The 245,531-nt window shown below is 43.7% G+C and overlaps 1 protein-coding gene across 8 annotated transcripts; it reads right to left on the reverse strand.

Moving 5' to 3' along the window:
- Positions 1-12,076: 12,076 nt before the first annotated feature.
- Positions 12,077-237,801, reverse strand: TBC1D1 (TBC1 domain family member 1). 8 transcript variants are annotated; one of them, XR_009540365.1, is made up of 23 exons: positions 226,652-226,803; positions 221,339-221,846; positions 111,054-111,512; positions 109,025-109,114; positions 107,512-107,616; positions 106,497-106,629; positions 101,427-101,518; positions 93,985-94,095; positions 88,668-88,796; positions 86,853-86,939; positions 83,093-83,373; positions 81,110-81,268; positions 80,146-80,265; positions 79,007-79,146; positions 45,241-45,426; positions 42,955-43,116; positions 38,540-38,698; positions 33,512-33,756; positions 31,314-31,473; positions 23,591-23,760; positions 16,245-16,418; positions 15,688-15,997; positions 12,445-12,585 (listed from the first exon to the last, which is right to left on the reverse strand). XR_009540365.1 is itself a non-coding variant. In XM_060148361.1 (22 exons), exons 2-22 carry the CDS (start codon positions 221,753-221,755, stop codon positions 12,385-12,387), a joined length of 3,780 nt encoding a protein of 1,259 aa, XP_060004344.1. In that variant the 5' UTR covers positions 221,756-221,846; positions 237,601-237,801; the 3' UTR covers positions 12,077-12,384. The 8 variants fall into 8 exon arrangements, 7 of the variants coding, with proteins under 7 accessions (XP_060004344.1, XP_060004345.1, XP_060004343.1 ...); XM_060148361.1 differs by lacking the exons at positions 15,688-15,997; positions 226,652-226,803 and adding an exon at positions 237,601-237,801 and having other exon boundaries at positions 12,077-12,585; XM_060148362.1 differs by lacking the exon at positions 15,688-15,997 and having other exon boundaries at positions 12,077-12,585; positions 83,132-83,373; positions 226,652-226,801.
- Positions 237,802-245,531: the final 7,730 nt, after the last annotated feature.

Below are 245,531 nucleotides of genomic sequence, written 5' to 3' on the forward strand. Positions count from 1 at the left end.
GACCCTCCCGCCACTTCAGATGCCAACTGTCAGTCCAGGTTGTCACCTGCGCTTCTGAGGGGCTGTAGATTGGAGGTTCCCACGACTCCCAACTTGGGTTCAATCAATTTACTAGAGTGGCTCACAGAATTCAGGAAACCAGTTTTCTTACTAGATTACTGATTTATTACTAAAGGATATAACTCAGGAACAGAGCCAGATGGGAGCGATGCATAGGGCAAGGTATGGGGATAGGGTTTGGAGATTCCAGCCCTCTCTGAGCACTGCACTCCACTCCCTGAATGCCCATGTGGCCACCAAATCAGAAGCTCTCAGAATCCAAGTCCTTTGGCGTTTTTATGGAGGCTTCATTACATAGGCCTGATTGGTTAAATTATTGGCCATTGGTGATTGATTCAACCTCCAGCCCCTCTCCCCTCTCTGGCAATCAGAGGTTGGGACTGAAAGTTCTAACCCTCTATTCCTGGTTGGTTCCCTTGGCAACCAGCCCCCCTTAGGTGCTTTCCAAAATTCACCTCATAACATAACAAATGACACCTTTATCAGCTTAAGCACAGGAAATTCCAAGGGTTTTAGGAGCTCTGCTAGGAGAGCAAATATATATTTCTTATTATAAATCACAAAATCACACTTCCTATAGAGCTTCTCAGCATCCGTAACATGTGCTAACACATTTTTAATCTCCAAGGGGAGCCGAATCCTGGAAATGCCGTGCCTCAAAACACTTCCAGAAGCACCCATCTGGCCAACACTGATGCCTTGAGCTTCCTCAGTGCAGGAAACAGTTGAAGGTGGCCAAGGCTGGGCATTTCACTGGACGCAGGCCAGTCCTTCCACTTGGGCGAGACATGCGATCTGAGATATGACAGTTCTTTCAGCAACTTTCGACTGGCCCCTGGGCAGTTCGTTCTTGAGAGGAGTCCTGCAGGTAGTCTTGGTCTCTCTTGTTTGTACCTCACTTTGTGGATGAACCACCTGCAAGTTCCCCAGGAGCTGGAGGAATGGGGCTTTGGGGGCTCCACCGCCCTCTAGACCCCATTCCCCACACGGCCCACGGCCCCTGGACTGAGCTAGCCATCGGCCCTGCAGGTTCCCTCCCGAATGCTTTGCCTTCTCCCGTCCCCTCCAGGTATTGAGGCAGATTCTCCTCCTCAATCTGCCCTTTTTCAGGGGATGGGGAGGAGGGAGGTAAGGGAGGATGAAATTTTAAACCCTGGTGATCATTCATTTCTGATCTTTTCCACTATTTATCCCAAAGTTCCTCAGGCACACAGCACACCTAGTGGTCTATTAAAAACAGTGGAAGTTGGCTGTGGGTTTGTCATATATGGCCTTTATTATGTTGAGGAAAGTTCCCTCTATGCCTACTTTCTGCAGGGTTTTTATCATAAATGGGTGTTGAATTTTGTAGAAAGCTTTCTCTGCATCTATGGAGATGATCATATGGTTTCTCTCCTTCAATTTGTTAATATGGTGTATCACGTTGTTTGATTTGCATATATTGAAGAATCCTTGCATTCCTGGAATAAACCCCACTTGGTCATGGTGTATGATCCTTTTAATGTGCTGTTGGATTCTGTTTGCTAGTATTTTGTTGAGGATTTTTGCATCTAAATTCATCAGTGATATTGGCCTGTAGTTTTCTTTCTTTGTGACATCTTTGTCTGGTTTTGATATCAGGGTGATGGTGGCCTCACAGAATGAGTTTGAGAGTGTTCCTCCCTCTGCTATATTTTGGAAGAGTTTGAGAAGGATGGGTGTTAGCTCTTCTCTAAATGTTTGATAGAATTCGCCTGTGAAGCCATCTGGTCCTGGGCTTTTGTTTGTTGGAAGATTTTTAATCACAGTTTCGATTTCAGTGCTTGTGATTGGTCTGTTCATATTTTCTATTTCTTCCTGGTTCAGTCTCGGCAAGTTGTGCATTTCTAAGAATTCGTCCATTTCTTCCAGGTTGTCCATTTTATTGGCCTAGAGTTGCTTGTAGTAATCTCTCATGATCTTTTGTATTTCTGCAGTGTCAGTTGTTACTTCTCCTTTTTCATTACTAATTCTATTGATTTGAGTCTCCTCCCTTTTTTTCTTGATGAGTCTGGCTAATGGTTTATCAATTTTGTTTATCGTCTCAAAGAACCAGCTTTTAGTTTTATTGATATTTGCTATCCTTTCCTTCATTTCTTTTTCATTTATTTCTGATCTGATCTTTATGATTTCTAACTCAATTTTGTTTCTTTTTTTGGCTGAGTAATATTCCATTGTATATATGTGCCACATCTTCTTTATCCATTTATCTGTTGATGGACACTTAGGTTGCTTCCATCTCCGGGCTATTGTAAATAGAGCTGCAATGAACATTGTGGTACATGACTCTTTTTGAATTATGGTTTTCTCAGGGTATATGCCCAGTAGTGGGATTGCTGGGTCGTATGGTACTTACTTCTATTTGTAGTTTTTTAAGGAACCTCCATACTGTTCTCCCTAGTGGCTGTATCAATTTACATTCCCACCAACAGTGCAAGAGTGTTCCCTTTTCTCCACACCCTCTCCAGCATTTATTGTTTCTAGATTTTTTGATGATGGCCATTCTGACTGGTATGAGATGATATCTCATTGTAGTTTTGATTTGCATTTCTCTAATGATTAGTGATGTTGAGCATTCTTTCATGTGTTTGTTGGCAATCTGTATATATTCTTTGGAGAAATGTCTATTTAGGCCTTCTGCCCATTTTTGGATTGGATGGACCTAGAGTCTGTCATACAGAGTGAAGTAAGTCAGAAAGAGAAAAAGAAATACCATATGCTAACACATATATATGGAATCTAAGAAAAAAAGAAAATATCATGAAGAGTCTAGGGGTAGGACGGGAAAAAAGACACAGACCTACTAGAGCATGGACTTGAGGATATGGGAAGGGGGAAGGGTAAGCTGTGACAAAGTGAGAGAGTGGCATGGACATATATATACACTACCAAACGTAGGGTGGATAGCTAGTGGGAAGCAGCTGCATGGCACAGGGAGATCAGCTAGGTGGTTTGTAACCACCTAGAGGGGTGCGATAGGGAGGGTGGGAGGGAGGGAGATGCAAGAGGGAAGAGATATGGGAACAAATGTATATGTATAACTGATTCACTTTGTTGTAAAGCAGAAACTAACACACCATTGTAAAGCAATTATACTCCAATAAAGATGTTAAAAAAAAGAATCAATTGTTTCTAAATACAGACAATGAACAATTGGAAACTGGAATTTTAAAAACAATATATAATAAAAAATTGAAATAAAAATAAATAAATAAATAAAACCACAAAGTAACTGTTAACGATGAAAACTTATTATGCCAGGCCTTAGTATGGCCTGACTTGGAAATTTAGTTTCAGAGGCTTTTGTGAATATACCAAGGAAAGAGGACTTAGGTGTATCTTATTCCCACAGGCCACCAATAAATATTTGCTTAATGGAGAAAATATTAATATATAGTATAGGAGAGAATCTGACAGATGCTTAAAATTATTGAGTGATAGCAACGCTCAAACTCATCTGTGATCAAACACTATGAAGTATCCTCCTAAGGATAAACTTATTACAAATAAGAAGTGAAAATTCAATTGTGGAGATACTTTCAGTTTCAGCTCTGATACGCAAAAAGCTTGGAAGTTGTCACTGTATTTTGTCCTTACAAGATAATGCTGTACAAAATGAAAATAAATGACTTTTCTCAGACGTGATTAATAAAACATGTAACTATGAAAGAATTTTAAAACTGTAAAAAAAAAAAAAAAAAACAACAACAGTGGAAGTTAACCAAGCCCAGCCTTCAACCCTTGCTACCCAATCAACAACGGTGATCATTCTGCAGCTGCAAACATCAAATCCTAATCATTTCTTTCCTCATTAAATGAGCTGATAGTCATCTAAGGGGCCCATAACAGTGCCTGCCTGGCATGTGGTGACTGCTGGCTTTATTTTGTTTTGTTTAGCCATTATTATACCATCATACGCTACACTCAACATTTCTCACTATTGAACAGCCTCTGGAATTATCCAGATTTTCAATGAACAGAATTACACCGTGAATGTGGAATGAGGAGATAAGCAAGTGGCATGACCCACAAAGAAAGATCTCTACAGCGATGGGAAAGTGAAAGTAAAATAGAACTATATGTCCACAGAACTGTAGACAGAGATTCTCTTCACAGCCACGGATGCTCACTCAGGTGTCTTCAATTCTGTACTCGTCCAGGGAGACTTCCCCCGCCCCCCCACATACAAGTGGTTCTCAAATTTTAGCACAGATCAGAATCCCTTGGAGGGCTTGTTAAAAAAGAACACTAGCTCCACCCTCTAGAGTTTCTGAATTAGTAGGCTGGGGTAGAGCCAAAGAATTTGCATTTTTAACAAGTTTTCAGATGCTGCTGATGCTATTGGTCTCAGGACTGTACTTTGGGAACCACTGCCCTTCAGGTGAACTTAGACCCTGGCATTTAAACATGCCTTTTGCTTGAATCAGGTCATGGGTCCAGCTTGTCAACATCAATCAAGGTCCTGTCATTCAGCGTGTTTGCTTTGCGGCATCCTCGCATCTGAGAGGCATGCCCCCTTTGACAGGTCCTTGTACAGGTCACTGATGCAAATGTGGACCAGGCTGGCTAAGGACAAAATCCAGGTCAGGTTAATTAACCCCCTAGCTTTTAGGCTCACGTCAATTCACTATAATTACAGCCATAGTTCTCAATCCTGATTAAACTTAAAAATCACAGGGGAAGCTTAAAAAACAACCAAAAAAAAAAAAAACAAACTTAAAAAAAAAAACCTCTCCAGGTGATTCTAATGTGCAGCTAGGGCTGAGAACCACCATCTAGAGGTCTTACCGGTTTAACCTGTTAAACCAACCCAGATGAACTGTCCTGCCCATGTAACTTTATTTAAGTTATTGTGAGGGATGCTGTCAAAAGTTTTGCTGACATCAAGGTATGTTTTCCTACCCTTTCAAAACCATAAAATTCTATTGGCCTACGATGACATAGTTTTAGGGAATCGTACTAATTTTAAAGATCACCTTTTAAATATGTTTTACAGTCTGTTGAGGAATTTTGCCTGGGGTTGATGTCAAACTCACAGAATTGGATTCCTTTAGTTTATATAATCCCAGTGTAATGATAGCTAACATTTATTGCTTACTAACCTTGTCTCAGCCACAGTGCTCAGTGCTCTTCAAAAATATTCAAACAATCCTATGAAATAGCTTTTATTATTTCTATTTTACAGACGCAAAATCAGGGTTGGATTCTAGCTGACTCCAGGGCCCATGCTCATAACCACTAGTGTTGCTTCTGTTTATAATTGCCAGGCTCCATCTTGTTCTTCAAATGTTTTATGATGTCTTACAAGGATGTTAAAGATATGAGGAGGCATGAAAGAACTGGAATAAAGACAGACCACAAAAGCTCAAAATGAGTCATGGGTCAGAGCAAAATTCTTGCACATTTGCTAGCTGAAGGGTCACCGGGTCTGGCTTTGAGTGTTCTGGAAATGTCAAGTCAAAATAGGATCACATGTTCAATTGCACAATTGACATTGGATTGAACACAAGCATTGCTCAGAAGTACCTGGGAAGCCCTGGGGCTTCCTAAAGACACTGAGGATTAAAGGAATGTCTGCAAGAACATCTTCATGGTCCATGCAGACAAGAGTGTCACAGGACTCAATAAACCATAATTTACACCATCCGTTTCCTCCCTTATTAAAAACTGGGAATTTTGGCTAGCTTTGTAATTCTTCAAAGATTTCTGCATTCCCATTTCCAGTACCCCTTCCACCACTGGCAGCTCACTCCAAAAGAATATTAACAGCAACTGAGCAAGTCTTCGCTCTCATGTTCTCAGTACCCCGGAATGTAATTTGAGCAGTCAAGTCTTCCTTTTGGAGAGTTTCACAAAGTTTCTTGACTCGCCTTCCCTTCTGGACTCTCATGCATCAAATCACACCTAATTTTAAGGAATGAGGTTTCCCTTTGCATGAAGTGGATGTGGCCGTGTCCACAGGCTGGCTCTCAGGTCTGCAGGTGAGGTTAGCATAAACGGAAATAACAATGTCACTCCCCATCAGGTGCCCATCACCATGCCCACTGCACCAGCTCATCCCTCCTTGTAGCTTGATGATGCAAAGTAAAGAACAGCAGATTCCCTTGTGTCAGGTGAAACAATCAGTGATGAAGCCAATAATTTATCATTTATATGTATGAGACTATACAATAATGGGAGTTTATCTTGAAAGATATTAGTATTTTCTTGTCATCTGAAAAAGACATGGTGTTAAAAGTGATGGGGTTTTTGAAAGGAGATCTCTTGACACAAGATTCATGGTTAGAATTATGCATCCTTTGGAAAGTACTCTGCTATCTTCTAACATTAAACCACCCATCTCCTCCTTAGCTGGTTCCTTTTCCTTTTTTTTTTTTTTTTTTTTTTTCTGCAGTACGCGGGCCTCTCACTGTTGTGGCCTCTCCCGTTGCGGAGCACAGGCTCCGGACACGCAGGCTCAGCAGCCATGGCTCACGGGCCCAGCCGCTCCGCGGCATGTGGGATCTTCCTGGACTGGGGCACGAACCCGTGTTCCCTACATTGGCAAGTGGACTCTCAACCACTGTGCCACCAGGGAAGCCCAGCTGGTTCCTTTCCTTATCCTTTGGATCCCACCTTGAGCACCGGTTCCTCAGCTGAGCCTTCTCTGACCACTCTGGGCAGGCAGCTCCCACCCCATGACGGATTTTTGTTTACTTATTTCCATTACCTATCACCCCTGCTAGACGAAAGGACCTCAGGCATTTACCTTGTGGTCTCAGGACCTAGATCAGGGCTTGGTTCATAGTAGGGGCACCATAACCACCTGCTGGAAAGAGTGAAAACCGTCAAGCAGGTACACATCAGTGACTGTGCAGTTGGGCTCTGAGGGGCAGGTGGGTCCAATTCTACATCATGAGAAGACAACGGGGCTGTCCCAGTATTAGGAGTGATCACAGAAGCATATGGGGGAAAAAAGAGGGATCCTGAGTGAAAAAACTCATTTTATCCTTTCTAATAACCAAGATGAATAGATGATTAGAGCATATGAAATTCACGAGCAAAGCTGATTACCATGTACTGCAAAGGAAGGAAAATGGATCATGAAATCCTTGGTGGAAAGTACAGGAAGAGCTGAAGTGGACAGAACATCATTATGTATATTGGTCCCCCCTCATCCCACCACCAAACACACCTGCCTCTATGTCCCTCACATGCTGCTTTACACTCTGCCCAGATTCCCCGAGATGGTACCGCAGGATGTCACCCTGCAGGGGCTAAGAACCAAAGCCATAGTTTAACGGTGGCCAGCGTCAGCTTTTCCCGCAGTTGGAAGAAATGAGGAACACAGAGGTTTAGAAAGAAGTGCCGTCTAGAAGAGCAGGAAGAAGACACCCAAAACAGATCCAAATACGGAATAAGACAAAAACAACGGCAGGAAGATGTAGCCAGGAGAGTGAGGAAAAGCGGATGAATCTGACTGCGAGAAAGAACAAGACACAGCTGTCTCCCCGTCCCCTCGTCAGACTGTTCAGGCTAAGCCTGTGGTTCTGAGGGGCGGCCCTGCAGTCAGCACGTGCATGGCTCACAGGGGCTATTTGCACCACGCATACTGCGCAGCTCCCCTCTTCTCTGCTCAGCCCAGCACTTTGCAAGCTCCTGGAGGACAGCAGGAAAGGGGCACAGCGGGCACAGGGGCAGGTGAGCGGGCAGCCACAGGGAGAAGGAAGACTCCCACAGCAGCGTCTCCTCCACCCTCCTACTCCCCCTGACGGAGAGCACAGGGCTCCGAGGAGGGAGCCCGAGGAAAGACTACTGAGAATGTGCGATGGAGAGGGCTTTTTCAGAAAAGGATGTTTGAAGCGTTGCTACTGTTTAGGTCATCTCTTAGCCAAAAACTATGTGAACGTGCTACTCAAACGATCTTGGAAATGCTTTTATAACTTGTTCAAAGCTTTCCAAATGAAGAGTTTGAGTGCTTTAAAGTCCTTGATTTAAAATATAAAACTCTTAACACATTTTGATTAGTCTGCCCTTAGAGAAGATGGAAATTTACTAGCCAGATTTCAACAAAAACCTTTGCACCACTGGTGAATACATGTGAATGAAAGACCAGCATGCTTCAATGTGACCAGAAGTGCCCCTTCTGCATTTAGAGGTTGGAAGCCATCCTGTTTTCAGCCATTGGCAGTGTATTCAAACTAACCATCATACTCGGCTGAACTTGGAAATTCACATCTGAATTACTGTACCACAGTCTTAAAACAATATTTAAAATGAAGTGTTTATTGTTCTCCTCAGAAACACTGGATATCAAACTTTTTAATCATCAGTAGTTTTAAACTATTTTGCTTCACTTCATTTAAAACTTCTATCTTATGATAAAATTTAGTGAAATTTTAAAATAACTACACACATAGTGGTATAAATTCAAAAGCTTTGCTAATAAGGGTTTACAACCAAAACAGTTGACTATTCACTTTAGAGATATGAAGGCAGTTATCTATGAAGCCTAGGTTCTCAGAACATTCTTTTTTCATCTTTCGTTATCGATTTCAAATAATGACTGCTGTTGGCTGCTCTATATATCCTAGCGCTTACCTCTCCCTAACCCTTCTGATCATTTCTAAAGACGGCAACAAAAAAACTTTACATAGTGGAAAGTTTCACTTCTACAAAACCAAAGGCAATTAATTGTGTTGATTTTTTTTAGCATGACAATGCAAGGGTTTTCAGACGTCCAAAAGTAAAAAAAGAAATGACTGTCAAGAGCAAAACTGTCCCCAGTCAATTCAGACCCTGTGGCAGTAGCATTCCTCTGCCCTGGTTCTAACTCATGACAGATTAGGGCCCCTGCAGACCCTACATCTCAGGAGAGAAGCTGAGCTGGGCTTCTTACTATACAGATCACCTTCCTGGAAAGTGAAGCAGAACTTTCCTGGCCTTGAACCTTAATGCCGTCAGAAATGATTCCCAAAACTCACTGGAACGAAAGCCGGGTGGTGTCCACTACTTGGCAGTCGGGAGGCTGAGGCCCCACCCTGACCCTGCAGGCAACCATTAGGTGGTTTCTGAACCTCTCTTCTCCTCAGTTCTTCCCTCTGTAAGATGAGGTGGAAGGTAGTTTTCCAGTTTGAAATAGCAGGTTCCCTCCAACCCAAGATAATCTGGAGCTGTTCCAAGCCCTTAAAGCAGTTTCAGTTTAAGACAATGTGGCCCGTAAATTATCTTCCCACACGGAAAGATTCCGGATCTTAATTTGTAGCCTGTTTGGTAACACTTTGACAGAGGGAAGCAGGTGAAGGGTTGGGGGTGGTCCCGGGTGTCAGCTGGGGCTGCTGCAGTTTTTAGTCTTCAGCGTTGCACCATCAGTGACAAAGTCAAAACCAATCTATGAACCCGAGCCCTGCGGATCACTCATCATATATACTTAGCTGGAAGGGCCCTGTCAAATAACTCACATATCATTCGGGTTAGGCAGGTTCCAAAATTATGGTGGTTTGTCTTCCGTCAGCTTGGTTAAGTCAGGACTACCTTTCCTTGCGTCCCCTTCCCCAGTGGTTCTAAATGAGAATCCGCTCGAAGACATGCCTGTGTGATTTTCTGGAAGGTAAAGTGATGCAAGGGCCACTCTTCTCTGAGGGTCATCATAGTCAGGTGTGGCGACAGATAAACACGAGGTGCTAAAGGTCCCAGCTCATCCTCATTCTCCTCCGCTCTACCTCCAAGTTCTTCTTCCCAAGTTCTGACTTTGAGGCATGACCTAGGGTGGTTCCAGGCCCACCACCAGACACCGGCCGTCGACGCGGAGATGGTTACTACATGGCGGCTGCAGCTGCCTAGGGCCCCGCGTGCCCCCCGCCCCGGCCCGCGTCAGCATCTGTGTGTGTTCCGCCGCTCAGATGGGCCCCCGGGGGACTCCTCTTGGTCTGCACACCTCCTCCTGCACCCTCCCCTCTGCAGCTCCTCACACAGTGGTGTCTGCTCTCATTCCTGAAACAGCTCCTGCATCCCATAGCCCTCAGAGCAACTCTTCTCCCCAGATTCCCCAACCAAAACAAACACAAATCCCCAAATGGACACTGTTGTTCTATCTATGTGTAACTCCTCAGAGGGCCCCAAACCGAGTGTTCTGCATAGAAGCTGTTTTTCTATGTGTTCTGTGTCACAGTGTGCTTCCCAGGGGCTCAATGTCTTTGTCTAAGAGGGTATAAATTGTACCAAAAGACAGACAACCTCGAAGTGCACACACACGTGTGCATACGGTTGTGTGCTGGGAGGAAAACATAACAGGAAACTTTCTTAGTTTAAAACCTTGCCTCTGCGAATCCTCAGGCAGTGATGTGAACTGAGACTCTGTCCCCAGCCAGCTGAGGCACAGGCGGACTGTCCAACCTGTAATCACAGGCCTGTGTCCCCCGTCCTCTCCGCCCAGCGCGAACTCACAACAGTGCCCACTGGCACACACCACAGATGTGGCTGGTCTCAGCAGCCCTACTGCGCACACCCGCGCAGAGGTGTTGCACTTGGGTAGCAATACTGGGTATGCAAGACGCCAATCCCTCAGAGATCTCACTGCCGGTTAGGCAACATTCATACTCTGACCCACAGGCGTTCACCGGGCAGTCCTTCACTCCTGGGCTGAAAAGCAGAAACCCAACGTTTAAAAAAAAGAAAAAGAACACCGTAAAAGTGCGGGCATGAATTATCTGTTTTATTGCTTTTTATTTAATGCAGAGTCGATATTTTTGAGTAATGGTAATAAGATGCCAAATTGAACATTATTGAACATTTAAACAGTAAAGTATATGGAAAGAAGCCCTCAAATGTTAACTCCTTTAAGTTGTAGCTGGTGGAACAACACAGGATAAAGGCTACTGGGCTTGTCATCATGGTTTATGACATGGGAGACAGCAAAGAGTCCCCACTGTCAACCAACTGTTTAGGCACCAGCGGCAGCACGTGTGCCTCCCTTGGAAATGTCTTGGGAGATCTAAAAAGATTCCAGATATGAAAGCCCTTCCTCACCCCTCAGGCTTGAAAGAGACGCCCACCACGGAGGGTGTGTCGAAAAACTCCTGTGGAATAGAAGTAGTTACGAAGATACAGTAAAGAAATGGTTCTGCTGTCCTGGAAGTGAACTTGCCTCCAACGGCTCCTCTCTAACCCACCACCCGCTCCAGGAGATCATGGGGAAGAGCCTCACATGGCGAACAGATGACACCAGGGCCACTGAGAGCAGCCTTTTGCTGGCTGAAGGCACCGGGTCCTCATCATCCTGAGGGAGGGGGTCGCTGGGTTGTGAGTTACATTCAAAACGCACATCCCACCACAAAAACTGCTCTCAGCTGCCGTACAGTTGATGCAATTTCAGGCCGAAAGTCTGAAGACTTTGAAAGTCCCAGAATGTCTGGGACCCCTGGAAGTCCTGACATGCAGGGCGACTTCTGCAAGGAATCCGATTCCCAAGGGGTGGAGACTCAAAGGGACACACGGCTGCATTACATCACACGACAGCAAAAATGAATACACGATTCTGAAATATGGATATGAAACACCACAACAAAGTAAACCTCTCAGACTCTACAACTGCAGGTCGCACGCTAGCAATACCTGGCAGAGTCTAAAAATTGGTGATTTTCCCATAAAACGTTTATCTACAATGACTGTGATCAATACTTAAGGGCTAAGCAAAAAGTATATGAAAACTATTCTTCTTAAAAGACAAACTTCATTAAATATCAAGCACAGTGATCAAATATAAGATGTCAAGTTTAAATAAATCGCTTCCGATTTTTCCCAGTGGTAATCGGGGCTTCCACAACAAGAATGGTCATGGGCCAACCGCACCCCTGCTGGTGACACTGAAGGTGTAAGTCACACAAACCCTCCTTGGAAGAACGAAGGGCCACATGTTGGCCAGAGGAATCATCACCTCCAGCCTCGCCGGCTTCTGAAATCCCACAGTATTATGAATGCCCTTTACAGACACAGTGATACTGAAGAAGGAAACGATAAAGAAACACAAAAGTGCTTTATTTCAAGTCCATGCCATCTAAATCTACTGAGTACAGTAACCGGGACCGGAGAGGGGACGTATTAGAACCTAAACAACGACAACACCACCAGGACGTTCGCCCCCTGCACTGCGAATCTTAGTTCAGAAGAATCCGCGCGCTGGCAAGCCAGTCTCCTCCCTGAGAAGCACGCTTCACGCTCCGTTCTCCCTCCGGCATCTTCATTTCTCTCAGTTAAGGCCTGGACAGTGTCAGGGCGGTGGTGACCCGGTTCTGGAGCTGCGCTCTGGCGGGGGCTGGGCTCCGGCCGTCAGTGGCCCGCAGGCTCGGGTGGTACGGGGTCAGGCTCTGGGCCGCCCAGCTCTGCCGTCTGCCCCTGGAGCCGCTCCACCGTCTGCAGCAGGGCTGACCTCTCCAGCTCCAAGGCCAGGGTCGCTTGCTTCAGCTTGCTTTCACTGGTCAGGAGCTTCTCAATGGTGGCTTCCAGGCTCTGGATCCTCCCATTAGCCACCTAGAGAATAAAAGAAATGAGAATGGAACTGCCCGGGGAGAACATGGGAGATCCACTCTGCACTCCACTGTCCATTCTCGAAGGCACTCTGGAGCCCTGTTCTGGCAGAGACGCATCTCTCCACGTTTACTCTCAGTTCTGGCCACAGCGGAAGACTCCTCGCAGGTGGGCTGGGCCGCCCCGAGATCCTCCAGCACCCTCTTCCCCTGCCGTGGCTACTCTGGAAGCCGCCTGTGGAGATGGCGGCTTCCCAGTGCAGAGGAGGGAGCCCGATTCCCGAGTCACCCGCTACAGGAGGACAGCTGTGAAACGGCCCGAGAACGCTTCGCGGAGACAAGGCGGAGGGTCTGCGGTGCTGCTGGGGTCCGGAGCGTTGTCACTGCAGCACGGTCCGGCCCACTTTGACAAATACACGTATGTACAGGTACAAACTGATTTCAGACAGACCATCAAAATGGTTTCTATGTGAAGGCCCACGTAGTAACAGCTCTCTACTCTGAACCTTTAATATTCCCTACAGTAACAAGGACGGGCATTTCCCCGGGAACGTGTGTGGAGCGCTCAGGGTGGCCGAGCTCTGCTAAGAGGGTCACGTGCGTGGCCTCACTGGCCACAGACGCCAGCAGTGTCCCCACTCCCACCCGTCCGCATCCTCAGCACACAATCAGTGTCAGGCCGACCTTCCAGGTGCTTCTCTCTTGCAACGGACCCTCCTCTTCTCTCTAGTCCCCTCGGGCTGGCTTCCCAGGCAACCAGTGAGTTGGCCCCAGTGAAGCGGAGGAGTTTCCTGAGAAAAGCAGCCTCCTACGTTGCTGTCCCCGGGCCTCCTGGCCGATTCCAGCTCTCTGCTGCATTCTCGAGTGCTCGGGCCCGGGGTCAGTAAGGCACTGCACTGGCTCGCTCATCTGACCGGCCGTCTACGTGTCCCCGTAGGTTTTAGGTGGGAACAACAGTACATATTTTTTCCCTCATTTTCAAAACAAGGGAAACAGCTTCTTGAACAAGACAACACTTGTGCGAGACAGACAATTCTATGACTCAAAGCCTAGGTCTGGCTGTGACACTGGAACACTCTAAACAGAAAGAAGAAAGGACTGAGATCCTAAGTTTGCCGGCTTACCGGGCAGGGGGCGGTCACGCTGAGTGGGTATGTCCAAGCAGTCCTCTCCGACCCTCACACTCCTCCCCACGGTCAAGGCCTGGGACGGGTCCCACCTCATCCCCTCCAGGGACCACTCCTTCTGAAGGCCACAGCACTCCCAGGGGCACCTCTCAGCTTAGCAGTGAGCTGATGTGCGTGGTCATTTACTGGCCAGCACGAACGTCAGGTCTCCTCCTCGGTGAGACTGAAGCTGTCTCACAGAAGAAAACACACCTCACCCTGCATGTGGGTCTGGCCTCCCAAAGCACCCGGCTCACGGGCACTCAATGACTGGTGGTGGATTATTCCAAAAAATGCACGTCCCTTAGCATTTGGCAACAGACATGTCTAAGCAATCGTCGTAAGTACACTGCTGGACAGAAGAGCTAAGACAGTTTAGTCTCCAGCGGCTAGATGACATTCTTAAGTGTTTAACAAGAAAATAGATGGGGCTTTGGTATGTCCAACAACTGTATGAATGGAACAAAGCCAGGAAACAGGTCAATTTTGATACTTGGGCAAAAAAGCAAAGATTTATGTTGGAAAATTAAGTATTGCATTGAACAGCTATCCCTGGACTCTGAAAACTATTTTAAAAAAAAAGAAAAAAGGGAAAAGAGGTGTGAGTCTCACAGAACTCATGTGGTCTGGCTGAAAGTAACTCCACGTGACTCAGAGGGTAATGAGAGAACTACATGCAGGCACCCACAAACGGACACACCACAATCCCTAGCCCAACTCTTTGAGAGCTGCAGTGTCTTACAAATGTTGGTGGCCTCTGGCACCCAGCACAGCTGGAACCGGCATAAGCTCTAGTCTTGAATGATACGTCCAGAAGCACAGAGCCACGCGGTCAAGAGAAAGATCATTCCAAGGAGGACATCTGTTGTTACCAATTACCTCTTGATGCGTTTCTTGAGGACGGAGATGTCTGAGCAGCTTTTCACAACTCCCTCTCTTCACAAAAGGGGTACAGTATCACAGGAGCAGCGCAAAATTACTTCCCCTCTTCATCACAAAAAACCCACATGGCATCAGCCTAATAAAATGAACCTTTTATTTGAGCAGTATCCTAACGAGACACATGCTTCAACTTCAAATCTGGGCTTTGTTAGAAATGTTTCCGTCCTGCCGTACTTCAGGGACCTACTGTTTGTTTGGAAGGCATTTAAAATTACCACCTACACTGCAGACCCTTACATGCAAGATAAGGCTCTCCGTTCCCCGGCACCTCCCCTTCAGGTTACAGCTAAGACACCCTGCAGAAATCGTACTCAGGCATACTTTCAAGTTAGGACAGCTCAATCTTAGAGGAAAAAAGAGCTAACTTTCGGAATGTGACTGGTAGGCCTGGGTAAGGATAGACTTTTCTTTGTTCCTCTACAGCAAATATCTACTAGGTTTCTACTGGGGTAAAAATCCCTGCTGGGGGGAATACATTTTAGACAGGGGTTGATTTATTAAGCTCCAAATGCTGGCCTTTCTCCCATCACTGCCAAGCTTGTGTCTGCAAAGCAGCAACTTTCTATAGAGAAAACTAAGAGGCTTAGATCAGGATGGAAAGCTTATTCTCAGGACAGACCAGCAATACCACAGAATACATATTTTGGAAAAAATATAAAGTTTTCTCCACAGCAAGCTCAAAAATAATTTTTTAAAACACCCCCTTCCCCCCCTCCACACACAATTCGTTAACAATGACAGCTTTACCACCCATATTGACATTTAAAAAGCAGACTGTATGGTTAGTTTATTCTATCTGATTGTTAGAGGAGTGCTACCCCCTATCCCAACAAAAAGGCATCTCTTTGTCCCTGTCGCACAGATGAGGGAATCAGAGCAGAGCAGGTGACAGTATGGGTGACACTGGACCTAGCAAGATCTGGGTCTCTGGACTGCGCCTCTGTGCTAGCTCCATCTCTCCCTCCTGCACGCACGTCTGGGTTTGCCTTTCTACTTACTGTATGTCCTCATCCGCATTTATCCATGGTAAGACGGAAGCTTCCAGAGGGGAGAACTGTGTCCCTTCATGAACTGAATTTTTGCATTGGCACCAGGGACTCACAAATCCTGATCACAGGCTCTGGTTTACTCTGTTAGGGAGATCCTGTGGCCCTTTCCTCACTCGATATCACTCCGAGGACCTAGCTGGCTTCGCTCCTGAAAGCTCATGCCTTTGACTGTCTCGTCATGACTCAAAGCGCAATCGCTGGCTATTCGGCTAATAGTGCGACGGCACCCTGAACCCAAGTTCAGCTCTGGGTCTGTCTCCTGAAAGGGTTAAGTGCAGAAATAGCCTCTCAGAAAGTTCCAGGACAGTCTGACCTTAGCAAAGGATAATGTCTGCTTCCTAACAAAAAGGAACAATTCTCCTGGGCTACCTTTGATCCCAACTACAAACAACCAGAAGAGAAAGGGCCTGCGGCCATGGGAAAACCCAGCCCGCCAGTGCCTCTGGTGAGTTAATGAACTACCCTACACTCAAGGTTCGGGAGGCTACCTTGTAAATATGCCCTACCTGCAGTTGTTCAAGGAGGTCAAGGTTCTGTTTGCGTAAGCTGCTGTTGGTTTTCTCTAATCTGTCCATTCTTTGGTTGTCACTGAGAGGAGAGGGATCGATAAGTTCTTCCTGAAGCACGTGGTACTCAACTTCATAAGCTTGTAACTGTTTAGAGATGTCCATCACAAACACCTGTGACACACAGAAAAGTCATCAGGCACGGAAAATGAGAAAAATCACACACACACACACACACACACACACGACCACGTCGACGGGTGTCCACGAAGCACCTGCTCTGTGACTGATACTATCAGTGATAAACAAGGAAAACTCTCTGCACTGAGAAGGGAATAATTTTACTTGGGAAGAGAGGATTTAAGAAGCATTTAAGGGACTTCCCTGGTGGTCCAGTGGTAAAGAATCTGCCTTACAATGCAGGGGATGTGGGTCTGATCCCTGCTTGGGGAAATAAGGTCCCACAGCCACGGGGCAACTAAGCCCGCCCACCTCAACTACTGAGCTGGCACGGCTCTACTAGGGAGGCTGTGTGACGCAAACTGCAGAAGCCCACGCGCTCTGGAGTCCATGCGCCACAACTAGAGAGAAAACCCGCACGCCACAGCTAGAGAGAAGCCCACGCACCACAATGAAGAGCCCACGCGCCACAACGAAAGATCCCGTGTGCCACAACAAAGATCTCGTGTGCCACAACCAAGACCCAATGCAGCCAAAAATAAATTAAATAAATAATATAATAAATTTAAAAAAAGAAGCATTTGGAAATAAACCAAAGGTAACAGCAAGTGTAGGTCTCTGATACTCATTTTTCAAAAGCCAAAACCTTCTTTTTTAAAATGCTTATATGAGTTTATTTTTACTTCTTATTTCAGTACTTAGATCATTTTTCTCTGAAAATTCTATTAGATTAGATTCACAACTATGGGTCAAAGAGAGAATAAAACAAAACAGAAGAATCACAACCCCATTTGCTCAGTCACCAGGTCAAAGTTTAATGATAGTTCAGTTGGATTTTCAGAGTTACAAGAACAGCTAAGTATGGAACTGTTTACTAAAAAACCCTATTCTGCACACAAAATATGCAGAAATGAGCCAAAACCCAAATGTCACCCACATAGATGAGTGAATACAAAACAATGCCTGAGTTGCCTTCCTTTCCATAATAGTAACAGTCATGAAAAAAAAAAAACACTCGTGTAGATGAGTGAATACAAAACAATGCCTGAGCTGCCTTCCTTTCCATAATAGTAACAGTCATGAAAAAAAAACCACTCGTGTGAAAAACAACCCCAAAGCGCAGAAGTGAGTGAGCTGTTCATATCTGTACTTTCTCTTGATGAGTGAAGTGAGCTGGATGGAAGCTGGGACGATGAGGGTCAGAAGACAGAGGCTGCTGCTGCCCCAGGCGTGAAGCCCCAGGCGTGACGTCCCAGTGTGGATCTGAGAATTCAGTCACCACATTAAAAAAGCCAGATCAGAACACACATCTAAAGAATGAAATGAGTCTTTATAAGAGCAGAAACTAACTCTTCACAGCATCTCCTTAAGAAAGAAATTCCAACACAGTTAAAATCAATGAAAAACTCACTGCCCTTGATGGTACCCTGTTAGCATTCAAACACGAATGAGTCCCATCTTTCCTGAAATCAATTTTCAAAAACCATGTTTACTTTCTCACCATTCCCAGAAATCTTACTTTCTCTTCCCATCTTATTTTCTCTTCCCATCTTATTTTCTCTTCCTTGAGATTAATTTTTCAGCTTCCCGGTTTTCAATTTAATTCAATGGCTAATACTAATTAGGCACAAAAGTCACTATAGGCCAAAAAAGTAATACACATTGTATTTGTGACGCGCGTGCGTGTTTGTGTGTGCAGTTGACTGCGTTGATCTGATTCTCTGCTGTCCCTCAGAGCGACCGTGAGCTGGCAGGGATTATCATCTCTATTCTACAGTCAAGAAAACTGACTCAGAAGCTTTCAGTCAGCCCTTGAATGGGGGCTCGGCTGGCGACTCCCTGAATGACCCTGAGCAAGCTACTTGACCTTTCCTGGCCTCAGTTCCTGGCCTCCACCACATGGAGGTGGTAACACCTACCTGACAGCATAGCTGTGGGGAATCACGAGACACAGGCCCGGCAAGCTGAGTTGGTGCCCTAACTTAGCTAAGGGATCTGCTTCCACACAGCTGTCACAAAACCCCTCCCATCCAACCTTGTGCTGCAGCAAAATGACAAAGGATGTCACACCATGGAACTTCTGAACAGCTCAGAGTAAAGACCACACACATTAAAACCGAGATTGCTGTGGCATTAGTGTGTAATTATAAACACAGTGCGGGATAAATGTCACACACATTTTTTCTTCCACAGAGGTTTTTAAATGAGCTCCTAACCTGGAAAACCTGGGGACAAAACCTCTGGCCTTTGATCCAGATTGATGAGCGGTATGGTTAATGGCTCTCAACCGTGCACAGAGCGGAGTGCTCGCGGAGGCCTACGTTAATCCCCAGGAACCATCCTGGGTCACAATCATCTCTGCTTAACTGCATCATTACCCTCCTGGCTGCCAAAACACACACACAGCCCTTGCAGTCGTGCCTGGGAATTTATTCCCGACCATGGCAGCATATGGCTGGCGGTGACAGGAGCGCCCTGGTCCTCAAATGACGCTTTCTCACGTTGCTGTATATTCTTCATAACCATAATTATACATGGCTTCGTGGTATTCTACCAACTCGACGTATCAATAACCATGTTAATCCGGTCATCAAATGCTGGATATCCAGTTACTTGTAAGATTTTGTTATAAACAACTTTAAACATCCTCATATGTACGGCTTTTCCCATATTTTGGATTATTTCCTAAGCATACATTCCAAGAAATGGGATTACTGAGTCAAAGGGTACAAATATTTTACTGGCTCGTGATACATATTGCCAAACTGCTTCCCAAACGGGAATAATCCACATACAATGCCATTAGCAACGTAAGAATGTGCCTGATACAGTATACCCTTGGCACTGGGCATTGGGATTAAAATGTTTCATTTTGTTATTCTAGGAAGGTAAAGCATTATATGTTATTTAAATGTAAATTATGCACGAAGCTAAATATTTTCCCAGATATCTGCTTGCTAGACGAGTCTCCTCCTTTAGAGAATTCGTTTCTGTTCTTGGCGCGCCTGCTCTTGGAGACTTAGTGTTTCTCTTTGCTGTCTGTGGACACTCTGTAATGAAGCCATCAACCCTGATGGCTGCAGAACTAGTCACATACTTTCCACCCTCCCCACCCCCAGACCCGTCCCCCCAGCCTGGTGGTCTCAGTGGCATACCAAGAGCTGGATGGGGGAGCCTCTGCCTGGGTATCAAAAATAAGGGGGTGCAGTGTCTGTGGTGAATTTAAAAACAAAAATAAACCCAACTAAAAGTTGGTCTGCTTTTTATTATCACCACATGCAAGCAATTCTAAACAATGTCAGTAGTAAAGTACTCCTCCCTGCCGTACCCCACCCTCTTGGTACGGCACTGACTGGCCTTTTAAAAAACTAATTTTCAATAGTGCAAGCTGCTCAAGCAGTAAGGGCTCCTCCCAAGGCAGAAGGGGCAGTCTCACCACTGTGGTTCTGAAGAGCATCTTTTGAACAAAGGAACGTTGTTAAGATTCTGGTTTCTCTCCTACAAGCTCAACTAGAACACAGACTTGTCTGGTGTGCTTACAATGAAGTCGCTCACAGCAGAGTTTTCCAATGTGCGTGCGTGCGTGCGTGTGTGTGTGCGTGCGTGTGTGTGTGCGCACGCGCGCGCATCTCCTGGGCATCTTGCTGAAATGCAGATTCTGACTCAGCGGGTCTGGAGTGGGGGGCCCAGATTCTGCATAAGTTCCTATGTGATGGTGCTGGTCTGGGACCGCACTTGGAGCAGGGCCCAAAGGACGCTGAAAATAGGCTATTTGCCCTGTCCTCCAAAGCCCCCCTTCACCTGCTCTCTCCTTACACTGACCTGAGGCTGCACAGGCACACGGCACTCGCTGTGATGAGACGACACCCCTGACCTCCCTCCTCTTCCTTTCTGTTTATTCCCAGGGCTTCCCCCTTCTTGTGAGGCGATTTTTATGGCTCACGTTCAAATGACAGTTAAGTCACGCTGAGGAGCTGCCACAGAGCCTCAGAGACCCTTGTCTCCACGCCCTGGACTCTGTCAACTCTGGGCCTGCCCCTCGGTGGCGGCTCCCAGCCTGGCTGCGCTGAGCGGGAGCTCCAGGGCCCTGTCCTTGGGGACTCTCCCCACCCTGGATGCAGACTGTGTCCCAGCGGCTCGAGCTGAGGCTTCCACGGAGACGGTATTTAATGAAATGGAGCCTGGCTATTACAGAGATCCAGCCCAGCTCCATCCTTCCACACACAGGACAGCAGCACGCAAAGAACGCAATGTCACTTCCACCCTGTGGGCTCTCCAAGGCTGCAGAGAAATCACGCTGCCCCTCAGGCCTCCCTGCTCTGCGTAGAACTTGAGACTAGAGCACCCTCTGCAGGGAGGGGATGGGAGGGGGCAGCGAGCAGGCAGAAAGCTTGACAGCCTGCAGAGGTCAAGTTCCAGATGGAACACGTTGGAGGGAAGGAGGGCGGAGAGCTGCCTGGCATTGAGTCTTGTTTCCCAGTGAGACCTGTGGCGGCAGGCTGAAAACCTGGACCTCAGATGCAGATGCTGTGTCCCTACTTCCAATCCCCGCGCCTCCCGCCCCCCCCACGCCGGGGAAAGCTGAACCGGCACCTAGAACTTCTCTCTTGCTCCCGTGCCTTTGCACGTACTATAATGGGGGGTTAGCTGACTACAGCCCGTGGACCAAGGCTGTCCCGCCACATGCTTTGCAAATAAAGCTTTACTGCAACACAGCCGCTTCATTCCGACAAATACTGGCTCTGGTGGCCTTCATGCTGCAGAGGCTGAGCTGACCTCACGTGACTTTACGGTCCACAAAGCCTGAAACACTTCCTCCCTGGCCCTCTGTAGAAAAGGCCCAGCTGAACTCAACTCCCTCAGCTCCCCGGTCCCCAATCCCCACTCACTGCTCAGTCCCTGCACAGCCCGCTCCTGCAGCCCCTGCACAGCACCACTGGAGCTCCCACCACTCTTGCAGTTACTGGTTACACGCTCCTTTTCTACACAGGATGGGCTCTGGTGCCCCAGAGCACGTTACACTCTTGGCTCTGCCACCTCGTACAGGGTGCTGGGCGTTTACTCCCTCCGGGCCCCAGAGTTGTTAAGGAGCCAATGGAATAAAGCATGCCAAGTTCAAAACGGATGCCTCAAACAACTGAGGCACACACACAACTGTCCTCTCTCCACACTGTGTCCATTTCTATCCTCCCAACATTAGAGAGCACCTTCACACCCTCAGTAGGCATCCTTCACAGACGAGGGGAGGAAAAGGGGTTTTTTTTTCTGGGGCCCCATATCCAGAAGGTAACCACAGGGGTGAGGCTGCCTGCCTTCTAGCCAGGCCCCAGGCGGCAGGTCAGGGCACTCAAGGGCACAGACTTGGCTTTAGGGAACCAGGGCTCTTGCATTCTCCCCTGCAGCCAAAAAACATAGGTATGTGCAATGAAAGCTCTACAAGGGAGGAAATGCGTGGAAATGTCAGAAAGTAAAGAATCAAAGGGTGGAGAATCCAGTCTTAATACACAGGTACAGTACAGAAAATCTCTGATTAAATGACACCCGCAGGCACTTGGTGGAGCTGAGTAGCTGCGAAAGCGTTTGAAGTGAGAGGGCCTGAGTCTGAAACCCTACTTTCCCACTTCTCGGTAGCATGACTGTGGGCCAGCTAATCAACCACTTTGAACCCTAGGTTGCTCGTGGGTTAAAACCACTTGTCCTCTCAGGAATTCAGTCATGACTGAATGAAACCATGTGTGCATATGCAGAGTCACAAAGAACCTGGCAAAAAGTAGGGCGTCAACAAGCCAGAGCTATTCACACTGAGAGGAAGGCGCCAGGGAAGTAAAAGCCTCTCAATTAACTGAAGAAGAAAGTGCAGAGACGAAAAGAGCTGCTCCTTCACGTAGGCAAATGAAATGTGCAGAGACCCAAAGTGGCACCCAGACGAAACCGTCTCCCTCTTCCAGCCCAGACTTGCCTCCTTTTCTGGGCTCAGCACCTAAGGAGGGGCAGCAAATGAACCACAAACTGCTGCAACTGGGTGCAACCCACCACTCTCAGACTACCAGAAACCCTCAGAAGAAGGATTTTTTAAAACACGGCTTTGGGCTTCCCTGGTGGCGCAGTGGTTGAGAGTCCGCCTGCCGAGGCAGGGGACATGGGTTCGTGCCCCGGTCCGGGAAGATCCCACATACCGCAGAGCGGCTGGGCCCGTGAGCCATGGCCGCTGAGCCTGCGCGTCCGGAGCCTGTGCTCCGCAACGGGAGAGGCCACAACGGTGAGAGGCCCGCGTACCGCAAAAAAAAAAAAAAATGACGGCTTTATTTCACTATTTGCTTTTACCCAATTCCTCTATGTTTTCATTACATTTGCAGGTGAGGTAAGTTCTAGGCTAATGAGAGGCCCCGACTGCTGAGTCTGTGGGATCTCTGCATTGGGCACCTTCTGGAGCACTCGCCATCCAGCCTCCGGACACTTCCAAGGGTGACCTCACCCCCCGCCAGGCAGCTGAGTCCTGCATCGTCAGCAATCATTACTGGAAAATTCTTCCTGATACAGAGTGAAACTCTGCTCCCACTCCTAAGCCAGGCCATTAACAACTGGTCGAGCTGCAATTCCAGGATCACCTCACCCTCAACCCCTAACATGTGAGAGAGTAATACATGCAGTGCAGTTCTACTGCATACAGAAATCAGAGGGACTAGAACCACAGATGAATGCGGGACTGAACTCCATAAAACACACACACACACGCTCTCCAGAACAAAGTTACAGAATATACACTCTTTATCACAACTTCATAGCAACAAGTTAAATTTTTAGAAAATTCCAGTTAATGCCACTTCAGCACAAAAATCAAAGCACTCATTTTACAAAAGCCTACGTTGAATAAAAATGTATGTATTTCAGAAGAACAAACGCCGAGGGGTGACAAACGCCTTTTAATTGTAAGAAACTACCGATAGTTTGTGCTGGTTATCACACCTACACACTCTCAGCACACGCAGACACACGTCTGATCACGGAACAGGCATTCGAGATGTGCCTCCCACGAGCTGAGCATTGCTGCTCAGGACACAAAGTGGTAGGAAACAGCTCCTTCTCAAAAAAAAAAAAAAAAGGAAATTCAGCTTCTGCATATCCAGAACCACTGGCACATTTGGAAGGTCCGGACTGAACCATACCTGACTGATGGTCTTTTCCATCTGCACCAAGCCCAGGTTGGGTAGCGTGCTTTTTATAAAGTCAACTATAGTTTCTAGGTTTTCATGTTGCAGAATCAAGGGCTTATGGCTTCCCAACAGACTTAAAGCCACTTTAAATATGACCTCTGATCCCTGAAGAAAGATCATATCTGGGAAAACACAGAAAAGCAGAAAGTTAAGCCGGACCAGATTCTGATGAAATGGCACTCCATTCCCCTTCACACACATCGAAGAGCAGGACTGTGGGAAATGCAACACCAAATTATAAGATCCTGGTATTTCAGACAGGGCTGTCAAGACAATATAGCAAATAATAAGTAAATATGTAAATATATATGTAAATATACATATATTATATATACTAAACTACTGCTAAAATTTTGTCACAGGTTCAGATAAATCTGTTTTTCACTCCAAAAATATATTAAATTCAAACATACCTCAAAAGTTGAAACTGTGAAAAAGAAAACTTTTCATTAGTCTATTTTTTCAGGAATTCTCTGGATTTCAAAGGAGTTATTACTAAAACATATATTTTTATGAGTAAAACAAAGATGTGTATAAATACTCTATCCTAATTTCTGCTGCTGTAAGTGAAGAAAATGCCTCTGTTTCCTCTGCTTTGAAATAAGGGGTTGAATTAAAAGATCTCTAAAAACTGTAAAAAGCCTGCACCATTGCAAAAGTACATTATTAGACACTTAACAAGTATACTGAATTTTAGCATAATAATGGAATAAAAAATTTTTTCCCTCTGAAGAATTCAAAGAACTCTATCAGGGTTATTTTCTAGTTCTTGCCATTTTTTCCCTTAGAATGGTTGGTGAATGTTAACAATCCCCACACCTACGGTGCACAGGGAGAGGGAGGGCAAGTGGGCCCCCAGCCCAGCCCAGCCCAGCCCAGCCCAGCCCAGCCCAGCCCAGCCCAGCCCAGCCCGGCCAGCCCAGCCCGGCCCAGCCCGGCCAGCCCAGCCCGGCCAGCCCAGCCCGGCCCAGCCCAGCCCTGGCTCCACCTTCCCCAGAGTTGAAGCCATTCAGAAAGAGACTCCAATGTCCTGGGGCTCAAGCACAGCCCTAATAACTAAATGTTGGGTGACTAAATTTGGGAAAGTTACCTAACAACTGGAATAATAATGTAAGAAGAAATGTAATTTTAAAAGATGGGAGCATAAATCTAATTAGAGGCAACTGTCAATATTCTCTTTTTTTTTCTGGGGGTGCTGCAGGAGAATAGAAGGGACAAAGAAGCTGTACTTTCCATCAAGTCAAGGAGGACAGAAGCAGGTAAGAGGGAGAATTCCCAGCCTGTGCCTCTCTGGGTGGTTTAGGGGGATGAGAAGTGAAAGCCATTAAGAAACAAGCCACTGAGCTCAGGCTGGACGTGTCCCAGGGTGGTTTGTGGATAGCATAAAGGAGACACCCAAGCACCGGCTGGCTGGGTCAGCCCCGGAGATGCTGCGAGACCATCATGTGAGCAGACCTGGTGCCCGGCTGGGTGCAGCCCTGCAGGCAGCTGCTCCCAGAGAGCCCAGGGCCACACTGCTCCCTCAACTTCACACTGCTCCTGGTTCAGGGCAGCTCCACGCAACTGAAAAGGACAGATGCTGCCTCCTCAAGTCTGGCTGTAGGGGCTGGTAACATAAACTGGAGAACAGATCACATCTTTGAAATCTGAACTTCTTAGGGGGAGGAGTACATGTATCGAGGCAGTGCTATGGAAGAATAGTCCTGTGAAATGTCTGATTTAAAAAATATGCAGTCTACCCATGCAATTCACCACTACAGAAAACATAAAGATCTAAAATTGCGCTACAGGGGCTTCCCTGGTGGCGCAGTGGTTAAGAATCCGCCTGCCAATGCAGGCGACACGTGTTCGAGCCCTGGTCCGGGAAGATCCCACATGCCACAGAGCAACTAAGCCCGTGCGCCACAGCTACTGAGCCTGCGCTCTAGAGCCCATGAGCCACAACTACTGAAGCCCGCGCGCCTAGAGCCCGTGCTCCGCAACAAGAGAAGGCACTGCAGTGAGAAGCCCGTGCACCGCAACGAAGAGTGGCCCCCACTCGCAACTAGAGAAAAGCCCTTGCGCAGCAATGAAGACCCAACGCAGGCAAAAAAAAATATTTTCAAATAAAATAAAATAAGATTGCGCTATAACTAAGACATATTTTTAAACAGAAATGACATTTCCAAAAACAAAGTAAATTTGAAGTTTCTTTGGTTTAGACAGTAAGACTTCCTTTCAATATATGAACATTTATAGCTGAATAAAAACTGATGGCATCTATCAGAATCAATGTCAAGGCATTCTTTGCAGGGATCCTGGGGAGTGGACTGCACTACCAGACCCATGACGTGCTATATAGCTCAGAATCTTCAGTCTCTGGGGCAAGTACCTTAAATTTAGATATAGTCCCACATCTAAGCCAGCTAAAATAAATAACAACTGGGGAACTTTTATGAGCACAATCAAATACACAATCCACATCAGCAGTCTTAAGATTTACAACGGTCTTCCAAGTTTTCTTCCTTTAGGATCTTGGTTTTTATAACAAATCTACTGACTAGTAGAGTGCTTCCTGTGATTCTGAACTTTTCCAAACTGTAGGAAGAAAACAAAGGGAAATCTGGAGAGGTGGTTTTTTTCTTTAACTCTTTTTTGGTTATCTTAAAACCAAAACAAAACAGAATACAAAAGGGAAGAAAATGCCCCAAGGAAAGGTGGCTGCCGAACCCAGCCTTAAAGAACCAACAGAAACTCCCCAGTCAAGAAGTCAGGAGTAATACTCTGCGCAAAGGGAAAAAAAGGTGGAAATGCGGAGGTGTGAAAGCACACAGCCTGTGCAGGAGCCCGCAAGAGTAGGTAAGGCAGGAGCCCTGGTCATGGGGCCAGGCCATTCTACCTTTACCAGCGAGCACACACCAGGCGCACAGAAGGCCTTCTCTTCCTCGTTCCTGAGTAGGTCAGCGCATTCCTTGGTTGGGAGATGATGCCAGTGAGACCCCGGTTACGGGTCTGAGCCTTGCAAGGAAGGGCTAGTTAACTTTAGATGGAGAAAAGCCACCTTTTAAGAGCCACTGACAAGACCATGCTGATTCCCAGCAGCAGACGCCCCCGTGCCTGCTGCCAGCGGCAAGATGCCTGACTCACCAGCACTCCTGGAGGCCCGCCCCAGGTGCCCATCCTTCTGACGACAAGCCGGCCAGTGGTCTGCACGAGTGAGGCTGGGAGAGCTCAGCCCCAGAAGCTTCTGTTAGACTAAGGAGGCTTCAAATAAGGACTGCCTTTCGGGACATGATTGAGGAATGTGTCTGAAGGATTGAAGGAAGGACCCCTCAAAGCTTTGCTGAGAAGAAGGGGCTCCTACATTTATCTGACTACACTTAGGGGCAGCACCTGTATCCCTCAGAGACAATTAGCACACCTTTTTCTCCCTCTGCAAGTTTTAAAAATTAAGTAATTTTTAAATAATAGTAAAGAAAAAGGTTACCTATAAACCCACTGCCCCAACCCAATTACTGTCATTTTTGCCCATTTCCCAATCCCTATACATTTACATACTAGAATTAAAAAAATTTATTTTAAACAAGTCTCCTTGGAAAAGTGAGTTGACTTCCCTCATTTGAAAATCACTGCACAAGGAAGTGAGCTGCTAAGTCTTTCAGCAGCGCGGCAGGAGCCCAGCTCACAACGCTGTGGCCGACTTTCCTTCTCTCCTTTTTTAAGCCCACCTAGAAGCAGGCAAAGGGGTTCATCAGGCAGGCAGTAGAGGGAACCTTAAATTCAGCTGACTCCACCACTTTGCAAATTGTTTGCTGAGAACGCCCCAAATAACTACTTTGCTTTGAAGACACTTCGGCAACCCTGCTATCATGGTAACATGTATGGGAACTCTACCTGAAACTCCCCATGACATTAGAAGTGCCCCATTTTCCTATGGGGGGAAATGACCAAGGCAAAGCACACGGCCAGGAGGTGAACTTATCCTACATCCCTTTTCCAGCTACATTTGTCTGTGTCGCGGGCCAGCCCTCTCCTGAACTTTCTCTGGGAGGCTGCGGTCCTCCAGCTGTGATATCCCCACATTTCACCAGGAACACGCAGGAGAGAGATGAAGGATGCTGACAGCCTTGTGGTAGGATGACAGCGCAGACTGGGCAAAGACTCACTTCATTACCGCTGTATCGCGTTACCCGGAAGAGCCCTTTTCCCTGGCCACCCAAACAGTCTTGTTTCCCCAGGCCAGTTTAGTCCTGAAGCCTCTCGGAACCCCTCCCCACATTACAGGTGGCTTCTGTGTTCGGCCAAACCCTGATCTTTAGATTCTACCTCCTCTCTCATCTACTTGGCAGCACCTCCTATAGAAAACGTCAGGAGCCTAATAACAGCACAGCCGCCACCTCCAGCAGGAGCAAGGCAGGTCCTATTTTTCAGAGTTTCTTCCCCCAAAGGCAGACATCAGGAGGTGAACAGAACAAGCATCTCTCCCAGGACCCCTCTACACCCAGACCGGAAAAATACAGGAGGCGGCGATTTTACACTATGTGACACCTGACATCCAGAAGAGGTGGTTAATTACCATGTAAAGGTCGAGGCACGGGCATCACTGGCAGCTGTCCCTCCAAGTAGCGTATACTTAGTTCGAGGTAAGCTATTAATCTATATATGAGCTATGCTGACTGCGTTACTTACATATAAAATAGTGAATAGTTAACAGAAGTCCACCTGTTTTTAGGTTTGATCCAGGCCTAAGGGCCTATAATGAAATGGACCCCAGGCCAAAAAAGCCTACAGTATATGTATGAACGGCAGGCTTTGGGATTTAAAACGAAGCTACCCACCAACGCGGAGCTAAGTCACCGATGCTAAATACAGAAATGGTTTTTAAAAAAACCTATCTTTTCTATGGACCTTACCAATAAAATGGTTCACTTTTAACTACTGATAGATGGAATGACCTCACAGCACAGCGCTGTCTTGAGTCCCCACTTCCTGCCTATAATCTCAGGAGCCCTGAGCCCTTAGCCAGCTAGACACGAACCCACCCAGTGCAGCGGGGGTCTGTGGGCTCCAGGACTCACAGAGACTGGCATCGTTATGCATAATGTACAAGAAACTCCAAGACCCACCTCTGACCACATAATATCGAGAAGAAGACCCTGCTTTCACTGGCTTCAGCTTTACTTACGACGTCATGAGGATGAGCTTCAGAGAGTTCTGAATATTCTGCAACACAAGCGCTGTCATTTCCAAAGCAGATTTTGTCTGTCTGATTGCTGTTAATGCCTCTTACCCACTTCTGCAGTGAGGAAAGAGCTCTTCCCCCAGAGCTTTACGGCCCTAGAGCCCAGAACTCTGGGCAGCAGCAGCTTCCGTGCCTGCGGCCGGGGCAGTGACACTCGGCGCTGACCCTTCGGCCCTTCCTGCTCAGCCCCCTCTGTAGAGTTTTCTTCACAAACAGTGTAATTCAATGCTTGAGCTGTTTTCAAACCATCTAATAACACTCCCTCCTCCCCCTTTCAATCTTCACTGCTCTCCATTACCCTTTCGAAAAAAACACAGTAAAGAATCAGGAGAAAAAGTGAAGCAGACTAATGATTTTCTTTTCATTTCCAGAGTAAGAAAAGTAAGAAACACAGAAATGTTTGGCAAGAAAGACTGAAGCCTACAGCTAAACATCTTGTAGTTTCTGTGACTCTTTTTTGGTAAACTAAGCAGGTAATTTTGAGGACTTTTTAAAAAAACTATGGTATAAAACCTTCATGAATCTCACTAATGATTTGTTTAACCAGGGAAAGAGTGTTTAGTATCAATTATTTTCAGTGCTTATTTTCTTTTTTTTAGGGACGGAAAATAAAAATCAATTTGGGGGGCTTCCCTGGTGGCGCAGTGGTTGAGAGCCCGCCTGCCGATGCAGGGGACGCGGGTTCGTGACCCGCTCTGGGAAGATCCCACACGCCGCCGAGCGGCTGGACCCATGAGCCATGGCCGCTGAGCCTGCGCGTCTGGAGCCTGTGCTCCGCAACAGGAGAGGCCACAACAGTGAGAGGCCCGCGTATCGCAAAAAAAAAAATCAATTTGGGGAGGTAGCTATGCAAAAATGGGGAGAGTAGTAAATATTTTAAGAACCTAGATTCTCCTAGTAAAGCCAAATGGTAAATTCCTTAAAAGTTCTTGTAGACAGAAGTAAATGATAATAAAAATCTAGTACTTTGGTGTGGGGGGAAGAGGAGGAGAGAAGACGACTCACTGCCCACTTAAAAAGCAAATTTTAGGTGGGCTTCCTAGGTGGCGTAGTGGTTGAGAATCCACCTGCTGATGCAGGGGACATGGGTTCGGGCCCTGGTCCGGGAAGATCCCACATGCCACGGAGCAACTAAGCCCGTGCACCACAACTGCTGAGCCTGCGCTCTAGAGCCTGCACGCCACAACTACTGAAGCCCACGCGCCTAGACCCTGTGCTCCGCAACAAGAGAAGCCACCGCAGTGAGAAGCCCGCGCACCACAACAAAGAGTAACCCCCGCTCACCACAACTAGAGAAAGCCCGCGCACAGCAGCAAAGACCCAATGCAGCCTAGAATAAATTTATTTTTTTTAAAAAAGCAAATTTTAGGATTTCTAGAATCTAGATATACAAGTGGTCTGCCCAAAGCTGCCTAAAGTGACTCTCTCTTTTGTGAACAATCCTTTTAAGATGGTCTCTAATTCTAAAAACGAATCTAAAGAAGTATAAGAATACAGGTTTTTAACCTATCAAGTGACTCAACATAAATGGTACTTTAAAACCACTTGGTATGTGATGACAATCAATTTTTTAATAACCTCTTCCTCCACAGTAAAAAGATAAAAAGAACCTGAATTGTCAGAATTATTAGTTCATCCTGAAGCAGGGGAAGCACACTGTACAAGAGCTGACTGCTCACAGCATGTCACTCAGCTCCTATCCCTGCCAGGTCAAGGCAGCCTTTTACACTTTTTTAATTTTTAGTTTTTTAAATTGAAGTCTAATTGACAAGGCAGTTTTGAGACTTTGCACGTGAACATTCATTTAAAACTCTGACAGAGACAGTCTTCTCGAAAAGTAAATCAAGTAAATGGGAGATGGTTTGAAATGTGACCCACCCTCAGTTACGGGGGCACAGCAGTGGGAAGATGACGCGGGGGGCTCGTGAGGATGGACCGTGGGTCGGCGACACAGAGGTGCCTTCGAGAGCATGCTGGCAGAGGAAGCGAAGAGCCACAGGTAGGGGAAGCAGGGCGAGAGGAGAAGATGCAGGCGAGACCCAGAAAGAGCAGTGGCCCGGGACTCCCGGGGGAGAAGTCTTAGGGAGCTCGGCGAGCAAGGCCCGGGCCACGGAGGTCGAGGGAGACGGCTCGGGAGAAACATCTCTGGGCCCCGCGCCAGGCTCCTCGGCCCAGCCGGCAGCAAGTCTGCTCCAGGGGGAGCCTGGGGGGAGGGAAGCGGATCTAAGCCCACAAGAAGGCATCGAGGGGAGGCCCTGACCATCAGAAGTTAAGCAGGTCCTGAAACTCCCGAAGCCTGATCCTCACTCACTAAACTGAGAATGACAAATACCACCCTGTTTTCTGCAGAAGACCCAGGTATAAAAATGAGAAGAGTCACCACGGAGCGACGACACACGGTTCCCCTCTAACTCGAGGACGCGGGTCCTGGTGAACAGACTCACACACACTCACCAAAGACTCTGGCTACGAACCCCAGGGGGAACTGCGAGGCGAACACTGTGAGGAACCAGGGTGCGGCGTAGAGGCTGGGGCCGATCTCGTGCTCCTCCAGGTGATTGTACAGGTCTCGGTGGTAGTCGTGGAGCAGCCTCGAGAGCTGGTACATCTGGATCTGCAGGGACACGCACACAGAGTCACCGTGGGAGATCAGCATCCACCCCACTCGGAGGCGGAAGGACCACGGAACTCTCTTCGTGGCTCCTGAGACGCCCCTGCTCTCGCCCTCCGTCATCCAGCGAGTGCTCGCTCGGGCTGCTGTGGCCAGGCAGGGGCTGGGCTGGGCCCGGGGCGCTCACGGCGGGGCTCCTCCGGCCACGGCCTTTCTTCTTACTGTTCCCTCGCTCTCCTTGGCTGGGAGAAGCTACGCATCTATCCTGAGGCAGCATTTCGTAAACGCACATTCTTAGCAAAACCCAAAGCCAGGGGAATCTGAAGTAAAAAGGCAGCCTCTCGCCAACAGCGAAGTGAGAGCACAGATTCTGCAGAAGGATGCTACTGTATCTGTTCCTTAAGTTCCCGGTGAACGCCCCCCAAACCACTCAAGAGGCAGGACAAGTGTGACTTCTTCAGGTTTACAACACAGGAAAGTTAAAATAAGCTGACAAGCGTTTATCTCGAGATGGAGAAACCTTTTCCAACTGGGCTGGACGTGAGCTCAGGGGGCTCCCTCAGAGTGATGCGGCCCTGGCAGGAAGCCCATGAGGGTCCCGGGGCTCACAGCTGGCCTAGAGCCAGCCCCGACTGAGCAGTCCCTGGCCCGACCCCAGAGGAACAGTGACCTGGAGAGGGCGCTACAGCCGGATATGTACTGCCCATAACGGAAAAACTGTTTCCGGGAGGCCAGACAACATAGTTCTCTCAGGTACCAGCTGTGGCTCTTTCGTATCAAAAAGAAATCTAATCTCTAGGCCACCAGCCCAAACGCAGCCGTGTGTATACTATACTACACACGACTTGTGTAATATACTGTATCAGTATATACTGCTGTATACTATACTATACAAATCTGAAAAATTCCACTCTCTTCGATGGCAGGCGCACCTACATTAAATACGCTAACGGGGTTATGTAGGAAGAACCTGACAGCATGTGTGGCACGTGTTATGTAGGCCCAAATCTCCTAGTGAACGGGATGGCTTCCTTCTATGGGATTTATGTTCACGCGGTCCACACACACAGGTGGAGGTGAAAGGATTCCTAGCCATGTTGTTCAATGCTCTGGAAGAGTCCTTGGCTCTAACGTACACTTTCTAAGGCTCTGAAATCAGAGTATCTTGCTGGTAAACAAACACGTAAACACATATTCCAACATTTAGGAATATCCTCAAAGCAGGACCCAGAGTTCTCCCCACCTCTGAAAGGCGGTGGCAGCAGCAGTGGAACACACTGTTGTATGGGGTTTTCTTCCGACATGACCTGCCACCTGTCACTCATTCATTCAACAAAGACGGACGAGGTACCCACTTCATCCCAGGCACTAGCCTAGGAACTAGGGACTCAGCCCCAAGACAGGTAAGACCCCTGCCCTCTCATGATATACGCTAAGGAGAGCCAGAAAATAAACAAGTAAATAAATAAGGAAACAAGATAATTTCAGGCAGTAAGTGTGTTATGCAAAAGGAATGAGACAGGATCACGTGACACAGCGAGCCAGGGTGGGTGGAAGAGGGGGGGACACGGCGCCTGCGTGAACAGGTGATATCTGAGCTGGACATGGGATGGCAGGGGTTGAGGGGTAGGGATGGGATCCCCGGCAGAGGAAGGAGCAAATACACTGGGAGGTAGGAATCAGACCACCTGAAGGTGGTTTGACAAAGGGTAAAAGGGAGGGCGCTCCGGAGTCAGACAGGCCTAGGTTTAAATCCCAGCTCTGCCACCTGCTAGCTGTGTGACCTGCTCAAATTACATAACCTCTCTGAGCCTTAGCTTTCCCATCTCTAAATTGAGCTGATCAACAATGTCTTCCTGAAGTTTGAGGAGGTAAGTGCACATGCAACATTTGGTGTAAGGCCTAGCACAGAGTAAGTTCTCAGCAGTGACAGATGTTACAGTGTTAACTGATGGTGGGACAGTTCCTGAGATATACCTGGAAAGGGATCATAAACATTTTAGAGTTCATCTTTATCAAAGACTTAAGGAACGCTCTCTACCTGTAAAATAATCATGTCTGGCCGATACTGTTTCCGCAGACCCATGTCAAACATCAGAAACTTGAGCATGTTGAATGCCTCTTCTTCGCCCATATGAAGCAGCAGAATGCCTGCTACAAAGCTGAGACCTTGGCAATAGCCTACTTCCTGGTCTAGAAGCGAGTAGGCCTTCAAAATGTTGTAAAGTGACAGCTGCCCCGCTCCTAGCTGAGCAGAGAAGTATGGATGTGTTGGAAAGGTTCGCCCTGTGAAAACAAAACACATTTGTTGTATTTTGAAAAAAAGAAAGCCTACTGAACCAGAAATCTGATGTGCTTTAGGTTAAAGCGACAGATCTTTCCAAGTGGGATCACATCATCAATCAGCTCTATAAACAAGGTCAGCTGGTTGTTCTTGGAATAATGCTTGCAATTAAAAACTCAGCAATTAATCATGCTTTCAGGTGAAAGAAATGAGAACCGCCTTCGGGCCTGCAGATACCTGGACTTCCATCTGAAACAGGAAGAAGAGTGTCTATCCTCTAAACAGGAGTCTAGTGTCCAGAGGAGCGGTCAGCTATGGTTCTCTACCCAACCCCACTCCAGCACACGCCCCGATCAACTCTGCCCAGGCTGCTCGTTTCCCTGCAGGTGTTTCACACCACACCACACGCACATTTCTCCTCTTTTAAACCATAGGCAGTGCTTTGAAACACAGTGGGGAGCAGTAGGTGTTTTCTTTTATACAAAACAATGACCTCTCAGCAAGAGGTTAAAATAAGACGCTCTCGACATCCCGATTTTCACAAAAAGCTGGTACTCAGACAAAGTTTAAAAAGACTTCTTCTGTCCAGGAGGCATGTGTGGTTGATACCTGTCAAATCCCACCTCCCCCTCTCCTTTTGGAATGTGACTGATGGGGAAGTGTGCTTCTAGGGAGCAGAAAAATGCCTGATTAAAGAGGCGCTCAGCCGGGGCCACGACTGGACCCAGGTGAGAATTACGGCCTTGTCTGGATCAGCAGAGGCAGAAGTGCATGGAGGCCACGAGGGGAACATTCACCTTAATTACGTGCTCTCAGCAAAGGGAGGAGGATACATTCGTGTGTTCTTCCTCAGCCCCGTGAGAAAGCACTGGATCAATCGAGATCAGTTTATCTGAACTTGACTTAGGAGGGCAGCAATAGTCTTTGCCTGATTTCTTGTCCTGGGTTCATTTCTCTCTCGCTACTCTACCTCTCCCCGCAACAAACCTTCCTAAACGCCCCCTGCACAAGTCACCCCTTTCCACTGCTGGAAAGCCACAGGGAGCAGTTTCTAAGTCTGCTCTCTGATTCAATCGTGTCCCTCCATTTCTGGACCTGTTCCAGTGTCCCGGCCAACCTGCCTATCGTGGGAGAGGCCGGAGAGCGTCCCAGGGGAGGCACTGACAACGGGATACCCAGGAGAGCAGCAGCTGACAGGGTGGAGGGTGACCTGGAGCCCGAAGGGGGTCTCTAGCTCGCTGTTCAGTGTCCCCTCCCCCATGGCCTTTCATGCGGCCACGACCAGATGGGAGGCACAGCCAGAAGGCAGGATACTGGACAATACAGATTGTCCACCCAGGATGGAGAGCCGGAGAAGAGAAGAGTTACAATTACCTGAGGGCAGCACAAATGGATGTGCTGGAAGCACACCTAGAGGGTGGGGCAGGTTCCGGAACTAAGGCCCCAGCATGACTTGCTAAGTGTCATCAGGTACACTGTCTCCTCCTGCCTCAATGGGGCCAGCTCTGACAGCGTTTCTCCACCTAACCAGAGGAGGAGAAGGCTGTGTTGGTCTGCAGTGGACAAAGCCAAGACACAGAAAAGCCATACAGTGTGTCCTAGAGGGAACATGATATTCAGAGACTGAGAAGAGCAAGGTTCTAGAACTTTCTGCCACTGAGTAGTGGCCTGTAACTTGGGCAAACCACATCACCTCTGAAGTGGAAATAATGTGTCCAAGTTCATACAGGACCGTGTAAAGCTGAAATCCAGCAAAGCTAGAGAATATGGTTCACAAACTGTAAAACACTGCCCAACTACAAAGTCTATTATTCTCACTCCTTGGAGGAAAACATATTGCAAACCTGATTAGATTAACAGCTAATTTCAGAAAAGTAAAGGAAAAGCCAGGAAAACAAAAATCCTTGCAAACCCCAAATACCTCCAACCAATAAGCACTCTGTTCTTCTGGCCAGGATACGGATGTCACTTTCTTAAGAAAAACTGAAACATGATTTGTTTTTGCTCTGCCCTACACACCTCTGCTGGGCCTTGAGTGAGTCACACTGTAGACTAAATTAAAAAATGCAGACAAAACAACTGACTTGGCAAATACCACCTTGGTGAGAGGTGAGGGGGAAGCAACGGGCAAAGTTTGGAGGAACTTCTAGGCGAGGCCTCCGTGAACCCAGCAGAGCCAGAGCCTGGCAGGCAGGGCACCTGGTCCACCGCTGGACCTGGGCCAATATTCGGCTCTCCCAGTTCAAGGGAGGAGGGAAGGCTGGCCCTGGAGGAAGCCTGGAGAGACGCACCGATGTCACCTGGGAAACGCACTGCTGGAAACAGAGCTTCTTTGGGACCTTGGGAGGGCACTGAGACGGCATCCGAACTGGGGGCCATGACTGGGAAAGAAGTGAGGTGCAGAGACAAGGCTGGCGCAGTCGGGGTGTGGCGTGGGGCTGCAGCTGGCCTTCGGGGTTGCAGAGGGTGAGGGTGGGAGACGGCAGGGACAGAGAGGACGTGAGTGCAGCCTGGCCCCGCCTGGGAAGGAGGAAAGGCCGAATCTCGCCTCTTGCAGACTCCAGGCCAACGAGAGGAGTGGCAGCCGCTGGCCCCTGGGCAGGGCGGTGCCTGAAGGTGGCTGCTGCGCAAACACAGGTCCCCGGGGGACAGCCCCGCCCCGAGCCCGTTGTGCTGCTGACGTGGCCTTTTCCTCCCTCTGCAGAAGAGTAACTGCATCTGAGCTACGGGAGGCAGAGGCCCAGTCCTGCGCGTGGAACAATGAGGAATATTTACTGAAAGAAAACTGAGAGAAGAGAGGAGTTAGGAGGAAACTTCGTCCCCACCTCCTCCTCCCATCCCGGGTGGGGGCAGAGACCACGTGTGCTCCCTTCCTCCCTTTCAACCTCCTACCCGAAATTTATTTTTTTCTTCATTTCACATGATAGGAACATGTCACTTTTTCTGTTACTCACCACATGAGCAAACACTGCTACTGCCAATTCACAAAACTGCTTCCGTAGGGTCAGCGGGCCAAATGGGCTCCAGCCCCAGGCCTCACATTTTCACTGTCCCCAAGGCGCAATCACGGCCTGTCAGCATCACCCTGCGCCCAGCCAGCCATCTCCTAGGAACGCATGGGGCTCCTGGGCAGAGGGCCTCAGGGATGGAGGGGCCTACTGCAGCACAGAGCCGGAGGGGGTTTAGGTCCTGGCACTCAGCTGTGTGACCACGGTCAACACCTGACCTCGCTGCGCTTCAGAGACTTTTCTCATTTCTTAAAGAGGATACAGGGCCAGTTTTCCAAGGCTGCCGTGAGGGTCACGTGAGACTGGGATGCCAGTGCGGGGCCTCACAGTCAACATCAAGAGATTTAGTAAGCATCTACTATGTGACAGGTTCTGTCCTAGGAGCTAGGGTACAATGGCAAATGGCCCCAGTCCAGCCCACAGAGGGAGGGCTGCATCCTACTGGGGAGAAAGGCAATAAAAAGGCACTGCCACATAACTAAGGGACAGTGGAGGGGGGGGTTACAAGCACAGGCCTAGAGTCACACTGTTCAGTGGCACACCAGCCGTGTTACTTTGGACAAGTGACTTAACCTCTCTGCATTTCAATATTCTCAGCTCCAAACAAGGATAGAACAACACCTCCCTGATTGTGTTGTGAGGATTAAAGAAAAGATTTTAAGTAACTCCACCCAACATTTGGTCCAAGGTAAAGTTAAGTACTAGCTTTAAACATTAATGATAATTGTCATAATGGTAAATGTGATAAGTACGCTGAGGGGAGTGTAGAGGGTGGGACAAGGCTTAGCAGAGGCACCTAACCCAACCTGAAGGTGGGAGAAGAGGCTATATCAGGGACAGCTTCCCAGAGATGACATTTCAACTCAGACCTGAAGAGGGACATTTACGAAATCCACCCTGACGAAGTGCTGTGTGGCTGGACAGAAAAGCCTCGGTACTGCCTGATCCGGCTCGCACCTCACACGGCTGGGAGGAACCCGGTGGGCCCAGAACACGGACTGGGGAGCCCCGGGGTGGCGGCAGCCAGGGTGGATGTTCTGGAAGCAGGACCATGTGCCCTAGAAGCGGCAGGGCCGGGAGCCCACGGGGTTGCCCAGGAGCCCTGCTGTCAGCAGAGCCAGAGACGGAGGCCGCTGGGGGCGGAGCAGGCAGGAAAGGATGTCCCCACCTGGGGCTGCTGACAAGAGAGAAGGCCTTCTGTCACCATGGCTACAGCCTGCCTCCACAAGTTCTCCACTGGTGGCAACTGCAAAGGTACCCAAGACACCGTTTCCACCTTAGCGTTTTTAAAACTGCTCGAGAGACGAGGCGCCTCCCCGTTCCCAGAATAAAATTACCCAGGGTGCACTCACAAGCTCGTTTCTCCAATTTTTCTAATAAATCCTGTTTGTAAACCGTAAAGACTAGGGAGTGGCTCCTGTAATTAAACGCAGCCTCAGCTCTGACACCTGTGTTTCCAGGATGTTCCTTGGGTTGACTGCAAAACCTCCTATCAATATCTGAGTCACTGAACTGAACCGTGGTCAGAACTGGCGCCTCCACGCCAGCCACCCTCCATGCTGAGCAGAGGTAATAAGCCACCCGGAGCAGACGGAGGTTTCTTTATAGACCTGAGAAGACATTTGTGATGACTCCAGGGCTTTGTTAATCGAAAGTCTCAGCAGCGAATTCTGGTTGCTAAACCTCCAGGCCGAGCACTAAATAACTCGGACAGTGTCTTCAGACTTTTCAAGTGAGTGAAACTTCCATTTTCATGTCAAATCGACTGCAGGCTTACCGAGGTCGATGAGAATGGCGTGCTGGTGGGAGGTGAGCTGCTTTAAGAGCTCTTTGTATGGCGTGTCCTTTGGCTGCTGTTTACTGGGAAACGGGTGTTTTAGGTGGTATTGCTCTGCTAGGAATTTCCAGATTTCGCCCCGGTGATGTCGCGGCACACCTTCAAAAGCGGGGGTGGAAAAGAGAGAGAGGGGCTTCATGTACAGAATTCAACTTAACAATAAAAATGAGTTGTGCTTCAGTCCACTGATCCAGCTTCTAGTTCCACTGTGAATTAACTGCATAGGAATGGAAATAAAGCAACCAGAATTCTCTCGTATTTGCTCCCTTCCTTCCTTCCTCCACACTCTCCGCCATTCTTCCCTCACCCCCCTGACCCCCCCCCACCTTTCGTAGCACATACCTAGGGACTATGTGCAGACTGTGCTAGACTCTGCGATAAACTGATGAATGACATGAACCCCTATGACTGGCACCAATTACTAACGTCCTTGGGAAATAACTGCAAGCATGTAAAATGACACTGCAAAATGGGATCTCAGGGACTTCCCTGGTGGCCCAGTGGTTAAGAATCCACCTTCCAATGCAGGGGACGTGGGTTCGATTCCTGGTCGGGGAACTAAGACCCCACATGCCGCGGGGCAACTAGGCCCACGTGCCGCAACTACAGAGCCTGTACGCTGCAGCGGAGGATCCCACATGCCGCAACGAAGATCCCGCGTGCCACAACTAAGACCTGACACAGCCCCAAATAAAAAATAAATAAGTAAAAAAATTTTTTTTTAAGTTTAAAAAAACAGAAGTGAACTCAGAGAAGGGATAGATCCAAAGAGGTGAGTGTGGACGAAGGAGATCTAGGTTTCCTGGACTCCTTCACTTGTGCCAAGACTCAAGAGTGGGAGAAAGAAGAGAGAAGCCAATTCAGAGGAAGGGAACCAAGAGCGTTTCCACAGGCCTCCCTGGGCACACGGCACATGCAGGAGGGAGGAGGTGGCAGTCAGGCTGGAAGGGCTTTACTAGAGGCAAAACTGAGGGCAAGAAACCTGCACTTTATTTGGTAGCCGAAGGGAGCCACTGAATGTTTTTGAGTTGGGGAAGGAGTAGCCAAATCAAAGCTGAGATTCTGGGATACTGATTGGACGTCTTTCTGCAAGCGTGGGCTGGAGGAAGGGGCCAGTGGCTGCACAGGGGACAGTCTGCATGAACATGCCCTGGTGGGCATTCAACATGGACCTACAAACAAGAAAAATGATCTAAGAGCCTCTACCTAATGTTTTAGACGTGATTAACTTAAATACTCAAAGTAATTTTAAAATGTTGTCTAAAACTAAGAAACGTCCTCTTAAAGTCAATGATGTTACTCAGGTCAAACCCCATTAGAAAAAGTGACTGTTTTGGATCAAAATTCTTGGGTTCGTGATTCCGCTGTTTCAAGGCCCGAACGTGGAAATGGGGAGACAAAGAAAACGGCAGGATAAGACACCAAACTCTCCTCATCTCTGAGGAGTGCTCTTCAGAGAAAAGGAGCCTCGTAATCAGGGATTAATCTCCCTTTCCATCCAGAAAAAAACCGTGAGCACTTGGTACCCTTCCCTGCCACTCGGAGAGCCTACCCAGGAAGGTCGTTTGCTAGTTTCCCCAGCCGTCTCTGACAGCAGATCCTACTCCGGGAAAGAGCAACAGCTAACACTCCCTGTGAGGTGACCAGGCGTCGTCGCCATCCTGAACACGTTACATCGTCCCCACAACCCGCTGAGGGAAATACGAGGATGCTCCACATGGTGCAGATGGGGAAACAGAGGCCCCTTGCTGAGAAGAGATGCCCCAGCTCATTGCTGGCAGCCCAGGGGAACTGACTGCCGTTTTCTCTCAAAGTTCTCACTGTCACACAAGCTGCTACTCAGATGGGTACTGAGGAAAATACCTTACGTTCCTACCTGGCAATTAATAATAAAATCATCATTTGTGAATCAGATTTGTGAATCAGAAAGCCAATTTCATTTATTACAGATTCACAGGAGCTGTTTAGAAAGCATCACTCAGCCATCTCTTGGAAATACTTACAGTCTAGTCAGTAATTTGGTTTTACACTATGGGAGAAACACAGGGACACACTTAACTGTGACCACATCCTACACGTTCTCTGAATGTTTAACTCGGAGCCAACTGGATGACCCTGTGTAGTGGGCTGAGTGGTGGCCTCCAAAAAGGTATGCCCACGTCCTGATCACCTGAGGCTGTGAATGTTGCCTTATTTGGGAAAACGGTCTTTGCAGAGATAATTAAGTTAGGTAAAGACCTTGAAATGAGGCCATAACCCAGAATGACAATGTCTTTAGAAAAGAGTCACACAGAGAAGACAAGAACAGGAGGCGATATGCCCACAGAGGCAGAGACGGAAGTGACGCAGCCACGGTCAAGGAGTGCCGACAGCCACCAGAAGCTGGGAGAGGCCGAGGGCGACCCTGTCCACGCACCCTGACTTCAGACTTCTGGCTTCCAGAACTAAGAGAGAAAACTTTCTGTTGTTTTAGCCACCAATTTTGTTATCATTTGTTATGGCAGCAACAGGAAACTAATCCACCCTGATATCTGCTTTTTTATACTGTTCTGTTTCTTTTCTCCCTACTATTCCTGCTCAGAGATGTATCTGGAGGGGTGGGGAGATGTGCAGACACACACACACCTCATACTTCACACTGTATTAGAAACAAATGTGGGCTGAAAAACAGTCAGCATGTTACATGATTAATAGTGGGGCTTTTCACAAAATATTTTTGTCAAACTGGGAAATTTCCCAAGTTATGAGATGAACAATTTCCCCTTATTACTAAATCATTCCCATTATCTTATCAAACCTTTATTTTGGGGAGGAAAAAAATACTGGCCGTCCCTGGACAGTACCACATATTCTGGTGTTTAAGAGAAAGCTTAGATTTTACGATTTAAAAACAAAGGGTCATGCAAATCGGTGCCAATGTGTTTGCTAAGAATGACCTGGAACAGCCTTCCGCACGCTCGGTTTTGCCTCCACTCCTAACCCCAGAAAGAAACCTGGCAGTGGACTGGGCGCGCAGGCAGGAAGCCACCCTCCCCCCAGATGTAAATACTTTTTAATTTTTACTCACTTTAGAAGTAATATATGCTCACTATTTAAACGTGAGAAAAACAAACAAACCTTCTGAAAATACAGAAGGTATAAAGAAGAAAGTGAAAAACCATTCATAACCAGAGGGAACATATAATTCACCACCCAAAGCGGGAAGCTTTTGAAAGCGAAGGGGAGGAAGGCTATTAATTACTGGACAGGTTGTAAAGCAGGGCTATGCCGGGTAACCCGGATGGATGGCCATCCTGTCTACAACTCAGGTTATCTGCAAACACGTCAAGGATGTCTTTCTACATATACACATATGGAGATACACAGCTGTACATGAGGCCACGCTGTCCTTTCTCATTTAACGACTGACCTCAGACACCTTTTACTGCCGTCAATATAAATCTACTGCGTTATTTTCAAGGAATATGACATACGTGTGGTCACGCAGTTGGGTTTTTTCGGGTTCTGCTTTGTTTTTTGGCATTAAACACTGCCACAATCTGCACTCTTCCCACTGCAGCACATTTTTGACTGATTCATTTCTAGAACGGGTTTCTTACGTGGCAGTGCTGGGTCAAAGGTGAGCAGAGTTTGCTTCTGGCCCATATTGCCAACTGCTCAGGTAGCCTCTTTGCAATCCCACTCCTAGAAAAGTACGCTCCAGATTATAAACTTCTACACCTTCATACCTTTAGAGAAATCCTTTAAAACCAAAGTAAACTCTGAATTAGTTAAAATTCCCTAGAATTATTCCTCCTTCTCCCAAGTTGACACCCTAAAATCCTGCCACCTTGATCAAACTTTAACTTGGGATGTTTATAAATCTCTTTATTTCCGTCACTTAGGGGTCTCATTAAGAGGAGAGGCCTTCTTAGCCACATGGCGTCTTTTATTTCAAGGGCTGCAAAGTAACTGGAGAGCTGGAATCCAAACCCGAGCCTACCTGCCTGAAGTCCGGGCTGGACACTATGTTACCTCCTGAGAGCATCCAGACAGAAGGCACACAGTTCACTGTCAGTTTACTATTTCACCCAGCTTATCATCACATCATTACCCAGTTTGTAGGCAACTAAGCCCTTAGGTATTCTTTTGTCTTCTTCCTGTTTCCTTAATTAACTTAATTAAGAGGAATCATGAAAGGTAATGAAACTCACATCAATTAACTAAGACATCTGGAAACAGATTAGGTAAAGACATGATAAATAGGAGAGAGACGGCCACCGAAAATGGACTTAAAAATTATTTTTTATTCCATACTTCTCCCCAGTCATCAGTGAGGGGTGAGGCCGGCTGGACTGATTCCCAGTTAAGCTTACCTTGCCCAATAGCCGAGTGCATTTTTTCCATGTCAAACTTAATTTTTGATCTTCCTGGAGTGGTAAGCATCTTTTCCCACACTGTAGTTACTTCTTTAAGACAAGGAGTGATTTCTTCATAATCAAGCTTTAGGCGCTTGTTCAGCAAATCATTCTCAGAGGCTAGAACAGGCAATTTAAGAGCACGTTAGTGAATGCTACAGCTCCGTGTCTCCTACTTCACAGCACAGCTGCCTGCTCATCACCACCGCTGAGACGTCAAGCGGCTACAAGCCTGCTTAACAGGTCCAAGGTAAAGACACGGTTCCTGCCCCACCACAGCTTCTGTATTTAATGATTCTGTGCCCCCCATGCCACCCCAACAAAACTTACTACATGTTTTTAGGCCATTCATGATCAGGCTCTTATTGTTGATTAGTTTTCTCAGCAATACAGGTACTGCACACACTGACACAATGCTTCCTAAATGATATTTAGCAAGTTTATTATGCTTTCATCACCAAGATAAGCATACGTTGGACTTTACAGAGCTAAGGAGAGGAATAAATTCAAACAGTAAAAATAAGAGACCACACAGGACAGAACTCTGCTGGATGAAACAAGGAAGCAGCAAAAGAGGATGCCGGCAAGGGCTAGTGAACAAGGGCAAGGTGTTCTAGGTACCTTAGGAAACGCTTCCCTGCCCATTCTAGTCCGCCTGGTCACCATTTACATGGCTTTACAAAAGCTTTGCCACTGTGGCAATCTGATCTTGTCACATCAGTCACAGTCACGATTCCTTCCCAGCACTCCCAAGAAGCCAGCCAGCATCCTTCCCATTTTACAACTATGCCCTGATTTTCCGTAGCTGCCATCTGCAAGAAGATGGGCCAGGGAAAGCATTAAGGTTTATGACCTACATGATGAATATAAGTGCCTTTTTACTTTTCAACAAAAACCCCCACCAACATACACATGATTATAAGCGCTGTGCTCCAAAGCTGTCATTTGGTCGATGGAACACTCGGTGATGCCATCACTATTAAATCTCTTTTAGACATCTGCTTTTAGAATCACCTTCAAGAACATACAAGAAAATGGTAGAAACACAGACTTGGAAGAAAATTTAGCATTCGCTGCTCTAAATTCCCCTCACCATGGCATCCCTTTCCATAGCAGCCTCATGGGATGAGCTGTCTCTCTCAGCTTCAATACTGGGTACTGGAGAGCCCACTACACCCATAAGTAGACAATTCCAACCGCTCAACTACTCTCTTATCAAAAGGTCTTATTACTTTGTACTTGACTCTTGTTTTTGGTCAAAGATGACATATTTATATGGACAATGACCCTTATTCACCAGATTTGGTGTCTTAACTTTCAGCTCTATACAAACATCACAATAAAAGATGAAGCTCTACAATCAAGGAGGAAGTTAATTCCAAAATTGCTCTGGACAGGGCCACCGTGTACTACTTGTATAGCCTCCCTTTTAAAGAATATGTTCGGATTTCCCAACCAAAATCCTTCTTATTTTATATCCAGGCAGCTCTCTGCACTCCAAGACCCGTGCTCTTTGCAGTATACCACCCAGGGTACATACAACTCGGCTCCTTAGCTACTTTGCAAATAATATTTATTCGTTCAAATGACTATGGAAACAGGAAATGAACAGAATCTAAAGTTCATGGCTTATTTTGACACTAACATAACCCTGGGCTTCTCTGAGCATTAGTTTCCTCTTCAGGTTATACCTGCCTTCTTGAGTTGTCACCAGGATTAAATGAGTGTGTCCTTATAAAACCTTGTTATCAGTACAGGTACAGCTCAGCTAACTTGAAGTCTTGGTTCTCTATTTTTCAGGTTGCCTGCCACTCACTAAAAACGCACATAGAGTGAGGTTATGAACTTTAATGATTTAGGTAGGATCAGTTCATACCTAGTACCAGGCAAAGACTACGGTTGAGGACAAAGCAGGGGGAGAGAGAGAAAGAAGAAAACAAAAAACACTTTTCAGAGAGTTAAAGTTTACATTTGAAGCATGTCTCTCAGAAGATTTAATTTAATATAATTGGCGAGATTATCATTAAATCTCTAGAAAGTGAAAAGTACTAACTTTGCTTTGGAAAAGTAACAGGTATTTAATATGCATGTGTGTATGTATGTATGTTAGAGTACCTTGCCTTTTTCTTTTCTTTTCTTTTTTTTTTAAAGAATAACACGCTTATGTCTGATACGCTTCACTTTAGAGTCAGGACAAATTAAATCAACATCAGGCCTGTTAAATATAAAAAGTGGCACACCAACCTTGCAGCTTCTGATTTTCCTTCTCCATCCTGAGGAGCAGTATCTGTTGTAGAATGGCCTTTTGCCACAGCTCTCGAAGTTCACGAGATGTCCTTTTCTTTTCCTCTGGGACAGGGCCAAAGGGTCCATCTTCACAAACTGGTTCTAGAGGAGATCGTGGGGGAAGCTCTCCCAGCTCTGAATAATCTGGGGAGGAAAAAGGGCATTTCAGAATGGTCATTTTTCTTTTTTTTCCTTTTTCTTCCTCTTTATTTTGTTTTCTTTTTTAAAGTACAGTTGCTGTACAATATTATATAAGTTACAGGTGTATAATATAGTGATTCACAATTTTTACAATTTTTTTAATTAATTTATTTTTTATTGGAGTATAGTTGCTTTACAGTGTTGTGTTAGTTTCTGCTCTACAGCAAAGTGAATCAGTTATACATATATATATCCCCTCTTTTTTAGATTTCCTTCCCATTTAGGTCACCACAGAGCACTGAGCAGAGTTCCCTGTGCTATATAGTAGGTTCTCATTAGTTATCTATTTTATACATATTAGTGTATATATGTCAATCCCAACCTCCCAATTCATCCCAATCTTCCCCCCACCTTGGTAACCGTAAGTTTGTTTTCTAATCTGTATGATTCACCATTTTTAAAGCTTATACTCCATTTATAGTTAATATAAAATATCGGCTATACTCCCTGTGTTGTATAATATATCCTTGTAGCTTATTTTATACATAATAGTTTGTAGCCCTATTCCTCCTCCCCCTCATTCCCCCTCCCCGCTGATAGCCACTAGTTTGTTCTCTATCTGTGCGTCTGCTTCCTTTCTGTTATATTCACTTGTTTGTTGTATTTTCTGGATTCTACATAAGTGAGATCATACAGTATTTGTCTTTCTCTGTCTGACTTATTTCACTTAGCATAATGCCCTCCAAGTCCATCCATGTTGCTGCAAATGGCAAAAATTCATTCTTTTTTATGACTGAATAGTATTCCACTGTGCACATATATACCACAGCCAGAATGGTCATTTTTCAATAAAAATTTATATTTAAACATAGTGTCTGATCAGAAAATTCTGCTTATTCAGATATTACACAATGGTATCACCAAATTTAAAAATCAGGTTTCAATATGCATTGAAAAAACTACACCTGAGCCACAAACATCAAACAAATTATACATCAAATAGTAATAAGCAAAAGTCGCATCAGCTGAGGAAACGTTCAACGATATCTACTTTGTAAGGTATACTACTTTATCTTCTTCTGAGTTAATGAGTGTATTATTGATAACAACAGCAAGCATTCACACAGTGCTCTATACCAGACTGTTCTGAGGGTTTTATATATAATAATTTATTTAACACTCAACCACCCTAACATGTAGGTACTGTAACTATTCAGTTTTAAAGAGAAGCAAACTAAAGCACAGGAGTTCACATGCCTTGCCCAATGCCACACAGCTGGAAAATCGTAGAGCCAGGGTTGGAACCCAAGCAGTCTGGCTTTTATGTACATTCTTAACCACTGTGTTGTATATAAGGCCAGGTGTTTTTAAAAAAGATTAAAACTTACTTAACAGCCAAGAGTAACTGTGACCATTAATAAATCCTCTACCAAGTGCTGGGCACCATGCCAGGTGTTTTATATGGACAGACTCATTTCATCCTGATGCCAACTCCAGAAGGCAAGTATTAGCCTGAAGAGAAAACTATGGTTCAGAGAAGCCAAGTAATTTGCCCAGGGTGAGACAATGAATAAGTTCATGCTTTCTGTAGATACCCCTACAATTTAGATAGGCCTACAATTCAAATGTCTCCTATGCCATCAATTTTGAAATTTCTATTTCTTAGTTGAAATCTCTTTACAGTTCAGGAATTTGTGCCTTTCCCAACTGCAGACACTCTGCTGCTGGTACAGTGTTGTTGTATCTCACTAATACCTTATGGACACGCACAGAGACCATCCCACCGGTTCACTATGAAACTAGCGAAGTTCCCACACACAAGTGGACCTCATCTGACACAGTGCATTCTTAACACATGCCGTGAAAAGCCCCGCACAAGCAACCTGAGTCTCACAACCGCCCCACCCCGTAAGACAATACACTATCTCTTCCATTCAACATCTCCAACACAATTCCATGTTATGACTAATTTATAGAACAGTCATCACCATTGCTCTTTATCTAAAGCTGGGTTTGTTTTCCTGCTACAAAATCAAGTACAAGCTACGAAATGTTTAATTTCCTAATGTAACTTGTCCACCTTAACTCCTCTTGAAAGTACAGGACCCTTTAAACAAATGATAAGCCATTAAGAATGCCTTATAATCTCTGTAAGCATTTAAATGCTTATCATCACATTTTTATTTATGTTTATTTCATTATGACCCTGTTAAACAAATGAATTAAAATTCTACTTCTTTTGGAGGTAAGAAATAGACCGTTTATGCACGTTACAGGAGGATGCTCACGTGTAATGGTCAATATAAAAGCAAGAATTAAAATTGTCTATATTGTATGATCTCAATTTTATAAGTATAATGAGAGGCAGTACAGTTCTGTGACTAATAAGGTCAGGCTCTGGAGCCTGGCTGCCTGGTTTTTAATCGAGACTCTGCATTTATGGATTTTGTGATCTTTAGCAAGTTGCTTAATCTCTTTGTGCCTCAATTTCCCAATCTGTTAAGTGGGAATAACAGCACCTCCCTCATAGTGGTGTTATAGGAACCGAGTTAATACATACCATACAAACCACCTAAAACAGGGTCCAACACACAGTAATACAGTGAACGTTAGCTCTTATTGTTTGCTATCACATATTCACTAAGGGCACAGAAAAAAATACTGGAAGGAAACGCATCAAAATTTAGTCACTCAACATTGTAAGCTCTGAGAAGGCTAGAACCTTGCCACCTTGTCGACGGGGGTCTGTCCAACACCAAGCAGTCCCTGGCACCCAGCAGATGCTTGGTAAATAATTGTTGAATAAAAGAAGAGATAGGTAGGTACTGGGATTGGTGTGCTTGCCGTTCTTCTTTGTATTTCCTGTATTTTCTAAATGTGTGATAATAAACATTTTTATAATCAAAAAATTAAAGAAAATGCAAACCTGTTCTGATTTAAATCAAAGATTAAAAAATGTTCTCTTGCAAAACACTTAGAAGACAAGTCACCCCTCACAACCTGTATACTTAGGATTACTCACTATTGAACACAATATAGTCTAAATTAATCCCTTTTGCAAAAGGAACTTTAGTCAGTATTCCTGTTTAATCTTACTCTGCAGCTTGAAGTCTTCTACCTGAGCCCTTTCCCTTTATTTTGCTTTTGTTTTGTTTTCTTCTCTTACCATCTTGGCTGTTGAAAGACCATAAACCATCACAACCACATGAGAGGTGTCAGAACCACCTCATGAGATAGGTGATGTTATCCCCTTTCTACAGCCGAAATAACTAAGGTGCAGTGAGGTTTTGTAACACGGTCAAGGTCACACCTCTGCTAAGAGTCAGAGCCACAATCTGAACCAAGGTATATTTTCCTCCAAAGTAAAAAATGCTTACCCAGTGCCTCTAACTTCCAGATGCACAAACATCACGTGGGTATCGTGCTGAAATGCAGATTTTGACTCAGTCTGGGGGGAGCCTGAGAGTCTGCATTTCCATTAAGTGCCCAGGTGATGCCACTATTGCTGGTCTCAAAACATACTCCCAACAGCGGGCTCCACATCACATTTTTACTCTTCACTCCCTCACATAACCTTAGGCACTTATTATCATGAAAGCTCTTCATTTTCTTTCGCTGTGACTGCTAGAACCCAGTCCAAATGCTGCTGTCAGCTGCCTGAATCCAGGCCTTCACACATGGTCAGAGCGCATCCCAATCTTGGTCAGGGTGCCAAGGCCCACTGCAGAATACAAAGATGGATTAGGGGCACTGGTGTTAATTTCACCTCTGAATTAACTAAATAAAGGCTAATCCACTGTAAAGGTCAGCAAATAAACCTAACAATTTACAGCAGGTTTCTCCTTCCCAGCACTACTGACGCTTTGGGCTGGCTAATTCTTTGTCATGGGGGACTGTGCTGTGCACTGTAGCATGTTTATCCACATCCCTGGGCACTACCTACTAGATGACAATAATACCCGCCCACGCCAGCAGCGACAATCAAAAATGCCCAGACATTGCTAAATCTCCCCTGGGGAGAAGGGGGAACAGAATCATCCCCAGTGAGAACCTGAATCAGAACAAAATACCCATCACTTACTCTCTCCTAACCCTGGGAAGGGGTAAAATATATCCCCTTTGCCCAAGTTTATTTTATGTGGTAACAATTACGGATGTTATAGTCTATAATTAACAATTTTTAAAAATATACTATCTTTTGTTCATATTAAGAGTAGCCTAGTTACAAAGTAGTTAGTGATTTACAAGAGGGGGATAGTTAAATATTTGTTTATTCTAAATGTGGCCCGGCTAATCTTATCAATGCCAAAAGACCCAGATTTGGGACAAGGCTATAGCTTTGTGATCAGTCCTCTTTCACATGTGCGTGCGCATATGTGTTTGGGGTGCAGTCTTATGAGATGTGTACTCATGTACACAGGGGGTTGAATGGAGCGGCAGGGTGAGGATTACAACGTGAAAATGTTGGACAGCTGTTGACTGAGAACCTTGTTCTAATAATAAATATGTTCACTGTTTGAACTTGGATAATTCCTAAGCCATTTACACTAGTATTTGTTGAGTCTCTTACATGTACCCAGGATGTGATGTGCTCAGTGGTCTAAGAAAGGCTTTGCTGTTTCTAATAATCTCCAGAACAACAGCGGGGCTCTGGCTTCTGTCCTCGACTTCTATTCTAGCTGAGAGGCAGCCAGCTAGGGGCTCAGGTGGAAGAACGCGCCTTAGTGCAGCAGAGGCTGAGCAGGGGCCTGCCCCAGCCCTCTTTGTAAACCTCTGTAAATGCGTACACCTTTTGGGTTCCAGTCCCTCGGGGCAAAATGTGAGAGGTGACATTCACCACCAACTGCCCCAACTGTGGGGACCACAGGCACCGACAGACAGCTTTATAAAGTCTGCAGAGCCACAAAACCACAGGGTTGCAGGAACAGGTCAGCCTGGGATTGGCTTTTACTATTCTGACATCTCCAGTAATGACAGGATGTAGAAGGCTTAAGTTATGTAGACTCTCAGAAACAATGGCCTTCAGTGGGTTCTAAGAATTTTAAAACCAGCCATAATTCAGGGGCCCTAAGAGACAACTGCCTGCCATCTAAATCACTGCTGTGACATTCTCAATCGAGTCATAAATATGACCTCTGCTGGTGTGTCAATATCGCAGATGCCGAACTGTCCTCTGACAGCTCTGTGCTGCTGTGTCCTCTCTGCACACATGTGTGTGGGGAAGAGCGTGACATCACACTGCTGGTGTGACAGGGCAGGAGGAAAAGGAACATGCACATGGCCTCACATCTGTCCAGCCTCCGGCTCTGCAAAGTCTGGAATACAGGGCTCCTTTCCTATGTTTTCACAAGACACTGATACCAAAGTGGAACTGCAGTTCTCCTCCCTTTAAACATACAGCATTAAATCACGCGTCAGGTGCCCTGTAAGAAAGAGGAGCCCCAGGAAGAAAATGAAGAGACAGATCCTTATTCTCCAATATGCCGCTTTTTTCTGTTATCCCACAACAGAGCAGGTTAAAACTCTCGCCATCCCTCCTGAAAAATCCTGGTCTCCCATGGCAGAAGAAAAAGAAAACGTTTAAAATTCTAGTTATTCTCAAACTTCTGTTTGAACGACATGAATAGACCTTGGAAACAAGAATTAAAACTGAACATTAAATCTCTGGAGAAAAGTTAACAACAGCAGGGATTAACATCTGCAGCATCTGTTGTTACCAACAGCTGAAGAAAATTTCTTAAAAAAACAAAGTAAAATGAATGTGTAGATTTAAGAAAGAAATAGGCAATCCTCGAATGAATGCCGTCAAACTGTTTACAAAGTGCAAACTTTACCTCTACTACAGCGGAACACAGATGCCAGGAGAGCAGAGATTTCTGCGGTCCCTGCCGTATCCCGTGCCTGGGAAACAGCAGAGGCACATGGAAAAGTCATAAACACACAGATTCATTTACCCGAGATCTCTCCACACTCTACTCTGACTACTTTGGATGTTTTATGGAAAATAACCCCAAAACAATAACCTTGCTATTTTTCTACAGTTGCATTATATCATGGTCTAGCTACAGGAAAACATAATTTTTAAATAATAACTAATAATAAATAATTCTTTTTTTAAAAGAAATATTTCTAAGTTTTTTTCACCTGCTGCTAGAAATCCAGATATGAACACGCCACAGTCCCTCAAATTTCAAGCAGGGTGATTGGGAGAAGTACACAAGTGCTGAGAAATACAAAGAAAGTATTCTAGAAGTTCAGCAAAGAAAACGAATTTCTCCTGTGTACCAGGTCAAGGGCATAGGCCCTGGAGCCAGATACCTGCGATCAAATCCCTGCTCCACCACTCATCTAGCTACTTAACCTCAAACAGGTGGTTTGAACACCTTATACCTGTATCCTCACCTGCAAAATCTGCATTCTAGTGCCTCTCAGAGGATTAGCGTGAGCATTAATTAGGCAAACGTGGAAAAAAAGATAAGCCTGGCACATAGCAAGCATTCGATAAAATGTCAGCTATCATTCTTCTTATCAGCATCAGGTTTTAGGAACTGGTAGTTGTTCTTTAAGGACAAGTAAAATTCAGACAGGTGGAAATGACGGGCGCCATGCCTGGTAAAGGGAGCAGCATCACGGGGCATGCAGGTGAATATCAGTTATCATGCACGGACCCATTCTGCTAATGACCAGATGGTGCACGTGCAAACAGAAGAGAAGAATATGGTCAGGCCCAGACTACAGACAGCAATGACTGCCTGGTTCCTTTAGGTATTAATTAGTGGGAATCATGGAAGATTTGGGGTTTTTACAGTTTTCAAAAGAAAATGTATTTCATTTATGCATTCTTTAGCATTGGAAAGATACCCCAGTCAGCAGGGAATGGAGAGCTTGGTGGATGTGACAAGTGAAGGGCTATTATGAAACATGTGAAAAAGTGCTAGGGTTGGGGGATAAGCTCTGAAGACAGAAGAGCGAGCCTAACTCTGCCTGAGACGGGGTGCAGCAGGGTGGGGGTGGTGAGGGGATGTAATGGGGAGGCAGGCACACAAGTTTTTTTTAAGAAAACAGACAAGAAATGCAGAAACTAAAAACAGCAGCAAGAGCCCTGCAGATCTTTATCCCTATGCCCTCCCAAATTAGCCATCTAGGGTGAGTTTCCAAGGCTCAGCATGGCGAGGAGCTGTGACAACAGCTCACAGCTCGAGGGGAAGCAGGAAGGCGCAGGGCAGGGACGGGGGGTGGGGGGGAAGCCCAGGGAGGAGAGCCAGACAGAGGCACGGAGAAGATGACTGAAGGGAAGGCGTACAGCGGGCGCTCCTGGGGAGCCGGAGCGGGGGGTGTTGGGGGGGCCGACATTGGCCCCCGCTTCCTCCCTCCCTCCGGGGCTGAGCTGGGAGTACAGGCAAGAAGCACCCCCGTGGGGGGAGGTAGTGCCTGGGAAAGTCAAGGCCTACATAAGCCTGAAAAGAACCAAGAAAAGGCTGTAGACACATGAAGTTTTATTTAGTGCACTGGATAAAATTATCCTTTGAGAGGGACTTCCCTGGTGGTCCAGTGGGTAAGACTCCACCCTCCTAAAGTAGGGGGCCTGGGTTTGATCCCTGGTGGGGGAACCAGATCCCACATGCATGCTGCAACCAAGAGCCCGCATGCTGCAACTAAAGATCCCGCGCGCCACAGTGAAGACCCCTGGCAGCCAAAATAAATTAAAAAAAAAAATTATCCTTTGAAATGAATGGCATTTGTTTTCATATCTGCAAAGGGGATAATATTGTACTTTTTGGGAGGGCCGAAGGTCAGGGCTCTCGTTTCTTGATGAAAGACAATAAAACTATAAAGAGGAACACACAGTCAGCCTCAGTCGGCATACGAAATGCTGATCTTCGTCATAGTTCGATCTCCTCTATTACCACTTATACAACCTTGAATTTCAAATTGTGGTTCCTGCAGTTTTATGAGACACGTTGAGGTGGAAAAGAGCCGCCACCACCAAAGGCCCTTGGGTCAGGGCCACCAGGACAGGTGAGGGGGTGAGTCCAGGACCCAGGGGACCCCCCTGCTCACTCTCCTTCCGCCCCCTGGCCTGTGAGGGAAATCGTCAGCACCCACAGGAGCACGGAGACGCAGGGCTGAAGAGGACTTCTAGCGCAGGGGCACTAGAAGAGGACTCAGCTCAACCCCCCTTCCCTTCCCAATGGGGAAAGGGAGGCTCAAATAGCTCACCCCGAGCGCTTACTCTGTGCCAGGCAGCGTGCTTCACAAGTAGCCACACATCTCACCCTCACCACCGCCCAGTAAGTGAGGACTGTTGTGACAGCCTCGGTGACCAAGGCCTGAGACGTGGAGCTGGTTTGCTGGTGGAGCCGGACTGGCTCATCCCAGTGCCTCGGGGCGACGGGAATGAACACAGAAGAGGGGAAGAAGGCCCTCATTCCACCTGTGCTGCCACTTAGCAACCTGGAACGCAGCATGGCCCTGCCTGCTCCGTGCCTCGGCCTCCTCATCCAGAGGCCACAGTCGAGGACAGCATCCACCTCCCACAGCTCTGATGCAGGGATTAAATGAGAACCCTTGAGAGCGCTGACAGCAGCGCTCGACCAGGGGTATGTGCTGAACTGCTCTTATCCTCATTATTCTATTTTAATCTAAACCTGGCAAAATCTTTGTGCTGTTTAGACTTCTCCACAGTCAGACTGGGGCTGGGGATAAAAAAGAAAACTGGTTTACTGAAGGACACTGGGGAAGACAGACATGTACTCTCTATGAAGAAAATAACAGTGTTGTCCTGGTCACCACCTTAGTGTGTCCAGGACCTGTGGTCACAAGAGGCAGGAAGCACTGGAAGGGCCCAGCCACTCTTACAGCGGCTGGGCTGTCCTTCTGGCCTTTCTTTGTGTGGCTGACTTCCTCCTCCAGAGCTCAGCTCCAAGGTTACGTCTGGGAAGTCTCCTCCTGTCACTCCCTGCCCGGCCCTTTATGCTCCCTCAGCACCGTGCAAACCTCAGCCGAGCCTCTAAGAGCCTGAGAACGGCATCCCTGGGGCTGACCATCACTGCCCTGAGCACAGACAATAACGCCAGAGCAGCTCAGAGAAGCAGGAGGTCAGGGCAGCCCTGGAGCATCTGGGAAAGGTGAAGCAGAAGGGAGAGAAGTCGAGGGGGACAGTCTAGGCGAAGGGAACAAGGAAAAACAGGCACCGAAGGAGGAAGAAACAAGTGACGCCCCCACGTGGCACACAATTCCAGGCCCAAGTGACCGGGCCTCAGCTCTTTCCGACAGTTTTATTCTCAAGTTCATGAAAAACTATTTTAAAACTTTACATAAACTTTACATACGTCTATCCATATGGAGATATGTGGATATCTGACATTTAGGTAGATACACAACGTTTTATATATAAAGCTTTATAGAACACATTACACATGAAGGTGTTGATCACCTCTCGGACCAAACAATCATTTAGTTCATCCCGAGAACAATGATGAAATGAAACCAACTTCTGTCCCCCAAGGGGACAGCTGAGTAGGCCACCATGACAGGGGTGACAGTGTGACAAGTGGCAGGACAGGAGCCCACAAGGGTGGCCAAAGTAAGTGCAGAGGGCCATGATGGAAGACCCACCTGTAGGAGAGGTGACCCTAGTCTGCCCCTTCCATGGGGAGTGGGCAAGGGGCAGCGGTGGAGGGACTGGTCACGTCGTAAGTCCTGCAGCGCACCCACGAAGGCCACCCTCTGTGAAGGGAGGGAATTAAAACAGCCCATCGTGGTGAGTTCCTGGGGAGTTTCGAGCAGTTCCACACGACCCTGGGAAAGTGCGGGTGGGGTGAGGTGGGGGGAGAGCACGCAGAGAGTGAGAAACGAGTCTGGTCAGACAGTGAAGGCCTCCTGTGCGAGTGAAGCAAGACTGCCATCCTACAGAAGCTCTAGAGAAGAGGTGAAAATATGACCAGTCAGTAAGTTCTGTTTCCAAGAGCCCGAGAGCGTTAACCACGTGGTGATCTGCCCCAGCTGCTACCTCAGCCCTTCGATCTCATCCACGTGGATTATTTTTAAAGGGGTCAGACCACCCACCATGCGTCACCTACACGATTGACTCTCCATGACGACAGCTGCTGGCCAAGCCCACCCTGCTTGGACCTCGCTGTGGGTGTCGAGGGTGAGATGTCTTCCTGACCCCACTGCCCACACCAGCACATGGGATCACCATCACCAGAACCCAGGCCACGGGTTCAGTCCACGGGAGTTGTTCTCAAAGTGAGGTATGCAGACCAGTAACATCCGTATCACCTGGTCACTTGTCAGCACTGCAAATTCTTGGCCTCGCCTTAGACCTACTAGATCACAAACTCTGGGGCGGGACCCGGTATCCTGGGTTTTCGAGGATTGGAACACTTACTTTAGTATAACCTAGTAAGTTATACTATTTAGGTTTACCTTAATTGGTGGTTTCACATTATATAACACTTGGGAACAGGGATCCTTTTTAAATAAATTATTTCAAATTAATTCAGCAATGACTCCATCCATTATAGATGATCTGACCATTAAATTAAAATTTTAAATGCAACATACCTTGCTTTTCAAACACTAGCCAAATCTTGTTTTTCTCTTTGTCGAAGGCAACTGTTTAAACTAAAATTAATACCATTTCTTAAGAAATGCATTCAGAAAATGGTCCCTCCCTGCTGACCCAGATAGACTACCCACACTGTTACAGTGATAATAAATTTCCTTCCAGAAAACTTCCAGATATGAACATAAATAGTCAGAAACATAGACCCAGGAGTCACTCAACACAAACAGAAAAATACACTACTAAAAGCTAAGATCACGATTTCTCAGCTCGTGTTCTTTAACCATCTGCAGAAAAGCAACTCATCTGTTTACCGCATGGCTTCCAGGACCTCCTGGCCTCCCAGCAGGACAGGCCCAGGCACCCCATCTGCGCGCAAGGTTTGCGCGGTCTCAGGGGCTTTTCTGTGCCTCAGTTCTACTGGGCAGGTGAAAAGAAGCCTACAGAGGAAACCATCGTTCTCACCCTCAAATCCCCCTGGACCACAGCACAGGGTGTTAGGCGGGTCACAGTGCGGCCTGGTGAGAGTGACGTGGTTGCACTACGGAGCGCTGGCTTCCAAACTGTATCCCAGGATGCTCTGTTAGCAAAGGCCACACGGGGGGCCAGGAGAGAGGCGGGGGGCAGAGCGGGCTTAGCTGAGGCCGCTAAAACAACATACCATCGACTGGGTGGCTTAAACAACAAACATTCGTTTCTCACAGTTCTGGAGGATTCTGGAGGGAGTCCAGAATCAGGGCACCTGCACGGTCAGGTGCTTGGGGAAGGCCCTCTCTCCGGTCTGCTGCACCCTCACATGGCAGAGAAATAACTCTGGTCTCTTCCTTCTTCTTCTTATTATTTTTTTGGTCTCCTTATCAGGAAGGAAGACACTAATCCCATCATGGAAGCTCTACACTCATGGCCTCATCTAAACTTAGTTACCTCGCCAAGGGGGTCCCACCTCCAAATACCAATACACAGGGTATTAGGGCTTCAACATATGAATTTAGGGGAGACGTAAACACTCAGTCCACAGCAGGAGCAAATGTGGTTCTAAATTACTCCTCCACTCCATTTCAGCATAGCAGGTCTGAGTTAATGTTTTACAGGGCCTCTGTAAAGTCTCCTTAAAAAAGAGGTCAGTAGCTAAGAAAAAAGTGAAAAGGTTTGAGAACACAAGACTTTATTATGACCTAAAGGAATAGGCTGGTCTTTTGACTCTTGGTGGATTGACAAAATGCAGATTTATGTTTTTAAGGGGGAGGGGAGACCCAGAGACCAGAACAAGGGATTTGCTTGAACTTGCCATCTGTGTCATGAACGTGGCTACTCGTCTGCGTTGCCATGTGGCTTCTATTATAAGCCGGGTCCTGGACTGGACTTAGAAGTGGACTGTCACCTAGGCTACCTTTTATCCTGCTTCCTCACCTTGCCTACTTCCTTGTCAATGCAGGACCTGATCTACCCTGCTGCACGAAGCAGATCTGGAATGTTTCTTCCAACCAACAAGCTGCAGGGCACCACCTGGGCACACACTCAACAAACACGTGCTTCCAAGCCCTCAGACGATCTCGGAGTGTATGCCAGTGCCTGCTTTATGAGCCCACCTTCCAATTAAAATCGCTTGAACAACCCATAAGACGATGCAGAAAAAAAGAACAACAACTCCATAGACTCAAGACATGAGACAAACACAGGCTTTCAATAAAAGATCAGAGAAAATACATTCAAGGCAAGAAAGCATTAAGGTTTTGTGAAAGAATCAAGAGCCAAGACATAGTTTCTGTCACACATTTATAATATAGATGGATAGATTTTGTGTATTTAATTTGTACTTAATACTTATAAAGCTTGGGGTGGAGAAGGATCCCTTTATCCTGACAAAGTTATAACCCCCAAATCATTAAGGCTTATGCCACAAAACAGCACTGCATCAACATAAGACAATAAGAGAAATCCTCCGGGGAGTTTAAAAGGCTCTTCCCCTTGGCAGCCACAGCTTTCCAATTCAAACCTGAACTTGGCTATAGTCATACTCAGCAGTTCCCATCCTTTTTTCTCCCTCGGTATGTATCTGTCTCCCTGACTACACTTCATGCTCCTGTATCAGCATTAAATCCACTTTCATATCAATTCCTTGTACAGCACTCTGTGTACGACTCGGCACTCAGAATCTCTGCATGCTAATTAAATGACACACGCTAAACCTCCTTCGTCCTGTCACTGGCAGGGGATGGATCCTGTAAGTTAATTTTGGACTTTCGCTGAAAACAACATTATTGTCCTTGACGACAGGATGCCAAAGACTGAGGTACAGAGAGAGCCGTTCTGCGAGGCACAAGCAGCAGGCGCTGCAGCCACGGAGGCCTGAGAGTCGACTCGGGCAGTGGAGGAGCCAGCCGTGGAAGGAGAGAGGAGGCCGAGAGCGGCCTGCACGGCGTCCAGTCTCAGAGGGACCGGTAAGACGGTAAGATGCTGATTTTCAAGAAGGGAAGCCCTATTTTTTACCCTCCAGCTCAGACGAGGGTTTTCAGGTATGGTGACTGGTTTTTTTCTTTCCCCATGAAAAGAGTAATATTTTAACTGATTTGCAGAGAAATTAGAGACACTAAAAATGTGAAAACAAAGAAAGAAAAAGTTACCTATAACCCCAGCTCCCAAAAATAAGTGCTCACAGGGGTCTTTGCTTGGATTTTCACTGAAGATGTAAATGTGGATTCTGGACTGTTGTCAGCACCGCACTATCGCCGCCACCTGGGTCCACAACCACCCTTTGCAACCGTCACAGTGGGGCCAGGGTCTAAAGCCCTGAGGCACGCCCAGTAGGAACAAGACGGTGGGATCCTGACCCCAGGCCCATGTGAAGGGGTCAGGCAGGGCGGGCACACTGAGGACTCATCTCCACAGAGGAGCATCTGAAGCCACTCAGCTAGAAATAATCAAAAATGAGAAGGTCACATCACAGTCCCGGAATCCCCAGAGAAGAGCTGGCAAAAACATTCGGTGGGAATTGCTGGGAAAGCGGAAGAAAGTGGGAATGGGAAGCAGAGGTCTCTAAAAGGGGCCTGGGGAGAGAGGAATGTGTGACTAAGGAAAAAGGTCAGAAGGAGAGTGGGAAGAAAGGTCCCAAAGGCAGGACAGGTGGTCCATGAAGGGACACAACAGTCCTGCAGCGAACTCTGACTTAGACGGGATGAACTGCTAAAAGCCCCATTACTAAGTCTGCTAACCTCCCTCCTGCCTCTCATGCATCTGTGACTAAAAAAAAACTAACCCCACCCATCCCATTACACAATGCTTATCTGGATATGATCTAAGGTCAGAATCCATGAAAGGAAGCTCACTGACTTAAAAGTTAGGAAATACTTTTGTGCTTTACTGGGGAGAGGGGATGGGGAAGTCCACACTATGAAATAAGAGGTTTAAAATAGTGAACCCAATTCTTCCCCCAACTCAACACAATGCTCATTGGGTTACATGTGGAAATGCGACCTTTCTACCTGGAAAACCCCAGCCTCACTGCCTGGATGAGGGCCTATATCCTGAAAGAAATCAACTTGGGAAGTAGCCTTCTCCTTGGGTATCCACATACCTTGGGCAGTTGGGAAACTTGGGTTTCAGCATTAGTAAAGTTTCGAGCTTCGATGTCTTCAACTAGAAAATGGAAGCAAGGGCTTCCCTGGTGGCGCAGTGGTTAGGAATCTGCCTGCCAATGCAGGGGACACAGGTTCGAGCCCTGGTCCAGGAAGATCCCACATGCCGCGGAGCAACTAAGCCCGTGAGCCACAACTGCTGAGCCTGTGCTCTAGAGCCCGCAAGCCACAACTACTGAAGCCCATGCGCCTAGAGCCTGTGCTCCGCAACAAGAGAAGCCACCGCAATGAGAAGCCCGCACACCACAACGAAGAGTAGCCCCCGCTCACCACAGCTAGAGAAAGCCCGCACGCAGCAAGAAAGACCCAATGCAGCCAAAAATAAAAAATAAAATAAATAAATTTATTTTTTAAAAAAATTTTTTAAAAAAAAGAAAATGGAAGCAAAAAATAAAATAAATAAATTTATTTTTTAAAAAAAAGAAAAAAGCAAACTACATGCTCACTGAGAAGGCTTCTTCTGTCCCTTAAAGTCAGTACACTGATACTCATTCAAAACTTCAACAGATTTCAATCTACTTAATCTACGTGTTTATAAATAATATAACTTAAAGTGGACATGGTCAAGTTCAAACGGTCTTTGAAAGCTGATTTTGTAGTAAGCAAATTTCTTAAATATTATTTCTTAAAAATTATTTCTTAAATATTACCATAATTCATTTTGCCCAAAAAACTCATTAAAGAGGGCAACAATCTGAAATTCTCTAACTGACCATAACTGAACATGACAAATCCCAGCACACTGAGTGCGCTTCAGTTAGTAAGAAATGAGAGGTGTTACCTGGGCACAGGACAAAACAAAGAGGGGAGAAAATGACTGATTGAATAAACAAAGTAATTCGGTAAAGAGTTACGTATCTGCCACTCCAAAGGGCAGATACTTTTTTAAACATCCTGGCACAGCACAGATAAACCAAGCACAGCACACTCTGCTTCAAAGTGGCGCCCTGAACTCCAAGGATGGTTTCAGCACAGGGGGAAATCTACTCTCTGGAGCCTGGCAATCGTGGGCCTAGTTGGCCAGGTCGCACCTCACCGCACTTGCCAACCTCCAGGACCACTTGAAAGCTGCATGTTATCTAACCTTTTGCTGGGACGATTTTAAAGAGTGAAACATCTATGACTAATTTCTTCACAAGGACTCCCGGTCTTTTTGTCTCTCCCATCGAGAGTTTGAAAAGAAACCAGACCCCTGCATCTGTCAGCACTCTTGGCCTGCAGTTTTTCCACCTCTGAATTCAGAGCACAGGGCCACTCAGTGAGGCGGGGCCTGTCCCCACAGGCGTGCACCTGGGGTGGAGCAGGGACATCAAACCGCTGCTGCCTAAGGACTCACATTTCCTCTGGCTGTGACTTCAGGCAATGACGTGCACTTTGCCGAAAAGCTGAAGCCAGCATGCAAACCACCAGCACACCGCCCAGGATGCCCAGAGACAGTTCTTTTTGGCAACATGAGTGTCCTCCACACGCCACCGAGCCTCTGACTGTCCAAGCACATCCTTTCGCTTGTCCTAAAAGTCTGGTATGATCAAAGGGAAGGTGGTGGGGCGTGGAATTAAAGAGCGGCCGCCATTTGTGGAGGGGACTGAGAAGGCAGCTGTTTTTATTTCCTTCAGAACTCTGTTTGGAACAGACTGCCTTCCCTCTAGCTCCCATTTCTTGGGTCCTTCCTCAGTGGTTGCCCAACATCCCTAACTCTATGAGGTGGGTGCCACTACTACACCCAAGAGACCACTGAGGATTCTGTGGCAGCCGCCTCTAGTCAAACAGCTCATAAATGGAGGAGCCAGGGCTAGAGCCCAGAACAGTCTGATTTTCAAATCCATACTTTTCAACTCAACAACAAAAACCAAATAACTCAATTTAAAAATGGGCAAAGGGCTTGAATGGACATTTCTCCAAAGGTGATACAAAAATGACCAACAAGCATATGAAAAGATGTTCAACATCGCTAATCGTCAGAGAAATGCACATCAAAACCACCATGAGATATCACTTCGCACTCATTAGGAAGTCCACTTCAAAAAAGAAACAGAAAATACAAGTGTTGGTGAGGATGTAGAGAAATTAGCAACTCTTGAGCACTGGCTAGTGGGAATGGAAAATGGTGCACCTGCTATGGGCAACAGTATGGCAGTTCCCCAAAAAATTAAAAAGAGAACTACTCTATGATCCAGCAATTCTATTTCTAGGTACATATCCAAAAGAATTGAAAGCAGGCTCTTGGAAGGATACCTGCACACCCATGTTCAATGCATCATTATTCACAACCGGCAAGAGACATAAACAACCTAAATAGCCATTGACAGATAAACAAAATGTACTCTATACATACAGTGGAATATTAAAAGGGAAAGAATCCTACCATATACTTTAACACTGATGAGCCTTGGGGACACTACGCTAAGTGAAATAGGCCAGTCACAGAAGGACAAATACTGTATGATTTCACTTCTGTGAGGGAACTGAAGTAGTCAAACTCTTAGAAACAGAAAGTAGAATGACAGCTGGCAGGGGTGGGGGGAGGAGGAATGGAGGGATACTGTTTAATGGGTAAAGAATTTCAGTTTTGCAAGATTAAAAAGTCCTGCAGACCCATCACACAACAATGTGAATATGCTTAACACTACTGAACTAAAACACTTTAAAATGGTTATGATAAATTTTATGTTATGTGTTTTTTACCACAATTAAAAACTTACAACCATTTTTCAAAAATCCACACTCTTAAGCAGGATGCTACGGTGACTACCCAGTCAATCATCTCTCTCTGAAGTTATACACAACCCTTTCTCCCTCAAGCGGCCAGGAGCCATTTGCAGGCATATTCACTACAATGGGAGTCAATCCGCTAGCACTGAGTTTCACTTTATTCTGCCTCGTGACACAACAAGAAAACAAAGGACCACAGGGCCCATTTTTAAAACTCTGGCAACTCAGAAAGGGCAGGTGTGCAAGGAAGGAGTCTTGATATAAATGAAGACCTGAGATTCCAGGATATCCTCCCAAAGGTCACTCCAATTCAAAACATGAAATCACATTTCCAAGTCCTGTCTCTCCACCCGGCAGACATGTGAGGGTTTCCCAGGGCATGCACTTTTGCCTCATTTAGGCCCAATCTCACATTCTTTATGCAATACTGCCTCTCATGGAAGGAGACAGTTAAAGCTCACCTCTCTGACAAAGGAAGGAAGGTGGTGAGGTAGTAGGCCCAAGGTCCTAGAGGTGGGAAGCAACACAGCAGCCCACAGCCCAGACCCACCCCCCTCCAGGGCTGTAACCAGGTTGCTCTGAGGTCGGCCAACTCCAGGGTGCTGACCCTGCACATGATTTCTAAATACAATGCAGAGGAAGGCTCCTATGGGTATTATGGTCTTTGAGCCTCAATCTTCTCATCTGTAAAATAAGGTATTGGATTAAGAACCCCTTTTCTTTCTAACATGAAAAGCTCCAAATAATTTAAGCTACCAACAATATCACGGAGACTTTATTGAGCTCCACAGAGTCAGGGTATCATAATTGGAATATGAAGTATTTAAGTGAACAAAAGAGCCCTTTTACCCACCATCCAAGAGTCTGTAGTCTCAGCTAAAAACCAGTGCAGACACACATGCCAAAGACAATGGGGACAGAACTATACCGTTCCAGAAAGAATGAAGTAGCAAGAGGATGATAATGAAACCATTTCTGACCCACAGCTGGTAGCAAAGTTATAGATCACAACCAAAGGAGCTGTGAGAGGTTGAGGGTGGGACAGCCAGGGACTGTGGCAGTGGACTGGAGTTGATATTAATATGGGTGACCAAGAAGGCAAAAGCCAAAAGCCTCCACTGAGAAGTTTCTAGTGAGGAGATGACCCGGGTCACTATGCCACCACAAAATAGACACCATGATACGTTTGCTTTTTTCGTATCATTGAGATATTACTTCTTCAGAAAAAACCAAAACATTATATTACCAGGAACCTTAAAATGACTTCAACCACAGAGTTTAAACTTTAGCAAACTATGTTATTTTAGAAATAGAACATACTGATTTGGACTAACCTATTGATTACAATTTCAGAAAAAGTTTTTAGTTGTATGGAAAGAGCAATCAGAGATGATGGAACACGGTACTTTTTTTTTTTTTTAAAAAAGATTTATTTATGAGGCTTCCTTGGCGGTGCAGTGGTTAAGAAACCACCTGCCAAAGCAGGGGACACAGGTTTGAGCCCTGGTCCGGGAAGATTCCACATGCCGCGGAGCAACTAAGCCCGTGCGCCACAACTACTGAGCCTGCACTCTAGAGGCCGCGAGCCACAACTACTGAGCCCATGTGCCACAACTACTGAAACCCACGTGCCGCAACTACTGAAGTCCGTGTGCCTAGAGCCTGTGCCCCGCAACAAGAGAAGCCACCACAATGAGAAGCCCATGCACCGCAAAGAATAGCTTATCCCCCCGCTTGCCGCACCTAGAGAAAGCTGCGCACAGCAACGGAGACCCGACGCAGCCAAAAATAAAAAATTTATTTTAAAAAAAAAAAAGATTTTTCTTTCTTTCTTTATTTATTTAATTTCACTTTTGGCTGCGTCGGGTCTTCGTTGCGGCACGTGGGATCTTCATTGAAGCATGCGGGGTCTTTTGCTGTGGTGCACGGGCTCTTCGTTGTGGTGCGCGGGCTTCTCTCTAGTTGCAGCATGCAGGTTCCAGAGCACGTGGGCTCTGTAGTTTGCAGCACGTGGGCTCTAGCTGAGGCGCGTGAGCTCAGTAGTTGAGGCACATGAGCTCAGTAGTTGCGGTGCGCAGGCTTAGTTGCCCCACGGCATGTGGGATCTTAGTTCCCTGACCAGGGATCGAACCTGCATCCCCTGCATTGGAAGGCAGATTCTTTACCACTGGACCACCAGGGAAGTCCCCAACATGGTATCTTTTAAGCTACCAGAAATAGAGAAAGGGTTCCATGGGCTTTTCTATTTCCTAATTTAACTTTTTAAACAATTTTTTTATTATATCAATTCCCAAACTATTCTCTGAAACTATCAACATCCTGAAATTTTATTTCTGCTGGAACCAGAGAAATTTGGACTCTCAATAAGCATTAGGCAACAAAGTGCTTTGGGACCTCTGAGGCTCCTTCCCGGGGCAGGTAAGCAGGTGGTAAGTGGCCCTTGGGAGCAAAGGTTTTTGAGACAGGCAATAGCAGTGGCGGGGAGGCCAAGCAGAAGAATGCTTCAAACGAAGACCGTGTATCTCTAACCTTTAGGCTTGATTTCTGCAAACTAAGGCTGTCATTTTTGCAGCTCAAGTTACTGGTCATGCCAAGTTTAATAATTCAACAGAAGAAGTGGGAATCACCAAGTGATCACCTGTAGTTTAAGCCCACAAAAGAGAAGTGATTTTACAACTGGGTTCATTTCCAAGAAATCTGAATACCTGGTAGGTAGCATCATGATTTGTGACAGAAATGTGCTTCCATTTTAACCTCCATAAGCCTAAACATGTACTGAATGTTTCTTAATGAAAAATAGTTTTTCCTACTATCAAAATGTAACTACACTGTAAAACTGAAAAAGAGAAACAGGAAAATACCACCTCTGACTACAACTTATCAAAACTTCTGTAGAATATCAATATGTTTTCTCTGTATTTTTCCAGGTATATGTTATTTTTTACACAGTACAGTCTGAGTAGTTAACAATAGAATACCCATGTTTGGTTAACATTCCAAAATCATATACCCCCGCCTCCAACAGAAACCAAGCACCATCTATACACCAAGCCCTGTGCCAGGTCGCAGAACCGTAACAAGACAGCGTCCCTGACTCATGGAGCTGGAAATGGGTTTTGGAAATGGGCTCCCAGCACGTGCAGCAGTTGGGCAAGAGTGAAGCAGACACAGGCGTGTGAGAGGGCCCCGAGGCCAGCTCACACCCACACACGGCTGTGCCCCAGGTCCACGGGAAGCCCAGAGTGGCCGGCCCTTCCTCCTCCAGGGATCTTGACCACCTCTGGCTGCTGAGCTGCGTGACATCTACTTGCTCTAAGAATTCCAAATTCTTGTTACTGGGTAAATATAGCAATCGAGCTTCATTCCCAGCAGAGGAGTCTTTAACAGGTCACTCAGCTTCTATCCAAGTACTCCTGGTAATAAGAAGTTTACATACATACTTGCCCACACACATTTTCACCTACTTTTGGATAACCACCAACTGTTAAAAAGCTTGTGAGCCCCGGTTACTTTCACTCTCCTGGTTCTGCCTTTGCTTCGTCAGCAATATACATAAAGAGAACACACTGACTTGTGGTGGCCGGAGGCTATGCCCTTTCTTCCCAGCACTGGCCCTGCTCCTCTCCTCCTCACAGCCCAGATAATACCTTGGGTGGGTCCCCACTGCCATGCTGGTACCGTGCTTCTCCCATCCCTCCCTGGATGAGCTACCATGACTTGGGCCAATCAGCTCCCCCAAACCTGGCAGTCAGGTACAGGTAATTGGATGCCTCTGGAGCTAAAAGATCATACGGACCCGGGGGGCTGGCAGACCGCGTACAATGATGAGCAAGCTGGGAAGGCTGGTGTGCAGGAGGAAGAGGAGACCGGGAAAAAAAGAGAAAAACTACAGGATACAAAAGCGAGGGAGCCAGAGAGACTTCCTGGGTTTCTGACAACGTCCCAGTTCCTGACTCTTGCTCTTATCTTGAATTTTATGAGCCTCCTTCTGATTAAGCCTGCTTGAGTCATATTCTGATTCCTGCAGCTAATCACTGACTGACTGGGGCAGGCTTACGCTCATCTGTCTCCTGAGCATCCTCTGAGCACTGCCTAGATGCGGAGGGCATCTGAGGACAGCCGAGGGCAAGAAACAACTTCCTCTCTCAAGAAGCTGGAAACCGGCTGAATAAGCAAGAACAGAACTTAATTAGGGAAAACAAACAGGCTGGTGACACTCGATCAGGTCTGGTTTAATGGAAAGAGAACCACAATTCTAGTTCATTCTACCACTGACTACCTGTTTGACCTTAAGCGGGTCCCTTTCTCTCTCTGAGCTTCAGTTTCTTCATCTGTAAAATAAGGAATGTGGAACAGATAACTTTCAAAGTTCCCAGTTACTTTTAGGATTCCTTGAAAGCAGTGGACTCACCTTGTACGTATCCAGTAGCGATCATTTTAGAAGCCGGGTGGGTCACAGAATACCTTGCCTCTGCCCAAAGTCCACCACTTCGGTTAGGAGGGAACACAGCACAAGCGCCACCTGCACTGTGCTGCGCTTGTGATCCTGAGTCGAGTCAGGACGAAGGGGGACCTCAGAGAGCTCACCACCCAGAGCAGCGTGTCCAGGAGAGCACGAATGAGGGGAATGGCCCAGAGCTGTGCCCTCCAACACGCAGCCAACCAGCCACACATGGCTCTCGAGCACCCGAAATGAGTCCAGCACGTGGAACCGAATTTTCACATTTGAGTTTAAATAGCTCTAGGTAGCTAGTGGCTACCATGTTAGAAGGTACAGATCTGAAGGTCAGGACAAAGAACCGCAAGACAAAGCAGCAGCGGTCCAACAGGGACAAACGAAAACCCTAAGGAACATCGGGAATGGAGAGGCTGACCACGCCCGAGAGAAAGGAGGAAGAAATGACAGGGAAGTGGGCTGAAAGATAAGGCTTCCGTCAGTGCTAGAGTGTAGGGGGAGGAGCTTTCTGGGCACAGGGGCGGAGAGACACTCTGCCTGGGCAAGGCTGCAGCCCCTGGGCCCCGCCCCACGTCCACGCTCCCCTTCACCCCCACGGCTGGGCGCCCCTCATACAAGGTGGCCGTGTGCTCAGCCAGGAAAGTGTCGCCCAGCCTCCCTACAGCCATGAGTGACCAGGTGACAGAGCTCCGGATGATGAGACACAAGTAATGCTCGTCTAGGGACTTCTTGCAACAGCTCGCTCTCTTGGTGTAGAGGGGTCACCCACCCACCCCCACCCCCCACTCCTTGTTGCTTCCTCCATCATTCTGCTCAGAGCTGTAGGGGAAGCTGAAGGTGAAGCAGCCATGTTGTGACCAGGAAGCATCCAAGAGGATGAAACAGAAAAGGAAAAAGGACCCCAGCTCACTGGGGACATCACGGGGCCAGTGAATGACCTTGCCTTATCATCATCCAGACTTCTCGTTATGTGAGAAAAACGAATCCCTCTCCGGTTACACCAGTGTGGCAGGATTTCCAGTACATTCAGTCAGACACAATCTCTAAATGATGTCAAAAATCTGGTACCTGGAAGTGAGGGGATGAAAAAGGTGGAAGGGGCCGCACAGAGGAAATTAGGCAAATAAATGGAAACCCGGTGACTTTGCCATGTGCTGGTAGAACATCTGGTCTAACGGTATGTAGCCTGCTGTACGCTGGGACATATACCAGGTGTGACTGAGACAGGAGTGTTAAGGACAATGGAAGAAAACTTCCAGGATGTGGTGCACAGATTTCTCTCAGGCAGAATGATGAACTCAAACCACGCTAGCCATTCAGCAGGGATAGAAGAAATACCCCTTTGTTAAGGCAGGTATCCCCGCCTATGGCCTCTAATCTAAGCCCTGCAATCTAATGAGCCTTGCAGGGCAGAAAAAGCCCACTGTTTCTATATCCCGCCCCCAACACAAGGCTTGGCAGGAGACAAGGCTGGTGCTAACAGGAAAAAAGAAAAACCTCGCCTTGGCAACTGGGGAAGATGCTGCCGCAAAAGACAATTCCAAAAACCAAACCGCAGAGGTAAGGCTGTAACCTCTCATTGCCAGAGCTGTCCTTAATCAAAGGTTCTCAAGCGGGGCTGCCCTGGCGGTGCAGTGATTGAGAATCCACCTGCCAATGCAGGGGACACGGGTTTGATCCCTGGTCCGGGAAGATCCCACATGCTGCGGAGCAACAAAGCCCGTGTGCCACAACTACTGAGCCTGTGCTCTAGAGCCCGCGAGCCACAACTACTGAGCCTGCATGCCACAACTACTGAGCCCACGTGCCACAATTACTGAAGCCCACGTGCCTAGAGCCCGTGCTCCGCACAAGAGAAGCCACCACAGTGAGAAGCCCGTGCACCGCAACGAAGAGTAGCCCCGCTCACCACAACCAGAGAAAGCCCTCTCACAGCAACAAAGACCCAACACAGCCAAAAATAAATAAATAAAATAAGTTAATTTATTAAAAAAAAAAAAGTTCTCATGCTAACACACCAGGAGAGGGAGAGGAAATGAAGCACAATACTCAAACTTACTGTGGAAAACCCATTATTCTCTCTGGTATAAAATGCATACTTGGGACTACAAGTTATTTTCAGAATTCTATAAGACCATAATCACATTATTCCTACTTTGGTAAATGATGTTTAAAATCTTGTTAGTACTCATTCTGCAAATATTTTCATTTATATGAAAGTGATAAAACACATTTACTCGGAAAAACATCCATTCAGAAAGCAGTTTAATGTGTCCCTTTGCTTTATCTACGGATTTTACAAAACCACGAGGGCGCTGAGTGTGCCAGCAGCTGCAATTCTGGGGCCGCTTGCTCACGTCCGATGCAACGCCCGGTCTTGCCCCTCCAGGAGGCACGGTACGTTTTTCATTTAAATGAATGAATTTAACAGAAACCATTCAACTAGGAAGATTCTAATTCTGTTTTTTAAAAATTAGAATTACCAGTAAATAATGCCCCAGACACGTGCTACATTAGCAGGAGTTAACATTTAATTCTAGAACACTTCCAATGTAAGAATTGTTTTTTCACTCTAACGCAGCTTTTCGCCACACAAACACTAACTTAAGTGAGTAAACCAGTCAAAACTCCTGATAATTTATTCCCAAAACTGTCAACAGCTCATTACTGTGATTAAGATGCTGGATCTAGAGCAGAACTGACCTGACTGGAAAAGTAACTGTGTGAACTAAGTGCTGTGGGATAACCGTGAATAACTATGGGCATGTTACTCAATATTTCTAGCCTCCTCTCCAAAATAATGGGCACAGTACCAACTGCACGGAGCTGACGTGAGGACTATCAGCCAACTGTGAAAGTGCAAACACCAAATGCTCAATACATGATAAGGATAATGACAATGGCTATTATTAATGTTCAGTTAGCTTTACTGCAAAGAAGACAGAATTTGTTGGCTGTTTCATAATCTGCCATAAAATACATTTCTAATTTTCAATCTTTTTTTTTTTTTTTTTTTTTACTAACAACCACTCAGCTTTTTTGGCTGGAGTTTAAATCAGAATAGGACGTACCCTTCCTTGCCCATCAGCTTAAGAAATTCCGAGGACCTCAAAGTGTGGTCCCCAAATCTGCAGTGTCAGCATCACCTGGGAACTTGTAAGCACTGCACATTCGCAGGCTCCACCAAGAATTCAGAATCGGAAACTTCAGGGATGAGGAACAGCAATCTGTGTTTCCACAAGTTCTCCAGGGGGTTCTGGGCACACAGTTCTGAGAACAGCTGAAAGAAAGGTAGCCCTGGGCCAGTGTCACTAACCAGCGGCCCTGGGACTATCTCCCCTGCCTCCCAGAATGGGAGAGCTGTGGAAGCCCTGACGGAGGTTCCCCAGCCCTCGCCTTCCCAGGAGCTTCTGGGGGAAACACCAAAATCCCCCGCACCCGCCCTCTCAGCCTAGAGGGGAAGAAAGGCAAACGCGGCCAGCAGCAGGGAGGCTCACCCACCCCCACTGGCCTAACCGTCCCCATGGGCAGAATCACGGGTGGCAACTCAAAGCCCCCCAGAGAACGAGGTTCCACACTCACCCTTAAAACCCTTTCTTAGCACACGACCACACAAAACCGTGTAAATGAAAGTTCGCAGCAGCACTATTCAGAAACGGCCAAGAGGTGGAAACAACCCAAATGTCCATCGACTGGTAAATGACTATATTTGAGGTCTATCCATACAATGGAGTATTGATTGACCGTAAAAAGGAATGAAGCACTGATACGCGCTACAACACGATGAACCTTGAAAACATTAGGCTAAGCGAAAGCAGCCCCACTCATGGAACCACATATCGCATGATTGCGTTTATATAAAATGTCCAGAATAGGCAAATCTATAGAGACAGAAAGATGATTAGTGGTTGTCTAGGGTTTGGGGGGAGGGGGGTTGGTTTTGGGAAGTGTCAGCTATGGGTTTCTTTCTGGGGGACAAAAATATTTTAAAATTAGATTGTGGTTATGGTTCCATAACCGTGTAAATACAGAAAAACACACTGTATACTTTAAACGGGTGAATTGTATAATACGTGAACTTTAGCTCAATAAAGCTGTTTTTTAAAACAAAACACGAGCCTTCCTGCCAAGGACTCCTCCTTTGAGTTAATCCACACTCCCCTGGCAGTGCTGTCCAGGCTGTAGGGTACCATCATTCTCAGGGCCATGTAAGTGAAGGGTCCATACTTGCAGGGCCCTAAAAGTTGAGTGCCTCCTTAAATTTTGCACTCAGGGTGCCTGCTTGCCTCACCCTAGTCCTGCCCCGATTTTGAGACTGCTTCAAGTTCAGATATGTCTACAGACTCTATCCCCCTGAGAATAGTTTCAAACTACCTACCATTCATTTCCTTGCTTTACAAACTTCAGTGGCTTGCCCCAGTCTCTACAGATTACAGTTCAAGGGTGACAAATCTAGATCTTCGACTTTGGACTCTAATCCCGCAGGCGCACAGGCTCTGGAGTTAGATGAGCCCTAAGGAGGAATTCCCTGCCAGCCGGGGTGCCGTAAGCAGGATTCACACCCAGGCCTTTGGGCTCCAGAACCTCCAGTGCCCAAGCTCTCGGCCCTCAGCCCCTGCAGCCTTCCTACCAACAGCAGAGGTTAAAATTTCGTCTCTGTATCACCATCAACCCTTGACCCCAGCCTCTGCACAAAGCGTAAGGGACTGACTGTTTAAATGCTAATGGTTAATTAGGAAAGGCTCCATCAACGCTAACTTACAACTGTTACCAGGCACACAAGCAGCAAACTGAGGTAGAATCTTGCCATTCACTGTGGCTTCCCCATCTGTAATCACGCGCCAAGAAGCACAATAAAGGAGAAAAAGCTAGTAGCTTCCAACTACTGAAATCCATGAACAATCAATCCCTGGCCTGCAATACTTTATCTTGAACCTGGTCTTTCTTGGCCACAGAAAAGCAAAGTTATATGGAAAGTAAGTTAAGAACAATCTGAAAAAGTCATGTATCTGGCAATCAGAGACCATTTTTTTCTTCCTTATTTTGCCCACTCCCTAAAACCTTGTAGAAAAAGAAAGAAAAACATCCTGATTTCAGAAGGTAGCTCTCCCCATTCAATTCAGTTGCAAATGAGCGAGGAAGGTACATACTATAACCAAAAGAAGGCCAAAAGCAAAAACAATGGAAAAAAAGAAAGCACGCTTTTCTGGGATTGGAAAAAGAAAGGAGGGTGATCAAGACACAGGGAGCAACATTGCCACCAAGTGGTGACAGTGCCTCAAGTCACCCTCTGACATCTAACTAAACCAGCGGTTTCACTCAGGGTCCCAATCAGAATGCTTTGGGTGGGTTTAAAAAGAAAGAAGAGTTCAAGCGCAGGCCCATCCCCACCCTCCTGACACAGTGACGGCAGAGGGGCAGGTGCAGCCCGCCCATATTGTAAGTCTCCCCACGTGACTGATACACAGTGAACGTGGAGAACCGGGGATCAAAACAAAGGGTCATACAGATGTCACTGTGATGCTTACAGGCTCCAGTGAAGTCCTACTTGCAGCTATTCTGCTTAGACCATCCGTTACAATTTCCCAATGGTATATAAATTTTTGAAAATTTGGCCATGAACAATACAAATAAATCATAGTCACACAGCAGTTTCTACGTTTTTCACAATGATATAAAATAGTCATTATAAAGGTTCAGGTTGTATTTCCTTGGTTTTGCCATTACTATTTACATCTAATATCTAATCCAATCGACTTAACTGTATCATAAATTAGGCATACTGACACAGCTATACTCAACACAAAAACCCTTTGAACTTTAGTTTCAGTGGACTATTTACTTATACAATGGGTTTCAAATCAATAAATCTTATCTATATTAGATGGGTTTTCCTTTTTTAAACAAGACACGTAAAGCCTGAATGCTTCTATTGTTGGCGAAATCGGTAAATGCACAACGTAATCTGAAATGCTTAAATGAAAGGCATTAGACCAAGACTAAAATTGTTCCTTGGCACAGAGGTAAGTAAAAGAATTTTCCCCCATTCCACAGTTGGGAGTTACCTAAAAAATTATTTCTTAACAACAAAGAATTATTTTTTGTATGAAACACTACGAAGAAAAACTGTGGGGTATTTCTACTACCAAACATCTAAGTCAGAAGTTGATTTTCAGCATTTTTTGCAGGCATGCCAATTAGGGTCTGAGCCCACAGCTAAGAAAACAAACACCTGCACACTCTCTGTGCCCCTCTGCCACCCAGGAGACAAAGCTTCCCTAAAAAATAAAGCAGCAGGAACGAGGCAGAGGCCAGATGTTTGGTTTCACTTGGCACATTGTCAGATTCTTCTTTATCCCTATTGCCATGTGTTTTGTATCACTGCATTTTCCCCACCAGAGCAACTCTTTGCTTCTCCAGGCAGCACAAATCCTCTCAAAAAATGTCACTGACGACCCAGATTTATTTGAGGTCTGACACACACAGGTGACGCCTTAGGTTATCTACAACAGCAGAGAGACACACAGGAGTCCTAAACCTAGGACTAGATGTTCTGGGCTGGACGGACCATGGTCACTCATTCTAAGCCTTTGCCACTCACAGTGGACCAGTATCATCAGCATCACTGGGGAGCCTGTCAGAAACGGAGACCATCTGGACCCACCGCACCAGAATCTGCCTCTACCAAGATCGCCAGAGGACTCTGAGCACACAGCAGTGTGTGAAGTGCTGCTCTAGATCAGGATCCGGAGAAAGCCATTTAATCTACAGGTGTGTTCACTCTCCATCTGAGGGATGAGCGTACCTCTACTGCCTTTACCTTCAGAGCAGGCCTGTGGTGGGGATCAACAGTGGGAAGGCTTGAAAGTGACAAAGGGCGGTTATCAGGAACAATAACGTCTGCCCGCAGCCCGCTCTACAAATGCAGTCTCAAACACACCCCACCTTCAGGGCTCTGCCCTGTGACAGATTTAACTGGGCCCCCATAACACCACCCTCTGTCGAGTTTATAGTTTACCAAGTACGTACCTTTCACACAGTCAGTCTCTCACAAACCTTTCACCCAAAGAACCGGTAACACAAAGGAGAGAGAATGCCTTTCCCTGGGGTTTCTGGGGCACCAGTTATAAGTGGCCACAAACTTAAAGCATCACTGAAGACGCTGCTTTAAATTTGAACCACCATGCAACTCTTAGTATTCTACTTTACAATCTACTTATGTTTGTTTTATCACAAAAATAAACTTGCCTTGCCAAGTCTCCAAGCACAAACTGGTGGTTGCCCTATTGATCACAGAGTTCCCCAGTGATGCGGTGATGCTGTACACCTGACCTACCAGCTGAGAAGCAGACACCCGCCTTTCTCCAAGGGTCACAATGGAAACCACCCTGCTAGACTCTGGTAAACTAACTTCAAGTGGGAATCCCTAGAAGAGGCCAACTGGTCTCTGTTGAGTTAAAAACAAACAAACAAAACAGCCTGGGATTTGGGAATGTTTGCGCTTGTTCTACTAAACATTTGTAAGTAAATTTCTAATGGAAATTAACTGCCTACCAGTTAGGTCTCCAAAACATGAAATTCAGATTCTTACAGCTCAATTATTTCACAGGAATTGTGCACAGAGAAAGCCACACACCCCTGAGGAAGGGACAAGCTGACTTTGAGACAGTATCTGTGCAGTCTAATCTCTCCATTTCTGTCCACACTGCCTGGCTTTGGACTTTCCTCTCTTTCACACTATACTTAACTGGAGTCACACTCCCTACTCACTAACACGTTTCTCTCTAGAATTTAGCCCATCTATGAAAACCAGAACCCCCAAATTACAGAAAATTCTATTTCTCCTTCCCTTGTACCCTTACAGCTCTGCAAACACCATGGTTTTTAAATTTCTAGTTTCCTTTATTAGTTTTTTCCAAAGAGGATGAAATGGATGGGACAGTACAAATATCCCTGTCTCACTCTTTTCCCTTGAAGAAAGGTTAGACCTGTTTCACTGACGTTCGCAGTGCCAGAATACAAATGCAAAAGAGCCACAAGAGCCACTCTGAGTACCTGGAACATTTTAAAGTTCCTTAAACTTTTAAAGGAACTGCTAAAGTGTTCCTTACAAGGAGACTTACAAGTCCCTCATGCCACCGGATGCAGACACCTGGGCCGCCCATGGGTCCCACCCCTGAGGCAGAGCCGCAAAGAGGCCTAGAGGCGCCTCTAGCAGCACGCTCTCTGCCTGGGACAGCCTGGCTGACGCAGGGACCTCTGGGACCCTCAGCTGCCTGGGGATCTGGAGGTCTCACAGCTGGAGGGGAACATGCAGAAAGCATGTTGGTCCAAGTGGTCCCAGACCACTGTGGAAGGTGCTGCTCTCTGCGCCCTAAGGATGGGAAGCAAACAGCGGCAGAGAATGAAGATGTCTGATTTGGGAGGAAAAAATTTAGACAGATGTTAAGAAATCAACCTCCCTCCCCGGCACACTCCAGTCCCAGTGCTAACATGCAGGGAGGGGTACGATTAACTGAAGGCAAGTCCACATGTTAAAATGCTCTGAAACGTGTTGCTGCCTGGCTGGCAAGGGGACACAGGAATAGACTGAGAACAAACGCCCGACACAGGGAGGCTCCAGAGGAGGGAGCAGGCCCGCAGGGCCTATGTGCAGTTCACCAGGAACTGCAGGGCACAGACCCACGACCTCTGGTCCTGCCGCCCAGCTCTGTGGTTTGGGGAAAGTGACTTCAGCCACTCCAAGCCTCTGCTCCCTCATCTGTGAAACTGGTGTAATAAAAATGTCGACCTTCTTAAGGTTGACTGGGGATTAAAGGAAATAACTCATGTAAAGCTCTTGGCAAAAAAAGGGGCATAAGTTATTATTATTATACCAATTCAGAGTTGTAAATGCTTTTATTTTCTCTTACCTCTCTCTTTCGCAGAGTACCTACCACATAATTTAAAAATTCAGGCAGCATTTCTTAAGTAAGAGCAGAAAGGACATAAGCAGGAAGAAGAGGAAGGATGAGGGAGTTGAGAAATCACTAAGGACCAAATATTAAGCTTGTAAGAATCTGAGCAATTTACTTGCCTTCCCTTAAAAGTCATATAGCCTGTGGACTGGGGAACCTGGTGATAGAGATAATGAATAAGTAAATAACTAGAGTATGTTTCAAAGAGATAAATGCTATGGGAAAAATCAGGATAAGATTAGGAATGTCTGATGGGGTGGGGTGCCACTTGAAATACAGCGGCCAGTGCAGCTTCAGTGAAAAGGTTATTTTCAGCAATAACCTGAAGCAGGTGAGGGACTTAGTCATGCTTGTATCGGTGGAAGAGCATTCCAGGCATGGCCATGGCTCACGCTGGCCGCCAGAGAATCAAAACCCCGGCCAGTCAGCACAGCAGCTCCTCCGGGGCTCCAGCGGCAGGACGGCGCGGGCCAGCGGCTCCACGGCCACCCCCTGCAGAGGGGCCGAGGCCAGAGGAGCTTCCGGCGGGAGCACCAGGACTTCCACACGGGGAAGGTGACTTGATACCAGAAACGTGTGCACCACTGATAAGTCTTTCTAATCTTGTGAATTCTTCAATTCTTAAAAAAAAAGCCAATAAACACATCACGCTCCCCTATCTCAATCAGTGTGGCAAGAGGCATAATTAACCCTATATCATAGGTGAGAAATTAGACAGCTGGTTCCAGATCACGGCCCCTGAGGGGAACAGCTGGGATTTGGATGCAGGCACTCCGCTCCTGCTTTCAGAGGAGGTTTCCCTGAATGAGCTCTAAATTCTTTCCCTAAGTTCATCTTCACGACCACCTCAGACCACGATGAAGAGGTCAGCTCTCTGCTTTCCTACAAACAAGCAGGTGATCCTGGGGGGCCTGTCAGGCAGACATTGGGGCACTACTTTTAGTACCATTTCCGGCAGGGGAGATGGACCCACCAAGTCCTGGGTTCCCAGTTCCCTGGAGACCATGCCGCCCGGCCCGCAGGGTACTGGACGGATCTGCTCAGTGCTCTGACCTCTGGGGCAATAACGACTTATCCCATCTCATTCCCTGCAAACTTCTGCCCAGCTGGGTCCGAGGGCCCAGGATTCACCAAAGAACCCTGTCCACGGCAAACATTATCAATAACAATGCAACATGGAGTTAAATATCCATTTCTTACAATATTCCCAGACTAAACCAATTAAAAAGAGAAGTTTTCTGCTTAACTTTTAAAAAGAGAATTCAGACACAAACTATGGCGTTCTTCCCCGTTCCCTTTCTACCTGCTGGGGTGACACAAGATCACATTGTCTCACGCCGCCCACAGTGCCATCTCCTTGCCTATTTTATCCTGGGGTTCTCCAGAGAATCGAGCATTTGCCAGCACCGACTAATCTTCCGACTCAGGTCCCCCAGACGCCGACCAGGAGATACCAGTGCGGGTCCCGTCTAGAAACTCACTGTACTTCCAGGAAGTATGGGAAAAGAGCGGCACCAGGGTGGGGCCTGTAGACACCAGCCACTTCCTCAGAGGCCAGAGCTCCAACCGGGAGCTGTGCATTTTACGAGCCTGCTCTTTTCTACAGCCACTACTGCAGCAACCCCTTTGGCTTAGAATTTTACAAGTTTAAAAAGGAGGGAACTAGGTTACACCATCTGGCTGTTGGACATTAGTAGGCAATCTACAACATGAAAATGAAATCTTTAAAAGTGTCTAAAATGATACAAACTGAAATAACTCAATTTACTAAAAAAATTTTTTAATCACCCTGAATGAATAAAGCCAGCACTCCTTTACATTGCTCCTGCTAGGGAACACTGGTATAGGAAGCTAAACACACCACTGCTGCAAACGCAATAACAAAAATGTTACCACTTGACACGAGATACGTCTTTAGGTTTCCAAAGCACTTTCACATTTATCATTTAATGTGATTCCATGAGATGTGAAGAGCCAACACTACTGTAACCATTTTATAACCAAAGGAACTAAGTACAAATGAAGTTCTATGATTTGTATCACAAAGCGAGCTGAGCCCAAACCAGACTCTTGTTTAATTTGGCAGAGGACTCATTATCCGAATCAAATATTAAGAACTCTGGGGGAGAGAGGCGGGGAGGGAGAGAGAAGAAACAACAATGGGGGGACGGGAGCAGGAAGGGAGGGTTCCTCCAACAGCACCTCCTCCCCCAAGACAGCTGCAGGGAACCTAGTCTGAACACTCCTGGGTTAGCCTTGGCTGCTTCCTAAGAGACACGAAGAAGTGTGTCGAGGGACAAGAGTGAGTCTCCACTACATGCACTCTTGCAATCTGAGGAATTCAAGTCATCTTTGGAGGTCTGTTTTGCTGTGCTTTTATAAGGGAAAAATGTTTTCTGATTAAGGAACACTAAGGAAAATAAATATCTACTGTTGAAAGTTTATATCACTGGGCAGAGAAAAATCTTAATTTTACTCCGAGGAACTGCATTTAAACTCCTCTTTTACATTATAACTCAGCATACAAAGGCCTAAAGATCAACTTTAGCACGTCCTATACAGGCATACCTTGTTTTATTGTGCTTATTAGCTCTACTGTACTTCACAGACACTGCATTTTTTAGAAACTCAATGTCTGTGGCAACCCTGAATTGTCAGATGATAGTTAGCATTTTTTAGCAATCAAGGTATTTTTAGGTAAGGTATGTATGTCTCTTTTAGACATAATGCTATGGCACACTTAAAAGACTACATTATAGTGTCTATACTATAGGGTAAACATAACTTTTATGTGTGCACTGGGAAATGACAACATTTGTGTGATTCGCCTTATTGCAATATTCTTCTTATTGTGCTGGTCTGGAACCCTAACCCATAATATCTCTGAGGTCTGCCTGTATTTCTTTAGGGGACACAAGAAGGATGAGAGAGAGTCCTCCTGTGACACCAGATTGAGTGACAGCAAATGACAAGGCACAGATCATCACAGGTGTGACCAGTGGGATAGAGGTACCTCTAAAACCACACCATGCTGAGGTAGGGTGGAAACCTACACTTCAGTTGCAGACAGGGAAAACAGATCCGCTGGAAACAGTGATAGTCATTGCCATTTGAGCTTCTCAACCAGGGAACTTTAAAATCAGGGGATGATTTTGACTTGAGATCTCACTTCACCTCTTCTTCCACCAAATGTGCTTTTGCTACAGATGAAACTCGAGCCAGGATCTAGCTTTACGTTGGGGGTGGGCCTTACCTTCGTGTCTGCCGGGAGAATCGCAGGCTTTCTGCGGGGTGGCCACTCGAAGGAAGATCTGCTGCCTCCACGAGTGTCTCCGTGTCTTTACGGGGGTCCCGCTGGTGTCACCAAGATGGCTGGCTTTGGACTCAAAGTCCCTAAAATTAGAAGACAATTGATTTATGACTGGTGAGGAGATATAAGCAGGTATTTTAGCTTGACTTTTTTTTGTTTTTTAAACAGAGCACTAAATTATAAATTATCTTTGTACCAGCAAACATAACTAGATAATCACAGGCATCAAATCAAACTCACAGTGGGGCAACACTCCCACAGGACTGCTTTCTGACAGGGTGCTTTTTATGGAAAGAGTCAGGGTACATGTCCTTAATTTATTTTTATGGTAAAAGATATTAAGAACTACACTCCATGGATCTTGGCTTCCCATTGGGCCTCTCTTGGTGCCACTTCAGAAAAGAGAGACGGCCTAAAGGGGGCGCTGTCACCCAGGCCACAATCTCCCCTAGTCTGTGTGAGGGGAGATTTTCTTAGCATAGGCCTGCGTCTCCAAGGATCATCACAAAAAAAAAAAAAAAAAGAAAAAAAAAAAAACCGTTAAATTACACAGAACCAGCAAGGGCAATAATTATGCAGTCACTTGCTAATAATGACTTTTACCATCTGTATGTTTTACACTGCAAAATAAAGTATAGTTTTCAATATACATAAACACAATCACTAATTTCCTTTCTATTCACGGGACAACTTGGGGAACCCCTTGTAACTTACACCTGAATATATACCAACAACTGAACAATCATCTGAACTTGGAGATCAAACATCCTGACTGATTTACTGGCAGCCATATATGCTCATTATCCAGAAACACTTCTATCATTTAGAGACAATGGTTAAGACTTTCTTTAATTTACTGAAAATAACCATGTATTAATAAACTAATCCTAGTCAAAACTGGATAACATGTTGACTCCACATTTTTTTAAATCACATCATCAGTAAGAAAAATTATAAGAAAGAAGATACAATAGATCTAGCGAAAATGATTTTTTAAATGGCAAAAGTACAGATGAAAAATCCCTATATGTCTAACAATCAACACTTCTACCCAGACTTGATATATCTAAATTAAACTCTACCTTTTTGTGTTCATAAAGTCAGAGGTGTTATTTTCATCTACAGGAGCCAGAAATTTTAGAAAATTTGGCACAGAGGAAGAAGAATGAAGTTTTTTCCGCAGGGCATTACGGTAGGAGATGCTGAGAGTGTGGTTGAAAAAAAGAGTTTAGGATAAAGAAACACAAACACACAAAGTATAAAACATAACCTTCAAAACAGAAGAAACATTTTATAGTTCTAAGGCTAAGAAAATTAAAGCAGGTAAGAAATCAAAAATAGTTTACAAATGAGATTTAACTTTCATTTCAGTCAATAAAATTCTATTATTTTAAATGAATGGAATCAATGAACTAATTAACAAACATCAGTCCAGTTACATAAGATGAATAAATTCTAAAGATGTGCTGTGCACCATTGTGCCTGCAGTTACAACACTCTGCCCATAGTTAGTCATACCGTGAACACGCAAAAAATGTGTTAAGAGGGTAGATCTCATGTAAAGCATTCTGACCAAAATAAAAACAAAACCACAACAATAAAAAATTCAGTCCATCATCCAAAATGACTCCTTCCTTCCGAAGTAGAAAAATAATTTTCCTAAATTAATGAGGAAGTTTCTGATATGGCACAAATCGCAATGTATATGATCAAGCACATTGCTGTTAACGTGTGTGTGGGGGGGTGTGTGTGTGTGTGTGTGTGTACACTAGGGCAGGGGAATGTGAAAATAAGTATATAAAAAATAATTTGCCATCAAGACTTTCATAATAATTTTGAGGGAATTAATCAACAGTAAAATTAAGTAGATTCAAATGATAGACTGAAAATAGGAAAACCAAAACCAGACAAGCACACACACGCACACACACGCACACACACACAAGCGGTGGCCCCGGGGTCCTTGTGTAGACATTCAGCACACTCTCTCTGCGTGAGCATCCCAGGAAGACGAACGACACTGAACTTGCCATGCGGGTGGCTCACCTCTTTGGCACGGCATTGCCACTCTGTTCTCCACTTGGGTTATGTTTGAGGTACTTAAAGAAATTGGGCGAGGAGGCGGAGGGGGTAAGACGAGGTGGAGGAGCAGCTGAGGACTGACCTGAGCCACCTTCAGACTCGCCGACAGGGGGATGATTCCCACTAAATAGCAATTAGAGAGAAAGCAGGGGAGTTAAAGGCGGGGACGGAACCGCGCAGGAAACGCAGAGGACACACGGAGGAAACAGGAACTGTCACAGTTAGAGGGTGCTCTCCTCTTCTGCGCCCCAATTCCTGATGGCAAAGGCAGCTCTCAGTCAAGAGGGCACCGTGCAAGGTCCCTCTTGATCACTTCCCACATGCCTATGTGCGCAAGAGACCCGTTTCCTCTACTCCTTTTTTAGGATCTGACGGGGGGAAAATTTTTTTTAATTAAAACAAAAGCAAAGGAAAGCAAAACAAAATCCAGAGTTTTAGAAATACATCTCGCGTCAAAATGAACAATAACCTGCCTTGAATGTCCAAGTCTCATTTCCTGTGCATAAGTGAGCAGAGAGTTCATGAGGGGGGAGCAAAGCCAAAGAGGCATGCTGGGGGACGGAGGAGGAGGGGGGACAGTACCGCGCCCCCTCATCACCCACGCCCCACAGGACCCTTTAGGAAGCTGCATTCTTAGGGGAGAAGGGAAATGGACTGTCAGGGACTTCTCATTTCCTGCCACCTCTGGCTTGTGTGAAACAGTGGGCTTATTAGCAAGAGGACTAGAAATCTCCAGACAGGAAAAGTTCCATTATCACTAAAGTGCCAGAAAAAGAGGGGTGGGAGCCAGTGGAGAGGCAGACTAAAAGGAGTGTGCGCACAGGCTTTTAAGAAACATGACAAGAACCCACAAAGCCTCAAACAAACTATGCTTGTCTCCAAAACATCACAGGATTGAACATTAGCTTCTGAAGCATGTCCTGCTTTGGGATCACAATTATCCAGCCGAATTCCAAAGAACCATCATAACTATTTTCAATGGCATACAGAAAACAGAGCTGAGCGGCTCTACTAGCTCGTCTGAGATTGCTAGCACGTGTCACTGCTTCACCAGCAACACCTCCAACACCCACCCCCGTGTGGACTCTCCCTCATCTGTGCAGGGCCTGCACCGAGACACACGTCCTGGCTTCTGTTGTCACCAAAATCAGGCAGCAGCTGCACACAGGTGTGGCCTACTTCAGCCTTCTAAGGTGAGGAGTTTTACAATATTTTTAAAGTGATTTTTAAACATACCTCTGTGTCCATTCATGGTCTCTGACACTCGGAGTCAAATTAATTGCCAAGGGACCCCAGAAGGAAGCAGGAGAGCTTCTACTAGTACTGCTTCCCCAGCTCTATAGCCAGGAAACCCCAACTGCTCACTAGAGCCCAATTATTAAAATTAGTAAGTCTTGTTCGAAGAATCCAGAACTCTCACATTGGAGGAGATTTTAGAGACCACCTGTTGTGTCATACAGTGTCAACTGTGTCATACAGTGAAGTGAAGCAACTTTGCCCGGGTCACGGCCGGCTTGGGACAGAGCTAGGACAGAGGCCCCGGCATCACTGCGCCTCTAGCCAGGGCCTCCAAACGAGCAGACTCACCTGACCGCTCACTCACTACCTCCCTCCAGGCCAGCGGCAGAGTTCACGGTCAGGGCTGCCTCTCACTGTGTGAGGAGGGACCATTCTGCATCTTAAGGGCCATTTCTGCTCGTCTTACCTGCTTCCTCACCGTACTTGCACTTGAACAGGTAACAAGTATCTCTTACAACTACGTATTTCCCAAGGGAGGAAGACGGGAGGAACACATTGCTTCGAGTTTTACCTTTTTAAGCCAAGAGTGAAACCTGACTCAGGTTTCTCTTTTCACCCAACAGACACGCCTGGGATGCACATACCTGGTTAGTAACAGATATGCCCCAGCCATTTATACAACAAATCTACATTTTCAACAAATCTTACTTTCGTTCATGAGGCGTCTCTGTGCTCACTGAGTGATACCTCACAAGTTTCCTTTGCGAGACCCCTGGAGATCCCTGTGCCTGCTGCAGAGGCTGCTGGCATTCCACGGGGACGTGACTCAGAGTGTTGGCGCGCCTCCTGAAGCCCTGCTGGGGTGACAGCAGGGCTGGCTCTTCTGCGGCGTGGCTCTCTGAGTCACTGGACAGGTCATCCGAGGAGCCCAGGAGTCTGAAGGAGCTCTCAGAGATGGGAAAGGCCTCCTTTTCACACACAGACGGCTCCTGGCAGCAGACAGACAGCAGATCAGACACATGGCAAGGCACTCGTGGGATTTACACATCTCTAATTCCAGCGGCAGGAAAACATTTCAAAATGTAGGCACATCTTCTGATCAGAGTGCCCTCTAGAGGCCACCAAAAGTATAAGACGATAAAGGCCCACTAAATGCCTGCTCCTACAGACAAAACGTTAGGGTGCAGGACAAATGGGGAAACTGTCCAAGTGCAAGTGTGAAGGACATAAATTATAACAAGTAACTGCCCTAAGCAAAGCTGAAATAGTTCTCTTTCTAGAAAAGAGAGCTCTTTACTACTGCCTATAACAAGTATAGCGAGTGCCGTGTAACTTGTCTGCACAGTTTAAACAAATCAAGTTCTTTATCTTGGCCAAGTGTGTTCATACATGTGATACCCACATTTTATGGCTCTCTCTGAATGTGATCTAATGTTTGGATTTAACTTGGTAATCTTGAGTGTTAAAAATTACATCCTATATTATTCTTAGATATGGAAAATCTCTCTCTAGGCACTTACTGACATGATTCAGGGCAAATCACTTAACTTCTTTCTGCACCTCAATTTCCTCATCTGTAAAAGGGTATAGTGAAAATTTATCTCACCAGGTTTCAGAATTAAGCAAGATAATACAACTAAAAGTACTTGTCTGCTGTTACATGTTGTATAAATATAAGTTATTGTCTTATTAGGCACTCAGTGAATTTCCTGAGTGGGTACTCAAACATTTGTTGAGAATCATGACAATATTTTAATATCGTAGGCTCTCAAGATGCATACTTTTTCAAAGGAATGAACTACCACCACTCATGCTTAGCACTGCATGCCCAGGATGTGGTAGGGGCCAATATATTTTTCTCAAATCAAAAAATATAAAATAACTGATGTGTAAAACACTGATGACTAATAAGAACCTGCTGTATTAAAAAAAAATATATATATATATATATATAAGAAAAAGTGTACCAGCTTGTCCCTGCTGAAATTACTAGAAGGGATGAATAAATCAACATGAAAAGAGCAAAAAGGAATGACTGCATCTAATAATGGTGGACTGGAAAATCTAAATTCCACCTGTTCATTTGACCTGCAGTTGAGTGTCTCTTAGATGATAGGTATTAAGGATTTTAATTTAAAAAATTAAATTTATGTTTATTGAGGAGAAAGGTTATATACACTTAATTTTGTAGGAATTAGATTTTAAAAGCTTAATTCCCAACACATTATGAAATGTTAAACAGTAACTAAATTTTTCATTCTTCAGGACTCTACAGTTACCAAGATTCTTTTAATTTAAGGATTTTAAAATGTGTTTAAGACAATTCATCAAGCAATCTCCATCACGCAAACCTATTCATCTCAACTCTCATTAACGTCCTTCCAAATTATGTGGAAGAGCTAACCCTCAGCTTCATCTAACACCTGAAAGGGCCACTGGATGTTCAGCTTCTTTGCTTCCAGACGATCAATTTACTGGAAGAGATCCAATTACATAAAAGCACACTTTTAACAACAGTTTCTCAACGTCAGGATGAACAAACGACATAAAGAATAACATAGAGCCACACACATAATACACACAAATAGGTTCTGAAAAGCTGCATTTCCCTTAGAATTACCCTAGAAATTCAAACCATGTGTATATTCCTAGATCTGTGATTTGAAGAAGAATAAAAAACAAGCAATAAGACTTACTGGAAAAGTCACTTGAGTGACATGAATTTCTTCACAGCACCTTTACTGGAACTAATCTCGAACGCCCTCTTCCCTGTCCACTTCCACGGGTGCAATTCCTATACTTTCTCCAAGATTTATCAAAAGCACTACTGCTCCCCTCTCCAAGCTTTCTCTGGTTCCACTGACCAAAAATAGCTCCCCTTCCTCTTGCTCCTGTGACAGCTAAGCTACCATGGCTCTTATTTGAACTCAGGCTCACAGCTACTCTACTAGATGCTGGTGTATCTGTCACCTCTCCTACCAGATGAGTTCCTTCCTGCAGGGTAGAAGCTATCTTTTTCATCTGTATCCAACAGATAAAAAAAACCCAAAACATTTCCAAACTTCAAATGAATTGTGGGTAGAATCAGTATGGAGGAGATGAATTTAAACAGACCACTAGATTCTAACTTAGAAAATCATATTCAGGGCATTCCCTGGTGGTCCAGTGGTTAGGACTCCACATTTCCACTGCCTAGGGCGTGGGTTCAATCCCTGGTTAGGGAACTAAGATCCCGCAAGCCATAGAGCACAGACGCCCCCCCCTCCAAAAAAATAAAATCATATTCAGAAGACTGGGGTCTAGGGACTTGCTCCCCTAAGTGGGTCCACAGACCAGCGGCATCAACATCACCTTGGAGCTTGTCAGAAATTGGCCATTTCAGGAATCACCCCAGGCCTACTGAATCAGAATCTGCATTTTAACCAGATCCCATTAAAGATGCACCTTAGAAATTGAGAAAGCGCTCAACTGAGGCAGTGTTTCTCAAGCTATACGCTGTAACACATTGGTAGGCAGTGATATCAATTTCGTGGTCTGCCACAAACTTTTTAAAGCAATAGCAAATACCAGTATGTATCACATGTTTACAGTAAATATCATTTTGTGAAATCTTATTTTCATTTTATCTGTGAGCATGTAGGTATGTGTGTTTCTGAACTAGTTTGCAATGTTAAATGTGTAAATTACTGTTGGTTATGGTCTAAAACCTTTGAAAGCCACATGCCCAGGAGGAAGCACAGAAGAACTTTGATTCCTGTGGTGAGGAGCTGGCCTCCACAACAACTCCCCCTCTTTCCATCCCAGGGCATTCTGACATCCCCAGCACAAAACCCGAAATCCACTTTTCTGGTGGGTAAAAAGTTGAACTAACTAGGTTTAAGTACACTTATGTATTTAGAAAGCGAGAAATTAAAACAAGGACATAGACACAGGTCTGCTACCAAAGAGAAGTGCTGGCTTGCTCACTATCACAAAGCTGTGCTGGTGGCAGACACGAGGGGTGAGGCTTATCTATAAAAATAGTGATGTTTAATTATAATCATAGAGTCAGGCAGAGGACAGAGTAAGTTTCACGAATTTAAGTTGCATACTTCTCATAATTCGTAAACCCACGTTTGAGGTTTTCCCAATTATTTTTAATATTTCATTTAGATTTCACTGGAAAACCTACTAAAGAAAGAAATCCATTGATCACTTGTGATTAATTAGATCTCAGTGGCCTGAAATTGTGCGTTTTCCTCTTTGCTTATGGAATAGCCCTCTGTTTTGGTATGTACAACTTTTTGGCTAGAGTAGCACTGCACAACCAGCCCTCCTCCTGCATTATCAAGTCCAGAAGCACCAAATTTCTCATGATTGGAGCTATGAGGCTTCTTTTGTTCCTTTTGATAGGCCCAGTATATAGGAGATGAGCAAGACCCATTTGCTGGTTTCTTCAGGGTGTCATATAAAAAAAAAACGTGCTTACTTTGCTGGTGTTACTTAATGTGCTAGACACGGAGCTGTCCAGATCCAGACTGGCGGAGTGCTCCTGGAGGCCTCTGGCTTTATTACCCTACGGAAAGAAAAGCAGTCGAGTTATGACCCCTGAGGCTTTTGCAAAGGCATCTGCTAGAAGCAACCTGGTCTATTTAAATAAGTTCAGGAAAAATGCATCTACTGGGAAACTCTGCTGAGCACATATGTGCATGAAGACAATCAACATTTCTGTCTTTTTTTTTTTTTTAACCAAACTAAATGTTCCAAAGCACCTTGTGGGTTAGTCATTTGGCAGGGATGATGGGCAGAAGAGACAACACGTCTAGAAGAAAAGCAAGCGCTGAGGTGCGCACACTCAACAACAGAGTCCCCCCTCTGAGTCACACAGTGTCATGACCCGCCAGCCTATGACACACAAACCACAATCTCTCAGTCTGGGAGCTCTCAAAGGCAGCCCCACCCCAACTCTGGTTTTGTAAATGAACTGCTTTTAATTATCTGTAAGGCTGCTGTGAAATTCTCAGAAACACCTCCATACAAAATAAAATTTATAACAAAAAAAAATGTTTCAAATGGAGTGGTTCATGAAATAAAAGATAACTATAAGAAGATACTGCAAGCTCCAGAAAGGTGTGAAACTTTGAGAGAAAAGAGAACTTTTATTTCTTAGTGTAAAAGGTATTTACACTCACGCTGGGGTTGGCGTGGGGCGGGGTGGGGAGCAGGGGTTGGTAGTAATTTCTTAAAGAACTCCCAGATCAGTACATACGTATACTCTGTTCTTCCTATAGAGCTGCAGGCCACAAACTTTTTCCGTAAAGGGCCAGATAATAAATCTCTTATGCTTTGTGGACCATATGGTATCCGTGGCAAGTACTCAACTCTGCAGAAAAGCAGCCTTAGACAATAGGTGAATGAACTGATGTGGCTGTGTTTCAATAAAACTCTATTTACAAAAACAGGAGGTGAATGGTATTTGACCCAAGGACCACAGTTTGCAGATCCTGCTATAAACAGTTTCAGACACATAACAATAGCAGCTAATGATAAAAAAATTTTTTATAATGTAATCAGAATTTTTATTTATTTATTTATTTAAATTTATTTATTTATGTATGTATTTTATTTTTGGCTGCACTGGGTCTTCGTTGCTGCACGCAGGCTTTCTCTAGTTGCGGCGAGCGGGGGCTACTCTTCATTGCGGTGCTCAGGTTTCTCACTGCGGTGGCTTCTCTTGTTGGGGAGCACAGGCTCTAGGCGCGTGAGCTTCAGTAGTTGTGGCTCGCCACCTCAGTCGTTGTGGTTCGCAGGCTCTAGAGCACAGGCTCAGTAGTTGTGGCGCACGGGCTTATTAGTTGCTCCCCGGCATGTGGGATCTTCCCGGACCAGGGCTCGAACCCATGTCCCCTGTACTGGCAGGCAGATTCTTAACCACTGCGCCACTAGGGAAGTCCCACGATAACAATTTTTAAACTGTACCTAATGACGCTAGGGAGAATGGAACCCACACCTTGGTGTATCTAATCCATGCTCTTTACAGGGACTGGCCAACAAATAACATTCTTTTGGGAGACAAAAATTCCATACAATACAAAAGAGTAGAGAACACTTTTTAACCCGGACCAAGTTAAAAACTGAATTTTCAGTGTAGATAACATTTTTCTAACACTGAGAAGACACCAAAAAAGGTCTCACCCTTCTAAACTGTATGATGAACACTGATGGAACAAAAGCAAAGAACTGAATTTCATGCTCTCTCAAAAACAGTGATTTAACTTAAACTAGGAGGAATTATGCCACTTACCCGGGACAAAATACTTTCTAAAGACTCCGTTAAAGATCTCTTCGCTTTGTTTTTCAGCATATCTAGCCTAAATCGAGTGGCACTAGATGGTAATTCACTTCCAATATTCTCTGCTGCAATCTGTGATGCCTAGAAAGTGAAACAATGGAAAATTAAGTCACTTAGATCTTCCTTCCCTCCTTCTTTCCTTCCTTTTTAAAGGACCGAAAAATCTCTAGAATGCATCTTTTTGACCTCAGGTCATTTTTTCTGTGACCTCTTCTCATCTGCTCCTTGGTGACATGACTGCAAGTCCAGGAAATAATTTTGCCTCAAAGAGTTGCTTTGCCTACTCCAAACAAAATAAGGAAAGTGCTTAGAAACTAATCAGTTAACAAAGCAGTTTAGAGCTTGGGCTCTGTGGCTGGATCAGAGACATGTCATTCACTAGCTGTGGCCTTAAGCAAGTTTCTTACTTTCTCTGAGCCACAATTTCGTCTTCTGTAAATTGAGATCAACCTCACGATCTAACCATATTGCTATATTTTGAGATTAAAACACGTAAAGCATGTAAAACATTGGGCACAGCTTCTGGTACAAAGGTAGCTATGATTAGCTTTTCAAAGTAAAGTAACAACTTACTTTTGGGGGCATTTCAGAGGGTGAGACAAAATAAATCTAATCAACTGAAGAATCCATCCTCTCTGCCTACACTAATCCCTTCATCCCCTTCTACAGAATCCTGTCTTTTTCCTCTCTCCCACCTATTGTTTCCATCATCCCATTCATTCTCCTCTGCAACCAAGTCTCTCCCTTAACTGATGGGAACATGAAACTGACAACATAAAAGTTTGTTTGCCAATCACAAAATGAAGTTTAATGTTACTTATTAACAAAGAGGTATGCTTAAAAAAATACAAAAAAACCTCTACTCTAGATTAAATTGTTTCTTCTATGGATTCTTACCTGAATGCTTTCTGCTAGATGATGATTTTGTTAGAAAAATACTCAACCACATCCTCCATTACTCTAAACACCAACTATTCTTTGTTGTTGTTACATATGTCAAGCATACAGAAAAATGTGCAGATTAATACAATAAATGCCTTCCTACCACCTCCAGCTTTGGCCAAGTTAACATTGTGCAGGTGTTGAGAAGAACAGTGATGAGCACAGGCTCTGGCAGTCACTCAACAAATACTGACTAAGTCATGTTGCATGGGTGGATGCCTTACTAGTTGCAGTTTGGTCCTGTGCAATCATTTACCAAGAGTAAGAGCCTATCCAGACTGGAGTCAGTCTCTAGAGGAAAGGGAATTACCCACAAAGAACGCTCAGGGGCCTGCATTTGACTCAATACCAGTTCATTCATGAAGTTAAGAAACTGTAGACCTGCTTTCAAACTCATAACCAAAGTTTTCCTAAAAAAGAAGCATTTTTAACTGTTCTGATATATACAGAAAATACTGGCTAAAAGACTGGTAGAACGTAGTAGATCCTACATAGAAATAACAAAAACTGCACTTGTGTTTTTCTTTTTATAAACCAGGCCATAAGAATCTCTATATACTTAATTCAATGCTGCTTCTGCTCTCCTCTACCACCTAAAAAGGTTCTTTTCTATGTCTATCACTGTAATTCAAATGCAGTCTGAAAATAATTCACATTTAAAAAATAATTCACGTTTAGAAAATAATTTGCATTTAGAAAATAACACACTCCTTGTTTATTTTAAACTAAGCATCTAGAAGTTTCTCCTTTGAAGATGATGCTGGTTCTTGGATAAGTTTCTAGTGTGGGGCTCTAGAGTGAATTTGTACTGCAGTCCTCACATTGCCCATCCCAAGACAGATGGGTAAACTCTAGGCAAGTTTTAAATTCTGAAGCTACTATGAAGTTCTCAGTTCAGAACCCACCATCCAGTAGTGTCACAATGTATCCACCATCAGCCTTATTCAGAATAACCAGCACCTAGAAATAGCTAAGGTGCCCATCAAAAGGAGAATGGAGAAACAAACTGTGCTATTGACACAATGGAATAAAAAGGAACATAATTACTGATTTATGAAGCAACGAGGACGAATATCAAAAACATTATGCTAAGCAAAAGAAGCCAGAACTAAAAGAGAACACACTGTATGATTCCATTTATAGAAAGTTCTAAAACAGGCAAAACTAATCTGTGGTAGAAAAAAATCAAAACAGTGGTTGCCTGGGGGAGGGAGGGAGTGAGGACTGACTGGGTATGAGGGTACTTTCTGGCATGATGGAGATGTTCTATACCTTGATACGGGTCTGGGTTACCTAAATATACGAAATCCTCAAAACTCAACAAATGGTACACTCAAGATTTGTACAACTTACTATATGTAAATGTTATCTCCAAAAAATTGTAAATAAATACCAAATTCTAATTAATGATATGCATACTGAAGTGTTTAGGGATCAAGAGTACTAGTATCAGAAACTTACTCTGAAAAACATCAAAAATAAGGTGGAGTAATAGATGGATAGCTATATGGGAAAGCAAACATAACAAAACGTTTAAAATGGTTTCACCCAGATTGTGGGTATGTGAGTGTTCACTGTGGGATTCTTTAAACTTTTTGGTATGTTGGAAATTTTCTGTAATAAAATGTCAGAAAAAAAAAAAGAAAAACTTATCTACTGGATAACGGACCCAGACAAATCGATGAGTGGTTATATAACATTAGATTTTGTTAGTTAATCATTATGCCCTTTAGGAGCTTAAGATAATGTCCTTGGACCTCAGACACGTGAGCTCCACACTCTCTAGCAAACGACTTGACCTCTGTTCCTCATGTCCTTGTCTCTAACATGGGTATTATACCACCTATCTCAAAAAAGTTGTTGTAGAAAAAAATGGAATAATTCATGTAGAGAATTAAAACTATACCTACTACATGGGAAACGTTCAATCAGTGGCAGTTGATTTAATATTATTAATTTTTGTACCAGCTCAGTGAATACAAGCAGAAATGATATGTCCACTGATTCAAACATGATACTCTCTAAACTTTATTAATTTATAGGTCCTTGCCCAAACTGAATCCTTTCCCATAAGATCAAAGGATTCATTCAGTTTGTTTTCTACTTTACGGAACAATTCCTCCGACAGGTATCCAACACTAACACTTCAGTCTGAAAAGCATGTACAGTGTGGCATCACCACAGCTCTGAGAAGTACAGCCCTGAGACTGTGCTCATTGTCTTCCATCTACATTTTTTTTTTTTTTTGCGGTACGCGGGCCTCTCACTGTTGCGGCCTTTCCCGTTGCAGAGCACAGGCTCCGGACACGCAGGCTGAGCGGCCATGGCTCACGGGCCGAGCCGCTACGCGGCATGTGGGATCTTCCCGGACCGGGGCACGAACCCATGTCCCCTGCATCGGCAGGCGGACTCTCAACCACTGCGCCACCAGGGAAGCCCTTCCATCTACTTTTGAAGGCTGGTGGACGCAGACCACAATTCTACCTCTCTCTAGGTCAAGTCAAAACACATTTTCAAAGGTTACAGGAATTTTTAGGAGCAATAAGAACATAATGAAGTCCATGTGGTTAAATTATCTGGTAGCAGAAAGTGAGAGCAGGAATCTATTGGTGACCTCTCAAAAGTTCATCTGATCGATCTGATCTAAAGCAGCTGCGGCTCTGAAAAGCCAAACTCGGAGCCCAAGAGGGTATCCAGCCTAGGGGACACCCAACTACCGCCCAGACACCAGTTCCACTTTGTGAGACTTCGTCTTCTTTACATTAAATTCTGTTTTCAAATGAGGGAAAATAAAAGAAACATTAATATATTTCTTTACTGTACTAGTCTATGCCCAAATCATAAAGATACTACTCTGTTCCACAAAAATGAGACTGCATTTAGGGCAAAACTTTCCATCCACCATAAACACTTCATTCTCCTTTCTAGCCATTATAAATTATTTCAGAATTATCAATTTCCTGTTGGAACAAGTTAGAGTGACTCAGGAAAGAGAAAATCAAACATAGAATAACTATCAGTGGCACAAGAGAAAAAAGGAAAGAAAATGAGAAAAGAAATATGTTGAAAAGTGAACTAGGGAATTAACTGAAAACTTAGACTGGGTGGCCCATCCAAAAGTGAACAGGAGGATAACAGAACTTGCCCACTCTCTTAAGGGTACCAGCTGAGAAGGGAGGAAGGTCAACACACAAAGGCCAAAAACACAGTGTACTGATATTAGGGTCACAGCTAAGGGGCCCTAGAGTTGGCCGATGAAATTAAAAACAATGTTGGCCACTGTATGTGACCAGGAGTTCAGCAAAGGCACATAATTGCCAAAGCCAGATGGAAAGCAGAAAGCAAATGGGGAGAGTTGCTGTGTGTGCATCCAAATAAAACTGCATCACGGTTACATTACCGGAAAAGCAGAGGCTGTTTACAGGGAAAATAGCAAGAGGAGAGCACACAACTGAGCATTAAAACACCTTGAGAATAAGCACTCAGGAAGTATTCTTTTTAAAAAAAAAAAAAAAAGGCAATATACTTCTGGAAATTAAAGACTCTTTGAACATACTTTACTGATTTTTCTCTAGTTGCCTAACAGTTAAGTTGCCTAACAGTAACTTAAACAAATATAAAATGCATGTTTAGAAGCTATAATGGTTATTATAAATTGACTTATAGAGTCCAAAAGAAATAGGAAAATGGTCCTGAATCCCAAACTCGAAGCTCTTCAAAGACAGAGGCCTGCAGGCAGCCCCAGCCTCTGAGATAGCACCCCTCACACAGAAAAGCTGAACAGAGCTGTGGAAAGAGAGGACAGGAGGCCAACTCTGCACCTCCAGCGTATGAAGTGGAATTGACGGAAGCTCCACATCTGAATAGCACGTAAACCAGGCTAATACTGTATGTGACTTATCAGCAGTGCTATCTTCTATGCACATTGCATTTTTATTACAAAGAGCTTCCGGGCACTTTATGTAATTCTGAAGGCAGCTGTACAATGTCAGTCCCATTTAATCAAGGAGAAAGGTGAGGTGACAGGGACTGGCTCCCTGCAGGTCAAGGAGCTTTCCTTGCTAGCATCCACTCGTAAACTCCACTCTCGATGCTCTACACCAGTCCCCTCATCAGAGCAACTACTCTGCTCCCACTACAACGCAGACAGAAACTCTCCTCACCTTTTCTAAGCACAATCTAAATATTCCCCAATTTCCCCTACATGTTTAACAAATGAAAATAAAATTCAGGGAGAAAAAGAAGTTTCAGAGCTTCAGAAAATCCTCAGGACTCTGCTTTACACAGTGTCCTGGTAAAATTTTAAGAAGAGAATAAAATGCCATACCTGCTTTATTTCCCCAATATGGACGTGAACTTTTTGTTTCTCTTCATATAAACATCTCAGGAAAGAAACAATCAATTCATTCTCTCGCTGCTCATTTCTTGGTCTCAATTTCTTAATGAAAAAAAAAGAGAATATATTACATTAATTTTTAATTGTCACCAAAACTGCTAACCCATCCCTTTGAAAATGCTACCAGCTTCCATTCATCAACTAGTGCTTTTACCCAATCACCTCACTAGGGGGCACCAATGATCCTACAACTGGAGATAATTTTTAAAAAGAAACAGATAATGAAGCCAGTGGGCCAGATTTAGCCTCTGACCTCTGATGTCCTTATACCTAAAATAAACATTTCACATAAGATAGAGACATAGTCAAAATATTTAATAAACAGTCTTAAAAACATAAGAAAAGGACAAAAATCTGTGTAAACACCCAGAGGTCAAGAGCCACAATGGTTACTTATTTATAAACTCTTATGATCAGGGAACTGGAAAGGAAACCAGCAACTGGATCCAGGGCCATGGTTCCTTCCACATGTCAAACATGTTCATCATGAAGCACTTCCTGGAAGCCTCACAAGGCATGCACTTGCACACAAAATTTCATGGCATGGACTCCATTTTTTCCTCTGGTTTTTTAAAAATTATTTGTATGCCTTTAGTGGCAAAGCACACTGGTCTAGAAATCAGGTCATGTAAGTTCAAGGTGCTGCCTAGAAGTGAGACCAAAGGCTTGTCATTTAAGCTTAGCTTCTCTGTCTGTTCAAATGAAGATTATGCACAAAATATACTCCAAGGTCTTTTCCAGCCCCAAATTCTTTGGATTTGAAATACCAGAGTTCATGTTTAGAAGACCATCTAATTTAATGTATTCAATTATTTTCCCTGAATATGAAGAAAACAAAACTGAATTACTCTGGAGATAAACAAAGTTTCTGGTCTATAAACTTTAGAAAAATATCTTTTTTTTACAACGACAGTTATCCATTGCCCTGCTCCTCCCTCCCTCCCTACCCCAAACCTCTAGCCTGCCCTTTAAATCAAAGTCAGGGTGTCTAATAAACGGATCAATTACACAAGCATCTGAGTCCGGGTCAATGCCATTCTTGGCAGCCCAGCTGACTAAGGAACAATTTTACCCCTCGTGTCACAGACTAGAAGCATTCTAACATTCCTCTCTTAAAGACAAAGATCATTTTAAATAAGTTGTTCCTGTTACCCAAGGAAAGGATAGTAAATGATTAGAAGAGGTTGTTTTCAGTGAGGACTTCCTGTTCTCTCAAATTTCAGATTTAAAGATTAAATATTTTAAAGGTCAGAATAGATGTTCTCAATCTGGATGCCAAGCCATGAACCTTGATGTTATAATTTTTTACATGTTTTATGCAACACGTGGGTTGTTCCAGAGAAAGTTTCCATCAGATCTTCAAAAGAGGAAAGCGGTAGTCACATACCACAATCCTAACTTAATTTTGCTGACCTCGGGACGGTTACAGATATACTGTGAGTCTAAAAGCCCCCAGAGACAACAGGAACTTTCACTCATTGCTGGTGGGAACATGATATGGTTACAGCACTTTGGGAGCCAGTTTGGCAGCTTCTTACAAAACTAACCATGTTCCCACCATGTGATCCAACAATCGTACTGCTTAGTATTCACTTGAATGAGTTGAAAATCTATGCCCATACAAAAGCCTGCACAAGAATGTGTATAGCAGCTTTATTCCTAATTGCTAAAATTTAGAAGCAACCAGGTGTCTTTAAACAGGTGAATGGATAAACTGTGGTACATCCGATGAAATATTACTCAGCACTAAAAAGAGCTATCAAACCATAAAAAGACATGGAGGAACCTTAAATGCATATTGTTAAGGGAAAGAAGCCCAACTGAAAAGGCTACACAAACAGTATGATTCTAACTATGTGACATTCTGGAAAAGACAAACTATGGAGACAGTAAGATCAGTGGTTGCCTGGGGTTTGGAACAGAGGTGGGGGGTTGGGGAATAGTGAAAAGGTGGAGCATAGAGAATCTTTAGGGCAGTGAAACAATTCTGTATGATACTATAATGGTGGATACATGCCATCAAACATGTGTCAGAACCCACAGAATGTACCACACCAAGAGTTAACCCTAATGTAAACTACAGACTTTAATCACTAAAGATGTATCAATATTGGCTGATCAATTGTAATAAAGGTACCACACTGAGACAAGATATTAATAGGGGAAACTGGCTTGGGGGAAGGGCATGAGAAGTTTTATGGGAACTCTCTGTACTTCCACCCACTTTTTCTGTAAAACTAAAACTACTCTAAAAAATAAAGTATATATATATTTTAAAGTCCAGGAAAGAGAAGCAGGCAGGAATTACGAAGGCTCTGAGCAGGCACCCAAGAGCTGACCCATTCTTTCCTTTCCTATTCTTCAATCAAACCTTTGGGCTGCTCTCACAAGAAAATTTGTATTTTTGTTGGAGAAATTCTTCATAATCACTTATTTCAACATATCAAAAAAGGCTAAGAATGCAGTAACAGGAGAGGAGCATTATTAATACATCCTCTTTCCCTCAGCATATACATGAAAGAAACTACTTGAATGGACAGAAAATGAGACTAAACTGAGCACAATGTACTACCACAGCTACTGCCCAGACACTGCATCAAGGAGCTCGTTAAACATCACAGGGGAAAGTCAGTGAGGCTGAGAAGACCATGTCTGTGGTGTCATACAAGGTCAAGAAATAAACCCTTTCTTAAAATAACTGAAACATGACTAGGGGCTACCCTGCTATTTAGTGAAAACGATTAGCAAGGTATCATCTCCTGAGTGCCTCCCAGGGAACTTCACCATCCTGCAAAGGGACAAATCATTATTTCCTGAAGATGATTTAACTTTATAAGCATTCATGACAGAGAGACAGGTCTGAGGAAAATAATGGGGAATGAAGTTGGATAACATCCCTTTGCAGTCAAAAATTAACTTGCTTATTACTCAAAGTTAACCTACGGAGTCAGGAGTCAGGATGGTGGTCACCTGGGGCAGGACCAAGGGGGGGTTCGGAGGGACTGGACACGCTGTATTTCCTAATCTGCGTGCTGCTGCACAGCTGTATTCATCTTATAAAAATTCACTGACAGGGCTTCCCTGGTGGTGCAGTGGTTGAGAATCTGCCTGCCAATGCAGGGGACACGGGTTTGAGCCCTGGTCTGGGAAGATCCCACATGCCGCGGAGCAACTAGGCCCGTGAGCCACAACTACTGAGCCTGCGCATCTGGAGCCTGTGCTCCACAACAAGAGAGGCCACGATAGTGAGAGGCCCGCACACCGCGATGAAGAGTGGCTCCCGCTTGCCGCAACTAGAGAAAGCCCTCGCACAGAAACGAAGACCCAACACAGCCAAAAATAAATAAATATTTTAAAAAATTCACCTACAGCCAATATTTTATAATAACTATAGAGTATAACCTTTAAAAATTGTGAATCACTACATTGCACACCTGAAACTTACGTAATATTATAAATCAACTATATCTCAAAAATTTTTTTTATTTCATTGAACTATATACCACTGATTTGTGTGCTTTTCTATAGTTATATTTCATTTTTAAAAAAAGAACAATATAAAACAATTAATTGCCTGTTAAAAGCAACAAAGCCAATGTTGTTATGTGTTTCTTAACCTCATTTCTATGAGGGCGGGCCTATAAATTGGTGGTAAAAGCAATTTGAAATCCATTTCTAACACTGGTTAATGAATATCAGAATGCTGAGAAAGCCTATGGTCTTCTGAGGAGTCTACTGAAAATGGCAGTGCTCACCTGGACTACAGCCTGACATCTTTTTTAAAAAGTATAATGAAATCTTGCAAGAAATAATTTTAAAACCATGGAAAAATCCAATTAAGCTGCTCTATATTCTGTACAAAGTGAAAAAAAATTCCTCCAACCACTTATCTTTAACTTGTGAAAAGTCACATTATTTAATCCGTTATCGACATCTACTGACTATAAATCTACTTGATTTACCTACTGAGTATTTATTAAGTCATTCCCTGAAATACACTCATTCAAATGAAGAGAATTTGACTTTGAGACAGTTTCATCACTAGCCCAACTCAGACTGAAAGCAACTTCTCCCTGAGGACGACCTATGTAAACTCAGCACACTCAGTCAGCAGGGGACAGCACCTGGACAGAGTCAGACCCCACCCAAGGGTCACATTCTCATTCGCCCACTTTGACATGTTTGAAAAATGTACACTTCAACAAGGTCCTAAATTAAAAAGTGGCTCTGCAGTGTCTTGAGTCCTTTTAGAAGGGTTAGCACACCCACAGGCCCATCTGGCCCCAAGTTCTCCTCACAGAGCTCAAAGTCAAATCCGGCTTATTTGCAGCAGTGATGCTTCCCCAGCATCATCTGCACAGTAATTAATGATTTCTTTATGGTTCTGTTTGGGTTGCACTTTTTTTTTTTGCATGAAACATTTATTTACAAAAACACTGAATATATATGTTTTAATAACTATTTAAGCAATCATGTACTATTGATTTCAATAGTAATTACATTTGTTTTATAAAAATTTGCCCTTGGAGAATTTCCTCAGAAACAAATCATTCTCCAGGAAAAAAACCATACAAAGGAAAATATTAACCATTCTATTTAAAAGAGGTATCATGACACTGCAAAGCCACCTTTTTCCTTATGATCTGTTTGAAATGCATGATTTTCAAATGCATTAGCAGGAACTACTACCTAAAAAGAAACTAGTGACTTGGTTTATAAAATATTTTATAAAAAAACAAGAATGGTCATTGAGTAAATAATTTAATAAGACTACCAATAAGCCATCAGAAGAAGAGATCCATGTTAAATTTGTATTATGCAAAAAAGAGCCACACCCACAATGATGGAGGACAAAGTACGAGCTGGCTTTTCAAAGCCAATGAACAATGACTTCCCTTTGGTCTTTAAACCAATCAAAAAATTAGAGAGCCTTCTCCAACACCACACAGGGATCCCAGGATATTAACTGAATCCCTTTTTTTAAAACAAACTTTTGTCACTGATTTTCTCTAAAGTCTCTTTGCCATTTTTTATACTGAGTGTCTCACACTCACATGGATCAAAGAGAATCTCAAAATCACATCCATCAAGAACATAATCATTGCTGCAGAAGGGTATCTGGGGTATTACCTATCCTGATTCACCACACTGTTTTGGGGAAAGCTACGCAGTGCTATCTAAATAAAAAAGAAAACAAACTCACAGTAGGGGAGGAAGGTGCATCTTCTAGCTTGCTAGAAAGATATTCCCCAAAGTGACTTGATGGCACTAAAACAGCAAAGTGGGCTAGCATCAGATGAAAAAGGACCCAGCTCTGGGCTTCCCTGGTGGCGCAGTGGTTAAGAACCCACCTGCCAGGGCTTCCCTGGTGGCGCAGTAGTTGAGAGTCCGCCTGCCGGTGCAGGGGACACGGGTTCGTGCCCCGGTCCGGGAAGATCCCACATGCCGCGGAACGTCTGGGCCCGTGAGCCATGGTCGCTGAGCCTGTGCGTCCGGAGCCTGTGCTCCGCAACGGGAGAGGCCACAACAGTAAGAGGTCCGCGTACCACAAAAAAAGAAAAAAAAGAAGAATCCACCTGCCAATGTAGGGGACATGAGTTCGAGCCCTGGTCCAGGAAGATCTCACATGCTGCGGAGCAACTAAGCCCATGTGCCACAACTACTGAGCCTGCACTCTAGAGCCCGTGAGCCACAACTACTGAGCCTGTGTGCCACAACTACTGAAGTCCACGCGCCTAGAGCCTGTGCTCTGCAACAAGAGAAGCCACTGCAATGAGAAGCCAACGCACCGCTACGAAAAGTAGCCCCTACTCGCCGCAACTACAGAAAGCCTGAGCGCAGCAACGAAGACCCAACACAACCAAAAATAAATTAAAATAAATTTTAAAAAAAAAGAAAAAGGACCCAGCTCCCATCACAAATGCATTAACAATCAGAAGCAAATTGTCCATCCATTTATGAATTCCAAGTACAAATCACATTAAATTTGTCTGAGAGTACTGCGTACTTAGAACGCTAAAGATCCTTTAAGAAAAAACAAAGTAGTGTGTCTCAAGTCAATTCAAAAGAAAATAAGAAAACTGAAAGGCAATTGGAAATTGTGAAAGTTACATTCTAAGCTATTTATGAAATTAAAAAACTCCTCCTATGCTCTCCTTCAAACATACATATGCCAATCCTACTGCAGAAGATCAAGGGAAGGAAAACTCGAACATGTGATTAAAAAGACAAAGACAATTCTTTAATTTTTCACTCTAACAGAAAACAGATCACGGGCCCTGTCTGTAGCCTCTCCCTCAGTGAAGAGGGAGAGAGAACCTACAGTCTAGACTAGCCATCTTGTTTTGTTTAAAGACTTCTCTATGTGCAGAACCCCTGGCACTCTCCTCCCCACTAGAGACTTATGCTTTGTTCTGATGTACTCTCCTCCCTAGGAAAGTGCCACAGAACCACAGAAAATGCCCCTCGGCTAAAGCAGACATGAAATTTTTGATGAGCTCATTAAAGATTCATAATGAACAGACTATGGGCATGCCAGAACACACAGTGTGGTTTCCCGAGATAAGTGCATCTAAACGCAAGGATGACAGTGCAGTTCCGGGCTTAATGCAGAAAACCGATGAGCTTGGGTTTTCTTCTGTATTTTGTTTTTATGTTTAGGTTTGATATACCATATAGTAGGTAACACCTAAATTTATTTTCAAAACTGAAAAAAAAGAGCGAGGAAGAAAAGTTATGTTTAATTTCATGTACAAAATGTTATATCCTTAAGACTCTCACACTTAGGGCTGAAATCCCAAGCGGGAAGGAGCTAGCAGAGGTCTTCCAGGGAGGGTTTCCCTGGTGGCGCAGTGGTTGAGAGTCTGCCTGCCAACGCAGGGGACACGGGTTCATGCCCCAGTCTGGGAAGATCCCACATGCCGCGGAGCGGCTGGGCCCATGAGCCATGGCCTCTGAGCCCACGCGTCCGGAGCCTGTGCTCCGCAATGGGAGAGGCCACAACGGTGAGAGGCCCGCGTACGGCAAAAAAAAAAAAAAAAAAAAAGAGGTCTCCCAGGGAGAGCAGTGCTCAGGGACCAAAATCCAGGTCCCATGTCTCCCGGGCTGAGGCTCTCTCCACTTTATTATTTCCTTTCTCTCGTTCCTTAAGGGAGAGTTCCCCTGGTTTAGTAGTTTTCACGTGAAAAACCAAGCCCTGATAGGAATCTGCAATTCTGACCTGGCCCCTGTCCCGAGGCTGTTAAAGCTTAAACCTAGAGGAACTCAGGCCCACTTCCTTGAGGATCTGACAGGTTTGCTTTGCTATTTGCTCTGCTATTCACAGAGAAGCTGCCTCCTTTCTTCCTTCTGGAAATTTAAAACCAGTACTGTACCTGAACCTCCTCAAAAATAGTTGCTTGCTCCTGATTAGTTAATGTTGTCAGGTGCTTCTGGAGTTCTAGTTTGGTTTTGGAAGAATTCATTCCTATTAAGAGAAAAAAAGAGATATGAGAACACTCTAGGTAACAGTTACGAGGTAGAGTTAACACTTCCCATGCTCACTCCCCCCTCTTACATGACTTAACCACCTTCTTCAGGCTTCTGAGGTTTTATGGAAAGTCTAATCCATAATGTCGGTGATGATGATGACCCTGACAACAAGCAACATTTTTTTTTTTTTTTTTTTTTTTTTTGCGGTACGCGGGCCTCTCACTGTTGTGGCCTCTCCCGCTGCAGAGCACAGGCTCTGGACGCGCAGGCTCAGCGGCCATGGCTCACGGGCCCAGCCGCTCTGCAGCATGTGGGATCCTCCCGGACCGGGGCACAAACCCGCGTCCCCTGCATCGGCAGGCAGACCCTCAATTACTGCGCCACCGGGAAGCCCCTAAGCAACATTTTTTGATTGCGCCCTCACGTGGTAGGCACTGACTTAAACATCAGGCCTGTATCATTTCATTTAATACTCAGAACAATCTGGTAAAGAGGACTCGATTAGCCCCATTTTACAGTTAAGGAAACTGAGACCCAGAGAGCTCAGTTAATTCCCAAAGACCCCATACTGGACTCTACGTCAGCTTTGTGTGGTTCCAAATTGCCTTTTTTCGCCACTACTCCATGTTAGAACACCTCACACAGCCAGAACATTGTCCGCAGGAAACGATAAATTCTCAGGGAGTATTTATATGTAAACTAGACAATCTCCCTTAAGGATAAACAACTACTGCCCCATTTGAAAACTGACCAACATTCTTCTCTTACAGGTTAGGCTAGGCTCTTTCACAAGAAAGTGATTTGTGTGGCTACCAACTTTCCCTTTACCACTACATGCTTAGTAATAGTCTTATGGCCACTTAAATAACATTACAAAGGATTCTGAGGGAAAGTCATTAAAATAAAGTTGCAATTTTAATGTCCATTAGAATCTGGTATTTCAGAAAGTTCCTTCTCCACACATATATGGCTCAGACCCTGTTTTGCCTTTTCTTGGCGCCAGAGATAAATGCTACCCCTGATGAAAAGATTTGGGATGAAAGGATTTGTTGACCTAACTATCGTGGGAAAAAAACTGCTGCTGATTACTTTTATTCCCAGGGCAGTCCTGTCCCCATCCACATGCCACCCCGTCTTCTCCTCCTGAGGGTGAGCCACTGGGCAGGGCCTTGGCCAAGTCTCTGGGCCAGATTTATCTACATTACTAGGATGGCCAGAGGGGACAGCTCTGAACAGGGACTTGGAAACCAGGCCTCTGTTTTACAGATGAGTTTGCTGAGGTCCGGAGAAGCCAGGCGACTGACAGGTCAGGAGGCCAATCAGCAGCCAAGCCTGCCCCAGCACCAGTGCTCCTCCATCGCCCACCCCGCCCCCTGCAGCAGAAGGCAGGGCCCTCACCCTCCTAACAGGCGGTGGCGAAGTCGCTGCCCCTACTCAAACCACTGCAGCTCCCAGAAGTCCTTCCTCTTTCCACCACCGTTTTCTTTTTTTGGCCAAGAAAACCCTGAGGCCACCATAAAAATAAAAGCCAATATTCCTTAAGTGATTGCTGTGCCACTTCATGCAACACTACATAAATAATCTCATCTGATCCTCAACATAATCCTTGGAGTGGGCACTATTTTAAGCAATTCCAAGGTCTATAGATGAAGAAACTGAGGCACAGTGAAGTCAAATGTCTTGCCCAAGGTTATCAGCTAAAGAAGGGACAAAGTCAGAATCTGACCCACATCCGTCTGCCCCCAGAGACCACCCTAGGACACTCCACTGCTCCTTTACCCAGGCAGTCAAGCCACCTGACGCCACTGCCTTCAACACGGAAGTGAAGTGCTAAGTGAAGTAAGTCAGCCAGAAAAAGACAAGTACTGTATGTTTCCACTTGTACGTGGAATCTAAAAAACAAACAAATATAACAAAACAGAAACAGACTTAACAAAGGACTAGTGGTCGCAGGGGGGAGGGGAAGGGGGGAAAGGTGAAATAGGTGAAGGGGATTAAGATGTACCAGGGGATTTAAACTACCAGTTATAAAATAAATAAGTCACAGGGATGTAATGTACAGCACAGGGAATACAGTCAATAATGTCATAATGATATTGTATGGTACATAAGAAATAAAAATACTGACTCACTATGTTATACATCTGAAACTAATAATATTGTAAGTCAACTATTCTTCAATCAGAAAAAAAGAGGTCAGTAAAAGTGCAGAAAGGACAGATGAATTTTATCAGAGCACAGTTCAGGTACTCCTCAGGCAAGCTGTCAGGTCATACAAGCCAGGCAAACAGAGATGCCTTTACTGCACTAACTACTTACATGTTGAATCAAAACAGTGTTTAAATTTACGAGTAAAATTAGCACTCAGAAATCATTAAATAAAAATCCTCCCTGCATATGGATGTCAATGACACAGTGCAAACATCCTCTCTTGGAAACACTGTACTGCTTGATGAGACATTCACATGTGGAGAAAAACCCCAAGAAGAGTCAGACTAATTATATATACTTCTAACAATCTCAGGTGAAATCATACAGACTATTCTTCATATTCAGCAGGTCTGGAGAGATCCTTAGACAGTTCTATCCTTGTCTTCAGGGTGCCTCAATTCATTAGGTTCTTCCTGCCCCATCTCAAACCAGAGGTGGTCTTTGTGGTCCCAGCACCTGCTCTCCACTGTGCACCCTCCACAGGGCTTCTCACTACCTTCAGCCTTGGCAGGGGCGGGGGGGGGCGGGGAACGGGAGTTTCTGCAGCAAGAAGGGGGCACTCCCCAGGTGATGCCAAAAGGTTTTAGAGGGGAGAAGCGAGGCAAGTGAGCCCGCCCTCATGATGTCTGGTTGAAAAGGCTCTTATTAAAGGGAGCTCTGATGAGTGCCTTTGCTTTGCTGAAGGCAAATTTACTTAGACAGCAAAAGGAAACCTCAGTAAAACTTTTTTTTTCCTTTTAGTGAAAGTATAATTCATTCCAAGAATTCCCAAAATGCTCCTCTAAACTTTAAAATAAGCAAAACACTATATAAATACTAGCAGTTGTACATAGTTCAAACACAGAATCAGCACAGCTGCACCCCTTACATGTTGTAAGTGTCCAACAGCACCCATATGTACAGTGTATTTATTCTATTTTACAGAGTCCAGAGCATACTGACTATATCAATTTATTAAGAAAACAGTCTTGGGACTTCCCTGGTGGCACAGTGGTTAAGAATCCACCTGCCAATGCAGGGGACATGGGTTCGAGCCCTGGTCTGGGAAGATCCCACAGGCCGCGGAGCAGCTAAGCCCGCGAGCCACAACTACTGAGCCTGCATGCCACAACTACTGAAGCCCACGCGCCTAGAGCCCGTGGAGAAGCCACCGCAATGAGAAGCCCTCACACTGCAACGAAGAGTAGCCCCTGCTCACCGCAAATAAAGAAAGCCCGCGCACAGCAACGAAGACCCAACTCAGCCTAAATAAATATATTTAAAAAAAAAAAAAAACTCTTTAAGTCTTTCTTTTTGTTGCCATGTCATTGGTCCTCTCCACAGTTTATGGAGTTCCTGGCCAGATCATAACTTCCTATTAGAACTACTCCTATGGGAACATACAATGAGCTTTAATAAATGACTTCATTCTACTTATTAGGGATGCAATATAGCAAAAAGCAAGAACCTTGAACTGTTCATAAAATAATCAGCATCTCCCCTACTAAGGATGGCTCTAATAATGTGCCATCTATACTTTAGAAATGCTTCCCATCATGTAGGCAAAATATAATCCTCACTAGCCTTCTAATTGTGCTATTTATTGGATGTTTTTACATTAGCATAGCTTTCTGCTTTGCTTGGATTTTATCCAGTAAAAAGATAAATGAAATGATAATTCCGAAAAAACAGCAGCAAAATCCCCACCACAATTAAACTTTTCAGCTATATTTTTCTGAAAGCTAAGCCAGACCAAAGAAAGATGTATCAAGTGGAACTCTGGAACCCTTCCAGTTCCTGCAGATCAGGATCTGCTTTATCTTCAAGGCCAAAGTCATTGTTGGCTTCTTAATAAGCTCATAAGAGACATTTCTGTCATTTACCTTATCTTGACAACCACTAAGGAAAGGGTTAGTGATCCTCTCAGATGGGATCTCTTGTTAAAGCACACGTTTTCTTGTTCCCAAATATATTTTGTATAATGTCAGCAAGGAGTAACAGCTAGGAAAACACAGTTGAAAATGGTAATCATTTTGATTCATTTTAAAGAGCACTGAAATGCCAGCAAATGAAACTTCAAAGACCTTAAGATGATGTCAATTTGTCTTTCAAAAGGGAAATCAGATACGACTTCAAACCCATCAGGATGGTTATCATCCCCAAATCCCAGAAACTAAGTTTGCTTATCCCTGAAATGTGCAAATAATCCCTTTTCCTCCCAGAGGTGGTGAGGATTAAGTGGATGATAATACATGTTAAAGAAAACACTTAGTACAGTGCCAGGCACATCTTAAGTATGCAAACCGGAACGTGTACTGCAGTTTCTCCCTAAGCCAAATTTCTAGGAATCGTAGTCCATACTCGCAGCATCACTTCCTGTGCGCTTTCTCATGGGCTCCTCAGCTGCAACCTACCTTACGGCTGCTCCCTCCACTAAAACTGTTCCGGCAGAGGTTATCGATGACGCTGTCATTGACCTACCCGGTGGAAATTCTTAGCTCTCTTGTTACGAGACCCCTCCATGGTAGCTGAAGTGACTGACCACTCACACCACCTTGCTAACAATGCAACTGGTCTTGTTCCCTGTGGTCCCCTTACTCCTCCACTGCCCTCAGAGCCCCTTGAGGGGAGATGGTCTAGGCACAGTGCCTGACATACAGAAGACATCCACCTATGAGCCCTGTAACTAACACAAGCCTCCACGGGGCAGAACCTTCCAACGAATTTGCCCAGGACCCTTAACAGCCCCCCGCCCACCCTGCCACCCTCCCACCCCGGCTCACCCTCAATCCGCTCACAGAGCTTGTGCAGGCCCTGCAGGGGGCAGCCCTCACACAGCTGGGCCGTCGCCTTCGCTGTCTGCTGCACCGCGGCCACTGTGAAGGCCTGCTTCAGGGTCATCATGATCTCATCCACCTGATCGAAGAGAGGAGACTATAGTCATCAAAAAGTCCATTTAAAATGAGCTGGGCAGATGGGACTTCCCTGGTGGCGCAGTGGTTAAGAATCCGCCTGCCAATGCAGGGGACACGGGTTCGAGCACTGGTCTGGGAAGATCCCACATGCCGCAGAGCAACTAAGCCTGTGCACCACGACTACTGAGTCTGCGCTCTAGAGCCTGTGAGCCACAACTACTCAGCCCGCGAGCCACATCTACTGAAGCCCACGTGCCTAGATTCCATGCTCCGCAACAAGAGAAGCCACCACAATGAGAAAGCCTGCGCACTGCAATGAAGAGTAGCCCCCACTCACCACAACTAGAGAAAGCCCGTGCACAGCAACAAAGACCCAGCGCAGCCAAAAATAAATAAATAAATTTATTAAAAAAAAAAAAAAGCTGGGCAGAGATTTCAGGACTCTGTGGAAAGACTCAGTACTTTAAGATTCTTCTGGACTATTAGTCACAGGTTAATGAATAATAATCATAATACCTGCTAGGATTACACGTAGCCTAGAAACACTACAAATGCTCAAAGCTCTTCAAGGAGATAAGGTAAAAACTAGACGCAAATTAAATACTGAACGAAAACCAACTCTTCTGATCAAAAGTCCAAAATGACATTTGAAAAATGCTAAAGCAGAGGGTGAAAGTGAGCAGGCCTTTAAGAATGATGAAAATTGAAAATGCACATCGAATTAAGTCTCGGGTATGTACTAGCTGGTTATCAAATAGTGACGAAAGAATAATTAAAGCCAAATAATATGTCAATGAGGCCATATGGCTTTGCTAAGTAAAGATATCAGTGAGGCTGAAATCCCTCGTAAAGGAGACTTTAAGAACGGCCCCTTCTCACTTACCAGAGCTTCATTTGTGCACTGAAACACATAACAGACGAAATGAAAGCCTCCACCTCCCGAAGACTCTCGGCAGATAAACCCAAAGTGGTCCACATGTCTAATACCCTGTTGAAGGCAGGGACAAGAACAAGGAATGGTCAGTTATATCCAGAAAAGGCACCACTGCCAGACACGCAACTGAAGATTCACACAGCACAATTTTAAAGGACATTATAAAAGTATTATTTTCTCAGATATTTTAAATGTCTAAAAACATCTCTCAAATATGAAGTTCTACTAAAATGTTACTCTGATTATCCCCACAATAAGAGAAGTAGGATCTGAAAACTGGAGTTTTTACTGCTCATTTTAGTAGTGAAAGGAAGTGGAGAAAAGCTGACACAAAAAAATGAGAATTCTTCTTCAGTATCAAGGAATAAGCAGATGAGAGATTAACATACAAACACATATGCACACACACGTAAACACATGCAGACACAAAGTTTAAAAGATTTAAAACATACGTACTACTAAAATAACAAATATATAAATATTGAAGTAAACTGGTAGGAAGAATGAGTCAAAAATTATACACTCAAGAGAAGAGAGACGCTTTTAAAAATAAGATATGAAGGCCAAAGTTCTACCATAGTTTCCTAAGAGCTCTTTTTAATAAATATTAATATGTACGCTTGTTTTGAAAGTATCAGCTAAGAGGCACCTTAATACAGATTAGACATCACCCATAAATATTAATATGCAGCATCTCCTGAAAGCACCATCAGGCAGAGACATGAGTGCTGACAGCTTGAAGGGCAGGTGATCATGTAACCTTGTAAACTGTACCCTTTAGGAAATAATTAAACTATCACATGAAAAAGCAGATATTTAATACTAACATTACAATACAAATAGCAGCAAATCAAGATAAAAAGTATCTTGAGTAAAATTGGCATAGCTCGTTATAATTAACAGATTCTCCAACATCTCTCTATGAAACACACCCAGGAGATGTGCACGCAAGAACTCAAGCAGATCCTGTACTCTGAGGAAAACATCCTCAAAATAGTCACTATTTATTATATTTTAAGGAAGAAGAAATAATGATCTTGGTACCTCAAAAGTTATGAATTTTTATAAAGTAAAAATAAGTATCTATTTAAAAATATTAACTGTGTGTGAATGTATATATAAATATGCGCGCGCGCGCGCACACACACACACACACACACACACACACACACACACACACACACACCTGGAAATCATGACTGTGGAACATTACTACCAATGCCTGAAAAAAAAGAAAAGGAGACCTATTTTCTCCAGTAGGTTATGGTTGCTAAAAGCAAAATCCTTAATTTCAAAATTATATTTATAGTTTGCCTTAATACACAAAAGGAAATGCAAGATCACAAACCCAGTACTTAGAAAGCATACATCTTGTGACCGTAACCACTTCTGCTGAATGACGGTAAAAGTATTCATTAAAAAAATCAAATGGCAATTGAGCTGATAACCCATCTCCATTTACCTGAGAGCAAAAGGATATCTCCTTAAAATTTTTCTCCAACGCTATTTTTTTGGTGTCAGGACTGATGAGGTAAACTTCAGATTGACCAATCTTAAAAGACAAACAAAAAAAGAAACTAGCTTTTTATCAACACTGAATTCAGATTTATACACGAACATTCTCATTTCATAACCTATGAAAATAAAGACTCAATGGGTCAAGCTCCTATAGAATTCTGACCATCTCATGTAGAAAATCACTTCAAGGTCACAATCTATCCTACAGATTTCAGGTAGCACAGACAACCATCAGTGTGTTCACCTACATCAGGCAGCAGTCTTGAGGTGAAAGGACCAAATATACAGAAGTTGGCAACTAAGCCTCAGGTTCCCACATCCCCCCTTTGTAAGGAAGAGAGGTTTCTACATAAGTGAACCTCCCAGGAAACAGGAGCTTCTCTTTCAAGATTTCTAGAACACTTCCTAATGATTAGAAAATTGTTCTTAAATTATTGTTAAAACAATCTACCATTTGTTGAATGCATACTGTGTTAGGTATTCACGACTGCTTACCTGACTTTCTACAAAAGCTAGAGCGTTAGCACAAATTAACACTGTCTTACATACCTGGGTCAGCGTAACAGATCTCCATTACAGCAGGGGACTGTGTTGCAATAACCACACTGTTAACTGTGCAGCACCCCTCCCTCACCTTGCTGCTCCCTGAACCCAGCTGGCCACAATGAAACCTCTGCTCAGTGAAAATCACTTCCTCAAGAAAGTCTTCCCTGATTCCCCAGATGCCCTCACAGCATCCTTTACTTCTCCTTTACGGCATTTATCACAATTTTAGTGAGACAATTACCTGTACAATCGCCAGTCTCTCATTGGAATCTAAATTCCACGTGGGCAGAGATCATGCCTGTCTTGTTCACTGCTGTATTTCTAACGTATTACACAGGACCCTGTATACAGCAGTCACGTAATAAGTACTTGAAAATAAATGCACTGAGCAGCTTTCCCAATGACACCAAGAGGGTTTTTGCTTTGTTTTGTTTTGTTAAAATATATATCACACATTACAGCACCAGACTGACTGCCAACGTAGCACTCTTTTCAGTATACTAGGTCAACCATGAAAAGAGGAAGAAATCGGGCCTCTGACACCCCATCTTGATCTTGAACCTGCATACATCCACACAGCCAGCTTCCTCACTCCTGGGCCATCCTCTGCCCCGAATTAGGCACAGACGCCAAGACTTACATTTAAGCTCATGTTGCTCTCTCTAGTCAGCCTTAGGCCAAAGAAGAGACAGAGGAGGCCGAGGAACAATCCACTCCCTATATTGTCAGAGACCAGCTTGCTACTGGGCCAGCTGAGTCCCATCGGCTCAGACCCAGAGGACTCCCAGGGAGGGCAGCCTGACAAGAAGAGCCGAGATCAGCATGGAACCCAGGAGCAGCGACTGCAAGGGACAGCTTCCCTGCCCATGCCTTTTCTGGCAGTTGGCTGTCAGTTTACCAAACCATTTCTAGAAAAAAGTGAGTGAGCAATTGGCTAAACTAATATTTCAGCTTGGGTATCAATTTCAAATATCATGTTATCCCCAAATCTAATTATCCAGATAACAAAGGGTAAGTATTTTACAAATTAGTAAAAATAGTAAAGAAGGGGTATTTTCCAAAAAGATTTTGTTGAAATACATTACTTGAAATTAATATCCATTTTTAAAATCTCCTTTGGGGGCCTCTTTTACACATATTAACTCTTCTTTCCACATTGAAAAGGTGTCTTCACAACCATGGGGGAGGGGGATAAAAGTCATAGAGGATATAAGAGTCTCTTTTGTGACCCCCTGATGAATTCCAAAGGCTAATTAGGGACTAATAAGAATTTTATCTTGAGAAAAGAATTATTCAGTATAAAAACATATGGATTCACACATAAATCCAAAAGAAATGCACAAAGAATCTTCACGTGATAAAGCAGATTTTGTTTTAAACACACAGATCAGACTGGGGATGCGCATGAGGTTTTGATAATATTTTACCGTGAAGAGCATAGTTCGATTTTCCTCAATATCCGTTGGCTGCACAATATTGTGTCCACTAATCAGGTGGTTCTCGATGTCGTTCTCCTCAAAGGAGCTGAAAAAACTAGTACTCCGCAGGCCTGCGTCCTGAAACTCCTTCCTGAAGGCCAAGGAGCGCAGCCCGGGCTGGGAGAAGGACTTGCGCATCGGCCGTGGGCCCCGCTCCCGGTCCCCCGGCGGCTGCGGCGCAGCCCGGAGCTGATCCGAGGAGAAGCCGCCGCCGCTCACGTGGCTGAAGCCCTCGATGCACTCATCGATCAGGGCGGGCGGGGCCTTCCTGTGCGCCACCGCCACGCGGCCGCAGAACAGCACCTCGAACTTCTTGGCGAAAGTGTCATCGAACTCGGAAGGGCAGCGGAGCTCGTCCTGGCGGGCGATCTTCCCGGCCTGCCGGATGGAGCTGATGATCTCAGGCACCTGCCGGGCAAGGAAGGAGTGTTATTTGGAACCCGCAGTGGCTGGCACGGCACAGGACCCGCATCCACAGAAGCCAACTCCATGCTCTCCCCATCGGCACACGGCGTATTCCATCAGCCTGAAGGAGCATCCCACTGGGAATCTGGGACCAGGAGAGGGAAATGGGCAACTTACACAGAGACAAGAAGGGGAAAAGTATTTACTAAGCACCTCTTCCACGCTGGGGCTACGCTAGAGGATTCGCGCGCCCAACATCCTGCAAGCTTAAGTAAGGAGCTCACAGCCACACAGCCACACGTGGCAAGTCAAACCCAGGCTGGTCCCCCCACTCCAAAGCCAAAGGTCTTCTCCGGGAAGCTGCCACCAGAACATTATGCAGTTATTCTAATTTCATGGCAGTGCGTCTTGGCAGTGCGTCAAGTCTTCCAAAATAAATGATGGGATGAGGAGAACAAGACTGTAATTATCTTATACAACCTTTCTTCTAATCATAACATCATTATTTTCTCTAATGACAACTAACAATTTATTCCTCAGTCTTATATTCCCCAAGAGTTGAATAGTATTGACTACACAGCTAGGAGGTTTTAATCAAGGAGTAAGCAACCCATGACAGTATCATAATCAGGGCAACACACGGGCTTCTTTCCACTGAGCTTCTAAAGCCTTTGATTCCTAATGTAAAGTCATGATCAAGAGAATGAACAAAAGGGTCTCGTGTGCTACTGTCGGCACTACTGCTACACCCTCTCATCATTAGCTTCTGACAAGATCCCTCAAAGAAGCCACAGACCGAGATGAGTCCTCAACCGCATGAATAAGCATCTGTGCAATCATCTGGATGATGTACAGCCTCAGTACTAACACAATACAGGCACAAATTCAATTTTCATAAGGAAGGGCCTAGTTTTTGTTATGCCCTAACACCCAAAGCCAATTTTTCCTTTTCTCTTTGTAAGAAAATCCAATTTAAGACCCAATACCCATAGGCCCAATGTCTTTTTAATGACATAGAGGGAAAAGAACCCCTTTTCAATTCAAGTCAAAGATCAATACATACAGTAAAGGGAGGTGGTTTTAGTGGATTTTAAGAAGCAAGCTTATATTCTGTGTTCATAACATAATCCCCAAAGACCCAACGACTCAAAAGACTTTCTCTTTGTGATTTCGTACCAAGCACACCTTAAAGACAATCTCTGCCATAAAGATTAAGATATATCCTTTCAAGATCTTTTATCGTACAAAAAGTCAGTTTTATCTTCAGAGATTTTATGCTTTAAAAAATTAATTCCTGAAGCATAAGACCTAAATGACACTAAGGAAGCCAGAATTTCAACGTCAAGCAACCATGTGCCCTGAGTATTTGCTTGAGCTGTAGCTCATTCCTCCACTGACAAATAATTACATATCCTGTGGAGGCCTAAAAATTGTTCATCAATATAAAAGGACAGAGAGAAGAAAGTAGAAAGTCTAGATTTCACTCACACCTTTGCCAACCAGTCACTACAGGAACTTGGCAAAAACAGCCTGTTTTTCTCTCTGGGGGAAAAAAAATACTTACAAGATTTTTCAGGTAAAAGTTGTTTCTGTAAGGGTAAAGAATAATGACTTTTTCAAAAAAAAAAAAAGAAAAACGATTTATGCAAGTGAAAACCTTGCCGGTTTTCTGAGCAAGTGGGTAAAATTATTTTATCAGGAGCCATGTGAATCTTCCTAATTATTAACCCCACTCTCTGAACAGAAAATTCAAAGCTTACTCAGTCTTTTGAGGCTTCTTTTAAAACAATAACTGACATTTCTATATGCTGGGTCTTCCACTGCATCTGAAGTGAGTAATGAATGGTGTCTTTCGTTACATATCAAAGGGGAAAGAAAATGTGTGAAGTCACATGAATTTATGGTGACTCAGCAATAAAAGGTACAAACACAAGTAAGACACAAAGTAGAGAACTTGCTTGTTCCCTCGCTTCACAAGGTCAGAGGAGGCTAAAGAGTACATCGTCCTTGGTCAGAGTTGAGCTGTGGTCATTTTTCCTACCACCAATCTCTCCTATCCTTTGTTTAGAATCTTCGAAACACACGCTTTAGTCAAAGACCAGTGCCTCTCCCTGCTCTAGCAGGTGCCTCTCCCTGCTCTAGTGAGCTGTGTGAATATGGGTATCAAGGAGATAATTGGGGTTAAAAAAAAATCTCAGGGATCCTGACAAGAATATAACAACTTCAGAATATTTGAAGGCGTATTGCCAAACACAGTTTCAACAATAAATTGTAAATAGTTAAAAATCTAACGTTTTTAAAACATTTCTGTAAGTCATTCAAGTATACTAGGAGACTAAAAAGTGGACTCCACATGTGCCTAAGTTTGCAAAACTTTGATAGTTTAGTTCCCTTAACCAGAACAGACCTGAGCACTGTTTTTTGAAAAATGAAGGCATATGACAAACCCACAGCTAACGTCATACTCAACAGTGAAAAGCTGAAAGCACTCACTCTAAGATCAGTAACAAGACAAGGATCTCTCGTCACTTTTATTCAACACAGTTTTGGAAGTCCTAGCCAAGCAATCAAAGAAAAAGAAATAAAGGAATCCAAATTGGAAAGGAAGAAGTAAAACTGTCACTGTTTGCAGATGACATGACACTATACATAGAAAATCCTAAAGATGGTACCAGAAAACTACAAGAGCTCATCAATGAATTCAGTAATGTTTCAGGATACAAAATTAATATACTGGGGACTTCCCTGGTGGCACAGTGGTTAAGAATCCACCTGCCAATGTAGGGGACATGGGTTCGAGCCCTGGTCCGGTCAGATCCCACATGCCACGGAGCAACTAAGCCCATGTGCCACAACTACTGAGCCTGCTCTCTAGAGCCTGCAAGCCACAACTACTGAGCCCATGTGCCACAACTACTGAAGCCCATGCGCCTAGAGCCCACGCTCCGCAACAAGAGAAGCCACCACAATGAGAAGCCTGCACACCACAACTAAGAGTAGCCTCCACTCGCCGCAACTAGAGAAAGCCCGCATGCAGCAACAAAGACCCATTGCAGCCAAAAATAAATAAATTAATTAATTAAAGAAAATTAATACACAGAAATCTGTTGCATTTCTATACACTAACAACAAATTATCAGAAACAGAAATTAAGGAAACAATCTCATTTACCACTGCATCAAAAAGAATAAAACACCTAGGAATAAACATACCTAAGGAGGCAAAAGACCTGTATTCCAAAAACTATTAAGATGCTGATGAAAGAAACTGAAGACAACACAGACAGATGGAAAGACATACTGTGTTTTTGGACTGGAAGAATCAATATTGTTAAAATGACTATACTACCCAAGGCAATCTACAGATTCACTGCAATCCCTATCAAACTACCAATGGCATTTTTCACAGAACTAGAACAAATAATTTTAAAATGTATATGGAAACACAAAAGACCCCGAATAGCCAAACAATCTTGAGAAAGAAAAACAGAGATGGAGGAATCACGCTCCCTGACTTCAGATTATATTACAAAGCTACAGTAATCAAAACAGTATGATTTTGTACTGACACAAAAGCAGACATACAGATCAACAGAACAGGATAGAAAAACCAGAAATAAACCCATACACTTATGGTCAATTGATCTACAATATCTATGACAAAGGAGGCAAAAATATACAATGGAGAAAAGACAGTTTCTTCAATAAGTGATGCTGGGAAAACTGTACAGCTACATGTAAAAGAATGAAATCAGAACATTCTCTAACACATATACAAAAATAAACTCAGAATGGCTTAAAGACCTAAATGTAAGAATGGATACTATAAAACTCCTAGAGGAAAACATAGGCAGAACACTCTTTGACATAAATTGAAGCAATATTTTTTTGGATCCATCTCCTAAAGGGAATAAAAGTGAAGACAAACAAAGGGGACCTAATTACACTTAAAAGCTTTTGCACAACAAAGGACACCACTGACAAAGACAGTCTAGTAGATGGGAGAAAATATTTACAAATGATATGACCAATAAGGGATTAATATCTAACATATATAAACAGCTCATACAACTTATCAAAAAAACAAACAACCCAATTTTTAAAATGGGCAGAAGAATAGACATTTTTCCAAAGAAGAAAGGCAGATGGCCAACAGGCACAGGAAAAGATGCTCAACATCACTAATCGTCAGGGAAATGCAAATCAAAACCACAATGATCTCACACCTGTCACAGAATGGCTATCATCAAAAAGAACACAAATAACAAATGTTGGCAAGGATGTGGGGAAAAGCGAACCCTCGTACACTGTTGGTAGGAATGTAAATTCGTGCAGCCACTCTGGAAATCAGCATGGAGGTTTCTCAAAAAGCTAAAAATAGAACTACCATATGACCCAGCAATTCTACTACTGGGTATACATCTGAGAAAAACAAAAATGAATTTGAAAAGATACATGCACCCCAATGTTCACAGCAGCATTATTTACAATTGCCAAGACATGGAAAAAACCTAAGTGTCCATCAACATATGAATGGATAAAGAATAGGTGGTGTATATATATACAATGGAATACTACTCAGCCATAAAAAAGAATGAAAGTTTACCATCTGCAGCAACGTGGATGGATTTGGAGGGCATTATGCTAAGTGAAATAAGTCAAGAGAAAATCACTTATATGTGAAGTCTAAAAAATACAACAAATTTAGTGAATACAACAAGAAAGAAGCAGACTTACAGATATAGAGAACTAGTGGTCACCAATGGGGAGAGGAGCAACATAAGGGTAGAGGAGCGGGAGGTACAAACTAGTGGGTGTAAGATAGGTTCAAGGAGGTATTGTGGAACACAGGGAATATAGTCAATATTCTGTAGTAACTGTAAGTGGAAAGTAACCTTTAAAAATTGTATAAAAATTTTTTTAAAAAAGAAAAATGAAGGCATACTGTCCACTTGTGATGAAATCCTGAATTCTCTATTTTTTTAAATAAATTTATTTATTTTATTTTTGGCTGCACTGGGTCTTCATTGCTGCACATGGGCTTTTCTCTGGTTGCGAGAGGGGGCTACTCTTCGTTGCGGTATGCAGGCTTCTCACAGTGGTGGCTTCTCTTGTTGTGGAGCCTGGGCTCTAGGCGCGTGGGCTTCAGTAGTTGTGGCATGCAGGCTCAGTAGTTGCGGTGCACGGGCTCTAGAGCACAGGCTCAGCAGTTGTGGCGCACGGGCTTAGCTGCTCCGCGGCATGTGGGATCTTCTGGACCAGCGATCGAACCCGTGTCCCCTGCGTTGGCAGGCGGATTCTTAACCACTGCGCCACAGGGAAGCCCCTGAATTCTCTATTCTTTATAACTCTGTCCTAGACTCACCTATACTGTTGCTTGTTACATAAGGGAACTGGGCCACTTACTTCATTTTATTTTCAAACATTGTCCTTGGTATGACTGGATGCCAGAAGGTAGGGATTCAGAAGTGTGAGATGAACACAAGGTAGCCCTCTGCCTTGGAAGGGAGTGGGGCCTGGAGGGAAGTTTGGTTAGAACCCTTTACAGTAACAGAGATGGGGTTTGCTGGGAACCTGGACTAAGCAGCAAGCACTGAAGACAGAGAGAAAGGCTGCATGAAAGATTCTGGAAGACAGACCCACAAGACTTGGTGATTACCCAGACAGGGGCATTGAGGGTGTGGAAGACGGCACGGGACTCACAGGGCTCTGGCTTAGACTTCTTCAGTAGGGAATACAGAGGCAGCAGGCTTGAAGAGAGATTACAATGAGCTCTGCTCCTGTCCATGCTGAGTACGAACAAGAGGACTTGAACGTAAAGGCATCTAGTGGGCAGCTGGACAAGCCGGCCTGGAGTCCAAGACAGGAGATCTAGACCGGACATCACCAGCACATATACACAGACCAGAGGTGGCTGATGCCTTGAGAACAGAAAAAGGGAAAGTAAAGGAAGAGGGCAAAGATGAGATGTTTAGGATACACCAACATTTCAGGTATAAAGAAGCTGAGGAATCACAGGCAGAGAAGCAGGAGGACAGGCAGGCAGGCAAGGATGATGCCAGAGATGGCAAAGAAAACAAGCACTCCTTCTTCAAGAAAGGGAGAGGAGGGGGCTGAAACTAAACCAAGGGCTGAGACGGGTCTGCTGAAGTTGGCAACTTACAGACAGACATATATAAAATAAAGAGGGGATGCCCACACCGACCGTCCAAAGTAAGCAAGCAACTGAAAAATGTCTCAAGGTGACACTTTAGTCTGTGAGAACGTATACTTCAAGTTACAATATTTACTGCAAACATACAGACACTTTCAGGGCAAATAGGCTGAGGTCAGTGGAGTTTATTCCCACGATATGATCTGAGTACTTTGAAACAAATCTGTTTTTAGTTTAGTCACAGCAGTAATATCTACGTCATTTCTGATTGCAGATAAGCAGATAAAGTAAATCAACTAACTGCAGCAAAAACAAGAATCTGAAAAGCATTTTGTTGAGATAAATTCAATGAGGGTTTGAGATTTGGTTTTCTTTCAATAACAGGGATCACAACAAAAATGTAAATTGAAATGAATCGCCAATAATGAAGAAACAGGCCCTTTAAGACATAAAAATTTACTGACTGCTCTTCTGTCAACCTATCTGAATTTATACTAAAGGTCAATTTTAAAGCAAGTCTGCACTTATTTCACAGCCAAAACAAGTTTCTTTTGAATTCACATACTAACAAATACACAGTATAGTATGAAGTTTCTGTAGCAGGTTTGAGTGAATATTGTTGTATAAGTAGCCAGAAAATGATACTCTAAGAGAATTAGAAATATTCATTTCTGTAAATAAAGTCCTTATTTAAACCTGTGGGTCAAGTTTCTTTTTAAGGATTTGAGGATTTTAAAGGATTATAAACACACGGCAAGTGTAATTTTATTCACAAGGACTTAGGAAAGAGCTCCTGAAACAGTATTTAGAACAAAAAGCCATTTTGCTGTACGTTTACACGTTTGTTTTTCTGCCAACTAGTAACAAATAAAATATTAAATGAATCTAAAGCAGCCCATATTTGCATTTAGAACTCTAGCATTTCCTCCTGTTATTTAAGATTAAAGCATTCCAAAATTGCAAAAACATGGCAGGCCACACTGTGTTTTGTCCGTTGGATTAAATGTTCCCACGCTGCAAGGAGTTAAAACAAGCACTTCAAACAGAAAATAATCATTCCACATAATTATTTTCCAGAAGGAGCAGACTTGTGTTTTCTTTTTGTTGATGAGTGGTTATTTGTACTTACTGGTCATAAACAACGTAAATAGGGGAAGAAAACGAAATTAAACCGTGTCGCCTCACTCTACCTTACATGCCTTGAATTTCACACAAAACGACTAAGAAAATACCTTCTTACTAGTGCTCCATACTCAAGTTATTTAAAGAGAATAAGACAGCTGTCTAATGCTCTCTATATAAGACATGCATGAGCATTCATATTACCCAACAGTCCAGCCTGTCAAGACTAGATTCGAAATAAAGATGTGAATACACCTCATACAGTGAATAAGACGAGATTCCTCCTGGCCTTAGGAGAGGTTCACAGTGCAGGGAGGAAGAGACACGTCTGCATGTGCAATTTCCAATGCGTGCTGGAGAAGGCTGGTCCGCAGGAGAGGTCTGTCGTGACTCCTCAAAGGGAACCAATGCCTCCACTCCTGCTGTGCGCTTACAATTAGCCAAAGGGCAGATGAATGCATTACATCTTCCCAAAATAAAGATCAAACGTGCTGTGAGCTGGCTGGGGAAGCGCCTGGCACGTCAGAAACGCTGATGACTGCTGGCCCCTAACGCAGGTCTCACACCCTCAGTCAGGACTGCCTCATCTTTCTATCCTCCAGGTCAAACAGAAGTAGTAGTATTCAGCCACTCTAGTTCTGATATGGCAAACTGGATAAATTCTTATCTTAGTAGCTTTTAAACCCCATGAAAGGTGCAATGCAAACACAAAACCCAGCGTCATGTTCCAAAATAATCGTTTGAAAGGTTCACTACAACCTTCTGGCTAAACTGGCACTTTTCTACAAACACTTAAAACAATGAGACTAAAATCCAACTCCAGAAGCCATTTAATAGCTGCAGGAGCTAACAAAAGAAGGTGGGAGAAGAAAGGAAGAGTAGGAGAAGATATTGCTGTAAGATTAGGAAGTTGTTTCGTTAAGTTTTCTAAAACAATTTTTAGAAGCCAAGACGTTTTCAATGGTCAGCATAAACACTGACAGAAATCACTGGACGTTCAACCTGGGAATATGAGTCCTCAAAGTCCAACCCTCTTCATTTAATGCACTGATTCGCAACTCAAATGTGGCCGCACATTAGAACTGCCAATAATTTTAAAAACGAGTGACTACTCATCAGTTGAGGTGAAGCAGCCTGGGGAGGTGGGGCCCTGGCACCTGCAGTTTTTGGAAGCACCTGACAGCTCTCAGCTCTCTTACCACCTGTCCTCTGTCATGCCCCGAGGTAAGGAACGCGCTCCTCTCCCTGCCCGCTACACCATCACACCCAAAATCCATGGGATTATTAAGACCCTAGGCAAGCTGTGAACAGCAATAAAGCAGCCCAACTGCACAGATCCAGACCCTGCTCACAGCACAGATGAACAAACTAGTGAAGACAAAAACACAAGACTCACCACAGATATCTAACAAGCTATTTATACCATTTAAGGGCAAATCTGATTTGCAAATAAACTGACTGTATTTCAGAGGTCTCAGGTTGTTAAACACGTAAGAGCAAATGCCTTATAAGAAATGCTACTCTATAGTTTTGATTAAAGTTTACTTCAAAATAATCTCTCCAAGATTACGAAACATTCACAAATATAATGAGCTAGCAGTTAACCATAGCAATCACCCGGTATCAGTTACGTATGTTACATAATCTTTGAAAAGGGCTACTGTGGTCTCTCTTCTACAAGGCAGGGCAACTAAAAACGTATAAACGTGCTATAAGAAACCATTAAACAGAGCGCTGACTCCTTCTCCAGGACACATGCCATAATTAGTTTCTATAAATGATGCCCTTTTGAAATTTTATCACTGAGGAGAGATCTTCAATAAAGGAGTATTTGGTCACATAGTGTGCATTTATAAACAAAACAGTGAAACCAGCTAGAGCACTGGGCACCAATAGTGTTTTGCTTCTACCTAAAATCACCCAGGACCAAACATATTAAACTCGTTAGGTGGGACACACAGGCCCACCCAACCCACAGTTCATGAAGCCACAGTTCCCGGACCATGTCCCCTGCGATGGAAGCAAGTAGTCTTAACCACCGGACTGCCAGAGAAGTCCCCAGACTCCTTTTTAAACTCAGCAGCAGAATGTACTCTTTAGTCATCTTTTATTTTCAGTAACAAGCTTAATACACATCCATATAAAAGAAAAATACAAAAACATATAAAGTTAAAGTTGCCTATAATCCCAAGCCCAGAAATATCACAGCAGTTTTTTTCTTACCTACGGCTGCTTGTGTATACTAAATGGTCATTTCCTTTACTTAAAAAAAAAGAAAAAGGATCATAGTGTTCTGCATTTATCATCATGGGCATAGTGTCAACCCATTCTAGAACCATCTCATTCCTTTCCAATCAGAGCATCAATTTCATTCACTGCAAACACTGTACACAATGGAAATACCAAAAAAAAAAATTTTTTTTAACCTATTCAGGATCCAATTCCAATTAACCTCATGCTACCTGTCATGAACTCTGCTCAATCAGAAGCCGTTCTGGCAAATGTGTGAGGAGCACCCCAAACTTTGCATACACCACTTAGGCTCCCCCTAGCTGCGTTTAGAGCATGAAGTGTTTGTGTGCATGTGGGAAGGGGGGGAGGTAAGTAAAAGAGATGAGAGTGAACCCAGTATTGCTTTTCAGACCACAGAGACACATTCCATTCGGAGGGAGATGGGGGAGAGAGGGCATGTGGGAGCAGAAACAGAATAAACTTTAAAAAGATAGAAAAAGTCAGCCCTAACTCCTTCCCCAGCTGAAGCCATGAATCTACTGCACTGAGAGTTCCTACAGGTAACTCTGGAGCTGAAATGTCAAAATAAGCTCCAAACTCTGACACTTCATGTGCAAGTCTGAGCAGGACACCCAGCTTCTTAGAAGCTCGGCATCCTCTTATATCAAAATTGGATATTACCAGCTACCCTTTTAGGTTGTTTTGAAGGGAAAATTAAACAATGTGAAAGTTGTTAGTGTAGAGCCTAGCACATATTAGTTTCCAAAAAATGCCAACTGTGACCTTCACATTTGCCAAGTAAGAAAAGGTCAACTCTCTATTATTAAAGTAACAGCACCTAAAGGCAATGAGCTTGCTATTATTCCAACTGCCTTTCAGTACAGAACTGGTAATAAGTGACAAAAATTTATTCCATATCAGCCAGCCACAGATAATGCCAATCACATTTTTAATGTGACCAAATTTCCAAACATCCTGTAGGCAATGACACTCTCACCCAGCTCACCCCAAAATATAAGAGTAGCAAAGCTCTGATTAAAATGGAGCTGGGGGGGAAGATGGCGGAAGAGTAAGACGCGGAGATCACCTTCCTCCCCACAGATACACCAGAAATACATCTACACGTGGAACAACTCCTACAGAGCACCTACTGAACGCTGGCAGAAGACCTCAGACGTCCCAAAAGGCAAGAAACCCCCCACGTACCTGGTTAGGGCAAAAGAAAAAAATAAACAGAGACAAAAGGATAGGGACGGGTCCTGCACCAGCGGGAGGGAGCTGTGAAGGAGGAAAAGTGTACACACACTAGGAAGCCCCTTCGCGGGCGGAGACTGCGGGTGGCGGAGAGGGGGAGCTTCGAAGCCGCGGAGGAGAGCACAGCAACAGGGGTGCGGAGGGCAAAGCAGAGAGATTCCAGCACAGAGGATCGGGGCCGACCGGCACTCACCAGCCGAGAGGCTTGTCTGCTCACCCGCCGGGGCGGGCGGGGCTGGGATCTGAGGCTCCGGCTTCAGCTGGAGCGCCGGGACAGGACTGGGGTTGGTGCCGTGAACACAGCCTGCAGGGCGTTAGTGCACCCCGGCTAGCCGGGAGGGAGTCCGGGGAAAAGTCTGGACCTGCAGAAGAGGCAAGAGACTTTTTCTTCCCTCTTTATTTCCTGGTGCTCGAAGAGAGGGGATTAAGAACGCTGCTTAAAGGAGCTCCAGAGACGGGCGCGAGCCGCGGCTAAAAGCGCGGACCCCAGAGACAGACATGAGACGCTAAGGCCGCTGCTGCCGCCACCAAGAAGCCTGTGTGTGAACACACGTCACTATCCACACCCCCTTCCGGGGAGCCTGTGCAGCCCGCCACTGCCAGGGTCCCGGGATCCAGGACAACTCCCCCGGGAGAACGCACGGCGCACCTCAGGCTGGTGCAACGTCACATCGGCCTCTGCCGCCGCAGGCTCGCCCCGCACTCCGTGACCCTCCCTACCCCCAGCCTCAGTGAGCCACAGCCTCCGAATCAGCGGCTCCTTTAACCCCGTCCTGTCTGAGCGAAGAACAGACACCCTCCGGGGACCTACAGGCACAGGCGGGGCCAAATCCAAACCTGAGCCCCTGGGAGCTGTGAGAACAAAGAAGAGAAAGGGAAATCTCTCCCAGCAGCCTCAGAAGCAGCGGATTAAAGCTCCACAATCAACTTGATGTACCCTGCATCTGTGGAATACATGAATAGACAACGAATCATCCCAAATTAAGGAGCCGTGTGGATGAAAGGCTCTTGGTGCTGCAGCCAGGAGTTAGTGCTGTGCCTCTGAGGTGAGAGACCCAACTTCAGGACACTGGTCCACAAGAGGCCTCCCAGCTGCACATAATATCAAACGGTGAAAATCTCCCAGTGATCTCCATCTCAACACCAGCCCCTAGCTTCACTCAACGACCAGCAAGCTACAGTGCTGGACATCCTATGCCAAACCACTAGCAAGACAGGAACACAACCCCACCCATTAGCAGAGAGGCTGCCCAAAATCATAATAAGTCTACAGACACCCCAAAACACACCACCAGACGTGGACCTGCCCACCAGAAAGACAAAATCCAGCCTCATCCACCAGAACACAGGCACTAGTCCCCTCCACCAGGAAGCCTACACAACCCACTGAACCAACTTTAGCCTCTGGGGACAGACACCAAAAACAATGGGAACTACTAACTTGCAGCCTGCAAAAAGGAGAACCCAAATGCAGTGAGTTAAGCAAAATGAGAAGACAGAGAAACACACAGTAGATGAAGGAGCAAGATAAAAACCCACCAGACCTAACAAATGAAGAGGAAATAGGCAGTCTACCTGAAAAAGAATTCAGAATAATGATAGTAAAGATGATCCAAAATCTTGGAAATAGAATAGACAAAATGCAAGAAACAGTTAACAAGGACCTAGAAGAACTAAAGATGAAACAAACAATGATGAACAACACAATAAATGAAATGAAAAATACTCTACATGGGATCAATAGCAGAATAACTAAGGCAGAAGAACGGATAAGTGACCTGGAAGATAAAATAGTGGAAATAACTACTGCAGAGCAGAATAAAGAAAAAAGAATGAAAAGAACTGAGGACAGTCTCAGAGACCTCTGGGACAACATTAAACACACCAACATTCGAATTATAGGGGTTCCAGAAGAAGAAGAGAAACAGAAAGGGACTGAGAAAATATTTGAAGAGATTATAGTTGAAAACTTCCCTAATATGGGAAAGGAAATAGTTAATCAAGTCCAGGAAGCACAGAGAGTCCCATACAGGATAAATCCAAGGAGAAATTCGCCAAGACACATATTAATCAAACTGTCAAAAATTAAATACAAAGAAAGCATATTAAAAGCAGCAAGGGAAAAATAACACACAAGGGAATCCCCATAAGGTTAACAGCTGATCTTTCAGCAGAAACTCTGCAAGCCAGAAGGGAGTGGCAGGACATATTTAAAGTGATGAAGGAGAAAAACCTGCAACCAAGATTTCTCTACCCAGCAAGGATCTCATTCAGATTTGATGGAGAAATCAAAACCTTTACAGACAAGCAAAAGCTGAGAGTTCTGCACCACCAAACCAGCTTTACAACAAATGCTAAAGGAACTTTAGGCAAGAAACACAAGAGAAGGAAAAGACCTACATTAACGAACCCAAAACAATTAAGAAAATGGGAATAAGAACATACATATCGAGAATTACCTTAAATGTAAATGGACTGAATGCTCCCACCAAAAGACACAGATTGGCTGAATGGATACAAAAACAAGACCCATTTATTTGCTGTCTACAAGAGACCCACTTCGACCTAGAGACACATACAGACTGAAAGTAAGGGGATGGAAAAAGGTATTTCATGCAAATGGAAACCAAAAGAAAGCTGGAGTAGCAACTCTCATATCAGACAAAATAGACTTTAAAATAAAGACTATTAGAAGAGACAAAGAAGGACACTACATAATGATCAAGGGATCGAGCCAAGAAGAAGATATAACAATTGTAAATATTTATGCACCCAACATAGGAGCACCTCAATACATAAGGCAAATACTAACAGCCATAAAAGGGGAAATCGACAGTAACACATTCATAGTAGGGGACGTTAACACCCCACTTTCACCAATGGACAGATCATCCAAAATGAAAATAAGGAAACACAAGCTTTAAATGATACATTAAACAAGATGGACTTAATTGATATTTATAGGACATTCCATTCAAAAACAACAGAATACACATTTTTCTCAAGTGCTCATGGAACATTCTCCAGGATAGATCATATCTTGGGTCACAAATCAAGCCTTGGTAAATTTAAGAAAACTGAAATTGTATCAAGTATCTTTTCCGACCACAACGCTATGAGACTAGATATCAATTACAGGAAAAGATCTGTAAAAAATACAAACACATGGAGGCTAAACAATACACTACTTAATAACGAAGTGATCACTGAAGAAATCAAAGAGGAAATCAAAAAATACCTAGAAACAAATGACAATGGAGACACGACGACTCAAAATCTATGGGATGCAGCAAAAGCAGTTCTAAGAGGGCAGTTTATAGCAATACAATCCTACCTTAAGAAACAGGAAACATCTCGATTAAACAACCTAACCTTGCATCTAAAGCAATTAGAGAAAGAACAACAAAAAAACCCCAAAGTTAGCAGAAGGAAAGATATCATAAAAATAAGATCAGAAATAAATGAAAAAGAAATGAAGGAAACGACAGCAAAGATCAATAAAACTAAAAGCTGGTTCTTTGAAAGGATAAACAAAATTGATAAACCATTAGCCAGACTCATCAAGAAAAAAAGGGAGAAGGCTGAAATCAATAGAATTAGAAATGAAAAAGGAGAGGTAACAACTGACACTGCATAAATACAAAAGATCATGAGAGATTACTACAAGCAACTCTATGCCAATAAAATGGGCAACCTGGAAGAAATGGACAAATTCTTAGAAAGGCACAACCTGCCAAGACTGAATCAGGAAGAAACAGAAAATATGAACAGACCAATCACAAGCACTGAAATTGAAACTGTGATTAAAAATATTCCAACAAGCAAAAGCCCAGGACCAGATGGCTTCACAGGCGAATTCTATCAAACATTTAGAGAAGAGCTATCACCTATCCTTCTCAAATTCTTACAAAATATAGCAGAGGGAGGAACACTCCCCAACTCATTCTACGAGGCCACCATCACCCTGATACCAAAACTAGACAAGGATGTCACAAAGAAAGAAAACTACAGGCCAATATCACTGATGAATATAGATGCAAAAATCCTAAACAAAATACTAGCAAACAGAATCCAACAGCACATGAAAAGGATCATACACCATGATCAATTGGGGTTTATTCCAGGAATGCAAGGATTCTTCAATACATGCAAATCAATCAACGTGATACACCATATTAACAAACTGAAGGAGAAAAACCATATGATCATCTCAATAGATGCAGAGAAAGCTTTTGACAAAATCCAACACCCATTTATGATAAAAACCCTGCAGAAAATAGGCATAGAGGGAGATTTCCTCAACATAATAAAGGGCATATATGACAAACCCACAGCCAACATCGTCCTCAATGGTGAGAAACTGAAAGCATTTCCACTAAGATCAGGAACAAGACAAGGTTGCCCACTCTCACCACTCTTATTCAACATAGTTTTGCAAGTTTTAGCCACAGCAATCAGAGAAGAAAAGGAAATAAACGGAATCCAAATTGGAAAAGAAGAAGTAAAGCTGTCACTGTTTGCAGATGACATGATACTATACATAGAGAATCCTAAAGATGCTACCAGAAAACTACTAGAGCTAATCAATGAATTTGGTAAAGTAGCAGGATACAAAATTAATGCATAGAAATCTCTGGCATTCCTATACACTAAGGATGAAAAATCTGAAAGTGAAATCAAGAAAACACTCCCATTTACCGTTGCAACAAAAAGAATAAAATATCTAGGAATAAACCTACCTAAGGAGACAAAAGACCTGTATGCAGAAAATTATAAGATACTGATGAAAGAAATTAAAGATGATACAAATAGATGGAGACATATACCATATTCTTGGATTGGAAGAATCAACATTGTGAAAATGACTCTACTACCCAAAGCAATCTACAGATTCAATGCAATCCCTATCAAACTACCACTGGCATTTTTCACAGAACTAGAACAAAATATTTCACAATTTGTATGGAAACACAAAAGACCCCAAATAGCCAAAGCAATCTTGAGAACGAAAAACGGAGCTGGAGGAATCAGGCTTCCTGACTTCAGACTATACTACAAAGCTACAGTAATCAAGACAGTATGGTACTGGCACAAAAACAGAAATATAGATTAATGGAACAGGATAGAAAGCCCAGAGATAAACCCACACACAAATGGTCACCTTATCTTTGATAAAGGAGGCAGGAATGTACAGTGGAGAAAGGACAGCCTCTTCAATAAGTGGTGCTGGGAAAACTGGACAGATACATGTAAAAGTATGAGATTAGATCACTCCCTAACACCATACACAAAAATAAGCTCAAAATGGATTAAAGACCTAAATGTAAGGCCAGAAACTATCAAACTCTTAGAGGAAAACATAGGCAGGACACTCTATGACATAAATCACAGCAAGGTCCTTTTTGACCCACCTCCTAGAGAAATGGAAATAAAAACAAAAATAAATAAATGGGACCTAATGAAACTTAAAAGCTTTTGCACAGAAAAGGAAACCATAAACAAGACCAAAAGACAACCCACAGAATGGGAGAAAGTATTTGCAAATGAAGCAACTGACAAAGCATTAATCTCCAAAATTTATATGCAGCTTAATAACCAAAGAAACAAACAACCCAATCCAAAAATGGGCAGAAGACCTAAATAGACATTTCTCCAAAGAAGAAATACAGACTGCCAACAAACACATGAAAGAATGCTCAACATCATTAATCATTAGAGAAATGCAAATCAAAGCTACAATGAGATATCATCTCACACCAGTCAGAATGGCCATCATCAAAAAATCTAGAAACAATAAATGCTGGAGAGGGTGTAGAGAAAAGAGAACCCTCTTACACTGTTGGTGGGAATGTAAATTGATACAGCCACTGTGGAGAACAGTACGGAGGTTCCTTAAAAACTACAATTGACCCATATGACCCAGCAATCCCACTACTGGGCATATACCCTGAGAAAACCATAATTCAAAAAGAGTCATGTACCAAAATGTTCATTGCAGCTCTATTTACAATAGCCCAGAGATGGAAACAACCTAAGTGTCCATCATTGGATGAATGGATAAGGAAGATGTGGCATATATATACAATGGAATATTACTCAGCCATAAAAAGAAACGAAATTGAGCTATTTGTAATGAGGTGGATAGACCTAGAGTCTGTCATACAGAGTGAAGTAAGTCAGAAAGAGAAAGACAAATACCGTATGCTAACACATATATATGGAATTTAAGAAAAAAAAATGTCATGAAAAACCTAGGGGTGAAACAGGAATAAAGACACAGATTTACTAGAGAATGGACTTGAGGCTATGGGGAGGGGGAAGGGTAAACTGTGACAAAGTGAGAGAGAGGCATGGACATATATACACTACCAAACGTAAGGTAGATAGCTAGTGGGAAGCAGCCGCATAGCACAGGGAGATCAGCTGGGTGCTTTGTGACTGCCTGGAGTGGTGGGATAGGGAGGGTGGGAGGGAGGGAGACGCAAGCGGGAAGAGATATGGGAACATATGTATATATATAACTGATTCATTTTGTTGTGAAGCTGAAACTAACATACCATTGTAAAGCAATTATACTCCAATAAAGATGTTAAAATGAAAAAAAAAAAAAATGGAGCTGGGGAAGGAGGACATTCCCTTCTCCTTCCTCCTGCCAGCCCTGAGGTGTCACAAGGCCCACAGGAACAGAGTGAAAACCACTACCTTACAAAACTACACAGGTCTGTGAGTGGCAAACAGTTTCTGTGGCACTTTCAGGACAGCCCTACAAACTTCAGAGCAGAAAACACCTAAATTCTTGAACGTCAGCTATAAGACAGCAAAATTATTGTCTGTTTTGCTCACTGATACAGCCCAAAGTGCCTAGGACAGTGCCTGGCATACAGCAAGTATGTTTAATGTATGAATGATTGCAACTGAAAATGAAAGTTTAGTGATTTCAAGGTTTTTAAGTGATAAGAGATATCTCAAGTAAACCTTAGAAGAGAAACCATGATAAACCTGTGGAATCTCCAACACAATGCCTGTGCATAGTATACATGCAACAAATATTTGCAGAAGGAACAAATGCTGTAAAAATAGCAAACCAGAAACACTGAGGCTAATTATAAGATTTTTCTAGACAGCTGAAGGCTGCCCCTTTAAGCACCTAAGCTATTTTTATTTTAACCATTTTTGGATGGGAATCATTTAGCGTATTTTTTCAAAGGCTATAGAGAATGTACTTTAACGCTTTTTTTTTGTGGTGAGCGTACATTACAATGACCACAAGAGCTACCGAGGCTGTGCAAAGCTCCATGCTGCCAGGGGTTAAGACAACAGGCAAGGATATATGGGAATGAGAGACGGTATCTCAGCTTTTAATTACATACCCCACATTCCTACCAGTCCTCCCAAAGTAAATGTTGGTATGCTCTCTCAAATGCACCCCAGGGACCAAAGCAGAGGCTCCTAAACTCGCTGTGCCACAGACACCCTCTGACAAACCCCTACGGACTCTTCTCAGAGTTAGATTTTTAAATGCCATAGGCATTTACACAAAGCAATACAAAAGAATTATACCAGGAGGGAATTATCCAAATAATTATGATAAAGCATTATGTGCTTATCACCAAACTTAACAAGGTCTAGCGGCAAATCGTATGTCTGCCATAATTCAAAGTAATGATGAGCATACAGAGTATTTTTGAGAGATGTGTAGCAACTATAATGCAATATGAAAACACGTGATTTTATTGATGTTACTATCACAGGAGTTGCTAATGCTACGGGGAGGGTGATGACTCCTAACTGAAGATGTTAAACTGCAGTTAAAGGTTAGTGGAAATAAAGGTGAATTTTTTTCCCCATCCAAGTTCAGGGACCCCCACTCCCAACTTCCATCCTCAGATTCCAGGTTAAGGATTCTTGGACTTAAGGAAGCGGGGGTGTTGGGGGGCAGGTGCAGCGGAGGGACCAGCTACAATAACTCAAACATAAGATCACCACCACCGCCAGCCATCTCTCTCAGGATCATGGTGTGTATATACTGCATAGATGAACAATAAAACAAAGCCATCCCACCGCCCCAATGCACACATAAATCTAGCTGAAAATGGGAAAACTAGACCAGAAGCTTTAGCCATCGAAGTCTACAAAGGGATATTACAGTGTTATGATGCAGCCCATAAGGGAAGCAAAATCTAAGTGGGTTAAAACTCAAATGTCCATTACTTAGAGTTACGGAATTAATTTCTATGTAAATTCTTCATCAATACAAAAACGTTACAACCCTTTTCACATGTTATAAGTACTCAATTTGAGTCTGATGTGATGTATTGCCTAGCTAGTCCTTGATTATGACAATTTAGTCTAATATACAAACAAATGAAAATAATTTTCAACTGTCAACTTTACGTTAGCCCTGCCAATGGGACAGTAGGAAAATATGACAAAATAAATACCTTTGAATTCTCATTTCAAGAAACTGTCATTTAAGCTGCAGCTCACATCTGACAAGTGCAGGCATGCAGGGCAGCCTTTACTCTAGAATCTTCTTCCATCGACTCTCCACTAGCATCTGCTGATTCTTCCAGACCCGTTCAAGCACCTCCATTCCCACGGGCCCCGGCCTGCTGTGGTAATACAGGTCACAGCACTGACATTTGGGGCTGGGAATGGGGTGTCATTTGATTCATTTCTGTGGACCCTGCAGGTTTGAGTCAGTGTTTACTAAACACACACACTTTAATGTGAGAGGCAAGTGAACGGCACTTTTCTGTTTCTCTATCTTAAAGTGTAAAATAAATAATGTAATCTAATTAACCTTAATTTAAATATATTTATTTGAAAATATGGGGCTTCCCTAGTGGCGCAGTGGTTAAGAGTCCTCCTGCTGATGCAGGGGACACGGGTTCGTGTCCCGGTCCGGGAAGATCGCACATGCTGCGGAGCGGCTGGCCCCATGAGCCAGGCCACTGAGCCAGCGCGTCCGGAGCCTGTGCTCCGCAACGGGAGAGGCCACAACAGTGAGAGGCCCGCATACCGTAAAAAAAAAAAAAAAAGAAAGAAACAAAAAATAAAATGACTATTTTCATGAACCTTACCTAATATCAGGTAGAGAAAGTGTGACACCAATATTCTATACAATCATATGCACACTGTCCGGGGAAAAGCTGAACTTCTGAGACCTTCATCGAATCAAGTAGTTTAAGTTAATATCACATCTCGGGCACTAACCCCCCACTTACGGAAGCCAACTATGTGCCAGACACCATGCTTCACACAGATTACCTCGCTGCATCCTCACACCAACCCTCTGAGGAAAACCATGCTATTTCCATTTTACAGAAACACGGAGTCTTCTGGATCAGTGTTGGGCACTGGGGCTGTCGATGAAAGTGACCATCTAAGTGGAGAAAGAAACACAGCACTTTTTAGAAAATCAGGCACTGGAGGCCACAGGAGCGGTCACCAGTGAAGGGAGGAGAGGGCAGGACAGGAGGAGAGGCTTGGAGGAGAGAAGCCCCGGGCTGAGCCTTCAAGGGGTCGAGGTTGGTCAGGAGAGGCAAGGAGGGCACTCCCCTCGCCTAGCACATGGCGGGAGGTTGACACAGGTGAGGCTGGGCCAGCAGAGTTTCCAACAGATCACATGGCTGCTGTGGAGAGAATGGGTTTGACGGACAAAACAGCAGAAGGAGGATGCTGAAGTGGGAATGGCTTAGTTCCCTGCCCTCACCCTGCTGAGAAGCTCAGTCCCAGAACCAAGGGCCTTGTCACCCCAGTGCCTGGCCCTTTTCCTCACATCAGACCGAATAAACGAATCCACGTGTGAACAAAGGAGCATCTGAGCAGGAAGAAATGACGTCCTCCGGCTAGGGCTGTGGCAATACAAATGCAGAGAAGATGATGAGGCAAAGCACAATTCCGAAGGTCAAACAGGCAAGAATTAGTAATTCACTGGGTGTGAGAGTTGACTGGTTGGATAGGAAAACCACCCACTGAGACCAAAAAAAAAATCCAGAAATCTGAATACAAATTACAATTCCCTATTCATGCATATGAGTTCTCTCTCTTTTCAAGGTCATTTTATTCCTGAAGGAAGCATGGAAATTGTGTAGGTAGCGTGCGCTGCAGCCCAGAGAACAAGTCCCCACCCCATGCACCCAGTCCATTTTGGCATTCTGGGCCAAAACTCTGACAGGTTTTTTTTAAAGTATGTATGTGTGAAGAGCTGTTATCTCTTCTACTTATTTTCAGCAAAAGAGATGCAATTTTAAACACTGCTCATCACTAAAGATCTGGAAGGGACTGCCCATGGTTATCTCTGGGTAGCAGAAATTCGGTGGTTCCTTATTTTTGCTTATCAACATGTTGTTTTTCTGTATTTACATACACTGCTTTTGCAATCTCACAAAAAGGTTAATTTTAAAAGAGTACATTTTTCTTAAACTTTAAGAAATGTTAGAGGTTACTGTCTAATTTTATTAGATAAAGCCTTCCAGGGACAAAATTATTTGGAGGAAAAATATCTTCATTTTAAACATATGATAAATTATTTTCAATGCAGAATTTCAGCATACATTTCTAAGTGACCCCAAATGCTTCACTACATAACACACAAAATTTAAGTCATGGGACACCATCTGAAAAATAAACTTCCATATCCACAGAAACTAAAAACTTCAGACGACAGTCTAAAAGCGATATTCAAAAGACTGCCCTTTTATATGCATAGGTAATTACTTAAGACAAAAATTTGTAGCTTAAATAAAAATTGTGATAATAGTAAGAACTGGCCTGTTTTATGAAGCTGACAGTTCAAACTTGAGTTTAGATAAACCATTAGCCCTCTTAGTCAGATAAATACTCTTGCTACTTCCTAGGAATTGCAGGAAAATCAACCTAATTCAAATTATAACATTTGTGAACACAGTATGGAATCACCTTGACAACATCAGTATTAATTTTTATAAACACAAAATAATTTATAGCATAGGGCTACCCTCTGCATATACGGTGCCTTTATCCAAATTACTGAAAGCCAGAAACACCTGTCCTCCCCAACCTCACAAACAAAAAGACTCTGGTATGCCAAGTGTGGGCTGGATCTCAGCCCCTGCTTGCCCTGTCGGCTGGATGCTTTTGTGCAGTATGCAACCTGCACACACTTACCTGGCAGCCCATTCACAGCCCTGTCACCCGCATCTGTGAGATCCATAGTAGTTTCCAGGAGCATGTTAGAAATTTAAACTTACTAATGCATGACTGTCCGACTTAACTGCCAGAAGGGCTTCTGCTATGGCTTATAAATATTATTTATAAACCACATTATTTACAGTTTTAAAATACTGCACCACACTAGCTTTTACAGCATTAACTGCATTCTTGAATAAAACCTATCATGTATGTTCAAGAATCCCAAATTTCATTCAGATGAGTGGTAGAAACAGGTCTTTTCTCTTGTATCATCTCAGTCCATTTTTGGAAATAAACTATACTCACCAAGTGGCCATCCCCTTTCTTTCATCTTGATCAACAAGCACATCAGAACTCTGGCCAGTAAAGGATATTAGTTAGAACTGGTCTAATCTATTTTCCACCTAACATATTTTATACTTTATGTCTACCAAGTATGACAATAACAACACTATTTGCTGGTCCCTGACTTTCTCAGAAGTCATGTTAGATAACTTCAATAAATGTTTAAAAAACTCAGACTGTATCCCAGCACAGGATACCTCAAAAGCAGAATTAAGTGGCAAATACTCTCTTCCTGAATTTAGACATGAAGGAAATCAATCAAGAAAAGTACACAAGGGGCTTCCCTGGTGGCGCAGTGGTTGAGAGTCTGCCTGCCAACGCAGGGGACACAGGTTCGTGCCCCGGTCCGGGAAGATCCCACATGCCGCAGAGCGGCTGCGCCCGTGAGCCATGGACGCTGAGCCTGCGTGTCCGGAGCCTGTGATCCGCAGCGGGAGAGGCCACAGCAGTGAGAGGCCCGCGTACCGCAAAAAAAAAAAAAAAAAAAAGAAAAAGAAAGAAAAGTACACAAGACGAAAATGAAACAGTGTAAAGTTGCACATAGAATGAAGTTGTCCAAGTGTCAATTCCTAACGGCGCCCAGCCCTCAGCTAACGGTTCTCCTCCTCCGTGACCCACTTACACTCCTGGTGTGTGAGAATGAAAATCCGATCTAGTCCAAGCACCCAACCATCCCTCCACTGGCAGTTTCTCCAAGACCAGGGACTCGTGTGTCACATTGAAGGGAATGAACTGCAGTACTCTTTAAATCACTTCCAGTTCCAAAATCCTACTATGCTATATAAATAAATTGGCTAATAGAATGAAAATACCAAAAAAATACCAACATCAGGAACATGGTGATATGTATAAAATATTATAAACTCTCAGCTGGGAAAGTACCCACAGGGTAGACCCACCCTGCCAAAGTTCATGTGAAAAAGATTTACAGATTTTAGTTGACTGTAAGCCCAGGATAAGCCAACAGAACAGCCTGGATATCAAAAGAATGAAAAAGGAAAGAAAAGCCTATGGCAGTAGGAGAAATGTCATCCTTGCGTTAAAGGGGTCACAGCCCCACCGTCCTCCCTGCCCATCATGCCACACAGCAAGTTTCATTTTCGGTTTCAGAAGACTTTAAAAGCAGAGGCAGTAAGAGTCGCAAGGTGCCTGCAGATCCACGAACGGAGGCTGGAGGACGGAGCTATGGGCTTGCAGCTCGGGCAGGGAAGACGGAGACTCACCACTGCCTTTGCAAGTCTGCCGCAGGGAAAAGGCACAGTCTCCCGTGCGCACTCGCGCGCTCTCTCTCCCTCTCTCTCTCATGGGAAGGAAAGAAGGTGAGACACAGTGAGAGAGAGTTCTGCTCAGAATACAATCTGTCTTTCCGTTTGAGCTGTGTAGAAGGCCAGGGATGTCTTGGGGACGCTGAGCCTCCCGGGAGGTGCGGGGAGCACAGCCAGGCGGCTCAGACCTCCAAGCCCCCGAGTCTAGGGCCCTCCAACAAACAGGCATCGGGACCTGCCCCCTCCAAGTGCCCCGGAGCCGCACCTCCCAACCTGTCGAGTCTGACCGTGCGGCTCCTCCTCCCCGCCCCCACTCCCCCAGGGTCCTCGACTGACTTCATCTTCATGAGACCAGATATTTTACAATCAGGAACATTCCTAGAGAACCAACACCGAAACCAAGGCTGACAAGAGATAAAGGCTCGGCTGTGCCGGCCAAGAGCTGCTTGGGAATGCGTCCAAGGCTTTGTTGTTTCTCCCATGCCAAGGGGACGGCTCACGGGCAGCGAGAAGCCTCTGTGCCTCGCTAAAACTCAACTCTGATCTCTACATTCCACCTACCAAGCAGGAACTGCAGTCTGTGAATCCAAAAGACATTTCCAAAAGTGGGACTTCATCTTGGTTTACAAGGGTAAGAGGAAAAAAATAAAATAAAGATAAGCCCTAAGGGGAGGGGAGGGATAAGGAAATCTTGTCAGGGTAATTCTCTCCTTTAGACTGTATTAGTAAAATGCACCTCCATTTCACAGGCATCTCAGCGAAGACTCTTCATAGGGTTCTGCTTTTCTCTCTACTCTATCTCCAGGGACCTCACCCACTGCCCCAAGGCCGACAAAGATAATTTAGTGTACGTCTTAGGTCTGAATTCATTCCTAAACTTGACTCAAATTTCTAATCACCTAAGAATCACCCAGACTTTGGACACCTTGACCTTAAAACATCCCAGTCAAGCTCATCCTCTTTGCCCTAAAACAGGTCTCTCTCATTTCCTTGTTTCCCAAATGCCTTCCAGGCAAGTAGTTTGAAAGCCTGGAAAGTGCCTTCTAATCTTCTCTCTTGCTCCATTTTTCAATAAGCCATCAAGGTACAGTCTCTCACTAGGAGCCCAACACCTCAAGCACTGGTCCAGGCCCGCACTTAACTCAGACCACAGCAAGACCCCCAGCCCTGCCTCTGGCTTCTCCCGGTATATAAACCCGCCCGCCCACTCTCCACTGGCAGCCTCGTCTTCCAGAAGGCCAGCTTGGATCACATCAGCCTACCACTCAACAAACTTTCTAGGGCTCCAATCACTACCAAAATACCACCTCGCAGCCTGACCTGCCGAGCCCTCCACGCGGGGGCTCCAACCACCTCTTCCCTGTGAGCCCCCTAATTCACCATCTTTGGCAGGGAGGGAGCTCCACTGAGCTCCACTCACACACATCCTGGGCTTCTGCTCATTCGGATGTCCGCCTCCATGCCTTTGCTCGTACTGCTTCTTCCGGTCAAGCATTCCTGCTCACCCCCTGGATGGGACTCTCAAAAACCGCTCATTTAATCTGTTCATTTTCTCAGGAAACAGAGCCTCAGAGGCCTGGAACAACAGGCCTCCAGTCACAGGCCAGGCTGGACAGAGCCAGACCTCCCCCCTTCAGGGCTCTTTTTCTAGACCACACCAGGTCCCCGTGATTTGCTTTTAACAGGGATGAAATAGAGACTTCGGCTTGAAATGTCCTTATTAGACTAAAACCTCTAAGCCCACCAAATTAAAAAAGAGCACAGTGCCCACATTTTTGTGACTTAGGGGATTTCTCTTAGACTCACAAGCCCCACTGGTTACACCTTCCAGTCTAACTGCTAATACCATGTGGATGTGAAGGACTCTGTTGCCCAGCCTGGGGTCTGCCCCAAGGGCTTGAGAGCAGACTCACCCTCTCCCCCAAAGAGAGGAGCCGGCAGCACTCTACTGCCTGTTTATTCAATCAAGATTAAAGCAAAAAATTGTTACATCTACAGAGCCTCGAAAAGCTGCAGAGAGAGGTGCTCCAGGACACTATATACAGGCTTTTCTTAACACCTACATCCAAACCACATCTCTGGCTCCTTTTGAGAAGGACAACATTTAAGTTAACAGTGTACAATCGGTTCTGACTATGCCTGCTGATTAAAGTCAACAGGGAGACTGTCAAGTGGGATTTACTGCATTTGGAAAATTATTACCTCTGTGTACCAGAAGACTACTCAGAGGTTGAACACCACCCCCAGCCCACTGGACTGTGGGACTTCTGTGTAAGGACCACTGCACACACCCACCTTCCCCTCCGAGAGGCAGGAATTGTGTCTTTCTCATCTGTGTCCCAAGTGTCTGGCACAGAGAAGATGCACAATCAATGTGTGGAGACTGACACTGAACTAGAAAGAGAAGCTGTATTTCTTGGCCAAAAATATCTGGAAATACCACAGGACTCCCCTAAGTAGTGTGGTAACTGCAAAATAATGAATACAGTATCGTACGTATGCTTTGGTGGTCTAGCTCATTGAGCTCTTCCCTCTGGGGGAAAAGATCCAGAGATTACAATCTCAACTAGTTTAAACACTACAGAATTCATAGAAATCAAACTCTGGTACCATGTTCTTTCAGCTACCCTAAAATTGGGTGATACTGCCTTGACTGAAACTCCAGTGTACTCTAAATTCATACATTTTCAAATGTGGGAAGAGAATCCCTTCCATTCACCTAGAAACAGTAATATGGCTATTTTGGGAACTATAAGAGGGTTCTGACCATACCAAAAGCACTAGCAAACTTCATGCTCATTATACAATTAATCTGGTAATAATCAAACACAAGGGGCCACAAACTCATTACTCATAAGCAGGTTTATGGTTTGTGTTTCTGAAGTCACATTTTACAAAATTAAAGCTCTAATATTTTAAATTTGGAAACTTACATGTGTAAGAAAACAAAAAGCCTGACACAATAGAGACCATCACAATAGCATGTGTAAATGTCTCTAAGCAAATACTGTCTCAAAGATGTTACGATTTATTTTCACCTAATGACTGATTTCCTCTGGGTCCACCCTGTGAAAAGAACTTCCCAAAAATACTCATTTGGCTGAGGCTCTGCCTTCGGCGGGCCTACAGTTATGAACTCTGCTAAACAAATAAACTTCCTTCCTATTTTTAAAGTTTTCCAAAATTGGAGAATCTACATCTTTGGTTGGCACACTATTTCCTGGACTTTAACAGCCCTGACAGTGAAGAAATTCTTCGCGGTATTTTGAGAGATGAAAAGTACTTCAGAAACAGTGCGGCAGCTGCTCCCTACCTCTATTTTAGGGAAGGGAGAGTTGTGACCCTGGGTGAGGTCACACAGGCAGCTGGTGGCAGAGGCCTGTGTAATTCTCTCTGCCCCTCTATCCCCTCATCGGATCTAAATGACTTGTGGTCTGACGAAAGCATTTTGCTCTCGTTCTGTACTCGTGAACCACGGCTTATGTTTAATTCATGAAGAATGTGATAAAACAACAGGAGAAAGTCTCAGTATCATGCTGAGTACCAAGTGATGCAAAGAGCTGCAATGCGCTCTGGACTAAGAGTCAGAACACCTTGTTTCAATCTCAGCTGTGACTTTGGGGAAACCACTTCACCTCTGGAGGACCCAATGTTATCATCTTTCAAAAGAGGGAACAGAACTAATAAGCAACTGCAAAGGTCATCTCCACCCCCTAAATGCAATGAAGAAGATGACGGTGATGGCTCACTCTTATTAAGTGTTTAATCTCAGCCAGACATTGTTCTAAGTATGTTATGTGGATAAATCCTCAACAGCCTGGAAGATGGCTCTTATCCCCAATTTTAAGGATGAACAGATTCATGCACAAACAGAAGTGACGTGTCCAAGGTGGCATCTCCACTGGGACCACATGGAAAGGGGATCTGTCCCAGGCCACTGGCTCCAGGGGCCCTCTCTTCCTTATCAGAGGTGGACAGTCTAAGATGACCACCCTGACTTGCAGTAACAGAGACATTCCACACTGAGAACAATCATCGTGATCACTCAACACGATGTTCTATGAGACCAAAGGCCCAGGGAAGTGTAACCTGAAGTGTAAGTCAAGAAATTTAATGGAAACGTACGGCTACATCCACCCCATTGCCTAGACGAGCTCACCCTAAAGACTGCTTGACAGTTTACATTCACTCACCTCATCTCATGTGACACCCAAACAGGACTACGTGCTGGGCAGCAGGGCAGAGATCACCACTCCCATGGCATCGAGCCAAGGCTAAACAGCAACACAGGCAAACCTGGGCCTCCAACCCATGCCTTTAACTTCCCGTCTGGTGTCCCGTCGCAGGCTGGAGGAGATGCCACTGTGGCAGGATGCTCTGGAATAATTCCTAACATAAAGAGCACTCTCCAGAGAAGCTGAATAACTACAAAACGGTTCCATGGTGCTTGCAAAAGAACATCAGATAATGAGTGATAATTCTCTAAAGCTCAAAACTCAAGTCAACAAGAAAATTGAAAACTCAGCCTCAAGGTCACCTCAAAACTGACCTCTTTCAGTCTTTCATTTAATTGCCCTAACGTTCCCCAATTTTGACCCATCTTCAATTATCTATTGGTGATTTTCCTCTTATTTCCTGTTTTCTTCCCTCCCTAACCAAGAACACCATGAAATTCGGGCATTCAAAAAATATGAGCTCCTTCTTGAATAGCTTCAATCTTATACACCTATTTTTAAAAGCAGCCAATTTGAACGTTTTTTACCTCTCACCAATGGGAGAAAAAAAAGTTCAGTCTTTCAGTGGGAAAGGGTATTTTTCTAAGTTCTGACCACCCTTGTTTCAAATCCTGAACATGTGTTGTAATCCACTTATTACAGAGGTAGCATAGGTACAACAGATAAAACATGAATTCAGAACCAGACAGTTCAAGCTTTAATCTTAATAGCTAAGACAAGTGACAAGTTGCCTAACTTCTGTGAACTTCAGTTTCTTCATACATCTTTCCCAAAAAAGGAGGGAAGGAATAATACCACTATTTCCAGGATTACTTGGAAGCTGACTACTCCCAAAACAATGGCTGGCACATATTAACTGCTCAAAAATGTAATCATCTCTTCCTTTCCACGGTTGCGTCAACACTATAAATCCACTCTGCAAGTGACATTTCTCTGAGAAAACTCACTCTCCCTTACTGGAGGAGAATAGATGCGGTGCACACACCTGCTTCATCTCCCACAGGATGCCCTCCTGGGGACAGGAGCCCAGTACTGGGGGAGCTATGTCAACACACTGGACTTTGGCAACTTGCACTCTCTTGAAATACTCAGGCCCTGGTTTCTTCCTACACACAGTTCACACAACTACCAGGCCTCCCAGGCTCTTGAGCAGTTATGACAATGACACCCTTCATGTGTCATGTCAGAGAATCTCCATCCACGCCAACAGACTACTCACTTCATGCTTCCTTCCTTTGCCTTTTTCCTTGCAGGCCCCTTGACCTACTCTGAAATGCACATGCATAAAGTCAGGTGACTAAATAAAATATTCTTAACTACAACCTATTGATAGACATGCATACTTTTGGTTTTAGTAAAATAATTTAGAGAGAAAAGTACAAGCAAATCAGCAAGGCAACATTAACAAGGTGTGCAAAACCCAGGGGTCCGGGACCTTGGGTTTAGTTCTGCCCCAACTAGCTATATGATCTATATTGTCACCTAATTGCCCTGAGTCTCAGTTTCCTCATGTAGAAAAGAGAATTATATTCTGGTTACACTAGAATGACCACCACGCCACAATTACCAACAGGTGTGTCCATGCCCTAGGGTGTGCTGGGATGAAACAAAGCGTTGCTCTTAATTCTGAATCTCCCTGTATCTGGGTAGTTTACTTAATGTGACATGCCGTCCTTAAGGGTTAAAAAATCATTCGTCTCAAAAGAAAGGCGAACAGAGTTAGAGAGCAACCCTGAATAATTCCAAAACATGCTAGAAAACTACCAAGAGTATATCCTAACTATTCTTTTTCATAATCTATCACATCGATGACCTACAACTCAATCATCTTTCTTTAAAGACTTAGCTCAGGGTCTTCCCTGGTGGTCCAGTGGGAAAGACTCCGCACTCCCAATGCAGGGGACCCAGGTTTGATCCCTGGTAGGGGAACTAGATCCCGTACGCATGCCGCAACTAAGACCCGGCGTGGCCAAAACAAATAAATAAATAAATAAAGACTGAGTTCAGATATCCTCTCCTCTAAAGTCTCCCCAGACTCCCCAGCTGAGTGACCCCCTGTGTATACAACTGTATTATTGCACTAAATTAAATTATCTTCACAGGGGCCCGCTCCCTGATAAATTGCAAGCTGCTCAAAGGCTGAGCCTGTCCTACTCTTCTCTGGATCCACAGCACTTACCACCACGCATTCAAAAAGAACCACGGACTTAAACTGCAAACTCAACCACATTTTAAATAGTTTACATTTGCAGATGCTCTTCATAATTTCTTAAGCAAATTTTTACATTATTTTATTTTAAAATAGGGCCTATAAAAAAGAGATAAATACAGAACACATTATTAATTTTATAGGTGAGAAAGGCTCAGCAGTTAACTTAGCCCAGCTCAACCAAAGTGAACAAGCCCTGTGAGTCTAATCCCATCGTAACACGTGACAGATATAAAAATAATCTGCATAAGTACCAAAGGTCATGAAAACTAAGAAAATTCTTTTTCATCACATCTTTCTTATAAATCTAACAAACAGTATAGACTGCTGGTTCATCACTCTTCCAATAGCAAATACAGAGGTAACAGAAATAATGGAAAAATGAAAGGTACTTAAGTCTAGGTTCACAAATATAACCAAATAATTTTTCCCTTTTCTATAACTTTTATAAATGTTCCTGAATACCAATACATATATTATGAAATAAGATTCAAAAAGACTAATTTATTATTTCTACTCTTTAAAAGTTATCAAAAGAAAGGAAGGGCTCCACATCACATATCATTAGGGAAATGCAAATTAAAGCAACAATGAGATACCGTTACACACCTATTCAAATGGCCACAATCTGGAACACTGACAACACCAAATGCTGACGAGGATGTGGAGCAATAGGAACTCTCATTCATTGCTGGGAGAAACGCAAAAGGGTGCGGCCACTCCGGAAAACACTTTGGCAGCTTCTTACAAAGCTAAACTTACTCTCACCATATGATCCCACAATCGTTCTCCCTGATGTTTACCCAAAGGAGTTGAAAACGTATGTCCACACAAAAACCCACACAAGGATGTTTATAGCCGCTGTATTCATAACAGTCAAAACTTGGAAGCAACTGAAATGTCCTTCTGTAGATGAATAGATAAACTGTGGTCCATCCAGACGATGGGATATTATTCAGTGCTAAAAAGAAATGAGTGATCCAGCCATGAAAGGCACTGGAGAAACTTAAATGTACATTACTAAGTGAAGGAAGCCAATCTGAAAAGGATACATACTTTATGATTCCAACTATATGACATTCTGGAAAAGGCAAAACTATAAAGATCAGCGGTTGCCAGGGGTTGGAAGAAGGAAGGGACGAATAGGCAGAGCACAGAGAATTTTTAGGGCAGGGAAACTATTCGGTGTGATATTACAGATACATGCCATTACACATTTGTCCAAATGCATGGAATGTACAACGCCAATAAAACACAGTGTAAAACATGGACTTTGGGTGATAATGATGTGTCAATGCAAGTTCATCAATTGTGACTAATGTACCACACTGACTGGGGATACTGATGACAGGGGAGGCTCTTCCAAGTGTGGGAACCGAGGCTGCATGGGAAATCTCTGTACCTTCTGCTCAATTTTTCGATAAACCTAAAATTGCTCAAACAATAAAGTCCATTTAAAAACAGAAACGGGGCAATTTGAGTCTATTTTTCAATAGTAATCTGATGCCTAGTCTATTATAATGTCCTAATGGTATTTGGGGCAAAGTTAAATATCCTGAAAAAGAGGAAAGGCCATCAAAGTATTTTTTAAATTTGATAAGCTGAATAGCTAATACCTAAAATGTTCAAATTTTTTAAACAGTGCAAGAGTATGCAATACAAATTTTTCCTTTCACTCCTATTCTCCAAACACCCAATTTTCAAGGTTGTTGATTTTTTTTTTAAGTTTTATTTCATGGGACACTATTTCTACTATTGTCCTCCCAGACACAAGTGACTATTCTGAAATCATGGCATTTGTTCTAAAAAATATGAGCAGCTCCCATGTCTAATAGTAGGTATAACAGAAAATATTTAAACTGAGAACCTTGCTCCTCAAAGTGTGGTCCCCAGACTGGCAGCATTAGCATCATCACCTGTGAGCTTGTTGGAAATGCAGAATTTTGAGTTCCATCCCACACCTACTAAAGTAGAACTACGTTTTAACAAGATGAAGCGATCTGTATGCACTGGTATACATGACAACGCCACCTCTCTTTTCATAGAGCTTACAGGCTAAGGAGGTAAAATATTCAAATAACTGCAACGAAGGATACACAGGATAGACGACGCAGCTACAAGAGTTTGCGGAGAGATCAGCTTTGGCCCCTAAGGGGTCTCCACTGCCCCAAGATAAAATGCCAGCTCCTGTGAAGGGGTCTGTGTGCCGTGCACACCCTCGTCCCAGCACATCCGTTCAGCTCACCCTCTGCTACCCCCTACAGCAGATTTCCTGCCAGCCTGACCAACAGCCCGTCACTGAGGTTCCTCAACACGCCTGCAGGCCTCTGCATGTGCTACCCCGGCACACCCTGCCCCTCCCTGGCTACCTCCTCCTTGGCCACCTTCCGGGAAGGGGCAGGAGCCCCTCCAGCCTCTCCCATGGCACAGCCCAGCTAGCTGATGTCTACCCTCCCCTGCCAGAGGAGCTCCTCCAGGGCAGAGGAAATGCCTAGGGGTTATTTTCTTCCCAGTTTAGTATGCTCATCCAATCGGTGAATGAAGGAACGAGAGATGCTTCAGGGAAGGGATGAAGATGAGAAGGGCTTAGTCAGTCAGAAATGGAAGATCACTGCAGAGGCACATTTAGGCTAAGATCGGATTAGCAAATCTGTCTCAGAAGAACAAACTATAATTTGCTTTTTTCTCATTATGAGATCTGCTCCAGGCAGTGTTCCGTTGTGGATTAGGTGGGGTTTCTACCCCTGCTTTTCTCCATTCTCTACTCGTAAAACCAATCTGTGCCCGAATTACTGTCACTCTAAGCAACTCGAGCTCCCGAAGCGCAGAGAGAGGCTGCTGCCACTACCCAACAAGCACCCCACAGGAGCGCCGCTGCAATCTTGGTTGGGGCTACACCAGCTCCACTTAGCAGACGCAGCAAATTTTTCAAATTCAAGGAGTGGTTTGACTACGACAAGTTCTTCCCTCTTCATTCAACTCAAACATGTACTAATTAAAAGTAATATAAGTCTACAGACAAAAAAAATGTTAATACATATTTTAAAATTTTCTATCACAACCTAGGACACAACCTCAGCAACAAACCGACATCAGACTGACTTGAAGCAAGACAACAGAACTACCACCTACATACTAGCTACAGGCAGATTCACACCTTCAGGAAGACTGCTGTGCGCTAACAGGCAAAATAAGTCCAACTGGTCAGAGGCACCCAAGGTGGGCTGATCCAGTCTGCAGGAAACCTCAAAGGTAAGTAAATAAGCCCAAAGCCAGGACACAAGTGTGCCTGCAAGCTGTGGTTAGAGGCAGCTGAGCAAAGGACAAACTGTGCTTGTATTCAACACAGAAGAAGCAGTTGGTTACTCGGTCATTTGCACCAGGCTCAGACGCTGGGTCACAATCATTTCATATGTATCTGAGGTAGCACTACCACCTCCTGCCTGACCACACCAGCCTCCTAAGCGGTGCCCTTGGCTTCCACCCAAAGCAGACATCACTCCTCGCTTTCAAGCCCACAGCACTTACAAGCAAACCCCACACAGTGCCTGCAGAGCCTGGCCCAGATCAGCCCTCCCCGACTCAGGGCCCAGCTCTCTGGTCCCAGCTCTCCGCGCTTCGCCTGCCTTCTTCCTGCTGCTCTACCAGGCCCACCTCCAAGCCTGTTCCCTGCTGCTCCCTCCCCCCGGAACATCTTCAGGGCCCTCTCACCGCTCCAGTGAAAAGCCACCTTCCTGCCACCCAGGACCCACGCACTCTCAACCGAACCACCCTGCTAACTTCCCTTCCTAATACTCACCACCATCTGCAATTACCTTGCTTAGGCTTGTTTCTTTCTTCACCGTCTCTCCCACCTCGAATTTGAACGCCATGAAAACAGGCACCTGGTCTGCCTGTTCACTGCTCAACTCCAGCTCCTCAAACAGTACCCGGCAAATAGTAGGTACTCAATAACTGTATCCGTGTTGAACACATTTGTTAAATAACTTGTTGAATGAATAATGGCTATAAAACCCATGTTTTAAGCAAAGCCAAAATATGAAAAACCTGGTTTTACATAAAATATTAATCAGTGATTGAGTACAAGTTTACAAAAGGACTCCTTCCCTAATGCATTTTTAAATATTTGGCTTAAAAAGCTTCAGTGTGCACATTTTTAAAATATTTATTTATTTGGCTGCGCCGGGTCTTGGTTGAGGCACGCGGGATCTTCGTTGCGGCATGTGGGATCGATTTCCCTGACCGGGGATCAAACCCGGGCCCCCTGCATTGGGAGCACAAGTCTTAACCAGTGGACCATCAGGGAAGGCCCGCACATTTTTAAAAGATAAACCTTTGGCACAAAATGAACTAACTCCTTCAGGGCATGAACAGTGCCTGGTACACAGAAGGCACCCACTAAATACCTGCTGAATACATATGTAAGCACTGGAAAATAGCTTAATACGAGGCATGAGCTATATGAAACTGGACTTGGATTTGAGAACACAGTAAATTTAGCTATATTTAGGTCCCATTTTCCATTTCATCTGATGAACTGACACAGATATTTTTAAAATCCACTAATTTGAGATACTAGCAGTAATGTTAGCCATCATCTTTACAGGCGGGTGCAGATCCTAGGACATTCAGAAAGTTACCTGGCAGTTCTGTTGCTGTTAGTCTTCACCAATACGTAAGTGGCGGCATAGAAACGATCAACAGAAATACTCAGAACCGCCAGGGATGTCTGTGGACTTAGTATTAAAATCACAAACCGTGAGAAACTTGTTTTTATTTATACACTGTAATCTACGTAAAAACTCCACTGTTGGGACTTCCCCGGTGGCGCAGTGGTTAAGAATCCGCCTGCCAATGCAGGGAACAGGGGTTCCCAGCCCTGGTCTAGGAAGATCCCACATGCCGCGAAGCAACTAAGCCTGTGCGCCACGACTACTGAGCCCACGCTCTAGAGCCCTCAAGCCACAACTACTGAGCCCACGTGCCACAACTACTGAAGCCCATGCGCCTAGAGCCCGTGCTCCCCAACAAGAGAAGCCACGGCAATGAGAAGCCCTCACACTGCAATGAAGAGTAGCCCCCGCTTGCCACAACTAGAGAAAGCCCGTGCGCAGCAACGAACACCCAACACAGCCATAAATAAATAGATAAATTTATTTAAAAAAAAAACAGGGCTTCCCTGGTGGCGCAGTGGTTGAGAGTATGCCTGCCGATGCAGGGGACACGGGTTCGTGCCCCGGTCCGGAAAGATCCCACATGCCCGTGAGCCATGGCCGCTGAGCCTGCGCGTCCGGAGCCTGTGCTCCGCAACGGGAGAGGCCACAACAGTGAGAGGCCCGCATACCGCAAAAAAACAAACAAACAAACAAAAAAAACAAAAAACAAACTCCAGTGTCCCCAGTGAAAGACTAATCAAGAAACCGCACCTATATAAGCCTGGCCTCATTTTAATATAATGCACACCTGCCTTAATGTTCCAGAACACATCTAATTTTAAAAAGTGTATCTTAATTTTTCCCTTAACAGATAATCTCTTTGAAATAAAATTCTTCCTTATTTTGGCTTTATTCTTACACCATGAAATTACATGTTCAGTATTCACACACTACTAATGCATCACCCAAGAAAAACAAGTTAATGTTCAGGTAACCACCTGCATCAAGTGACACCCACTCCCTTTCTTCCCTAACAGGTGCTGGGCTGCAGTTTACAAAGGTCAAAGCAGGAATTTGATGTGCAAGTGTTTGTGTGAGGTGTGTGCTCATATGCGTTTATGTGTTCTTGAAGGGTCATTCTAAAATCTAATATAAATGCACTTTGGGAGTATGCAGTTCTGTGTATTATCTGTGCCTCTTGTTTATACTTTTAAAACATTTCCTCGTCTAAAATGCAAAGTGTGTTAATGACTTGTCTCTGAACTGAACACCAAACAGGTTCCACAGAAAGCCACTCTTACAAGCTATAACCCCAAGAAATGAACTTTCAAAGAGTACCTTCATATTCTAAAAGCTCTCACAGAATAACACACTGTCTACAAAAATCAATTACAGGATGTAATTTCCAATAGCACAACACCTAGAAAAAATGAAATACAAAAGAACTACACTTTTTAAAATTATGCTGACAACTGACATAACTTTACTGGAAAAACATTTCATAGTTTTTTGTTGTTGTTCTGTAGTTTAAACAAATTTGGAATAACATGATTCAGAACTCAGATCAAGTTATCAACATGTTCATTTTTTACATGAGCTTTTCAAAAGTATTGCCAGTTGCAGAAAGCTGACAATCCTTGATTTCTTTTTTAAGTAAGGCTTTGGCTTGCTGTTTTCACTGTCACCTCTGTAGGCCAATGTAAACAGAAGTCCACCTCACTCCTATAAGTGAAAAGGATCTTATTAAATATGTTTTAGGAAAGTAAATAAAACTATAAAACTACTAGCAGTAAGGTTTTCTTAGATTTACCTCTTGATTTTCGAATAAAACAACACAATGAGTCTATTTTTTTCCTCCTTTTGGCCTTGCAGTGTATAACAAAAGGAGACTCAAATCCTCAACCGAGTAATATACACACCCTGAATTACTTTTTAAACTATATAACATTCTTAAATTTTAGCATTATTTATAAAAGCCAATTAGCTATCACTTCAAGCCATAAAACCTGGGCATTATTAATTTTTCTTCAGTTCAAAACTACCTTATAACAACTCACAACCTGTTTGAAAGTCACTTCACTTTACTACTAGCTATGTCTCAGGGAGTGAAGATTCTGGTGAGGATGGGTAGTGCCCGTTTAGTAACTAGTGTTATCCGGTTTCTGTGTCTCCAGTTTATTACCACTTAAATGATAGGCAAAGCTTTATCTGTCTCATAAATAGGTATTTATAAAAATGTACTTTAACACTCCAAAAGCGCTGCATCATAACTAGAGATACCACCTATTATTTGTAAAGGGTCACAGAACGGCTAACAGGTTCTCCCATTATGAGTTTTTTGCTCAACCAACCTGCCATACACCAAGAGCGAGCTCTGCGAAGGGGCTGGCAAAGAGAGGAGCCTGTGGGGCGCGAGGAGGGTGCCCCATTAACCCGCCGACCTGTGGAAGCTTTGAGAGCTGCATCATTCAAAACACACAAACACCTGGTACTCCGGGAGGATATTATTCTATTACTGCCTTCTCAAACTGATGAGAACTCTAGAAATCCACTCCAATCCCTTCATTTTTGCGATAGCAGAATTGGCCCGGACACGTAACGCTTAGTGATTCTGAAGGCGCCAACGTTCTGAAAATAAACTTTCAGGAAATAGAAAGAACTTACGTTTAAAATTCAGACTCCGTGCTCGCTTCGGCAGCACATGTACTAAAATTCAGACTCCAAAACTTGCCCCTGGAAACCAGCGAGTTAAAAACAAAAGACAGACATCCTCTAAGCGCACCAAGTTCAGCCTTCGGGAATCCTCAGGGCACTATCCCAGACAACCGAGCACAAACCTGTACCCGGGAGGCTGACGCGCGAGGTCCCGCCGCCGAGAAACACCTCGCGGTGAATCCGCGGCGTGAGGGTGGGGGGACTTCGGGAGCCGGAGAAGCCCACGCGCCCTGCGTCGAGCCTCACTCTCCCCACCTGTGAAATGGGCGTGACGCCACTGGCCCGTTCGCCCCACGGGGAAGAAAGGCTAATGAATGAGAACCACCTGGTGAACGGCCCGGGCCGCCTTGGCCGCTCTCCGGCAGCGGTCCTCAGGCAGCGGGGCGTCCTCGGGCAGCGGGGCGCCCCCGCCGCGGTCGGATTCCCCCCCAAGGCCGCGGGCGCTCTCCGTGCTCCGGACTCCCCGCGGCCCGACGGTTACCAAGGTTCCCCAAGCCGCGCCTGCCCGGACGCCGGCTCCCGGGCCGTCAGCTACTGTAAAGGGCGCCGTCCCGACCCGGCCCCGACGCCGCCTACCTTGGCCACCCAGCTGAACAATGGTGACATCGCGGGCCGGGCGGAGGCTCGTCGCCCGCAGCTCCGGCTCACTCTCGCCGCCGGCCCGAGGGGCGGCGGGCAGCCGGGGGCGGGCTCGGGGCGCGGCGGGGCCCGGGCATGGCTCCCCCCGCGGCGGCGGCGGCGGCGGCGGCGGCGGCGGCGGCGGCGGCGGCGGCGGCGGCGGCGGCGGCGGCGGCGGCGGCGGCGGCGGCGGCGGCGGCGGCGGCGGCGGGCGGCGGCGGGCTCCTCCCCGCTCGTCACTGCCCCGAGAGGTCGCGCCCGCAGGGCTGCCCGGCCGAGAAAGGGAAGTGGGTGGGGAGAGTGGGGGAGGGGAGCGGAGGGGAGGGAGCGCGGCCGACCCCGCCCCCACCCCGCCCACCCCCCACGCTCGGCTCGCGGCGGGAAGTTGGGACCCGCGGGGGTCGCCCTCCTTCGGGACGCCCCCGGCTGCGCGGCTACTGGGGGAGGAGTCGTAAGCCCTAAGGGCTAGGGACGCGGCTTTCTAGGCCTCTGGGGTCCGTTTCGCCCAACTTTCAGAAAACTAAGAATTCCTCTCCTTGAGGTTCGGTAAAAGCCCCAGAGTTGGAGCGAACACAAAGCCCGCCCAGCGTTCCAGGGGTTACTGTCGCCCCCGCAGCGTTTCTTCCTAAACGCTCCGGATTGCTGGTAACAAAAGGGCTAGTGTTCCCCTAACTCCTAATACCTTTATATAATCAAAGGTGGTTTTCTTGGAGCCAGAAAACTCAGCTGTTGAGACTAGAAAAGGGGCGGTGGAAAAAGAACCTTCAGTTCCTGCCAGCTGGGAGGTTTCAGCAACGTGAGAAATGTTGGTTTCACCAGTTTTCTTCTCTCCCAAGGCAAGATGATAAGCAGTGTAGTCAGTTTATAGCTACAGAGGTTAAGCTGAGTTTCGAACTCAGACACCCAAGAGTTGCACTTTGGAAAAATAAAAAAAGGCCAAAGGACACATTAATAACCAATGTGTAAATATATGTGTCATGTGGGAGCCACTCACTGAGTTCCTCAAGCCAAATAGCCACCCTAACCCCATAATTTTGCTTCTTTCCTCTTGTCATATTAATTGTGCCTTATCTTCATGACAGGCCAGTAGGACATTTTAATGAAGTTCCCCAAATGCCTGGCATCTGAGTTAGGTGGGTATATTCGTTATCTATTGCTGCATAACAAATTACCCCAAAACTATGAAGCTGGAAACAACTGTTTCTGTGGGTCAAAAATCCGGGGAGTATCTTAGCTGGTCCCTCTGACTCAAGGTCTGTTAGCCGGGGCTGCAGTCATCTCCAGACTGGGACTGAAGGACCCACTTTCAAGCTCATGGTTGTTCCCAGGATTCAGTTCCTTGCAGGCTCTTGGACTTCAGGCCTCAGTTTCTTCCTGCAGCATGTGGATCTGCCCATAGGGCTGCTCACAATATGGCAGCCTGCATCCCCTAGCACAAGTGATCCAAGAAAAAGCACGTGTCCAAGAAGGAAGTCAATGGTTTTATAAACTAATCTCAGAAGTGACATCCCAAGACTTCTGCCACATTCAGTCTAGTCCACACTCAAGGTGAGGGGATTACACAAGGACATAAATACCAAGAGAGGACCATGGTGGAGGGAGGGGTGTCATCTTTTTTTCTCCTCCCAGGTAGGGTACATGGGAACAAGATAAATGATAAAGGCATGGTGAAAGTCAAGAGTGATAGCATTCTAACAAAGCCTACCTGGGTACTCGAAAAGGGCCTTCAGAGCATCTTAGGGAAGTGCTATTCTTTCATTCTTTTCAGCAGTGATGTTCCCAAAAGAAATTAAGAGGTGGAAAATGGGAGTGCATTTGCAGCCATTTAACCAAATCTTTCTCTGTTATCACATTACTTCCCCAAGCAAGCGGAAGAGATAGAGGCTGAGAGCTCCCTCAAAGTAAGAGCCTTTATGGCCACTACAGCCTCGCTACTCAAAGTGTGATTCATGGACCAGCTGCCTTGGCATCACCTGGCAATTGTTAGAAATGCAGACTCTCAGACCCTGCCCTAATACCCCGTCCTACGGAGTCAGAACCTTCATTTTACCATGACTTCAGGTGGCTAGGATATACATAAAGTTTGAAATGCACTAGTATATGAGATCCACTGACATTGGCCTTAAAACAATGTAACAGACCAACAGCCCCTTGAGAGAACAGCTAAAACTGTCCTTCGTCCTTGCGATGGCGTGAACTAGCTCAGCAGAGGGAGACCTGGAGAACTACGGGGAAGCAACACCGTTGTGATGGGAGTGGCTGGGCAGCTGAGGACCAGGCATGATAAGCTGGACGGTTGACAAATGTCATCACACACCATCACTCCAATCCCTAGCCTGAGCTCTACGAAAATGCCCAGGACTGAGAAGCAACTCAGGGGAAAGGATGAGGGGAACCCGAAATGGACTACAGAAACCTGAATTACCTCCAACTGACTGAGATAAACTTTCTACTTCTTCAGCAGGAGGTAAGAAGGCAAAAAAGAAAAATTACATTAAATTTAGAAGGAAAATTACACTTCTTGCACACAAAAAAAGGTTAAGACTAAATCCTGAATATGACACTTAAAATATGACAGGTGAAGTAGGGACATCCAGGCTTCATTGTTTTAACCTGGACCCCTGGACTTCCCTGGTGGCACAGTGGTTAAGAATCCTCCTGCCAATGCAGAGGACACGGGTTTGAGCCCTGGTCTGGGAAGATCCCACATGCCGCGGAGCAACTAAGCCCGTGTGCCACAACTACTGAACCTGCGCTCTAGAGCCCGCGAGCCACAACTATGGAGCCCATGTGCCACAACTACTGAAGTCTGTGCGCCTAGAGCCTGTGCTCCACAACAAGAGAAGCCAAGCCACCGCAATGACCGCAATGAAGGGTAGCCCACGCTTGTCGCAATTAGAGAAAACCCGGTGCACAGCAATGAAGACCCAATGCAGCCAAAAATTAATTAATTAATTATTAAATAACTAAACCTGGACCCAATTCTCCATGTATATACACATCAGTGTGGAGTCTCCTGCAGTTTCTGGTTTGCACTTGCCTAAACCTTACATGATTTTAGACTAAGGTCTCCATCTCCATCTGCTCCAGGTCTCCCTGCCTGATCTGGGCAGAATCACTCATTTAATGGGAAAGTAAGAACCTTTCGAGTGGGTGGACTTGATAGTAACGTATGGGGCTCTAACACTAAATATTACATGAAAGTTCTTCATTCCCTGCCAACATGTAGCTTGCCAACAGAAATTCTGTTGTAATCTGGAAGTTCATTAAAGGGAAACTTTTACATCAGACAATCTAACAGATCTCACATTCAAAACAATTTTCCTTAAAATCTATTTCTCCCATCTGAAAAATGTATCCTTCTCTAAGAAACTGTATATTTCCCCAGGGAAGGACCGTACAGTCATGGGTAATTTTCAATAGCTCCCCATTGATTCTTTTTCAGCCAGCATCAAGAACGCTTACAGACAGAATAATCATTGCTCAAAGATGCTGATGGCTCCCAGCCCTGATTTTCTATCAGAGTTACCTGTGATGACAAGGTGAGTGGGTGAGGAAGGAGGGCAGATGATATGGCTGCTCTGTGGCAGGGTGGAATGCTCAGAGACCTCAAAGAGCAGGTAGGTCATATAAATGTGTGCAGAGGGCCAGGTGTGAGACAATAAGGAATGAATGAACTGTGGCATCTTGGAGAATGCATGCTCAATTATTAAAACACTCCACCCAGCCAAGCAAAATGTGTGAGCTTGGAGGAGTGTGTATCGTGTGTGTGTGCGTGTGTGTGTGTGTGAGAGAGAGAGAGAGAGAGAGAGAGAGAGAGAGAGATTCTGATTATCAGCCAGGATTGAGAACCACTTGCATAGTTCTAGATCCCTTGTTTAAAAAAAAAAAAAACAGCTGCTCTGTGGAGAGCAATAGGCCTATCTGAATAGGACTGCAGAGATCTAAATAAGTAGGATCTACAGAAAATCTGAGACTAAGTAACTTTAAAAGGAAGCTTTAATGTCTCACCATCAGTTTTCCTGAGACATTAAAGGAGGACTAAAAAGGGGGGTCAACCCAGGAACTGGAAGAGGTGCTCATCTACTAAGCCTGACCATAACTCCCGAATAAATCTGACACTCCTGCCCTTCTGTGTTCCTCCTTTGAAGAGGAGCAAGGGTCAAGAACAGTAATACCTCCTGAGAGTTCAGGAGATGCTGACAGGCTGCTCTCCACCAACTGAAATGTGGAGGGCGCAGAGGTAGGAAGCATGACCTCACTCTGCAGCCTGTTCCTCCCCACCACAAGACCTGGTTAAAAATAGAACCATTGTGACACCAACTCCACAAGGAAACTGGACTTGGTTTCAAGTGAATCACAACCACTTGGTAACTAGGATTCTAACAGCAGTTACAATGTGTTTTGTTTTGGCTTTTCTTCCCACATCACCATGCTATTCTGGGACACCAGCTAAATGTCCTACAATTCAACTCAATTCTGACACTATCTACCTGGAGATTGTATCAGATCCCAAAGAATATGGGCTCAGTCCTACAAGACTGCCCTCCCTCCCAACTTCAGACACCAATCCCAAGTCCAGGGTGTCACCTGTGCCTCTGACCAACTGGTTCCAACGACCCCATCCTTGGCTTCAATTAATTTGCTAGAGTAGCTCACAGAACTCAGGGAAACGTTTTACTTACTAGATCACCAGTTTATTATAAAAGGATATAACTCAGGAACAGCAGAATGAAAGATGCACAGGGCAAGTTATGGGGAACAAGGTGCGGCGGGGGGAACATGCTCTTTCTCAAATACCTCTCCTCAAATCCACCTGTTTACCAACCCCAAAGCTCTCCAAACCCCATCCTTTTGGGTTTTTATGGAGGCTTCATACATAGGCATGATTGATTACATCATTGGCCTTTGGCAATTGAACTCACTCTCCCGCCCCTCTCCCTTCCTCCGGGTTCAGGGGGTGGGACTGAAGGTTTCAACCCTCTAATCACAAGGTTGGTTCCCGTAGCAACCAACCTGCATGCTAAAGAGACCTAGGGGCTTTCCAAAAGTCAACTGATTAACATAACAAAAGACACCTCCATTGTTCTCTTCGCAGGAAATTCCAAGGGTTTTAGGAGCTCTGTTTTGGGGGGGGGGGAAAGGGGGACAAAGCCCAAAAATATATTTCCTGTTGTAAATCACGATATCACAGCAACTGGTCAAGAATCTACTCAGTTCGTGAATATTCATTAGCACCTATTGTGTAAAGCAAACACGTGTCCTAGCAAGGAATAGCAAAGATGATCATCCCTGAAGCATAGGCACACAGCGTAGCAGGGAAGAGTGAAAAGTGCCAAGAGAAGCTCCACCGAGTCCCAAAGGAACGAAAGATAACTTCCGGCGGCAAAGGAAGAGCCGGCATCCTGGCTGGAAGACATCAGGACTTTTACAGATGGAGATGAGGGAGCGGGGTTTCCAGGAGGAAGGACCAGCTGGCGTGAAGGATTGGTGCTCATCTCTGAAAATCAAGCCTTACCAGGACAGATAGAATAGAAATCGAGCTCACATTGCAGAGACAGCATTTTAGTAAATGGTAGTTTGGGGGTGTGCAGTCATCCTCACTGGCATAAAAATTTGTTTCCAGAAAAAAAATATATATTTTAATATTTATTTGGTTGCACCGGGTCTTAGTTGCGGCAGGCAGGCTCCTCAGCTGTGTCATGAGAACTCTTAGTTGCGGCATGCACGTGGGATCTAGTTCCCTTACCAAGGTTCGAACCCTGGACCCCTGCATTGGGAGCACGGAGTCTTATCCACTGCGCCACGAGGGAAGTCCCCAGAAAAAATATTTGCTGAGATACTATCAAATCCAAAAAAGTCATGAAAAAAGTCCCTCTGTATGAATTGAAAACATATGTCTATGAAAACAATTGTAATGAATGTTCACAATAGCATTATTCATAATGGCTAAAAAGTGGAAACAACCCAAATGTCCATCGACTGATGAATGGATAGTGTACCCACACAACAGAATATTATTTGGTCATAAAAAGTGATAAAGTACCAATGCATGCTACAACGTAAATGGACCTTGAAAACATTATGCTAAGAGAAAGAAGCCAGACACAAAATACCATATATTGTATAGTTCCATTTATAAGAAATGTCCAGAATAGACAAATCAAAAGAGACAGAAAGATTCGTAGTTTCCAGGGACTGGGGAGCAGGAAACATGGAGAGTGACTGCTAAAGAGTATGAGGTTTCTTTTAGAGGTGATGAAAATATTTTGGAATTAGATAGTGGTTATGTTATGGTTACACAACTTTGTGGATATACTAAACCCCCAAATTTCATGGCATGTGACTTATATCTCAATTTTTAAAATCCCTCTATGTGATGATGGTTTAATGACTTTACATAAATTATCTCCCTAAGCTTGTATAATAATGGAACCCACACTTCAAAGGGCTAGTTTCAGGATTAAATGGGATGCATATAAAGCACTCAGACTGAATCCTTGCACACAGTAGGTGCTTAGGAAATGTTAGCAGATGTTAGCTATAGGAGGAGGAGGAGGACGAGGAGGGGGAGGGGAAGAAGAAGAAGGAGGAGAAGAAGGAGGGGGAGGGGAGGGGGAGGGGAGGAGGATGGGAAGGGGAGGGGAGGGGGAGGGGGAGGAGGAGGAGGAGAAGAAGAAACTTCAGTAGCAGCAGTAGCAGTGATTGTCGTAGGTTAATGATGGGTATGTGTGACGGTTAATCTTCATGTGTCACTAAGGGCTGCCCAGATAGCTGGTCAACATTATTTCTGGTGTGTCTGTGAGGGTGTCTCTGGAAGAGATTAGCATTTGAACTGGTCAACTGAGTAAAGAAGATCACGCTCATCAATGTTTGGTGGACATTATCCCATCCATTGAGGTTCTGAATAGAACAAAAAGGTGGAGGAAGAGAGAAAGCTCTCTCTCTCTCTCTCTCTCTCTCTCTCTCTCTCTCTCTCTCTCTCTCTCTCTCGTTCTGCTTGAGCTGAGACCGCCATCTTCTCCTGCCATCAGAGATCAGTGCTGCTGGTTCTCAGGCCTTTAGACTCAGACCAGGACTTACACCATCAGCCCTCCCGATTCTCAAGCCTTCAGACTTATACTGAAATACACCACTGGCTTTCCTGGTTCTCCAGCTTGCAGATGGCAGATCATGGGACTTCTTGGTCTCCATAACCACATGAGCCAATTACTATAATAAATCTCCTCTTACATATCTCTCTCTAATATATCCTATTGGTTCTGATTTTCTGGAGACCCCTAATACAGTATGACTATTGTAAATACAGAAACAGAACAGAAGTGATGGGCTGGAGATCTCAAGTTCATGGCTGGGTTTATAGACAAACAGTTGAGAGCAAAGAAGAGATTGTGCGTTAGCCAAAACTAATTCTGGCACGGGTGGGCCCCCTGACATATCTCAGTATTTTCCTCTCCCTTTTTATGGGTTGCTATCTCTAGCGGTATGACTGTGCTCCATTTGTTACTTTCGTTCTATAAGCCATGCCATGAATCACCCAAGTTTCGCTGGTAAATTCCTGTCATTCTGGGCAGAGACTTGGTGTGCACAAGCATTACTAGCCTGTCACACTTTCAGAGAGTTCCGATATTCCTCACTAAGAAATGGATCCTGCTCATTCACACTGCTCATCTCGCTTTTCTCTTCCCCACACATACTGTGTCTCATTACCTGTCTACATCTCTTGCTTTCTCTCAAGCACACACTTGTACTCATATTTTAAATGATGCCAGATTCAAAATGGAGTCTTTGGGTGGCAAGACTATTTGAAGACCAACCTGAAAGCAAAGAATGCTCAATAAATTGGTGAATAAGTGAAAGTACAGAGTGGAAAGATACATTTTGTGAAGACTTATTTGGAGGTAGACAGTAAATTCAGGGAGTTAGCTGAAGAACACTCTACTTTGATAGAGCTGTGTCAACGTTTAAATTAAGGTCTCTGATGTCATGTTTTGATTTTGTGCATCAAGTTGTAGTTTGTTAGCCAGAGTAACAGTAAACAAATTTCACAAGAACATTTTTAGTGTTCTCAAGCTCCAGCCACCTTCACTACATTGCAAAATTAAAAGCTGGCTGGGAATTCCCTGGCTGTCCAGTGGTTAGGACTCGGCGCTTTCACTTCCAGGGGCCCAGGTTCAATTCCCTCGTCGGGGAACTAAGGTCCTGCAAGCGGTGAGGCACAGCCAAAAATAAATAAATAAATAAAAACTGGATGAAGCCCAGCTAGAAATCCTGAGAAGTCTCTGCAGTGTAAAAAGGGAGCCATTGAACTTGTAACTCTAGAGCTCTAGAGGGAACCAGAGAGTACAAATCCCCCCCAAAATAAAGTTCACACCAGTGAACATTTTGGGGTTGCCATTTTTTCTTTCTGCACTCAGCAGTCTTACTAGAACAGAATTTACTTTATGACGCAAACTTCTCTCTTCAGTAGAAATAACAATCAATTCGTTTCACTGTGACATTTCAAAAGCAGCTAAATTAATATATTTTGCTATTGAAATATCTGTTCTCATCTCAATATTTTGCTTAATATATACAGTAACTGTGTTCACTTTCTAGCTGGTAAGACATTCCAAAAATAGAAACAGTGTTTCTCTATTTTTAGCTCAGTCTATAAAGTTTAAGCAAATAATCTTTCCAAAGTATTGCACACACATGTTTCAAATTCATGGAAAAACCCAGTGGCAAAGAGCTCATAAAAGAAAACACAGTGAAAATTTGGAGTCAAAAGATTTTTGATATCCTCACCCTGTGTTAAAACTAAACAGAGATGCTTAGCTTTCAACTCAGATATTTTAATTATAATTTATAATAGGAACATGAAAAACACCACTTAGCATAGCACTAATTTCACCAGAAAATAACTTTTTTTTTTCCTACACTGAAAGTTATGTTTTTCCTTAAAAAATTAGACTGAAAAATGTCAATTCCTGTTTCCTGGTCAAATCTATTAGTGAATAAAAATCAGACCAAAGCTTCCTTTTCCCCTTCTTTCATACTAAATCATAATTTCCTTTTTTCCCCAAAAAAAGGTGGTTTAGTTTACCCTTGATTAGAGTGATTTCTCACTTCTAAAACAATTTATTTGTTCAATTTCATCCAGTTCTTTAAAGTGTTATGCTTCAATCCAGCAATCGCACTCCTTGTTATTTACCCAACTGAGTTGAAAATTCATGTCCACACAAAAACCTGCACACCGCTGTTTAGAGCATCTTCATTCATGATTACCAAAACTTGGAATAAACCAAGATGTCCTTTAGGAGGTAAATGGATACATAAACTGTGGTACATAGAAACAATGGAATATGATTCAGTGCTAAGAAGAAATGAGTGACCAAGCCATGAAAAGACATGGAGGAACCTTGAATGTACATTACTAAGTGAAGGAAGTCAATCTGAAAACACGACATACAGCATGATTCCAACTATATATGGCATTCCGGAAAAGGCAGAACTATGGAGACAGTAAAAAGATCAGTGGTTGCCTGCGGTTGGGGGTGGGAGAGAAGGGGTGAGTAGGCAGAGCACAGAGGACTTTTAGGGCAGTGACAGTACTTTGTATGGTATTATAATGATGGATATATATCCATCATTATGGATGTATGTATGCATATACATACGTTTGTCCAAACCCATACAATGTACGACACCAAGAGTGAATCCTAATGTAAGCTATGGACTTTGGGTGATAATGATGTGTCAGTGAAGGTTTGCCAACTGTTACAAATGTACCATTCTGGTGAGGGATAGGGATGTTGATAACGTGGCAGGCTATGCATTTGGTGGGTGGGGGGAGGTTATATGGGAAATACCTTCTGCTCAATTTTGCTGTGAACCTAAACCTGCTCTTTAAAAACCCCTGAAAAAAACCAAGTTTTAAACATCAGTGAAACTCTCTGTCAATGCTCTCAGTATTTTGTGTGTGTGCTTCCGTATTTTGGATCAGAACTGCACAGCAAGCACCCAGAAAGGGGCAGAGTGACTCTTCCATGTCGGATACCTGTGCCTGGTACAGAGCCACGCACTCTGCACAGTCATGCAAAAGAGTCCGTATCTGTTTCCTCACCAGAGCTTGAGATTCCGATAAAAAGTCCACCGAGCCATGTACACTCACACCTCCCCAAGAGGCGTGTACCTGACTCTGCTCGTCACAATGCTCAGGTGCACCGAACGAGTATACTTTCCAGAAGCTAAGATCCACGTGCTATGTTCTTAGGTCCATGCCCCTCTAAAAACTTTAAGATTAAACAGTCTCTCTGGGCTCACTCCTTAGCAAAGGAATGCATACGTTCTAAAATAAACCAGCACCTGCTTCCTGGTCTCTATACACAGCTGGAGAAGGTACATAACTTATGTTGGCTTTGACAGGAAATGCAAAGGCTGAGAAGATACAAGAAGGAGGAAATGGCTTCTCTTTTCCATTTGTGTTGGAATCACCTTCCGTTTCTTGCTTGTAAGTGGAGAAGCCTGAACACGGCTCTCCTCACCTGGAGTTTTTCAAACATGGTAGAGGTTATGCTCTGAGTGAGGTGAAGATAAATTCAACCTTCAGGTGATGGTCAGAATTTATCTAAAGTGGCCAGATTGATTTGCACCCAGCCCTTTGGAGCCTTTCTGTCTGCGGAGGCAATGTGGCTTCAGAGACAGCCCACGAGGAACAGGGGGCTGGGCGTCCAGGTGGGCACAGCTAACTTCTACTTGCCCACGACTGGCGGCTCATGTTGAATCTCTGGACCTGTTTTCACCTTCTAAATTTTGGAGGTTAGACTCATGATCTCCAAGGTCCCTTCCAACCTTCCCTCAGGAACGCTATGGAATATGTACTAAATTAAATGCCCATGATGAGTTTGTTCCTGGCAGCCTTAGCTCAGGGTCAAGGTAGAAATGAAACATACCTGCTCCCCAGTCTCAAGGTCTCAAGGGTGCCAACTTGGAACTTTTCCAACCTACAGTTGGTTTCTTGCCTCAGGGGAAAAGATGGCAAGAACAAATGCCTACAGTACAGTGGAGGAGGGGTCACCTGCCTCCTGTTTGAGGTACTCCTTCTCCAAGATCGAGGGTCAGGAAGGAACAACATCCACTGAACACGTGTTACACGCCAAGTGCTTTCATATATTCTCATTAATGCTCACAACTCCAAAGCCATGGGGGCTGGACCTCCCAGAGCCCTGGGGGTCAGACCCCTCCCTGAAAAGCTGTAAGGGCAGAACTTCTGCCCCACTGTGTCCAGAAGGTGGGACCTGTGCCCCAGTGGGGCTGACGGGCAGAGAATCAAGCCAAAGAGGATTATGCTAAAGGCTTAAGGTCTCATGGAGTTTGCCTTGTAGTTTCGACTTACTTGGGCCCTATCACCTTCTTCTCTCTTGATTTCTCTCTTTTGGAATAGGATTGTCTATCCTACGCCTGGCCCACCATTGTACTCCAGAAATACGTAACTTGTTTGATTTCACAGGTTCACAGCTAGAGAGAATTTGCCTCAGGTTGAATCATATCTTGACTCTCACCCATACCTGATTTAGATGATATTTAGATGAGGCTTTGGACTTTAGACTTTTGAGTTGATGGTGGGATGTAATGAATGTATTTTGCATATAAGAAAGACATGAATTTAGGGGGATCAGAGACAGAATGCTATAGAATGAATGTTTGCATCCTCCCAAAATTCCTATGTTAAAACCCAATCCCAGACTTCCCTGGTGGCACAGTGGTTAAGAATCCGCCGGCCAATGCAGGGGGCATGGGTTCCAACCCTGGTCTGGGAAGACCCCACATGCCGTGGAGCAAGTAAGCCCGTGCGCCACAACTACTGACCCTGCACTCTAGGGCCTGCAAGCTACAACTAATGAGCCCTCGCGCCACAACTACTGAAGCCTGCAGAGCCCGTGCTCCGCAACAAGAGAAGCCACCGCAATGAGAAGCCCGTGCACCACAACAAAGAGGAGCCTCCGCTCACCGCAACTAGAGAAAGCCCGCGCGCAGCAGCGAAGACCCAACGCAGCCAAAATTAAATAAATAAATAAATGTATTAAAAAAAAAAACAATCCCCCAGGGCCTTTGGTGATGATTAGGTCATGAAGGTGAAGCCCTCATGAATGGGATTAATGCCCTTATAAAAGAGACTCCAGAGAGATCTTTCTTCCCTTCCACCACGTGAGGATACAGCAAAAAGACAGCCGTCTATGAACTAGGAAGCCGAATCTGCCAGCACCTTGATCTGGGACTTGCCAGCCTCCAGAACTGTGAGAAATAAATTGCTACCGTTTATAAGCAACCCAGTCTCTGTGTGTGTGTATATATATATACATATTTTGTTTTGTACATTTTTGTTATAGCATCTCAAACAGACTAAGACAAGTACTAATAATAGTAATAGAACATGATGTGTATTGAGTGCTTACTGTCTACCTGACGCTGCTAACACCAGCAAACCTTTGCATCGCGCTCTTTAGGGATCAGGCATTTGTTCTAAGCATTTACAATGCATGAGGCTGGGACCGGGATTACCCTGTTTAGGATGGGGAAACTGAAGGGGCAAGAACCAGGATTCGGGCTCAAGCACTATGTCAACTTAACCACTTTATTACCCTAAATATCTCAAAAGTCTGCTGCAAGCTGTTATTTATTATTTTGCAAGCAAGGAAGCAGAGGTTGAGCAATGTAAAATCAATCATCACCCAAGGTCTTACTTGGGTAGAGCTGAGGCTCTCTGCAATGTCAGGAAAGCAAATGGCCCTAAGCGCTATCAACACCGCTTTGTGCTCTAAGATTTCGGGTATCTAGTCTGGCCAAGAGAGGTTTTCGAGACAGCCACCAGCTTGCAGCCAGCAGCGGACTCTGTCAGGGCAGAAGTTCTGCCTCTCTCTTAGAGCCAGGGGCTGAGCCAATGCCCGCTAGACTAGATGGATGTGAGCTTGAGATGGCAGCAGATTTTAATGAATCAACAAATGAATAAGAGAGAAAGGGAAGGAAGAAAAGCTAGTTCTCTTTGAGGCTAAGGCAGCAGGGCCCTTCCCAAGGGTCCAGCTGGGCCAGGGGCTAGTAAGAAGGAAGTGAGGCTGCAGCAGGCTTCCCAATGAGGCCACGCTGGGGGCTGGCAAGACAGACCCAACCTGAAGCCAGAACAAAGCATGGACTGGGCTGTTGGGTGTTGGGGAGGTGGGAGCAGGGGTCCTCCCTGTGAAAAGCTGGCCTGGCTGATGGGCTGGGGACCCTGACCTCCCAGTGCCCAGGAAATTCAGCTGGATGGGGTATGGCCCCTGCACAGCTTAATGAGAATCTGATTCTTGGGTTGGATGTATCAGTGGATCCAGGACAAGGTTTCCTTATGTGAAAAACATCACCGTGCCCTTTCTCTCCAAGGGCCCACAGCTGGCCAAATCCAAGAAAGAGGCACAGGGCTCCTCTGGGCCAGCAAATGCTGCTTTATAGTTTTAATCCAACCAGCAGTGATTTCAGGTATCCAACCCTGGCCCACCATGTGCACAGCAATGGAACTTAAGCCACTGAAGTATCCCCATTAATTCGCGGTGTCACTTGATAAATATCTATTGCACACATTCACACACCTGTCCCTAGGGGTGCTACAGTAAACAAGCCACCCCCCCCCCAGAGGAATGTCATAGGGTCCAGTGGGCCCATACAGCAAGCAAACAGAAAACTGCATGACCAAGTGAGAAGTGCCACTAGAAGGAAAAGAGGAGCTGCTAAGAAAGCATGCAGAGAAGGCGTTGGGGGGCGGGGGGTGGAGATGGGGAGTGGTCTAAGACTTGCAAGCAGCATATGAGGCTGAAGGGCTTAAGGACACACCCAAAGGCCAAGTAGAAATTACCCACTGAAGGGTAAAAGATGATCACTAATGTACAAAGGAGTAGAATCTGATACTGGACTTTTTTTTTTTTTTTTTTTTGCGGTACGCGGGCCTCTCACCGCTGCGGCCCCTCCCGCTGCGGAGCACAGGCTCCGGACGTGCAGGCTGAGCGGCCATGGCTTACGGGCCCAGCCGCTCTGCGGCATGCGGGATCTTCCCGGACCGGAGCACGAACCCGTGTCCCCTGCATCGGCAGGCGGACTCTCAACCACTGCGCCACCAGGGAAGCCCTGATACTGAACTTTTTATTACGTATGGCATTCTTGTTTTCTAAGGTTTTCTCCTTAATTATAAAATACTTCAAAAAACTTAAACAGAATAATATGACAGATACACAGGTAGTTACCACTCAGTTTTAACAGTTTTAAATATTTTGCACATATGTCCATTTTTTTAAAAGAAGTAAAGTGTTACTTATAGCGCTCTTCCCCTCCATCCCCAGAGGTAACCACCATCCTGCACTGGGTGTATCTTCCCCCGCCTCTGTTTTTATATATTAACCACATAGGTATCAATCCACAAACAATATAAGGTAGCATTTTGTACTTTTACATTTTTTCCTACATGGTGTCATAGTGTATATATTCTTTTAGAAATTGCTTTTTTATATTCAGTACTGTGTTGTTTTAACTGCTGAATGGTATTCAATTGTATTAAGTTGCATGATTATTGCACAATTTAATTATCTCTTCCCTTTTTGATGGAAATTTAGACACCCCCCCTTTTTTTTTTTGCCATAGCAGCAACACCCTTATACTTGTCTCTTCATGCACATGTCCATGATGTATCCCTAGAAATGGAATTGCTGGGTTAAGGGTATTCACATCTCCAGCTGTACGCACATGGCCACATTCTGCTGCCACTGGGCCAATTTATACTCCCACCTGCATGCTTATGATCCTGTTTCCTCACATCCTCACCAATCCTGATGTTACCAAGCTCTTAAATTTCGCTAATCTACAGTGTGATATGTTATTTTTCTCGCTTTAATCTGCCTTTCCTGGGACTTCCCTGGTGGCGCAGTGGTTAAGAATCCGCCTGCCAATGCAGGGGACATGGGTTTGATCCCCGGTCCAGGAAGATCCCACATGCCGCGGAGCAACTAAGCGCCACAATTACTGAGCCCCCGTGCCTAGACCCTGTGCTCCACAAAAAGAGAAGCCACCGCAATGAGAAGCACACACACCGCAACGAAGAGTAGCTCCCATTCACCGCAACTAGAGAAAGCCTGTGCGCAGCAATGAAGACCCAATGCACCCAAAAATAAAAATAAAATAAAATAAATAAATTAATTAAAAAGTCTGCCTTTCCCTAGTTGCTAGTGAGTTGCCCATCTTTTCATATGTCAAATGGCTATTCAAGTTCCCTCCTCTGTAAATTGCCTATTCACATTGTCAGGCCATTTTTCTACTGGGTTGTCTTTTTTTAAAAAATTGATTTGTAGAAATCCACTATATATTCTGGATATTAATTCTTACCAATTGTTCTTTGACTTAACAATTATTTAGAAGCAATACTATTAAGACAATCAGTTAAAAGATGAGTGTAGTCTCTTAAATATGCACACCTTCAACCAAATGCTTTTTTATTGACTTTAGCAGAGGACCTGGCTTGTATTTTCTTAATGGTTTCATATTCCAAGGCCAAGGGCAGCATATGCAAACAGACGTCTGAAAAGAAGTGTTCATGTTCATTGCCGAAGAGATACCTACACGAAATGATTAATTACTGTCCTGGAGATGTTAAAGACCCTCAGAGAAGCTGCAAGCCCTGTGCTGACGACAGACATACTTTAAATCAAAGACCAGGTTATCATTGGATTTAGGGTGATTTTTAAAACATTTTCATTTCTATTCAGTTTTTTGTTCAACTTGCTTTATTTCAGTTTAGAATTTGACTTTATATCATTCCTTTTTATCATTTTATCATTATCATAATAATCCTGAAAAAAAATCAAAATAATAACCAAAAATTATCACAACTATTAACATCCTCATAACGAAATCCACAGACTGGAAAGTTATCATCCTGTTAAACCTCTTTATTTACAGGTGATGAAACTGAAGTCTGAGAGGCTAAGAAATTTATTCATTCATTCATTGAACAAATATTTATTCAGCTTCTACTGTAACAAATATCATTTAGGTGCTTACTGTGTATTAAGCTAAGAATTTCATTTGAATTTAGATATTAAACATTTAAACATCTAAACATTTAAACAGAATTTAGACACATTTAGTGTCCCTAAAGACAGTTTTAAGAGGTAAAATTTTGGAAGTTACATAGCTTGCACAAAGTCCATGGCCCGTCAGTGGAGGAGGTGGGGTTAAGACCCAGGGATTCTGACGCCAGCAATACTTCCAGTCTTGTCATAGGATATGCCTGTGGTGCTTGGCCTGAGTTTGAAACACAGAGATATGAAAGCTGCAGGAGAACAGCGCCCTGGCATTCACACAATATCATGTCCTCTTTCATAGATGAAACCCAGTTCTGGTGAAGGTGGCAATGGATAGGCAGGAGCTTATGCCCATACCTAATAGAAACTCATCTTTGCGTGGCACACTGACCCAAGACAAAGATTAATTACACAGAGAACCCCCCAGAGGGTCAGCTCCTGGGAAAGAGTAAGTACTTAGTCTTCATGGTGAACCAACCAGACACGGTCTCTGCCCTCATAGGGTTCACAATCTAGTAGAGAAGACAGGCAATAAGCAAATAAGGAAACCAGCGAAATGTGTAATTACACAGTATGGCTAAGTGCCATGAAGGAAGGGAACAAGGTAATGTGGGAGAGAAAGGCTCGTGGGCAAGGGACTTACTTTAGAATGTGTAGTCAATAGGCCTCTATTAACACTAAAACTGAGACCCAAATGAGTCAGCCATGGCACAAGTTAGGAGAAAAGCTTGTGCAAAGGAAGGAAAAGAGTATCTCTGTGGGTAGAGCAGAGAGAGTCAGGTAGAAAATGGCTCAAGATAAAGGCAAGTGACAGATTTCTCAAGGCCTTGAAGGCTATGGTAAGGTGCTGTACTTTTTTTTAAATTTTATTTATTTATGGCTGTGTTGGGTCTTCGTTTCTGTGCAAGGGCTTTCTCTAGTTGTGGCAAGTGGGGGCCACTCTTCATCGCAGTGTGCGGGCCTCTCACTATCGTGGCCTCTCTTGTTGCGGAGCACAGGCTCCATATGCGGAGGCTCAGTAATTGTGGCTCACGGGCCTAGTTGCTCCGCGGCATGTGGGATCTTCCCAGACCAGGGCTCGAACCCATGTCCCCTGCATTGGCAGGCAGATTCTCAACCACTGCACCACCAGGGAAGCCCCTGTACTTTTTTCTAAATATCATGGGGAACTATTGGTGGGTTAGGTAGTGGAGTTACATGATTGAATTCTTTACTCAGTCACTCTGACCATTAAATAGAGAAAGGAATACTGGAGTCAGAGGTGGGAACAAGAGACCAGTTCTCCAGTTAGGAGGCCATTGTGATGGTGGCTTGGATCAGGATAGTGACAGTGAGAATTAGGTAGAAGCAGATGGACTCAAGACATATTTTGGAAACAGAACCAACAGGACTCACAAACAGATGGAAGGTAGAGTATGAGTGAGAGAGAATGATCAAGGATGACCTTTAGATTCAAAGAAATGTGAATAAAGAACCACTTATAATTATTTTTCAAACATTTTATGATCTGTCTAGAATTTTTAAACTTAACAAACCTCCAGGGAGAAACGTGAGGGGGAGAGAAGGTCACAAAATTATGACTCTTCTATAAGGAACAGTGTGGCAGTCTAGGACTGAGACTTTGTATCTCTTCTGGAGGTCAACTCTTGAGCATCCTTTGCTTGGGAAGGAATCTGGACCCTTGGCCTCTGGCTGCCTCATATGGTTCTTAAGCAGCCATATCTAGCCGGCGTTTTGTGAAATAAGATGCTCAGAGACATAACTATCACCCACTTCAGTAGCAGCAGCAAAACTACTAACACATACAATAAATACCAATTCCTGATTTAGAAAGCTCACTAAATCCTGGAATTCAGCAATCACGGAACAACTCCTCAAGCCTCGCAGGTGATCTAGATTGACATCAGACATCTACCAAAACTTTATACAGAATCCAAGACACGGGCATAAAACTGCTTTAAGTTATAAGACGTTAGAAGCAAGATGAGAGTTCATGAATGTTATTTAACCATGCGGACATTTTAAGATAATCAATGTTAGTCCAACTGCAAATGTGTTTCCTATTTTTTCAGCATTCCACTTCACTCTCAGTCTTCTCTTGATTATCTCCTTTGGCTTCTAGGACCTCCTTAAGGCTTCTATCTTGTTCCTGTAGGACTGGAAAGAGACGATGTGGGAAGCTCTTGACCTGACCCCGGCCTTTTCTCCTTTATCCTTTGCTACTTCCTGTATGCTGATTTCTCTGCGGGAGCAAATCTTGTTCACACATCCCCCAGAGTAGGAGCCTGTAGTTAGCGATGCAGCTAACCCCAAGTATGGAAGGAGGGTAGAACAAGGCGACAGTTCCGGAGAATAAGAAGGAACGTGACCCACTTTATATTTAAGTAGAATGTTAATTATAGCAGAAATTGTTGTCGTAATAACTAACTTACATGCCTAGAGCATGATCTGGGAGCCACGTGACCTCGTGCAAAGAGGGAAGCCCCAAGTCAGATAGAGCTGGGCGGGGTCTCAGCACACAGCGTACTGTGAGCCTGGAGTCTTGGGCCAGTTTACTTAACATCCAAGCCCTATTTCCACAACCATAAAATGGAGCTAATGCCCATCGTTCAGGCATTTGAAATGATCAAAAGCACTTAGGAGGGCAACCAATAAACAAACAGCAACATTTATAGCATTTCCTAATTTTGGATACACGGTTTCACTTCTTACTAACCTTGAGTAGATTCAAGTCTTCCTTTTTTTTTTTTTCAAGTCTTCCATTTTTGACTAAAGCAGCACCCCAACGTTCTTCTAACTGTGAGGTGCCAAATTATTTTTCACCCTGACTTCTCTCTTTTGTCAACTCTGATCTATTGGGAGCAGAAATCTAGCACTTAGTGGTGAATAGAGTTACAAGGCCCTGTCTGGGCTCAGCGGTGATGTCATAGGTAATGAGGTCTGGCATGGGCACAGGACACAGGAGGGTGGTACTGACTGCATCCATTTGCCAACCCTCCTCCAACCCAGTCCAGCCTCTTGATTCACAGCAGCAAGGGGTCACTTCTGTTACTAAGTCCTAGAGATAAGTTGAAGGCAGTTTTGCAGGGAGTTCTTTCAGTTCAATAATAAATATGCTTGTTTTCCAGTGCATTCCAGGAATCTCTGACCCATGTCCATGTGCAAAAACATACCTGTTTCTTTGCATAAGGCCCATCTCAAATACAAAGGCCATTCAAAGATATTAACAGAGCTCTTACTTCTAACCCGAGACAACTAGCTAGGAAATGACAGAGCCATGACTTGGACCTGGTATGTATCGAGTAATTAGCCACATGCAGCATTGAACTTGAGGTCAGGCAGTGAATATATATATGTGAAATGCCAGGTGGAAGGCAACAGGGAGTGGGGACGCTGGGGAACACAGTGTACATGCAGGCATTCAGCTGGAATTGCTTTGCTTCAAACACTATGGTTGACAAATTTTAAAAGTCTGCAGCCCACCTGTCTGCAACCTTTTACCATTATACCCTTAACAGAAACTATTGCTACTGCTTTCATTCAAAGTGTTTTGACGCATTCATTTTAAAAAAACGAATAGCCTTAAAATGGTTCTCTGAATTTGGGCAGAATAAAGTAAAAGATGTAGTATAAGTGTCCTAAAGAAGTGATAAACTGGTGAGGTCTAGAGGTGTGAGAGCAAATCCAATCCAGGAAAGCTTTCTGGAAGAGGTGGTATTTGAGCTAGGAGAGATGGAATAAATGCTTTACTTAAGTAAAGAAAGAAAAAACTGTTCAGGTAAAAGAAACAGAGGTGAGCAAAAAGAGGAAAGCTTGACTATGTCATAAAAATAAACAGTCCTATTTTGTTGGAGAAGAGAACACAAAACCTTGGAATTAGAGGGAAAAGTGTGAAAAATCATCTGAGACCAGATGGGCAAGGCCCTTGACCACCAAGCTAAGGAGTTTGGCATTTATTGGCTGGGAATGGGAGCTAGACAGGCCAGAAAGCTTTGGAGATAAAATAGCCTTATCAGAGAATGGGGTTTCTAGGAGATAAATCTGCCTCTTTTAATTTTACAGACTGTTTCTTAAGTATACTTTTTTCCTAGACAACTTCAATCTGAAAAATATGTCATTCTTCTTAGCATATGTTTTTAAAAGTAAACTTGGTCACCATAAATGTATATGAGAAAAGGAAGCATAAAAACTAGCAACAAATAAAGCAAATGTGGCCATCTGTTTCTGTGGCTCTAAGTAGTGATCAGGAAAAATTGCATTTTAAAAAACATAGAACTACAGCTGAAATCATATTTTCCAGTGTAGGTTTCCACCGGTGACTACTTATAATTTTATTTGTATGGCATTTTCAATACAATATACCATCTCCAGCACATCATGAAAAACTATCATCTATTGCCTTATAAATGCAAGAAATGAAAATGGCAGGAAAAGAGGAAGGGAGGGGAGGAGGAAAAGGATACGTGGCTTGTCAGGAAATGGAAATCAAATGTCAGAATTGACCCTTTCAAAGTAATGACGAAGAAAAAGAAACATCAAACAATCTGTTCTGAACTTTTATGAAAAAGTAGTGTAGGATTAAAAAAAATGGAGTTTGGAGTCAGAAAAGCTGTGTTGGAATCTCAACTGTTTCCCTTTTTTATTACATTCTTGTGGTGAGATAAATTTCCTCCTTTCTAAAATGATGATTTTATTTATTACTTTATCCCTCACTGGTTGTGACGTATAAAAGTGTCACACAATATCATGGATCGTATGTATTCATCTCTTTCCTTCCTCTGGAAAGGAAGGGATATGCCTGCCATATTGTGCTGCTGCTGTGATATTACACAAACTCAACAGCTAAGTTCTCCCAACCTACAAAGGGAGTCTAAACGTCCCTTTGGTCAGCTTGGGCCTGCAGGCAAGGGGAGGGAGGGAGCGATGCAGCTAACCCCAAGGACCAGGTAACAATATCCTTTATGTTTCACTGTGACAGGTATCAAGTGACCTCTCTGGGGGAATTCATTACTATACTTCCCTTTTCTCTAGATTAATATTAAAACTAGTTGACCCCCTTGAGCACACCGTATGAGGCCAAGGGGGAAAGGCACAGAAGGGAGGTACAGGGAAAAAACATTTGGAGATTTCAAATGTGTTAAAGTAAAGCACAACGAGGATAATGTGCTGGAAATTCATTCATTTATCGCAAATATTTAGTGAGCACCTATTTGGGCCACATACTGTGTAGGCTATGAGGATATATCTGTTAACAAACAAAAAAGGCCCTGCCCTCAACAAAACTTACATCCTAGTGAAGAAACAATGAACAAAACAATAAATGCCTATTCACTTTTTCCTATTTTACTTTTTACAACTTCTTAAACTTATCAGATTACATATGGCTCTTAAATTGCTTGTGCTTTACAGGATTTTTCAAATAAATAAAAGTTAAAACAGAGTTAAAGGGACTTCCCTGGTGGCTCAGTGGTTAAGAATCCGCCTGCCAATGCAGGGGACACGGGTTCAAGTCCTGGTCCAGGAAGATCCCACGTGCCACGGAGCAACTAAGCCCGTGTACCACAACTACTGAGCCTGAGCTCTAGAGCCCGCGAGCCACAACTACTGAAGCCCACACGCCTAGAGCCTGTGCTCCACAACAAGAAAAGCCACCGCAGTGAGAAGCCTGTGCACCACAACGAAGAGTAGCCCCTGCTTACCACAACTAGAGAAAGCCCACGCGCAGCAAGGAAGACCCAATGCAGCCAAAAATAAATAAATAAATTTATATAAAAAAAAAAAAACCAACAGACTCCCAGGTGATGCTGCTGTCCAAGGACCACATTTTTAGAGAAATGAGGATGTAAACCACTACAAACTGGACATTCCATTACTTTCAGCTGAACTCATCCTTACTGCCTACTGTCCCTCCCCACATACCAGGCTAATCACACTAACCATCCGAACTTCTCAATGCATAGGACCAACCTCTTGGGGCTGCCTCATGCGCAACCTTTTTTTTTTTAAATGGTTTTTATTTATTTATCTGGCCACGCTGCATGTCATACAGGATCTTAGTTCCCCGATTAGGGATCGAACCTGTGCCCCCTGCAATGGAAGCGTAGAGTCTTAACCACTGGACCACCAGGGAAGTCCCTCAACCTTTTCTTGAAGGAGCTTCTGTAGATATTACCACTATTCCACACATCAACCGGGGTCACTTTTCTCACTCATTAACTTATTTGCACTTACTCCCATATATGTTTCTCTAGGATGTTTTATTCAAGTTGTTCTTTTTTTTTAACATCTTTATTGGAGTATAATTGCTTTACAATGGTGTATTAGTTTCTGCCTTATAACAAAGTGAATCAGTTATACATACACACATGTTCCCATATCTCTTCCCCCTTGCGTCTCCCTCCCTCCCACCCTCCCTATCCCACCCCTCTAGGTGGTCACAAAGCACCGAGCTGATCTCCCTGTGCCATGCGGCTGCTTCCCACCAGCTATCTGTTTTACGTTTGGTAGTGTATATATGTCCATGCCACTCTCTCCCTTTGTCACAGCTTACCCTCCCCCCTCATATCCTCAAGTCCACTCTCTAGTAAGTATGTGTCTTTATTCCCGTCTTGCCCCTAGGTTCTTGATGACCTTTTTTTTTCTTCTTAGATTCCATATATATGTGTTAGCATACGGTATTTGGTTTTCTCTTTCTGACTTACTTCACTCTGTATGACAGACTCTAGGTCCATCCACCTCACTACAAATAACTCAATTTTGTTTCTTTTTATGGCTGAGTAATATTCCATTGTATACATGTGCCACATCTTCTTTATCCATTCATCTGTTGATGGACACTTAGGTTGCTTCCATGTCCTGGCTATTGTAAATAGAGCTGCAATGAACATTTTGGTACATGACTCTTTTTGAATTATGGTTTTCTCAGGGTATATGCCCAGTAGTGGGATTGCTGGGTCATATGGTAGTTCTATTTTTAGTTTTTTCAGGAACCTCCATACTGTTCTCCATAGTGGCTGTATCAATTTACATTCCCACCAAAGTGCAAGAGTGTTCCCTTTTCTCCACACCCTCTCCAGTATTTATGCTTCTAGATTTTTTGATGATGGCCATTCTGACTAGTGTGAGATGATAGCTCATCATAGTTTTGATTTACATTTCTCTAATGATTAATGATGTTGAGCATTCTTTCATGCGTTTTCTTTCTTCTTTGGAGAAATGTGTATTTAGGTCTTTTGCCCATTTTTGGATTGGGTTGTTTGTTTTTTTGATATTTCAAGTCATTCTTAAACAATTACAGCAACATGTTTAACAGCCAAAATGATTTTGAAAGACTTGAAATTTCATTGCAAAATTATTGAATTTCCTAGTAGATTTTATATATTATATTATAGTTGTGTTCCATTTCAGTAACGTGAAATTAAAAACTACATAAACAGTGTTCTTTGCCAGTAATGACATGCATGTGCCTCTCCTTGATTAAGCCTTAATTGCACATGGCACTTTGACACATTTTTTATAAAGCTTGATATTAACATGTATCAGCTTAAAACTGAGCTCATAAGAATTATTCACGCTCACTCTCAGGTTATAAGATTACACCATCCCTCTCTTATCTCTTCAAGAAATTCCGACCTGATTCTATTTCATCAATTAACAATGTGCTTCTCATATCACATTGTATTTCCATGTATTTTTAAAAATATTACTCTGAAATCTAGCATTCATACGTTTCAGCCCAAACTTGCCAGAAAAGGCACTCAATTATCGGATTTGAATGCAAGATATGTCGAGTGCCAGGGTAGGAGGGGGATGGAGGAGATGAGCGTGGGCGATAAGTACCTGCAGCTGTCACAGACTACACATCAATCAGCACATCATCAAATGCGTTGACTGCTTTGATTTCCACCGTAAATGAGCACAATTTAGCTGTGGCCCCAATCAACCCAACACCATCGCAAAATCTGTGCAAACAACGACCATATAAGGGAAAACTGAAAAACCAGGACTTCAGAGATGGAGGTTTTCATTCAAATTCTACCAACGACTTTGCACAAGAATATCAGCCTCCTCTCGCCCCCCCTGGCCCGCACCCCACCCCCGCCAAATCAGCAGAACTTGAAGTCACACACTGTAAAAGTGAAGATCTAAAACCACCCTACGACATCCACAACTGCTTCAGTAAAGACCGAAACAAAAATCTCAAAGAACAGTGTGAGGATACCAGTATGAATAAATAAATAACCTCAGGGCCACTGGTATGAACTGGAAGCCTCCGGGCTATGAGTGACCACAGGCTCTCTGACAGTGTCAGCCTTGCCAACACTGGTAGCTCACTTTTGCTTTCCAGGTAGATCTTCCCCCTCCTTCCCCGTCTCCTTCAAATCTCACCACAGTAATGGTGAGCAATTAGAATCCAGGGAAAGGCTTATTCATAGTCTGAGGACTCTTAGGTACCAATGTATAGATTTGTACCCTGGCAGAGTGGGGTGGCATGGTAAAGTACATGTCCATTATCATCTGAACCTGAACTTCATGGTAATATTCTGAAAGCTAAAACTTGTAACTTACTGCCTTACTCGTCCAGGCAAAGACTGTCACCTCTTTCTAGATCTTCAGTACTTAATCCCCTTGGACAAATACTATAATCACTTTACAGATCCTAAGTGCTTTACTGAGCAGGTACCCTGATCTCTTTCAAATATTTGTTTTGAACATCCCTTTCAAATACCCCTTTTGAAGTTTGTTCATTTATAAGCATAAGGTGCACTTTCCCATCTCGCTAAGTGTCATCATGTCTTGTCTTCTCTAGCTGAGGGTCATGAGGCCCCTTCCCCCCACCGCTGACCACATAATGTGATACGTTTGGACATATGAACATCTCTGTGAAACCAATGCAATTTACCAAACATTTCCATCACCCCCCAAAATTCTTGTGCCCCATTGCAATCCATCCCTCCCTCTGCCCCATCCCATTTTCTAGAGTTTTATATTGAATATAAATGGAATGATATAGTGTGTACTCTTTGTATTGGTGAGGGGAGAGCTTGTCTCACTCAGCAAATGATTTTGAGATTTTCCACATTGCTATGGGCATCCTTTTTATTGGTAAGTAGCATTTTACTTGCCACCTGTTGATGGACATCTGGATAGTTTTCAGTTTCAAGGCTATTTTCCATTTTGGGCTATGACATATAAAGCTGCTAGGAGCATCGGTACACAAGACCTTGTGGGGACATGTATTTTTGTTTCCACTTAGATACCTGTGGCTGTACAAAAATTTTATAAAGCCTAGTAGAACACCTGGCTTGTATTCCCCGGGCTGGAAAGACAGATAGCTTTGGCATTACCACGGCTTCCACTCCCACACACCCTCTCCAGACACCACTGGTCCCCTGCTGCTCCCTCTACAGCCACCACAACTCAGGTTCCTCCTTCCATAGCTGATGCCTCTAATTATTTTCCTGGGGCCACTGCTGACCCTTCAATGCCCCAGTCACGGTCTAGCCTCTCCTTGCTGATATGACAGAATTGTTCACTTCCTGCTCAGACAAAACGAGGGTATTATTTTAACAGATTCATATGATATGGGCTTTTCCAACACTTCTAGTCAATTCAGATTGTCTGTATAACAGTCAAGACACCAAAGCAAGAACAAATTAAGTTCAAATTAAGATATCAAAGTATATTGCATTCACCTATTTTTTAAATGTTACCCCTTTACCTGGCACCTTCTTTTAGAGAGCCAATGTTTCTTTGCAGAAACAAAATAGTATGGCTTTCTGTCGTATTCGTTCCAGCTTTGCTATAAACACGTGGTAAAATAATATTTTTAATGAAGGCCTGTCTCTGCTGTCAACACTCAAAATATCCATGTTTCCGAATGAATCACAGCTGACTTTTATTTTGGCTGTGATTCCAACCTGAAATTGTCTCAGTGAATCCACATTTCAAAATTTCAACCCATATCCATTCACGAGATTCTATGAAAAAGACCTAAAATGTATTTCATTTCACAAGTGTAAAACAGAACTGCTAAGTTTAGGTACTAATATGGCATTGATTTCAGATATAAAGGCTTTGTATGGGAACCCTGGATGTCACATCATAATCTTATGGTATCTGCTCCCTTCTGTGTAGAAATACTGTGGACCGTTTGTTTGGTAAAGAAGAAGTACATGGCATGGTACTTCTAAAATTACATATGTAACATCTTTCATAGATGTATGTGATAACACAGAGCAAAGCAGGCTGGACCAGGGTGCTAGCTTTTGCTCCTACGTTCTTCAGAGAGGGGTCTCTGAATACCAGTCCAAGGTTTTATTTTGGGGCCAAACTCGATGACCGATTTGGGTCAGCCATGCAACAACCTGAGATGTATTTATTAAGATGCACTTAAGTATTTCATTCTGTTTACAACTTTAACATACTTTTTCATATATTTCTTACAAATAAGATTTTTAACAACCAGCCTTACTTTGTTAAAATTCAGGTTGCTTATTTGAGCCCCAGTTCTCTGTCTTTGTGTGTAGTTGTCTGATATAAAAGAGTCTTAGGTTTGCACCGCCAACCTCTGCAGGGTACATGAGCACTGCTTCTTGGGTGCTGTAGACCAGCCAACCACCAACACAACGGGGATAATTACCAGCTACACGCCCAGAATAATTGCCCCGGAGGTGAGTTGAAAATGGGTTGGTTCCAGAACTTTATTTTTTTTTAATCTCAGCAAAATATTATTTCAGATATATATATATATATATATATTTTTAAGAACACAACTCTCTACATGTGACATCCCGAATAGGAGGTTATCCCTTTGGCCCTTCAGATCAACTTGGGCAAAGGCAGAGGGAATACCTTCCCTTCAAATTCTGCTTACCTATCAAAACGACAGATGCCATCACATCCCTGATCTCTCCCAAGCAAGAAATACCTAGCAGTATTGAACACTCCACGTGCAAAGCAGATGGTTTACCCTTCAGAGGGCAGGTAGCCTCCCTCCGGGAATATGAACCCCCAGGAATGCCAGACGTGGCCAGGCCTAGAGACTCCAAGCAGCCACTTTATTTCCAAGTAAAACATATCAGACTACAAGCCTTACATATAAACTCTAAGCACCCGGTAATAACTCTGAAGTCCAGTCCTGTACAGTTTAAGAAACAATTCTTATCCAAGAAGTCTCTTGAAGAAATGAGAACGTATTCCCAACTGATAAGTGTGGTTATGTCTTGGGTGGAATAAGGATTGGGAAGTAGAGAGGGACTTATACTTTACACATTTCTGAATTGATTGAGTTTTTTTACAGTGAGCATTTATGGTAAAATGTTTTACATGGAAAAATACTTTTGTTGGTTCTGAATTTTTCTGTCCAGTCCTCCCACAGTGGACACTTACAGCTTTTTAGGCTGCCCAGCATTGAATAACTGTCTTATTTAGGGAGAAATTCTAAAACAGGTGGCAGCATGGCCCCCTCTGCTGACAGGGGACAAATACTCACTCTCTCTCATTTTCTGGCAACAGCTAGCGGCCAGTGGTGGCACTGCCGAGGATGGTGGCGTCTGGTAGCAGGGGTGCCAGAGGTAGTGTCCTTAGCAGGTATTCCTGTGCTGCAACCTTGGCCGTGGTTCCACCTGGCAGGCTCCCCTCGGTTGCTGTTCATTTGCGAGGCTTGATTCTCTGGTCTTTACGTTGATTCCGAGAACTACCCTATATCCTTCCAATAAATTATTTTTCTGCTTAGGTCAGCAAGGGTTGGCTCCTGAAGCCAAGAATTCTGACCCAGAATTTGTTCATTCATTCATCCAATAAAGTATTTATTAACTGCCTAATATGTATCCAACGCTGTTCTAGGCCCAGGGATTCTGCCGTGAACATAACAAAAATCCACCCCCTCGAGGACGTAGCCTAGTGGATCTCACTTCTTCCCAGCCCTGTCCCTCCTCTACCCTTCTCCGGAAGTCTGTTTTACTTTGATACTATCCCTCTAGCCCTAAACCAAGCTGGCCTTTCCCAGTTTCCCTTGACATTAAGGAAGTTAAGGACCTTTTCATGTCTTCCTGGCCTTGCTCTTGAGTTCAGGCCAGATCTACTGTTTGACACCACAAACGGTCATTCATGGTCATTCCATAATCACTGGCCAGCTCCTAGACTATCGGAGACACTCTGCCAGGAGTTGGAGACATAATGTTGAAGCAGTCACTGCCCTCAGAGATTACAGTGAGGCAGCAAAGACAGACAACAGACATTTAAGTAAGCTCTAAAGGATGATCTGTGCCAGAGAAAAGGAAGTATGTGCCATAGAAATACATAACAGGAACACCACACCTGGTGGCCAGAGAAGGCTTCCTGGGGGAAATGATGTTTAAGCTGAGATCTGAGGGGTGAGTTAAAGTTAGCCAACTGAAGAGGATATAGAGCGTAAGTCAGAAGGAAACACACACACAATATTCTAGAAGTGAGAGAGGGCACAGCACGTTAGAGCAAATGGAAGGGGTTCAGTACGGTGGAGGCAAGAAACATAAGCAGTTGTGAGGGGTGGATAGTGGTTAAGGTGCGATTAGAGAGGCAGATGAAGAACCTTATTAGCGCTTCACAGTTTTATTCTCAGAACAGTCAGAAGCCACCTGCTTAAGAGCTCAAGCAGAGGTGGCAACAGAAGGGTGCCTTGTTGGTTCTGCAAATTAGAAAGATCACCAGATGCCAGGAGGAATGAACCGGGGAGGAGAAATACGGAGGCATCGGGACTATTTCAGAGCTCACCAAAGTAGTCCAGAATTTAAAAAAACTACATCCTGAACTAGTTGGGGTAGGAGAGATGAAAAGCAGCAGAAATATTCAAGGGACATGTACTGGGTACAATCAAAAGGACTTTCTGAGTGATGGGTGGATATGAGGTGAACAAGGAGAGAGAGAAGTCACAGATGACCCCCAAGGGTCTGATTTGGGTAACCAGGTGGACGGTAGGACTTTAATCAAACGAAATGCTGAAGAGGAAATGACTTTAGTTTGGTCGCGTTCAGTTTGAAGTGACCAAGGAGAACTGCCTGATTGGCAGCTGGAGATGTGGGCCTGGATTTCAGCACAGTGATCTGAGCTAGAGGACCGGAGCTAGGATCATATGAGCAGTGACTGAGGTCTGGGAGTATTGAGATGCCCCTGGGGTCAATATAATCATGAGGTGGACTGTGTTATTCTTATAAAGATCCATTGCCCCTTCCTGGGGAAGGATTCAATTTTGCCACCTTGATGTTGGGCTTGCTCACATGACTTGCTTTGACCAATGAATGGAAATGATATGTGTCACCTCCCTTCTGTGCAGAGGCTTTAAGGTCAGGTCAGGGTGCTCCCTGGTCTCTTTTCCATTTGCTATGATGAGCAGCAACGTTCCAGAAAGAGGCTGCACAGTCAGCCTGACCTCAGGATAAAGATTATGAGTAACCAAGTGATAGCCAGCTCACGATGAATATGTAGCTAGAGCAAGAGATAAATGCGTGTTGTTGCAAGTCACTGAGATTTGGGGATCATTTGTTACCGCAGCAAAACCAAGCTTACTCTGACCCATATAGGTGGGAAGAGAAGCAGGTCTATGACAGAAACCTGCAGAAGAGCAACATTTATCAGTAGAGAAAGTGAAGCCTACAGAGAAAGCCCACTCCTGCCCCAGCCTCTGACTCAAAGAAACCTCTGCAAATTAGCCTTTGTCCGACTCCTCTCTACTGGCTAACTCAGGTTTCCAACCTAAGAAAAACAAACCCTTTTTTCCTTCTGCTCACTCTGCTGCCTTCCTTTTGTCAGAAGTCATTTGCATCAATTTTCAGGTCTGTGGGCACAAACTCCGCACAGGGAATGTCTGGGAACAGATGACAGTAGAAGCAACACACCTTCATCTCCTCGCTCCGAATCTGTCCTTGCCCTGGTCAGGCCTGTGACTTACTTACTCTCTTCACTCCCTCTGGCTTGTGACCAAATTCTTGGATTCACTCCTGGCTAACTTTGCTCTTGGTCTTGGACCCACCCTCAGCCTGGGGGTTGTCTGGGCAGCCTGATGTACATTTGCCCCTGGTACAGGCCCGGGGACACCTTGCACTGTGGTGTCCGTGTCTTTTCTGACTCATTCTGAGCTTCTGGTCTTGGCTCCTGGATATGTTTCCAAACCAACAGCTGTCCTGCCGGTGGACCTTTCCAGGTTCCAATCAGTCTGGCTCCTCTTGCTTTCACACTCACATCCCTGCAGCCTCAGAATTCAGACCATAGCACGCTGGAGGCCTCTTGCCAAAGCTTCTCAGGCACCAGCTTCCTCCAGTTGATCCAGAGGGTCACTGTTCACCCAGTACAAATTGACATGTGTAGTGTCTTCATTTATACCGAACACATGCAATACAGGTGGCTTCTGCTCACCTTTGACCTGGGACAGGGCTATTCAACAGCCCATCTTGCTCTCCCACCTCCTAGGCTCCTGAGATGTTTTTCTCGATTCACCATAGATCAGGACTGAGAATGCCACCCTCTGTTTAAAAGCCCTTTTTTTCCCAGATGAATAAGACTATGCCACTTCTCTTGGTTTAGGCCCAGTCCCCAAACCAGAGGTACCCAGCCTGTCATGATGATTATCATCAACTTGGAGGTCAAGATAGTGAAACATACCTATCTTTTCTTAAGTTTACTCACTGTGCAACGTTTCGGACATTTTGTTCACCACATGAGCTATTAATATTTATTGAAAGTGTATTAGATGGCAGACAATGTGCTAAATACTTAATGTATTATTTATATTGTTTCTCACAGTCTGTCAAGAATAGTATTATTTTCCCTATTTTACAAATGGTAAAACTTAGATTTTAAAAGTTCACATATTTGTCTGAGGAAACACAGCCAACGTGAGTAGAGTTGTAAGTCTGCCTGATTCCAGAGCTCTTATTTTCTACTATTCTGCTATGTGTGTGTGTGTGTATAGATACATATATGTTTGTGTGTATACATATAGGAGTGTGTATATATACACACACACAAACATGTGTCTATGTCTATGTATATATACACACATATACGTATGTGGGTGCATTGGCATATATGTGCTATGTATAGTGTATATGTATAGGTAAATATGTGTGCAGATGTATATATATGTAGGTGTGTGTATATGTTTGTGTGTGTTTGTGAGTATATGTGTGTGTGTGTGTGTGTGTGTGTATGTAGCTGTAGGTATAAAAATTTTCCAAGCTCAGGTTAGAAAGTAGGTAATATATTGTGTTTTAACCACCTGATAATCACATGTAGTACAATACAGTAGTCCAACAGAAGTTTTACAACTTATTTAAATTTATTAAGTTTTAACGTTATTAAGTAAACTCTTTTAAAATTATATTTTATGTGAAAGTCATTTAGAAATTGCTTTGTGAGGGCTGGAAGCCTGGAGTCCTGGGTTCCAGTCCCAGCTCTGCCACTGCCTGGCAGCTCATAGCTTCTTTGAGTAAAGTTTCCTTGTCTGTAAAATGAAGGAGTTTGAATTCAAACCTTATCAGGGCCATTCCTGCTCAGAAGAACTTAAAATGTCAAATCAAATCGCTCTTAAAAGAATAGCTTTATATTTAAAGTAGATTTCCACTTTTGGTTTTCTAGTGGCTTTTTCCATCCTGAAAACCTTGTAAAATTATTTTTCCCAAGTATCAATGAGAACAATAAAAGTTGATTTCATATGACTTCCAGCCTGATGCATGCATTAAAGCAGTACGATCGTGAAACATCACTGATAATTTATTATGTTACACATCAATTAAAAGCTCACAGAGATTGGTTCAAGATGGCGGAGTAGAAGGACGTGCTCTCACTCCCTCTTGCAAGAACACCAGAATCACAACTAACTGCTGAACAATCATTGACAGGAAGACACTGGAACTCACCAAAAAAGATACCCCACAGCCAAAGACAAAGGAGAAGCCACAATGAGACGGTAGGAGGGGCACAATCACAATAAAATCAAATCCCATTAACTGCTGTGTGTGTGACTCACAAACTGGAGAACAGTTATACCACAGAAGTTCACTCACTGGAGGGAGGTTCTGAGCCTCACATCAGGCTTCTGACCCTGGGGTCTGGCAATGGAAGGAGGAATTCCTGAGAATCAGACTTTGAAGGCTGGTGGGATTTGATTGCAGGACTTTGACAGGACTAGGGGAAACAGAGACTCCATTCTTGGAGGGCACACACACAAAGTAGTGTGCACATTAGGACACAGGGGAAGGAGCGGTGACCCCATAGGAGACTAAACCAGACCTACCTGCTACTGTTGAAGGGTCTCCGGCAGAGGCGGGGGCTGGCTGTTTCTTACTGGGAGGACATGGACACTGGCAGCAGAAGTTCTGGGAAGTACTCCTTGGTGGGAGTCCTCCCAGAATCCGCCATTAGCCCCACCAAAGAGCCCCGGTAGGCTCAAGCGTTGGGTTGCCTCAGGCCAAACAACCAACAGGGAGAGAACTCAGCCCCACCCATCAGCAGACAAGCAGATAAAAGTTTTACTGAGCTCTGCCCTCCAGAGCAACACCAAGCTCTACCCACCACCAGTCTCTCCCATCAGAAAACTTGCACAAGCCTCTTAGATAGCCTCATCCACCAGAGGGCAGACAGCAGAAGCAAGAAGAACTACAATCCTGCAGCCTGTGGAACAAAAACCACATTCACAGAAAGATAGACAAGATGAAAAGGCAGAGGCCTATGTACCAGATGAAGGAACAAGATAAAACCCCAGAAAAACAATTAAATGAAGTGGAGATAGGCAACCTTCCAGAAAAAAAATTCAGAATAATGATAGTGAAGATGATCCAGGATCTCGGAAAAAGAATGGAGGCAAAGATCGAGAGGATGCAAGAAATGTTTAACAAAGGCCTAGAAGAATTAAAGAACAAACAAACAGAGATGAACAATACAATAATTGAAATGACAAATACACTAGAAGGCATCCATAGCAGAATGACTGAGGCAGAGGAACAGATAAGTGACCTGGAAGACAGAATGGGGGAATTCACTGCTGTGAAAGAGAATAAAGAGAAAAGAATGAAAAGAAATGAAGACAGCCTAAGAGACCTCTGGGACAACATTAAATGCAAAAACATTCACATTATAGGGGTCCCAGAAGGAGAAGAGGGAGAGAAAGGACCCAAGAAAATATTTGAAGATATTATAGTCAAAAACTTCCCTAACAGGGGAAAGGAAATAGCCAGCTAAGTCCAGGAAGTGCAGAGAGTCCCATACAGGATAAACCCAAGGAGAAACATGCAGAGACACATAGTAATAAAATGGGCAAAAACTGAAGACAAAGAAAAATTATTGAAAGCAACAAGGGAAAAATGACAAATAACATACAAGGGAATTCCCATAAGGATAACAGCTGATTTCTCAGCACAAACTCTACAAGTCAGAAGGGAGTGGCATGATATACTTAAAGTGATGAAAGGGAAGAACCTACAACCAAGAATACTCAACCCGGCAAGGATCTCATTCAGTTTCGATGGAGAAATCAAAAGCTTTACAGACAAGCAAAAGCTAAGAGAATTCAGCACCACCAAACCAGCGTTACAACAAATTCTAAAGGAACTTCTCTAAGTGGGAAACACAAGAGAAGAAAAGGGTTTACAAAAACAAACCCAAAACAATTAAGAAAATGGTAATAGAAATATACATATCGATAATTACCTTAAACATGAATGGATTAAATCCTCCAACCAAAAGACACAGGCTTGTTGAATGGGTACAAAAACAAGACCCATATATATGCTGTCTACAAGAGACTCATTTCAGACCTAGGGACACATTCAGACTGAAAGTGAGGGGATGGAAAAAGATATTCCATGCAAATGGAAATCAAAAGAAAGCTGGAGTAGCAATGCTTATAGCAGATAAAATAGACATGAAAATAAAGAATATTACAAGAGACAAAGAAGGACACTACATAATGATCAAGGGATCAATCCAAGAAGAAGATATAACAATTATAAATATATATGCACCCAACATAGGAGCACCTCAATACATAAGGCAACTGCTAACAGCTATAAAAGAGGAAATCGACAGTAACATAATAATAGTGGGGGACTTTAACACCTCATGTACACCAATGGACAGATCATTCAGACAGAAAATTAATAAGGAAACACAAGTTTTAAGTGACACAATAGACCAGATATATTAAATTGGTACGTATAGGACATTCCATCCAAAAACAGCAGACTACACTTTCTTCTCAAGTGCACATGGAACGTTCTCTAGGATAGATCACATCTTGGGTTACATATCAAGCCTCAGTAAATTTAAGAAAATTGAAATCATATCAAGCATCTTTTCTGACCACAACGCTATGAGATTAGAAATCAATTACAGGGAAAAAAGGAAAAAACACAAACACATGGACGCTAAACAATACGTTACTAAATAACCAAGAGATCACTGAGGAAACCAAAGAGGAAATCAAAAATTATGTAGAGATAAATGACAATGAAAACACGACAATCCAAAACCTATGGGATGCAGCAAAAGCAGTTCTAAGAGGGAAGTTTAGAGCAATACAAGCCTACCTCAGTAAACAAGAAAAATCTCAAATAAACAACCTAACCTTACACCTAAAGGAACTAGAGAAAGAAGAACAAACAAAACCCAAAGTTTCCAGAAGGAAAGAAATCATGAAGATCAGAGGAGAAATAAACAAAAGAGAAACAAAGAAAACAATAGCAAAGATCAATAAAACTAAAAGCTGGTTCTTTGAGAAGATAAACAAAATTGATAAACCATTAGCCAGACTCATCAAGAAAAAGAGGGAGAGGACTCAAATCAATAAAATTAGAAACGAAAAAGGAGAAGTTACAACACACACTGCAGAAATGCAAAGTATCCTAAGAGACTACTACAAGCAACTCTATACCAATAAAATGGACAACCAGGAGGAAATGGACAAATTCTTAGAAAGGTATAAACTTCCAAGACTGAACCAGGAAGAAATAGAAAATATGAACAGATGAATCACAAGTAATGAAATTGAAACTGTGATTAAAAATCTTCCAACAAACAAAAATCCAGGACCAGATGGCTTCACACGTGAATTCTATCAAACATTTAGAGAAGAGGTAACACCCATCCTTCTCAAACTCTTTCAAAAAATTGCAGAGGAAGGAGCACTCCCAAACTCGTTCTATGAGGCCACCATCACCCTGACACCAAAACCATAAAAAGATATCACAAATAAAGAAAATTACACACCAATATCACTGATGAATATACATGCAAAAATCCTCAACAAAATACTAGCAAACAGAATCCAACAACACATTAAAAGGATCATACACCATGATCAAGTGGGATTTATCCCAGGGATGCAAGGATTCTTCAATATATGCAAATCAATCAATGTGATACACCATATTAACAAATTGAAGAGTAAAAACCATATGATCATCTCAATAGATGTAGAAAAAGCTTTTGACAAAATTCAACACCCATTTAGGATTAAAACTCTCCAGAAAGTGGGCATAGAGGAAACCTACCTCAACATAATAAAGACCATATACGACAAATCCACAGCAAACATCATTCTCAATGGTGAAAAACTGAAAGCATTTCCTCTAAGATCAGGAAGAAGACAAGGCTGTCCACTCTCGCCACTACTATTCAACATAGTTTTGGAAGTCTTAGCCACGGCAATCAGAGAAGACAAAGAAATAAAAGGAATACAAATTGGAAAAGAAGTAAAACTGTCACTGTTTGCAGATGATGTGATACTATACATAGAGAGTCCTAAAGATGCCACCAGAAAACTACTAGAGCTAATCAATGAATCTGGTAAAGTTGCAGGATAAAAAATTAATGCACAGAAATCTCTTACATTCCTATACACTAATGATGAAAAATATGAAAGAGAAACTAAGGAAACACTCCCATTTACCATTACAACAAAAAGAATAAAATACCTAGGAACAAACCTACCTAGGGAGACAAAAGACCTGTATGCAGAACATTATAAGACAGTGATGAAAGAAATTAAAGATGATACCAACAGATGGAGAGATATACCATGTTCATGGATTGGAAGAATCAATATTGTGAAAATGACTATACTACCCAAAGCAATCGACAGATTCAATGCAATCCCTATCAAATTACCAATGGCATTTTTTACAGAACTAGAACAAAAAATCTTAAAACTTGTATGGAGACACAAAAGACCCCGAATAGCCAAAGCAGTCTTGAGGGAAAAAAACGGAGCTGGAGGAATCAGAAGCCCTGACTTTAGACTATACTACAAAGCTACAGTAATCAAGACAGTATGGTACTGGCACAAAAACAGAAACATAGATCAATGGAACAGGATAGAAAGCCCAGAGATAAACCCACGCACCTATGGTCAACTAATCTATGACAAAAGGAGGCAAGGATATACAATAGAGAACAGGCAGTCTCTTCAATAAGTGGTGCTGGGAAAACTGGACAGCTACATGTAAAAGAATGAAATTAGAACACTCTCTAACACCATACACAAAAATAAACTCAAAATGGATTCGAGACCTAAAGGTAAGACTGGACACTGTAAAACTCTTAGAGGAAAACATAGGAAGAACACTCTTTGACATAAATCACAGCAAGATCTTTTTTGACCCACCTCCTAGAGTAATGGAAATAAAAACAAAAATAAACAAATGGGACCTAATGAAACTTAAAAGCTTTTGCAAAGCAAAGGAAATTACAAAGAAGACAAAAAGACAACCCTCAGAATGCGAGAAAATATTTGCAAATGAATCAATGGACAAAGGATTAATCTCCAAAATATATAAACAGCTCATGCAGCTCAATATTAAAAAAACAAGCAACCCAATCCAAAAATGGGCAGAAGACCTAAATAGACATTTCTCCAAAGAAGACGTACAAATGGCCAAGAAGCACAAGAAAAGCGGCTCAACATCAGTAATTATTAGAGAAATGCAAATCAAAACTACAATGAGGTACCACCTCACACCAGTTAGAATGGACATCATCAGAAAATCTACAAACAACAAATCTTGGAGAGGGTGTGGAGAGAAGGGAACCCTCTTGCACTATTGCTGGGAATGTAAATTGACACAGCCACTATGGAGAACAGTATGGAGGTTCCTTAAAAAACTAAAAGTAGAATTACCATATGACCCAGCAATCCCACTACTGGGCATATACCCAGAGAAAACCGTAATTCAAAAAGACACATGCACCCCAGTGTTCACTGCAGCACTATTTACAATAACCAGGTCATGGAAGCAACCTAAATGCCCATCGACAGACGAATGGATAAAGAAGAAGTGGTACATATATACAATGGCATATTACTCAGCCATAAAAAGGAACAAAGTTGTGTCATTTGTAGAGAAGTGCATGCATCTAGAGACTGTCATACAGAGTGAAGTAAGTCAGAAAGAGAAAAACACATATCGCATATTAATGCATATATGTGGAACCTAGAAAAATGGTACAGGTGAACCGGTTTGCAGGGCTGAAATTGAGACACAGATGTAGAGAACAAACATATAGGCACCAAGGGGGGAAAGCAGTGGCAGGTGGGGGTGGTGGTGTGATGAATTGGGAGATTGGGATTGACATGTATACACTGATGTGTATAAAATGGAGGACTAATAAGAACCTGCTGTATAAAATAATTAATTTAATTTAATTTTAAAAAAGCTCAGAAATGAAAAAGATTGTATATTCTCTCTACGTTTAGTGGGCTACACAATGCACCATGAAAGGAATCAGTTATAGAGACCTACCAGGAGCTATTTCTGTAAAGGGCAAACTAAAGAGGCCCAGTCTTGACACATCATTTAGAAATGACTGGGAGTTAGGTTCCAGAGACCTCACTGAAGATTCAGCGTGTTTATTCTGGCAAAAGCCCATGAATGCAATCTTTAGCTGCCACTGGGGAAGAAACAATGACAAATGAGTTTAAGACTTTCTCAGATGATTCCAAATTTGTTAGTCAAAATCCTACCGACTGAATCTGATGGGGGAAAAAATGGAACAGATACAGAACTTTTAGATCTAATTCATTATTTCAAAATTTGTTTCTCTATCCTGGTTAGTTACTGTCATCAGGGCAAAGTAAATTAGATTTGAGGCACAGGAAAGAGTAAAAGTTATTTTACATTAAAGGATAAGATTGTAGGGACTTCCCTGGGGTCCAGTGGTTAAGACTCCACGCTTCCACTGCAGGGGGCATGAGTTCAATCCCTGGTTGGGGAACTAAGATCCCACATGCCGGGTGGTGCGGCCAAATAAATAAATAAATAAAAGCATAAGTTTGTAAAACATCTGGCATGAGTGGGGACAACAGTATTTCATTCTCGGGAATTTGTGTGACAATTGGAAATAAAATACCTACATACCTGTGGTGGAGAATGGCATAAAGTAGGCATGGAAGTAAGGTAATGGCCATCATTATCCTTATATAAACCCAGTATCACAAAGTCTCCTAATACATTCTTTCTCCGTAGGAAAGGAAGAGTATCAAAGTGTAACTCAGTATGGTTCTCTCTACCTTTGTTAGAGGGAGCTTTTATCTTGTGAATGTGCCTAATTTCTCACCTTTTCATCACATATACAGGCATACTTCGAAGATACTGCAGGTTCAATTAGATGGTCTCGGGACTTCTCTGGTGGCGCAGGGGACAAGAATCCACCTGCTAATGCAGGGGACACTGGTTCGATCCCTGGTACGGGAAGATCCCACATGCCGTGGAACAACTAAGCCCTCGCACCACAACTACTGAAGCCCGTGCACACCTAGAGCCAGTGCTCTGCAACAGGAGAAGCCACCGCAAGGAGAAGGCTGAGCACTGCAAGGAAGAGTAGCCCCCACTCGCCACAACTAGAGAAAGCCCGCACGCAGCAACGAAGACCCAACGCAGCCAAAAATAAATAAAATTAAATCTTAAAAAAATAATTAGATGGTCTCTAATTGAATAAACTGAATGGTCTCCAATTGAACGGCAATAAAGCAAGTATCACAATAAGGCAAGTCACACGCATTTTTTGATCTCCCAGTGCATATAAAAGTTATGCTTACACTATACTGATAGTCTATTAAGTGTGCAATAGCATTATGTCTAAAAAATGTACATACCTTAATTTAAAAACACTATTGCTAAAAATGGCTTACCATCACCTGAGCCTTCAGCAAATCACAGCAGTAAAATCAAAGATCACTGACCATAGATCACCATAACAAATACAATAATAATGAAAATGTTTGAAATATCGTGAGAATTACCAAAATATGACAGAGACATGAAATGAGCAAATGCTGTTGGAAAAAAGGCACCAACAGATTTGTTCGACAGGGGGCTGCCACAATCCTTCAATTTGTAAAAAATGCAATATCTGCAAAGTGCAGTACAGTGAAGTGCAATAAAATGAGGTATGCCTATAGTTTAATAACTTATTATTATTTATCCATTTTAATATCTGGCACATATTCCTTTAGAAAAACAAGTACATGTTTTGTATTTGTTTCATTCACTATCAAATCTTCAGATGATTAAAGCAGATTCGTTTAAAAGTGTTACCGAAAAAAAAAAAAAAAGTGTTACCGATCCTTCTAGAAACCTGTAACCACAGAGCTTAGAATTTTAAGGAAAGGTTTAATAACTTAGTTTATCCTACCTTTAAAAAGTTTATTCCAAATCTTTTATCTAGTCAGCTTAAATACTTGGCATTGGGAATTCCCTGGCAGTCCAGTAGTTAGCACCCCATGCTTTCACTGCTGAGGGCATGAGTTCAATCCCTGATCGGGGAATGAGGATCCCACAGGCCCCTCAGCGTGGCCAATAATAAATAAATAAATAAATAGATAAACTGCCCCCCCCAAAAAGATAGTCTAAAAAAATACTTGGCATTTAGTATTTTATTTTGAGTTAGGTATGATTCCAAGAAATGATTTTATTTAAACTTCTCTGAGAAACAATTAAAGCTAAAGTATAAAAAGGGAATAATACACAATGCAGTTGAATTTTTTGAGCTCATGAAAATCTGTGCTCTTTGTGGATACAAATATTCATGCTCTATCAACATATAGATCTGCCTTCCAAATAGATTATGTTAGTGAGTTTCCAAAGATTTAACACAGAAATACAATACACTTCCTTGAAAATTTTGTATTTTAAAAAGTGTGCATATAGGGGCTTCCCTGGTGGCACAGTGGTTGAGAGTCCGCCTGCCGATGCAGGGGACACGGGTTCGTGCCCTGGTCCGGGAATATCCCACATGCCGCGGAGCGTTTGGGCCCGTGAGCCATGGCCGCTGAGCCTGCGCGTCCGGAGCCTGTGCTCTGCAACGGGAGAGGCCACAACAATGAGAGGCCCGCATACAGCAAAAAAAAAAAAAAAAAAAAAGACAAAGAAATCCTGTCATTTGCAACAACATGAATGGACCTTGAGGGCATTATGCTAAGTGAAATTAGCCACACAGAGTAAGACAAATACTGTATGATCTTACTTATATGTGGAATCTTAAAAGAAAAACAAAAAAAGCTCACAGAAAAAGGATCAGATTGGTAGTTACCATTGTAGTTACCAGAGGTGGTAGGTAGAGACAGGAGAGGGAAATTGGAGAAGGTGATCAAAAGATACAAACTTCCAGATATAAGATAAATACTAGGGATGCAGTGTACAACATGATGACTGTAGCTAACGCTGCCATATGATATACAGGAAAGTTAAGGGAGTAAGTCCTAAGGGTTCTCATCACAAGGGGAAAAATGTTTTCTCTTTCTCTTTTGTTTGTGTCTATATGAGATGATGGATGTTCACTAAACTTACTGTGGTTGTCATTTCGTGTCATATGAAAGTCAACTCATTATGCTGTACACCTTAAATTTATACAGTAATGTATGTCAGTTATAGCTCAATAAAACTGGAGAAATCACAAGAAATAAATGACTGTCATCTGCCCCGAGACCTCCGTGTGTCCCTTCATGATCCCAATTCCTTCTTTCCCTGGAATGGTAATGATTCCCAATTCTAAGTATGCAACCGTAAATAATGTATCAGTTCTCTTTATCCACCCACTTTGAAATTTATATGGAATTTTCTTCTATCTGGCTTCCTTTGATCAGCAATATGTTTTTAAAATCCATTCATGTTTCTGCACATAACTGGAGTTGATTGATTTTTGTTGCTGTTTCGTATTCCATCGTCCACAATTGTTCCCTTCTGCTGAAGCAGTAGAGTTGGGCATTTGAGTTGTTTCCAATTTTTGGTTATTATAAACTATGCTGCTATAAACTTTCTGTTCCTGTTTCCTGGCATTAGTGTTCACAGATTCATAGGGTATATTCTTAGGAATGAAACCGCTGGCTTATAGAGTATGTAACATATTCGCTTTTTTGGTAGATAATACCAAACTATTTTCCCAGTTCCCCCTCACACAGCCCCACTTTTTTTTTCCTTCTATTCCTTTCTCCCTAAGAGACTTTTGTACACATTGCCAAAAGGTCAGTTAATACCATTTAATTGAATACAATAGACTCGTTGACTTATTTCATGTGAGGGAGGACTAGAGAAGACATTTCCTTCCTGAATTCCACTTCAAGTCAAGGTCCTATTCAGGTATTAAAGTTGATGTAAGCATAGTTAAACCTTCCTTTATACCTTATGCCAAAGATGTTATCTTCTGCACACTATGAAAAGACAGACTTCCCTTTTCATGTTGACTGTCAGAAAGGTGGGAGCCAAACTTACCCATTGGCAGTAAGTAAATAGGTCAGTGCTTCTAGAGTATTGCTACACCACTGCAGCAGAATCCCCTGGGGGCATGTGTTAACAACATGGGTGTCAGAGTTTCTGCGGTGAGGCCAAGGAACCTGCATTTTAAACAAATACTCCCAATGCGAGGCCAATGCCCTCTAAACTCTGAAACCGCTGGTGTAATGCTACATGATATTGCATTTTTTTTAATTTACTTGTTTTTTTGGCTGCATTGGGTCTTCGTTGCTGCACGTGGGCCTCTCCAGTTGCAGCGAGTGGGGTCCACTCTTCCCTGCAATGCGTGGGCTTCTCATCGCGGTGGCCTCTCTCGTTGTGGAGCATGGGCTCTAGGTGCACGGGATTCAGTAGTTGTGGCATGTAGGCTTCAGTAGTTGTGGCATGCAGGCTTCAGTAGTTGTGGCTCACAAGCTCTAGAGCGCAGGCTCAGCAGCCGTGGTGCACAGGCTTAGTTGCTCCACAGCATGTGGGATCTTCTTGGACCAGGGCTTGAACCCATGTCCCCCGCATTGGCAGGCGGATTCTTAACCACTGCGCCACCAGGGAAGTCCTGATATTGCATTTTAGCTTTCTTGCCTGACTCAATATTATGTCCTTATCATTGTGTTTCTTTCCTCTGTCACCCAACTTTTAATCACGGAATAGTGTTGTATTTTACGTGTACGTATAAACCACCCATGATCGTTTCTGGTTCAAGAGCTGAATTGGTAGATAAATAGATAAATGCTAGACTATATATACAGAAAGAAAAAGTTTCTCTGGTATCCCTTAACTACAGATACTACTAGTCACTTATGAAATTATCAAAAAAAGATTAGAAAGATACAAATTACTGGGTACGGTTTTACATTTTACATTAAGCCAACTTATAGTTTCATCATGACAAATTTAAAGCACCAGTAGATAAAGGGAGGTGATGATGGGTTTTGACTAGCAGTCCAGAAATAAATTCTTTGTTTCCTGCCCACAGTTCCTAAACCAAGCCTAGAGACTGTTCAGGAAGAGCTCACAGCGCTTCAGGTAATCCTGCCTAGGGTCTGTATGACCTTGAATTTCAAGAACTTACTTGTTAAAAATAACTACTGTAGTGTGAAATAGGAAATTAACTGGCCTTCATCAATTTCTCAAAGTTATGATGATATTATTTTCTGCAATAGAAATGACTGGAATAGTGGAAAGTTGAATTTCTTCTATTTCAGCTCAGACTCTGGCCACTCACCAAGGAGCATGCAGCATTCCTGACCAGAGAGGCCAGTTGTCACTCCTGGGCCAAAAAGAGCCTGGAAGAAAACGGGCACAGGTTGGCTGTTTATTGTGCACAGACAAGCTGCAATATCAAGATCTAGATTTTCTAAAGTTTACCGACTGCAAGAGCTGGCTGCCTTATGCAGTGAGGAAGAAAGAGAGCAGAACCCAAACAAACTGTGTAAGAAGCAAAACAGAGCAGAGGATCTTGCCACAGGGATTAAGGAAGAGTAACAGAAACAGAGACTCAAGAATCAGATGTAAAAGGAAGAAATATTAAGGTTCTACTTATTATGCTTACGTTGACTCTGACAAATACATCCCACCTGAAAAGGAAAATTCCTAGGGTAATTCAATTATCAAACGTTTGCTAAACAAAACAAAACAAACCACCACTCTGCTTTAAAACATTTAAACATTTGGTATTCGTCACTGTTGGATTTAATCAAAATTAGCTTGGCCAAAGCATTAAAAAAAGAGTACTACATTATAAAAATGCATACCTAAATTTTGTCTGGCTTCCAAAAGATAGTCATACAGTAGTTTTTGTGTCATAGCTAACATTTATATGCTAGTTGCTCTTACTATGTGCCAGGCCCTATTCTAAGCACTTCACGTTTAAATCATTTCATCCTTGCAACAATTCAAGATAGTGGTATTGTTATTATTCCCATTTTGCAGATTAGGAAACTGAGGCACAGTTTCCCAAGATCCTTCAGTTCTACAGTGTAGTTTTTATCACATTTGCCATACATACAGCAATCCCTCTCATTTTTGTGAAGGGGCAATAATAACCTGAATTTCATCCTACCCATATTTTTGAGGGTACATTAACTGGACAAAACACAAGGATTTGTATTTAAGCAGCTCAGCTTGACGCTGTATCACAAAATTTGAGATGCTCCACAGAATCACATCTCATCTGCATAATGGCGCACAGATCGTTTCTAACATGAAAAATTCATTCACGCCTAAGACATAATAACAAACATCACTGTGGTAAAGCAAAAGCTAAGGGTGCTTAGTACAGCTGGAGCCATGGATCTGGGCTCCCCAGACCAAAGAAAATATGAGTTAAACAGCACTAGTTATAAGAGAGAGACTCTTCAGGTGTAGCTGAAAAGAGGCAGAGGCTTGACACCAAGCAGCCTTGGCAAGTTTAAGAACCAAAATCCAAAGAAATAGAATTTGTTTTAGCAGAAGGAGAGTGGACTTCAGCTTCAAGTGAAAAAAAAATTAGAAATGAGGAGAGTTTTAGACGGGGCCATGGTTTTGGAAGATCTAGCTGATGTGTCTGTGACTACATTAGGAGTCTGTTCATTTGAATAGTGGTGAATTCAGTAATTACGCAGTGATATTTCAAGCACCTGTAGACAAAACAACTTCTAATAAATTCAACTGAGACCCAGAGGACTCTGTTGAAAGTTCTAGTCTCTAAAAGACAGAGTTGGTGGCAGTGGCCAAAGAGAAGGTGAGAAGCAGGTAGTTTTCCATGGGGACTAGGCTTGGATAGTAAGAGCTCAATAAATACCTGTCAAGTTGAGGACCACATCACCAGGGCTCATCTACAGTGGGTGCTGCATCACCTAGACCTAGAATATCTACAGCTTCCACATCCCCAGAGAGGGATGAAACTCAAAAGGGCAGAACCAGGACTATTAAACAGAGTTTTTGGTGCTGTTCACTGAACAAGGGTGCCCGGCCAAGGAAGCAGGTGGAAAGTGAACTCAGCACCGTTCCACTGGCCACACCGTAGAGCACGGCCACCTCCTGCCACAGGAAGGAAGGGGTGCCTTTTTCTAATTTGGACAAAGGTGCCATATGGCTTTAGCAGCTCTGGAGAGCACTGAAGTAAGGAGTCACTGCAACCCGACCTACAAGGATAGGAGGCCGAGAGGACGCTACGGACGCACAAAGGAAGAGAATCTGTGTCCTGATGGTGCTAGAATCCACCATCTTCTCTAGGGAAGCCTCTTTCTATGTTTTCCTCACATGGGATCTTTCTTCCAAAGCGCACACATTCCTTCCAAAGTTAATGCTGACAGATTATGGAGCATTTCCTTCTAATGATGATGGATAATCATAGAGTTTGCAGGGCACCATCTGGCAAATTCTGCAGGATGAATGCCCTTCAAATAGGAAGGCATAAATCTGCAGTAACAGAATTGAGTAATTTAAACATATTAGAGGTAGCTGGGGGGGACTTTCAGGGGCCGATTTCTCCCCTTTGTTTTACAGAGTAAATTGATACCAAACTATTTTGATCTTTTCTAATAGAGGATAATATAGCATTTTATTAATTTATTTTAAACTTTCATTAAAAACAATTCTCTCTGAATAGCTTGATTATAGGGTGATTTCTGTTTTCTTTGCTCTGTGTTTCTATCATTTTTCCAAGTTGTCTGTAATGGTTATGTGTCATTTTTATAATCAGAAAAAATATACAATTTTTTTTTTTCTTAGCTTGTTTCCTTGTTCCCTCCACGTCCAGACAGGACTGGATTCTTGCAAGAAAGCAGCTCTGAAAGAGTCTGACAGAATGGGTCACCTGCTGGGCGAGAATAAAGCCCAGTGGTGTAAATGGAGAAGATAAGACGCTGTGAGTAAAAGACAGGCCAGGCACCTCCTGGGCCAGGCTACGTGGAACATAGTGACTGCACCTCCTCTCGATTCCCTAACCAGCACTCCAGGCGTGATGAACACGTGACTACGTACTCCAGCATTTGATCCAGCGCCTGTATGTGCGCTGTACATACTGTATGTGCTCCACGTGAGGGAGCTGAGGGCTGATTTTATAGTAGCCTCAGCATTCTAAGAGCACAGCCTGTGGAGTCCAACAGGTATTGGTTGCTCATGGAAAAGGATGTGTCCTTGGTCATGTTAATTTCTCTGAGCTTCAGTTTTCCTAACTGTAAAGTAGGAATAATACTACTACTTCATAAAGTTGTTGTGAATATTAAATAATGTTAAATAATAATGTTAATGTTAAATAAATAAAATAATGAGCATAACATACATCTAGCACAGTGCCTGGCACATACAAAGTGCTGGGTTGATCCAGTGATTCTGATTCCACTTCTGGGTATATACCCAAAAGAATTGAAATCAGGGATTCAAAGGGATACTTGTGTATCAGTGTTCATAGCAGCATTACTCAAAGTAGTCAAAAAGTAGAAATAGCCTAAATGCGTATCAACAGATGCATCGATAAACAAAACGTGGGATATACGCACCATGGAATATTATTCAGCCCTAAGAAGGAAAGAAATTCTGATACGTGCTACAACACAGATAAACCTTGAAAATATTATGCTAAGTGAAATAAGTTAGATATAAAAGAAAAAAATATTGTATGAGTCCACTTATATGAGATACCTAGAATAGGCAAATTCATAGAGAATAAGTATAATGCAAGTTACTAGGGAGAGGGAGAAATTGGGAATTATTTTTAATGGCTATAGAGTTTCTATTGGGGATGATGAAAAAGTCCTGGAAATGAATAGCGGTGATAGTTGCACAACACAGTAGATGTACTTAATGCCACTGGATTATATACCTAATAATGGTTAAAATGGTGAATCTTATGTATATTTTATCACAATAAAAAAGTGCTGGGTTAATGGTAGAAATTTCCTCTGTCATCATTAATAATATCAAGAGTCAGTTCATACAAAGTACAGGCAGCTCATAAACTCATAAGCTCTGACTCCTAGCAGAGTGATGAGAAAATATCCCATGAGAGTGTTTGGTAAGGGGCAACAGGGAAGGAATGGCTGATGGGACAGGGACCGGCAAGGTACAGCAAACTTGAGTAAGAGGACTGGTCTGAAGCAAATCCGAGAGACTCTGAGGCTCAAACTTGGTGAGTCAAATCAAGACACAGGGGGAAAATGGGGCTGCAAAAAGGAAAACATTAGTTAAGCCTCTTGTGGTTGCAACTGCCACTCAAAAGGATTAAACATAACTGGGGACTTTATGGCTCGTGCATTGAAAGTGCGGGGAGAGCTCCAGCTCCAGGCAGGCTGGATCTCGTGAGCAGATGATATCATCAGGATCCAGCAACACATCATCTCTGTGCTGCCTCCATGTTGGCTTCATTCTCCCAGGCTCTTTGCAGACAGGGGCCACATGATCTTCAGCAGCCCCAGCAGAGAGACTCTTTTTCCAGAATTGACTCTGATTTGCCTGGCTTGGACCATAAACCCACCCCTGAACCAGTCATTGAGGCCAAGGTAACAGAATATGCTGCTTAGCCATGAGTCCCCCCCCAGTGAACCATAAGGAAGGGATGTTGATAAATTAAGTAAGAACAGATGCTGCTTTGGCAAAAAGAATTAATGTCTACCAACAGAGGACAGGAGTGGGAACAAAGTGAGGGAGTCTTAGGCAGTCACCCCAGATGAGGCTGTAGGGTCCACGGTTTGGTTTTGTTGCTTACCAGCATTTAGCACATGAATGAGTCATGAGGCCTTAAAGGAACAGGATCTTATATTTGGCTATGGGTCAAAGCTCCTCCTGTACTGAGTTCCAACAGGGTTGCCTGAACCTCACCAATATTCCCACCCTGCAATTAGAGTCGTGCAGGGAAAATCAGAAGGTTGGTTCCTAGTGCCAGGACACACCAAACAGCAGTGAAATTGACACTGAGCCTCAGTTTCCTCAATATCAAAAGAGGGATTGAGGGACTTCCCTGGTGGCACAGTGGTTACGAATCTGCCAGCCCTGGTCCGGGAAGATGGAGCAACTAAGCCCGTGCACCACAACTACTAAACCTGCGCTCTGGAGCCCGCAAGGTACAACTACTGAGCCTGCATGCTGCAACTACTGAAGCCCGCGCGCCTGGAGCCCATGCTCTGCAACAAGAGAAGCCACCGCAATGAGAAGCCCACGCACCGCTATGAAGAGTAGCCCCCGCTCACCGCAACTAGAGAAAGCCCGTGCGCAGCAACGAAGACCCAACGCAGCTGAAAAAAAAAAAGAGGGGTTGAATTCTGAGGCATCTAGAAACTTATGTGTCCGAGCCTCAACCCTAAACAACTATAATTCAGTTAAAATACCAACTCAATGGGGGGTGGTGAGCATATTATATCCAGTGACATATGTGAAAGCATTTTGTAAATTATGAAGAGGCATGTAAATTAGTTACGGTTATTGTTTTTAAGGTCAAAAGGTAGGTGGGGTAAAATACAAAAGGTGGATGGGCTTGAGTGGTGATAAATAAGAAAAGGAAATAAATGTAGGTCAGGCAGAATGAAAATTTTATAATCTGTATCTATCTAGATGTGTGTGTGTGTGTGTGTGTGTGTATATATACATATACATATATATACACACATATGTATTTCCTGCCCCCTCCCCTTCCAGGCTGGGTTAGAAGTCACAATGGCATCTCTATGTCTTTGCCTTTCATTCACTCTTCACCAGCCTCTGGCATCCACCCCCTGCTACTCCAGTGAAACTGCCGAAGGCCATCAGTAACCACCTGCAGGACCAAATCTAGGGAGCATCTGTCAGCTATTATCTTTACTCCATGACTGCTCTCGACACTGCTGTCCTTATCTTCATTCTTGAAACTCCCTGTGCCTTGGCTCTGGGGACACTCCTGCCTCATGGGTCTCCTCTTATCTTAATATTGGGTCTCACCTTAATATTCCTTTTTGGACTCCCCTTTCCCTACCCACCCCCTAAAACAATCATGTCCCCAGGTGCTTCTTTCTCCTTGGATGTTGTCAACCACTCTCATAGTTCTGACTACTATGTACACGCCCCATCTATGTATCTCCAGCCCTGACCACTCCTCTGAGCTTCAGCCCACGGGACGTCACTCAGCCACTCCAACATCCCACAAGCCCCAAATGGAAGTCATCCGCTCCCCTCCCTCAAATCTCTTCCTTATTCATCCTATTCCCCGTCTCAGGCAGACACTAAGATCAGAAGCCAACTCACCCGTTCTCCCTCATTTTTTGGCCACGCCCCACCTCACCCTCTTCATGGCTCTGTGCCTTGTCTCTTGGTTCTCATGCCTCCTCAAAGATTCAGCTCACACCTCGTCTTCTCCAAGATGGCTTTCCCAGAACCCCAGGTGGAGGAGAGTCCACCTAGTGCCCTGGGCATAACTGTATCTCTTTATATCTTACCAGCTAATATTGACACAGCTGTTTGGGACTGTCCTCCAAACTCCCGCCCACCCTCATGGACCCCCTAAGTTCTTCAAAGGCATGAGCTGTTTCATGGTTTTATATCCCTTATGCCTGGTACGGTATTCAGTTCATATTGACTGAACTAAACCAATCCTCACCAGTTGTAGTGAAGCTAAATAAGAACATTCTTCTCGCACTGAAAAGAATTTGTTGGGGAATTCCCCGGTGGTCCGGTGGTTAGGACTCACTGCCGTGGCCCCTGTTGGATCCCTGGTCAGGGAAGTAAGATCCCACAAGTTGTGCAGTGTGGCCAAAAAGAAAAAAAAAAAGAATTTGTTAACTTTCAAGTGTCAGTATAATTTAATGTAACCACTCAGCACTGATAGAGTCGAAGAATCGGAGACTCATACATCTAAACTATGAAACAGAGGATTCGGCATATTCTAAATTTACACTAGGTTGTTTATTTTGAGAAATATGCGCATGCATTTTTTAACCAGTGATCACACTATGAGACTTAAATAGAAGCAGTTGTTCTTTTCCTAGTAGTTAACTGCATAGAAACTGACAAATTAAAATCTATAATCTTAAAATTCTTTGGGTTATTGCTTCTTTGGAAACTTTCATTTCCAAGATGCACATTTCCAGTTTAAAAAAAGAGAAAGTCTTCAAGCCTCTATATAGGAATCATCTTCTTTCACATCTTTCACCCTGTTGTTGCCATTTGCAATAAGAAGTAAAATGTCACCTAAAACATTAAAGGAAAAGTTATTGAACAATTATGTTGAATTATGCTAATTAACATTTTAAAGTATTATATATACCAGAAATGTAATAAGAAGTTTAAAATAGTATATTTGTATATCTATTTTTAAAAATAGTATTATATAAAGTTAGTTGATAGACGAAGTATACATTGGTACATCTGGTTTTGGATACTGATCAAAAATTGTAAGTCTGGCCTGACACAGAAAATGCCAGAAACACTCCATGATGGCATTGGTTTGTTCAGTATTTAAAACATAAAAGCCAAAAAAGAAAAACCTCAAATCTTTAGTGTAATTTAATTTTCTTCTTAAAACACAAATGCCAAATGCAACTTTCCAATATAAGACGATTTTTCTTTTTTTCTTCTGCATTGAAAAAGTCAGTGGTAGTCACCTCATTTACTACGAGCAGTCCTGAGAAAACCCAGAATACCATGCAAGGAGAAAGGCAAGAACAGATTTCAGAAATCCAAGTGTTTCAAATGAAGCTTTGAGAATGGAAATCACAAGGCTGTGACATTTATGCACGTGCGTGTGCAAATTATCTCCAGCTGTTTTTTTTAAGCTGTGAATCCCATTAAAGCACGCCATCATAATTAAAATGTGATCTGGTTGAAAATTTAACATCAGGGAACTAACACAGGGCAACTATGGGCTCCAAGCCATGCCTGCTGCTAAGGGGATCGTATTCAAAATATTCTTAGTCTGTTTTTCGAGGGAGGCAGCATTGTTTCTATTAATCTATATTAAATAACTATAACTGCTTAGAAGCGGATACAAAGCTCTGCAAGATTTTGGTTGCAGAGAAAACTATAACAAAGATAGGAAAATGGGGAAAATCTAAATGACCATTAATAGGGGTTTGGCTAAATGATGGTACATCCATATATAGGCCAGATGGCAGCAGGGGTCATTCTGCCATTTAGGAGATTAGAAAATTGCATCAAAATCTCTTCTGGGAAAGACAAGCCCAGCATCCACCCCCAAATTCTCCAAGCGTTCCTGGGAGTCCACGGCCCCTCCTGTTCCCTCTGCCTCCAGGTTTCAGCCCCCAGGGAACACTGGTTCTCTTCCCTGTCTTCCTTTTTATCACTCTTATAACTCGTCCCTTCTCTGTTCACTGTGTGCCACATACCACATAGCCCTTTTTCTTTGATGTATGCAAACACATGATCTCTTATGCTCTTATGTGTCGTAGACTGTAATAGCTATTTGGGGATATCAGAAAGGGAAGGCCATGGTGGGAGAAAGACAGAGAAAGATTACTGCAACATAATCAACATAGCAACTAACCAACAACTAATACTAAGCTTCCGGTCCTTAGAAGACCTTCATCATTCCCCCAACTCTACCATCAAACACAGGAATTTCCCTTCGGCTTCACCATCCCATCCTGTTGAGGCTCGGCTTTCTCCAAAATCTTTTTTTGTTATTGTTATTATTTTTATTTGGGGATTTTATTTTAGTATTGTTCTTCTTGTATCTTTTTTTCCAGCTTTATTGAAGTATAATTGACATATAACACTGTGTAAGTTTAAGTATATCCTGTTGATTTGATACACATATGTTGCAAAATGATTACCACCATAAGGCTAGTTAACACCTCCATCTCATTAGATAACTACCATTTCTTTTTTGTGGTGAGAATATTTAAGATCTATTCTCTCAGCAACTTTCAGGTATTTAATACAGCATCAGTAACTATAATCACCATGCTGTACATTAGATCCCCAGAATGTATTCATCTTTTAACTGGAAGTTTATACTCTTTGACCACCATCTCTCCATTTCCCCCACCCTCAGCCCCTGATAACCACCATTGTACTCTCTCTTTCAATGACTTCAGTTATTTGAGATTCCATATATAAGTAATATCACAGTATTTGTCTTTCTCTGTCTAACTTGTTTCACTTAGCATCATGCCCTCAAGGTCCATCCATGTTGTCACAAATTACAGAATTTCTTTCTTTCTCATGACTGAATAATATTCCTCTGTGTGTGTGTGTGTGTGTGTGTGTGTATCACATCTTCTTTACCCATTCATCTGTTAATGGACACATAGGTTGTTTCCATATCTTAGCTATTGTGAATACTGCTGCAATGAGCATGGAAGCACAGATATACTGAGATCCTGTTTTCATTTCTTTTGTATATATACCCAGATGTGGGATTGCTGGATTACCCAGTAGTACTGTTTTAAATTTTTTCAGGACCCTCCATACTGTTTTCCACAGTGGCTGCACCAATTTACATTCCACCAACAGTGCACAAGGGTTTCCTTTTCTCCAGATCCAAGCCAACACTTATCTTTTGTCTTTTTGATGACAGCCGTACTAACAGGTGTGAGTTGATATCTCATTGTGGTTTTGATTTGCATTTCCCTGATGATTAGTGATACTGAGCGCCTTTTCACGTACCTGTTGACCATCTGTATGTCTTCTTTGGAAAAATATCTATTCAGTTTCTCTGCCCATTTTTTAATCAAATTGCTTTTTTGAAAATTGAGTTGTATAAGTTCTTTATATACTTTAGATCAGGAGTCCCCAATTCCCAGGCTGTGGACTGGTCTGCTACCTGTTAGGAACCCGGCCACACAGCAGGAGGTTAGCGGTGGGCGAGCGATCGAAGCTTCATCTGCTGCTCCCCACCGCTCTCCACCGCACCCCACTGCTTCCCATCGCTCCCCACCGCTCCCCATTGCTCCCCACCGCTCCCCACTGCTCCCCATCGCTCCCCACCGCTCCCCATCGCTTGCATTACCACCTGAACCATCCCCCACCACACCCCCCGGTGTGTGGAAAAATTGTCTTCCACAAAACCGGTCCCTGGTGCCAAAAAGGTTGGGGACCGCTGCTTTAGATATTAACCCCTTATCAGATATATACCTTGCAAATATTTTCTCCCATTTCACAGGTTGTCTTTTCATTTTGTTAATGGTTTCCCTTGCTGTGCAGAAGCCTTTTAGTTTGATGAAGTTACACTTGCTTATTTTTGCTTTTGTTGCTTCAAATCTTGTTTCTTTCTTATGGTAGGCAGATCACACACCTCTGAGTCACTTCCAACCCATCCTGGCCATGCTCTCTTTTCATTACCAAAATGGCTCATCAAAGCTTAACAAAGATGATGCTGTCACCTGACAGCACTTCTGCCAGTCATGAAACTAGCCTCTCCTTTCGTCCTGCTGCACAAAACTCTGCAGTCACTCAAAAGGACGCATCTCTACTACAGTAAAAAATGTCTAAAATATATCTATACCTACGTGTGTGCATATATTTTCTACTATATAGATAGATAGAGATCGAAAGGGAGGCTGAGTTTAAAATATATGCATAGAAATGAATATATAAGTTGATTACATATAGAAACATTTGTTTGTATAATAAAGAATAAAATCTATAAGGATATATACCAATCTATTAATGTTAGTTTCTCTCTAGGAGGTGGGATTAAACGGGAACTTTTAATTTTAACTCTTTGTACTATTTTTTTTATATTCAGCATAAATGTCTCTATAATCAGAAAATGTATTTATCTGGGGGGAAAACAAAGTTGATGCCAAAAAATATGGGCTCAAATCACAGCTAAAAGGACTTAACTTACACACTACAAAGTTAACCAGTAGTGAAGACTGTTCAGCAATCATGAAATATTTCCCCAAACTATCACCAATAATAACTGCCTGGTAATGGACATTGTCATCCTCTGTCTCCCTGTGGCAGGGGACAGTGAGGTATGACACCAGAAAGATTCAGATATCCAATATCTCAGCCTCAGGCATCTAGAACAGGGACAGAATCTTCCTCCTGGAGTCCACATAGGAAATTCACAGGATTGTCTCCCTGGGACCTATGTCACCCCTTTGTTGACCACTTGTGACAGAACAGAGAGTAAGGAGTGACCCATCCTGGACTCCCATGGAGAGGAGGGGCTACACTCCCCAAAGGAAGGAGGTCCTCTTTCCAGCAAAAGACCGGGAGGGATAGGAGCAGAGGAAAGCACCAGTTGTCCACTGCAGACGGCCAGCAAATGCATTATCCTGTCAACAAATGCAGGTCCAATTAAAGGACAATTCAGTTTTCTCACTTGCTACCAAGTAAATGTTAATAGTGACAACTATTCCAGCTGAAAAATAGATTCTCTTCTCCTGGGGCATTAATATTCAAAGACAGCATCCAATAGAGGCTGCTCTTGAGTTAATTTCGTTAGGTGGAGGCAGTAGGGACATAAGATTTGGCTTAAAAAGAATCAAGGCTGCTGAAATAGTTTTGACATTTTCCTTCAGAACTGATAAATAAAATTTAAGACATTCTAAAAAAAAAAAACAACTATCACCAATAAATGTCCCCAAAATTTGTGTTCATAAAAACCAAAGAAGAGAACTGTGAGTTGAGAGCCAATGAATATTATCTTATGAACAAAGACTCTGAGGGGAAAGAGGCTCAGGAGGGATGGGAAGAGAGGGATGGTATCTAAGACTGAAATCCTGACTGAACAAGAGAAATCCGTCCTAATGAGGAAGGAGAAGAAGAACAAAGAACTAAACTAATATGACTGCCTAGAGGGTTTCCAGATGAGATTTGACTAAAAAAATAAAAAAAGGGGGCACATCCCCAAGAATGAATACAAAAAGGTAACACCCACTCATTCGTTCATGAAGCACCCACTCTGTAGCAGGCACGGTTCTGGTCGCCAGGATCTGGCCAGGAACAAGACAGGCAAGGGCCCTGCTCTCTTGTTCCTCAGGCAGGTGGGGAGATGGTAAACAAGGAAGCATATGAACCAACAAGATAATTCCAGACAGTGGTAAGTGCTACAAAGACATTAAAACTGGATGGAGTGTCAGTGACTGGTGCGGGGGTACTGGGATGCCAGAGGATGAGGTTGAACTGAGTTCATAATGATCTAAGAAACCAACCACATGAAGAGCTGGGAGCAGAGCCTTCCAGGCAGAGGCAACAACAAATACAAAGACCCCATGTGACAAAGGAGGTTGTCATATTTTAGTAAAGTGAACACCAGGGTGGCTGGGGTCCAGAGAGCACTGGAAAGAGTGTGAAAAATGAGATCCATGTGGAAACCCCAGCAAAGATCCAGGATTTTAGTCTAAGTACATGGGGAAGTCTCTAGAGAGGTTTTGAGCAGGGGAGTGGCATGAATTGATAGGTTTTCCAGAGATGCCCTGGATGCTTGCTTGGTGGACAGAAGAAGCAAGAAAGAAAACAGGGAGAAAAGTTAGGAAGTACTGCAGCATTCCAGATGACAGATGATGGAGCTGTGGGCTCGGGATTAGCCATGGAATCAGAGAAGTGACAGATTTGGAATGCGTCTTGAATAATTTGGATAAGAGTGTGAAGGAAAGAGAGAAATCTAGGAGAAAATCTCGGAGAAAGATGACTCCTAGATTTTGGCTGTAGCAACTGTCATTGTCACGTAAGAGCTGTAGAAGACTGGGAAAGCCATGGGTTGGTGGGGAGTAAATTCAAGGGTTCTATTTTAACCATGCTGAGTTTGAGACGTCTATTTAACAGCTAAGTAGAAATGTCAAGTTCGGAGCTGGGTAGACGAGTCTGGAACTCATCGGTGAGTCTAAGCAATAAATTAACTTTGGGAGTCAACATCAAATAGGTGGTATTTAATGCTATGACGAGTTCATCTGGAAAGAGTGTCTAGAAGAGAAATATAGAAGGCTGAAAGTTGGGCCAGTAACTGGAGGAAGCTGGAATGGGAAATGAGGTTAGGGGAGGGTTTGTTTGTAAGATGAGAGGTACCAGGATATACATTTTAGAAGACCAAGCAGAAGCAGATCAGGAATTTCACTTCTATGTTTTCTCGTTTTGTTTTGTTTTGTTTTCGGCGGTACGCGGGCCTCTCACTGTTGTGGCCTCTCCCCCTGCGGAGCACAGGCTCCGGACGCGCAGGCTCAGCGGCCATGGCTCACGGGCCCAGCCACTCCGCGGCATGTGGGATCTTCCCAGACCAGGGCACGAACCCGTGTCCCCTGCATTGGCAGGCGGACTCTCAACCACTGCACCACCAGGGAAGCCCTATGTTATTTTTTATATCGTTCCTTAGGAACCAAGCAGGTCAGCATCAGTAGGACAGGAAATCAGAATCTGACTGACTTTTTCTTCCATTAGAGGCAAATAAACAAACTATTAAAACCTTTCTGGGAGCAGAGGGGAAAGTGATCAGAAGACATCAACATGGGCTCATCAGGAACAAGCTACTTCATATTATAATTATGGATCAAGACTGCTTGGGGACTTCCCTGGTGGTGCAGTGGATGAGACTCCACACTCCCAATGCAGGGGGCCCGGGTTCGATCCCTGGTCAGGGAACTGGATCCCGCATGCCGCAACTAAGAGCCTACATCCTGCAACTAAGAACAAGTGCAGCCAAATAAATAAATGAATATTTCAAAAAAAAGACCCTGATTTTTCACAAGACTACTGCGATAGCCTCCTCACTGGCTTCCCTCCTCTGTCTCTCATCCCTCTACTCCATCCTCCACTGCAAAATCTAAAAACAAATCCAATTATTTCACTTCCCTGATTAATGCCTCTCATGACTGACGCTTACAGAAGAACTTTCTTAAGAAGAACACCCAACACCCTTAGCAAGGCAGACCAAGCCCTGTAAAATCTGACCCCAGCCTTTCCTTCCCGTCTCATCTCTGACCATGCAATTTGCAAAACATTAATCGCAGCAGCTCCAGCCACAGTGGACATCCCTGCACTTGTCCCGCTCTGGCTTGGCACATGCTATATCCTCTACTTAGGACATCCACTCAATCTGAACCCAACTGAGGGGAGTTTGGGGGAAAATGGATACATGTGTATGTATGGCTGAGTCCCTTTGCAGTGTACCTGAAACTATCACAACATTGTTAACCGACTATATTCCAATATAAAATAAAAAGTTAAAAAAAAATCTGCACCCAACTCATCGCCCTGGGAAATTCCTAGGGGGTCTTTAATACCCACTCAAATGTCTCATGGAAAATGCATTACATTCCAGAGGGTCCTTCCAGAAGACAGATCTATGACAAACAACTAGACATTACAGGAAACAACTTCATCTCAGCATAAGAGGTTTAGGAACAACTCAGTTGTCTGAAATGAAAGGGAACGTTGTCAGGTAGTACCTTCCTCACAGTGGGGCATGTGGACACAGGAAGATGATGTCTTGCCAGGTGAAACCTCCGTCCACATCTACTGTTCAATAGAACCCATTTAATTATTTGATGGCTATCATTGTGAGGAGGAGGCAAAAATCTGTCTCTAGAAACTTCTCTTGTTCCTGGTTCTACCCTCTGGAGCAATTCAGAATTTGTCTATGTCTTTTTATACACAGCAGCTTTTCACAACTGCAGACACTTATTACACTAGGCCTCCTCCCAGTCACTCAAATTTGCTCTTTCATAACTTACAGATGTTTGCTGACTCCTGGCAGTGCCACATTCAGAATCTCTATTTGGCATCCAAAGCATCATGCTACTTCTTAAGGGGGCAATCGCAGATTGATTTTGTACCCTAGCCCCCAACCAAGCACATGGTACACTGGTCACATTCCAAAGAAAGAATTAATGTAAAATCTGCAACATTTCATGTTCATTGTAGCTGTTTACAATAGCCAGGACATGGAAGCAACCTAAGTGTCCACTGACAGATGAATGGATAAAGAAGATGTGGCACATATATACAATGGAATATTACTCAGCTATAAAAAGGAACAAAACTGAGTTATTTGTAGTGAGGTGGATGGACCTAGAGTCTGTCATACAGAGTGAAGGAAGTCAGAAAGAGAAAAACAAATACCGTATGCTAACACAAATATATGGAATCTCAAAAAAAAATGGTTCTGAAGAACCTAGGGGCAGGACAGGAATAAAGATGCAGACGTAGGGAATGGACTTGAGGACACAGGGAGGGGGAAGGGTAAGCTGGGATGAAGTGAGAGAGTGGCATGGACATATATACGCTACCAAACGTAAAATAGCTAGCTAGTGGGAAGCAGCCACATAGCACAGGGAGATTAGCTCAGTGCTTTGTGTCCACCTAGAGGGGTGGGATAGGGAGGGTGGGAGGGAGACGCAAGAGGGAGGAGTTATGGGGATACATATATATGTATGGCTGATTCACTTTGTTATAAAGCAGAAACACACAATTGTAAAGCAATTATACTCCAATAAAGATGTTAAAAAAAAATCTGCAACATTTCAAATACCTACATCACTTGACCACAGGAAAGGAAGACTTCTGATGTCCTGCTAGAACTGAAGCAGCCAGGAAAGGGCTCCCGCAGGACGGGCTGCCCTGAAGTCACATGTAAGTTTTCTGGTATGTCCTGCATCAGGCTCCTCCCCCGAGCCCCACCCCCAATCCAGCCTCTTCTGAGGCTTTCTCTGAGCCAGGCCAGCTCTCCAGTTTCTGGCTGTGGTTGTTGGTTCAGGATCACAGGCAGCAGTAAGTGGGGTGGACCCCTAAGCATCCAGAAGAAAGAAAAATATTCAAACAAGAGAAAAAGCGGAAACAAGAGATTTACCTCTTTAACCATATCCCAAATTAGTGGCCCACAGAGCGCTCATCCACTGCAATATGCATCTAGAATTAAAAATAGGTTCTTGGGGCTTCCCTGGTGGCCAGTGGTTGAGAGTCCGCCTGCCGATGCAGGGGACTCGGGTTCGTGCCCCGGTCCGGGAAGATCCCACATGCCGCGGAGCGGCTAGGCCCGTGAGCCATGGCCGCTGAGCCTGCGCATCCGGAGCCTGTGCTCCGCAACGGGAGAGGGCACAACAGTGAGAGGCCCACGTACCGCAAAAAAAAAATAATAAATAAAAATAAAAATAGGTTCTTGAATTCGCTGGCGGTCCAGTGGTTAGGACTCTATGCTTTCACTGCTGAGGTCGCAGGTTTGAGCCCTGGTCGGGGAGCGAAGATCCCGTAAGCCACATGGCGTGGCCAAAAAAAAAAAAAGAAAAACACAGGTCCTATCGAACCCGGGCCCACTGACGTGGTAGTGCGGAGTCTTAACCACTGGACCACCAAGGAAGTCCCCAGGTCCCAGTTTTTAATGTGGTTTTTTCAGAGTAACTTTGAGCAAAATTCTATCATTAACAAACAGAAGGCAGCAAAGAAAAGGGGGAAACTTGGCATCACTCTGTGATAAATGTTCAAATTATTTCCAGAAATCCTTGCTAGGTAACTAGTCCAGACCTGACTAGTAAAAGGAGGATGCAAGCTACATATGTAATTTTAAATTTTCTTGTAGGCACATTCAGAAAGGTGAAATTAATTTTAGTATTATATTTGATTTAACCCAATATATAGAAAATATTATAATTTCCACATGTAACTAATATAGAAAATTATTAAGATATTTTTACATTCCTTTTTTCAAACCAAGTCTTTGAAATCCACTGTTTTGACACAGTACATCTCAATTCAGACTAATTATTGTACTGGACAGTGGAGGTCTAGGCTATAAATAAATCCTTTTAAGACACAAGTCAACTTTAGGTTCAAGATATTTGTAAAGTCTATTCTTAGGAACAGATTTATATTATAAAAATAATTATCAAATGCAACGCATTTGGTGAAAAATGCAAAGCTATAGAAAGTGATATGCATTGAAAATAAAGACTTCTAAAAAATTATCTAAGCACTTATCACAAGGTGGATGCTTCTGAAACCCTCAGACTCCTTTTTCAAAGTCAAAAATAAATTACATAATCAGTCCTGTGTCATGGACCCAAACCTTCCAACAAATACTTCGGAGTTCATGAAGTTCAGGACATTCTTTTTATAGATGAAAAAGAATCCCTACCAATCTCTGCACCCAGCAACGGACTTCTGTCTAGTGTGACAGACGGTCAAGTGCTGATGGACTGACATGGATACACTGCTCTGTGCAACCATGCACTGAGTCACAGTCGCCGAGTGGGCCCCCAAAGGAAACCTTACATAACAACCAGAATGGATTAAAGATGCCCAGTGGCAATTTTAACATCGATTAAAATATCCTCCAAAACATATGCCACAAAGCCTTCTCAGAACCATTCCCTGAGTGGCAAAGAAAGACTATCGTCTGATATTTAGAAATGAAGACTCAATACAGAAAGGGCACTAGATAAGAAGAGCTGCAAAATAATTCTATGACCTTCAGGATAATCACCCTTAGGAACAAAACGCTCCAGCTCAATGTTATAATTTCAATCTTCGCTCCAGCAAAGAAAGTAACGAGCTGGCAAATATAACAGCCAAGCAAGAGATGCCACCGAAGCCAGCCTCTACTGAAAATCCATAAATAAGTGGTGCATATTTTAAGGCATTAACTTAAAATTCCAAGCACATGGGGAATTATTAAGGTCAATGAGTAATGGGTAAAATGCAACTGAAACAAAGCTACGATCAAAACCAAAATTTTTTTTAATTGTTAATTAAATCATAAAACTCAGCCAAAGCAACTTGGGCTTTTAATATAGGGGACTTAAGTATTAATCCTGCTAATCAAAGGAAAACAACTTCAGACCACCTTTTCGATTGATATGCAACACAACGAGTCCACAGAGTCTAGGTGAGGTCGCTGTCCATAAGTTACTGAGAAAGACAGTGTGCTTACAGGGCCTCATGAGAGAATACACTGGTTCTTTACTGAAAATTTCAAAAGGAAACCTTTATTGATCTTAAATTTCAAAAGGAAACCTTTATTGATCTTAAATTAAGTCTATAAATAGTTAAGTACTCTTAAAATTAGCAGTATGGGAGCCCACAGAGTTCAGTCTCAGATATAGATCATCCTCAAGAAATGAAGTTTCGTCAGAGCTGGAACTCCCAGCTCAGAGTCTCTTCCCTCTGCCGTCACGGAACTGCCCCGGAGACCGAGGGGAGGGCAGCCTCACTGAGGCTGCCGGCTCTGGAGGGGCCCCGGCGGCCGAAGCTGCAACAGTCCTGGGGACCGCAGGCCGTATCACTCATCCTGGGGTAAGCCAGCTGCCACATCATGAGGACACTCAAGCAGCCCTAAGGAGAGATCCATGTGGCAAGGAACTGAGGCCTCTTACCTACAGCCACCTGACCATGTGGATGAAAGGCTCTTGGTGCTGCAGCCAGGAGTCAGTGCTGTGCCTCTGAGGTGGGAGACCCAACTTCAAGACACTGGTCCACAAGAGACCTCCCAGCTCCACATAATATGAAACGGCAAAAATCTCCCAGAGATCTCATCTCAACACCAGCACCCAGCTCCACTCAACGACCAGCAAGCTACAGTGCCGGACACCCTATGCCAAACAACTAGCAAGACAGGAACACAACCCCACCCATTAGCAGAGAGGCTGCCTAAAATCATAATAAGTCCACAGATACCCCAAAACACACCACCAGACATGGACCTGCCCACCAGAAAGACAAGATCCAGCCTCATCCACCAGAACACAGGCACTAGTCCCCTCCACCAGGAAGCCTACACAACCCACTGAACCAACTTTAGCCTCTGGGGACAGACACCAAAAACAATGGGAACTACTAACCTGCAGCCTGCAAAAAGGAGAACCCAAACACAGTAAGATAAACAAAATGAGAAGACAGAAAAACACACAGCAGATGAAGGAGCAAGATAAAAACCCACCAGACCTAACAACTGAAGAGGAAATAGGCAGTCTACCTGAAAAAGAATTCAGAATAATGATAGTAAAGATGATCCAAAATCTTGGAAATAGAATAGACAAAATGCAAGAAACAGTTAACAAGGACCTAGAAGAACTAAAGATGAAACAAGCAACGATGAATAACACAATAAATGAAATTAAAAATACTCTACATGGGATCAATAGCAGAATAACTAAGGCAGAAGAACGGATAAGTGACCTGGAAGATAAAATAGTGGAAATAACTACTGCAGAACAGAATAAAGAAAAAAGAATGAAAAGAACTGAGGATAGTCTCAGAGACCTCTGGGACAACATTAAACACACGAACATACGAATTATAGGGGTTCCAGAAGAAGAAGAGAAACAGAAAGGGACTGAGAAAATATTTGAAGAGATTATAGTTGAAAACTTCCCTAATATGGGAAAGGAAATAGTTAATCAAGTCCAGGAAGTACAGAGAGTCCCATACAGGATAAATCCAAGGAGAAATACACCAAGACACATATTAATCAAACTGTCAAAAATTAAATACAAAGAAAACATATTAAAAGCAGCAAGGGAAAAACAACAAATAACACACAAGGGAATCCCCATAAGGTTAACAGCTGATTTTTCAGCAGAAACTCTGCAAGCCAGAAGGGACTGGCAGGACATATTTAAAGTGATGAAGGAGAAAAACCTGCAACCAAGATTACTCTACCCAGCAAGGATCTCATGCAGATTTGATGGAGAAATTAAAACCTTTACAGACAAGCAAAAGCTGAGAGAGTTCAGCACCACCAAACCAGCTTTACAACAAATGCTAAAGGAACTTCTCTAGGCAAGAAACACAAGAGAAGGAAAAGACCTACAATAACGAACCCAAAACAATTAAGAAAATGGGAATACGAACATACATATCAATAATTACCTTAAATGTAAATGGTGCTCCCACCAAAAGACACAGATTGGCTGAATGGATACAAAATAAGACCCATATATATGCTGTCTACAAGAGTCCCACTTCAGACCTAGAGACACATACAGACTGAAAGTAAAGGGACAGAAAAAGATATTCCATGCAAATAGAAACCAAAAGAAAGCTGTAGTAGCAACACTCATATCAGAAAAAATAGACTTTAAAATAAAAACTATTAGAAGAGACAAAGAAGGACACTACATGATGATCAAGGGATCCATCCAGGAAGAAGATATAACAATTGTAAATATTTATGCACCCAACATAGGAGCACCTCAATACATAAGGCAAATACCAATAGCCATAAAAGGGGAAATCGACAGTAACACATTCATACTAGGGGACTTTAACACCCCACTTTCACCAATGGACAGATCACCCAAAATGAAAATAAATAAGGAAACACAAGCTTTAAATGATACATTAAACAAGATGGACTTAATTGATATTTATAGGACATTCCATCCAAAAACAACAGAATACACATTTTTCTCAAGTGCTCATGGAACATTCTCCAGGATAAATCATATCTTGGGTCACAAATCAAGCCTTGGTAAATTTAAGAAAATTGAAATTATATCAGGTATCTTTTCTGACCACAACGCTATGAGACTAGGTATCAATTACAGGAAAGATCTGTAAAAAAATACAAACACATGGAGGCTAAACAATACACTACTTAATAGCGAAGTGATCACTGAAGAAATCAAAGAGGAAATCAAAATATACCTAGAAACAAATGACAATGGAGACACGACGACCCAAAACGTATGGGATGCAGCAAAAGCAGTTCTAAGAGGGAAGTTTATAGCAATACAATCCTACCTTAAGAAACAGGAAACATCTCGAATAAACAACCTAACCTTGCACCTAAAGTAATTAGAGAAAGAAGAACAAAAAAAAAACCCAACATTAAGAGAACGAAAGGAATCATAAAAATAAGATCAGACAGAAATGAATAAGAAATGAAGAAATGATAGCAAAGATCAATAAAACTAAAAGCTGGTTCTTTGAGAAGATAAACAAAATTGATAAACCATTAGCCAGACTCATCAAGAAAAAAAAGGAAAAGACTCAAATCAATAGAATTAGAAATGAAAAAGGAGAAGTAACAACTGACACTGAAGAAATAAAAAAGATCATGAGAGATTACTACAAGCAACTCTATGCCAATAAAATGGACAACCTGGAAGAAATGGACAAATTCTTAGAAATGCACAACCTGCCAAGACTGAATCAGGAAGAAATAGAAAACATGAACAGACCAATCACAAGCACTGAAATCGAAACTGTGATTAAAAATCTTCCAACAAACAAAAGCCCAGGACCAGATGGCTTCACAGGCGAATTCTATCAAAGATTTAGAGAACAGCTAACACCTATCCTTCTCAAAATCTTCCAAAATATAGCAGAGGGAGGAACACTCCCCAACTCATTCTACGAGGCCACCATTACCCTGATACAAAAACCACACAAGGACGTCACAAAGAAAGAAAACTACAGGCTCATATCACTGATGAACACAGATGTAAAAATCCTCAACAAAATATTAGCAAACAGAATCTAACAGCACATTAAAAGGATCATACACCATGATCAAGTGGGGTTTATTCCAGGAATGCAAGGATTCTTCAATATATGCAAATCAATCAACGTGATACACCATATTAACAAATTGAAGGAGAAAACCCATATGATCATCTCGATAGATGCAGAGAAAGCTTTTGACAAAATTCAACACCCATTTATGATAAAAACCCTGCAGAAAGTAGGCATAGAGGGAACTTTCTTCAACATAATAAAGGCCATATATGACAAACCCCCAGAAAACATTGTCCTCAATGGTGAAAAACTGAAAGCATTTCCACTAAGATCAGGAACAAGACAAGGTTGTTCACTCTTATTCACTCTTATTCAACATAGTTTTGGAAGTTTTAGCCACAGCAGTCAGAGAAGAAAAGGAAATAAACGGAATCCAAATCGGAAAAGAAGAAGTAAAGCTGTCACTGTTTGCAGATGACATGACACTATACATAGAGAATCCTAAAGATGCTACCAGAAAACTACTAGAGCTAATCAATGAATTTGGTAAAGTAGCAGGATACAAAATTCATGCACAGAAATCTCTGGCATTCCTATACACTAAGGATGAAAAATCTGAAAGTGAAATCAAGAAAACACTCCCATTTACCACTGCAACAAAAAGAATAAAATACCTAGGAATAAACCTACCTAAGGAGACAAAAGACCTGTATGCAGAAAATTATAAGACACTGATGAAAGAAATTAAAGATGATACAAATAGATGGAGACATATACCATGTTCTTGGATTGGAAGAATCAACATTGTGAAAATGACTCTACTACCCAAAGCAATCTACAGATTCAATGCAATCCCTATCAAATTACCACTGGCATTTTTCACAGAACTAGAACAAAAAATTTCACAATTTGTATGGAAACACAAAAGACCCCAAATAGCCAAAGCAATCTTGAGAATGAAAAATGGAGCTGGAGGAATCAGGCTCCCTGACTTCAGACTAGACTGCAAAGCTACAGTAATCAAGACAGTATGGTACTGGCACAGAAACAGAAATATAGATCAATGGAACAGGATAGAAAGCCCAGAGATAAACCCACGCACACATGGTCACCTTATCTTTGATAAAGGAGGCAGGAATGTACAGTGGAGAAGGAACAGCCTCTTCAATAAGTGGTGCTGGGAAAATTGGACAGGTACATATAAAAGTATGAGAGTAGAACACTCCCGAACACCATACACAAAAATAAGCACAAAATGGATTAAAGACCTAAATGTAAGGCCAGAAACTTTCAAACTCTTAGAGGAAAACATAGGCAGAACACTCTATTGCATAAATCACAGCAAGATCCTTTTTGACCCACCTCCTAGAGAAATGGAAATAAAAACAAAAATAAACAAATGGGACTTAATGAAACTTCAAAGCTTTTGCACAGCAAAGGAAACCATAAACAAGACCAAAAGACAACCCTCAGAATGGGAGAAAATATTTGCAAATGAAGCAACTGACAAAGGATTAATTTCCAAAATTTACAAGCAGCTCATGTAGTTCAATAACAAAAAAAGAAACAACCCAATCCAAAAATGGGCAGAAGACCTAAATAGACATTCCTCCAAAGAAAATATACAGACTGCCAACAAACACATGAAAGAATGCTCAACATCATTAATCATTAGAGAAATGCAAATCAAAACTACAATGAGATACCATCTCACACCGGTCAGAATGGCCATCATCAAAAAATCTAGAAACAATAAATGCTGGAGAGGGTGTGGAGAAAAGGGAATACTCTTGCACTGCTGGTGGGAATGTGAATTGGTACAGCCACTATGGAGAGCAGTATGGAGGTTCCTTAAAAAACTACAAATAGAAGTACCATATGACCCAGCAATCCCTCTACTGGGCATATACCCTGAGAAAACCATAATTCAAAAAGAGTCATGTACCAAAATGTTCATTGCAGCTCTATTTACAATAGCCCGGAGATGGAAACAACCTAAGTGTCCATCATCGGGTGAATGGATAAAGAAGATGTGGCACATATATACAATGGAATATTACTCAGCCATAAAAAGAAACGAAATTGAGCTATTTGTAATGAGGTGGAAGGAACTAGAGTCTGTCATACAGAGTGAAGGAAGTCAGAAAGAGAAAGACAAATACCGTATGCTAACACATATATGTGGAATTTAAGAAAAAAAAATGTCATGAAGAACCTAGGGGTAAGACAGGAATAAAGACACAGACCTACTAGAGAATGGACTTGAGGATATGGGGAGGGGAAGGGTGAGCTGTGACAAAGCGAGAGAGTGGCATGGACATATATACACTACCAAACGTAAAATAGATAGCTAGTGGGAATCAGCCGCATAGCACAAGGAGATCAGCTGGGTGCTTTGTGACCACCTAGAGGGGTGGGATAGGGAGGGTGGGAGGGAGGGAGACGCAAGAGGGAAGAGACATGGGAACATATGTATATGTATAACTGATTCACTTTGTTATAAAGCAGAAACTAACACACCATTGTAAAGCATTTATACTCTAATAAAGATGTAAAAAAAAAAAGAAATGAAGTTTCGTTGTCAAAACTCATGGAAAAGGAAACCCATTCTTTCAAAGGACATTGACATTCTCTCAAACACATCTTCCTAAGTAACATTTACTAAAGTCCTCTTCTAGAAGTCTACCTCCCATGCAGTTACTCCAGCTCCTCCAACCCCCAACCCAAGCTCCTTGGCCACACTTTTCCCTCCTCCTAATTCCTAAGGATTTAGTACTTTATTATGTCCCAGCAAGAGATAACACTTCCTCCTTGGGAGAAGGAGGAAAGAATCTAACAAGATTCTAGGGCTTCCCTGGTGGCGTAGTGGTTGAGAGTCTGCCTGCCGATGCAGAGGACGCGGGTTCGTGCCCCGGTCTGGGAAGATCCCACGTGCCGTGGAGCGGCTGGGCCCGTGAGCCACGGCCGCTGAGCCTGCGCGTCCGGAGCCTGTGCTCCGCAGCGGGAGAGGCCACAGCAGTGAGAGGCCCACATACCGCAAAAGAAAAAAGATTCTAACAAATCCAAGATGCTCTTAGGGAGGGTGCAGAAGGGGAAGCCCGTGAGCACTGTTGCATTAATGACACCAATCCCATCACAGCTATGAAACCCCTGCGCTGTGCCCAGACTGGACACCAGATCCAGAAGATCAGATCTGACTAAAGTCAGGAACAGTGTTTGAAAAGCCAGGACAGGTTATAGGTACGATAAGTCAGCTGAAGAAGAATGGGCACTTATAGCAAAACTAGTTCCACACACCCAATTTCTGCCTTACGCCGGGTCCCTCATACTGCCCACTGAACACCAGCCTACACTTCTCCTCCACTTATTACCAGCTCAATAATCCTTGCCATTCTCCATTCAGAATCCATTCTTTCCTTTTATTGGCATAAGACAGCAACATACAATGTCAGAAGCCTCAGCCCAACACTTCTGCTGCCTGCAACTCATTGCTGGAAAGTCTCTTAAAGGAAGCAGAGCTTTTTACTTTGTAGATTAAAAAAAGGAGTAAAATGTAAATACTCTTCTGAGTGATCTACAGTAATACTCAAGGGAGTGGCAAATCTGATGTTCTTCTTAGAAGAGACAAAGCTGAAGAACTGGAGAAGGAAAGAATCTTGAGATAATTTTCTAAGACTTCACACTTTTTCTAGGGCTGAGTCCAGGAGGAACTCTTGATTTCTTTGCCATGTGATGGGGTATAGACCTAGTCAGGGTCACCCATGCATCCATATGTTTCCCAGAGTGGATGTTTTCATTTCCTGCCACAGACCCTAACTCAAAACTAAACTTCAACCCACAAACTTATGCCACTGTTGTTCACATGCGTGCTGAGGGATGTTCTTGGAAGTTATGAGAAAATGTAATCTATGGTCCAATAAACTTGGGGATTTAATGAACTAATGTACAATTCAAGAGTGCAATAGAAAGTACAATGTTTCCCTAATACAGGAGTTCTCAGACTGTGGTCTGTACAACTCAGTGAACCAATATTTTCCAAATAATCAATGCATGATGTTACAGAATCATTCATGCTTAAAAGATTCATTAAAGCACAAGACAGACTAATGGATTTTAATATAACAAAGTACAAAAAGGGCTTTGATACGCTTTCAGATGTCATATTGCCACAAAACTTTAAGAAACTACCATTTGTCAAGTTTTGGTATAGTATTAAAGAAAAATATCCACAATTTTCTAAAAAGGTTATAAAATATTTCTCCTTTTTCCTACTACAAATCTGTGTGAGGCCAAGTTTTCTTCATATGCTCAACCAAAACAACATATCACAAAAGAATGAGTGGAGAAGCAGCTGAGAATGAATAGCTGACTATTGATCCAGACATGAAAGAGATTTGCAAAAAACCAAACAAAGAAAAAGTAAAACTATGCCACTCTTATCACTAAATTTTTGGGAAAATACAATTATTTTTCACAAAAAAATATTGTTTAGGCTTACGTATATGGGGCTCATTTTGTTTTTCAATAAATTAAAACCTTTATAATTTTTCAGTTTTAATTTCTAATATAAAAGTATTAATAGATATAACCCACATGAAACTCTTTGGGATACTCGATACTTTTTTAGAGTGAAAAGGGTCTTCAGATCAAAAAGTTTGAGATGCTTCCCTAATATATTTTGATCATGGAAGCCTTTCTGTGTGGAACACCTTGAGCATATTCTATGGAACATACAATGGGAAACAGAGTCTCATGTTGTGCTTATCAAACTATTCCTGGGGGCTTCCCTGGTGGCACGGTGTTGGGAGTCCGCCTGCCGATGCAGGGGACTCGGGTTCGTGCCCCGGTCCGGGAAGATCCCACATGCCACGGAGCAGCTGGGCCCGTGAGCCGTGGCCGCTGAGCCTGCACGTCCGGAGCCTGTGCTCCGCAGCGGGAGAGGCCACGGCAGTGAGAGGTCCGCGTACCGCAAAAAAAAACCCCAAAACAAAACAAAACAAAAAACTATTCCTTTTCGTGTCTCTTCTCCCTAGACCTTCTGCAATAAGTTAATTTATATGCTGCTCAAAGGGTTTCCTCTCACACAGTAGTTTTGTGCTTAGGACCCTGGCAGTAAATGCATATATCTTTTCTGGCAAATACAGGTGGATACTGACTTCATTTATTTAGAAGAGGCCATAATCTACAGAATTATTTCACTGAGCAAATGCTACAAATAGGAGAAATGATGACATAGGTTAACATGCTCCTATAGCAGATAATCTGCTATGAGATACCATGCCAGGATGTCCCAAGAGCATAAAGGATATCATGTCAGCTAGATCGGGGCCAATTTGGTTTACCATTCAGCTTCCGACAACAGGAGGATCACTGACTGAGATGCTTATGTTACAAACTACTCTTTTATAAAACCAGCAGGATGACAGTAATTTATTACTCTGAGTACTGACAATTTGTTTGTAAAAACTGTAAGCAAGCCAAAAATAACTTAAGAACAGATTCATATTTCTACCGTGGCTTTTTGGAACACAGAGGAAGGCCAATTCTTTACTTTCAGCACGACTCGAAGCCCCAGTTCCAGAATTTAGTTATAAATCTCTCCTCCTGTCAGGTAGCTGAATAACTGGCTAGAAGCCTGTTCTCAGATGGCTATAAAAGATTTTGGGCAAGAGTCAAAAGTGTAAAGTGTTGAACAACTATTCCATGCAAAAACTCCCCCCAAGGAAACCCAGTCCTTCTATAGAGCTGGCACGGAGTACGGGCTGCTCAGTCCTCTAACTTTCATTCTGGAATTTACCCAAATAAGAGCAACCATGAAATTTACTTATGCAGTTTTTTAAGTGTCTAGTTTATAAAAATGTTGCTCAAGGATGACCAGGATCTCATCCTGAGAGCTGAAGACGCTCATCTTGGTCTCTTTTTCTTTTTACTTAAGACTAGAAGTGAAATTAGCATGTAATCTGCTTCTGGTAAAACTTTCTTTAGTGAAAAATTTTTATAGCCATAAATGCTTACTAGTTTTAGGTTCCATTCTAGTTCATTTAGTCCTCCCAGCAACTCTACAAGATAGAGACTATAATTATCCCCATTTTACAGATAAGGAAACAGGCTCAGTGTTGCCTGAGGCCACCTAGTTTACAGGTGGCAGATAGGACTAGAATCCCGGAAGTTAGTCCCTCTGAACCGGGACGCTGTCCCACCTGAGATGCATGATCAATAAATCGAATGCTTTTTATTAAGAAGATATCCTATTCTGTGCATAAAATAGTGGTTTTTAGCTCCAGATGAGCCATTATTTCAAAAAGCCTTCCTTACACTCCAGTGTGTTAAGCCCCATTCTCCGTCTTCCCATCACGCCCTGTCCACAGACCACGTGGTATTTACCTGCTGCCCTTCTGTCTCCCTTCTAGCCTGTACTACATCCTCCCACCCAGTACCTGGAGCAACAATCTGAATGAGTGAGAGAACCAAGGAAAGAACAAACAAAAGTGAGTCTCCACAAATCCACTTAGTCACGAAGAACATTAATTTCCAAATGAGGTTCGTGCATCATGGAGGGTATGCAAAAAAAAAACCCAGTGGGGTGCAGGGAGAACACATTAGCATTTCTCTTTCTATTCACTGACATTTACCACAAGGATTGGCATTAGCATCCTCAGAGTCTGCTCCAGTGCGTGGGGCAGACGGCCACACAGGCCGGCGAGGCACTCAAGGCCTAGCATGGGCATTCCTCAGCTTGTGGGGTGAGCAGCAAGGCCCTCACCTGCTTGCTTGCTTTCTGTAGCCAGTTTACATGGGCCGAACTGAGAAAGTGGCTGTCGGGATTATATTTTCAATTGTATCTAAAGTAACCCTCACAAAACGGCCAGGTGGCTTTGAATGAGTCCTGCACAGAACTGCAAAAAAATGCTAGCAACAATACAAGCACAAATAAATGGGAAAATAGTACAGCTGGCGATATTGTTTTTTACCATTTCTCATATAATATCTTTCTCACCCGTATCATAACATAGAACAACAAGCTGGTCAGATCAGACATGAAGTTAGCCAAAAAATACCAAAAAAACAAAAAACCTGAAAGTATCAAAACTTAGATCCATATCCACTATTTTTTACCAATGGTCTCTGCCTAAGTGAATATGATACCTTGGGAAACTGCCTAATAATACTCTTCTACAGCTTATAAATAAATATATTTTTGTTAACAAGATCAAAAATGTGGAGCTCGCTGATCTAGAACTTTGCTACTCCAAGTGCAACCTTCAAAGGAGCAGCGCCCGCGTCACCTGGAGGCTTGTTAGAAATGCAGACTCTCAAGGTCCATCCCAGACCGACTGAATCAGATTTTGCATTTTAACAAGATCCCCAGGTCCTTCATAGGCACATCTCTGTCTGCGAAGGACTGCTTTAGAACACACATCTTAAATGATCTGAATCCTAATAGTTCAGCTCTTATGTATACACTTAGAAAGATTTCTCTGTTGAAGTTTTGAACTCATAAACTTCTCATTTTAATACCTATTATCAAATGTTCTTCAAGACTATAAAGAACTATCCCCATGAACCAAAAATCCAGTGAAATAATCTATGTACAACTAAAGCATTAACTCCTTATTAATTCCAGTATCTTAAAATAAATGTTCTGATTCTGTACCACAAAAACTATCCAGCCACACCTTCATCTTTTTGATCCCCACCTCCACTTACTTTTGTTTGACCATCGGCTTTGAACACATAGCAGATACTCTGCTGACTGGCTGCATCGTCTTTAATCAGACAAGCAAAATAACTTGGGTCGTGACTGTTATGAATCAGTCTGTGAACTCGCTGAGGCTTACACTCGAAGATGCTGGAACAGATCAGTGGATCCCATTGTTGGCTTTTTCCTGGCTCAGGCTCACATCTCAGTCCGGAGGGCGAAACACAAAGGTGGACTTGCTTGGTACCAGACTCCTTTGTGGAGGACTGCCCGCTGAGCCTTCGCACCTCTGCCACGACCCAAGGCAGCATGGGCATGGTGGTCAGAGAATGCACGGGTAAGAAGCCCACCAGCTGGAGGCTAAATTCCACCGAGACCTCGCTAGGAAACGGATGTTTCCTTGCTGTGAAGGTTATTGGTTCCATGTTGGGAAAGGTCTGGAAACTCAGCAAAACATTGCCACTGTTTTCTAGTTTAGACCAAACAATCTATTTTACATGCTTCTGATGCAGAATCCTGCAGGAGAAAAACAGAGGCATTAGAATTTAATGAAGTCGCAGCATTTCAGAGCTTAAGAGGCTGAAGCCCAAATAGAGGAAGAAATAGATATTAGTTCACATACGCTGCTCTGCCTAGAAAGAGCTTTCTTGAAATCGTGTTACATATGAAACCTGAAAATGCCGTAACTGTCACGCTCACTACGGGTTACAAAGATCCCACCGGGAAGACTCCGGTTAAACATAAGCCTCATAGAGCCAACAAAGGCCAGCACCATAGAAACCAATATAATGCTGCTTGGACGGCTTTAAACCCTGCTGCATTATTTAACATACTTTCAAGGAATTTTTTAAGATGATCAAATTCAGTACTGGTGGCTTCCCCCAAGAAAGTAACCTTACAAGAAAAATATATCAGCTCTCTATCATCACAGTCTATTGAACCAGTCCAGTTTTCAACAACTGACCTTATCACTTATGATACCACTGAAGCTTTAAAACGCTCTTCCTGACTTCCCTGGCGGTCCAGTGGTTAAGACTCTGAACTCCCAACGCAGAGGGCACGGGTTCCACCCCTGGTCGGGGAACTAAGATCCCACATGCCACACGGCCGCGGCCAAAAAAAAAAAAGGCTCTCCCTGATGTAGCCCAGAGGTTCTGAATCACCAATTCAAATTCCATTAAAGTGTACTTGGCAACTATCATGTTCTGAACACCATCATAAATATTTTGTTTCGTTCACGTACTACAAGCACCCCAACACCTTGCGTCTCCTCATCAATAGAGGGTGTTTCCTGTACTAGGACCCAAACTCACTCAGTGGGAAATTTTTCCTTCTCTATGGGTGATTTTCAAAAACCACATTTGACGTATCTTAACACCCTCCTGCTCCATCGGATGACAAAACCCTTTTGTCCAAAGCTGAGTTGTCTACAGGATCTCAAGCTCTATTCGTTACTCATTTGCTCCCTGGACCTTCATTCTCTCATGTATTCCCTGATCATATATACACACACTAAGAAGAAATTCTATGAAGACGGAGACTGCATCTTATTCACCCACAGAGCCTGACTCAGAATAGGCTCAATAGATATTTTAAGAGAGTGAATGAAGTCTCTCTCCCATCCAAAAAAAAAGATATTTTCCTTTGACCTCAAACCTCCCCCGGCCTCAACTCCTCTTTCCCTACACAACTGTCTCCAAGGTAAAGTCTACACTTGCTGTCTCCACTCCCTCCTGCCCATCCACAATCTAGATTGCAGCCAGAAGTAATGAAGAGCCCCCACAATTGCTCCCATTGGGGTCGCCCACATCCTCTGGTTGTGAACTTCAAAGGGGGACTTTTAGTCCTTAGCTGCCTTGTCCCTTCTGACGAATTTCTCAATGTTGACCACTCCATCCTGCTTGAAACTCTCCTGGTTCTCCTCTTACCTCCCTGGTTGCTTCTTTTCAGCTCCTTAATGGCTTTTCGCCCCTGCTTGACTCCATCCTACCCCCCTCATTCCACCTGCATCCTTTGGACAATTTCACCTAATCTCTTGATGTCAGTGACCACATTCTAATACTCCTGCTGCCACTGATAACAGCTTACTTTCATTAGGTACCAGGCACTTTGCAAGTGTTCTCATTTCACTTTCATAACAACCTTCATCTCTCACCTTGGTCTCAGTTAGAGACTACTATTATTGCCATTTTTACCACTTAGGAAACTGAGGTCCAGAGAGCATGAGTCGCTTATCACAGGTGATTTGAGTTTGCACCTGATTCTCAAGCTGTCCTCCTGAATGCTGCACAAGAATGCATCTACCACATAAACCCTGATGATTCCCGTATGTTTGTCTCCTTCCTGAGTTCCAGATCAGGATAGTCTATTAAGTATTTCTATCTGGATATCCTACCCAGATAGCGCCTCAGCCTCAATTTAGCTGTTTTAACACTAATTCAGTCTCACCTCCCTCCTTTCCAGAACTTCTCTTCCTTCCCATAAGCTACATGTCTGCAACAGCATCACAATTTATTTTATTGGCCCAGTCAAAAGCCAAGGAGTCACAGCTGTAGACTGAATGTTTGTGTCCATCCTCCCTCCATTCATAGGTTGAAATCCTAACCCCCATTGTGATAGTGTTTGGAGGTGGAGCCTTTGGGAGGTGAACCCATATGAATAGGATTAGTGCCCTTATAAGAGACCCAGAGAACTCTCTTTCCCCTTCTACCATGTGAGGACACAGCAGTCTATGAACCAGGAAGCCAGTCATCACCAGATACTGAATCCACCAGCACCTTGACCTTGACCTTCCCATCCTCCAGAACGTGAGAAATAAGTTTCTGTTGTTGCAAACTACCCAGTCTGTGATGTTCTGTGACAGCAGCCTGAACAGACTAAGATAGTCATTCAGATCCCTTCTTCACCATATCACTACATCTAAACTGACTTCATATCTAAATATATCTTATCTTTTCTCAGCTGGAGAAAAGGTACCCCCATCTTCAATCCAGCCTTCACATATTTCCTAGAGTAGTTCAACTAACCCATAAAATGGATCACGCCACTCCTCTGCTAAAATTCCTTAATCACAGCCCCCGTAAAGTCCAAACCCCTCTACAAGGCATTTAGGATCTCTTCAGAATCTGGTCCTGTCCATATCTGCAACTGCATATTCTCCCCTAAAATGCCCTCCTTCATGCACTTTTTGGCTCTGAAGATAGGTAAATAGGCACAGTTCCCCATATGAGATATGATTTCTCACACCTCTGTGCTGCAGTGCATACTGTTCTCTCTCCGAGGAACACAATGCCTGTCACCAACTGTAGAGGGCCTGAGAATTTACCCTACTTGCAAGCTAACAAGTCAGGCTGCCACCAAGTTAGGCTGCCACAAGTTAGCCTCCTGGTAGAAGACATGAGACTGCCAGGTCAGAGACAAGGGACCATTTATTACTCAGAGCAATAGCAGTAGCCACAGAGGCAGCATTTCTGCTGGTTCCCTGACCCTCAGTCCCCACAAGCAAGGTGACACCTGTATCCACAGTGGGTTACAGGAAAGGCACCTGAGTTTCGGGGGACTGAATATTTTACAGTGGGGAGTAAGCATGTCTGTCCTTCAATTCTGGAGTGTCCTCCAGAGAGACAGACTATTTCTATCTTCCATGGCTACTGCTACTGAAAAAAAAAAAAAAATTGAAAAGGTAGTCCAGAACAAAGCAGTCAGTGCCTCTGCTCACAAAATAGAGTCATGAGAGACCCAAGAAGACTCTCCCAATGACTCCCACTCTTGTCCTCTAACCGAATCCCAACTCATATACAAGTCCTAGTTCAAGCAACGATCACCTCTTCCTTCCAAGGTGATTTAGGGCACCCATCACCATGTCCTGCTGCACTCTGTACCTATCATCATATTTACTTTTAAAAGTTTGAATAGGTTTCCCTCAACAAGTCTGTAAGCTTCTTAAACTCATAAGGTTTGGGGTCTCTAAAACCAGTATTCAAATTCTAAACCTTTTCTGAACTAGAACTGAAGTCTATTCTTTTTACTCTCTGTTTTTGTGTGTGATATATATGCATATATCCTAAGAATTAATTCTTATAACATAATTTGAACATAGTTAAGGGCTAATTTTTTAACTTTAAATGTTCAAAAGTTCAGAAATAAACCCATATTTTATTTAGAGTGCTAAAGTATTTCATGAAAGTGTATTCCCTGTCTCTTTTCCTTTAAAGTACAGTTTCTCTTGATGATGAAAACAGACTTGAAGTTCATATAACCCCATAAATAATGATCTCTCTCTCCTTTTTTTTCTCTCACCTACACGTGAAAGTGGCATTAAATGTCTGGCTCAGCTTCCACTCCTATAACTGAATCTGTTTTAAGTCCTAACTGTTGACAGCTGGTAATTCCAAGACATGTTTAAAGCAGTACTAGAATTATTACAAAGGATAGACCCAAGGGCTATCAGTTAGTGTAGATGAGGCAGTTATTAATATGATGACAACAAGCGTAGCAGAATTACTTTGTTTTCTTGTAAGGGAATATATGCATAATGCAAAAAAAATTACACAATTTAATTGTTTGAATCATTTAGTAAATAATCAGTCATCAAATTAGTTCTGCCATTTCACTGACAAAACTATTTGGATGCCTTGAGTTTTCACTTTTCAACCAGCTGGAGCACATCATAGTTTCTTTGTAAAAAATAGATTGGACTTTAACACAGTTAATAAACTATCAAATAGTAAGTTCTACTTCAGACATAGTCATAATTATTTATAAACAATTCAGATTCTGCTGACATAAGATTCATGGTAACTTAGACTAGGTAATTATTTACTGTTCCATAAAAAGTTCCATGAGGATTAGATAGCAAGACGGCAGAGTAGAAGGACGTGCTTTCACTCCCTCTTGTGAGAGCACTGGAATCACAACTAACTGCTGAACAATCATCGACAGGAAGACACTGGAACTCACCAAAAAAGATACCCCACATCAAAAGACAAAAGAGAAGCCACAATGAGATGGTAGGAGGGGCACAACCACAATAAAATCAAATCCCATAACTGCTGGGTGGGTGACTCACAAACTGGAGAACACTTCTACCACAGAAGTCCACCCACTGGAGTGAAGGTTCTGAGCCCCACGTTAGGCTTCCCAACCTGGGGGTGCGGAAACGGGAGGAGGAATTCGTAGAGAATCAGACTTTGAAGGCTAGCAGGATTTGATTGCAGGACTTCGACAGGACTGGGGGAAACGGAGGGCACACACAAAGTAGTGTGTGCATTGGGACCCAGGGGAAGGAGTGGTGAGCCCATAGGAGACTGAACAAGACCTACCTGCTGGTATCGGAGGGTCTCCTGCAGACGTGGGGGGTGGCTGTTTCTCACTGTGAGGACATGGACACTGGCAGCAGAAGTTCTGGGAAGTACTTCTTGGCGTGAGCCCTCCCAGAGTCTGTCATTAGCCTCACCAAAGAGCCTGGGTAGGCTCCAGTGTTGGGTCGCCTCAGGCCAAACAACCAACAGGGAGGACACTCAGCCCCAGCCATTAGCAGACAAGTGGATTAAAGTTTTACTGAGCTCTGCCCACCAGAGCAACACCACCAGTCCCTCCCATCAGGAAACTTGCACAAGCCTATTAGATAGCCTAATCCACCAGAGGGCAGACAGCAGAAGCAAGAAGAACTACGATCCTGCAGCCGGTGGAACAAAAACAACATTCACAGAAAGATAGACAAGATGAAAAGGCAGAGGCCTATGTACCAGATGAAGGAACAAGATAGAACCCCAGAAAAACAACTAAATGAAGTGGAGATAGGCAACCTTCCAGAAAAAGAATTCAGAATAATGATAGTGAAGATGACCCAGCACCTCGGAAAAAGAATGGAGTCAAAGATTGACAAGATGAAAGAAATGTTTAACGAAGACCTAAAATAATTAAAGAAAAAACAGCCACAAGAATTAAAGAACAAACAAACAGAGATGAACAATACACTAACTGAAATGAAAAACACACCAGAAGGAATCCATAGCAGAATAACTGAGGCAGAAGAACAGATAAGTGACCTGGAAGACAGAATGGTGGAATTCACTGATGTGGAACAGAATAAAGAAAAAAGAATGAAAAGAAATGAAGACAGCCTAAGAGACCTCTGGGCCAACACAAAACTCAACAACATTCACATCATAGGGGTCCCAGAAGGAGAAGAGAGAGAGAAAGGACCTGAGAAAATATCTGAAGAGATTACAGTCGAAAACTTCCCTAACATGGGAAAGGAAATAGCCACCAAAGTCCAGGAAGCACAGAGAGTCCAAGGCAGGATAAACCCAAGGAGAAACACACCGAGACAAACAGTAAGCAAATTGGCAAAAATTAAAGACAACGAAAAATTATTGAAAGCAACAAGGGAAAAACGACAGATAACATACAAGGGAACTCCCATAAGGTTAACAGCTGATTTCTCAGCAGAAACTCTACAAGCATGACATATTTAAAGTGATGAAAGGGAAGAATCTACAACCAAGATTACTCAACCCAGCAAGGATCTCATTCAGATTTGACAGAGAAATCAAAAGCTTTACAGACAAGCAAAAGCTAAGAGAATTCAGCACCACCAAACCAGCTCTACAACAAATGTTAAAGGAACTTCTCTGAGTGGGAAACACATAGAAGAAAAGGACCCACAAAAACAAACCCACAACAATTAAGAAAATGGTAATAGGAACATACATATCGATAATTACCTTAAACATGAATGGATTAAATCCTCCAACCAAAAGATACAGGCTTGCTAAATGAATACAAAAAGAAGACACATATATATGCTGTCTACAAGAGACCCACTTCAGACCTAGGGACACATACATACTGAAAGTGAGGGGATGGAAAAAGATATTCCATGCAAATGGAAATCAAAAGAAAGCTGGAGTAGCAATACTTATAGCAGATAAAATAAACATGAAAATAAAGAATATTACAAGAGACAAAGAAGGACACTACATAATGATCAAGGGATCAATCCAAGAAGAAGATATAACAATTATAAATATATATGCACCCAACATAGGAGCACCTCAATACATAAGGCAACTGCTAACATCTATAAAAGAGGAAATCGACAGTAACACAATAATAGTGGGGGACTTTAACACCTCACGTACACCAATGGACAGATCATTCAGACAGAAAGTTAATAAGGAAACACAAGCTTTAAATGACACAATAGACCAGATAGATTTAATTGATATTTAGAGGACATTCCATCCAAAAACAGCAGATTACACTTTCTTCTCAAGTGCGCACAGAACATTCTCTAGGATAGATCACATCATGGGTCACAAATCAAGCCTTAGTAAATTTAAGAAAATTGAAATCATATCAAGCATCTTTTCTAACAACAACACTATGAGATTAGAAATCAATTACAGGGAGAAAACTGTAAAAAACACAAAACACATGGAGGCTAAACAATACATTACTAAATAACCAAGAGATTACTGAAGAAATCAAAGAGGAAATAAAAAAATATGTAGAGACAAATGATAATGCAAACACGACGATCCAAAACCTATGGGATGCAGCAAAAGCAGTTCTAAGAGGGAAGTTTATAGCAATAAAAGCCTACCTCAAGAAACAAGAAAAATCTCAAATAAACAATCTAACCTTACACCTAAAGGAACTAGAGAAAGAATAACAAACAAATCCCAAAGTTTCCAGAAGGAAAGAAATCATAAAGATCAGAGCAGAAATAAATGAAACAGAAACAAAGAAAACAATAGCAAAGATCAATAAAACTAAAAGCTGGTTCTTTGAGAAGATAAAACTGATAAACCATTAGCCAGACTCATCAAGAAAAAGAGGGATTTATTCAAATCAATAAAATTCATTTATTAACCAATAAAATTTTATATTATAATAAATAATTTTTATTTATTAAAATTTTAATTTTAATAAAATTTTAATTAAGATTTTATTTTTAATAAAATTTTAAATTAATTTTATTTATCAATAAAATTAGAAATGAAAAAGGAGAAATTACAACAGACACTGCAGAAATACAAAGCATCCTAAGAGACTACTACAAGCAGCTCTATGCCAAAAAAATGGACAACCTGGAAGAAATGGACAAATTCTTAGAAAGGTATAAACTTCCAAGACTGAACCAGGAAGAAATGGAAAATATGAACAGACCAATCATAAGTAATGAAATTGACACTGTGATTAAAAATCTTCCAACAAACAAAAGTCCAGGACCAGATGGCTTCACAGGTGAATTCTATCAAATATTTAGAGAAGAGCTAACACCCATCCTTCTCAAACTCTTTCAAAAAATTGCAGAGGAAGGAACACTCCCAAACTCATTCTATGAGGCCACCGTCACCCTGATCCCAAAACCAGAAAAAGATATCACAAATAAAGAAAATTACACACCAATATCACTGATGAATATACATGCAAAAATTCTCAACAAAATACTAGCAAACAGAATCCAACAACACATTAAAAGGATCATACACCATGATCAAGCAGGATTTATCCCCGGGATGCAAGGATTCTTCAATATACACAAATCAATCAATGTGATACACCGTATTAGCAAATTGAAGAATAAAAACCATATGATCATCTCAATAGATGCAGAAAAAGCTTTTGACAAAATTCAATACCCATTTATGATAAAAACTTTCCAGAACGTGGGCATAGAGGGAACTGACCTCAACATAATAAAGGCCATATACAAACAACCCACAGCAAACATCATTCTCAATGGTGAAAAACTGAAAGCATTTCCACTAAGACCAGGAAAGACTTCCACTAAGACCACAAGGCTGTCCACTCTCACCACTATTATTCAACAGAGTTTTGGAAGTCTTAGCCATGGCAATCAGAGAAGACAAAGAAATAAAAGGAATACAAACTGGAAAAGAAGAAGTAAAACTGTCCCTGTTTCCAGATGGTGTGATACTATACCTAGAGAATCCTAAAGATGCCACCAGAAAACTACAAGAGCTAATCAATGAATTTGGTAAAGTTGCAGGATAAAAAATTAATGCACAGAAATCTCTTGCATTCCTATATTCTAATGATGAAAAATCTGAAAGAGAAATTAAAGAAACACTCCCATTTACCATCGCAACAAAAAGAATAAAATACCTAGGAATAAACCTACCTAGGGAGACAAAAGACCTGTATGCAGAAAACTATAACACACTGATTAAAGAAATTAAAGATAATACAAACAGATGTAGAGATATACCATGTTCATGGATTGGAAGAATCAATATTGTGAAAATGACTATACTACCCAAAGCAATCGACAGATTCAATGCAATCCCCGTCAAGTTACCAATGGCATTTTTTACAGAAGTAGAACAAAAATCTTAAAATGTGTATGGAGAAACAAAAGACCCTGAATAGCCAAAGCAGTCTTGTGGAGCTGGAGGAATCAGACTCCCTGACTTCAGGCTATACTACAAAGCTACAGTAATCAAGACAGTATGGTACTGGCACAGAAACAGAAATATAGATCAGTGGAACAGGATATAAAGCCCAGAGATAAACCCACACACCTATGGTCAACTAATCTATGACAAAGGAGGCAAGGATATACAATGGAGAACAGACAGTCTCTTCAATAAGTGGTGCTGGAAAAACTGGACAGCTACATGTAAAAGAATGAAATTAGAACACTCCCTAACACCATACACAAAAATAAACTCAAAATGGATTAGTGACCTAAATGTAAGACTGGACACTGTAAAACTCTTAGAGGAAAACATAAGAAGAACACTCTTTGACACAAATCACAGCAAGATCTTCTTTGATCCACCTCCTAGAGTAATGGAAATGAAAACAAAAATCAACAAATGGAACCTAATGAAACTTAAAAGCTTTTGCAAAGCAAAGGAAATTACAAACAAGACAAAAAGACAGCCCTCAGAATGGAAGAAAGTATTTGCAAATGAATCAACGGACAAAGGATTAATTTCCAAAATATATAAACAGCTCATGCAGCTCAATATTAAAAAAACAAACAACCCAATCCAGAAAATGGGCAGAAGACCTAAACAGACATTTCTCCAAAGCAGGCATACAGATGGCCAAGAAGCACAAGAAAAGCGGCTCAAAATCAGTAATTATTAGAGAAATGCAAATCAAAACTACAATGAGGTACCACCTCACACCTGTTAGAATGGACATCATCAGAAAATCTACAAACAACAAATGCTGGAGAGGGTGTGGAGAAAAGGGAACCCTATTGCACTGTTGGTGGGAATGTAAATCGATACAGTCACTACGGAGAACAGTATGGAGGTTCCTTAAAAAACTAAAAGTAGAATTACCATATGACCCAGCAATCCCACTACTGGGCATATACCCAGAGAAAACCGTAATTCAAAAAGAAACATGCACCCCAATGTTCACTGCAGCACTATTTAGAATAGGCAGGTCATGGAAGCAACCTAAATGCCCATCGACAGACGAATGGATAAAGAAGAAGTGGTACATATATACAATGGCATATTACTCAGCCATAAAAAGGAACGAAGTTGGGTCATTTGTAGAGATGTGTATGGATCTAGAGACTGTCATACAGAGCGAAGTAAGTCAGAAAGAGAAAAATAAATATTGTATATTAACGCATATATGTGGAATCTAGAAAAATGGTACAGATGAACCGGTTTGCAGGGCAGAAATTGAGACACAGATATAAAGAACAAACGTATGGACACCAAGGTGGGGGAAAGTGGCAGGGGGTGGGGGTTGGGGTGCTGTGATGAATTGGGAGATTGGGATTGACATGTATACACTGATGTGTATAAAATGGATGATTAATAAGAACCTGCTGTATAAGAAAATAAATAGGGCTTCCCTGGTGGCGCAGTGGTTGAGAATCTGTCTGCCAATGCAGGGGACACGGGTTCGAGCCCTTGTCCAGGAAGATCCCACATGCTGCCGAGCAACTAAGCCCGTGCTCCACAACTCCTGAGCCTGCGCTCCAGAGCCCGCGAGCCACAACCCCTGAGCCTGCGTGCCACAACTACAGAAGCCCATGCACCTAGAGCCCGTGCTCTGCAACAAGAGGAGCCACCACAGTGAGAACCCCGCGCACCGCAACCAAGAGTAGTTGCTTACAGCAACTAGAGAAAGCCCACGCAAAGCAATGAAGACCCAATGCAGCCAAAAATAAAAATAATAAAAATTTTAAAAAAGAAAATAAATAAAATTAAATTTAAAGAAAGAAAAACAAAAGTTCCATGAAACAGAAGAACCATCTGAATAATCCTAACAAACCATCAGATTATTTTTTAAGCCATCTCAATCCACGTCATTTTCACGCAATCTGTGACCATCCTTTAGGCCCCAGGTAGAGCCACTTATTCCAGGAAGCATCTTGTGTCTCAGACCTCAGTAAGAAATACTCTGATGTGAGACAGCCTTCACTGATTTCTACTAGATTTGCGTGGCTAGGGCAGTGCCATGGACAGGTAAGAGGGACTACAAGGAAAACATAAGAAGAGGAAGAGAATCTAAGTGCTTGTCCTATTTCACCCAAACGATTATTTCCCAAACACTACCATAGGGGTCTTGAATAAAATAAAGCTGAAATCTTACAAAATACGGGAAATTTTATTATTTAGGGACTTCAGGGGAAGGAAGAGCTGATAGTGCCACACTTCTTAAAAAGTTACTTCTTCGCTAATCTCTGTAATTTGGGGGGTAGAAAACTTAGGTACCCAGCACAAATGGGTAAATAATTCATATAAAAAAATGTTTTCAAATAAATAAGATTTATCTCTGTGTGTGATTTTTTTTTTTTTTTTTTTGTGGTACGCGGGCCTCTCACTGTTGTGGCCTCTCCCGTTGCGGTTCACAGGCTCCGGACGCGCAGGCCCAGCGGCCATGGCTCACGGGCCCAGCCGCTCCGCGGCATGTGGGATCTTCCCCGACCGGGGCACGAACCCGTGTCCCCTGCATCGGCAGGCGGACTCTCAACCACTGCGCCACCAGGGAAGCCCTCTGTGTGATTTTTTAACTATATTTTAACAGAATTTTAAAAATAAATTACATATATATACACTTCATTGTTTAAATTCTTAACTAGAACCTGGTAAACGTAAGTAACATGTTTTACACAGAAGAAATAAAATAAATTGTCCTTTTCTTAATTCAAAATTATCATGATGAAATCATCATGATCCACCTGTTATTATTCTATGCATTAAAAAGTAATGTCCTCAAGAAAAAGAAAAAAGAAATACCCTGATCTGTTATTCTGGTGAGCATCTAGTCGTGTTCTCAATAATAGAGTCATCTGTGGACAAGCCCTATCCCTTACAGAGACCATCTGTGTTCTACACAACTCCTACCCACCAGAGCCCACAAACATGGTAGAACTCAAAACACAAAGATTCTCTTTTATTAGAACAGTTCCAATAACCTCGTTAGTGAGTCCTGCTATGCTAAGTACCCCTGGAAGCACGCACCTAGAATCACAACATTTTAAAGCTGGAAAGGTCCTTTCAAGCCACTCAGAAATTTCCCTCATATGTGAGGGAAATGAGGAAACTGGAGAAGCCAAATGGCTTGTCCAAGTTTGGTGACAGAATTAGGACAATCCAAGTCCCTGACTACCATCCACGTGCTGCAAAGAACCTCAGTTTTCTTACGAAAACACTTTCAAGTGTGAAGTTGAGAAAACAAGTTACTTCTCCAAATCTCAAGTTTATTCTTATAAAAGAATGGAACAAGACCATCCTCGAGTTTTCTTCTGTCTCTAAAATCTGGTGAATCTCATTTTCATAATGTATAATACCACACGTCCCCGGCATGGTGTGGGGATAGAAAGCTGCTCTCATCTTCCCTTCAAGAATATAAACGTGGGAGAGGTACGTGAAGAAAGGGTGGGAGGAAGCGAGAGAGGTGATGGTGGGAGTTAGCTGGACGCCATTGGGAATCCCCTCTCTTCCCAGGCCCCCCTCCACTCCCTCCCAGCAAGCCACAGAGAGTAGGATGGGGACTTCCCAGTAGCTAACCATACCACAGCCCCTGCTCCAGCCTCCCCTCTCACCTCCTCGGAATGCTGGTGGGAGGGCAGGGGGGCGAGATAGATGGATGAAGGAGGGCTGTTGGAAGCTTCTAGCTCCAGGCCAGGTTAGGAGCCAGTCAGTACTGATTAGCTGTCAGGGACCTGCAGGATAGACAGGGAACCCCGAGTGGCCACTCATTTCCCCTTGAGAATCAATGACTTAATTTTTCTGTTCTTTACCCTAGATAGAGTAGGCATGAGGCCGAACAGGATTATTCTGCCACCTGAATAATCTCATGCAGTGGGATCACTGGCTTGGCTCAGCTGTTTGTCCATTTCCTGCACAGAATCCCACCCAATCAGAATAGTGTGCTGCTCACCCAGGAACCGCCCACAAGTCCCAAAGATCTTTGGGGCCGTCGGCTACTTCAGTATCACGCAGAGCTCCTGGAGTCAGTGCTCCTAACGTTCACATCATCAAGGATGCTCCAGTACTAGGCTTTGCCTCTCTAATTTGACACATAAAGTAATGCAGTTTTGAGTGATTCCCTTCCCATATAAATCAGAGCTAATTCAAGCCTAGTCCTTTAGAATGCCACTGTCACTTCTTGTATTTTCTACTGTATTACACAGGATAAAGGGGTTGGGGGGGGGTCCCAGTTGGCCTCTGGGGGTTATGTCTAACCCTCCCTGCTGCATGGCTACTTTAAGTTATTCTCCTAAAAGTAATAATATTAACTGTTAACACATAATACCACTAACTGTGAGTCTGTTAACAGGTTTAGCTCTCACAACAACCCTGGCCAATAAGGACCATTACTGATCATATCCAAATAAGGACTATTATGGACTATAATGATCATTATCAGCTCCAGTTCAAAGATGAGAGACCAGAAGGAAGTTGCTGGCATAGAAAAATGAGGTCACTTGCCCAAGGTCATACTAGCAGCAAGTGGCAGAACCAGGATTCGAACACAGGTCACCTCCAGGTGAAGGTGGCCTCCTAGGGAAGTGGGACACAGAGACCGTCAACAGCTGGTAATAAGGCAAGAGGGGCAAGCTGAATTATTTCTTCAGAGTTGCCCTTTTCTTCCTCAAACCACCTGGTACTATGACAAGCAATGTCACATGGGATAAAAGGTTAACACCCAACCAGAAATGTTACCATAGCGAAAGGAGAAATCTCCAGAGTGCTCAGTGGGAAAGATAAAGGTAGACTAAGTGGAGAGTTCCATTTACAAAACTTTACTTTGATGCTAATAATTTACACCTACACCAATGAACATTTCCCCCATTGTACTGGCTTGCCAGTGGCTGGACAAATCCACATGAAGGCATTTATCTTAAATATCGCTTGATTATTTCATTTACTACTTTGAGCCACCCTTAGTCCTTTTATATCTCCTTGCACTCAGCTGATAATCTCAGGATACTCCACTGTGTTCACTTCAGAAAATTTCCCCTAAACATTTCCACAGCGCCCTTTAATTCACAGCTGTGCTCACTATCCAGTAGCTCATGTTTTGTCAATGGGTACTTAATAGAGAATTCTGGAGAGCAAGCACTTTTTATGGCCTTTTTTCCCTATACTTTGGTAGGAAAAAAAAAGAAACTGGCAGATTCAAGACTGCCATAGCTTTCCACTTCAAAGAGCTGTAAAACACTTGTTTACAAAAGCAGTCAGTCCTGTTTTATTTATTTATTTAATTTTTACTAATTATTCTATTTTTATTTATTTATTGGCCACACCAGGCAGCTTGCAGGATCTTAGTTCCCCCACCAGGGGTCAAACCAAGGCCCCCTGCAGTGCAAGGGCAGAGACCTAACCACTGGACCCGGAGAATTCCCAGTCAATCCTATTTTATGCAAACTTTTTCATGCAACGTCCTTATTCCTTAAGACATTCTTCAAGGTTCTCAGGAAGGGGACGAGCAGGAGGCAGACCTCCTCCCCAAGCAAGAGAAGCCATCTCAACTCTAGGAAACGGTGCGGAACCCAGCTGTTTCAGGGATCCCTGACCAAGATAGTGACAGAACATCAAGTGTTCAGAAACATGAAGAGTCGTTCTGCAAGGTGGATTCGCAGCCTCTTGGAATAGCTCTCCGTTCATTCCTCATCCCGACCCCTCCCACCCACAGCAGGCTCCCAAAACACAACAAAACCCGGAGGTGGCCGTGCTTCAGCTCCCACCAATCTCATCTCAAGTCTGGGGAAGAGAATGAATTTCTTCTTTCCCAAAGAAGGGGTTTTTATCAAGGCCTCTGCAGTTCCGTTTAAGGACAGAGCAAAAAGTTTAGAAGTTTGGACTTGTAGAGATAGCTGAGTTTCGTGGATGTGACCCATTTAAACCAGGTCATTTTAAAATGCTCTTTCAAAGTCTGATTATATTAATAAATGAAATCACCCAATTATCTAAAAGGAAGAACGAGCGATCTATGAAGTGAATACCCATGAATTAACGTAGGGCACTCTGAAAACTAAACTGTTTGGTGGGAGGAACAATCATATCAGTTTCGATTTTTTTTTCCTTTTTAAGTAACTTCCAGAGAACAATCTATTTAAATGAAATCGCCACACGAAAAGCCGCCTCTAGGTGGATTTCAAAGTTAATGACATCTCTTTTAAACACACACACACACACACACACACACGCTCTCACACCCACAACAACAACGTGTGGCGAAGTTTGAGGGGTTCTCATAATCACAGACCGATCCGGAAGCTGCTAGAAACAATTAAGCAGGATTTCAAAATGACTGGTACAGGATGTGCCCATAGAAAGAAAGTAAAGTTGAGCGCACTGGTGGAGCTGCCAAAGTTGCTACTGCAAAGTACCCTGAACTTTTACAGGGTGTCCTGGGGTCACTCTGACCGCCCTTCCTCCGTCTGGTCGCCTTACAAACAAACGCACTAGCCCTAGTGGTATCTGGCGGGAGCGGGGAGGGGGGAGATGAGAGAACTGCGAGCGGGAGTGAAGGGTGGGGCAGAGGGAGGGTGCCTGCAGGAGCTCCAGGGTCCTTCTTAACTCGAAGAACGAGTTTCGCTGTAGTCCAAGTAGGGGACAACGAGGTGGCAATGAACTTCCTCCCCCCGAGAGACCCACGCGCGGCAAGGCCAGCAGGAACGTCCCTGGAGCACTCGATTCCAGCTTTCCGCGGGCCCGGGCGCGCAGGGGCCTGTTTGGGTTGGGGTCGGCAGGGATGCCCCGCGAGGAGGTGGCGGGCTGGCGTGGGTGAGGCCCCAGGAAGCGCCTACCTGTACGGCGGCGCGTTCAGAGCCCGCGGCCCGGCCGCGGCGCGCAAGTGCTAGAGGCAGCCCGGGGACGGCCTGGGCGGGCGGGGCGCGCATCGCGCCCGGCGGGCTGCTCTCTTCCCGCCGCGGGGCGCCGGGAAGACTCCCGCCTCTTCTCCTGCCGGCTGAGAACACGGCGGGTCCCGCGGCGGCGGTAGCAACAGGCACCGAGGCACGGGTGCGGCAGCGGCAGCGGCGGCGGCGGCGGCGGAGGAGGAGGTGTCTGCGCGCGACTCGCGTTTCCTCCTCCGCGGCAGGGCGAGCGCAGGGAAGGCGAGGGGAGGGCAGAACCCGGGAATCGCCCAACTCGGTCCCCAGGGACCTGAGAGGGAGAAGCGATGCTTCCTCCCTCTCCACTGCGCTGTTTGACTCGAGAGCGGCATGGCCGGGACGGGCAAGTCACACACGGACAACAGCTGCTGCAGTGCGGGTCCGTCGCGGCCCCCCTCCCTTCGCTATCTCCCCCCTCCCCAGCTGTCCATCCTCAACCCGCCCCCTCGGCCTCCAGCCGCGGCCCGGGAGAGGGTGTGCCGGGCGCCGCCCCCACCCAGCCCCAGAGCAGGGTCTTGGCCGCCGAACGCCTAGGGCTCCGGGGACGCGGAGCCCCGCGCGTGATTAAGGCCCTCGAGGAGGGATGTACGGTCGCACACCCTGTCTTCGGCGGCCTGTTTATAGCAGGTGGCACTGCCCGCCGCGCTCTCCGCCTGAGAGGCTCTCAGCAGGTTGGCACTGCCAGCCCGCTCTTCACTCCCCTGCAGTAGCCTGGCCTCATCTGCACTCTCGCCTTCTCTCTCAGAAATGGACCGGGTGAAAACTGCACAGAACACAGCAAGGCGATCAAACCACCTGACTCTCCGCCGCATCACCCCTTCTTCCCGTCCTAGGCAGGGAGTGAATTCGGCACTGGCATCCTATGCGGCGCTTGCAGGCAAGGGTCGAAAATCGGGGACTCAGGGAATAGCCGGAGGCTGAAGTGCCCTCCCCTATTAAACACCAGGAAACCCATTTCCGAACTGCGGAGTGACGCAGAGGCTACATTGGGCGCTTTTCCCCTTCCTCCTGGTCTAGCGCACGCACTTTTCTCTCTCTCTCTCTCTCTCTGTCTGTCTGTCTCTCTCTCTCTGTCTCTGTCTCTCTCTCTCTCTCTCTCTCTCTCTCTCACACACACACACACACACACACACACACACACCTTGGTGTTCCCAACCCTCGAGTCAGGTTTGGAGAAATTCCCAGCGGCCTAGGAGAGACACCAGGGAGATGTAAGACGTCTGAGAAAGCGGGCTCCTAGGATTTAGATGGCAGTGTGCAGGAAACAGGCAAACCTCCCAAATCCCTGTCCCACCAGGTAAAAGGGGGCAGTTTCATTCCGGGGGGTAGGTAGAGGGATCTGAGGAAAGTGGGGGACTTAGCAGAGAGAGGAAAGCAGGAAGAAGGGGGAGCTGGACGTGGGGTAGGTGGGGAGGGGGCTAGGCAGCGGCAGAAGGGGACGGCATCTCTCAGGATTTTTTGCTTAGTGTTAGCTGCAGGCTAACTTTAGGGAAGTAGCTGAATTTGAGCTGCAGGGTTGGACGAGAACCCAAGTCCCAACTCTATCACTGGGTGGGCTTAGACAAGTTCCTGGACCTCTGGTCTCCATTCTTTTACCTGTAAAATGGGACCAATACACACTTTATGAGACCATTGTGAGGATACAATGGCAAAGTGTACATAAAGTGCTTAGTACAGTGGCACATACATGGATCTCAGCTAACGGCAGCAGCTATTGTTACCGTGGCTCAGGATGCAAATACAGGTCCAAGGTTCTCCCATCCCTCCTTCCTCCCTTCTCCCTCCAGGAACAGTGAGTTGCTAGAAGCTGAGGAGGCTCTTGGAGGCTTTTCTTTTTTAAGAATTTTTTTTTTTTATGCGGGCCAATCTCAAAGTCTCTATTGAATTTGTTACAATATTGTTTCTTGGCCAGGAGGCATGTGGGATCCCAGCTCCCTGACCAGGGATTGAACCCACACGCCTGGCAGGGGAAGTCTCAACCACTGGACCAGCAGGAAGTCCCAGGCAATTGGAGCCTTTTTGATTAGGACTACCTTATGGTCCCTGATCCCATTTCCCTGGATGCTCACATCCCAGGGAGTTATATTTAAGTGGGATACAAAAGTTTTACCTACAGCTTTATTTAAAACTTATAATACTGGTAGCTATTAGTCGTTGAGGGGCTAGTCTATTTGGGGCATTGTGGAAGCCACTTTATATATATTGTCTCTAATCCTCACAAAAATTCTTTAGGGCAGAGATGATTAAATCCACTTGACTAATGAGGAAACTAAGAGGTTAATGCCTCTTTGGACCACAGAACTAGTAGGTTCTGGGATCTAGATCCAAAGACTGTTATAACACACTTCCTCTCTGGTCACTGTGTAGCTCTCTTGTAGCACTCAATTCATTCTTTGTTATAGCACAGTTATTTGTGTACTTAGCCTCAAATCTTTTTAAAAAAAGAGGTAAGAGGGCTTCCCTGGTGGCACATTGGTTAAGAATCTGCCTGCTAATGCAGGGGACACAGGTTCGAGCCCTGGTCCAGGAAGATCCCACATGCCGCGGAGCAACTAAGCCCGTGCGCCACAACTACTGAAGCCCGTGTGCCACAATTAGTGAAGCCCACGTGCCTAGAGCCCGTGCTCTGCAACAAGAGAAGCCACTGCAATGAAAAGCCTGCACACTGCAATGAAGAGCAGCCCCCGCTCGCCACAATGAAGAGTAGCCCCTGCTTGCCAAAACTAGAGAAAGCCTACGTGCAGCAACAAAGACCCAACACAGCCAAAAATAAATAAATAAACATAAATAAATAAAATAAAACTAAGCACGTAATTTGGTTAATCACTTATTGTGAATAAAACCTCATTTTAAAAAAAGGAGGTAAGGAATATATGCAGACATAAATAATGATTAGAATGTTTACTGGGTTATGGAAATTGTTCTTCATTAGGTTATAAGACCAGGTAAACCAGTTAAACGGTATCGTTACCTCTTGGATCACACCATAATTGTTTCCCATTTTTGTCTCCAACTCACTCGTACAGTTCTCATCCCCTCTCTGCAGCAGCCTGCTGAGCACACTTACCTCCAGAGTGCTAGATGTCAAGACAGGCACAGTCATCCATTTCGCTGACATCCCCAAACTGCCTTTCATACACGACCGGCCAGATGATAGTTGAAACTATTACCTAACAACACTGGTCAGGTCAAGGCTGGACGCTGCACACATCCTGGCCAGAACTCCCTTCCATCCTGCCTTTTACTCCCCTTGCGTTTCCTCATTAATCCCCTTCACACCCACTCCATCCACACCCCCAGTCCCAGAGTGCAGGAAAGCTTAGGTAGAGGTAGGCAGCCAGATGGTGTGCTAATCAGGTCACAAAGGTAGGAAGTGGAAGCGGTGGGGTACAGAGGCAGACCCGGGCCCCGTGTCTCTCGTAATATTCCCTCCCTCCACTCCACTGCTGTAATCTAGCAAGTTGTGGCTCAGAGGTTTACAACTTAGTGGCAAATGACCATTTCCCTGACCCTGTAACCCGAGTTAGGGAAGCGTCACGACCTTGTGAGAAGCAGTGATTTCTGCATCACTTTTCCAGTTCCCAGGGTCAGTTAGTGCCCTAGGGATAATAACAAGGGATTATATAATACTTTTAGCTTCCTGGAAACAGAACTCCCTTTATAATATGTGATAAACATTTTCAAACTTTTTTGCTGCAAAGCATTGTCTCAGAGAGTAGAGGAGAGCCTGCCATCAACCTCATTGGCACTCATTTCTAGCAGCTCTGGAAGAAACAACAAAGGGGACTTTGGGACTAATGGTGTTCCTGGGATGGCAGGATAAAGACTGTTGAACAGGAAGGGGACATCCATGTGCAGAGCAGAAAGGTAAGAGTGACAACCCAGCTCTTAACCTGCAAGCGCCATTGCTCTAGGAGGGAAGTGGCTCCTTTCCCTTGTCACACAAATGTGTGACTCCCAGCAGGGCTGGGACACTGCCAAGGCAGAGGCTGGGGCAGCAGGGCCTTGGTGATGGCAACAGAGAGCTCTCTGGGGCCCGAGATGGGAGTTCTTTGTCACCATTAACAAAACCAGGTAGGGAACGGGGCCAGACACTGCTGTGACTCTGCTTCCAGCCCCTGATTCTCCTGAAATCCTGCCATGGATCATTCTGGGGGGGCTTCCCCTATAGACTCTCTTAATTTAGCTATTTTCTGCGTAATTAGTTGTTCATTCCCAAAAACCAGGAGCACTGATATCAGCTTTAAGATGGTCGTGGAGCTCTAAAAAATTGTGAACCACTGGCACCATTAAATCAAGTTGGGAGGCCCAGAGGCTGAAAGAAAACAGAGGCTACTTTACTTTTAAAAAGATAAGGGAACCATAGGTAAATCTAGAATGAAAAGTCTAATGGTTAATGTAGAAAAGAGACCTTTAATAAAATGACTCATCATTACTACATCTATCAGTTACTTATTTAAATGTTCATATTAGTTGGAAATCCAAACTCTGATTATTGCTATGATATGTTTTCACCTAACTTCCAAATATACAAAATAAGGTAAGAGTTTTAAACAAGTGGGTCTATTTCCAAAATTGGCATAGAGGCAAGAAATTAAGATTGTATTGGATAGAACCCTAGGAGAGTAAGGTGGTTCACTGGTTGTTTGGTGGTGGCTTCCTGGAGCCCTCGGTGGAGAAGGTTTCTAAGGCAACTCTGAGCTCAGTGGGAAAAGCTGCGAGATAGAGAAGCAGCATGCCTGCCTGGGGCTAGGAAGAGGCAGCATCGCAGCACCAATGCTGAGTAACTTGCCAATCTGGCCAACCCAATGCATGACTATTAGCATCTAAAGAGTACACAAATCATGCCCAAGTATCTTTATGAGCCGTAAGAAACATTCTTCACAACAAGACAATGAAGTCAAGCTCAAAGAGTACATTACATCGACTTGCCTACAATACAAGGGGCCTTGAAATTGCTTTCCGAAAAGCTTGAGAATGATAAAATATACTGGAGTAAATAAAACAAGTAGATAACCGATGTAGATTTTGAAATTTCACCTATTAAAATAAAGAGAAATGTTACTGCCCGGGAGAACTTGCACTTGTGCTTGCAATGGATGAGACTGCATAAATGCATGCGGTGTGAGAACGAGTGAGCTACGTCCTCAAGCCCCAGCGTGACTGCTGTGAGAGCCTCCTCTCCTTTTATAGACAAAGCAGATAGAACTCTGGGCACTGGTTCCACTTCCCTTTTCAGCTCCCTCTCCTCCTTGTTAAATCATTGCTCGTCACAAGCAGCCGTCCCACACAGCTCTCTGACAGTATCCAGCCTTTCCATGGGCTGCCCCCTTCCCACCTGAGCTGCTTTGGTGGGCTGGAGCATCAAGCACAAAGCCGGGCAATTGTTAGCTAGCACGCCACCTTTTGTTATACCTACATTTGTCTAAACTCTCTGAGGATCTCTTTGTAAATTGTCAGAGTTACGGATCTCAGGGATTTTACCCAGACTGGTAAGATGACTGAACTTCCAACACGGCAAGACCCTCACTTTATTTGATCCCAAATGCCATTATGACCTTGCTGGTACTTAACGTGTAATCTCATTTAGAAAATGCAGTAGGCGGCTAACTGGTCTCCCTGCTGCTGCCCTTGCCACCCTACAGTCTATTCTCAATACAGCAGCCAAGTGAATCTGTGAAAATATTAGTTGGGCCATGTCACTGCTCTGCTTAGAATCCTCCCATGGCTTCCCAGATTTCCCAGAGTAAAAACCAAAGCCCTTATGATGGTTTATGGATTTTATGGGACCTTCCCCTTTCCCCATCCCCACACCACTTCCTCTGACTTTATGGTCTGCTACCAGTCTTGGCTCACTCTGCTCTAGCCATATTGGCTTTGCTGCTCCTACTCAGACCTGTCAGGGACACTCCTGCCACAGGGCCTTTGCACTCACTATTCCCTCTGCTGGTCATGCTCTTCCCTTAGATACTCACATTGCCCCCCCACCCACCCCACCCCTACTTACTGCACCTTCTTTAGTCTTTGTTTAAATACTACCTTCTCTCTGAGGCCTTCTCTGACCAACCTTTTGAAAATGGAAATGCACACACACACACAAACACACACACACACTTAGACTTCTCATCCCCCTTTCCAGTTTTATATTGCTGCAGAGCATTTATCACCCTCTAAGATACTGTATTAGTCACTTGCATTTCTTATTTGTCATCTGTTTCCACCCTGCTCCCCCTCTATGAGGGCAGAAGATTTTTCCTGTTTTATTCACAGCTGTATCTCCAGTGCATAGAAGCCAGCATGTAGTGGGCATTGAATAAATATATGCAGAACGAATGAAAATAACTTGTAACACATGACATTTGTGAATTCACTGAATGTCTATGTAATACTTCCCCTAGGTTAGAAACATTTTAGGTTTCCCTCTGTTTACCCCTTGCACCCTCATCAAGTTTCTCAACTGTCCTAGGAGATATGTCAGTCCTTCTCCCAAAGTGAGCTATTGTTAAAGCATGTGACTCCTTGTTTATCCATCAACAGAGGATCAGATTTTCCAATATACTGTACAAGGATTGCAAAATCTTGGAACGACTGAGAACTCATCCACGCTCAATATTTGTCAAAAATTTCCTTAAGGAGAAGATCATTTAGGAAAACTTCCTGAAAGCTATACAGTCCAACTGGCCCTCTAGCATCTGTATCCTCTAAAATCAGTTCCTGTATCAGATCAACCCAAGTGAAGAGCAGTTTGCCTAGACTGTATCCAGAAAAATTTCTTTTATCGAATTGTACTTTGACGTGATCCCATTTGCCAATATTGGGGGGATACATTTTATAAAAAGGCTCTTTTCAGTCTGAGATATTGTTTAATACCTTACACAATGTCCTTTCAAGGAGAATCCAGGAAGTAGTTTCTCACGGTGCTCCACCAGGAATAACTGTTCTTGCCTTGAGCAACTAGTTGTATTTCCATCCCTGGACTGACTAACGGGCTCAAGGGGTTCATTGCTTGGCAAGTATCCAGGTCATTTTTGTATAAAGTCACAAGTACTCGTTCTAAGCCCTTGCCAGCTTGTGCCAATTTTCATCCATCCAAGACAAAATATGAATAACAATGTATAATTTCATAAGACTAAACTGGGCTATCCGGTATTCTGAGATCACGTTCTTCCTGCTTTGTAGCTATTAACAAAAGAAAGTCTTTCTTTTATGAAATGATGGTGAGTGTCAATGCGTAGAAGCTTCTGTTCGCTTGTTTTAGTTTTGTTTTTTAGTGTCTTTACCTGGCAAAAGAACATGATAGCATGTTTTGTCAGTTCCCAGTTTGGGGGGAAATTTTACTGGCTTGTAAAATCCAAAGTCTTGGGAGCACTGGTTTTCTACCTTACTCCTAGCTTCATTCAACTTCATCTACATTCTCTTCCTTTAGTCCTATTTTCTTATTTATTTATTGTTAAATTTTTTGTTGCCTTGCACGCATTTAAGCCCCCTTCAATCATTTCTGGGATCTAGCAGACATGAATGAATGTATGAGTGAACGAATGAACAAAAGGCCAGGCAAAGGACATATCAACTTGCTTGGTACAGCCTCCAGCTCCACGCTGTACCAGATGCTCTCATTCAACATCCCCTGCCATGGCATCTGCAAGTGTGCAGTGTGTAGTGCTATGTAATTGACATCTCACGTTACTTAACCTTCTTGGAGGCCCTCAAAGGTAAGTGTTATTTTCCCCCTTTCCCTCATTACATACATGAAGAGATTTAGGCTTAGAGCATTTGAATTCTCCTAAGGCAGAAAACTTGTGGGGGAGAAATTGGAATTTTAACCTAGATATGCTGCCTCCAAG

This window comes from Lagenorhynchus albirostris, chromosome 4 (assembly GCF_949774975.1).
Source record: "Lagenorhynchus albirostris chromosome 4, mLagAlb1.1, whole genome shotgun sequence".
In the NCBI taxonomy this organism is placed as follows: Eukaryota; Metazoa; Chordata; class Mammalia; order Artiodactyla; family Delphinidae; genus Lagenorhynchus; species Lagenorhynchus albirostris.

Excerpts from the sequence above, each read along its gene's own strand:
- TBC1D1 (XM_060148361.1), bottom strand. The coding sequence starts at position 221,755 with ATGGAACCAATAACCTTCACAGCAAGGAAACATCCGTTTCCTAGCGAG. Across the intron at positions 106,630-107,511 it reads AGTGCACAAATGAAGCTCTG|GTGGATGAGATCATGATGAC; the intron begins GTAAGTGAGAAG and ends CTCTTCGATCAG. Across the intron at positions 43,117-45,240 it reads GGAAAATCAGAAGCTGCAAG|CCTCTGAGAATGATTTGCTG; the intron begins GTTGGTGTGCCA and ends TGCCTGTTCTAG.